Source organism: Oncorhynchus gorbuscha, linkage group LG07 (genome assembly GCF_021184085.1).
Source record: "Oncorhynchus gorbuscha isolate QuinsamMale2020 ecotype Even-year linkage group LG07, OgorEven_v1.0, whole genome shotgun sequence".
NCBI classification, from domain to species: Eukaryota; Metazoa; Chordata; class Actinopteri; order Salmoniformes; family Salmonidae; genus Oncorhynchus; species Oncorhynchus gorbuscha.
The window spans coordinates 76,907,419-77,192,638 of NC_060179.1; the positions used below are offsets into that span (position 1 = coordinate 76,907,419).

The 285,220-nt window shown below is 44.1% G+C and overlaps 7 protein-coding genes, 1 long non-coding RNA gene, 1 other non-coding gene and 1 pseudogene across 22 annotated transcripts; 4 read left to right on the forward strand and 6 right to left on the reverse strand.

The window, feature by feature from the left end:
• Nucleotides 1-8,844: 8,844 nt before the first annotated feature.
• LOC124040384 lies at nt 8,845-14,466 on the reverse strand (annotated as a pseudogene).
• A 14,004-nt stretch (nt 14,467-28,470) lies between these two features.
• LOC124040387 (CDP-diacylglycerol--glycerol-3-phosphate 3-phosphatidyltransferase, mitochondrial-like) lies at nt 28,471-64,851 on the forward strand. The gene is made up of 10 exons (XM_046357532.1): nt 28,471-28,620; nt 38,139-38,349; nt 38,524-38,698; nt 38,796-38,985; nt 39,110-39,288; nt 42,099-42,304; nt 42,516-42,807; nt 43,993-44,141; nt 44,409-44,547; nt 63,760-64,851. Exons 1-9 carry the CDS (start codon nt 28,505-28,507, stop codon nt 44,526-44,528), a joined length of 1,638 nt encoding a protein of 545 aa, XP_046213488.1. The 5' UTR covers nt 28,471-28,504; the 3' UTR covers nt 44,529-44,547; nt 63,760-64,851.
• On the reverse strand, nt 63,661-142,747 carry LOC124040385 (dynein axonemal heavy chain 17-like). Its single transcript, XM_046357531.1, is given in 78 exon segments — nt 63,661-63,992; nt 64,916-65,141; nt 68,326-68,469; nt 71,401-71,583; nt 71,689-71,871; nt 71,954-72,133; nt 72,486-72,677; nt 73,832-74,059; nt 74,765-74,892; nt 74,985-75,133; nt 75,214-75,407; nt 81,700-81,822; nt 82,056-82,226; nt 82,348-82,488; nt 82,577-82,741; nt 87,857-88,061; nt 88,426-88,548; nt 88,776-89,011; nt 90,724-90,916; nt 91,171-91,286; nt 94,079-94,286; nt 94,433-94,650; nt 95,078-95,338; nt 100,416-100,649; nt 100,786-100,947; nt 104,802-105,068; nt 105,169-105,360; nt 105,539-105,703; nt 105,835-105,996; nt 106,206-106,297; nt 106,498-106,645; nt 107,007-107,109; nt 107,248-107,277; nt 107,279-107,619; nt 109,404-109,577; nt 109,948-110,230; nt 112,036-112,184; nt 112,330-112,457; nt 117,506-117,638; nt 117,834-117,971; nt 118,477-118,704; nt 118,858-118,996; nt 119,162-119,319; nt 119,459-119,563; nt 119,676-119,832; nt 120,036-120,196; nt 125,565-125,804; nt 126,732-126,857; nt 126,977-127,129; nt 127,228-127,354; nt 127,466-127,782; nt 128,015-128,137; nt 128,265-128,387; nt 128,636-128,884; nt 129,123-129,275; nt 129,364-129,450; nt 129,570-129,686; nt 129,885-130,107; nt 130,289-130,458; nt 130,845-131,099; nt 131,227-131,412; nt 131,505-131,648; nt 132,365-132,502; nt 132,597-132,700; nt 132,785-132,893; nt 133,055-133,201; nt 133,491-133,686; nt 133,901-134,169; nt 134,252-134,368; nt 134,689-134,856; nt 135,041-135,127; nt 135,239-135,391; nt 135,591-135,716; nt 135,807-135,892; nt 135,991-136,090; nt 140,010-140,202; nt 140,296-140,486; nt 142,113-142,747. Coding segments are annotated over 78 exon segments (13,380 nt in total). The 5' UTR covers nt 142,452-142,747; the 3' UTR covers nt 63,661-63,744.
• LOC124040524 lies at nt 76,568-76,621 on the forward strand. Its single transcript, XR_006839757.1, has one exon. It is a non-coding gene; the product is annotated as a U7 small nuclear RNA (small nuclear RNA).
• A 165-nt stretch (nt 142,748-142,912) lies between the features above and the next one.
• LOC124040388 (cytohesin-1-like) lies at nt 142,913-177,845 on the reverse strand. Of its 7 annotated transcripts, XM_046357535.1 has the most exons (14): nt 169,788-169,968; nt 162,389-162,471; nt 161,928-162,053; nt 154,044-154,108; nt 148,953-149,019; nt 148,730-148,848; nt 147,894-147,974; nt 147,628-147,740; nt 147,390-147,538; nt 146,216-146,328; nt 144,800-144,878; nt 144,646-144,717; nt 144,378-144,532; nt 142,913-144,074 (listed from the first exon to the last, which is right to left on the reverse strand). In XM_046357535.1, the coding sequence occupies exons 5-14, from the start codon at nt 149,010-149,012 to the stop codon at nt 143,996-143,998; spliced, it is 1,020 nt and encodes a 339-aa protein (XP_046213491.1). In that variant the 5' UTR covers nt 149,013-149,019; nt 154,044-154,108; nt 161,928-162,053; nt 162,389-162,471; nt 169,788-169,968; the 3' UTR covers nt 142,913-143,995. The 7 variants fall into 7 exon arrangements, with proteins under 7 accessions (XP_046213491.1, XP_046213489.1, XP_046213495.1 ...); XM_046357533.1 differs by lacking the exons at nt 161,928-162,053; nt 169,788-169,968 and adding an exon at nt 177,659-177,845 and having other exon boundaries at nt 144,800-144,876; nt 146,217-146,328; XM_046357539.1 differs by lacking the exons at nt 161,928-162,053; nt 169,788-169,968 and adding an exon at nt 169,979-170,232.
• A 1,317-nt stretch (nt 177,846-179,162) lies between these two features.
• LOC124039369 lies at nt 179,163-189,382 on the reverse strand. The gene is made up of 3 exons (XM_046355330.1): nt 189,268-189,382; nt 179,631-179,924; nt 179,163-179,317 (listed from the first exon to the last, which is right to left on the reverse strand). The coding sequence occupies exons 1-3, from the start codon at nt 189,377-189,379 to the stop codon at nt 179,301-179,303; spliced, it is 423 nt and encodes a 140-aa protein (XP_046211286.1). The 5' UTR covers nt 189,380-189,382; the 3' UTR covers nt 179,163-179,300.
• Nucleotides 189,383-231,243: 41,861 nt separating this feature from the next.
• LOC124040389 (metalloproteinase inhibitor 2-like) lies at nt 231,244-238,675 on the forward strand. 2 transcript variants are annotated; one of them, XM_046357541.1, is made up of 5 exons: nt 231,244-231,736; nt 234,916-235,016; nt 235,129-235,237; nt 235,816-235,940; nt 236,024-238,675. In XM_046357541.1, the coding sequence occupies exons 1-5, from the start codon at nt 231,607-231,609 to the stop codon at nt 236,219-236,221; spliced, it is 663 nt and encodes a 220-aa protein (XP_046213497.1). In that variant the 5' UTR covers nt 231,244-231,606; the 3' UTR covers nt 236,222-238,675. The 2 variants fall into 2 exon arrangements, with proteins under 2 accessions (XP_046213497.1, XP_046213496.1); XM_046357540.1 differs by lacking the exon at nt 231,244-231,736 and adding an exon at nt 231,865-232,352.
• A 1,163-nt stretch (nt 238,676-239,838) lies between these two features.
• Nucleotides 239,839-247,666, reverse strand: LOC124040391. Of its 7 annotated transcripts, none has more exons than XR_006839710.1 (9): nt 247,549-247,666; nt 245,121-245,422; nt 244,348-244,511; nt 244,057-244,124; nt 243,881-243,956; nt 243,654-243,714; nt 243,262-243,558; nt 243,015-243,064; nt 239,839-242,773 (listed from the first exon to the last, which is right to left on the reverse strand). It is a non-coding gene; the product is annotated as an uncharacterized LOC124040391 (long non-coding RNA). The 7 variants fall into 7 exon arrangements; XR_006839713.1 differs by having other exon boundaries at nt 239,839-242,119; nt 242,726-242,773; nt 243,262-243,714; XR_006839711.1 differs by having other exon boundaries at nt 239,839-242,558; nt 242,726-242,773; nt 243,262-243,714.
• A 299-nt stretch (nt 247,667-247,965) lies between these two features.
• Nucleotides 247,966-254,930, forward strand: LOC124040392 (ADP-ribosylation factor-like protein 3). The gene is made up of 6 exons (XM_046357543.1): nt 247,966-248,081; nt 248,583-248,726; nt 248,822-248,938; nt 252,165-252,215; nt 252,316-252,501; nt 252,588-254,930. The coding sequence occupies exons 1-6, from the start codon at nt 248,079-248,081 to the stop codon at nt 252,633-252,635; spliced, it is 549 nt and encodes a 182-aa protein (XP_046213499.1). The 5' UTR covers nt 247,966-248,078; the 3' UTR covers nt 252,636-254,930.
• A 3,267-nt stretch (nt 254,931-258,197) lies between these two features.
• Nucleotides 258,198-280,071, reverse strand: LOC124040393 (E3 ubiquitin-protein ligase TRIM8-like). The gene is made up of 5 exons (XM_046357544.1): nt 277,240-280,071; nt 264,600-264,695; nt 261,116-261,381; nt 260,522-260,637; nt 258,198-260,396 (listed from the first exon to the last, which is right to left on the reverse strand). Exons 1-5 carry the CDS (start codon nt 277,858-277,860, stop codon nt 259,723-259,725), a joined length of 1,773 nt encoding a protein of 590 aa, XP_046213500.1. The 5' UTR covers nt 277,861-280,071; the 3' UTR covers nt 258,198-259,722.
• Between the last annotated feature and the right edge of the window lie 5,149 nt (nt 280,072-285,220).

The window sequence follows — 285,220 nt, forward strand, 5'->3', positions numbered from 1 at the left end:
TTCAGATGGATTCCGCTAAGGTCCAAGCTGTCAGTGATTGGCCCGTTCCAAGGTCACGTGTCGAGTTGCAGCGCTTTTTAGGTTTCGCTAATTTCTATCGGCGTTTCATTCGTAATTTCGGTCAAGTTGCTGCCCCTCTCACAGCTCTTACTTCTGTCAAGACGTGTTTTAAGTGGTCCGGTTCCGCCCAGGGAGCTTTTGATCTTCTAAAAGAACGTTTTACGTCCGCTCCTATCCTCGTTACTCCTGACGTCACTAGACAATTCATTGTCGAGGTTGACGCTTCAGAGGTAGGCGTGGGAGCCATTCTATCCCAGCGCTTCCAGTCTGACGATAAGGTTCATCCTTGCGCTTATTTTTCTCATCGCCTGTCGCCATCTGAGCGCAACTATGATGTGGGTAACCGTGAACTGCTCGCCATCCGCTTAGCCCTAGGCGAATGGCGACAGTGGTTGGAGGGGGCGACCGTTCCTTTTGTCGTTTGGACAGACCATAAGAACCTTGAGTACATCCGTTCTGCCAAACGACTTAATGCCCGTCAAGCTCGTTGGGCGTTGTTTTTCGCTCGTTTCGAGTTTGTGATTTCTTACCGTCCGGGTAGCAAGAACACCAAGCCTGATGCCTTATCCCGTCTGTTTAGTTCTTCTGTGGCTTCTACTGATCCCGAGGGGATTCTTCCTTATGGGCGTGTTGTCGGGTTGACAGTCTGGGGAATTGAAAGACAGGTTAAGCAAGCACTCACGCACACTGCGTCGCCGCGCGCTTGTCCTAGTAACCTCCTTTTCGTTCCTGTTTCCACTCGTCTGGCTGTTCTTCAGTGGGCTCACTCTGCCAAGTTAGTTGGTCATCCCGGTGTTCGAGGCACTCTTGCGTCTATTCGCCAGCGCTTTTGGTGGCCGACTCAGGAGCGTGACACGCGCCGTTTCGTGGCTGCTTGTTCGGATTGCGCGCAGACTAAGTCGGGTAACTCTCCTCCTGCCGGTCGTCTCAGACCGCTCCCCATTCCTTCTCGACCATGGTCTCACATCGCCCTAGACTTCATTACCGGTCTGCCTGTGTCTGCGGGGAAGACTGTGATTCTTACGGTTGTCGATAGGTTCTCTAAGGCGGCACATTTCATTCCCCTCGCTAAACTTCCTTCCGCTAAGGAGACGGCACAAATCATTATCGAGAATGTGTTCAGAATTCACGGCCTCCCGTTAGACGCCGTTTCAGACAGAGGTCCGCAATTCACGTCACAGTTTTGGAGGGAGTTCTGTCGTTTGATTGGTGCGTCCGTCAGTCTCTCTTCCGGGTTTCATCCCCAGTCTAACGGTCAAGCAGAGAGGGCCAATCAGACGATTGGTCGCATACTACGCAGCCTTTCTTTCAGAAACCCTGCGTCTTGGGCAGAACAGCTCCCCTGGGCAGAATACGCTCACAACTCGCTTCCTTCGTCTGCTACCGGGTTATCTCCGTTTCAGAGTAGTCTGGGTTACCAGCCTCCTCTGTTCTCATCCCAGCTTGCCGAGTCCAGCGTTCCCTCCGCTCAAGCGTTTGTCCAACGTTGTGAGCGCACCTGGAGGAGGGTGAGGTCTGCACTTTGCCGCTACAGGGCACAGACTGTGAGAGCCGCCAATAAACGCAGGATTAAGAGTCCAAGGTATTGTTGCGGCCAGAGAGTGTGGCTTTCCACTCGTAACCTTCCTCTTACGACAGCTTCTCGTAAGTTGACTCCGCGGTTCATTGGTCCGTTCCGTGTCTCCCAGGTCGTCAATCCTGTCGCTGTGCGACTGCTTCTTCCGCGACATCTTCGTCGCGTCCATCCTGTCTTCCATGTCTCCTGTGTCAAGCCTTTTCTTCGCACCCCCGTTCGTCTTCCCCCCTCCCGTCCTTGTCGAGAGCGCACCTATTTACAAGGTACGTAAGATCATGGACATGCGTTCTCGGGGACGGGGTCACCAATACTTAGTGGATTGGGAGGGTTACGGTCCTGAGGAGAGGAGTTGGGTTCCGTCTCGGGACGTGCTGGACCGTTCGCTTATTGATGATTTCCTCCGTTGCCGCCAGGGTTCCTCCTCGAGTGCGCCAGGAGGCGCTCGGTGAGTGGGGGGGTACTGTCATGTTTTGTCATTAATTATCATGTCTTGTCCCCGTGCTTCCCCTTTTATTCGTTTCCCTCTGCTGGTCTTATTAGGTTCTTTCCCTCTTTCTATCCCTCTCTCTCCCCCTCCCTCTCTCACTCTCTCGCTCTCTCTTCTCTCTATCGTTCCGTTCCTGCTCCCAGCTGTTCCTATTCCCCTAATCATCATTTAGTCTTCCCACACCTGTTCCCGATCCTTTTCCCTGATTAGAGTCCCTATTTCTCTCCTTGTTTGCCGTACCTGCCCTGTCGGATCCTCATCTATAATTCACCGTGCTGTGTCTATGTTTTGCCCTGTCGTGTCGTGTTTCCCTCAGATGCTGCGTGGTGAGCAGGTGTCTGAGTCTGCTAGGTTCAAGTGCCTTCCCGAGGCAACCTGCAGTTCTCGATCAAGTCTCCTGTCGGTTCTCGTCTTTACGAGTAGTATTATGCTTTTTGTTTTGTAAAGTTTCTTTCTGGATTAAAAACTCTGTTTTCGCCAAGTCGCTTTTGGGTCCTCATTCACCTGCATAACATATTCTTCCACAATGTTCCAAAATCATGCACTACACCAACCTCATATCTACTGTGGGTGTATATGTGACCGACCTCCTTGATTCTTAAGTAGCAAAATTTGAAATTGTGTTTTTTACATTGGACAAAAGCAGAGACAGAGCTACACAATTGTACAGTGGGGCAAAAAAAGTATTTAGTCAGCCACCAATTGTGCAAGTTCTCCCACTTAAAAAAGATGAGAGTGGCCTGTAATTTTCACCATAGCTACACTTCAACTATGACAGACATTTATTTTCCACCATAATTTGCAAATAAATTCATTAAAAATCCTACAATGTGATTTTCTGGATTTTTTTTCTTCTCATTTTGTCTGTCATAGTTGAAGTGTACCTATGATGAAAATTACAGGCCATTACAGTTTTCACACCTCACTTCAGTGCTAATTTCAGTCAGATTCTTTCCTAGCAGTTTGATAGCCTTATTTAAGAAGCTTTATTTAAGAAGCTTTATATAACAAAATGATCTAAAGATTGTCTTTTACTTTTTGGCTTCAGAAAGTAGGTTCAGACTGAACATTACTCACTCAATGTTGTGTTGGATGGTATTTCCATGTTCCGCTGTGTTTCTGCAGGTTTTGGCTTGTTTTAGTTTTTCTTGATGGTCCTTGGTGATAGTAGTCCAATCAGGTCATTTTGTCCAAAATCAAGGTTTTAGGTATGGAATTGTGACTTGGAATGACTGTTTTTAATGTTGAGGTTAGTATCCTGTACAAGTCCTTGCAGGTTGTGAGCAGACTGTTTTCTATACGGAGTATTGCCAACTCAGAAAGCCTTTCCTGAGACATTAGGCATTATACAGTATGTCCATTGCGCTGTGTACAATATAAACTTAGTTTTGAATGATGCCAAGATATATCAGAGATAAGGGACTGTTGATATTGCAACCACCCAACTCAAACACCTGTTCACCAGTATAAACGAAATCGCAAACAGCCCTCAAGAACTGTTTTTCTACTAAAGTTGATCACCACATCAGTCACTAGCTTCATCAATAAGTGTGTCAATGTCATCCCAACAATGACCGTACGTACATACCCCAACCAGAAGCCATGGATTACAGGCAACATCCGCACTGAGCTAAAGGGTAGAGCTGCCGCTCTCCAGGAGCGGGACTCTAACCCGGACGCTTAGAAGAAATCCCGCTATGCCCTCCGATGAACCATCAAACAGGCAAAGCGTCAATACAGGACTAAGATTGAATCCTACTACACCGTCTCCAACGCCCATCGGATGTGGCAGGGCTTGCAAACTATTACGGACTACAAAGGGAAGCACAGCCGCGAGCTGCCCAGTGACACGAGCCTACCAGACGAGCTAAATGACTATGGGCGCTTCGAGGTAAGCAACACTGAATCATGCAGGAGAGCACCAGCTGTTCCGGACGACTGTGTGATCACTCTCTACGTAGCCGATGTAAGACCTTTAAACAGGTCAACATTCACAAGGCTGCAGGGCCAGGCGGATTACTAAGAATTGTACTCCGAGCATTCACTGACCATCTGGCAAGTGTTTTCATTGACATTTTCAACCTCTCTCTGACCGAGTCTGTAATACCAACATGTTTCAAGCAGACCACGATAGTCCCTGTGCCCAAGAACACCAAGATAACCTGCCAAAATGACTACTGACCCGTAGCACTCACATCTGTAGCCATTATCCCAGGAACCCGAGACCCACTCCAATTTGCACACCGCCCCAACAGATCCACAGATGACACAATCTCTTTTGCAATGTCGTGTTGGATGGTATTTCCATGTTCCACTGTGTTTCTTCTGCAGGTTTTGGTTTGTTCAAGTTTTTTTTTCTTCTTGATTGTCCATTTAGGTACTTTTGTCCAAAATTATGGTTTTAGGTATGGAATTTTGATTTGGATTGAAGGATTTGATGTTGAGGTTAGTATGCTGTATAAGTCATTGTGATAAATATTGTTTATCTACATTTATCCAACTCTAATTCTATATTTTTGCAGAAGAACTCAGGAGCTCAATATCTCTCTCTCTCGCTCTTTCTTTCTTTATCTCTCTGTCTCTGTCTCTCTCTCTCGTTCTCTTTCTTTCTCTCTGTCTCTCTCAAACTCTCTCTCTCACTCAGTCTCACACACACTACAGTTCACTGCACACTACCATCCCCGTAGGCCCTCAGGCCGGATGTGTAAAAGCTCACTGCATTCCTTTCCTGTTAGGTACAGCCCAGAGCAAAACCTACTGCTGTGTGTGTATGTTTTGTGGGAGGGGTTGCCTGAAACAGCTAAATACATCGGGGAACCCCTCTTTGTTTTTTTTGACCTGCCTGTGTTTTGTTGCTTTTGTGGGTGTGGGTCATCTCTCTTTCTCTGTCTCTCTCTTTCTCTGTCTCTCTCTGTCTCTCTCTTTCTCTGTCTCTCTCTTTCTCGGTCTCTCTCTTTCTCTGTCTCTCTCTTTCTCGGTCTCTCTCTTTCTCTGTCTCTCTCTTTCTCGGTCTCTCTCTTTCTGTCTCTCTCTTTCTCAGTCTCTTTCTTTCTCTCTCTCGCTCTCTCTCTGAATATGTCCCTAATGGATATGGAATGTACTTACAATGCGCTTGCACAATAAAATTCAAACAGAGTGTATTTACTGATAGACTGAAGCCCACTGACGAGGGACTGTGTTATACATATGAGTTGTGTTATTCTAAATATCTCCTTGGCAACAAAACATTTAGTTATATCTCATCTTTGACATTCGGGCCCAGAGTATTTTCTAGTCATGTTGTCATGAAAAACATAATGCATTGTCTGCAAGGCTGTTGCTGTCATGTAGTGCACTGGGCATTGTTATCATGCAGGGCTCTGGGAATTGCCTAACACAGTGCAGTCTTTGTATTTGTTTGAACCAGGAAGTAGAGTCTTCCTGATGGGAGCCAGATAGTAAACATTACTGTAATAGTTTATGGCCCTTTTCCCGTCAATGCTGCTGACCATGTCAATCAATTATGTCATCAGAGGTTTATGGAGAAGGGGAGGCACTAGCGGTAAAGCTGTGTGTGTGTGTGTGTGTGTGTGTGTGTGTGTGTGTGTGTGTGTGTGTGTGTGTGTGTGTGTGTGTGTGTGTGTGTGTGTGTGTGTGTGTGTGTGTGTGTGTGTGTGTGTGTGTGTGTGTGTGTGTGTGTGTGTGTGTGTGTGTGTGTGTGCATCTAAACTGGTTGTGTGAATTTGGAAAGTAGCATGAATTCTCTCATGAAAATCTTGAGGTAAAAACCACAAGTTTAGAAATGAAACTGTGTACAAATGCTGTATCTTAATTTTATCATCCTGTTGTTGCAGTAATTTTCTTGCATAGAAGGAAAATGCAAACATGTAGTGTATTCAAGGTTTGAAAAGGCTTCTAAAGTTAGCCATTTCCACTTTACAATTTGACTTGATTTTCCCTACAGAAAAGTGTATCAATCCCTACAAAAAAATCCATTCATTATAATTCACATATTCTGTTGCTGCAGGATTATTTTCCTGCTGTAGCAAACTGGCTCAAATTAAAATCCTACATCTGTAGTTGTGTCTGTAGTTGAGAGATGTTCTGTATAGGTGTGATATTGTTTATTCATTATCAGTTGTGTGAATGTGTACAGGAAACCTCAGAGTATTTCTAAACCATAACACTGTCTAACTGTGTGTGTGAGAAAGAGAGAGATAGTTCATTTCATTTTTGTTTATTCTCTATTTCACTTGCTTTGGCAATATAAACATGTTTCCCATGCCAATGAAGCCATTTGAATTGAATTGGGAGAGAGAGAGGAGAGAGAGAGAGAGAGAGAGAGAGAGAGAGAGAGAGAGAGAGAGAGAGTTACTCACACTATTGAGAAATTCTCCACCCAGACCCTCACGTACATCTTTTACACACTGTTAACCACAGACCATCATAAATCTCTCCCACGTGGAACCTTTCACCTCTCTGACCTCACATACACTAATTCTCTGACCCCCTCGCCTCTTTCTCACTCTCAAAAACACACACACACACACACACACACACACACACACACACACACACACACACACACACACACACACACACACACACACACACACACACACACACACACACACACACACACACACACACACACACACACACACACACACACACTACAGTCCAGTACACTGCACATTACCAGAGACATGTTTCACGCGTACCCCACATAGCAAATTCGCAGGTGTTAAAATCTCAGTGTTGAGGTAAAAAAAGTGTTATATCTGAGAGTTGATTCTAGAGGGGTTAACACCAGAGGGGTTTAAATTGACACCACATTCAGTTAAAGTGTTAATGAAATTGCACACAGACAGACAGACGTGTATCCTACATAAATGAAGGCACACAGACAGACAGACGTGTATCCTACATAAATGAAGGCACACAGAGAATCGGTTCAATTTGGTAAAAGAAAAGTGCGCTTTAATATTAAGTATTGAAATATCTTAGAAATATAAATATGTGCAAAATTCCTTTATTCATTTCTATTTTGTAATGCTTTTAGTTTTCGTTGTTCCAGATAGTTTGCCCCTGTCTGCCAGTCTAGTGGCGAGGTTATGAGCAGTCTTTATGAAAGACGAGTACTTCACATGCAGCTGGGCTGATGCGACACATGTAAACATTATGTTGTTAGTAAATGTTCAAAATGACAAACGTTGATTTTCTACTAATTAGACTTCTATCAGGAAGACATGGATTCAGCTTAACACTACATCATCATCAAAATCATCATCTTCATCACTATCATCATCACTACCATCATCGTCAGACCAAATGAAGGGGTTGTCATCATCTCTGTGGTCTGAAAACCATCTCTAACCTCTCCCCCAGCCTCACCCCTACTTGTCTTCCTCACCCTTTCCTAACCTCTCCCCCAGCCTCACCCCTACTTGTCTTCCTCACCCTTTCCTAACCTCTCCCCCAGCCTCACCCCTAGATGTCTTCCTCACCCTTTCCTAACCTCTCCCCCAGCCCCACTCCTACTTGTCTTCCTCACTCTTTCCTAACCTCTCCCCCAGCCTCACCCCTACCCGTCTTCCTCACCCTTTCCTAACCTTTCCCCCAGCCTCACCCCTACCAGTCTTCCTCACCCTTTCCTAACCTCTCCCCCAGCCTCACCCCTACTTGTCTTCCTCACCCTTTCCTAACCTCTCCCCCAGCCTCACCCCTACTTGTCTTCCTCACTCTTTCCTAATCTCTCCCCCAGCCTCACCCCTACTTGTCTTCCTCACCCTTTCCTAACCTCTCCCCCAGCCTCACCCCTACTTGTCTTCCTCACCCTTTCCTAACCTCTCCCCCAGCCTCACCCCTACTTGTCTTCCTCACCCTTTCCTCACCCTTTCCTAACCTCTCCCACTTGACTTCTGACTATGTTCTGTTGTAGTTGTTTCTGCCAGTATCTCAACCTATTTCCTTTAGTGAACTACTTTTGACCAGAGTCCACAGGGTCCCAAAGTAATTCTCTATAAAAGGAATACGGTGCTATTTGGGGCACACACGTTGTTGTTTCTGCCTGCCTGCCTGCCGGGTCTGCCTGTCTGTCTGCCTGCCCGCCAGGTCCGTCTGTCTGTCGGCCTGCCTGCCCGCCAGGTCCGGTCCGTCTGTCTGTCTGTCTGTCTGTCTGCCTGCCCGGTCTGCCTGTCTGTCTGCCTGTCTGTCTGCCTGCCCGCCCCCTGGGACTATAATAAGATCCACTGTTAGCTTTGGTTGTCTGCCAGGGCTTTTGTCTGACTAACAGTGGTCTGCTCAGACTCACTGTCACAACTCCTGTTGATGTGGTGGGGGGGGGGGGGGGACAAGAGGGAGAGACAGGGGCACCTCCATCACATTCTAACAGAAGAGCTTCCAAAGCTGCAGTATAGCTGTATGTATGCCTGTGTGTGTATGTCTATCTGTGTGTGTCTATGTGTGTGAGGCTGGAGGCTGTTGTCAGCCATGATCCCTCACACCTTCCTATGAGGCCATGCTAGTTGGCATGCAGCAGTGGAAATGTGTACGACACCATGCACACAAACACATTCACTCTGCTATGGGCCCCTCATTTGACATGCTCTGCCATACTCCCCACCCTCTCTCTCCTTTTCTCTCTTCCATCTCTCTCTCTCTCTCTCTCTCTCTCTCTCTCTCTCTCTCTCTCTCTCTCTCTCTCTCTCTCTCTCTCTCTCTCTCTCTCTCTCTCTCTCTCTCTCTCTCTCTCTCTCTCTCTCTCTCTCTCTCTCTCTCTCTCTCTCTCTCTCTCTCTCTCTCTCTCTCTCTCTCTCTCTCTCTCTCTCTCTCTCCATGTCAGACAGGAGAAAGAGGAGAGGTAAGCTTCTGCTAATCAATAGAAAGAGCTGTTCCTCAGCAGCACAACAAACCCACAGGAAACCTTCTGACAACACCCCGATAGCCACTGCTAAAGTGTGTGTTTGCTTGCCTGTGAGCACGTTCACTGTCTGCGTCACTGTAATCTCTTTGACTATCCAATCACAGCTTCCGCTGGGAGAACGACTAACTGGCTGACAGGGCAATCACTTCTGACCCCCAGCGTTTTCCTGACTCCCATTGACAGTCTCTCCAGGAGAGGTGTATCCATGGCTACCTATATGAAGCAGTGGCATCGATCTAGGATCAGCTTACCCTCTCCAAATCCTATCCTCAACTGTTAGACGGGGAAACCCCCAAACTGAACTGTGTGTTAGATGGGAGCATCGTACTCCGCCAAGAAGTCTCTTAGAGTGTGAGGGAGCTGATGTGTGTCGGGGGGATCCGGGCCCCCCAGGTGTCCGTTCAGGGTCCTTCTACACAGGTGCTGGAGGGAGGACAGGGAGGAGGGGAGGGGTCGACGCAGTTCTAACGGAACCTTCTCTCCCCCTGAGTGGATCAGATACAAACTCCCTGTCCCCACAGTCTCCCCTGCAGCCGCAGCCATGCCTCCCCCTGTCCTTACCCCGGCCCCGGCCTCCCCATCTCCTCCTCCACCTCCCTCCTTCCCCATGTAGTGTCCAATCAGTTTGAGCACACAGTCGAAACGCGGGGGCGTGTGCGTGCAGTGGGGGTCAGGCTGCAGGTAAAAGCTTCCCCCCTGGCTGTGGATCCGGAGGTTCTTGGTCCCGCGAGCCGTCTGGACCGACAGTGTGAAGAAGTAGTGGTGGTCGGAGGAGTCTCGGACCAGGAAGGTCCCGGGGGGCTGGGAGCGGAGCAGAGCGCTGGCCTCACGACCCCCCACTGCACCCCAGTAGAACCCACTCTCCTGTAACTTACGCACCGCACACAGCACCTGGAACAGGGGGAAATAATAGATTTTAATATAACAAATGGTTTCATTTATGCTAAGTAGGTACATCAAATATACTATACATACAGCACCTGGCAGAGGAACTATAATATATGATGCTGTAATTATAACAATTAGACAAACCATCTGAGACTGAGAGGAATAATGATGATGATGGGTTAGCATTTAGTAAGAGGCTAGCTAGTTTGCATATAGTACATGTGGAGCTGCCACATGATGACAGAGTTGAACTGGCCTGTTGGTAGTGTGCGTGCGAGCTGAAGGGTTTGTAGCGCAGGGGGTCCACGTCTGACCCCTGACCTCTGGCCTCTGGGCGGGTAACGCTGCTCATGGCTGGGGGGGTCGTGCCTACTATGGGTTACCATGGCGCCCTGACCCCCCCTGCTCGGCTTGCTGACCGAGGGGTGGGGGGTCCAGAGCAGGGAGGGAGGAGGAGGTACGAGGGGAGGAGGTGAGTTGTGATGGAGGTAGGGAGGAGGAAGGGTGAGGACGTGTGGGAGGAGAAAGGGAGAGGACGTGAGGGAGGAGGAAGGGTGAGGACGTGTGGGGGGAGGATGGGAGAGGACGTGAGGGAGGAGGGGGGAGGACGTGAGGGAGGAGGGGAGGAGTAGGGTAGCGGACGTGATTCCCAGAGTGAAGACACTGAGTGGCAGTCCAGAGAGGACCTCAGAGAGACCACCCACTGCAGACAGCTGCAGAGAGAGAGTGAGAGTGAGAGTTATCTCTATTGAAAAACTTCATTCATAACAAACTGTGTTTTTATTTATATATAACACACATATACACACACACAGTGCCTTGGGAATGTAGTCAGACACCTTGACTTTTTCCACATTTTGTTAAGTTACAGCCTTATTCTAAAATGGATTAAATTGTTTTTTCCCCTCTCATCAATCTACACACAATACCCCATAATGACAAAGCGAAAACAGGTTTTTAGAAACTGAAATATCACCTTTACATAAGTATTCAGATCCTTGACTCAGGACTTTGTTGAAGCAACTTTGGCAGCGATTACAGCCGCGAGTCTTCTTGGTTATGACGCCACAAGCTTGGCACACCTGTATTTGGGGAGTATCACATTCTTCTCTGCAGATTCTCTCAAGCTCTGTCAGGCTGGATGGGGAGTATTGCTGCACAGCTATTTTCAGGTCTCTCCAGAGATGTTCAATCGGGTTCAAGTCTGGGCTCTGGCTGGGCCACTCAAGGACATTCAGAGACTTGTCCTGAAGCCACTCCTGCGTTGTCCTGGCTGTGTGCTTAGGGTCGTTGTCCTGTTGTAAGTTGAACCTTCGCCCCAGTCCGAGGTCCTGAGCGCTCTGGAGCAAGTTTTCATCAAGGATCTCTCTGTACTTTGCTCTGTTCATCTTTCACTCAATCCTGACTAGTCTCCCAGTCCCTGCCGCTGAAAAACATCCTCACAGCATGATGTTGCCACCACCATGCTTCACCGTAGGGATGGTGCCAGGTTTCCTCCAGACGCGACGCTTGGCATTCATGCCAAAGGGTTCAATTTTGGTTTCATCTTGTTTCTCATGTTCTTAGAGTCCTTTTGGCAAACTTCAAGCCGGCTGTCATGTGCCTTTTACATAGGAGTTACTTCCATCTGGCCTGATTGGTGGAGTGTTGCAGAGATGGGATAACCTTCCAGAAGGACAACCATCTCCATAGAGAAACTATTGAGCTCTGTCAGAGTGACCATCGTGTTCTTGGTCATCTCCCTGACCAAGGCTCTTCTCCCCCGATTGCTCAGTTTGGCCGGGCGGCCAGCTCTAGAAAATGTCTTGGTGGTTCCAAACTTCTTCCATTTAAGAAAGATGGAGGCCACTGTGTTCTTGGAGACCTTCGATGCTGCAGATATTTTTTTGGTACCCTTCCATAGATCTGTGCCTCGACACAATCCTGTCTCAGAGCTCCACGGACAATTCCTTCGACCTCATGGCTTGGTTTTTGCTTTGACATGCACCGAAAAATGCACTGTCCAATGTGGGACATTATATAGACAGGTGTGTGCCTGTCCAATCAATTTAATTTACCACAGGTGTACTCCAATCACGTTATAGAAAAATCTTGAGGATGATCAATGGAAACAGGATGAACCTGAATACAATTTTGAGTCTCATAGCAAAGGGTCTGAATATTTATATCTGTAATAAAACCCTTTTTTCTTATTGGTTGTGCCTGGCTCCCGAGTTAGTGGGCCTGGCTCCCGAGTGGGTGGGCCTGGCTGCCAAGTGGGTGGGCCTGGCTGCCAAGTGGGTGGGCCTGGCTGCCAAGTGGGTGGGCCTGGCTGCCAAGTGGGTGGGCCTGGCTGCCAAGTGGGTGGGCCTGGCTGCCGAGTGGGTGGGCCTATAACATCCCAGGCCCACACATGGTTGCACTCCTGCCCAGTCATGTGAAATCCATAGATTAGGGCCTAATTCATGTATTAAATTGACTGGTTATCTTATATGAACTGTAACTCAGTAAAACCTTTGAAATTGTTGAATATTGCGTTTCTATTTTGTTCAGTGTATATATATACACACACAGCGCATTAGGAGAGTATTCAGACCCCTTCACTTTTTCTACATTTTGTTACATTACAGCCTTATTCTAAAATGTATTCAATTATTGTTTTCCCTCGTCTACACACAATACCCCACAATGCAAAAGCAGGTTTTAGAAAAATGTATTACAAAATTTTAAAAACTGAAAAACCTTATTTAAAAAAAAATGTGGTCTGCAGTTGTGAGGCCAGTTGGATGTACTGCTTAAATTCTCTAAAACGAAGACGTTGGAGGCAACTTATGGTAGAGAAATTAACATGACATTATTTGGCAACAGCTCTGGTGGACATTTCTGCAGTCAGCATGCCGATTGCACACACCCTCAAAACTTGAGACATTTGCGGTGTTGTGTGACAAAACTGCACATTTTAAAGCGGCCTTTTATTGTCCCCAGCACAAAATGCACCTGTGTAATGATCATGCTGTTTAATCAGCTTCTTGATATGCCACACTTGTCAGGTGGATGGATTATCTTGACAAAGGAGAAATGCTCACTAACAGGGAGGTAAACACATTTGTGCATAAACACGTAGAGAAATGCGTTTTTTGTGTGTTTTTAAAATTTATTGTATTTTTAAAATTTCAACTCAAGAAATATTTGGGGCGGAAAGATTGCTAGATCGAATCCCCGAGCTGACAAGGTAAAAAAATATGTCGTTCTACCCCTGAACATGGCATACTGTTCCTAGGCCGTTATTGTAAATAAGAATTTGTTCTTAACTGACTTGCCTAGTTAAATAAACATGGCACCAACATGTTGCGTTTATATTTTGTTCAGTGTACATCATAGGCTGTATTAAACATGTATTATCTATATCTCCAGTATACCGTCAGACGATTGAATTGCCATCGATTGCGCCCCCCCGGGGGGATTCTCAGTAAACCGAGTTTTATGAATGAGTCCCGGTTCATTCTAAATAAACAACCTCATTCCCATGCAGCCTGCTTGCGCCAGCAGAGCGGCTATGGTTCTCCGGTTTCACAGTAAATAGGTTACCCCGGATGGGTCTGGTCTGGCGGTCTCACTGTGCTGCTGGTCGTTGCATTTGGAGCGAGACTGAACGTGCCCGGCACAATAATGGATGGATCTTCATTCTCCAAGACCGCCTCTTGTTGTTACTCTGCCCGCTATGCATCTGCGAAACACGGCCTCCGTCTGAGCCAAGCTGGAGACTCTTCCAGCCACAGAATAGAAACATGACTTACAACGAAAACGCAGAAATGGACAATGCCATCTGAAATAAGGAGAATGAGTAGGCTATATAGCCTGGCGTGTGTCCCACATAGGAGTACAGATCTGCATTGCGCCATAAACAGCCTACTGTTCGTAGTAGTGCTGGCTCCCTAGGATGTTTTAGAGAGGCAATTGCTCGAGCCCAAAAAGCTCACCATATCGCCATTATGATAACGTTTTGCCCAATTGCACAATGCTATTTTACGCACCATAGAGTAACGGTCAAAGCGCCGGGTATGGAGCCTTCTTATTTACCTTGGAGATGGTTCCTGTCTCGGGCTCCAGCGTTCCTCTCCGGGGGGAGAAAATATCCAAAGTCCCCGAGTTAAATAATTTATAAACTTGGTCATTAACTCCTGTCTCTTCCAACCGACAGAGGAACGGGTCCGTAGGCTATTGTCGGTAAAGACTTCGGGGTCCTCCCCCCTCTATTCTTATTCGCTCTCAATTCAATTCAAAGGGCTCTATTGGCATGGGAAACATGTTTATATTACCAAAGCAAGTGAAATAGACAATAAACAATACTCAGTCCTTCTTTCTCTATCCAGCAAACGGAGGTAGTTGTGTTACAGCGACCAGCGAGTAGTCTCTAGAGCTGATATTCGTAAGGCTCCACCTCCTCAGCTCCGAAGTTCTTCCAGTAAGTACACACACACATACACACAAAAGAATAATCAGTGTGTGACCTTCTTTTACGGTGCGATTCCCGTATTAGCTGGTGAGTCCTCCCTTTCCCTCCACACCGCCCTGACAAGATGAAACAGTTGAAGACGCGTATTTACCCTTGAGGAAACCCATAATTCCTGACTGACAACTAGCCTACACTGTACTTTACATTCACGTCATTTAGCAGACACACTTATCCAGAGCCAATAGGGTTAAGTGCCTGCTCAAAGGTACATAGACCGATTTTCACCTAGTGGTCTCGAGAATACGAACCAGCAACCTTTCAATTACTGGCCCAATACTTCTAACTACTAGCCTACTGCTGACCGCACTGATAAACAGTGATAACGTAAACTCAATCACTTTTGTACATCGCCTTGGTCCGTACAATTGACCTTATTTTAATGCACCAAAAACGTAATACTTCCAGATCAACTGTAATGTCAATACAATTGTAAAGCACAAGTTCTCCCCTTTCCAACAGAATCAATTACATGACCTAAACGCTGACTGTTTCTGCATAATTCAAGCAGGCAATGAGCTCCGTCAGGTCTTTTTAAAAATGGCGGGTGGGGAAGCGAAACTAATGCGTGATAGTGAGAAGGAGAGATGTTGTGTGGGAAATGCGTGATAGTGAGAAGGAGAGATGTTGTGTGGGAAAATTGCCTTTTTTTCACTCGATCTGTCCAACTTATGACCTTATCGCCTCTAAAATGTAGATAAAACACTATAAAGAGTTTATATAATGTGTCATTACATACCTATTTGAAGGTTTGTGTCGAATTTGAATCTGGTTTTTAGGGCGGTGCTAAAGTGATCTTATAAGTAAACAGCGGCTTTGAGAATGATGATCGCATGCAATGATGACGCAAAAAATGACTAGGTATCCCCCTTACCCCGTCACTATCCATTTCTTGTTTTTAAACGATGAGAGAAGTGCTACACCTGGCGGAGAGCGATTGTAAGACAGAAATAGTTGCTTTAGGCGTGCTGCACGTTACGACATGACACGTCACGGAGGGGTCCGTTTTTTCAACTTTTCTCCAAAACTATAGAGCCATTACCATGTCGATCAACGCTTGAATAGAAACCTAGTTCACACCCCCGATTTTAAAAGTCAACACAGTCGCTACAGCCCCATTCGTTTTCTTTGTAGCCTCATTTGAATGTTGCGGTTCCGCACATTTGTACGGAATGGGTTGAGTTTACGTTACACAATTTAGACTCATGCTTTCTTGCCTACAGTAGGCCCAGGCTAGAATTTAGAAAAGGGACCCAATTTAGGGTAGCCTCCCAGCTAGCACATAACGTTCTGAGAACCTTAGAGCTTGGCGAGAGTGTGATTGTCTTATGGTTATTTTGCATACAACCTTCCCACAACATTCTGGGAATGGTACAAGATTGTTGCTTGGCTTTGAACATTCTCAGGAGATTTAAGGAACTTAACAAAAAAACGTACATTTCTTGTCATTTCATTAGTTTAACAGAACGTTTCCTAAAAGTTACATTTCATTTCAATTTTGGTAATGTTCTAGGAACATTCTCCAACTGCCTTGACATGGAATGTTCTCAGAGAACATGAAGAAGCAACATTCTGCTGTGAGAATTTCAGTACTTCAGCATAACTTTTCCTACAGGTTTCCTCATGGTTCTATTTAAATGTTCTCAAATTGTTTCCGAGAATGTTAAGAAAACTTTCCATAAAAAAACACAAGAAAACCTTAGTAATGTTCAGAGAACATTTTAAGAATGTTATTTAAATGCAGAGGATACTCACAGTGCAACAATATGATGAAGTGTGAATATTTCTGCCACCCACATACAGGAAAACGGTTCCAAATAAATGACATCATTACGTGTTCCACCACCCATGTTATCTACATTATTAAATGTCCATGTGGGCTGTGTTATGTAGGTAAACACCACCCATGTTATCTACATTATTAAATGTCCATGTGGGCTGTGTTATGTAGGTAAACACCACCCATGTTATCTACATTATTAAATGTCCATGTGGGCTCTGCTATGTCGGTAAAACCTCCCGTTCTCTCAGACAGAGGATCAGTGAAATCAGAAACTTTCTGTCCAAAAAGGATGCAGAAAAATTAATCCATGCTTTTGTCACTTCTAGGTTAGACTACTGCAATGCTCTATTTTCCGGCTACCCAGATAAAGCACTAAATAAACTTCAGTTAGTACTAAATACGGCTGCTAGAATCCTGACTAGAACCAAAAAATTTGATCATATTACTCCAGTGCTAGCCTCTCTACACTGGCTTCCTGTCAAAGCAAGGGCTGATTTCAAGGTTTTACTGCTAACCTACAAAGTATTACATGGGCTTGCTCCTACCTACCTCTCTGATTTGGTCCTGCCGTACATACCTACACGTACGCTACGGTCACAAGACGCAGGCCTCCTAATTGTCCCTAGAATTTCTAAGCAAACAGCTGGAGGCAGGGCTTTCTCCTATAGAGCTCCATTTTTATGGAACGGTCTGCCTACCCATGTCAGAGACGCAAACTCGGTCTCAACCTTTAAGTCTTTACTGAAGACTCATCTCTTCAGTGGGTCATATGATTGAGTGTAGTCTGGCCCAGGAGTGGGAAGGTGAACGGAAAGGCTCTGGAGCAACGAACCGCCCTTGCTGTCTCTGCCTGGCCGGTTCCCCTCTTTCCACTGGGATTCTCTGCCTCTAACCCTGTTACGGGGGCTGAGTCACTGGCTTGCTGGGGCTCTCTCATGCCGTCCCTGGGGGGGTGCGTCACCTGGGTGGGTTGATTCACTGTTGTGGTCAGCCTGTCTGGGTTGGCGCCCCCCTTGGGTTGTACCGTGGCGGAGATCTTTGTGGGCTATACTCGGCCTTGTCTCAGGATGGTAAGTTGGTGGTTGAAGATATCCCTCTAGTGGTGTGGGGGCTGTGCTTTGGCAAAGTGGGTGGGGTTATATCCTTCCTGTTTGGCCCTGTCCGGGGGTGTCCTCGGATGGGGCCACAGTGTCTCCTGACCCCTCCTGTCTCAGCCTCCAGTATTTATGCTGCAGTAGTTTATGTGTCGAGGGGCTAGGGTCAGTTTGTTATATCTGGAGTACTTCTCCTGTCCTATTCGGTGTCCTGTGTGAATCTCTGTGTGTGCGTTCTCTAATTCTCTCCTTCTCTCTTTCTTTCTCTCTCTCGGAGGACCTGAGCCCTAGGACCATGCCCCAGGACTACCTGACATGATGACTCCTTGCTGTCCCCAGTCCACCTGGCCATGCTGCTGCTCCAGTTTCAACTGGCCTGGGCCCTAGGACCATGTCCCAGGACTACCTGACATGATGACTCCTTGCTGTCCCCAGTCCACCTGGCCATGCTGCTGCTCCAGTTTCAACTGGCCTGGGCCCTAGGACCATGTCCCAGGACTACCTGACATGATGACTCCTTGCTGTCCCCAGTCCACCTGGCCATGCCGCTGCTCCAGTTTCAACTGTTCTGCCTTACTATTATTCAACCATGCTGGTCATTTATGAACATTTGAACATCTTGGCCACGTTCTGTTATAATCTCCACCCGGCACAGCCAGAAGAGGACTGGCCACCCCACATATGCTCTCTCTAATTCTCTCTTTCTTTCTCTCTCTCGGAGGACCTGAGCCCTAGGACCGTGCCCCAGGACTACCTGACATGATGGCTCCTTGCTGTCCCCAGTCCACCTGACTGTGCTGCTGCTCCAGTTTCAACTGTTCTGCCTTATTATTATTCGACCATGCTGGTCATTTATGAACATTTGAACATCTTGGTCATGTTCTGTTATAATCTCTACCCGGCACAGCCAGAAGAGGACTGGCCACCCCACATAGCCCGGTTCCTCTCTAGGTTTCTTCCTAGGTTTTGGCCTTTCTAGGGAGTTTTTCCTAGCCACCGTGCTTTTACACCTGCATTGTTTGCTGTTTGGGGTTTTAGGCTGGGTTTCTGTACAGCACTTTGAGATATCAGCTGATGTACGAAGGGCTATATAAATAAATTTGATTTGATTTGATTTGAACATAAAAGTTCAATCAGGAGAAACAACAGGGATTATCCAATCGCAGTACATTTTAATGATCTAAAGCAGGACGTAAAACCTTTTAGATGTTGTGGCATAGAGAAAGTGAAGATATCAGACAGGGGAGGTGATATCAATAATACTCTGAGTAAAATAGAATGTTTTGTATTTTCACCCTCCAGACATTATTTCCTAAAGGACTTAATGATGAAATGTCTATGAATGTTATGTTGTGAATTTGAACATGAATTATACTCCTATTTAAGATTACTCTGTTTTTCGTACAATGTACCCAATGATTAATGAAAACTTGCTCGGTAGGTCTATGTCCTCATTTTGGTTTTCCAGACGTGTTTAATACGTCTTATTTACACACTTTATTTGAATATTTATAAAATACATATTGTTATATTTGGTAGCACTTCTTTGTTTTTCCTTCGCCTCCAACCTCTTTCCATGTGTGGAACGGATGTGGGCAGGGCTAGGTCTACATAAGGGTGCTAATTTTAAAAAACACACAAAAGCTCTGAAGAAGGCCGATACATAAGCTTATTAAATATCAGTGATACTATCAAGATCAGTGATACTATCAAGATCAGTGATACTACCAAGATCAGTGATACTACCAAGAGCAGTGATACTACCAAGATCAGTGATACTACCAAGATCAGTGATACTATCAAGATCAGTGATACTACCAAGATCAGTGATACTATCAAGATCAGTGATACTATCAAGATCAGTGATACTACCAAGATCAGTGATACTACCAAGATCAGTGATACTATCAAGATCAGTGATACTATCAAGATCAGTGATACTATCAAGATCAGTGATACTATCAAGATCAGTGATACTACCAAGATCAGTGATACTACCAAGATCAGTGATACTACCAAGATCAGTGTGCGGTTTCCTTTTTCCTTCATCTTGTTCAAATGTTACCATGCACCTGAAAAAAAGATTGCTCAGATGTACGAGTGTCTTTTGAATGAAGAATGTTATTTAAAAACATACATTCTGTTATCAGAAAGTGAAGAAAATGTTTCCTAAAAAACACAAGAAAACTTTAGTAATATTCAGAGAATGTTCTAAGAATGCTATTTAGAAACATATACATTCCGTTCTCAGCATCGACAAAACTCTCTCCTATATTTTGTTAAGAGTGTGTTCAGTGTTCAGGTGTGTTGGTTCAGAGAACATTATTAAGAAGCAACATTCTACTGTGGGAATTTTAGTACTTCAACATAACGTTTCCTACAGGTTTCATCATGGTTCTATAAACAGATGTGTGGGATAATAATGTGATGTGAGCCATTACCAGCCTTTCAAAGCACTTCATGGCTACGGGTCTGTAGTCATTTAGGCAGGTTGCCTTTGTGTTCTTGGGCACAGGAACTATGGTGGTCTGCTTGAAACATATTGGTATTACAAATTCAATCAGGGACATGTTGAAAATGTCAGTGATGACACCTGCCAGTTGGTCAGCACATGCCCGGAGCGCGCACGTCCTAGTAATCCATCTGGCACCGCAGCCTTGTGTATGTTGACCTGTTTAAAGGTCTTACTCACGTCAGCTATGGAGAGCGTGATCACACAGTCGTCCGGAACAGCTGATGATCTCATGCATGCCTCAGTGTTGCTTGCCTCAATGCGAGCATAAAAGTGATTTAGCTCGTCTGGTAGGCTTGTGTCACTGGGTAGCTTGCAGCTGTGCTTCCCTTTGTAGCCTGTAATAGTTTGCAAGCCCTGCCACATAAGATGAGTGTCGGAGCCGGTGTAGTATGATTCAATCTTAGCCCTGTATTGATGCTTTGCCTGTTTGATGGTTCGTTGCAGGGCATAGCAGGATTTCTTGTAAGCTTCCAGGTTAGAGTCCCGCACCTTGAAAGCGGCAGCTCTCTCTTTAGCTCAGTGCGAATGTTGCCAGTAATCCATGACTTCTGGTTGGGGTATCTACGTACAGTCACTGCGGGAACAACATCCTCGATGCACTTATTGATAAAGCCAGTGACTGATGTGGTGTATTCCTCAATGCCATTGGAAGAATCCCGGAACATGTTCCAGTCTGTGATAGCAAAACAGTCCTGTAGCTTATCATCTGCTTCATCTGACCACTTTTTTATTGACCGAGTCACTGGTGCTTCCTGCTTTAATTTTTGCTTGTAAGCAGAAATCAGGAGGATAGAGTTGTGATCGGATTTACCAAATGGAGGGTTAGGGAGAGCTTTGTGTGTGGAGTACAGGTGATCTATAATTGTTTTCCCTCTGGTTGCACATTTAACATGTTGATAGACATTTGGTAGAACTGATTTAAGTTTCCCTGCATTAAAGTCTCTGGCCACTAGGAGCGCCACCTCTGGGTGAGTGGTTTCCTTTTTTCCTTATACAGCTGACTGAGTGCGGTCTTAGTGCCAGCATCTGTCTGTGATGGTAAATAAACAGCCACGAAAAGTATAGTTACACTCTCTAGGCAAGTAGTGTGGCCTGCAATTTATCATAATATACTCTACTTCAGGTGAGCAAAATCTAGAGACTTCCTTTCGTGCACCAGCTGTTGTTTACAAATATTCACAGACCTCCCCCTCTTTTCTTACCGGAGTGTGCTGTTCTATCTTGCCGGTGCAGCTTGTATCTCGCTAACTGAATATCCATGTTGTCATTCAGCCATGATTCTGTGAAACATAGGATATTACAGTTTTTGATGTCCCATTGGTAGGATATTCGTGATCGTACCTCATCTAATTTATTGTCCAATGATTGCACATTGGCGAGTAATATTAACAGTAACGGCAGCTTTCCCACTCGCCTTCTGCGTGTCCTCACGAGGCATCCCGCTCTGTGTCCTCTGTACCTGCGTTTCTTCCTCTTGCAAATAACGGGGATGTTGGCCCTGTCGGGTGTTTGGAGAACGTCCTGTGCGTCTTGCTTACTGAAGCAAAAATCTTCATCTAATCCGAGGTGAATGATCGGTGTCCTGATATCCAGAAGCTCTTTGTCTAATCCGAGGTGAGTGATCACTGTCCTGATACCCAGAAGCTCTTTGTCTAATCCGAGGTGAGTGATCCGTGTCCTGATGTCCAGAAGATCTTTTTTTGCCGTAAGATACGGTTGCAGAAACATTATGTACAAAATAAGTTACAAATAATGCAAAAAAACCCACATAATAGCACAATTGGTAAAACTGCTGCCATTTCTTCCTGCGCCATTTTATACATCCAACCGGCCTCAAATGCAGACCACGTGTAACCATGCCAACCCAGGACCTCCATATCCAGTTTCTTTACCAGCCCAGGACCTCCATATCCGGTTTCTTTACCAGCCCAGGACCTCCATATCCTGTTTCTTTACCAGCCCAGGACCTCCATATCCTGTTTCTTTACCAGCCCAGGACCTCCATATCCTGTTTCTTTACCAGCCCAGGACCTCCATATCCTGTTTCTTTACCAGCCCAGGACCTCCATATCCTGTTTCTTTACCAGCCCAGGACCTCCATATCCTGTTTCTTTACCAGCCCAGGACCTCCATATCCTGTTTCTTTACCAGCCCAGGACCTCCATATCCTGTTTCTTTACCAGCCCAGGACCTCCATATCCTGTTTCTTTACCAGCCCAGGACCTCCATATCCTGTTTCTTTACCAGCCCAGGACCTCCATATCCTGTTTCTTTACCAGCCCAGGACCTCCATATCCTGTTTCTTTACCAGCCCAGGACCTCCATATCCTGTTTCTTTACCAGCCCAGGACCTCCATATCCTGTTTCTTTACCAGCCCAGGACCTCCATATCCGGTTTCTTTACCAGCCCAGGACCTCCATATCCGGTTTCTTTACCAGCCCAGGACCTCCATATCCTGTTTCTTTACCAGCCCAGGACCTCCATATCCTGTTTCTTTACCAGCCCTGGACCTCCATATCCTGTTTCTTTACCAGCCCTGGACCTCCATATCCTGTTTCTTTACCAGCCCAGGACCTCCATATCCTGTTTCTTTACCAGCCCAGGACCTCCATATCCTGTTTCTTTACCAGCCCAGGACCTCCATATCCTGTTTCTTTACCAGCCCAGGACCTCCATATCCGGTTTCTTTACCAGCCCAGGACCTCCATATCCTGTTTCTTTACCAGCCCAGGACCTCCATATCCTGTTTCTTTACCAGCCCAGGACCTCCATATCCTGTTTCTTTACCAGCCCTGGACCTCCATATCCTGTTTCTTTACCAGCCCAGGACCTCCATATCCTGTTTCTTTACCAGCCCAGGACCTCCATATCCTGTTTCTTTACCAGCCCTGGACCTCCATATCCTGTTTCTTTACCAGCCCAGGACCTCCATATCCTGTTTCTTTACCAGCCCAGGACCTCCATATCCTGTTTCTTTACCAGCCCAGGACCTCCATATCCTGTTTCTTTACCAGCCCAGGACCTCCATATCCTGTTTCTTTACCAGCCCAGGACCTCCATATCCTGTTTCTTTACCAGCCCAGGACCTCCATATCCTGTTTCTTTACCAGCCCAGGACCTCCATATCCTGTTTCTTTACCAGCCCAGGACCTCCATATCCTGTTTCTTTACCAGCCCAGGACCTCCATATCCTGTTTCTTTACCAGCCCAGGACCTCCATATCCTGTTTCTTTACCTGCGGGATCGTCTGAGTCCAGCCACCCGGACAGCTAATGAAACTGTGGGTTTGCAACCGTAGACTGGTGGCGTTGGGGTTATGGTATGGGCCGGAATAAGCTACAGACAACGAACTCAATTGCATTTTATTGATGGCAATTTGAATGCACAGAGATACCACAAGGAGATCCTGTGGCCCATTGTCATGTCATTCATCGGCCGCAATCAACCCATGTCTCAGCATGATACTGCACGGCCCCATGTCACAAGGATCTGTACACATTTCCTGGAAGCTGAAAATATCCCAGTTCTCCATGACCTGCATACTCAGCAGAAATATCACCCATTGAGCATGTTTGGGATGCTTTGGATCAATGTGTACGACAACGTGTTCCAGTTCCCGCCAGTATCCAGCAACTTCGCACAGCCATTGAAGAAGAGTGGGACAACATTCCACAGGCCACAATCAACAGCCTGATCAACTCTATGCGAAGAAGATGTGTCACACCAGATACTGACTGGTTTTCTGATCCAAGGTATTTGTGACCAAGAGATGCTTATCTGTATTTGCAGTCATGTGAAATCCATAGATTAGGGCCCAATTAATTTATTTCAATTGACTTATATGAACTGTAACTCAATAAAATCATATAAATTGTTGCATGTTGCATTTATATTTTTGTTCCGTCTATATACACATAGAAATGTCAGTGGCCGTCGGTGCCGTTTATGATTAACGAGGATGCTTTTTTAAACTATTATGAGCATGGCCTTATTTTCTATGTCAGCATATTGGATGACTGTCATTCATATTCCATTCACCCAGCTCAATGTAACACGGATAGGTTTAGACTACTGAATGACACTCAGATGTTCCCTATACCCATTGTGATGTCACTACAACCTGGCCTATGAAGGAAAGTTTGCAACGTACACTACTGTTCAAAAGTTTGGTGTCACTTAGAAATGTCCTTGTTTTTGAAAGAAAAGCACATTTTTTTTGTCAATTAAAATAACATCAAATTGATCAGAAATACAGCGTAGACATTGCTATTGTTGTAAATGACTATTGTAGCTGGAAACCGCTGATTTTTCAAATGGAATATCTACATAGGCGTGCAGAGGCCCAGTATCAGCAACCATTACTCATGTGTTCCAATGGCACGCTGTGTTAGCTAATCCAAGTTTATCATTTTAAAAGGCTAATTGATCATTAGAAAACCTTTTTGAAATTATGTTAACACAGCTGAAAACTGTTGTACTGATTAAAGAAGCAATAAAACTGGCCTTTAGACTAGTTGAGTATCTGGAGCATCAGCATTTGTGGGTTCGATTACAGGCTCAAAATGGACAGAAACAAAGACCATTCTTCTTAAACTCATCAGTCTATTCTTGTTCTGAGAAATGAAGGCTATTCCAAGCGAGAAATTGCCAAGAAACTGAAGATCTCGTACAATGCTGTGTACTACTCCCTTCACAGAACAGTGCAAACTGGCTCAAACCAGAATAGAAAGAGGAGTGGGAGGCCCCGGTGCACAACTGAGCAAGAGGACAAGTACATTAGAGTGTCTAGTTTGAGAAACAGATGCCTCACAAGTCCTCAACTGCCAGCTTCATTAAATAGTACCCACAAAACACCAGTCTCAACATCAACAGTGAAGAAGCAATTCCGGGGTGCTGGCCTTCTATGTGCACAGGTTGAGAGAATTTTGAGTAATCAAGGTGACAGCCAGTGACACATTTAATACCGCCTTGTATACTCTTGCCTGCATCTAGCTGATCTAGGGCGTAATCATTAGTCTAACAGTTACAAATGTGAGTTTCCATTTGATAAATTCAGGTATGTTTATCCCGTTCCGTTTGCTTCCATTTAAGAAATGTTTTTCAACAGAATCGGCGGAATTAATACATCCACGATCACACGCAAACACAGTTCACATTCACAATACCCATGTAAAAACAACATGATCACTTTGCTCCTTGTAGACAGTATGGTGGAATGGAATGCTCGAAGCATGTTGGCTAATGGGCAGGAGTTCAAGCAGTTCATTGTGGCGATTCCAGCTAAGCATGATGTGATTTGTGTGCAAGAAACATGGCTTATTATACAGGGATGTGTATTGATTCGTAGGGACAGAGATGGCATCCGCCAGGCTCATGTTCAGTTTCAGGGAGGAGGAGGAGGAGGCAGCAGTCTGAATGAGGACCCAAAACACGAAAACAGAGTTTTTTCCAGTAAGATACTTAACAAACAAAAGGCATAATACTACTCGGACGAGTGGGGGGGGGGGGGGGGGGCACTTCCCTACAGGATGCTAGGCAAAGGTATTGAACAGGAATATATGGTGGTGGAGGTGTGACTGAGAGGAGGGGTGATAGTGGAACTACTATAATCCGTGTCAGATATTGGACCTGGAAATGCTGGAGAGGGTGGAGGGCCGGATAGAAGTAAAGTAATGTGGTGTGGTGATTTTAATGCCCACAACACGCTCTGGGGGAAGGTGGAACGGATGGATGGAAATGGCCAAGTGATGGAAAGTATGTATGATAGAAATGAAAGATCTTGGGCGCCTGAATGATGGCCGAGGGACCAGGATTGATGTAGCCACAGGGAAAGGCTCTACCTTGGCCCTCACTCTGGTATCTAGTGTGATGGCAGGAAACTGTGAGTGGGAGTTATGGGAGGAGTCAACAGTAGGGAGTGATCATTACCCCATAGTATGAACAGTAGGCGGGAGGGAGGTGGAGGTGTCAGTGGATGGAGTAGGCAGGTGGATGTTTGGAAGCACCAATCAAACGACAGAACTCCTCCAAAACTGTGACGTGAATTGCGGACCTCTGTCTGAAACGGCCTTCTAACGGGAGGCCATGAATTCTGAACACTCGATGATGATTTGTGCCGTCTCCTTAGCGGAAGGAAGTTTAGCGAGGGGAATGAAATGTGCCGCCTTAGAGAACCTATCGACAAGAATCACAGTCTTCCCCGCAGACAAAGGCAGACCGGTAATGAAGTCTAGGGCGATGTGAGACCATGGTCGAGAAGGAATGGGAGCGGTCTGGGAGACCGGCAGGAGGAGAGTTACCCGACTTAGTCTGCGCGCAGTCCGAACAAGCAGCCACGAACGCGCGTGTCACGCTCCTGAGTCGGCCACCAAAAACGCTGGCGAATAGACGCAAGAGACCTGGATGACCAGCTAACTTGGCAGAGTGAGCCCACTGAAGAACAGCCAGGCAGTGGAAACAGGAACTAGGACAAGCGCGCGCGACGCAGTGTGCGTGAGCTGCTTAACCTGTCTTTCAGATTAACCCGACAACACCCCAACTCGCAAAGTGGGATCGTTTTCAGGAGCTGAGTGAGCAGGTGATGGCTCGGGTGAATATGAGAGGGGATGTGGATTGTATGAATAACTGGGTGAGAACAGCTTTAGTGGGGGCAGCTACTGAGGCTATACCTAAGAGTTCAGGGAGGAGGAGGAGGAGGAGGAAAGCAGTCCCACGGTGGACGGAGGAGTGTGGGGAAATGGTGCGGAGTAAGAACAAGGCATTTAAAGTACTAAAAAGGACGCATAACGTCCAACATCTCATTCAGTTTAAGCAGGCCCTGGTGAGGATAACTATCCGTCAGGCAAAGAGGGCATGTTGGCGTTGGTTCTGTGACACTATTTGGAAGGGCGACACCTGTGGGAGAATTGTGGGGAATAATTAAGAGGATGAGTGGGGTCAGAAGGGAGTGTGATTATCCAGTGTTGACGAGTGGGGAGGATGTGGCACTAACAGATGAGGAGAAGGCAGAGATGATTGCCAAAGTGCATAGCTTGGCAAATTTGTCAGAGGAGGGGTAAAGGGAGAGAGAGGGAATGAGAGAGGAGCATCCTGGAGTGCTGGATAGGAGAGAGGATGTAAATGATGAGTTGAATTTACCATATACTATGGCAGAGATGAAAAGGGCAATAGGTAAGGCTGAGTTAACTTCACCTGGGACAGATGAGGTGTGCTATGTTATGTTGGCCCATCTTAGTGATGAGGAACTGGATAAGGTATTGGTGTTGTACAACAGAGTGTATGAGGAGTGAAAACTACCAGGCATCTGGAAGGAGGCAGTAGTTGTACCAATTCGGAAGCCAGGGAAGGATCCAACGAGGCCAACAAGTAGGGTCAATAGCTTTAACATCACATGTATGTAAGATTATGGAACGGGAGGGGAACTATGGACCCAGTGCTCTGCTTAGAAGCAGAGGTCAGGAAGGCTCAGGTGAACATGGAGATTGTTGTAGCTGTCTTTCTTGATGTGGAGAAGGCGTATGATATGATGTGGAAGGAGGGGTTGTTAATTAAGCTTGATATTATGGGGGTAGGAGGAAGAATGTACAACTGGATAAAGGATTTCCTGTTTGGAGTTCTATCCAGGTGAGTGTGGGGAAGTCTCTCAGGCAGCTACCTGGTGGATAACGGTACACCGCAGGGGTACGTTTACGCTCAGGTACAGACGGATTTTGGGAGGTCGTTAATTGCAGATGATGGGGCCTTATGGAAGTGGGGAAGAAATGTGCCATACATAGTCAGGAAGTTACAGGAAGCAATTGATGAGGTAGAGCAGTGGGGATTTAGGTTCTCTGTTCTCAGAAAACTCAGACAGTGTTCTTTACCAGGAGGAAGGTGTGAGATGAGGTACGCTTGAGGTTATATGGGAGAAACTTGGGGGCATTCAGATTCCTTGGGGTATACTTTGACACTAGGCTGACCTGAGCAGAACACATTGAGAGAGTGGTGGGAACGTGTAAGAAGGTGCTATATGTGATGTGCTGTCTGGCAGGGAAGGAGTGGAGGGATGGGCGTTCCTCATTGAGGACCATGTATGTTGCATTGATCCAATCTGTAATAGACTATGGCAGTATAGCGTATGGTTCGGCAGCTCAGACCTCATTGGAAAGGCTAGATCTCAGTTGATGTACTGGCTAAACAAGCACTTAGAAGTGGGGATGTTGAGGTTGTAGTTTAAATGAACAAGGCAGATGCAAAAAGCCTAATATGGACAGCGATGGTGCAGAGATGGCGGGAGCAGGGGAATAGAGAAACTAAGGGAAGGCATTTATTTCTAGTACAGAGGAAAGTTGGGGAGAGGACGGCAGGCAGTTGAATAAGTCCTTAAATGTGATAGGAAAGCATCCAACGTGGAAAGTGTGATTATTGCCAGGAAACAGAGACCGTGGAGCATATATCGCTACAGTATCAGAGGGAAAGAGAGAGGCTGAGATCTAATATGAGGGAGAAGGGGATACAATAGATTAGTTTAAAGATTATATTGAGTAGAACGTCCTTAGATATAGTCTCAAATATTTATATTTTTTTAAGAGCAACTTGGCTGGCAGATAGTGTTTAGTTTCTCCGTGTCTCTGGCCCACACTCCAGTACAGTAGGTGGCGGTAATGCACCATAACGTTGGATGCCAACCGCTGATAAACCCCACCGAAGAAGAACGGCTGTAAAGATGGCGGCTCCCATAACGTGGAGGAGGCTGCGATACTGTGTGTACATGCCGGCCCTGGCTGGGGTTTTCACCCGAATATCAGACCGATTCTTCCGTACACGCGATCGGAGAAGAGGGTAAGATACGACTGTTGTGGAACTTAAGTGGAGAAGAAAAAGAGAGACAACACTGTTTTTCTTTGTCAGACGTAATGACAGCGCTCACATGACAACCTCTAGCTGGGTATGTCAACTCCACGATGAGAACAACTCGGCTAGCCAACCACTTGTCGTGGCAGAGATGTATGCGTGCAGCCAGTCTTTACTTGCACAATGTTTCCGTGTTCTTTCATAATGTAGGGGAAAAAAGCTATGTTGTCATTGTTCTAGCATGCGTCAAATAATATTGCCACATGTTTTCTGTTGTAATCTGATTGTTGCATGCGAAAAGTTTCATAATGTAATTTGATAATAGTATGGTCATAGCGAAGGTTACATAATAAACATAAGCGTGCAGCCAGCACATGTAAGCGTTGCAAAACATTATCTCCCCTTGAATTTTCTTCCGGTTGCTTAGGCGTACTTTTATTTGTGAATTTAAATTTCCACCTCATGTGTTGTCAAGTCTCTGTGTAGGGTAACGTTAACAGTAACTCAGAAATTCTCAGAATGAGGAAATCTCGGGTCTTTTTGTGGTTTCCTGAAAACCTGAAGTTGCAACAACCGCCAGATATCTGTCTGCCAGTCAGTCTGTCCACACCTGCATATCGTCACGTGCCTCAGTTTCACATCTTTATTATCTACCATAGAGCGACACGCACACTGAGCTCTGAGTTATTGCGACACACACACACACACACACACGCTCTGAGTCTGTCTCTGGTCTAGGCTTAACTGGGAGTGCCAAGGTCGGTTCTGGAGGTAGCTTTGGGACACAACGTAGTCTGTGTTTTGGTTGAACTCTCTGAGTTCTGCACCATTCTGGTGGTCCAACCAATACACAGACTACTAGTGTGGTGGATGTCATCCACAAGGGGGAGATCAACCCTGGGCAGTCTACTCCTCATTCAGACTAGAGCTGTCTCCCAAATGGCCCCATATTCCCTATATACTGTATGACATTTGACCAGGGCAAGTATTTCACTGAGGGGGGAATATGGGGCCTTTTGGGACACAACTTTGAGATTTATCCTCAACCCCATAACCTAAGTAGACTAGCTAGGCGATGGGACTAATGGCCGTAGAGACGGAACAGTTTTATCTCAAACATGATCTGTAGATGTAGCTAACTAGCCAGAGGCACTACATGACCAAAGATATGTGGACACCTGCTCATCCAACATCTCATTCCAAAATTATGGGCATTAATATGGAGTTGCCCCCCCTTTTGCTGCTGTAACAGCCTCTACTCTTCTGGGAAGGCTTTCCACTAGAGGTTGGAACATCGCTGCGGGGACTTGCTTCCATTCAGCCTCTAGCGCATTAGTGAGGTTGTGCACTTAGGTTGACCCTGGCTCACAGTCGGCGTTCCAATTCATCCCAAAGGTGTTCAATGGGGTTGAGGTCAGGGCTCTGTGTAGGCTAGTGTGCGGCTGCTTGGCCATGGAAACATTTCATGATGCTCCCGACGAACAGTTCTTAAGCTGACGTTGCTTCCAGAGGCAGTTTGAAACTCTGTAATGAGTGTTGCAACTGAGGACAGACAACTTTTTTTTTTTTTTTTACACTTCACAAAAACAACACTTACAGTTGACCGGGGCAGCTCTATCAGGGCAAAAATTTAACAAACTGACTTGTTGGAAAGGCGGCATCCTATGACTGTGCCATGTTTAAAGTCACTGAGCTCTTCAGTAAGGCCATTCTACTGCCAATGTTTGTCTATGGCGATTGCATGGCGGTGTGCTTGATTTCATACACCTGTCAGCAACGGGTGTGGCTGAAATGGTCGCATCCACTAATTTGAAGGGGTGTCCACATACTTTTGTGTATATAGTGTATGTCTTCCCTTCCATAAGCTTCTGGTTGATTTAGGCTTATCTGTGAATTCCTATTTGTGTTTCCATGTGTTGTCATGTCTCTGTGTGTAGAGTAAGACTAGCTCAGAAATTCTCAGCATGAGAATCTCTTTTTTTTTTTGTGGTTTCCTGAAAACCTGAAGTTGCAACAACTGCCGTCTGTCTGTCTGTCTGTCGTACAGTCTGTCCACACCTGCGTATAGTCGCATGCCTCAGTTTCACATCATCTTTAGTAGCTACCATAGAGCGACTGTGAGCTTACAACTTTGAGCTTTATCGTTATTCGAAAGCCCTGAGGAGGCCATCATCACCTACACTAGCTAGGCTATATAATGGTTGTAGACAGAATGGTCATGGCACATAGAAGCTTGGCTACACAGTGTCAGTGCTCCATTGACTTAGCCAAGAGATAGAGGAATGGGAAAGGCTACAGAGGGGAGGGAGACACTTGCATGTATTCAGGGTAATATTCATTAGGGCACACCGTAGCAAAACATTTTGAAGTTGAAATTGAGTTCAAGTAGTCCCTCCATGTTTCAATCTGGTTTCTTCCGTTTAATGCCTAATAGGAAATGAAAGACACGTCTGTCAATGGCCTCCTGAATGTGAGGTAGAAGAGGGGAGGATGGTGTTGCCGTAGACTTGGTTGTAATAAGAAACTGTGTAAATGATCTGAATTCACCCTCGAGGACTCATACAAATACACAGGGCAAACCATGTTCTCACAACTGAAATGGCTTGTCTTTACTACGCTGTCACCGGTACATATTGGATATGTGTCCGAATACCTAGACTTGCTTTCTAAATAGTAGGCATTTTCAGTATGTGAAAATATAACATTTTATAGAATTTGAAATGTCAAAAATCGAGTACTTTAAATGCAAATGTTATACAAATTTCGGCTTTTCATCTAGTATTTGTTTCTCACTTTTGAGGAAGATGATCATCTCTCCAGACTTGTGTGTTTGACAGCATAATGGTCGCATTCCCTTGCTCAGATGTTGCATGAATCAACCAATGGTTGAGTACCACATCGACTGACAAATTGCTATAACATATGCTGTGGATAGGATGCTAAAAATGCCTATCCAGGCGTTCTAAGATCGGGCATACGTCCGCAACGTCTGGGCAGAGGAATGTATCCAATGAGATAGGGGACACGCAGTTTCTTTATTAAACTAGGTAAGTCGGTTAAGAACAAACTGTTATTTACAATGACGGCCACACCCTGACCCAGACGACGCTGGGCCAATTGTGCACCACCCTATGGGACTCCCAATCATGTCCGGGTGTGATACTGGTAGCAGTAGTTCTGGCATGTGCGCTATGATGTGGCAAATGAGAGCAGATAGTCATTCCAGTTCAAGTGTTCAGCACTTTGATGGCTTGTAGATAGTTATCAGACTTCATGCTGTGACACGATCTGCCTGATGGTAAGTAAGTGAACAGGTGTGGCTGGGTGTGTGGGTTCCTTGATGCTACGGGCCTTCCTCACGCACCGTTTTGAGTAGATGTCCTAGATGGGTGGGAGCATGGTCCCAGTGACTTACTGGGCCGTCTTCACCTCTTACTGGAGGGCCTTGCTGTCCGGGACAGCGCAGTTCTGGTACCAGGTCCTGATGCAACCAGTCAGGATGCTCTTGATGCAGCGGTAGTATTTGGAGAGGACCCTGGATGGCATGCCATTCTTCAGCTGCATTAGGATGTAAAGACTAGGGTTCCACATTTTGGGGAATATTCAGAGGTGAAAACTTTGTGGGAATTAGCAGGAATATATGGGAATTAATGGAAATATTTTCAAATTAATATTAATACTATTTAAATGTAGATGTTTTTTGCATTGGATATATTTACCATATCATATGGAGACAGAAACATAAACCTTATCATAAACGGACAGGATTGCAAATGATTAAATCCTTCCAATAGAAATAAAAACAACTTTAGTTATGACTTGAACTTTAATTAAATTAGGTGACTCTTCACATGGGATGATTTCACTGGACAACAAAATAAATGGAATATTGAAAAATCCCCAATGATCCATCGCAAATCCCCAAAATGTTTAAAACATCTGTAAAATGATAACAAAAGCTTTCGTTTCTAGACTGTCTTCCTCTCAGGCTTCCATGTCTTCTCCCTGGACCTCCTCAATATCCACCTCTTGAAGCCTCATCTTCACTCACTTTCCAACCTGGTTGAGGATGGCTCGTTGTCAGGCTCAAAAAGTCTCATTTGCCCAGATGGCTACCAATTTTTCAACCCTTGTATTGATCAGCCTGTTGTGTGCTTTGGTGTATGTGTGTGTGTTCCCAAACAAGGACCAGTTGCGCTCTGAGGTGGCTGATGTTGGTTGGATTTGGAGGTTGATGGAGGCAAGAGGGGGGAAAGAGCCTCAGATCCACAAAGTCCCTTCCACCAGGTGGCTGATGAGATGTTGGCACGACTGCCATATTGCATCTCCATCCCAAAGCCCTTGCTTGGAAGTGTACTTCGCCAGACTGCCAAGAACCTTGTCCTGTCGAGACACAGTAGTGATGACACCATATGCCTTGTTGATCTCTGCACCAGACAGGATGCACTTGCCAGCATACTTTGGGTCCAACATGTACTATGCGGCGTGTATGGGCTTCAGGTAGAAATCTTCACGCTTATTGATGACTGTAGTTTCCTCTGCTTGGAGCAACAGTGAAGGGGGCAGGGCAGTACGGATTTCTTCTTACATCTGCAAGCTGAGTCTGAACATCAGACAGGATGGTATTGTCTCCCTCAATCTGTGCAATGGCTACTGCTATAGGCTTCAGGCTGCTTACCACGCTCTCCCAAAATACATCATCCAGAAGGATCCTCTTGATGGGGCTGTCTATATCGACTGACTGATGGCCATTTCTTGGCAAGACTCCCCTCCAGGAAACTGTCAAACATGAAAACACCACCCCAACGGGTGTGTGTGATGTGAGGGTAGGGCTCCTCCACTTTAGACCAAGCAGCCTTCATGTTCACAGCATTGTCTGATCAGTTCAAATACCTTTTGTGGTCCAACGTCATTGACTGCCTTCAGCTCATCTGTAATGTAGTGACTGACGTGTCTTGGGTGGGTGTATGCTGGGCAAAAAACATTCAGAATTCTCTTCCAATACACATTGCCTTTGAGCATCAGAGGTGAACCAGTTGCATACACTGCTCGAGCAAGACATTCGTCTGCATTTCTCTGACTACATTCCTCCATTGAGTCAAACTTCTGATTCCAGGAGGACCATGAGCTGTTGCTATCGATAAGGTGTCTGATTCATATTTTTCACCTCTAATAGAAGTAGAGGGACTTGTCAGGGGTTGCTTGTGAGCGCTGAGGGAACTTTATGCACTTGGCCAGTTTCTGCATCTTTGTTGCATTCTTCCCATATGATTTGGCACAGTATTTGCAAATGTACACAGTTTTTCCTTCTACATTAGCTGTAGTGAAATGTCTCCACACTTTAGATAAATGCCACAGGCACTTCCTGTAAAGACTAGGAAAAAAATTCCAATTCCATGTACAGATAAATAGTTAAGCAGTTATATTTAACTCCTTTGTAAGCTAAATGTTTTAAAATGAAACTTGTATGGAAACAGTTGACTTAACACTCCTCTGTTAGCAGGCTCAAGCAAGCTAAAAACCTAACTAGCAGAAATTGTGAACAAGTTAGAAATTATTTAAACACACTTTGCTGTCGGTTACTATTTACTAGTAAACAAAAAATCATGTATGCCATATAAAATATATTCACCCCACCCAGTTGTCATGATGTTAGGTTTATGACCCCCCCCCCCCCCCATAAATACCTTTCTCCCTTTTCTCTCCACTCTGCTGAATGGACTCTTGGAAAGCTTTCTCCCTTTTCTCTCCACTCTGCTGAATGGACTCTTGGAAAGCTTTCTCCCTTTTCTCTCCACTCTGCTGAATGGACTCTTGGAAAGCTTTCTCCCTTTTCTCTCCACTCTGCTGAATGGACTCGTGGAAAGCTTTCTCCCTTTTCTCTCCACTCTGCTGAATGGACTCTTGGAAAGCTTTCTCCCTTTTCTCTCCACTCTGCTGAATGGACTCTTGGAAAGCTTTCTCCCTTTTCTCTCCACTCTGCTGAATGGACTCTTGGAAAGCCCTTCGTACCACAGAAAAAGTATGGTATAATTAAAAGGTTGAGGAATGGAACAATAACCAGTTGAAAGTATCTGGTACTTAAAGAATATGATGTCAGATCAGATGTTGTCTGGGACATTATATCTGATGATAGGACGACATAATGTATCTTGGAAAGTCGACACATTCTAGTTATCAGATTCACACAGAATTGTTGTGCAATTTAAATGTTTAAATAGAAAACTGTGTGCTAAAATTACATTTAATCTTTTCATTCTAAATGAGAATTGTTTTCATAAGTAAACTATGTTCACTCAGCGGCCAAGTGAACAGACATTGGTTGGAGAGGGATGAAACACGTCCGTCTCTTCTCCAGTATAAAAGCCCCCATGACCCAATCAACGCCTGACTAAGCAAATCCCAGCGTGAGCAAGCCGTCATGTCGGCTTTGCCTACCAGGGACTTTTTTCTTTGTATCATTGTTCGTAACCAATTGTGTGTGCATGTCTTTCTGTGATTTCATTAGTTAGTAAATTCTTATACAAATTTGCTTATCGCGGATTCATAATTTAAGCTAGAGTTTGTGCAGATAACCAAGAATTTTACGACGTTCAGATGAGACTGATAGAAGGTAAAGAATAATTAATGACTGACTGCTATTGATATAAAATATCTTTAAGAGTGGATTTTGGAGACAGCTGCTCTATATAAAATAATGCTTCCGTGGGGCCCCAGGTTAATAAATTAATTGTTGTATGATTTAATTCAATCACGTAATCAATTTGATAAAATGGCCTGTCATCTCATTTAATCATACTAGAGATGACACAGTGTTATAATCAAAACTTACCATAAAGCATGTAGTCCTTGGCTCAGACAGTGTAGTGGTGTGGGCTCAATAGCATCTCATAAGTGTGCAAGATCTTGAGAATCAGCTGTACATGTGATGGAAGAGTGCAGAGGGTTGCAATTCCATTGAATTGGAGATAGTTTAACCAAAATATGCCACAAGGCCTTTTGTGTATCCCACTAAAAAAATGTTCCCTGTTTATAAGAACTTTTTTGGATTAATTTAAGCAAAATTCCCGGGCTTAACTTCCGATGGAAAACTTCCGGGAAATTTACCTGACAGTGTCTGACCATTTGCAACCCTAGTAGAGACACTGCTGTGACCTCTTGACAAGGGGTGGTGTTGGTCCATGTCAAGTCCTCAATGATGTGAACGCTGAGGAACTTAACTGATGACTCTACTGCAGTCCCGTTGATGTGGATCGGGGCATGTTCCCTTCTCTGCTTCCTGAATTCAACAATCAATTCCTTTTTGTTTTGCTGACGTTGAGTAAGAGGTTGTTGTTCTGGCACTGCAATGTCAGTTCACTTCCATCCCTACAGGCTGACTTGTTGTTGGTTATCAGTCTTACAAACGTAGTGTCATCAGCAAAGTTGACAATGGAGTTGGTGTCGTGCAAAGCCACTCGGTCGAACAGGGAGGACACACCCTTGTGGGTCCCAGTGTTAAGACTCAATGTGGAGGAGGTGGTGTTGCCAATCCTCACAGCCTGTGCTCTGCCCGTCAGGAAGATCAGGATCCAGTTGCAGAGGGTGGTGTCCAGACCCAGGGCTCTAAGCTTGGAGGGAACAATGGTGTTCAATGCTGATCTGAACTGTAGTCAACTAACAGAATTCCCACATAGGTGTTCAGATGTCTTACAGCCGTGTTAATAGCGATGAAATGGCGTCTTCCGTGGATCTGTTAGCGTGGGTCCAGGGTGCCTGGCATGCTGGCCTTGATGTGGGCCTTCACCAGCCTCGAAGCACTTCATGATGACCGGGGTGAGCGCGACAGGGTGATAGTCATTTGGGCATGTCACCTTGTTTTTCTTGTCCATTGGTACGATGGTCGTCTCCTTGAAGCAGGTGGCGACTACAGGTTGACAATGTCAGAGACGACGCCTGCCAGCTGGTCAGCACACACTGAGGACGCGGCCAGGGATGCCATCTGGGCCGGCGACTTTGAGTATTCACTCTTTGAGAGTTTTCCTCGCGTCAGCTTTGGTGAGCGAAAGCACCTGGTTGTCTGGAGCAGCGATTCTCTTCATGTATGGCTCTGTCTGTCTCAAAGCCCACGAAGCCTACCTCGTCTGGGAGGTAGGCTTCGTGGGCACCACACAGCTGGATTGGGCTTTGTAGTCTGAACGGTTGTAGTCCTTGCCACATGTGTCGTGAGTCTGAGTTGTCAGACATCAATTTGTCAATCTTTTTGCGTCCCTAATGGATTCAGAGCTGGTACCTGCTTGCCTTATACTCGTCGTGCGCCACAGAGTCATCGGGTTTTGTTGTGCTGACAATAAATGCTGCAGTATAGTCTCTCAGCATGGCTCGGATATCTACGTTCATCCAGGGGTTTTGGTACTTTTATTTGATTTAACTAGGAAAGTTAAGAACAAATTCTTATTTACAATGACTGCCTAGCAAAAGGCCTCCTGTGGGGAGGGGGTCTGGGATCAAAAATATAGGATAAAACACACATCGCAACGCACTACATAAAGAGACCTAAGACAACACGGCATGACAGCAACATGACGATAAATTGTTATTGTGGGTACATCAACACATTTCCTAATGAAGCCTGTAACTGATGTATATTCCTCAATGTTGATGGATGAGTCCTGGTGGGATGAATCTTTGAACATATTCCAATGAATATTCTCAAAATATTACTGCAGCATCTGCCTCTGTCCATCACTTTATTATTCTCTGTTTTGATGGCTCCTTGAGTTGCTGCTTGTAGGCTGTAGGAACAGAGATGTGATCTGATTGACTGAAGTGGGGGCGGGGGTTGGCTTTGTACGCGTCACAAATGTTTGTATACTGAACAAAAAATGTTGTCATTTCTCTAGTGTAAGCCGCCTCCAACATAGTGTTAGGGAATTTGGCAGTACGTCCAACTGCAGAGCACTTGGTTACCATGCCAGCCCAGGACATCCACATCTGGCTTCTTCCCCAGGGGATCGTCTGAGACAGCTGACGAAACTGGGTTTGCACAACCAAAGAATTCCTGCACCGACTGTTAGAAACCATCTCAGGGAAGCTCATCGGCTTGCTTGTCGTCCTCACCAGGGTCTTGAGCTGACTGCAGTTCAACGTTGTAACTGACTTCAGTGTGCAAATGTTCACCTATGGCCACTGGCACGCTATGGCCACTGCTCTTCACGGATTAATCCCAATTTCAACTGTACCGGGCAGATGGCAGACAATGTGTCTGGCGTTGTGTGGGCGAGCGGTTTGCTGATGTCAACGTAGTGGACAGAGTGCCCTATGGTGGGGTAATGTTATGGGCAGGCATAAGCTACGGACAATGAACAATTGCATTTTATCAATGCAATTTGAATGCACAGATGCAGTGACATGATCCTGAAGCCCGTTGTCATGCCATTTGTTCTTTATCTATAGGAGGCAATTACCACTCCAGCTGTAGGCTAATTTCCTCTCCCTTTCCCTCTTCCTCTCCATGCCCCCCCAAGGTCATCTTTGTTGCTCCTAGCCCCTCTCCTAGCAGAGGACGACTCCTCTCCCCTGCCTCTCTTCAGATCCCCCGGGTCGACTGGAGCTCAGGGCACCGATGGCCTCCATGCCCGCTTCCTTTGGATGGCAGAGCATGTGCCCGCCTTCAGGGTGGCTGGCACACACATCCACATCCTCACCTCCCCTGACCAGTTTTACCAGGCAATGAAGGTACGGTGTGTGTGTGTGTGTGTGTGAGAGGGTGTGGATCTTTCCCTAAGTCATGTGTTGTACTAAACATTCCCCCCCAAAATTATGACAATCACTTTTTTGGGGTAAAGCCTCCTTGTTTGTGTCCTGTAATACCTGATTTTAAACTGTAATGTCTTGTTTTTTTCTGTTCAGGCTCGAATAAAGACTGCTAAGAAGAGAGTGGTGATGGCCTCTCTGTATCTGGGTACAGGACCCCTGGAACAGGACCTGGTGGACTGTATGCAGGAAGCTCTGCAGCGTTCACAGGAGGTTGACAACTCCGACCTGCAGGTCTCCATTCTATTAGACTTCACACGCGGCTCACGAGGTAGGAGGGGTTCTGTGTATGTGAGAGGGAAAATGTTTTAACTCTTACCAATCTCAATGGGTGTCTGTGACCCCCTCCTCTGTCTCTGTGTGTCTAGGTCAGACTAACTCTAGGACCATGTTGCTGCCGTTGCTGCAGCAGTACAGCAGTCGGATGCGTGTGTCTCTGTACCATACCCCTGATCTGAGAGGGCTGCTCCGGCTCCTGGTCCCACAGCGCTTCAACGAGACCATTGGGGTACAGCACATAAAAGCCTACCTGTTTGACGATGACCTCATCATCAGCGGGTACACGCACACGAACGCGCACACGCACACACACCATTGTTGTAGTTGTTGGTGTTTTTCTCATAGTTGATGCTGCTTGGTATCCCTCTTTCAGCCTTTTTACCTGTCTCTCCTCCCTCCATAGGGCCAACCTGAGTGACTCGTACTTCACTAACAGACAGGACCGCTATGTGCTCCTGGAGAACTGTTGGGAGGTGGCGGACTTCTTCTCTGATCTGGTGGGTGCCGTGGGAGACGTGTCATTACAGCTACAGCCTGACAACTCTGTCAGCATGATGAAAAACATGGTGCACCCCTACAGAGGTATAAAACACGAAACACACCAATACAAACGGTGCATTCGGGAAGTATTCAGACCCCTTCACCTTTTCCATATTTTGTTACGTTACAGCCTTATTCTGAAATTGTTTTTTTGTTTTCTCTCAATTTACACACAATATCCCATAATGACAAATCAAAACAGTTTTTTAAAAGATTTTAGCAAATCTATTTACTACTCTGTTGAAGCAACTTTGGCAGTGATTACAGCCTGAGTCTTCTTGGGTATGACGCTACAAGCTTGGCACTCATGTATTTGGTGAGTTTCTCACATTCTTCTCTGCAGATCCTCTCAAGCTCCGTCAGGTTGTACGGGGAGCATCACTGCACAACTATTTTCAGGTCTCTCTAGAGATGTTCGATCGGCTTCAAATCCGAGCTCAGAGACTTGTTCCGAAGCCACTCCTGCATTGTCTTGGCTGTGTGCTAAGGTTGTTGTCCTGTTGGAAGGTGAACCTTCGCCCCAGTTTGAGGTCCTGAGCGCTCTGGAGCAGGTTTTCATTAAGGACCTCTCTGTGCTTTGCTCCATTCATCTTTCCCTCGATCCTGACTAGTCTTCCCGTCCCTGCCGCTGAAAAACCTCCCCACAGCATGATGCTGCCACCACCATGCTTCACCGTAGGGATGGTATTGGCCAGGTGATGAGTGGTGCCTTGTTTCCTCCAGACTTGGCATTCAGGCCAAGGTGTTCAGTCTTGGTTTAATCAGACCAGATCATCTTTTTTCTCATGGCCTGAGAGTCCATTAGGTGCCTTTTGGGGGGGCTGTCATGTGCCTTTTACTGAGGAGTGGCTTCCATCTGGCCACGCTACCATTAAAGGTCTAATTTGTGGAGTTCTGCAGAGATGGTTGTCCTTCTGGAAGGTTCTCCCATGTCCACAGGAACTCTAGAGCTCTGTCAGAGTGATCATTGGGTTCTTGCTCACCTCCCTGACCAAGGCCCTTCTCCCCCGATTGCTCAGTTTTGCCAGGTGGCCAGCTATAGGAAGAGTCTTGGTGGTTCCAAACTTCTTTGCTTTCAGAATGATGAAGACCACTGTGTTCTTGGACCTTCAATGCTGCAGAATGTTCTTGGTACCCTTCCCCAGATCTGTGCCTCGAAACAATCCTCTCTCTGAGCTCTACGAGCAGTTGCTTCGACCTCATTGCTTGGTTTTTACTTTGACATGCACTGTCAACTGTGGGACCTTATATAGACAGGTGTGTATGCCTTTCCAAATCATGTCCAATCAATTGAATTTTCCACAGGTGGACTCCAATTAAGTTGTAGAAACATCTCAAGGATGATCAATGGAAACAGGATGCACTTGAGCTCAATTTCGAGTTTCATAGCAAAGGGTCTGAATACTTATTTTTAATACACCTCCAAACATTTCTAAAAACCTGTTCACACTTCGTCATTATGGGGCATTGAGTAAATGGTTTTTATTTAATACATTTTAGAATAAGGCAAACGTAACAAAAGGTGAAGGGGTCTGAATACTTTCAGAATGTACTGTTCATAGCACATAAGTAACACACATCTACAGAGGTAACACACACACGGTCCCTAGGTGCTTAACGCTTTGCTCAGCTTGGCTGGCAAGTTGTAAATGTAGTGTAATGCGTTGTTCTTGGAAAGGTCCTTGGAATCGGATTAGTTGAAAGTGTAGCTTGTTCCAGCTCAGACACACAGTGAAATCAGAGAACTGGCGTGTGAATGAAAGAGCGAGAGAGTCAGGAGAGGTAGACGGACAGAAAGAAATAGTGTGTGAGTGTGTAACCAGAGAACATTCAGTCAGGATGTTGGGTCTGGTGCTAAATGACATCATGTCTGCAGAACCGGACCACAGTTGTCACAGAGACCAGAAATAGAACAGTGAAGTCACGGAGTTGCTGGTAAACACAGAGGGAAGATGCGTGCGCACACACACTCTAATCATTAGTGAATGAAGTTCTCCTGCTGGAAGAGGGCAAACTTTACAGGAAATGCACATCTTTAGGATGAACTCATGCTGAGGCTTGCAGGTATCTCTCTCTCTGTCTCTCTCTCTCTCGGCCGTGTTTGGCGCCAGCCGGCAGGCGTAGTCCAGATATTGACCCATAGCCGTAATGCCCAGAACTAACTTTACACACTCACCTGCTCTACTGCACCACAGACCGTGTGTGAGAGGGGAGATAGAGTTTGTGTGGTTAAAGCTAGAATTGTTCATTGCAAAAATAACAAAGCGGGCACCTCGCCTCTTTCGTTGAGCTGAGGGATGGACAGAGCTGAGGGATGGACAGAGCTGAGGGATGGACAGAGCTGAGGGATGGACAGAGCTGAGGGATGGACAGAGCTGAGGGATGGACAGAGCTGAGGGATGGACAGAGCTGAGGGATGGACAGAGCTGAGGGATGGACAGAGCTGAGGGATGGACAGAGCTGAGGGATGGACAGAGCTGAGGGATGGACAGAGCTGAGGGATGGACAGAGCTGAGGGATGGACAGAGCTGAGGGATGGACAGAGCTATGGAGGCAAGGACTGACCATCCATGCTAACATTTATAGTATTAACTGCGTTTTGAGGCTATACATTGTTTACATTTATATTGTTTACGAACATGGGACAAAAACAAGCTTATATTTTGGGTTCTGATTGGGATGTGACAGTTGCACTAAGCTCATGAGGCATTTACAAGTTATATTCTTCAAGAATTCATTGGTATATATCATTAATTTACAAGTCCAAAAATGGATGTAGCAACTAAGGATTCTAGTTTTAACCAGGTCTGTCTGTTTTCCTCTCTTACATCCCTACATTATTTTGTCACCAGGTAACCGGGATGATTTCTCGGCGTCGGCCCGGCAACACATCATGGAGGTGGTGAACACTGCTCGTATGCGCCAAGACATCGCCAACTCAGAACGTTTGAAGCGGGAGATCAAGGGTGAAGAAGAGGGAGGGAAGGAGGACACTTGGGTTTTTCCTCTGGTTCAGATGAAACCTCTGGGAATACAGGTGGATGAGCAGATCACACAGGTAGTTACACACACACACACATGGACACACACACACACACATGGACACCACTACCCTCACCAACTAATATTGAACAAAATAACTCCCATCGCATGTATTTTAAATTATTTCATATAAGTATTTTGTTTTAATGGTGTCTTAATAAATGTGAAAGTGGATCTGGTGTTTTAGTGAGAGGGACACTACATCTGAGCATCTTATTTCCTTGTAGCGTTTGCTGACAGATGCGGGTCCCGGTGCAACTGTGTTTCTGACGTCGGGGTATTTCAACCTGACAAGAGCCTACATGTCGCTGATTCTGGGGGTGGGCGCCGACTATCGGATCCTCACCGCCTCCCCGGAGGTCAACGGGTTTTTCGGCGCCAAGGGCATTGCCGGGGAGATTCCAGCGGCCTACATCCACATTGCCAGACAGTTCTACAGCAAAGTGTGTCAGCTGGGACAGCAGGAGAGAGTTCACCTTCACGAGTACCACAGAGCACACTGGACCTTCCACGCCAAGGGTGCGACACACACACACCATATATAATCCTTGGCCTTAGAGCCTAGATTGATTCTGGATGGTTCTACTCTATTGTGGTTAGTTCTGTTTGGTTGTGAGTTGTGACTGGTAGAGACGTTCCATCAGACAGGGAGCATCCTAAACGGCACCCTATTACCTATATTGTGCATTATTTTAACAGAGTCCTATGGGTCCTGGTCAAAAGTAGTACACTATGTAGGTATTGGGGAATTGGGTGCCATTTGGGACTCACTCATGGGGCCAATTCCAACCTGACAGAGTTGTACTGTTCTCTGGCTCTGCTGTTCTGTCCATCTGTTAACCCAGACATGTTGCTTGAGAGATGATGCCTTGTCAAGTTGGGGGAGGCAGGTAGCATAGTGGTTAGAATGTTGAACCAGTAACCAAAAGGTTGCTAGATCGAATCCCTGAGCTGACAAGGTAAAAATCTGTCGTTCTGCCCCTGAACAAGGCAGTTAACCCACTGTTACTAGGCTGCCATTGTAACTAAGAATTTGTTCTTAACTGACTTGCCTAGTTACATACATTTAAAAAAATTCACCTTTATCCCCGATCCAAGGAAACAGTCACTACTGGGTTTGGATAGACGTTGGGGGTTTCTGTGTGCTTTAGTGTTTCCTTTATAGTTGTGGACATGGTCAACGAGAACCAAATTTAAACATGAAAAAATGCTCCAAGGAATTACATCTGAATTACTTACCAACCTTTCGTGGATACTTCATTTATAGAATAAAATGGTAATGTGTCCCAAAAACTATTCTAAACAACTGAAATGTTAGTGGTGCATTAGTAGCTAGGTAAATCCTTGTTGTTTTCTTCAAAAGCCAGATTGAGCCCCTGCGAGGGGGGGTGGTGAACACACAGTGAAGCAGCGTCAGTGGAATGTAATTTCACACGATCGTAGAAGTCCCATTTATTAGATAAAGCAGGGCGGGCTGGCCATTTCCCGTAATCACAGCACACACTGCACGGGAGAAATCACACAGCACCCAGCCTGGAGAGAATCAATGACCATTAGAGTTGACCCTGACCCCCAGCTGCAGAACAAATCACTGATGTTGGGAAACTGCTCTCTTTCTCTCTCTCCTCCCTCTTTCCTTCCTCCACCAATCCCCTTCTCCTCCCCCCTTTTCCCTCATCCTTCGCTCTCTCTCGCTCTCTGCAGGGCTGTGGTACTACCTGCGGGGGCATGTGCGGCCGTGCCTGACTCTGATTGGCTCTCCTAACTTTGGCTACCGCTCGGTGCACCGGGACCTGGAGGCCCAGATCGCCATAGTAACAGAGAACCAGGAACTACAGGCCCACTTGCAGGAAGTAGGCCATTCAAACCATCACAACTTTATTTAAACAGACTTGATGGCTTGATACTATGGTTCTGTTTTATACAGCTCTCAACCAAAAGGCCTGTCTACAAAATGCAACTAATTTGATAGCTCATAATCCCAGGAACTATGTGAAGCTGGTAATAATATGCAAAGTAGCTCGAGCGAGCAAGCAGGGAAACCTGCTGTGTGTCTCGTGTTCACAAACTCATTCACACTCTCACACAATTACACTCTCTCTCTCTCTCGTCTGTAACAGGAGCAGGAGATGTTGTACCAGAGGTCTACAGAGGTGTCCAGCTCTACGTTCCAGCAGCCAGATCGCCATGTCAAGCTGTGGGTCAAATTAGTCACTCCCCTCATCAAGAAGTTCTTCTGAGAGAAACAGCCAAACAAAGGTAACGCTCCCTCTCACACACCACAGGTACCACACTCACACCTCTGAACGATCGTCTCCTAGTCACACAGAAGTACAGATGCTTTTTATAGAATGGCAGAACTTGGTTTCTCCAAAAGGTCCCTAGCCACTGCTATGTGTACCAGCCCTCAACCTAGCCCACGGCCGCATCAACCTCAGAAGCTGAACTCAGCTACCCCTGATTTGTATCCTACTCCCCCTCACACACCTTTATCCACTTTACTCCCCCCTCCTCCTCAACATCCCGTCTCTCTGAGAGAAACTGTCTGACCCATCTGGCCTTTGACCCCTCAGCATCAGCATTCTGTAGTCCGCATCTGGCCCCATTCGGGTGAGTGTGAGAGAAAAGTCATTCTGCTGATGGCTAGAGTAGGTAGCGTACTAGGCAGTGGGGTCAAAGGTGGCTTAGACGGGAAGGTAGCTTATTGTGTGTGTGTTCTAACAGGGATGTAGACTTGCCTTACAGGAAGTATTTTCTTTTTATGGTGACGGTAAATGCTGAAGGGGAGGTGTCTCGTCACCACAGTGTTACTCAGTGAGACAAATAGCCACTAAATGTCAGTTTGTGATCAGCTGCCGTGAGGGAACAATGATGAATGGGGCCACACATTCCTCGTCATACTCCACAAGCATCCAAATACATGAACAAAGATGTTATCTATCTATAGTTTGTTTTTGTTACTGTGTTGTTCTTGTAAATTAACAAATTTAGAAATGGAAATTGAAACACACACTTACAGTGGACATACACACTCTCACTGAGCATGTGAGGTGGGATGAGGGTCTGTTGACTGACCTGGTCCGGGACACGGGGTTATCTATAGATTAACATCCATCCTCCCTCCTGCCACCCAGAAACAGCCCTAGTATCCACTGGCGTTACGCAGTTTCTCTGGAACCCCCCTCTAATGTCAGAGCCCCTCCCCCAAATAAAAAGATCAAAGTATAGAATACAGTCCACAGTGATTAAATTGCGACAAGTCTATATGGATGGATGCTTATTGAGTCGATTTTATAGGGTTTCTGTGGTGCCATGGCGTAACTTTGCTTTAGCTAATAAATGTTTATTGGGAGGCCTATATGGTTGTCATTAAGCACGCTGTCACAATGCTGCCATTTGTAGCTTGCTGGCTTATAGCAATGTAATTACTTATTTGGTAAAATTATAAATGTTTGATGAAACCGCATACTAATCAGCTACGAAATATATATTTTTGTCCTGTATAGGCTACCTGAATCTGCATGACATGAACCCTCCTCGTACTCTCTCCCAGCTTGGATAGAAAGTTGTGCGTAAAACCAGTCTTAATGCCAAAATGATAGTTGGTCCACTTTCAAAACACTAGCTTACTAGGGATTGTTTCATTATGCAGTGTACGATCTATAGCTTTTACAGTGCCTTCGGAAAGTATTCAGACCCTTTGACTTCTTCCACATTTTGTTAGGTTACAGACTTATTCTAAAATTGATTTAAAATTGTTCGTTTTTTCCCTCTCAATCTACACACTCTACCCCATAATGACAAAGCAAGAACAGTTTTTTTTAGACATTTGCTAATATATTACAAATAAAGGAAATGTAACATTTACATAAGTATTCAGACCCTTTACTCAGTACTTTGTTGAATCATCTTTGGCAGTGATAACAGCCTCTATTCTTCTTGGGTATGACGCTACAAATTTGGCACGTCTGTATTTGGAGTTTCTCCCATTCTCTGCAGATGGGCTCATGAGTGGCACAGCGGTCTCAGGAACTGCATCTCGGTGGTAGAGGTGTCACTACAGACACCCTTTGTTTGAATCCAGGCTGTATTACAACCAGCCGATTGGGAGTTCCAAATGGGCCAGATTTGGCCTGTGTAGGCCGTCATTGTAAATAAGAATTTGTTCTTAGCTGACTTGTCTAGTTAAAGGTTAAATAAAAATCTTCATGCTCTGTCAGGTTGGATGGGGAGTGTTGCTGCATAGCTATTTTCAGGTCTCTCCAGAGATGTTTGACTGGGTTCAATTCCGGGCTCTGGCTGGGCCACTCAAGAACATTCAGAGACTTGTCCTGAAGCCACTCCTGCGTTGTCTTGGCTGTGTGCTTAGGGTTGTTGTCCTATTGGAAGGTGAACCTTTGCCCCAGTCTGAGGTCCTGAGCACTCTGGAGCCGGTTTTCATTAAGGATGTCTCTGTACTTTACTCCGTTAATCTTTCCCTCGATCCTGACTAGTCTCCCAGTCCCTGCCACTGAAAAACATCCCCACAGCATGATGCTGCCACCACCATGCTTCACCGTAGGGATGGTGCCAGGTTTCCTCCAGACGTGAGGCTTGGCATTCAGGCCAAATAGTTCAATCTTGGCTTAATCAGACCAGAGAATCTTGTTTCTCATGGTCTGAGAGTCCTCTGGGTGACTTTTGACAAACTCCAAGCGGGCTGTCATGTGCCTTTTTTAAGGAAGAGTGGCTTGTATCTGGCCACTCTACCGTAAAGACCTGATTGGTAGAGTGCTGCAGGGATTGTTGGAGAATCTTCCAGAAGGACAATCTCCAGAGAGGAGCTCTGTCAGTGACCATCAGGTTCTTGGTCACCTCCCTGACAAAGGCCCTTCTCCCCCGATTGCTCAGTTTGGCCTGACCGCCAGCTCTAGGAAGAGTCTGGTTCCAAACTTCTTCCATTTTAAGAATGATTGAGGCCACTGTGTTCTTGGACTTTCAATGCTGTGGACATTTTTTGGTACCCTTCCCCAGATCTGTGCCTCGGCACAATCCATTCTTGAAGCTCTACGGACAGTTCCTTCGACCTCGTGGCTTGGTTTTTGCTTTGACATGCACTGTCAACTGAGGGACCGTATATAGACAGGTGTGTGCCTTTCCAAATCATGTCCAATTAATTGAATTTACAACAGATGGACTTCAAGTAATAGAAACATTGAGGATGATCAATGGAAACAGGCTGCACCTGCGCTCAATTTAGTCTCATCGCAAAGGGTCTGAATACTTGTGTAAATAAGGTTGTAACGTATCAACAAAATGTAGAAAAAGTCTTGTCTGAATACTTTCGAGACACTGCATATAATGTATTTATCTGCTATTTATAAAAATGTCACATCAAATAGCCTAACAATGAGGAAAAAAGTTGTAGAGTTGGGGATAAGTTCAGCCACTTGAATATTGCAGCCCATACAAATAGGCTGCAATATTCAAGTTTAAATTCAATTTAAATCCAACTGGAGAGATTCTCCTGAAGTCCTTTTTTGTGTGCAAATGTTTACCAAAGCCTGTAGGTCCAGGTTTTTGTGTAACCTTTATGGGATCGGTGTCCCTCCCGCGGGATGGTTGAACTAACGTGATTAGCATGACGTTGTAAATAACGAGAACTTTCCAGGACCTAGACATGTCTTATATGGGCAGAAAGGTTACATTATTGTTAATCTAACTGCACTGTCCAATTTACAGTAGCTATTACAGTGAGAATACAATGCTATCGTTTGAGGAGAGTGCACAACTTATCACGGAAACTGGTTTGATACATTCACCTAGGAAGGTACATAATGTACTTACATTCAGTAATCTTGCTCTGACTTGTCATCCCGAGGGTCCCAGAAATACAGTGTAGCATAGTTTTGTTAAAATCCATTTGATCAAACAATCCACATCTAATATGTGACGGTTAGTGTCTTTTCTGCAGGGAAGCTAATTATCCTTCATTTAACATTCCTGAGTGTAAACTTGTTTTTAAATGTACATTCAAAAATGACATGTTCTCTATAGTTATGTACTTAAATGTACCAATTGACCAATTTGGCACATTGGGAAGACTTGGTACAACATTTTTGAAGAGTAATATAATGGTTCATTGGATCCGTCTTAAACTTTACACATACACTGCTGTCTTCTGGTGGTTAAACTAAATTGTGCCTAGACTCCAAAGTGATATAATGGCCTTTCTCTTGCATTCCAAAGATGGGGGGGATAGAAAATGCAAAAAACGCATTTAAAAAAAATATTTTACCAGATCTGTGTGTTATATTCTCGTACATTCATTTCACATTTCCACAAACTTCAGTGTTTCATTTCAAATGGTATAAAGAATATGAATGTCCTGAGCTACAGACAGTTAGATTTGTATGTCATTTTAGGCAACATTTTAAAAAGGGTCCGATCCTAACTAGACAGGTCCTAATCCAGGCACTTGTCATCTCCTGTCTGGATTACTGCAACTCGCTGTTGGCTGGGCTCCCTGCCTGTGCCATTAAACCCCTACAACTCATCCAGAACGCCACAGCCCGTCTGGTGTTCAACCTTCCCAAGTTCTCTCACGTCACCCCGCTCCTCCGCTCTCTCCACTGGCTTCCAGTTGAAGCTCGCATCCGCTACAAGACCATGGTGCTTGCCTACGGAGCTGTGAGGGGAACGGCACCTCAGTACCTCCAGGCTCTGATCAGGCCCTACACCCAAACAAGGGCACTGCGTTCATCCACCTCTGGCCTGCTCGCCTCCCTACCACTGAGGAAGTACAGTTCCCGCTCAGCCCAGTCAAAACTGTTCGCTGCTCTGGTCCCCCAATGGTGGAACAAACTCCCTCACGACGCCAGGACAGCGGAGTCAATCACCACCTTCCGGAGACACCTGAAACCCCACCTCTTTAAGGAATACCTAGGATAGGATAAGTAATCCTTATCACCCCCCCCCCCTTTAAGATTTAGATGCACTATTGTAAAGTGACTGTTCCACTGGATGTCATAAGGTGAATGCACCAATTTGTAAGTCGCTCTGGATAAGAGCGTCTGCTAAATGACTTAAATGTAAAATGTAAATGTAAGTCGGTTAACCAGTTGGATTTAGGGGGCGCTATTTTAATTTTTGGATGAAAAACATTCCCGTTTTAAACAAGATATTGTCACGAAAATATGCTAGACTATTCATATAATATACAGCTTTGGAAAGAAGACACTCTGACGTTTCCAAAACCTGTAAAGCTATGGTCTGTGAGTACCACAGAACTGATGTTACAGGTGAAACCCAGATAAAAATCCAACCAGGAAGTGCTGCATTTTTTGAAACCGCCTCATGCCAATGACTCCTTATATGGCTGTGAATGAGCTACGAATGAGCTTACATTTTCCCCAAGGTGTCTACAGCATTGTGACGTCTTTTTGGGCATTTCCCTTGAATGGCTGTAAAAGGGACCATATGGCATGTGGTCACATGGTGTCTCCCGCAGAAAACCTTGCGTAAAATACTGAGGTAGCCATTTTTCCAATCGCTTCTTATGAGAAACCAACTGCCTCGACGGATATATTATTGAATATATTTGTTAAAAACACCTTGAGGATGGATCCTAAACAGCGTTTGCCGTGTTTCTGTCGATATTATGTAGCTAATTTTGAAAAAGAAGTTTGGCCTTTTTCAGTCGATTTTAAAAATGAAATACAAATAGGACAAAACCCACACCGACAAGAGAACACTACATAAAGAGAGACTTAAGACAACATGGTATCAACACATGGCAGCAGCACAAAACATGGCACAGACAACCGCACAAAGGGCAAGAGGGTAGAGACGGTCCAGTTTGAGTTTTTCACTTGCTGCAGTGAACTGAAAAGTGGAGCGTCCCAGGGACGTGTGCTATGGGGATCTTTTAACAGAATGTGACTTGGCAGAATGGGTTTTGTATGTGGAGGATGAGGGCTGCAATAGATATTTTAGTATAAGGGGGAGTGAGGCCAAAGAGGGTTTTAAATAAGCATCAACCAGTGGGTCTTGCGACGGGTATACAGAGATGACCAGTTTACAGCGGAGTATTGAGTGCAGTGATGTGTCCTTTAAGGAGCATTGGTGGCAAATCTGATGGCCTAATGGTAAAGAACATCTAACCGCTCGAGAGCACCCTTACCTGCCGATCTATAAATTATGCCTCCATAATCTATTATGGGTAGGATGGTCATCTGAATCAAGGTTAGTTTGGGAGCTGTGCTGAAAGAGGAGTAATTAAGATAGCCAAGTCTAGATTTAACCTTAGCCTGCAGCTTTGCTATGTGCTGAGAGAAGGACAGTGTACCATCTAACCATACTCTCAAGTACTTGTATGAGCTGAGTACCTCAAGCTCTAAACCCTCAGAGGTAGTAATCACACCGGTGGGGAGAGGGGCATTCTTCTTACCAAACCATATGACCTTTTGTTTTGGAAGTGTTCAGAACAAGGTTAAGGGTAGAGAGCTTGTTGGACACACAGCTTTGATGTAGAGCATTTAACACAAAATTCGGGGAGGGGCAAGCTGAGTGACTATCATCTGCATATAAATGGATGAGCGAGCTTCCTAATGCTTGCTGTTGCTGTGAAGAGCGTGGTGCCTAGGATCAAGCCTTGGGGTACTCCCTTGGTGACAGACAGTGGCTGAGACAGATGATGTTCTGACTTTATACACTGCACTCTTGGAGGTAGTTTGCAAACCAGGCCAAAGACCCCTCCGAGACACCAATACTCCTTAGCCGGTCCACAAGAATGGAATGGTCTACCGTATCAAAAGCTTTGGCCAAGTCAATAAAAATAGCAGCACAACATTGCTTAAAATCTAGGGCAATGGTGACCTCATTTAGAACCTTTTTTAAGGTTGTAGTGACACATCCATAACCTGAGCGGAAACCAGGTTACATACCCAAGAGAATACTAAACCCAGTCAGTTAATTATTGACAAGTTTTTCCAACACTTTTGATAAACAGGGCAAAATAAAAATTGGCCTGTAACAGTTAGGATGAGCTTGATCTCCCCTTTTTAATAAAGGCCGCATCGTGGCTGCCTTCCAAGCAATGGGAACCTCCCCAGATTCGGGGGGAGCGGTTTGGCGATGATGGAAGCAGCGACCTTAAAGAAGAAAGGATCTAAACCAGATGTTTTTTGGGGGGTCAAGTTTAAGGAGCTCCTTTAGCACCTCGGACTCAGTGACCGCCTGCAGGGAGAAAGTTTGTAGTGGGCAGGGAGAAAAGAGGGAGGAGCATCGGGTAGTCACATTAGAAGGGGTGGGAGATGAGGAAATGTTGGACGGGCAAGGAGGCATGGCTGAGTCACATAGGACTCGACTTAATGAAGTGGTGATTTTTAAAGAGCTCAGCCATGTGCTCCTTGTCAGTAACAACCACATTAACATTAAGTGACATGGGCAGCTGTGAGGAGGGTTTATTTTCCAGGTCTTTAACTGTTTTCCAGAACTTCTTGGGGTTAAACCCACAAAGCGAACTGCTCCTTAGTTACTTTAACTTTGGCCTTCCGGATAGCCTGAATACACTTGTTTATAATTTGCATGAACGATAGCCAGTCAGCCTGTCAGTATGCGTGTGCTGAGTGATTTGCCAAATGGAATTCTTGAGGCGGAGTAACTCTTCCAGATCAGGGACTGAACCCGTTTTTGTTTTTTCCCAGTTATTTTTAATGGGCTTGTATTTGTTAACGATACCACTGAAAATATATAAAACGTCTTCCCAAGTGTTTGACAGAGGGGATCAAGCTGATTCTATACCAATTTACAGAGGCCAGATTGTGAAGGAAGTCTTGCTCATCAAAGTTTTTTCGCAAGCGTCTATGACAAGTCAGGACAGGTCGTTTCACTGAGCAGCCATTACAAACACAGGCTGTAAAACAGTGATCACTAAGGTATCAGTCTGGTGTTTTCTGTAATGACCTGTAAGGATAGCATTAATGGGAGTAGCCTTTTCTGGGTGTTTTGAGTCATACCTTGAATGAGAGCGTGTCATTGCTTTAGGTCTGGTCAGGTAGTTTAAGCATGTCCCTAATTTAGGTCACATTTTTTAATTTTTTTTATTTCACCTTTATTTAACCAGGTAGGCAAGTTGAGAACAAGTTCTCATTTACAATTGCGACCTGGCCAAGATAAAGAAAAGCAGTTCGACAGATACAACGACACAGAGTTACACATGGAGTAAAACAAACATACAGTCAATAATACAGTATAAACAAGTCTATATACAATGTGAGCAAATGAGGTGAGAAGGGAGGTAAAGGCAAAAAAGGCCATGGTGGCAAAGTAAATACAATATAGCAAGTAAAACACTGGAATGGTAGTTTTGCAATGGAAGAATGTGCAAATTAGACATAAAAATAATGGGGTGCAAAGGAGCAAAATAAATAAATAAATTAAATACAGTTGGGAAAGAGGTAGTTGTTTGGGCTAAATTATAGGTGGGCTATGTACAGGTGCAGTAATCTAAAAGATGCTCTGACAGTTGGTGCTTAAAGCTAGTGAGGGAGATAAGTGATTCCAGTTTCAGAGATTTTGCAGTTCGTTCCAGTCACTGGCAGCAGAGAACTGGAAGGAGAGGCGGCCAAAGAAAGAATTGGTTTTGGGGGTGACCAGAGAGATATACCTGCTGGAGCGTGTGCTACAGGTGGGAGATGCTATGGTGACCAGCGAGCTGAGATAAGGGGGGACTTTACCTAGCAGGGTCTTGTAGAAGACATGGAGCCAGTGGGTTTGGTGACGAGTATGAAGCGAGGGCCAGCCAACGAGAGCGTACAGGTTGCAATGGTGGGTAGTATATGGGGCTTTGGTGACAAAACGGATTGCACTGTCATAGACTGCATCCAATTTGTTGAGTAGGGTATTGGAGGCTATTTTGTAAATGACATCGCCAAAGTCGAGGATTGGTAGGATGGTCAGTTTTACAAGGGTATGTTTGGCAGCATGAGTGAAGGATGCTTTGTTGCGAAATAGGAAGCCAATTCTAGATTTAACTTTGGATTGGAGATGTTTGATATGGGTCTGGAAGGAGAGTTTACAGTCTAACCAGACACCTAAGTATTTGTAGTTGTCCACGTATTCTAAGTCAGAGCCGTCCAGAGTAGTGATGTTGGACAGGCGGGTAGGTGCAGGTAGCGATCGGTTGAAGAGAATGGATTTAGTTTGACTTGTATTTAAGAGCAATTGGAGGCCACGGAAGGAGAGTTGTATGGCATTGAAGCTTGCCTGGAGGGTTGTTAACACAGTGTCCAAAGAAGGGCCGGAAGTATACAGAATGGTGTCGTCTGCGTAAGAGATTGATCAGGGACTCACCAGCAGCAAGAGCGACCTCATTGATGTATACAGAGAAGAGAGTCGGTCCAAGAATTGAACCCTGTGGCACCCCCATAGAGACTGCCAGAGGTCCGGACAGCAGACCCTCCGATTTGACACACTGAACTCTATCAGAGAAGTAGTTGGTGAACCAGGCGAGGCAATCATTTGAGAAACCAAGGCTGTCGAGTCTGCCGATGAGGATGTGGTGGTTGACAGAATCGAAAGCCTTGGCCAGATCAATGAATACGGCTGCACAGTAATGTTTCTTATCGATGGCGGTTAAGATATCGTTTAGGACCTTGAGCGTAGCTGAGGTGCACCCATGACCAGCTCTGAAACCAGATTGCATAGCAGAGAAGGTATGGTTAGATTCGAAATGGTCGGTAATCTGTTTGTTGACTTGCCTATTCGAAGACCTTAGAAAGGCATGGTAGGATAGATATAGGTCTGTAGCAGTTTGGGTCAAGAGTGTCCCCCCCTTTGAAGAGGGGGATGACCGCAGCTGCTTTCCAATCTTTGGGAATCTCAGTCGACACGAAAGTGAGGTTTAACAGTCTAGTAATAGGGGTGGCAACAATTTCGGCAGATAATTTTAGAAAGAAAGGGTCCAGATTGTCTAGCCCGGCTGATTTGTAGGGGTCCAGATTTTTCAGCTCTTTCAGAACATCAGCTGAATGGATTTGGGAGAAGGAGAAATGGGGAAGGCTTGGGCGAGTTGCTGTTGGGGGTGCAGTGCTGTTGACCGGGGTAGGAGTAGCCAGGTGGAAAGCATGGCCAGCCGTAGAAAAATGCTTATTGAAATTCTCAATTATGGTGGATTTATCAGTGGTGACAGTGTTTCCTATCTTCAGTGCAGTGGGCAGCTGGGAGGAGGTGTTCTTATTCTCCATGGACTTTACAGTGTCCCAGAACTTTTTTGAGTTAGTGTTGCAGGAAGCAAATTTCTGCTTGAAAAAGCTAGCCTTGGCTTTTCTAACTGCCTGTGTATAATGGTTTCTAGCTTCCCTGAATAGCTGCATATTACGGGGGCTGTTCGATGCTAATGCAGAACGCCATAGGATGTTTTTGTGTTGGTTAAGGGCAGTCTCAGGTCTGGGGAGAACCAAGGGCTATATCTGTTCCTGGTTCTAAATTTCTTGAATGGGGCATGTTTATTTAAGATGGTTAGGAAGGCATTTAAAAAAAATATCCAGGCATCCTCTACTGACGGGATGAGATCAATATCCTTCCAGGATACCCCGGCCAGGTTGATTAGAAAGGCCTGCTCGCTGAAGTGTTTCAGGGAGCGTTTTACAGTGATGAGTGGAGGTCGTTTGACCGCTGACCCATTACGAATGCAGGCAATGAGGCAGTGATCGCTGAGATCTTGGTTGAAGACAGCAGAGGTGTATTTAGAGGGGAAGTTGGTTAGGATGATATCTATGAGGGTGCCCGTGTTTAAGGCTTTGGGGGGGTACCTGGTAGGTTCATTGATAATTTGAGTGAGATTGAGGGCATCACGTTTAGATTGTAGGATGGCTGGGGTGTTAAGCATGTTCCAGTTTAGGTCGCCTAGCAGCACGAGCTCTGAAGATAGATGGGGGGCAATCAGTTCACATATGGTGTCCAGAGCACAGCTGGGGGCAGAGGGTGGTCTATAGCAGGCGGCAACGGTGAGAGACTTGTTTTTAGAGAGGTGGATTTTTAGAAGTAAAAGTTCAAATTGTTTGGGTACAGACCTGGATAGTAGGACAGAACTCTGCAGGCTATCTTTGCAGTAGATTGCAACACCGCCCCCTTTGGCAGTTCTATCTTGTCTGAAAATGTTGTCATTTGGAATTAAAATTTCAGAATTTTTGGTGGTCTTCCTAAGCCAGGATTCAGACACAGCTAGAACATCCGGGTTGGCAGAGTGTGCTAAAGCAGTGAATAGAACAAACTTAGGGAGGAGGCTTCTAATGTTAACATGCATGAAACCAAGGCTATTACGGTTACAGAAGTCATCAAAAGAGAGCGCCTGGGGAATAGGAGTGGAGCTAGGCATTGCAGGGCCTGGATTCACCTCTACATCGCCAGAGGAACATAGGAGAAGAATAAGGGTACGGCTAAAAGCAATAAGAATTGGTCGTCTATAACGTCTGGAACAGAGAGTAAAAGGAGGTTTCTGGGGGCGATAAAATAGCATCAAGGTATAATGTACAGACAAATGTATGGTAGGATGTGAATACAGTGGAGGTAGACCTAGGTATTGAGTGATGAAGAGAGAGATATTGTCTCTAGAAACATCATTGAAACTAGGAGATGTCATTGCATGTGTGGGTGGTGGAACTAATAAATTGGATAATGTATAGTGAGCAGGACTAGAGGCTCTACAGTGAAATAAGCCAATAAACACTAACCAGAACAGCAATGGACCAGACATATTGACATTAAGGAGAGGCATCCTTAGTCGAGTGATCAAAAGAGTCCAGAGAGTGGAGTGGTTGGTTTCGGGGTCAAGGCGATTTAGACAGCTAGCCAGGACATCGGTAGCAAGCTAGCATAGGAAGGGGGTCTGTTGTTAGCCACCTCTTGCGTTCCGTCAGTAGATTAGTGGGGTTCCGTGTGGTAGAAGGAATTAGTCCAAATCACACAACAACAAAAATAAAATAAAAACAATAGATATAGTTATAGAGGCCCAAGAATAAACATAATAATAATAATAAAAATAAATAAATTGTCAGATTGTCTATTCTGAGAGCTGCCGGTAAGACAGCTAACGGTTAGCAGGCCGCAGATGGGCGTTCAGGTAACGTCGAGACGGAGGAGCCAGCCGGATCTCCTTCGGGTAGACAACGTCGGCAGTCCAGTTGTGAAGGCCCGGTGGGGCTCCGCGTAGGCAGTAAAACGGGTCCGGATAGGTGACTGCAGCCCAGGAGTGATTGACGGAGCTCAGGAGTGATTTACGGAGCTGACTAGCTCCGGAGTAATTGATGTTTGCTCCGGAATCGACGAGAGCAGATAGACACACGGATAGCAGCTGGCTAGCTGTGAGATCCGGGAATGAATGTCCAGAGAGCAGTTGAAATCCAAGGACATGGAGAGAAAAATTGGTCCGGTATGTTCCGTTCCGAGCCGCGCCGTACAAAACTGGCGATAGATTTTCAAGCTAAAGGATAGCTGATGACCATAAACCGTGGTTAGCTGAATACTAAACGATTTGCCAGTAAAGAAGCTAACTAGCTTCTGAACTAGCTTCTGAACTAGCTTCTGAACTAGCTTCTGAACTAGCTTCTGAACTAGCTTCTGAACTAGCTTCTGAACTAGCTTCTGAACTAGCTTCTGATTAGCTTCTGGCTAGCTTCTGGCTAGCTTCTTGGAGTTTCTGGCTAGCTTCTGGCTAGCTTCTTGGAGGATTGCAGATTTGAGGTAAATAATACTTATTTATAAATATAAATTGGTGAGGCGGGTTGCAGGAGAGTGTTTTGAAGATGAGTTGATGGAAAAAAAAAAAATGAATGTGAAAAAAAGTTGTAAATATATATATATACAGGACACGACAAGACTAGGACAAAAGACGTCTGAACTGCTATGCCAACCCGGATCGGATTGCAGGACAAATTCAGACTTAGTGTAAGGGGCCAGGAAAGAGCTTAGGGCACAGGCAGGTGCTGATGGTGGTAGATAATAACCAGCAATTAATTGAAAGTTTAATGTGTAAAACTGGCTATTCAAATTGTTTGGGGACAGACTTTGTGGAGACAACTGAGCACTGAAGGTGTTCCTTGGTAAAGATTGCCACTCCACCACCGGTGGAAGATCTGTCTTGCAGAAAAAGGTTATAACCAGAAAGGTTAACATCAGTGTTCAAAACACTCTTTCTTAACCACGTCTCAGTAATGACCAACACATATGGATTGGAGCTGTGAACCCACACTTTCAATTGGTACATTTTAGGTAATACGCTTCTACTGTTGACGTGCAGAAATCAGTGAGGCAGAGCACAATTCAGAATTGGGGTTAGCAACAGTAGATGGGCCACTGTGTACATGCACATTTTCCAGATATAATCCGCAGTAATACAATCTGGGCACGGCAGAGGACAGGGAGCGCTCTGCAGTGTTGATTTATAACATTTGAATCATATTGCACAGCGATTTTTTAAATATTTTTATATTTTTTATTTTTCTCCATCGGGTAACATGAATACAAAGCCGGTGAGAGGTGGTTAGAATAAGATGGGTGGCCAAGAGTCTGTAACCAATGGCGTCAGAGTCCCAAGTGTGGGAACAAACAAAAGTTCAAAGTCAATATACCATGCATGAGGCAAATGGCATAAAGAACAATAGAGAAATACACTGCTCAAAAAAATAAAGGGAACACTTAAACAACACAATGTAACTCCAAGTCAATCACACTTCTGTGAAATCAAACTGTCCACTTAGGAAGCAACACTGATTGCACAACAGCATGTGCAATTTATTGTCAAATGGAATAGACAACAGGTGGAAATTATAGGCAATTAGCAAGACACCCCCAATAAAGGAGTGGTTCTGCAGGTGGGGACCACAGACCACTTCTCAGTTCCTATGCTTCCTGGCTGATGTTTTGGTCACTTTTGAATGCTGGCGGTGGTTTCACTCTAGTGGTAGCATGAGACTGAGTCTACAACCCACACAAGTGGCTCAGGTAGTGCAGCTCATCCAGGATGGCACATCAATGCGAGCTGTGGCAAGACGGTTTGCTGTGTCTGTCAGCGCAGTGTCTAGAGCATGGAGGTGCTGCCAGGAGACGTGGAGGAGGGCAACAACCCAGCAGCAGGACCGCTACCTCCGCCTTTGTGCAAGGAGGAGCAGGAGGAGCACTGCCAGAGCCCTGCAAAATGACCTCCAGCAGGCCACAAATGTGCATGTGTCTGCTCAAACGGTCAGAAACAGACTCCATGAGGGTGGTAATGAGGGCCCGATGTCCACAGGTGGCATTTTCCAGAAAACACCAAGATTGGCAAATTCGCCACTGGCGCCCTGTGCTCTTCACAGATGAAGGCAGGTTCACACTGAGCACGTGACAGAGTCTGGAGACGCCGTTAGGTACAGAGATGAGATCCTCAGACTCCTTGAGACCATATGCTGGTGCGGTTGGCCCTGGGTTCCTCCTAATGCAAGACCATGCTAGACCTCATGTGGCTGGAGTGTGTCAGCAGTTCCTGCAAGAGGAAGGCATTGATGCCATGGACTGGCCTGCCCGTTCCCCAGACCTGAATCCAATTTAGCACATCTGGGACATCATGTCTCGCTCCATCCACCAACGCCACGTTGCACCACAGACTGTCCAGGAGTTGGCGGATGCTTTAGTCCAGGTCTGGGAGGAGATCCCTCAGGAGACCATCCGCCACCTCATCAGGAACATGCCCATGCGTTGTAGGGAGGTCATACAGGCACGTGGAAGCCACACACTACTGAGCCTAATTTTGACTTGTTTTAAGGACATTACATCAAAGTTGGATCAGCCTGTAGTGTGGTTTTCCACTTTGAATTTTGAGTGTGACTCCAAATCCAGACTTCCATGGGTTGATAAATTCGATTTCCATTGAGAATTTTTGCATGGTTTTTGTTGTCAGCACATTCAACTATGTAAAGAAAAAGGTATTTAATAAGAATATTTCATTCATTCAGATCAGGATGTGTTATTTTAGTGTTCCCTTTTTGAGCAGTGTATAATAACTTGGGGCTAGTCATTATAAGTTCAGAGTCACTCGCCTTAACAGTGCATGTGTGCTGGAGGCGACTGAAAGCTCGGGAGAGAGGGGGGTACCTACACCAGACGGGGAGAGAGGCCAGGGCAGACGGTTTACAGATTGCCTGGATTCCGCCTGACAATGGGAGTAGGTGTCACAACCACTTGGGAGAAACTTTTCTCGGGAGGCAGATTCCTTGTAGAAAATCCCAGCTAGCAACTCTGTGGGAAAAGGTCATTAGCTAGCTATATTTTTTAAAGTGTTGGCAACATGGTCCTTTTACGACGTCCAAACCAAAGTTGTTCTGTGGCTGTTATATTTTGGGGATTCTGTGGAGGATATATTCTCTGCACAGATGGAGGGGGCTTCGAAGGCCTCTGCATTTGGGGGAGGGTGGGGGGGCTGTGAAAGTCTCCTGCCATTGTTAGGCTCGAGTTTTCACACCTCACTTCAGTGCTAATTTCAGTCAGATTCTTTCCTAGCAGTTTGATTAGCTTTACTATGACAGACATTTATTTTCCACCATAATTTGCATATAAATTCATTAAAAATCCTACAATGTGATTTTCTGGATTTTTTTCTTCTCATTTTGTCTGTCATAGTTGAAGTGTACCTATGATGAAAATTACAGGCCATTACAGTTTTCACACCTCACTTCAGTGCTAATTTCAGTCAGATTCTTTCCTAGCAGTTTGATAGCCTTATTTAAGAAGCTTTATTTAAGAAGCTTTATATAACAAAATGATCTAAAGATTGTCTTTTACTTTTTGGCTTCAGAAAGTAGGTTCAGACTGAACATTGAGTGAGTAATGTTGTGTTGGATGGTATTTCCATGTTCCGCTGTGTTTCTGCAGGTTTTGGCTTGTTTTAGTTTTTCTTGATGGTCCTTGGTGATAGTAGTCCAATCAGGTCATTTTGCCCAAAATCAAGGTTTTAGGTATGGAATTGTGACTTGGAATGACTGTTTTTAATGTTGAGGTTAGTATCCTGTACAAGTCCTTGCAGGTTGTGGGCCGACTGTTTTCTATACACGGAGTATTGCCAACTCAGACAGCCTTTCCTGAGACATTAGGCATTATACAGTATGTCCATTGCGCTGTGTCCAATATAAACTTAGTTTTGAATGATGCCAAGATATACCAGAGATAAAGGACTGTTGATATTGCAACCACCGGTTCACCAGTATGAACGAAATCGTAAATAGCCCTCAAGAACTGTTTTTCTACTAAAGTTGATCACCACATCAGTCATTGGCTTCATCAATAACTGAGTCAATGTTGTCCCCACAATGACCGTACGTACATACCCCAACCAGAGGCCATGGATTACAAGCAACATCCGCACTGAGCTAAAGGGAGCTGAAAGCTGCCGCTTTCAAGGAGCGGGACTCTAACCCAGACGTTTAGAAGAAATCCCACTATGCCCTATGATGAACCATCAAACAGGCAAAGCGTCAATACAGGACTAAGATTGAATCCTACAACACCGTCTCCAACGCCCATCGGATGTGGCAGGGCTTGCAAACAATTACAGACTACATAGGGAAGCACAGCCGCGAGCTGCCCAGTGACACGAGCCTACCAGACGAGCTAAATGACTATGGGCACTTCAAGGCAAGCTACACTGAAGCATGCATGAGAGCACCAGCTGTTCCGGACGACTGTGTGATCACCCTCTCCGTAGCCGACGTGAGTAAGACCTTTAAACAGGTCAACATTCACAAGGCTGCATGGCCAGACAGATTACCAAGAATTGTACTCCGAGCATTCGCTGACCAACTGGCAAGTGTTTTCACTGACATTTTCAACCTCTCCCTGACTGAGTCTGTAATACCAACATGTTTCAAGCAGACCACGATAGTTCCTGTGCCCAAGAACACCAAGGTAACCTGCCTAAATGACTACCAACCCGTAGCACTTACATCTGTAGCCATTTATCCCAGAAACCCTAGACCCACTCCAATTTGCACACCGGCTCACAGATGAGACAATCTCTATTGCACCTGGACAAAAGGAAACGCTTACGTAAAAAATGCTATTCATTGACAACAGCTCAGCGTTCATTGCCATAGTGCCCTCATAGCTCATCACTAATCTAAGGACCCTGGGACTAAACACCTCCCTCTGCAACTAGATCGTGGACTTCCTGACGGGCCAACCTCAGGTGGTAAGTGTAGATAACACATCTGCCACGCTGATCCTCAACTCAGGGGTGCATGCTTAGTCCCCTCCTGTTCACCCATGGCTGCATGGCCAAGTACGATCCCAACACCACCATCAAGTTTTCAGATGACTCAACAATGGTAGGCCTGATCACCGAAAACGATCAGACAGCCTATAGGCTGGTCGCCTAGTGGTTAGAGCATTGGACTAGTAACCAAAACGTTGCAAGATCAAATCCCCGAGCTGACAAGGTGTAAATCTGTCATTCTGCCCCTGAACAAGGCAGTTAACCCACTGTTCCTAGGCAGTCATTGAAAATAAGAATTTGTTATTAACTGACTTGCCTAGTTTAAATAAAGGTTAAATGAAGGTAAAGTAAATGGGGAGGAGGCAGTGTGCTTTCAGGATAACCTCCCTCAACGTGATCAAGACAAAGGAGATGATCGTAGACTATGGGAAAATGAGGGCCGAACACGCCCCCATTCTCATCAACGGGGCTGTAGTGGAGCAGGTTGAGAGCTTTGAGTTACTTGGTGTCCACATCACCAACAAACGATCACGGTCCAAACACACCAAGACAGTCGTGAAGAGGGCACGCCGATGCCCATTTCCCCTTAGGAGACTGAAAAGATTTGGCATGGGTCCTCAGATCCTCTTAAAGTTCTACAGCCTCACCATCGAGAGCATCTGGTTGTATCACCGCCTGGAATGGCAACTGCTCGACCTCTGACCGCAAGGCACAACAGAGTGTGTTACGGCCCAGTACATCACCGGGTCCAAGTTTCCTGCCATCCAGGACCTCTATACCAGGCGGTGTCAGAGAAAGGCCCTTAAAATTGCCAAAGACTCCAGCCACCCTAGTCATACTGTTCTCTCTGCTACCGCACTGCAAGCGGTACCCGAGCTCCAAGTCTAGGTCCAAAAGGCTTCTTAATAACAGCTTCTACCCCCAAACCACAAGATTCCTGAAAAGCTAAACAAATGGCTGCCCGGACTATTTGTATTGACACCCCCACACACACTTTTGTTTTACGGTGCTGCTACTGTTTTATCGATGCATAGTCACTTTACATCTACCTACATGTATATATTACCTCGACTAACCTGTACCCCCGCACATAGACTCTGTACTGGTGGTACTCCTTGTGTATATAGCCTCAATACTGTTATTTTATTGTTGCTCTTTAATTATGAGTAAATACTTAACATGCATTTTTCTTTAACTGCATTGTTGGTTAAAGGCTTATAAGTAAGCATTTCGCCCTCCACCTGTTGTATTCAGCGCATGTGACAAAATTGGATTTGATCTGTTTGCATCTGCCAATATACTGGCAGCCCAGTATCCAGACGACCTGTCCCCAGAGCTTCCTATACGGTTCATCTTTTCTGTAACGTGTTGAGCCCGGCTTTAAGGAGAATGAGGGGCTAAATTAAAAATGTTACAGAACTACAACTCCCTTCTGTCTAGCGTCCCCTGATGTTGCTATGGCAATCAAGCTTTTCTTTTTTTACCACCCCTGTAACTGTCATTTCTGCGACAAGAGACTCATAAAGAACTGCCTAAGAACCCATTTAGGAACCCATGTGATTTTAAACACCTGAGTAAGCTCCACTGGCTGTGAGGGTGTCCGGTACGCCAGCGCTAGTATCAACACCATACCATCTCCATGTGGTTTCACAGGTACACCCTCCAGGTGCAGTTTCCCAGAGTAAAAGTTAAACGTTTTTATATAAGTCGGTGGTTGAAGTAAGTACTTACTGTAGCTGTTATCTGCCAAAGAGGGGAGAAAAAAAGAAAAAAAGCTTAGCTCTAACAATAGCTGAGTGGTTAAAAATTGATCTTTATCTACAGTATGTTTTGTTACTGTACTGACAACAGGCTGGAAGCCTTCCAATAATCACACCTCACTTTCCCATTCAAAAGGTTATCGCCTGAGGTTTGTGTGTGCATGCTTCTATTGTACCGTTCTTTGCATCTGTGTCCTTACCATGCTTGTACAGGCTGCCCCCTAGTGGACCTTCCGAGGAACACTGGGACAGTGAGGAAAGCTGTACTATGATACAGTGGAGTTGTTTCATGCCATTTCCAAGCTCAACACGCATCTTTCTCTTACCTCACCGACATCTGTGTTCATCACATTCCTCCAATAGACATAGATGACATATCTGTAATTATTTTTGTGCAACATTGATGCTTTTTATTAATGAAAAGGTATTTCAGATGAAAGTGGTCTGAGTGTTTTGTTTTCTCTTGCCTCTCTCTTACACACTGAGCAGGAGGCAGACAGCAGCCAGTACCCACTTGGCAGGCTTCTCCTTGGTCTTGAGGTTGAAGGTCCAGATGAAGGTGGGACCCCTCATTCGGGTCTTGTAGACGGGACACTCATACACGTTCTTGGTCTCCTGTCGGTCCACCGGTACCGCCTTGATGAAGATCACCGGCATGTTGGGGGTCAGCTCCTTCAGACGAGCATCTGCTATCACCCCTGTCTGTGTGTCCCAGCGTGCCCCTGTACATACACAACCAGACACACATACCTACTGTAAAAAGTTTAACTCTAAACATATAAAAACAATCTCTCCACAATGAGACTGTATGGTTGTGTATATCTACAGTACTGTACAAATGGACCACTTAGTTATTAATGCCTGAGAAATAGCAGTGTTTTTGTGGTGGAAACTAGTTGTGTTTTCCATTAACTACAAACATTAATATGCTGAGTACATGTCAGCAGGAGGAATCCATTAGTTTTGTATTGACAGTGGAATCTGGTACATGATGAGAGTAGTGTGTGGGTCTGAAGGTGAATACACAAACTGTGTGTGGACAGCCCGCTATCTGTGGAGTTTTGAGGAACCTTAAGAACAGTTGAGAGGAGAACTGATCAGAAGTGTTTACTATGGTACTCTAACCAGCTCATCCAGAGTCATCCCAGGAACTGAACTTGAAAGTAAGTTGGAATAGTAGAATGCACAAGGTGCAATTTAGAAATTGAGGTAGTGCATCAGTTCCTCTTGTCATATCAGTCCTTCCATATATTAGACAGCTATTTATTCAGAAATGTCCAGATCAACTAGCACATAGATTTTATTGTAATGTTTGGGAACTCCTGCGCTAAACTGCTCATACAGTGAGGCACCCCAGAAACTGAACTGGGCACTGTGTGTGTGGATGGATGACTCTGTAACCTAAAAGATCAATATGGTTTAAAAAAAATAATGGTTTAAAGGTTTGACTGCACCTGTGTGTTATTGACTGACTTCATCTCCAGGAGATGGATGCTAATGGATAAAATTGCAGCAAATGTGTTATACAGTGTATCACTTTGGAGATAAAAAAAAACAAATCCGGCATTGCATTTTTGTGTGTGTGTTTTACTACATAGGGAACAGGATGCCATTTTTAGAATGCAACCAAGATGATAACCCGTACCCTCCATGTAGAGTCCGTAGACGTAGGCCCCCTCCCTGGGTGGACTGGTCATGTCCTCGCGGTTCTTCTTGGTCACCTCTACAGACAGACACATCCTGTCCAGAGGCCACTCGTTCTTCCTGGCCATGGACTGCATGATAGCTGTCAGGAACGACTGGGGGTTGAAGAACCCTGCCAGCCACACCGTGGTGGGGAGAGCGAAGTCTGCTGTCCACGACTCCAATTCCTACACAGACAAAAGCGATCAGCACAGTATGTATGGACAGAATATTCAATTCAATCGCATGTTATCGATAATGCGTCTTTCGAATACAATGTTCGCGGAGATCTCATCCTCGGTAAACGCTATGTCGGCTCAATTGAAAATTACCTGGCTTTTAAAGGGGAGCTGAACTTCCTGATTTAGCATCGGTTCAATTCTCATTAGGAAATGCGACAGAACATCTGGGTTTTGGAGCTGTGCTTTGATGTGTTTGTTCGAATGTGTGTTTGTACGGTTTTGACAAAAGTACAGTCACTCACCCTTCTAGTTAACTTGAAACAGTCTAACCAGGTTTTGTATCAAAGTCGCCTAGACTAGCAAGCAAGCTAGCAGACTTCTTTCGCCCAATTCAGCTTCAGCCTGTGTGCGACCGTGGCAAAGTTGGTTTGACTTAGGCTATCCAAACTTTGGGGCTAGTTAGGGAACGTCCAATAAATAGAACAATATAAATGGAACAATATTTTCATGTTGCACACCTAGTTGTCTCATTAAATTCTTTCAATATTAGTATATGATTTTATACAATTTTAAAGTTGGTTTGCGGTTAAGTCATTGAAATTTTGAGCTATTGACATTTAAAAAAATATTGTCCCATGTACATTGTGTAATCCCCATAGGGATACATGTCAAACCATATTGACCATAGGCATTACAATTGGGTTGCGTGCAGATGCGCTCTGATTTTGATTAATTGGGTGCTGTGGGCAGGATTGAAATAAACCCAACCAGGATTCTCCCCAAAGAATGTAAGAGGGGGGCCGTGCACTAGATTTTTTTTTAGTGATATATGGCCAGTTTTTCCTCTAGATTTGCCATTTTCTGCTGAGTCCAAAGGGCGGAAGCACTGCCCTCTCCGGGACTCTCCCCGCCAACGTACTCAGCAGCACCACCTTTTTAAAAATCCTGGGGAGAACCCTGCCAACCCAAGGAAAACTGTTACGGTACCCTTCATTCTGTGACATACAAGTTTTTCCAAATTCTCTCGCAAATCTCAGTTTTGGACGAGACTGACTTTATGACCAATTATCACATTTCCACTGTGTAGTAAATTTTGACAAATGTTTGCCTCATCACGCAGTTGGGGGGGAATTCTGACCTGAGTTAAGCACATGTAAATGGAACGCAATTCCCTTTTTATGCACTTTTCTCTATGCATATACACCGAGTGTACAAAACATGATTTTTCCATGAGACTGACCAGGTGAAAGCGATGATCCCATATTGATGTCACCTGTTTAAAATCCACATCTATCAGTTTAGATGAAGAGACTGGTTAAAGAATGTGTAAGCCTGGAGGCAATTGAGATATGGATTGTGTATGGGCATGACAAAAGATTTTAAGTGCCTTTTGAACGGGGTATGGTAGTACAGTTGAAGTCGGAAGTTTACATACACTTAGGTTGGAGTCATTAAAACTCCACAAATTTCTTGTTAACAAGTCTGGCAAGTCTGTTAGGACATCTACTTTGCATGACACAAGTCATTTTTCCAACAATTGTTTTAGACAGATTATTTCACTTCTAATTCACTGTATCACAATTCCAGTGGGTCAGAAGTTTACATACACTAAGTTGATTGTGCCTTTAAACAGCTTGGAAAATTCCAGAAAATGTCATGGCTTTAGAAGCTTCTGATAGGCTAATTGACATAATTTGAGTCAATTGGAGGTGAACCTGTGGATGTATTTCAAGGACTACCTTCAAACGCGGTGTCTCTTTGCTTGAGATCATGGGAAAAGTCCAAAGAAATCAGCCAAGACATCAGAAAAAATTGTAGACCTCCACAAGTCTGGTTCATCCCTGCGAGCAATTTCCAAATGCCTGAAGGTACCACATTCATCTGTACAAACAATTAGTACGCAAGTATAAACACCATGGGACCACGCAGCCGTCATACCACTCAGAAAGGAGATTCGTTCTGTCTCCTAGAGATGAACGTACTTTGGAACAAAAAGTGCAAATCAATCCCAGAACAACAGCTAAGGACCTTGTGAAGATGCTGGAGGAAACGGGTACAAAAGTATCTATATCCACAGTAAAACCAGTCCTATATCGACAACCTGAAAGGCTGCTCAGCAAGTAGGAGCCACTGCTCCAAAACCACCATTAAAAAAAAGCCAGACTACGGTTTGCAACTGCACATGGGGACAAGGATCGTACTTTTTGGATTAATGTCCTCTGGTCTGATGAAACAACTAAAATAGAACTGTTTGGCCATAATGACCATCGTTATATTTGGAGGAAAAAGGGAGATGATTGCAAGCCGAAGAACACCATCCCGACCGTGAAGCATGGCAGCATCATGTTGTGGGGGTGCTTTGCTGCAGGAGGGACTGGTGTACTTCCCAAAATAGATGGCATCATGAGGCAGCGAAATTGTTAATATATTGAAGAAACATCTCAAGACATCATTCTGGAAGTTAAAGCTTTGGTTGCAAATGGGTCTTCCAAATGGACAATGACCCCAAGCATACTTCCAAAGTTGTGGCAAAATGGCTTAAGGACAACAAAGTCAAGGTGTTGGAGTGGCCATCAATTTGTGGGCCAAACTGAAAAAGCGTGTGCGAGCAAGGAGGCCTACAAACCTGACTCGGTTACATCAGCTCTGTCAGGAGGAATGGGCCAAAATTCACCCAACTTATTGTGGGAAGCTTGTGGAAGGCTACCCAAAATGTTTTACTCCAGTTAAACAATTTAAAGGCAATGCTACCAAATACTAATTGAGTGCATGTACACTTGAGACACACTGGGAATTCATTCTTAAAATATAGTGGTGATCCTAACTAACCTAAAACAGGGATTTTTCTTTTTACTAGGATTAAATGTCAGGAATTGTGAAACAGTTTAAATGTATTTGGCTAAATGTATTTGGCTAAAGTGTATGTCAACTTCTGACTTCAACTGTAGGTGCCAGGTGCAGCAGTTTGTGTCAAGAACTGCAACACTGCTTGGTTTTTCCATCAACAGTTTCGTGTGTATCAAGCATGGTCCACCACCAAAAGGACATCCTGACAACTTGACACAACTGTCAACATGGGCCAGCATCCCTGTGGAATGCTTTCGACACCTTGTAGAGTCCATGGCCCGATGAATTGAGGCTGTTCTGAGGGCAAAAATGTCTCCTGATCAGAGAGTATATTATGTTGTACCTTGATCCTGAGCAGCAGGTCTGCATACCAACCCCCCAGGCCCTGCAAGGAGGGGTAGGCGAGCTTTGTCCAGGACTCTGGCACCGTGTCCAGGAACAGTGCGTTACCCAGCTCCTCCATGTCGGTTGTGATTGTCAACTCACCCTACAGAGACAGACAGACAAGACAATGTCCCACCCAATGTTCCATCTGAGCTGCACACAGTATCCCCCGGGACTGCCTTGCAGAAATATCAGCCCACAGAGAGAAGCAGGAGATTGGTTGATGACCACTACTCTATAAAGTTCAATCAATTGATCTCCAAAGCATTTCTTTTCCATTTTAAAAATGTATTTAAAAATCCTTGTTCCTATTATTATTTTTATTAGTCTCTGGCTGTTGGCAGTAGGTGCACCTGCTATAGCTGCCCTGAGCACCAGGTAGGTGAACTGTTGCCATTTAATTTGTCTGAAGGTACACACTCTGCCCACGGGCCCAGTGAGCAAATCAAGTGCACTATAGGCCTAGTGCTGGCCAATCGGATTGCTCAGACTACCGTGTCTGTAGAAGGCATAAAATAACTTTCACTCTCCGTTCATTGGAGTAAAAACATTAATTTGTGCATGAGGCAGAAATAGTGCAGTGTGTTGGGTTCTGACTTCTAAACTTGTAATATTGTTAATCATCAGGTATCCTATGGAAAGAAAAGCCACAGTCTGCTTGTTACACCAAAAGTTAAATGGTTTTCTGTAGGAGGAATGTATATGAGGGAGTCAATTAAGGTCGGATATGAGCCAGGGGCTTGGAATGTTACTAAGGGAAAGGCACTGATAAAGGTGGAGAGCTGTAGATTAGTGAGGAATAGGGGCAGAGGTCAGGTCACAGTAATGGAGAAGGAACAGATTATTACCCACATCACACAACTTCCTGCCTAGCAATAAATATGTCATGTTTAGAGGGAAGGAGGAGACTTCACCTAAATTGGGGTATATATACACTTGTGCTGGTGGGAACATGTCTGACACATTGGGTGAATAAACTTGGTTTTAGCTTTTCATAGTTGTCCTTCAGTTTTTAGAACCTAACAGATGCTATACGTATTTTGCCATCAGCTGGAAGATGGTGTTCCTTTATGGTCAGTGTCAGTTGAGGAAAGAGCGCGGAGGGATGGTAAGAGGCAGACACTCAGTCTGCTGCTCTCTCCCTCCACTGAGACTGACCATCAGATGCAGGCACCATCAGCCCAATAAAATAAAACAATTATTTAAATGTATGCTCACTCAGCTATGCCTCACAATACAACAACGGATCTATTACCGGTATGATCATATAGCCTACCTCAATTTGAAACAACAATGCATTGGCAGGGTAATTCAAACAAAATAATATGCGGTGATAATTTATTGGGCCTATAGCTTACTGCACAAACCTCATTGATACAGTACTGGTTTTAATTGGTTAATGTTGCATAGGCTTAAAAATCTAAGTGGTAGATCTCTGCTTGCATTTTGACTCAGTGATCTTGACTCGGAAAAGGTTGACTACTGTTCTAGAGTTTTCCCTGTTAACACTATCAATGTTTCCCTTTACTGTGGCAATTGTGATCGAATCAACGCAATATTAGCCACTTTCAATGCGAGATTTTGTTGTAGGCTGAACGCATCGGAGTAGGATTCTATTGCATTGGCACGCATTACTCAGCCTGTACTCAACACAGACTGGTGTGGCTTAAACAATCAGAGCTGCAGTAGGGCTACTGTATATACAAATAGACCATTGACATATTACAGTATGGATCTGTCATTTACTTTGAACTGGACTTTGTTAACAATGCGAGTGATCGTGAGTAGATGCGCTTGTTTTGAGATGAAAGCGAGAGATGCACATTTTGTTCATATTCTTTGCTAGTTAGTGAGTTATTAGCCCAGTTATAGATCCTTTGTAGTCAGCAAGGGGGCAGTGATTGCTTCCCACAAGAACACAAAACATGTACATTTCTAGACATCTTTGAAAAGCGAGTCCGGTAAAGAGCTTTTTATTTGCTTCAAATCATGCCCAATGAATTGAATTTACCACAGGTGGACTCCAATCAAGTTGTAGAAACATCTCAAGGATGATCAATGGAAACAGGATGCACCTGAGCTCAATTTCAAGTCTCATAGCAAAGGGTCTGAATTCCTACAGTACCAGTCAAGGTTTGGACACACTACTCATTCAAGGGTTTTCTCTTCATTACATTTTTTAAACATTGTAGAATAATAGTGAAACATCAACTATGAAACACATATCAAATCATGTAATAAAAAACGTGTTTGACAAATGGAAAAGGAGCAGTGTTGTTTTGAGACAGCTTATTCAAGCCTAAATAGCCAATAGGCAGAGGGTAGCATAATTTGTCTGATTATCTGTAATAATGTTATGAGAATAATAAAGCATTGTATTTTGTAAAGTGGTTTCTTGCATCAAACACAACAGCATTTTCAGTCACCACCTTGTCTGAAGGACCGGTAGATAAACAGGTTGATATAAAGCCCTGCATGTTTTTTTTCCAAAAGACTCTTGGAATGTAGGCCTACATTGTACACCACATATTGGCTACTACTGTAGGCTGAATGATAGAACAGAAATGTTCCATGTTAAAATGTTATGGGATGTATTTTCTCCATTGTTTTTGATGGTAAGCCACTGGTAGGCCTACATTATGATCAAGTAGCCTACTTGACCACTGTTAACTGTAACTTAAAGTGGGTACAGCCTCGGTGTTCACTGTAAACGTGCGCTGGAAGTATTTTCACAACGTTCCAGTTTGCGATGTATTTTCTCCATTGTTTTTCGGCAGTAAATGTAAATAATTTGCGCTGGAAGTCTGTAATAATGTTATGAGAATAATAAAGCATTGTATTTTGTAAAAGTGGTTTCTTGCATCAAACACAACAGCATTTTCACACCAGTTTGCGCTCGGCAGACCTGAAATCTACTCAGTGCTGGAATGAATTTGCGGGAACATTGGTCACACCATTCGCTGTACACTCCTTTCAGTTTGACTACAGACAACGACTGATGTCATGTCACACACACACTCTGTCTCTCCCGTACCTTGAGTCCGAGGTTGAGCTCTTTGAGAGAGCGCGTGATCTCCTTGGTGAGGAAGTTCATCCTCTCACACTCCTGGAAGGCCACGATTATGTAGGGAGTTCTCTCCTCCACCTTGGCCATTATCTCTATCATGTTGAAACCATCTGGCAGCTTCTCCAGGATCTCATCCAGGATGCCCTTCACCTTTAGGGGAAAACGCAGGCAAACACAGTGGCATACACACACAGGTCAGGACTCTAGTGGGGGTTAATTAAAGGCTCTGAGGTGGGGTGATAGTGTTTTTTATACCTTCTCCTCTCTGGACACCCCTCCTCCCCCAGCTGCGTCTGACTCTTTGGGCTGCATCTCCAGCACGGTGCGGAACAGCTTCTCTGAGGTGATGGTGAGGAAGCCAATCTCAGCGTTGGGGTGGAGGCCGTACAAGTAGGGGCTCTCTGGAGGCAGCACCTCATCTATGTACATATGGTAGCCCTGGACACACACACTGAGGGTTACTGATAGGTAACAATATTTTTAGTTTTCAAAGGTGTTGTCATGTGTGTGTGTTCCAAACCTTGTAGTCAGAGTTGGGTGGTACAGGGAAGCTGGGTGCGAGGTACAGCTCTCCCTCCAGCATCTCAGGTCTGACATACTCCTCCAGATAGGTACGACACAGCTTCCTGTCCCAGTCGTCTGTGATGTGGCCACCGTACATGATCTCCCCAAACAGATAGCGCAGGTCGTCCCACGGCACCTGGAGAGAGGGAGGTGGGGTGAGAGAATGGAGGGAGAGAAATGGAGAAAGAAGGGGGAGAAAGAGTGGGGTCAGACACACACTACAAGCATCACCACCAATGTACCCTGCTGCACAGGAACCAACCAAAATCAACTTATTTGATTAGAATGAATGTGCACGTCAGCCATCGAGCATTGAACCTCAGTGATTCTTGAGCTTGGACGCTGACATTGTACACGATGCAATGCAAACAGTATAGCAGCTTTCATTGATTTCAAAGGAAGCAGTCCCTCAATGGCTGATGGCTGTTGTGCAGCAGGGCCATAAAGCTCTAGGCTGATTGAGAGATGTCAGTCACATGTTCATTCACCTTGGAGTTGGCCTCCAGGTAGTTGTAGAGGACGTTGACGGAGATGGTGAGGTCTCCGTTGTTGAAGGGGTAAGATCTGTTCCAGCCCTGAGCTCCAAACTTCCTCCTCTCAGCCACCACAGCGTGGAAGTAGCACAATGCAAACAGAATCACCTTGAACTCTGACTCTTTAGAGCACATTTCCAGAGTGTCCTAACACACACGTAGAGATAGGGAAGAGATTACATTCAACTCAAATTCAATTTAAGTGTGTGCATGTACTGTACACTGAGTACACCAAACATTAGGAACACCTTCCTAATATTGAGTTGCACCCCCCTAGGGATGCTGGCCCATGTTGACTCCAATGCTTCCCACAGTTGTGTCAAGTTGGCTCGATGTCCTTTGGGTGGTGGACCCCCTTTTTTCTCCCAAATTTCGTGGTATCCAATTGTTAGTAGCTACTATCTTGTCTCACCGCTACAACTCCTGTACGGGCTCAGGAGAGACGAAGGTTGAAAGTCATGCGTCCTCCAATACACAACCCAACCAAGCCGCACTGCTTCTTAACACAGCGTGCATCCAACCCGGAAGCCAGCCGCACCAATGTGTCGGAGGAAACACTGTGCACCTGGCAACCTTGGTTAGCGTGCACTGCGCTCGGCCCGCCACAGGAGTCGCTGGTGCGCGATGAGACAAGGATGTCCCTACCGGCCAATCCCTTCCTAACCTGGACGACGCTATGCCAATTGTGCGTCGCCCCACGGACCTCCCGGTCGCGGCCGATTACGACAGAGCCTGGGCGCGAACCCAGAGTCTCTGGTGGCCCTTAACCACTGCGCCACCCGAGAGTCCCTGGGTGGTGGACCATTCTTGATACACACGGGAAACTGTTGAGCATGAAAAACCCAGCAGTGTTGTAGTTCTTGACACAAACCGGTGCGCCTGGCACCTACTACCATACCCCGTTCAAAGGCACATAAATATTTTGTCTTGCCCATTCACCCTCTGAATGGCACACATGTCTCAAGGCTTAAAAATCCTTCATTAACCTGTCTCCTCCCCTTCATCTACACTGATTTGAAGTGGATTTAACAAGTGGAATCAATAAGGGATCCTAGCTTTCACTTGGATTCACCTGGTCAGTCGGTCATGGAAAGAGCATGTTTTGTAAACTCAGTGTATAAGCATAGTTGTCTCTGTTTCAGCACCAACTGGTAAAAATACTCTGATCTTGTAGATTGTTTAGGCACATTTTAGAGTTAGGAAAGTATGCATTAATTATTTAAAATGGGTTTGAAGAGCCTTTACGCATTCTTAATGTTTTGTAAAGTCAGTGTTTGTGTGTGGGCGTACATATGTGTTACCTGGTTGAAGAGATACAGGGCCTTGTGCAGGTTAGCTTGCATGCCGGTGGGCGGTTCGTTGGTGATCTTAATGCCATTCTCCAGCAGGCCCTGGGGGATGTAGTGTGACTCTGGCGTAGGCGAAGGCTCAGCTGACATGTACACGCGATAGTCATCATGGCTACCTATGCTGTAGCGCTCCACTAGTTTATCCAGGCTGCCCAGCCACTTGGCCACCAGGTGGATGTTCTACAAAGGGGAGGGTTTATTATTGAATACCTGGTGAGTAGTCTATATACACTGAACAAAAATATAAACTGAACATTCAGCAATTTCAAAGATTTTACCGAGTTTCCGTTCATGTACGGAAATCAGTCAATTCATATAAATTAATTAGGCCCTTGTCTATGGATTTCACATGACTGGGAAAACAGATATGCATCTTCTGGTCACAGATACAGTGCCTTGCGAAAGTATTCAACAAGTGGGACACAATCATGAAGTGGAACGACATTTATTGGATAAATGGCATATAAATTTCAAACTTTTTTAACAAATCAAAAACTGAAAAATTGGGCGTGCAAAATTCATTAACTCTGTAATCACATGTGCACTACAGAAACACCACTAACCAAACAAGTAACTTGCTGGTGCACACTTGAATTAAAGGGCATCAACATCCAAAAATGAACATTAAATTCATTAAAAATCCTACAATGTGATTTTCTGCATTTTTTTTTCTCATTTTGTCTGTCATAATTTAAGTGTACCTATGATGAAAATTACAGGCCTCTCATCTTTTTAGTGGGAGAACTTGCACAATTGGTGGCTGACTAAATACTTTTTTGTCCCACTGTAGTTGAATAGGGTTCGATTTGAGATGAAGACAATAACTTGCACGCTGTTTAAACTCCAGCCTGTGAGTAAGGAGTAAGTGGTGCCCATTCAGTGTACCTGCAGTATAACCCAGTGTCCTTCTCTAGCTGCCATGTTCAGAGCAGCCTCGGCCACCACCTCCTGGCCCTGACCCAGAGACACGTTGTGGAACTTCCCGTTGTCAAAGGTGAAACCCATCTTCTTACCTGGACCAAATGACAGGATGGCAGGTTGGACATGAAACAGATAGGGTTCAAGGTCCTACAGCAAGTATGTGTGTGTGTGTGCGTGCACATACCTAGAGCTTCCACATCTTTGAGGGGGTCGACTCCTGGGGAGAGGATGAAGAACATGGGAGTAGACGAGCTGCTCTCCTCAAATGATACAGCGAACTCCACGCTCCTCCCCTCCACGTACTTTGTACCCATCTTCTCCTCCACAAAAGTACTACAACACACAGAACAAACACTCAACATTACCAGAACAAACATCTGTTTCCTTTACACTGGTGTGTGTGTGTCTTGTACCTGACTGCGTAGGACATCCGGTCTGGTCTCATACACCTCATCATGCAGAGTTTCTGGAGGCCTGTCTTGTTCTTCCACTCCTGAGGAAACTTTTCCTTCTCCGGAGCCTCCGACTCAACAAACTTCTTCCAGCGCTTTGCAGATCCCTCCATGTCCCGGTCCAGGTTCTTAAACTCATCAAACTCCGACAGGGCCTGACACACACACATACATTCACAAACCTCTATTACTCAGCTCTGCAGGTGGATAGTGTGTGTCAGTAGAGTGTGTGTGTGTGATTGTCTGTACACTCTCAGAAATAAAGGTGTACAAACGCTTGTCACTGTAGTGGTATGTAATTTGTATATTTAGTTATAGGTACATCAATGTACCCTTGCCTTTTTAGGGTACCACCACATTGACAAGGTAATTTGTTCCTTTTAAGTGGCAAAAAGGTTTTTGGGTGTTGTTTTAACACTGTAGGGTGTAAAGCCTTTTTGCATATTTCCCAGGATGTCTTTCAAGTAAATCTGAGTTACCAGTACCACCCATGACTGTTTTTGCTAGTGACTGAGACATGGTTGTGGCTTTCAGTTCTGTAGCCTTCACTAAGTTAATATTTGATCATTGAAATTAAACTCTTTATGACAACACATTACATACAGGTAACTGCCAAAATACCAGGTGCTTCCACACAGGTGTGGTTCCTGAGTTAATTAAGCAATTAACACCCCATCATCCCACATGAAATACTACAGTAATTACTATAGAATTCTATAGCAATGTCAGCCATGACCTTAGATATCTCTGTTTTCTATATATTTTGGTTAGGTCAGGGTGTGACTAAGGTGAGTACTCTAGTTTTTGTATGTCTAGGGTTTTTGTAGGTCTAGGGGTTTTTGTATGTCTATGTTGGCCTGATATGGTTCCCAATCAGAGACAGCTGTTGTCTCTGATTGGGGATCATATTTAGGCACCCCTTTTTCCCACTTTCTAGTGTGGGATCTTGACTATGTGTAGTTGCCTGTCAGCATTATTTTGTATAGCGTTTTGTTTGTTCTTTATTTGTTTTGTTTAGTGAGTTTCCGTTTATTAAAATACTTGATCTCAGTCATACGACGAACGTGACAAGCAATCTGTAGTATACTACAGTCAGCAAAAACACTACACTTTTTTAAATATAGTAAATACTACAGTATTTAATTTGCATATACCATGCCCATTCCCCTCCCCCATTTCACAATTTGTGCCACCCATAAGTGAGAAAGCTAAATGCCAAGTATTGACCATATATTGTGTTCCCTACAGGTTATAGAAAAGAGCAGAAGCTCTTAACTGTCTGTTCAGACCCCAGTACAACCTACCTACAGTCTGGAAATTTTACTCTTTTAGTATTTCTCCAGTAGGTTTCCTGAAGGAGAAAGCCCACTTATATGTCAAAGATAATAAAACAAAAACACTATAGTAAATACTACAGTAATGTCTGCAAAAATACTACAGTACACTACAATCTGCAAAAACACTACATTAATTACTATAGTATATACTTCAGCTCTTACTACAGTAGTTCTACTATAATTAACTGTAAATACTACACTATTAAAAACTATACAGTGAATCCTACAGTAAATTCCACAAAAACACTACAGTAAATACTATATAATTAATACCATTGTATACTATAGTATATTTTCATTTGGGATGCTTTGGGTCATGTACAAAAATGCTGGGCAGGCCATTATTTTGGCTATTTTATTATTATTATTATTATTTTGGCTATTTTAGCTATGTCCCCATTGGATAACAATGCCCCAACCCACAGGGCACGAGTGGTCACTGAATAGTTGATTGCTCCATGCTTGATTGTTCATCTTGATCATAATAGATTCATCATGTATATGGTTTGGCTACGTGAATTAATCTACACGCAGCCAGAGCCAGTAGCAGCAGCATCGCTCTTGCAAAAAACGCTACAGATTGGCAAGTGAAACGCACACTGGGCACTCTGATTGGACCAGCAAACTGTCAATCAACACAGGGGTGAGCTAGCAACAGATTGTTGATTTGCTGTACAGGTATAGGTTCCCGGTGCAGCACAAATGTCAAAATGTCGTGAGAGAGGATTGCCATAATAAATAAATATGCAGCTCCAAAAAAAATGTGGTGATTAAGAATATTAACACTTACTTTTCAAGCTCACCAGCAATGGTGGCAAACATTACTAGCATAGGTCTACTGGTCTTTTGGTATGTAACAATTGCTTCATATTGATAATTTACTTATGAAGCTTGTGTTTGGAATGTGTTGTTAAAATCAAATATTACCGTGGCGAAGAGGCGCTGCTCTTCACGTGCAGTCTACAGACTCCTGCCAGTAGCTTTTTTCTTCCTCTTGTTGAAATAAAATATTTTCTGTTGCTTTCACACATTTAAATGCCCTATGTGGTAAATCTATATTTCATCTAATACTACAATAATTGCTAGCGTTTCTCCATTCCATTGCCTTACTGTATATTGCAACACCTAGACATTTCTGTTTCATGTTTGATAGGCCTACGATACATTTTCATTTTATAGCCAACCATTTCTTACCCTGCTCTGAGTGGGTGTGAGTGGTCCTTCTGTAGCTCAGTTGGTAGAGCATGGCGCTTGTAACGCCAGGGTAGTGGGTTCGATTCCCGGGACCATACATAGAATGTATGCACACATGACTGTAAGTCGCTTTGGATAAAAGCGTCTGCTAAATGGCATATATTATTATTATGTTTATAGTGCACATGAACATTCGCAAGACTCATGAGGTAGAAGTTATGTTTATTTAATTCAATATATAGTTTAATTTGTTCATGTTTCCCCGGGTTATAATATATTTGCCATTTAGCAGACGCTTTTATCCAAAGCGACTTACAGTCATGTGTGCATACATTCTACGTATGGGTGGTCCCGGGAATCGAACCCACTACCCTGGCGTTACAAGCGCCATGCTCTACCAACTGAGCTACAGAAGGACCACGCAGCCAGAGGCAGTAGCTCTGGCTGCGTGGTGTCTGTCTGTCATTTTTGTTGCGCCTTAGTGCGCATAGAAATAGGCGACGTGGCCTGCGTTCCACGCTTTGGAGTTTGAACATTGAATAAGATAAAAGAATTGTTCCATGTTTGCATGGTGTTGGTATATCATTAATAATCATTACGTCTAATTAAGACCAATGTCGCAATGGATGTGGAAATTTCCTTTAACGTTGTAGAACCATTTTATTGGTTATAATTGCCAATTAGGTAATTGTATGGTCCTGGGCGCCAAGTACTTATTATGTAGGCCTACCTGTTTGAGCTCCTGTTAGACAAATTCTATTTGGTTTCTCAGATAGGGCAGGTTAAGCCTGACACAGAGGCTATTGCCCGTGTATATTTTGTATAATATGGCGCTTTCACCATTGGATCACCAAGACCTGTAAATGTACACTCTGAGCTCGTCAACCTGCCTTGCCTTCTGCTGCTATAAGGTCTATTACATAGGCTGCTAATAAAAATATGTTGTAGACAAAATAATGTAAAGGGCTGTCCGGTAGCCTCGATAGACAATGATTTGTAGTTGAACAAGTCGTTGCATGTATACAGTTGAAGTCGGAAGTTTACATACACCTTAGCCAAATACATTTAAACTCAGTTTTTCACAATTCCTGACATTTAATCACATTCCCAGGGAGTCAGAAGTTTACATACACTCAATTAGTATTTGGTAACATTGCCTTTAAAATGGTTTAACTTGGGCCAAACATTTCGGGTAGCCTTCCACAAGCTTCCCACAATAAGTTGGGGGAATTTTGGCCCATTCCTCCTGACAGAGCTGATGTAACTGAGTCAGGTTTGGAGGCCTCCTTGCTCGCACATGCTTTTTCAGTTCTGCCCACAAATTTTCTATAGGATTGAGGTCAGGGCTTTGTGATGGCCACCTCAACACCTTGACTTTGTTGTCTTTAAGCCATTTTGCCACAACTTTGGAAGTATGCTTGAGGTCATTGTCCATGGAAGACCCATTTGTGACCAAGCTTTAACTTCCTGACTGATGTCTTAAAATGTTGCTTCAATATATCCACATAATCTTCCTTTCCTCATGATGCCATCTATTTTGTGAAGACCACCAGTCTCTCCTGCAGCAAAGCACCCCCCACAACATGATGCTGCCACCCCCGTGCTCCCCCTTTTTCCTCCAAACATAACGATGGTCATTATGGCCAAACCGTTCTATTTTTGTTTCATCAGACCAGAGGACATTTCTCCAAAAAGTACGATCTTTGTCCCCGTGTGCAGTTGCAAACCGTAGTCTGTTTTTTTGTGCCGGTTTTGGAGCAGTGGCTTCTTCCTTGCTGAGTGGCCTTTCAGGTTATGTCGATATAGGACTCATTTTACTGTGAATATATATACTTTTGTACCTGTTTCCTCCAGCATCCTCACAAGGTCCTTTGTTGTTGTTCTGGGATTGATTTGCACTTTTCGCAACAAAGTACGTTCATCTCCAGGAGACAGAATGCGTCTCCTTCCTGAGCGGTATGACGGCTGTGTGGTCCCATGGTGTCAAATTATGTCAATTAGTCTATCAGAAAATTCTAAAGCCATGACATAATTTTATGGAATTTTCCAAGCTGTTTAAAAGGGACAGTCAACTTAGTGTCTATAAACTTCTGACCCACTGGAATTGTGACACAGTGAATAATAAGTTAAATAATCCGTCTGTAAACAATTGTTGGAAAAATTACTTTAAAATGACTTATGTCATGCACAAAGAAAGTAGATGTCCTAACCGACTTGCCAAAACTCTAGTTTGTTAACAAGTAATTTGTGGAGTTGTTGAAAAACGAGTTTTAATGACTCCAACCTATGTGTATGTAAACATCCGACTTCAACTGTATATATATATTTTTTGTTTACTTGACTTGCGACTTGAAAACTTGTGACTCGACTTGCTCTTAGAATGCACGACTTTGACTCGAGTCTTGACCCGTTCTACCTTGGACCCGACTTGAGACTTACTTGTGACTCAAATAATAGTGACTTGGTCCCACCTCTGGCAATAAGTCCAACTTCTAATAGCTTGGATTAGTTTAGAAAAATCTATGTTATTTGTCTTTGTCTAAAAAAAAAAAAATTCAAAAGGCACTCGCACGTCTGAGCTATCTTTTTTGCAGGTGCATGGTAACAGTTGAATAAGATGAGAAAAAAGCAGGAACCCGCACACTGCCCTTGATTGTATCACTGCTCTTTAAGAAGCTTTATGTATCGGCCTCACGGCCTTCGTCAGGGCTTTTGAGGCTGTTACGTAAAGCTTGTTAAAGAGCAGTGATACTATCAAGAGCAGTGTGCGGGTTCCTTCTCTTTTCTCATTTATCTTTGTGTAGCATAAGATTTTTTACCTTTAGATCAATCAATGTGCATGCAAAAACACACATTGAAACAAACAATTTTTAAAAATGTACTTGCAATAGAGCATGCTGGGAAATATTATAATAATGGGTGAGGCTTTTGAGTGTGTGTGATGACTGTACCTTTATATTCAAAATATTGGGTACAAAAATAATGCACTATTATAATAGATTATCAGCACATGTACCCTAAAAGGTACAGCACATCAGCTCTATATCACCCCATCTAGACTGCACAGGTTCAACCCAGATATCTCCTCCCTATGTTTTAGATGTGGCTCAGATGAAGGAACATTCCTCCATTCCACTTGGCAGTGTTCAAAACTACACGGTTTCTGGCAGGGGGTATGCGATACCATATCCTCAATTCACGGGGTTGCATTCCCTTTAGACCCGGAGGTCTGTCTACTGGGTAACTTTACTAACACCAATCTTAGGCAAAGCCATACTATAAAGCTAACAGAAATATTGCTAGCGATTGCCAAGAAATGTATTGCCTTGAAATGGAAATTGGATTCCTCCTTGCCAGTTGCAATGTGGCTTTCGGAAGTTAATAGTTGTATCCCTTTGGAGAAAATCACTTATTGCTTGAGGAATAAGTTAAAGACATTTTACAGAATTTGGCAACCTTTTATTGACTATATGGAGAATCTCCCCCCACATCTCATTGATTGAATCTATATATAATCCTCACAATGTTTCACAAGTAATGTATATTTTGTAGCCTACGGCAGGTGATCCAATGTCTCGTTATTTATTTATTTATTTTTAATTATTGTATGTTTGTTTATATAACTATAATTATAATTTATTTTTGTTACGTTCGTCTGTTACTGTCACTTTGTTCTATCGTTGTCTAATATCTTTTCACTTTTGTTTTGAATGTTCTTAATTGGAAAATGCAAAAAAAAAATATATATATAAAAAAAGTACAGCACAGTACCATGTGAGATTATATGTGTACCTCTGAAAGGACATTATGCAAATGTTGATATTTTTGTACCCCTGTTTACAATACTGTACTCTAACCGTACTCTTTCTTCTGAGAGTGTAGAGTGTGTGTGCGTGTGTGTTTGGGCTGTGCCCACCTTGATGCCACCCCAGCCCTGGTTGGCCAGGAAGTCAACCGGAGAGCCCAGGCCAGCTTTGTACGGAAACCTCAGGAGGAAGTCCAGCTCAGTAGGGTTGATCTCCTTCTTCATCAGCAAGATCTACTCACACACACAAATAAATAGTATTCTCATCCACCAAGCAGAAATGTTCTATGTAAGTATATGGGCCTATGTGTGTCACCAAATGTCACTTTGATTCTGTAAGTTCCTATTTTGTCAAAAGTCATTCTGTCTGCGTCCCAAACGGTACCCTATTCCCTATTTAGTGCTCTAATTTTGACCAGGGCTCATAGGGCACCCTATTCACTAGTCTGTCTGGTGTGTTTTCTGACCTGGAATGCAACCTGAGCGATGAAGGTAAGCTTGTCCCTCTCAAATAGGCTGCGGTTGGTGTACATGAACACAGAGTAGGTGATCTGATCTATCAGGTTGTTCACTCTGTGTTTCACCTCGTCCGCCGGCTCTGTAAGCATGATGGCCACCTCAAACACAACACTGAAAGCCTACACACACAGACAGACACACACACACACACACACACAAAACCAAGTTTTCATCAAATATTAGTTGATAATAAAGTATTGAGTATTGAGAGTGTGATTCTAAAGTCCTGTGGAGTGTTACCTTGAGGGAGAACTGGTAGATGGGGTTGATTTTGTTCAGGTCGTTGAGAATAAAGTAGAGCAGGGCAGCTCGTATTGATGCAGGTCTGTAGTTCTCTCTGGCCTCGTTGATCTTAACCTCTGTTATCTTCGCTTCGCGCACCTGAAGGCCACAAACCCAAACATTCTCCACTCACCTTCACACCATAATAGACCATCATTAGAGAAAGTGTGTTTGTGTGTGTGTGTACCTTCTCCTCGATCTCGGTGGCGGTTGCCTTGGTGATTTCCAGGTTCTCTACGAGGGCGGTGTCTCCCAAAAAGTTTCCGGAGGCAGCCGAGAGGCGAGCCAACAGAGAGTCCTCCAGCTGCTTCAGCACAATCTTAAAGTTGTTTTGCTGCTTGGTCAGCTCAGCCTATATACACATCGCAGAGCAACGGGGACAGGTTAGTCACAGCACCCGGAGTAGAGTAAAGGTGCCCTTAGATGCTGATCTTGGGTCAGTTTTGCATTTCCCCCACTAATGGTTAAAACGGTTGGGGAATGTAGAAGCTGATCCTAGATCAGGTTGTGTGGTTCCCAACACTTCACCCCCGGAGCCACACCACCTTCCACTTATCCTGAAGAGATCCACTTGAAGACAGGGGAACTGACTTTTTTTGTGTCACAAACCATATCAATTATATTGGATATCATTTTTCATTGCTTGATTTGGCTTGCCCTCTCTACACACACAAAAATAATTCTACAGTGCCAAATAAGGGTTATTTGGCTTGTAACCATAGCGGATCCCTTTTCGAGTGCTATATAGAACCCTTATTTGAAGGTACTATAAAGAACCATGCTCATAAGGTTCTAAAATAAACCTTTATGGTGCAATAAAGAACCATTTCCTAAACGACAAAGAATCATTAAAAAAGGTTCTAGCAAAGGGTTCTTTACCTTTATGGAAAATGCTTCTATAAATAACCTTTCTCGATCTCAAAGGTTCTACAAAGAACCTTTTGAAGAACCATACAGTTTTTATTTTGGTTAGCCATATTAAATTGTAAAAATCATTTAGTTCTATTTGTAAGTAAAGGAGGCTTTGTTGTGAAATTGGAAGCTGATTCTAGATTTAATTTGGAGATGCTTAATATGAGCCTGGAAGGAGAGTTTACGGTCTAGCCAGACACCTAGGTATTTGTAGTTGTCCACATATTCTAAGTCAGAACCATCCAGAGTAGTGATGCTAGTTGGGCAGGCGGGTGCGGGCAGCGATCGGTTGAAAAGCATGCATTTGGTTTTACTGGCGTTTAAGAGCAGTTGGAGGCCACGGAAAGAGTGTTGTATGGCATTGAAGCTCATTTGGAGGTTTGTTAACACAGTGTCCCAAGAAGGGCCAGATGTATACAGAATGATGTTGTCTGCGTAGAGGTGGATCAAGGAATCACCCGCAGCAAGAGTGACATCATTGATATAAACAGAAAAAATAGTCTCCCCGAGAATTGAACCCTGTGGTACCCCCATTGAGACTGCCAGAGGTCCGGACAACAGGCCATCTGATTTGACACACTGAACTCTATCTGAGAAGTAGTTGGTGAACCAGGCGAGGCAGTCATTTGAGAAACCAAGGCTGTTGAGTCTGCCGATAAGAATACGGTGATTGACAGAGTCAAAGCCTTGGCTAGGTCGATGAAGACGGCTGCACAGTACTGTCTTTTATCGATGGCGGTTATGATATCGTTTAGTACCTTGAGCTTGGCTAAGGTGCACCCATGACCAGCTCGGAAACCGGATTACACAGCGAAGAAGGTACGGTGGGATTTGAAATAGTCAGTGATCTGTTTGTTAACTTGGCTTTGGAAAGGCAGGGCAGGATGGATATAGGTCTGTAACAGTTTGGGTCTAGAGTGTCACCCTCTTTGAAGATGGGGATGACTGCGGCAGCTTTCCAATCTTTCGGAATCTCGGACGATGCGAAAGAGGTTGAACAGGCTAGTAATAGGGGTCGCAACAATGGCTGCGGATAATTTTAGAAAGAGAGGGGCCAGATTGTCTAGCCCAGCTGATTTGTATGGGTCCAGATTTTGCAGCTCTTTCAGAACATCTGCTATCTGGATTTGGGTGAAGGAGAAGCTAAGGCCATACAAATTTGACTTGATGTATAACAGATGCCCCACTTAACAATAGACCAAACAAATATACAAATAAATGTTTTACATGGATTCATTTTAAACTATTCCTTTTGACGAATCGATTGATTTGCTTCGTCACTGTTGTGTTTGGGATTCGGTTCAATCATGGTGAATAGAATCGTGGGAATCAAATTTGTGAATTGTAAACAGTAAAATAAAAAAATGTAGTAGCCTTCCTTATGGATCATATTGTTGCGGAATTTGATTTGCAGATACATTACATGACCAAAAGTACGTGGACATGTGCTCATTGAACATATCATTCCAAAATCATGGGTTTTATGGAGTTGGTCCTCCCTTTGCTGCTATAACAGCCTCCACCCTTCTGTGAAGACTTTTCACTAGATGTTGGAACATTGCTGCAAGGGACTTGATTCCATTCAGCCACAAGAGCTTTAGTGAAGTTGTGCAATGATGTTAGGCGATTAGGCCTGGCTCGCAGTCGGCATTCCAATTCATCACAAAGGTGTTCATTGGGGTTGAAGTCAGGGCTCTGTGCAGGCCAGTCAAGTTCTTCCACACCGATCTCAAAAAAAACATTTCTGTATGGACTTCGCTTTGTGCACAGGGGCATTGTCATGCTGAAATAGGAAAGGGCCTTCCACAAACTGTTGCCACAATGTTAGAAGCTGTAGTTTATGCTTTCAGTACTAGATTAATTCTCTGACCCTTTGATGGGGTGGACAATATGTCAGTTCATGCTGCAAAAGTTCTAATTGGTTGGAGAATGTCCTCCAGAAGTTATGATAATTACTGTATAAGTCTATGGAAGGGGGTGAGAACCATGTAGGCAGTATACCATACACGTTTAGTCTGCATGGTCAATGCAGCACATGCAAAAATGTTGATAACAATGCTGTTTTTTTATAAATCCACTAGTGTTCTACAATGACACTATTAGCTTGTGTTTCTTACATCAGCAAACAGCTAGTTCGTCTTTTCTTAGCAAGTTGCCCTAAATCTTGTGAGATGATAATGGTTAGTCGCTAATGCTAATAGCTAGCTAGGTAATAAAAGTAATGAGTAAGAGCAAACGTAGCTAGCTAATACAGCCTGATAATACTAGTGATGGTGTAGACCTAAATCGGCATGTGGTTTATGCAACAGTATCTTCTAAATCAAAGAGGAATATCCAAAGCAAGAATATGTTAGCTACATGAAGTAACTAAGATAAAACATGCAATGTAGCCAAAGCTTATAGGGTCCCCTAGGAAACACTTTATTTCCTACCCTGTCACAATAACCTCCCTGGCATTTTAATTACTTGTCATCTCAAACAACACTACTAAAAGTGCTCACTATTATATCCTAACTATAGAATTAGAATAGTCATTCTATTTCCATGATTCCAACAGTTTTTCTTGAAATCGCAAGTCAAATCGCAATTGCAACATTTGGTTAAAAATATGTACCAGATTATTTGTCCATGTAGTGCAGCCCTATGTGGCAGTGTGGAAATGATCTCAATTGAGCAGTGGTGTAAAGTATTTAAGTAAAAATACATTCAAGTACTACTTAAGTAGTACTTGCAAGTATTTTTTACTTAAGTACTTTTTTTGTTTGTTTTTTGACTACATGTTTTTTGACTACATTCCTAAAGAAAATACTGTACTTTTTACTCCATACATTTTCCCTGACACCTAAAAGTACTCATTACATTTTGAATGCTTATCAGGACAGTAAAAATGGTTCAATTCACGCACTTGTCAAGAGAATATCCCTGGTCATCTACTGCCTCTGATCTGGAGGACTCACTAAACACAAATGCTTTGTTTGTAAATTATGTCTGAGTGTTGGAGTGTGCCCCTGGCTATCTGTAAATGAAAAAAAAGAAAATGGTGCCATCTGGTTTGCTTAATATAAGGAATTGGAAATGATTTATACTTTTACTTTTGATACTTAAGTATATTTAAAATCAAATACTTTTCGACTTATACTCAAGTAGAATTTTACTGGGTGACTTTCACTTTTACAATTTTCTATTAACGTATCTTTACTTTTACTCAAGTATGTCAATTGGGTACTTTTTCCACCACTGCAACTGAGTGCAGGAAATGCAGAAGTGCTGAAACTTGTTTTGGTTGAAGTTGAATTGAACAGTATAAAACAATAAGATTGGAGAAAGGCTCATTGAAATCACTTAGAATGTATGTGTTGCCACCCTAGTGTTAACGGTGTGAAATGGCTAGCTAGTTAGCGGGGTGCCGGCTAATAGCGTTTCAATCGGTGACGCCACTCGCTCTGAGACCTTGAAGTAGCCTACCTTACTCTCTGCTCTCTCATCTGGCAACAGCAGACTTACAGTGGCACATGCACACACAGAGTTGTAGGCTACATGTGGGAGCTCTTTAGCATCTTGAAAATGCGCCTCGGTAGGAGTAAGCTATGATTTGATGTTCATTTTTCCCCCAGATTTTGTCTTGGTGGCAACAATTAAGCAGCTGTACAACATAGAGGAAACACTGTATTCATCTCCGGTCACATTTTTTAAGAGCATTGAAAACTGAATTTAAGACAAGACCAAGTCCATAACAAACCGTTTTGAGGACAGCCGTTTTACCAAACCCCTCATAGAGTTTTCTGTCTGTTGCTGTTCTTGTTAAGTTGGATTTGGCCAGCTCAAAGTGAGCTTCGAAGTTAGACCGAAAGAGCTTGCCACCCAGCATGGCCTCCGCCATAGCCTACAGTTCTTCATTCTTCTCCCCACCGCCAGAGAGAAGACAGGGAGCAAAACCATCATTTACCTAACTCTAGGCTGCTATAAATATTTATTTGGTTTGTCATTCTATAATTTTTAATGGAATTTGGGTGGTTATTTAATATATTTGATTTGGAATTTATCAGAATACTTTTCCAGAAATAGTTTTGCCATCTCTAAGTATTCTCAAATTGGAAAAAGTAAGGGAGTGCCACTCCCCCACGCTCTACACCCCTGTCTACAGGTGTAGACAACTAAAAGACATTGTGATTAGATGTTCCCGACCACGTCCGAAAGTAGTCAGACAGGCATTGTGAGATATCTTAGGCTGCGTTTATACAGGCAGCCAAATTGACATTTTTTTGACCAATCAGATTTGAAAAGGATCTGATGTTAAAAGATCTGATGTGATTGGTCCAAAGATCAATTAGCGTAAAAAAATAAATCAGGCTGCTCGTATAAAAGTAAGCTTACAAGAGTAGAAGAATATCTGTCAAATCATTTGCATACAGGGAGGATATCTGGTCACAATGTGGACACCGTGGACGGATAAGAGACATTTTACTACCATGTGTAGATGCAACAGCTACAATCAGAATGGAGATCAGAACAAAGGACGCATGCTAGCTCTAGGTATAAAAACAGCTTCTGTCACCTTGAGCTCTTCCAGGTCTGGCCGTTCCTTAGCGACCACGGCGGCTAGCAGCTGGTCCTCCAGCCCGTCTCTGGTAACCAGGAAGTTGATGAGCGTACACTGAGCCTGCATCTCAGGCTTGTAGTGAGGGTTGAAGTACTTAGTGTGCAGGATGAGACGGAAGCTAGGGCTGTACTCTACCTCCTTGTCTCCTATCCGGATGTACCTGCCAGACAGAATACATGAGAGAGACTGAAGGACAATTTTGTTTTTATTGGATGGCAAAGAAATATAATACATTTTAGGTGTGGCCCTCCGGACCTCAGTGAAGACTGAATGTGGTCCTCAAGGAAAATTAGTTTGACATCCCTGCCCTATGTGGAGTCATTGTGTGTGTCTGAAATGGCACTGTACTCCCTAAGCAGTGGACTACTTTTGACTGGTCAAAATAATATATATCGCATTAGCACCAGGTCAAAAGTAGTGCACTAAATAGGGAATATGGGATGCAGACATTGTGAGGAGTCATAGTGGCCCAGGGATGGGTGTCAGAGGGCTGTAAGTGGTATATAGAGGTGATGATGACTTACTTGCCCTTCTTGATGGTGTTCCTGCCCAGTAAAGGGTCCAGAACGGGTTCTACATTCTCACTGATGTTCTCTAACAGCAGAGTGTCTCCGTTAGACACAGCGCTCTCGATGCTGTCCAGGTACCTACACACACACACACACACACACACACACACACACACACACACACACACACACACACACACACACACACACACACACACACACACACACACACACACACACACACACACACACACACACACACACACACACACACACACACACACAGGATAGGTAGTATATCAATGCCTGGTAAACAAGACCACACACTGGCTACTCTATCAGGACTGTGTGTGAGAAGGACTGACCCTTTCTGTCCCAGCCGGATGACTTTAAGGTTGTCTCCGTATTTCCTTTTGATCCACTTGATTCCCTGGAGCTGGGCATCCACGATGAGCGGCCAGCGTTCCGTGTTGCACAGGATGGTGGCGTTCTCAATGGACATGCGGTCACTAGGCAAGCCCTGGTTGCTCCAGGCAGCGATGTCTGCGTCATCTGTCAGCAACATCAGGGGGTCCAGCCCCTCTGTGATCGGGATGGGGACCTGGGAGAGGGAGGGTTGGAACAGGAGATTACTACAGTATACTACATCTGCATCACTTTGCTGGTTAGCAAATGTTTAATTGATAACACACTCATTCATGCAAGTCAATCTCCTTTCAGGTGATTAAGTCATGTTGAACTAATTTATCATTCTATTCATTCAGTGACCCGGGTCTGACTGTGATGTTTCCGTTACTGACGTATGGTTTGTGTACTGAGCCAGGAGTGTGTGGTGTACCTTGAGCTCTCTGAGGTAGTGTTAGGAGTGTGTGGTGTGTGGTGTACCTTGAGCTCTCTGAGGTAGTGTTAGGAGTGTGTGGTGTGTGGTGTACCTTGAGCTCTCTGAGGTAGTGTTAGGAGTGTGTGGTGTACCTTGAACTCTCTGAGGTAGTGTTAGGAGTGTGTGTGTGTGGTGAACTCTGAGGTAGTGTTGAGTGTGTGGTGTACTCTCTGAGGTAGTGTTAGGAGTGTGTGGTGTACCTTGAACTCTCTGAGGTAGTGTTAGGAGTGTGTGGTGTACCTTGAACTCTCTGAGGTAGTGTTAGGAGTGTGTGGTGTACCTTGAGCTCTTTGAGGTAGTGTTAGCTGTGTGTGGTGTACCTTGAACTCTCTGAGGTAGTGTTAGGTGTGTGTGGTGTACCTTGAGCTCTTTGAGGTAGTGTTAGGTGTGTGCGGTGTGTGGTTTACCTTGAGCTCTCTGAGGTAGTGTTAGGTGTGTGTGGTATACCTTGAACTCTCTGAGGTAGTGTTAGGTGTGTATGGTGTGTGGTTTACCTTGAGCTCTCTGAGGTAGTGTTAGGTAGTGTTAGGTGTGTGTGGTGTGTGGTTTACCTTGAACTCTCTGAGGTAGTGTTAGGTGTGTGTGGTGTACCTTGAACTCTCTGAGGTAGTGTTAGGTGTGTGTGGTGTGTGGTTTACCTTGAGCTCTCTGAGGTAGTGTTAGGTGTGTGTGGTGTGTGGTTTACCTTGAGCTCTTTGAGGTAGTGTTAGGTGTGTGTGGTGTGTGGTTTACCTTGAGCTCTCTGAGGTAGTGTTAGGTGTGTGTGGTGTGTGGTTTACCTTGAACTCTCTGAGGTAGTGTTAGGTGTGTGTGGTGTGTGGTTTACCTTGAACTCTCTGAGGTAGTGTTAGGAGTGTGTGGTGTGTGGTGAACTCTCTGAGGTAGTGTTAGGAGTGTGTGGTGTACCTTGAACTCTCTGAGGTAGTGTTAGGAGTGTGTGGTGTGTGGTGTACCTTGAACTCTCTGAGGTAGTGTTAGGAGTGTGTGGTGTACCTTGAACTCTCTGAGGTAGTGTTAGGAGTGTGTGGTGTACCTTGACTCTTTGAGGTAGTGTTAGGAGTGTGTGGTGTACCTTGAGCTCTTTGAGGTAGTGTTAGGAGTGTGTGGTGTACCTTGAGCTCTCTGAGGTAGTGTTAGGTGTGTATGGTGTGTGGTGTACCTTGAGCTCTCTGAGTGTAGTGTTGGTGGTGTGTGTGTGTGTGTGTGGTTACCTTGAACTCTCTGAGTGTAGTGTTAGCTCTCTGAGGTGTGTAGGTGTGTGTGGTGTACCTTGAACTCTCTGAGGTAGTGTTAGGTGTGTGTGTGTGGTTTACCTTGAACTCTCTGAGGTAGTGTTAGGTGTGTGTGGTGTACCTTGAACTCTCTGAGGTAGTGTTAGGTGTGTGTGGTGTACCTTGAGCTCTTTGAGGTAGTGTTAGGAGTGTGTGGTGTACCTTGAGATCTTTGAGGTAGGGCAGCCAGTACTTGTCCATGAGTTCAATGCGGTACTTCTTGGTGAAGTAGCCCACGTAGGAGACGAAGGCAGAGATGAGCATGACGTCACCACTCAGAGTCTTCTCCTGGATCTTAAACTGGGCCACCGACTCTGACCAACGCACCTTCTCTGAGGCCAGACCTCCCACCAGCCTGCCAGAGAGAGAAACACAGTCACACCACGTGTCAATATGACAGTTATCAAAGATGGTAGACTAAATCTTATTAAATCAAAGATATAATTTCAAATTCTACAAATATTAAAATATCTCTATACTTATACTGAATCAAATATTCAAAGACACCGTTTGAATTTAAACCAGGAAGGCACAGGCAGTGAGTGTCATCCCATGTCTGTGGTTGTGTTTTGTGGTGCAGTGCTGTACTGTACTGTAGCTGCACGTCACCTGTTGGCCAGAGAGATGGTCTGATTGGTGGCGTCTGCTTCCTGTTGACACCTCAGCTTGTCCGATGTGGCCTTCTCAAACTCCGATGTCAGTTTGGCCAGGTTAGCATTCAGTTGCTAAATACAAGACCACAACATCCCTCTTTCATGGATAATAAGACCGGGAGGGTGAGAATAGAAAGACAGCAACAAGGCACATTTCTGTTTCACAATGGAATTATTATATTCTACACTGTAATTTTATGTCAACTTGAGTCAAATCAAGGAAACCAGCTGCAATATGATTTCTAGTTCACTCAACTTAATAAGAAAGGTTCTGCTAACATACATTCCTGAGTTGTCTCAACACATTTGTCAAAGTTGAGTAAACTAGAAATCGTATTGTAGCTGGTTGCCTTGATTTTTTAAAGTTGACTCAACTTTTGATTTCTAGTCCTGTCAATTTAACAATGCAAGGATATCATCAGCTAAATGATTTAAGCTCCATGGACCAATGTAGCGAATTCGATGGGTAGCCCCGACCTGGTCCAACGACGGTCAACCCAATACCTTAGCAATTACGCCAAGAGAATCGAAGTTGGATGAACTATAATAAATATTTTTAGTTGCGGGTCTGAGCAAACTAAACTCTATTGTGGGATCAACTCAGCTATTTGTGTTGCAGGATTTCAAATTCAATTGTATTTGTCATGTGCCGAATACAACCTTACAGTGAAATGATTACTTACAAGCCCTTAACCAACAATGCAGTTAAGAAAAATAAGTTTTAAGAAAGTATTTAATAATCTGAAGTAAACAAATTAAAAATTAAAAATGGAAAAATAACAAATAATTAAAAAGAACAATAAAATAATAGTAATGAGGCTATATACAGGGGGTACCGGGAAAGAGTCAATGTGCAGGGGCACAGGTTAGTCGAGGTAGTATGTACATGTAGGTAGAGGTAAATTAACAGAGAGTAGCAGAAGCGTAGAAATGGGGGGTTAGCCATTTAGTTAGCTGTTCAGGAGTCTTATGGCTTGGGGGTAGAAGTTATTAAGCTGCCTTTTGAACCTAGACTTGGCGCTCCGGTACCGCTTGCCATGCGGTAGCAGAGAGAACAGTCTATGACTAGGGTGGCTGGAGTCTTTGCCAATTTTTAGGGCCTTCCTCTGACACAGCCTGGTATAGAGGTCCTGGCTGGCAGGAAGCTTGGCCCCGGTGATGTACTGTGCCGTATGCAGTACCCTCTGTAGTGCCTTGCTGTCGAGGCTGAGCAGTTGCCATACCAAGCTGTGATTTGGACACCAAGGAACCTCTCAACCTGCTCCACTACAGCCCTGTTGATGAGAATGGGGCCGTGCTAGGCCCTTACTTTTCCTGTAGTCCACGATCATCTCCTTTGTCTTGATCACATTGAGGGAGAGGCTGTTATCCTGGCACCACACTGTCAGGTCTCTGACCTCCTCCCTATAAGCTGTCTCATTGTTGTTGGTGATCAGGCCTACATCTGTTGTGTCGTCGGCAAACTTAATGATCTGTGTAGTAATATTATTTGTATCTCAGAGCCATTTGCATTGCTAGTTAGAGCCTAATGTTAGCTAGCTAACATTGAACCTGGTTGGTTAGCTACCTGCAGATTCATGCAGGGTAGTAATGTTATGAGTTGGGATTATGGTTAATTGTTTAGCTAGCTAGCTACATGTCTAAACAAAAGACTCCACTATGCAAGTAACTATTTCACTAGAATGTTTATGATGTCACTGCGTAAACAGTTGATAGCCAGAGCGAATTTACCATCTACGGCTATCTACTCCGATTTCAGAGCACTCTCATCTGAGTGTGCCAGAGCGCAGAATAACTGAAGAATTTACAAACATTAAATATGGCTGTGTGTAAACATAGGCAAAAAAAGCATAATTCAATTGTTGCCAGCAGCACAGATACATTCACCAACGCTCTGGATAACATAAAAACAGCCTAACCAGGTCTAGGGCGAAGAAAATGGTCAGTGAGCTGTTCTCTCATTTCTGTCAAAAAAAGCATAATTAAATTGCAGGCTAGCCAACGTTAGCCAGTTAGCTTGGGTGCTTGACTGCTGTTGTTGGGTCAGAAAGTTCAGACCAACCCTACTTTTCGGCCAGAGCTTCCAGTGTGCGCTCTGAACACTCCAAGAGGCGAAACGCTCTGAATTTACGAACACCCAGAGCACACTCTAGCACTCCAGATTAAATTTACGAACAAACCCATAGTATAAGCCAGCCTTTAGTCTTGAAATCTTTGGTTGTTTACTACATAGCCTCACATGTGAATCCTTAAAGAGAAGGGTGGGGCTAAAGCTTTTAAGAGGGTGTGAACGATGCTGAATGGGTGTAGACAAAGAAGAGCTCTCCAGTAGGTACCAAAACATAGATAGGGCCATTTTTTCAAAAGTGAGGTTACACGTTTATCAACTTTCAAAGCAGAATTACTTTCCCATTGTTCCCACTGTAATGTATGATATACCATTTCCTAGCTCTGAGTCTCTCCTTTTATCCAATGTAAAAAACACAATTTCAAATCGAGCCGATCGGTCATATATAAGTGAATTCCCCAAATACTTTTGGTCCCCTAAAATGGGGAGATTATGTCCAAAAAGTGCTGTAATTTCTACAAAGTTCACCTGATATCGATGAAAATACCCTCAAATTAAAACTGACAGTCTGCACTCTAACCTTTTAGTCATTGTATCATTTCAAATCCAAAGTGCTGGAGTAAAGAGTCCCCCAAAAATGTCACTGTCCCAATACTTTTGAAGCTCACTTTAGATGCACATCTTAAATCAGGTTACAGACCAGTTAACTAGGCCTAAGACCCCTAGATTTAGCGAGTGCAACTATATTAGAAGGCTAGTTAATTGGTTTTGTAAAAATTCTATTGTATTCTCTCACATTGATCTTGGTCTTGATGATGGAGAGTTTGTCCAAGGCAGCGGCTAGCTCAGCATTGGCCTGGGCCAGAGTCTGGCGTTTGGGCTCCACATCACAGTACACCTCGTAGAACATCACAATGTTGATGCACCACGAACACAGACCTGCAGCAGCAAGTGACTTAGAGCGGATGTATTCTGGCTCGAATGTGGGGTCATTCTTAAACGGTCTGCACAGGGAATAAAAAGAAGATACACACAAAATCTATCATCAACAAGATATAAGGGGAAAAGGGACTCAAAACTTCAGAGAAATAAGGATTTCCTGATGAATCAGCTAAAGTGTTTGGATGTCAGCTAGGTTTGTGTTTCTCACTGGAAGGCCTTAATGCAGGTGTCAGGGATGTTCTCCTTGTTGTAGTTGATCAGGGCGTCCAGGAAGGCGTCCACCTTAGCCATGACATTCTTGGCAGCCTTCCAGCTCTTGTCTTTAGGCACCTTCCCTCCGGGGGCCATCAGGATCATCACAGCACCCATCACGTTCACCACCGCCTCCGGAGGTGAGCCAAACGACTTCAACTCTGTCAGGTTGTTCTGCAGTACAGGGGGAACAGAGAGGTTATACGACACACAGAGTCACTTAACTCACTGAACAACACATACATACACTCTTCAGCATATTCGGCTCACTGCAGTAGTTTCAATGCTCGATTCCTACTAATCTTGTTAACTATCCTAGAATGTGTTGAAAGCTCTATACATACTACACACACACACACACGTTATGTTCTATCACCGTGGGGCCCTAAAATGAATTTCCATTCAAATTCCCTAAACTTAACTATAACCACTAACTTTTTACCCCAACTCTAATTCTAACCCAAACCCCTAAACTTAAAATAGCCTTTATCCTCATGGGGACGTGGGAAATGGCCCCTCCGGGATAATTTTACTTGTTTTATCCTTGTGGGGACATTTGGGGATTTTAGAAACCAACCCCCACACACACACACATCCAGACCTTGTTGAGAGTGTTGAGAGCCTCCTGGGCAGCCAACAGTGCAGGTTCTGCTTTGGCCAAGTCCTCTTCACAAGACCTCTGTTTTTCTCCCACATTCTTGGCGATTACTTGCACTTTGAGCTCCTCATCGTTGGCTATGACCTTCTCCTTGGACACTTTCTCTGTTTCTACACCGACCACCTCGATGAGCTTGTCAGCATCCTCATTCTTCTGCTTGAGCTCCACCTCCTGCACGGCCAGCTTGGCCTTCAGATCATCCACCTGGTGGAGGGAACACACACATCAGAAACAGAACACAACTACACACACATCAGAGACAGAAGACAACGCTGTGCAACACTTCTGCAGGTTGTTCATCATTGGTGTAAAAGGAGAATATGTTCTTAGTCAACTTCATTGGTAAATTCAAGTTTGGTGGGTTATAAATGTATCAATGGCTAATAAATTAATGACTAGTGGTGGGCACCAATATCGATAATACAATGATATCGATTTCGTTTGATATCGATATGACGTAGGCATGATATCGTTTAAAACTTATTTTACCCGCTTTCTACACTCTTTTGTAAAAATAAATAAACGCACCAGCATTTACTGCCGCACTCGGCGTATGGCTAGCAGAGCAAAGACATAGCATGGGTTCACCCATGGTGTCACGTCCTGACCTTAGTTCCTTTTTTATGTCTCTGTTTTAGTTTGGTCAGGGCACGAGTTGGGGTGGGCATTCTATGTTTTGTATTCTAGGTTTTGTATTTCTATGTGTTTGGCCTGGTATGGTTCCCAATCTGCTCCAGGTTACCACGCTGCTTTAGTGGGTAGTGTTTTCTGTCTCTGTTCCAGACAGGACTGTTTTGTTTGTTCTGTTTTGTTCTAGTGTTCAGTGTAATTAAAATATCATGAACACGTACCACGTTGCACCTTGGTCCTCTCCTTCTTCCACCAACGACAACCGTTACAGAACTACTCACCAAAAAAGGAACAAGCAGCTTGGTAACCTGGAGCAGAGGGTTCTGGACTCCTGGACTTGGGAGGAGATTTTGGACAGTAAGGGACCCTGGGCACAGGCTGGGGAATATCGCCGCCCCAGGGAAGAGCTGGAGGCAGCTGAAGCAGAGTGGCAGCGATATGAGGAGTTAGCACGGCAGCACAACAGGAACGAGAGGCAGCCCCAAAAATGTATTGGGGGGAGCACACGGGGAGTGTGGCTAAGTCAGGTAGGAGACCTGAGCCAACTCCCCGTGCTTACCGTGGCGAGAGGTTGACCGGGCAGGCACCGTGTTATGCCGTGAGGTGCAAGGTGTCCCCAGTGCGCAGGCATAGCCCGGTGCGCTACATTGCAGCTCCTCGTATCGGCCCGGGCTAGAGTGGGCATTGAGCCAGGAATAATGAAGCCGGCTCCGCGCATCTGGTCTCCAGTGTGTCTCCTCGGCCCGGGTTATATGGCACCAGCCCTACGCACGGTGTCCCGGTTCACCAGCACAGCCCAGGGCGGTCTGTTCCACCCCGCCGCACTTGCCGGGCTACAGGGAGTATCCAGCCAGGACAGGTTGTGCAGGCTCGGTGCTCGAGACCTCCAGTGAGCCTCCATGGTCCGGTCAATCCGGTGCCTCCTCCACGCACCAGGCTGGGCAGCCCCACGCACCAGGCTGGGTGCGCCCTTCACACCGGCGCTGCCAGAGTCGCCCTTCACTCCGGCGCTGCCAGTCTCCCGTCTACTCGGGGCCGGCTGAAAGGCTCCCCAGTCCAGGGTCGGTGGCGAGGGTCGCCGCTCCAAAGGCGCCACCTAAGTGGGCCCAGACTAAAGTGGAGTGGGGTCCACGTCCCGCGCCAGAGTCGCCACCGCGGACAGATGCCCACCCAGACCCTCCCAGATGGGTTTAGGTTTTGTGTCCGGAGCTTAGTTCCTTTTTATGTCTCTGTTTTAGTTTGGTCAGGGCGTGAGTTGGGGTGGGCATTCGATGTTTTGTAGTCTAGGTTTTGTAGTTATGTGTTTCGCCTGGTATGGTTCCCAATCAGAAGCAGCTGGCAATCGTTGTCTCTGATTGAGAACCATACTTAGGTAGCCTGCTCCCACCTGTGTTTGTGGGTAGTTGTTTTCTGACTCTGTGTCTCTACCAGACATGACTGTTTCAGTTGTGTTTCAGTGTTCAGTTATTGAATACATTTAACATGGACACTTACCACGCTGCGTATTGGTCCGATCCTTCTTATTCCTCATCAGAAGAGGAAGACAATCGTTACACATGGGACTAGCTTGCTAACTCTAATCAAACAAAAATATTGTCAAAACATGCAAGATAATCCTTATGGCCACAATGTATTTCATGTTTCATCCATACATGTATTTGTTTCTTCACGAGTCAACCACCCTCACCTTATAGCAAACAATGGTGATGGAACAAAGTAGAAGGCAACAGACAACTGCTGGTGGAAAACCTTCTCACATTGTAAGAAAGCTAATAGTTGTTGTGCCATACATGTGTTCTTTACATTATTTAGTTAATACTTGTGCACACTTCATCTGGTTTAACAAACATGTTTGCAGTTAGGCAACTGGCTATTTTTGCTTTAGTTAACGTTGCCTAACCCCACAACCCCAGCTAGTCAGCAAGCCAAGTACAGTGCCTTGCAAAAATATTCACCCCCTTGGAATTTTTCCTATTTTGTTGCAGTATAACCTATAATTTAAATTTATTTTTATTTGGATTTCATGTAATGGACATACACAAAATAGTCCAAATTGGTGAAGTGAAATGAAAAAAAGAACTTAGTATTCGGCCCCCTTGAACTTTGCGACCTTTGGCACATTTCAGGCTTCAAACATAAAGATATAAAACTGTATTTTTTCGTGAAGAATCAACAACAAGTGGGACACAATCATGAAGTGGAACGACATTTATTGGATATTTCAAACTTTTTTAACAAATCAAAAACTGAACAATTGGGCGTGCAAAATTATTCAGCCCCCTTAAGTTAATACTTTGTAGCGCCAACTTTTTCTGCGATTACAGCTGTAAGTCGCTTGGGGTATGTCTCTATCAGTTTTGCACATCGAGAGACTGAAATTTTTTCCCATTCCTCCTTGCAAAACAGCTCGAGCTCAGTGAGGTTGGATGGAGAGCATTTGTGAACAGCAGTTTTCAGTTCTTTCCACAGATTCTCGATTGGATTCAGGTCTGGACTTTGACTTGGCCATTCTAACACCTGGATATGTTTATTTTTGAACCATTCCATTGTAGATTTTGCTTTATGTTTTGGATCATTGTCTTGTTGGAAGACAAATCTCCGTCCCAGTCTCAGGTCTTTTGCAGACTCCATCAGGTTTTCTTCCAGAATGGTCCTGTATTTGGCTCCATCCATCTTCCCATCAATTTTAACCATCTTCCCTGTCCCTGCTGAAGAAAAGCAGGCCCAAACCATGATGCTGCCACCACCATGTTTGACAGTGGGGATGGTGTGTTCAGGGTGTTGCTTTTACACCAAACATAACGTTTTGCATTGTTGCCAAAAAGTTCAATTTTGGTTTCATCTGACCAGAGCACCTTCTTCCACATGTTTGGTGTGTCTCCCAGGTGGCTTGTGGCAAACTTTAAACAACACTTTTTATGGATATCTTTTAGAAATGGCTTTCTTCTTGCCACTATTCCATAAAGGCCAGATTTGTGCAATATACGACTGATTGTTGTCCTATGGACAGAGTGTCCCACCTCAGCTGTAGATCTCTGCAGTTCATCCAGAGTGATCATGGGCCTCTTGGCTGCATCTCCGATCAGTCTTCTCCTTGTATGAGCTGAAAGTTTAGAAGGACGGCCAGTTCTTGGTAGATTTGTAGTGGTCTGATACTCCTTCCATTTCAATATTATCGCTTGCTCAGTGCTCCTTGGGATGTTTAAAGTTTGGGAAATCTTTTTGTATCCAAATCCGGCTTTAAACTTCTTCACAACAGTATCTCGGACCTGCCTGGTGTGTTCCTTGTTCTTCATGATGCTCTCTGCGCTTTTAATGGACCTCTGAGACTATCACAGTGCAGGTGCATTTATACGGAGACTTGATTACACACAGGTGGATTGTATTTATCATCATTAGTCATTTAGGTCAACATTGGATCATTCAGAGATCCTCACTGAACTTCCGGAGAGAGTTTGCTGCATTGAAAGTAAAGGGGCTGAATAATTTTGCACGCCCAATTTTTCAGTTTTTGATTTGTTAAAAAAGTTTGAAATATCCAATAAATGTCGTTCCACTTCATGATTGTGTCCCACTTGTTGATTCTTCACAAAAAAATACAGTTTTATATCTTTATGTTTGAAGCCTGAAATGTGGCAAAAGGTCGCAAAGTTCAAGGGGGCCGAATACTTTCGCAAGGCACTGTATATACACCTGTTCTGAAAGGCCCCAGAGTCTGCAACACCACTAAGCAAGGGGCACTACCACACAAGTGGCACTATGAAGACCAAGGAGCTCTCTAACCGGTTGTGGAAAAGTACAGATCAGAAGTACAGATCAGGGTTGGGTTATAAAAAATATCCGAAACTTTGAACATCCCACGGAGCACCATTAAATTCATTATTCAATGGAATTAATCAGAGAGGCAACAAAAAGACAAAAGATAACCCCGAAGGAGCTGCAAAGCTCCACAGTGGAAATTGGAGTATCTATCCATAGGACCACTTTAAGCCGTACACTCCACAGAGCTGGGCTTTACAGAAGAGTGTCCAGAAATAAATAAGCAATCATGTTTGGTGTTCATCAAAAGGCATGTGGGAGACTCCCCAAACATATGGAAGAAAGTACTCTGGTCAGATGAGACTAAAATGGAGCTTTTTGGAGGATAACGCTATGTGTGGCGGAAACCCAACACTTCTCATCACCCCGAGAACATCATCCTCACAGTGAAGCATGTTGGTAGCAGCATCGTGCTGTGGGGATGATTTTCATCGGCAGGGGCTGGGAAACTGGTCAATAACAGCACTTACAGTTGACAGGGGCAGCTGTAGCAGGACACAAATTTGACGAACTGACTTGTTGGAAAGGTGGCATCCGATGACACGTTGAAAGTCACTGAGCACTTCATTAAGGCCATTCTACTGCCAATGTTTGTCTATGGAGATTGCATGGCCATGTGCTCGATTTTATACAGTACACCTGTCAGCAACGAGTGTAGCTGAAATAGCTGAATCCACTAATTTGAATGAGTAGCACAAATTATATAGAAATCTTAAAATGAAGATATGATATTGATACAGTATAAAATGTAATAGCCTGTTTGTGTTACATTTAGTGCAGGTGGATAACTAACTCCCAGACCGTGTGTGTGGTGGTATACTGTATATCTGACCTGAGCGGAGGTGTTCTCCAGTTTGGTTAATCCGTTCTCCAGGCGCTCCATCTTGGACAGCAGCTCGCTCCTCTTGACGGCCAGGAGGTTCTGGTAAAGTTTGATCTGCTCCAGGAAGGTCTTCGGCGTGGTGTAGTTGTAGCGACGGTCTGACAGCAGGTAGGACTTGGACATCTCATTCACTGTCTTATGGACAAAGGCCATGAACTGGCTCAGAGAGTCCTTCACCTCGGGCTGGGGGGGAGAGAGAAAATTGTACACACAGGAATACAGTAAAAGCTAGATGAGGGGTCTACATGAGGCAACTCAGGGAATGGGCTAGGGATTGTTTTGGAAGGGGGTTGAGGGGTGTATAACGTGTCTTCCTCACCATGATGCCCTCAGTCTCGGAGAGGAAGCGAGCACTGACAGACACCAGCGCCTCCTCTGGCCACTCGTGGAACCAGTCAATGGAGGTGCAGTTGACCACCGCAGGGAACTTCCTGGCTCGCACCCTCAGAGTGGATCCCACCGGAGAGAAACACAGGATCACCTACAGGACAACACACAAGCGCACACACACTTTACCCACCTAGCATATTTGGTTCCTTGGAAGTTGTGGGAATATATGTTTTTGGTTTTACATTGGTTGTGGCAACGAAGCCATACGTTTCCTGACCGGTAAAACTAAATGCTTTTATATGCTCTGAAAACAGAAGTGAAAATCTAGCCTGATCTGGGAATGTTAATTTTTAGGTTGCAGGGAGGTTCTGAGAATGTTTTACTCTGGTTCCCTGAAAGTTTGCCTGGGAGGTTTTATTAACGCTCTGAGAACGGAAATTATTTGAAGGTAATTAAATAACATTATGCGAACATTCTCAAAATGTTTTATGGTTATTATTGAAAGTTTTCTTTAACACTCTAAGAATGGAATCTAAAGGTTATTTGGAGATTTTTAACTAACTTCCTTAAACCTTTCACTTAACGTTTCAATAATACTTTTAATACCTCATCACTACCCTATTTTGGGGAAACTTTTTTGAACTCCAAACACAGATAGGACACATGGAAATGTATTTTCTCATGCATTAATCATGCATTTCATTTATTGTGACACAGCATCAGTGATAATCCAAAATCCTGTGGTCTTCTGTTATCTATCAATGGATCTAGTGAAATCTAATTTTATTAGTCACATACACATATTTAGCAGATGTTATTGTGAGTGTAGCTAAATACTTGTGCTTCTAGCTCCAACAGTGCAGTAGTATCTAACAATTCACAACAATACACACAAATCTAAAAGTAAAATCATGGAATTAAGAAATATATAAATAATAGGATGAGCAATGTCTGAGTGGCATTGACTAAAATACAGTAGAATACAGTATATACATATAAAATTAGCAAAACAGTATGTAAACATTATTAAAGTAACTAGTGTTCCATTTAAAGTGACCGGTGATTCCATGTCTATTGTAACGACCCTGGGTTTATAAACGCGGAAATCGACTCTGCCGCTTGAGCATGCTTTTGCAGCACAGTCGATTAGTGCGCCGGACCTCGGGCTCGAAGGTCGAGGGTTCGAGACCTGCTCCCTGCTGTTTCATTACACTATGTACATAGAGCAGCAGCCTCTAACGTGCAAAAGCCGTTACAACAGGTCTAAAGAAGCATGAAATTAAGAAAATGTAGTCTATTTCAGAAGAACAGAATAGCATATGAGTTGTCCTTATATTAGGTCCTCATCTGGCTATGCCAAATGGCTGTGGGCTACACTAGTTCATTTAGCAGACAAGTGTAACGGTCATCGGTGGAAGTAGGTGAGGACCAAAGCGCAGCGTGGTACTTGTTCATGTTATTTATTTAAACTGAACACTATCAAACAAAGAAACAAAGAAGCACAACCGAAACAGCTCCGTCAGGTGCAAAACACACCAAACAGAAAATAATCCACTAATTTGAAGGGTTGTCCACATACTTTTGTATATAGTGTATTTCTTATTTCTCATGTTTTTTACATTTTTTTATAGTATTACACTGATATTGATTATTGATTCTTGGAAACCGATTTCTTAAATTAAAATCAATTGGAGCTGATTTCCTGGTGTTTTTTTACAGTCATGTATGTCCAACAATGACAATTCCACACACAGGAAAAGTTTGGGTTTTAGCTCAGATAAAAATTTGGCCCGCAGGTCGCCAGTTGGGGAACACTGTTGTAAATGTTATAGGGATATTGTTATCCACGTCAGCAGCAACAATGTTAGGATTAAACATTCATAGGTCACCAAGCGCAACAAAACTTGAGCGTGTAACTTAGCTAGAAAGATGTGTTGATATCTAGTAATTGTCTCTGGCCCCCTCCCAGTTAGGGGGAGTGATGAGTTTTACAGCCTGACTCACACAAATCGCTGGTTGAAAACAGTTTTTCGAATTTGTGGATAACTGGAACACATTCTGAGACTCACCAAAAAACAGGACCAAGCCTGGCCTGCTAAAGAGTGACAGAATCCATCCTAGCTGGAGGGGTGCTCTCATCTTATCTATCAACATAGACAAGGCTCTAACTCCTCTAGCTCCACAATGAGATAGGGTGCAGGCAGCAGGCTGTTAGCCATTACTGAAAGAGATTGTGATAATACCTCATATCTTAAAATAGGAATACTTCATGTTAGATCCTTCACTGACCATAAACCTGATGTGATTGGCCTGACTGAAACATGGCTCAAGCCTGATGAATTTACTGCGTTAAATGAGGCCTCTCCTGCTGGTTACACTAATGACCATATCCCTCTCTCATCCCGCAAAGGTGGAGGTGTTGCTAACATTTATGACAGAAAATTTAAATTTACAAGAGCTTCTAGTCATGAAATCTACGCAGCCGACTCAATCACTTTTTATAGCTACTGTTTAAAGGCCTCCTGGACCGTATACAGTGTTCCCCGCCGAGTTCCCTGAATTCTTATCGCACCTTGTAGTCATGGCATGTAATATAAAAAAGTTTGGTGACTTCAATATTCACATGGAGAAGTCCACAGACCCATTCCAAAAGGCTATCGGAGCCATCATCGACTCAGTGGGTTTTGTCCAAATGTCTCCAGACCTACGCATTGCCACAATCATACCCTGGATCTAGTTTTGTCCCGTGGAACCGATATTGTGGATCTTTAAAAAAATCCTCATTATCCTGGACCATCGGACCACCAACTTATTATGTCTGCAAGTCTTTACTGAAGACTAATTTCTTCAGTAGGTCCTATGATTGCGTGTAGTCTGGCCCAGGGGTGCGAAGGTGAATGACAAGGCACTGGAGTGACAAACCACCCTTGCTGTCTCTCCCTGGCCGGCTCCCCTCTCTCCACTGGGATTCTCTGGCCCTGACCCTATTACAGGAGCTGAGTCACTGGCTTGCTGGTGCTCTCCTATTCCGTCCCTAGGAGGGGTGCATCACATCATGCAAGCCTTTTTTTCTCTCGATATACTTAACTTCAGTGGATTGAGTCAATGATCTTCCAGTCTGGTTTTGCGCCCCCTCGGGCTCGTGTGGTGGGGGAGATTTTCGTGGGCTATACTCAGGGTAGTAAGTCGCCACTATTTATGCTGCAATAGTCTATGTGCTGGGGGGCTAGGGTCAGTCTGTCCTATCTGGTGTAATTATCCTGTCTTATCTGGTGTCCTGTGTGATCTTAAGTATGCTCCCTCTAACTCTCCCCTCCCAGAGGACCTGAGCCCTAGGACTATGCCTCAGGACTACCTGGCCTGATGACTCCTGGCTGTCCCCGTACCCAGTATATTGTGCTGCTGCTCCAGTTTCTGCTGTTCGGCCTGCGGCTATGGAATCCTGACCTGTTCACCAAACACACTACACACTACTACTCTTCTGAATGCTTGGCATTGAAAAGCCAACTGACATTTACTTCCGAGGTGCTGACCTGTTGCACCCTCTATAACCACTGTGATTATTATTTGACACTGCTGGTCATCTATTAACGTTTGAACATCTTAAAGAATGATCTGGCCTTAATGGCCATGTACTCTTATAATCTCCACCGGGCACAGCCAGAAGAGGACTGGCCACCCCTCAGAGCCTGGTTCTTCTCTAGGTTTCTTCCTAGATTCCTGCCTTTCTATGGAGTTTTTCCTAGCCACTATGCCTCTACATCTGCATTCCTTCTCTTTGGGGTTTGAGGCTGGGTTTCTGTATAAACACTTTGTGACATCTGCTGATGTAAAAATGGCTTTATAAATACATTTCATTGATTGACAATCACGCTTTAACCAAACTCGAAGAAACATATGGTTCTCAGAACGTTATGTGCTAGCTGGGTGACCCCTCTGTAATGCTGCTGAACATACAGACCAAAACCCTCAACAGCCTCCAATGACAAGCCAGACTGGCCACACCTTGAGCTGTTTGCGGACTCTGTCGATGAAGAACTTCCAGCAGTTTTCGCGTGAGTCTGGCAGGCCCACAGCCTTGACCTCGTTCCTCATGGCAACAATGATGTTCTCCACCTCATCGTCTTGGAACAGACCAGGGATCTCCCCCGACGCCAGCAGATCATTGATCAGCACCAGGAACTCCTCCTCGGCCACCTGGCTGTCGGTCATCAGGAACACCGTCCCTATGTTCTTCACCCCAGCCTTCATGTACTGGGCAGCCACGTCCAACTACCAGGAGACAGAGGGAGAGGAGGAGAGAGGAGGGCAAGGGAGATGTGTATCAGCATCTTAACAGAGGTTAACAGGTGGCCAGAGCATAGCATCACACCTTGAGGTCGGGGATGCCATAGCCTTTCCTCAGGGTGATCTGGAACACCTCCAGGTTGGCGATGCTGGCAGCGAGGCGAGACAGAGACTGCTTGCCGCTGCCGCCCACCCCGACCAGCAGGGCGTTACCGCGAGGAGACTCCAGGATACGGTTGATACGGCAGATATGGGACATTGCATCCTCAAACAGCACCTGAAGAACAAACACATATGCACGTACGCACACAAACAAACAGGGTCACAACAGGAAGGTCTAGGACTAGACTCTCTCTTCATCTCAATCAGGTTTTTAACTACTCTGGGTACTATCCAGTGATGACGCAATGCCAACACAAGGTATTTGCTTTTGTAGTGTGTCATAGTAGACTCACCAGGTTCATGACAGCGTTGATTTCGTTGTAGCTGTCCAGGCCCTCCAGTAGCAGCTTGTTCAGAACCACCCAGTCTGGAATAGGGAAGTATTTGGGCTCGCCGATGCCTTGGGCAAAGTGGCAAAAGATGTTGGGCTTCTCAAAGAGGAAACCTGCATCCATTTCCTGCAGACAGAGGAAAATACACACCAATATGGACAAGAGAAATCTACTGTTAATATTGAATAACTTTGTTCAACATTAGTTTAGATTTTTTCTCAATATCAGACAATATGTGTGTGTGTGTTAAGTCTTACCTCGAAGCACTTCTTGCAGATCTCTCCCTCAATCTTGGCAAACAGCACCATGTCCTTCTCCTCCACCAGCTTGTCTCCGTACACACGGTCACACTCATGAAGCCACAGTCTCACCAGCTCAGCAGGGGCCCTCACACACTCTGGCATGGAGAACAGAAGACCCTGGCAGCAGACAGGAAAGACACAGAGGGACCAATTGAACATCTCACACACAGGCACTAACATGATGGTGAACTCTCACCACATTTACACACACAGACAGCAAGATATCTCCTTCCTCTCCTCAGTAATCCATAACAAAGTGTCTCAAACCAACTTTATGATGTATGATCAAGATGCCCATCATATAGATGTAAGGGAGAAGGGTTTACCTGGAAGATGTTGGAGAGGTCTCTGAGGTTAAAGACGTAGTGGAACTTGACTGCCGTGGGAAGGAAGGAGGTGGAGATCCTCTGGTGGAACACTGGAGAAGAAAATATACACACAGACAGGTAAGAACATGGAAACAGGGGAAATACTGTAGGCCTATATAATGCATTGGTTTCCCCCATCTCTGACTCTAGTTCAATGTCATCAAATTAGATGGATGAGATGTTGAATTAAGTCATTACATTTTCAGTTTGACATGATGATTATCTCAGTGTTTCTAGGTAGTGTTCTTACTGATTGCGGAGGTGACCAGCGTAGAGCAGAACTTCTTGACGGCGGGGAGAAAGCCATTCATGTCCAGATGTTGGGAGAAGATGGAGTTGTAGATGCTTTGGAGTGCGTCCTGGCCTGGGAAACTCACCGCAAAGACACAGAAGTGCCTCTGAGAGAGAGAGAGAGAGAGAGAGAGAGAGAGAGAGAGAGAGAGAGAGAGAGAGAGAGAGAGAGAGAGAGAGAGAGAGAGAGAGAGAGAGAGAGAGAGAGAGAGAGAGAGAGAGAGAGAGAGAGAGAGAGAGAGAGAGAGAGAGAGAGAGAGAGAGAGAGAGAGAGAGAGAGAGAGAGAGAGAGAGAGAGAGAGAGAGAGAGAGAGAGAGAGAGAGGGAGCAGGTTTACAGTATATTACCATACATAAGGCAACTATGGGATGCAGAGGGTCAAGAGCAGTCTAAAACAGAACGACCAGAGAGGTTTCTTCTACTATGCTTATTCTCCAGCCTTGTGTGTAGCGTTAGTCTGGTGAGTACCTGCAGTCGGGGGTCGATGGTGAAGCTGCCAGCTGTAGGGTTCATACAGGCCACGTACTGGCAGTTATGGATGTCCTTCAGAGTCAGCTTGGCTCTGTCATACCTGGGACGGGAGGCAGGGAGAGGGGGATGAAAGGGAGGGAGAGAGGAGGAGAGAGGAGAGAGATAGAGGGATCAAAACAGTGATTGTAGTTATGTTGTGGTTGTGTAGTGGTTGACTAGTCAATGGCTGTGATCGTACCAGTGTCCGTGGTCCATGTGCTGGCGGATGAGTGTGTGGAGCCACAGTGAAGTACTTGTCGACCTCAGGCATGTTCATGTCGTCTATGAAGTAGATGAGACTCTTGCTGCCGGGGGGGCCGTAGTTCCGGCCTGCCTTCTTCTCCAGGGGTTTCTCCAGTATGGCCTGCAGCATGGCCGAGGTTGTGTAGAAGTTGAAGGGGACAGACTGGACCACATAATAATCAGTGCTGAGGCTGCGGAGCTTGTCTCCCATCAGGACTGACTTGCCACTGCCCGCGTTGCCCACCAACATCACAGGACACTTCCTCTCCATCAGTTTGTCCATGAAGTAGCGGATACGGATGGTCTCAGCCGTGTGAACCAGAGACGCCTGAGAGGAACAGGAGACAGAGAGTAAAGGTCAGCAGAATAACTCTCCAGAATCTGGTGCTTAACAATCCTCTTAAGCTGACTGTCACTGAAATCGGGCACTAGAGTTCCTTTAAAAAACATGTAGATGTTTACATGACTTATTTGATCGATTTCTCAATGTTTAATAAGTCAGAAGACAGCAATCCAGACTTTCCTAGGAGCATGTAAATGTTCTCTGTCAAATAAACTTGTATTTGCCTCCCTCTGGTGTTTGACTGCATCATTACATCCGATTTATTCCACTTCACTGCAACATTACATCAAAAGGGCAGCCCTTAGAAAAACATTTATCCAGCCCGGCTGCTTCATGCAACAGACATGGCAAAGGAATCGTTGAATTTGTCTCAGGCAGGCGGATCTAAATACATAACTTTCATAGCATTATGATAAAGAATGCGATCTACACACTTTCTTAAACCTAAAATAAGTAAAGATGTAATTGTGTGTGGAAGTCAAACATTTGTTTTTCATCGGAGGCAGACACATTGCATTTGCTCAGAACAACAGAATCAAGCCCTTTACATAGCCCTTCTCCCTTTGTCTGTAGGCGGTACACATGCTGTTTAAATGGCCCAAATATTAGACGTTCACAAATGTAACAAATTTTGAAGAAAGAATGAAAAGATGTTTTCATTTCAGTCACATTTTTTATATTTATTATAACCCCTCTCCTGTGAAGTCGTGACTTGCGACATACACCTAATTTCCTGAAACGAGTCACATATCATCACATTTGTATATGTTTTATTGTACTTTTATTGTGTATTAGATCATATGGGTTGAAAAGTGTTTTTTTGTTAGACATAAATAAACTATTACAGGTGAAAGCCAAAGGTCATAGCTTTCTAGAGAGGGGAAACACTACTACAGCAAATAACATATTGCCCTAATGCTAGATTGATGACTGATGCCAAAGGTCATAGCTTTCTAGGAGTGGGGGACACTACTACATCAATAACATATTGCCCTAATGCTAGATTGATGACTGAAGCCAAAGGTCATAGCTTTCTAGGGGTGGGGGACACTACTACATCAATAACATATTGATGACTGAAGCCAAAGGGCATAGTTTTCTAGAGGTGGGGGAAACACTACTACATCAATAACATATTGCCCTCTTGCTAGATTGATGACTGAAGCCAAAGGTCATAGCTTTCTAGAGGTGGGGGAAACACTACTACATCAATAACATATTGCCCTCCTGCTAGATTGATGACTGAAGCCAAAGGTCATAGCTTTCTAGAGGTGGGGGAAACACTACTACATCAATAACATATTGCCCTCTTGCTAGATTGATGACTGAAGCCAAAGGTCATAGCTTTCTAGGGAGGGGAAACACTACTACATCAATAACATATTGCCCTCTTGCTAGATTGATGACTGAAGCCAAAGGTCATAGCTTTCTAGAGGTGGGGGAAACACTACTACATCAATAACATATTGCCCTCTTGCTAGATTGATGACTGAAGCCAAAGGTTATAGCTTTCTAGAGGTGGGGGAAACACTACTACATCAATAACATATTGCCCTCTTGCTAGATTGATGACTGAAGCCAAAGCGAAACAACGCAAAATGGCTGTCAATTTATTTGAGAGAAACGTCTTACTACAACACTGTTGCGACACAGAGCACCTCCTAACAAAGACAAACTACAATGTCCTAAGAGTCTTGGAAGCTAAGAGTTAGTCCACCGTGTCCTTCATTAATTGGGTGAGTTGCTAGGCAGACAGACAGGACTCTGACCTGCAGTGGGAGGTCTGGATCCAGCTGGAACTTGGGGACTAACTCCGTCCAGGGCTGGAACTTCTTGGAGTCTCTGTCGATGTAGTAGTCAAACACAGTCCCTGCAGATGGGAACTTGATGGTCTTGAACTCATTCACCCACCACTTACTGAACTCCACACGGTAGTCTGTCAGCTACCGACCAAACACACACATACAGATAGAGAGAGAGAGAAGTTAAGTTAGTCTGAACTTAGCAGAATCTGACTGTCACTTTCCTTCACTTGTTCATGGAAAGTCTGCATTTCACAGTGAAAATATTACCCTGGCTGCCTCTGAAATTGCATGTTATTCCCTATATAGTGCACTACTTTTGACCAGGGCCCTAGAGGGATGCAGTGACCCCCTTTGGACTCGAGATTTTAGCGTTTTTAAACACCTGTAACTGCCACTATCTGCAATCTTTTTACTTTATTTTTATTTTACATAGTCCACAAGGTGGCACAGCACCCCTCTTACAGTATTTGGGGAGAACCCTGCACCCCTTGAGGATGAACGTAGCTACCTGGTCCTGGAACATGGCCCCTCCAAAGGCCCAGATGCAGGCGAACACAAAGTAGAGCTCGTAGAGTTCTTTGTTGGAGTCGGGCGGGGTGTTCTCAGGCACCAGTAGAAACTCCATGAAGTGGAGCAGGGTTTGGACCAGTGTGACCTCTGGGATAGGAGTGATTTTCTTGAAGCCGAACTTGAGCTTCTCCAGACAGGTAGGCAGGTACTTGTCAAACAGGATGAACAGGTTGGCTTTCTCCGACTGGACCTCTCGCTTCTCGATCCAGCTGGTCACCACCCTGAAGGAACACAATAACAGACAGGACAGACACATGGTCACTCAGGTCAATAAATATGTGTTGCAGGTTAGGGGTTAATTCCACAAATTAACGGATTCTAATTAAATTCTCTTTCCCTGTAAATTCCATTTAATTCAACTCAAATTCCAGGTCAGACTTTGAATTCAGAGATAATTGAATTCCTCTGAATTCCAATGTTAGGTAAATTCCAATAATTCAATTCCCAATTAAATATCATCCCTAACAATTTCCCAAATTCCAATTAGAATTCAATTCCTTCAGGCTTTTAGGCTGATCATGTCACTGTTCAGTCAGCATAGCTATACTGGAACTATAGAAATACAAATTGCAGTCCATTTCTTATACTAAATGCATTAATTCCATCAACTGGAAAATGTACAAATATTGAATTCTAATTCAAATCAATTCCAAATATTATTAATTTTACAATTCCAATTCAAACTTGAATTCCAATTCCATAACTTGAAGATTGTTGAAATTCTAATTGAATTCAACATAAATTCTCCACTTCATGAGTGAATTCAATAATTTCATTGGAATTTCAAATTAAATTGTAATTGACACCAACCCTAACGTGTCCAATTGTCCCTGTTCAAAGGTAGTGCACTATATAGGGAATAGGGTGTCATACGGGACACCACCGAGGTGTTCGATTTAATGTACACTATATGACCAAAAGTATGTGGACACCTGTTCGTCGAACATCTCATTCCAAAATCACGGACATTCATATGGAGTTGGTCCCCCCTTTGCTGCTATAACAGCCTCCACTCTTCTGGGAAGGCTTTCCACTAGATGTTGGAACATTGAAGCAGAGACTTAGCAGAGACCAGTCAAGTTCTTCCACACCAATCTCGATAAACCATTTCTTTATGGACCCGTCTTTGTGCAGGGGAGTATTGTCATGCTGAAACAGGAAAGGACCTTCCTCAAACTGTAGCCAAGGTTGGAAGCACAGAATTGTCTAGAATGTCATTGTATGCTGTAGCATTACGATTCCCCTTCACTGGAACTAAGGGGCGTGGCCCAAACCATGCAAATCAGCCCCAGATCATTATTCCTCCTCCACCAAACTTTACAGTGGGCACTATGCATTCTGGTAGGTAGTGTTCTCCTGGCATCCGCCAAACCGAAATTCATCCGTCGGACTGCCAGATGGTGAAGCATGATTCATCACCCCAGAGAATGCGTTTCCACTGCACCTGAGTCTAATGACGGTGAGCTTTACACCACTCCAGCCGACACTTGGCATTGCGCATCTTAGGCTTGTGTGTGGCTGCTCAGCCATGAAAACCCATTTCATGAAGCTCCGGACAAACAGTTCGTGCTGACGTTGCTTCCAGAGTCAGTTTGTAACTCGGCAATGAGTGTTGCAACCAAGGACAGACGATTTTAACGTGCTACGCACTTCAGCATTCCGCGGTCCCGTTCTGTGAGCTTGTGTGGCCTACCACTTCACGGCTGAGCCACTGTTGCTCCTAGACGTTTCCACTTCACAATAACAGCACTTACAGTTGACCGGGGCAGCTCTAGAAGGGCAGAAATTTGATGAACTGACTTGTTGGAAAGGTGGCATCCTATGACGGTGCCACGATGAAAGTCACTGAGCTCGTCAGTACGAGCAATTTCACTGCCAATGTTTGTCTATGGGGATGAATTGACTGTATGCTCGATTTTATATACACCTGTCAGCAACGGGTATGGCTGAAATAGCCGAATCCACCAATTTGAAAGGGTGTCCACATACTTTTGTATATATAGTGTATGTGTAGGGAGGTACTGACGGGCTCCATCCCAGGTCAGCAGAGTTGATGAAGAGGATTCCAGCCCGGGACACGGTGGCTGGAGTGGCCGTCCGCAGGTCCTTAATCTCAAACACCAGACGCATGGTGGAGTTAAGAGGGATGCGTTCGTTACTGGCCAGTGTCAACACCTACACAGACACACACACGGGGTTAGGACCATACAAACATACACACACAAGCAGTCTCTGTCTCACCTCGTTGCCAAAATCCCCAACCTGGATGTGTTCCAGATCACCCTGAGATCAAGATACACACACACAAACACACACAGACCTTGTTGTCATCCATGACAGTATTGAGGGATTCGATCCACATAGGGTCGATGTCTCCGTCCAGTACGATCCACTTGGGCCCGTCATGGCTGATGAGGGCCAAATCTCTCATCACACAGGAGAAAAGACCTGCAACCAGCGTGGCACACAACATTACACAACAACCAGACAGACTCAAAAATAGTCTTGTCACGATATCAACATTTTACAAATGATATGATACCAGGCCAAGTATCACGATACCAAGTAGTATCACGATACCACGGTGGAAAGAAATCAGTGGCCTAGCATCCTGCTCGCCCCTTCCCCCGACACTTGTTCACGTTTTATAAACGTTCTCACTGAAATGTACACTTCGACTCAATACAACACATTGAATTTAACGTCACACTGATCAGCGTATAATAGAATACTGCATAGAATGGCTGATTGCTCATATTTGCAAAGGCCAAGCTGTGATTTGGCTGGAGGAATGGGAGGAAGGAATAAACAGTACATCAGTGGAGGCTGCTGAAGGGAGGACGGCTCATAATAATGGCTGGAACGGCACAAATGGAATGGCATCAAACACCTAGAAACCGTGTTTGATACCATTCCACTGATTCTGCTTCAGACATTACCACGAGCCCGTCCTCCCCAATTAAGGTCTGTGTTTGTGTGTTTGTGTGTGTCTGCCACCAACCTCCTGTGAGATATATGCATAATGATCTGCATGTCATTGTGTCAGTAAGGGGAGAACACTGCATGAAACCTTGTTTACTCTTCAGTTAACACAGACACACACACTGTCTCTGTCTCCCACACTCTCGTAAAAACACACAACACACACTGCTCGCAACTTTTAATATGTTAGGCACCAAACAGAATTTAAGGTGCACCAGAAAGAAATAGATTTTTGATATAGTTTAGGCTTCCATTAGGCCTATATGAATCCTACCTTTTGAAGCACATCTCATGAGTAGCAGACCCTTTTCCTTTCTTCCTGTGCCCATCAAATTGACCTAAACCTACTGTCAAGTTACAAGGTTGTTAGCTAGCTAGCTAACATGACTGAACAATGTTGTTTGTTATCAAACCAATAATTAGGGACCCAGGATTAGTCTAAAACGCCCCGCGACATGGTTTGTGAACTGATATAAAATGCATACAAATCCCGATAGAAAAAAAGGCATATCTGGTAATATGGGTCACTTTGAACCGTTTAGGCTAGAGACAAGACCTCTGGTAATATGGGTCATATTGAACCGTTTAGGCTAGAGACAAGACCTCTGGTAATATGGGTCACATTGAACCGTTTAGGCTAGAGATAAGACCTCTGGTAATATGGGTCACATTGAACCGTTTAGGCTAGAGACAAGACCTCTGGTAATATGGGTCACATTGAACCGTTTAGGCTAGAGATAAGACCTCTGGTAATATGGGTCACATTGAACCGTTTAGGCTAGAGATAAGACCTCTGGTAATATGGGTCACATTGAACCGTTTAGGCTAGAGATAAGACCTCTGGTAATATGGGTCACATTGAACCGTTTAGGCTAGAGATAAGACCTCTGGTAATATGGGTCACATTGAACCGTTTAGGCTAGAGATAAGACCTCTGGTAATATGGGTCACATTGAACCGTTTAGGCTAGAGACAAGACCTCTGGTAATATGGGTCACATTGAACCGTTTAGGCTAGAGACAAGACCTCTGGTAATATGGGTCACATTGAACCGTTTAGGCTAGAGACAAGACCTCTGGTAATATGGGTCACATTGAACCGTTTAGGCTAGAGACAAGACCTCTGGTAATATGGGTCACATTGAACCGTTTAGGCTAGAGACAAGACCTCTGGTAATATGGGTCACATTGAACCGTTTAGGCTAGAGATAAGACCTCTGGTAATATGGGTCACATTGAACCGTTTAGGCTAGAGATAAGACCTCTGGTAATATTGGTCACATTGAACCGTTTAGGCTAGAGATAAGACCTCTGGTAATATGGGTCACATTGAACTGTTTGGCAAAGTGGGTGGGGTTATATCCTTCCTGTTTGGCCCTGTCCTCGCATTGAACTGTTTGGCAAAGTGGGTGGGGTTATATCCTTCCTGTTTGGCCCTGTCCTCGGATGGGGCCACAGTGTCTCCTGACCCCTCCTGTCTCAGCCTCCAGTATTTATGCTGCAGTAGTTTATGTGTCGGGGGGCTAGGGTCAGTTTGTTATATCTGGAGTACTTCTCCTGTCCTATTCGGTGTCCTGTGTGAATCTAAGTGTGCATTCTCTAATTCTCTCCTTCTCTCTTTCTTTCTATCTCTCGGAGGACCTGGGCCCTAGGACCATGCCCCAGGACTACCTGACATGATGACTCCTTGCTGTCCCCAGTCCACCTGGCCTTGCTGCTGCTCCAGTTTCAACTGACCTGAGCCCTAGGACCATGCCCCAGGACTACCTGACATGATGACTCATTGCTGTCCCCAGTCCACCTGGCCATGCTGCTGCTCCAGTTTCAACTGTTCTGCCTTACTATTATTCGACCATGCTGGTCATTTATGAACATTTGAACATCTTGGCCATGTTCTGTTATAATCTCCACCCGGCACAGCCAGAAGAGGACTGGCCACCCCACATAGCCTGGTTCCTCTCTAGGTTTCTTCCTAGGTTTTGGCCTTTCTAGGGAGTTTTTCCTAGCCACCGTGCTTCTACACCTGCATTGCTTGCTGTTTGGGGTTTTAGGCTGGGTTTCTGTACAGCACTTTGAGATATCAGCTGGTGTACAAAGGGGTGTATAAATACATTTGATTTGATTTGACAATTTGAACCGTTTAGGCTAGAGACAAGACCTCTGGTAATATGGGTCACATTGAACCATTTAGGCGAAAGACAAGACCTCTGGTAATATGGGTCACTTTGAACCATTTAGGCTAGAGACAAGACCTCTGGTAATATGGGTCACATTGAACCGTTTAGGCTAGAGACAAGACCTCTGGTAATATGGGTCACATTGAACCGATTAGGCTAGAGACGAGAGGTTTTCTTTGCTGTAAAGCTGCAAGCATGCCTGTTGCGAAGCAGTGCTACATTCTCCCACTCTGACACTCAGAGGCTGCATGACACTGAACTTGCAAAGTCTACTCAGACTGGTCTGTGCTATTGGTTATAACAGGCGATAAAATGATACAATGTATCAACATTGCTCACTTTGCATGCTGCTCCAATGTAAGATCCCACCACAAACGGACCAAGCAGCGTGGTCAGGAGGAGAGGACAAAACAGAACCCCCCCAAAAAAATGTTTTTAGGAGGGGCAGATGACGTGGGCGTCAGTGCTGAGGGGTGAGTCCGAGACCGAGGAGGAATTCTTGGACTGTTTGAGTGAGGAGTGGATGGCAGTGGAGGGACGAAAGAGTTTGGAGGGGTTGGAGTCTGGAGCAAGACAGTCGCTTTGAGGAGCGTGTGACCCTTCAGGCACCATGCTTTGCGGTTACACGGACCGTGTCTCCGGTACGCATCCACAGCCCGGTGCGCTCTGTGCCAGCTCCCCGCATTTGCCGTGCTAAAGTGGGCATTCAGCCAGGACGGATTGTGCCGGCTCAGTGCTCCTGGTCCAGAGCCTTCAGCGACGGTGGGCGGTCCAGAGCCCCCCGCGAGGGTTCCCAGTCTGGAGCCTCTGGCGACGATCTACGGTCCGGAGCCTCCGGCGACGATCTACGGTCCGGAGTCCCCGGAGACAATCCACGGTCCGGTTCCACAGAAGTGGAGGGATCAGCAAGCAGAGCGGGGTCTACATCCCGAACCGGAGCCGCCACCGAGGCTAGATGCCCACCCGGACCCTCCCCCATGGAGTCAGGTTTTGCCGGATTCCGCACCTTTGGGGGTGTACTGTCACGCCCTGACCTTAGAGAGCCTTTTTATTTCTCTATTTGGTTAAGTCGGGTGTGATTTGGGTGGGCATTCTAGTTTTTCTATGTATTTGTTGGCACCACAAACCCCGACCTATGGGTATGGTTCCCAATCAGAGGCAGCTGTCATTCGTTGTCTCTGATTGGGGATCATGTGGAACCTTGTTTTAGCATAGTTGCTGTCTAGCCCTGCAGAACTTTACATTCGGTTTTGTATTTTGTTGTTTTGTCGGAGTTCAGTATTAAAAATCATGAACACTTTCCACGCTGCACTTTGGTCTCATTCATCTAACGACGGACGTAACACACGCGTACAAATCTAACAACAGAAGACTCATCAGGGTCTGGGTCTGTATCCCGGCTCGCCATCATGGCTAAATTATATTTTAAAAAACTGACAGAAGAATAGACGGGCGTGAAGAGAGGATGGAGAGAAGCAGGTGAGTGAGGGCTGGTAGGGGATGTGAAGAGAGGATGGAGAGAAGCAGGTGAGTGAGGGCTGGTAGAGGATGTGAAGAGAGGATGGAGAGAAGCAGGTGAGTGAGGGCTGGTAGGGGATGTGAAGAGAGGATGGAGAGAAGCAGGTGAGTGAGGGCTGGTAGGGGATGTGAAGAGAGGATGGAGAGAAGCAGGTGAGTGAGGGCTGGTAGGGGATGTGAAGAGAGGATGGAGAGAAGAAGGTGAGTGAGGGCTGGTAGGGGATGTGAAGAGAGGATGGAGAGAAGAAGGTGAGTGAGGGCTGGTAGGGGATGTGAAGAGAGGATGGAGAGAAGAAGGTGAGTGAGGGCTGGTAGGGGATGTGAAGAGCGAATGGAGTGAAGGCTGGTAGAGGATGAGGCTGATTGATTATAGCTGCCACACGTGATTATGCACATGAAAGTGAAGTGGATATTATTGGACATGCACATACAAGACACTAGTGGCTGTTGCTTAAATTCAACTGAATGCATAAACAAAACTTCATAAACATTTTATAACAGACGCCAGCCAGTATGTTCTTTAGATCGGTAAGGATGAAAAAGTTGGTAGTATCATATGAAACTGTACTACGGTATTCTAAAATATTGGTATCATAAGTATCATGACGTTTTAGTACCGTGATATTAATGTGGTACCGGTATACCATGCAACATTACTCAAAAACACTTCAACACTATTAACTCAGGTTGTACAGATGGGGCATTGTGGCTAGAACTAGAGAGAAAAGTCCAGATGCAAAGCTGCTTGACTTATTGTGATGTTAGTGCTTCATTGACTACACGTTTCAACTATATTTTATGCTAACTAATTCCATCGTACCGTCCTTCCATTCTCGGGTGGCAGGGTTGATAATGCCAAACAGCTCGTCACAGGTGACAGCCTTGGGGTCCAGATCCACGATCACCGGCTTCCTCTTCATGGTCTGATAGGTCTTATTCAACGAGCGCATCACCTGGAGACACAACACAATAGTTTGGCTTCTAACCAAACAGAACATTTGTCTCTATCCAAAATGGCACCCTATTCCCTTTTTAGTGCATTACTTTTGACCAGGGCCCATAGGGTGGCATTTGAAATGCAGACTCTTCCCAGACAACTGGAGTCAGAAAAGCATAAGAGATGTTAGAGGGATGAGGATTTATGGTACCTTGGACTTGCCGGTGCCGGCATTGCCGATGATGAAGACGGAGTGTCGGACGGCCAGCAGCTCTTCCAGCTGAACCACCTTCAGAATAAAACTGTCCTCCGCCTGCAGATTCAGGTCCAGCACCGACTTCTTCACTACCTGAGATGCACAGCCACACAACAAATACCTCAGTTACAAATGTAAAATGTTAATTTGAGGCAGTTCGCTACAGCAAGGAAAATAATCCTGAAGCACCAGGAAATTGGAATTATTATGTGGATTATAATGAATGGACATTTTGTTGTAGAGGCTGATACATTTTTCGTAAGGGAAAATCAAGTCTGAAATTTCTATGTAGAAATTACAAATTTCAGAAGCCTTTTTAAACCACAAATACACTACACGTTTTACATTTCCTGCATTGCATAAAAGTTATCCTGCAACAGGGTGATCAATTACGATCCTACATCTGTAGCAACAGAAACTACTTTTTTAATAAAGACAACCGTTTTTTACTTCAGATGATAGATAGATACTGTATAAACACAGGTGTACATTTATTTGATTGCTCATGTTACTTCTGCCCTTCCCACCTCTGTCCTGTGTTCTGTCTAGTTAAGGAGAGGCAAGTGTGTGTATGTATGTGTGTTTGTGCGTGTCCGACCTTCTCAAAGTCCAGGTTTCTCTTCCTGGGGACATCCAAAGCAGGGAACAGGTCTCCAATCAGTCCCAGGAACACAGGTGAGTCGTCCATCACGATCTTGGGGACGTTGAAGTCTCTTAGAGCTCTCATCAGGACCTGGTCCTCCGGGCGACCCGGGTCTCCTCTCTTCAAAGAGCCGGCCACCACCAACACAGACTTAATGGCACGAAGACCCCAGTCATAGTGGTCCTGTACACACAAACACAACACAAAGGAAACTATATGAAGATGTTTTAAAGAGATGGTGAGAATGTAAAATCTCTGTGGTTGTGAGCAGACAGCAAGTCTGGGTGAATAGGGTGAGAGTGACAGTGTATTAAAGCAGTGAGGTAGCTACTGTACCTGTTTGGAAAGCAGCTCTTTGCAGAGGGTGTAGAGGGTGATGAACTTCCTGGCCAGCACTCTGGCATCAATGAAGCCTTCAGCCACCAACATGATCTCACAGATTAACTCAAAGTCCGGCACCACCATGGCGCATGGCCTACAGGAGAGAGACACTCAGGTATGAAGACAAGTAAGGGCAAGAGAGAAAGAGACGGTGACAGAGAGAAACAGTCTGCAAAAAAGAGGGAGAAAGAAGATAAAGAGATGGTGAGAGTTTGCGAGATAGACAGGCAGAGAGAAAGATCCACTATGTGTATGGTACCTGAACAGAGCCTTGAGGTTCTCCGGTAGCTCTGCACGGCCGGCGTATCCCGGGTTCATGGTGATGAAGGCTCCCACGGTGGGGATCAGCTTGATGGTCTCACCCAGGAAGTTAAAGATGATCTTCTTATCTCTGATAGCGTCCTGAACAGACTTCACCTGGGGGGGGAGTAGGGTCAGTGTCACCATGAGAAAGAGAGAGAGAGATAGAGGAGGGAGTGAGATGGGGGAAAGAAAGAGAGGGGGGGAGAGAGATCACGATCAAGGTTTGTGGTGTAGAAATAGAGGCATAACTTACCTGTACTGCGATGACAGACAACACCTCCACAGAGATTCGGTTGAACTCGTCAAAGCAGCCCCAGGCCCCAGTCTGAGCCAGACCCTTATAGATGTCTCCACAAGACTGGAAAGACGGGACAACATGAGGCCCGGTCGGAAACCGAGGCTGAATCTGTTGTATGCTTGAATAAGATTACATTTTTTGGCAATATAAGAAGTCTGAGCAACAGATTCACCTTGTAATCCATCTGCTCAGAGCAGTTGAATACATAGACCATGATGCCGAGGGCTCGGCCCAAATCCTTGGTGGTCTCGGTCTTCCCGGTACCGGCAGGACCGGCCGGAGCCCCACCCATGATGAGATGGAGAGACTGGGTCAGAGTGATGTAACACCTGGGGGAGAGACAGAAACTCTTTACATGATCGCTCACACAACAGAATTTAACAGAACGGAGTGAGACATTATGTCAGTTTGTCATTTTTGGGACAAAATTAGTATTGGAGTGGTAACATCCTGTCAAGATCAAATGTGAAAATATATATTTTGATGGATTAGATAGAATTCATATGAGCTGAGCTGTGATTGGTCTGTGCACCTGTCAGTCAGAGGGGTGATGACCAATCGTGGGGTGTTTCCCAGATACTCGTAGGAGTATCTGAACAGGGCATCACAGATGTTGGCGAAGCAGTGCTTGTTATTGTCGTCCCAGCGATGCCTCAGCTGAGACTGCCACATGAACGCCCCGACGTTATCAATCTGGAACAAAAAGACAGAGACAGAGCATATAGTCAAAACACTAGAGACCCTCGTAAAAACACCAGAGACCCTAGTCAAAACCACAGAGACCCTAGTCAAAACCACAGAGACCCCTCGTCAAAACACCAGAGACCCTAGTCAAAACACCAGAGACCCTGGTCAAAACAATGAGTGGTGAACAAGTTGAGCCCCTCCCCTCATCATAAGAAGCAACTCGCCCGCCCTCTGGTCATTCTCGAGCATGCCGAACTTCCTCACACTCTTGCAAGTAGGGGAATGTGGTGAGATATCTCACTCATAATATCAGAGAACCAGGGTTACGCAAATAATCTTAAATTATCTTTCAATTATTTGTTTCGATATCTCACGTGGGATATGGCCAACTTCCATATCGCAAACGTGCTCTCTTTCCGAAGCCAGATAGTCTCATCGTATCAACCCTCAGAGGCCCCGACACTGAGAACACTACGCACCAAAGAACGCACAGTGAAGTCTAGCCAGTAGAACCTCATAAAAGTATGAGGGGATACCCAAAAAGCCACATTGCAAATATCCTGCAAGGAGATGCCCTTGAACAATGCTCTAGATGTAGCTATACCTCTGGTTCAGTGAGCACTCAGGCCTTTCGGAAGCTGTAACCCCTTGCTATTATAGGCCAATCTAATAGCTTCCACAATCCAATATGATAACCGTTGACGAGTGAGGGGCCTTCCCTTGCAGGGAGGCACCCAGGACACAAAGAGTTGGATGTAAGTCACCACAGTCATAGTGTCCGTTCTGATCAAGAACCCCTAGCGGAGTGCCAGAAACGAAGATTGAGGGGCTCTTCCAGTGACTGAGAGCCAAGAGACAATCTGACGATTGAGGTTACGCCGCGTACACAGATGTTGGGAAAACATGTTGTGCAGACACATTGGGCAAACACCCAGCGTTTCTCATCCGTTCTCATCCTCAGTAGGCTAAGAGGTACTACTGAGATGGACGATGCCTTCCCCTAGTGCTTGAACTAGTGCCGGGGGGAGAGCCGTGGCACAAAGGGCACACTCAGGGGTTAGAGTCAATTCCTTCCGTCTTCTTTGAGAGCGAACGCATGAGAATGGGAAGGGTTCAAGGAGCAAGGCCAGTCCAGACCAAATCTGAACCAAACATAGATGTCTTTTTTTGGGTCGAATTAAGGCCACTACGGACTGGACCAAATCTGAACCAATCATAGACGTCTATGTTTCCCAAGTTTGAACAGCACAGTATAGTACAGCACAGTACAGTAGCAGGACTCAACATTAAGGCTGGTCCACTTGTCCAGGGCAAGTTTTAAAAAATAGTCGGACAACCAGAATATAGATTTAATTTGTCCGAATGGACAAGTAAAAAAATCACAATATCAAACAGTTACTTAGATCAGAATAGGATCAGGCAGCGGTGTTGCTACAGCGCACAGCAGGGCATGGTTGACATTCTGAGTGAATTGCCTGTATTCCTATTTGCTATAGCCTATTTCAATAAATATGTTATATTTACACAAAACAAGAGAACAATGTAGACAGAGCTAAGAGTCTCACCAAAGCAGCACAAAATATCTGGTCAGAAAATACCTTGTGTTTTTTTTCTCTCTCCCAAATGATCTGGGCCAATAGCCAAAGTCTATTTTTATATCACGGAAACTCTTATTGTTGCATAAGTCCAAATGTTACATTTTCTCTACACTTGATATGAAAATGACTTGGCCTGTTAAGCCACTGTTTCAGTTTAATGCATGCTACATTTCTTCTGCCGTGCTATTTCATGATCAAACAATTAATGAATCTAACAGAGTTCTCGGCTAGCTCAGAAAGTTTTAAGTTGTTTTTGAACCCCAAAACAGAGGAGGCCTAAGGTAATAATGAGAGATAGAAGAAACATTAGCAAGATATAAAAATCTGAATTTGAACAAACCTTACAGTTGAGCAAAGCATCCTTCCTTGCCATTGAGAACCAAACTACCAAAAGCCTAATCCTACTAACTGAAATAGCATAAAAGCATTAAGACAAATTAAAGTATTTTCCAAACTATTCTAATAAGGTGTTTAATGTCCTAAAGTTGCAGCTTTTAGATGGGAATCATTATGAAAGCCGTGGTGTCAATGCTATTCTCATTCACAGATTTATGTTGAATGATAAATATTTTAGGCCATAGTGATATTGATTAAACAATGGATGGAAAAATCTAATGAAGAGTCAAAAGAAAACTTAGGCTACAGCTGAGGAAAGCTTATGAAATAACTGTGTAGTTGGCCTTGGCCTATTGCCATATTATTCTAGCAATGTGCAACCTACCTACAACAAATATAGTAGCCTAGGCCTAATAAGAGTGTTAATTGCTAAATTGGAATTATTTTGACACCTATTTTCATTTTGACGGCCTATTTATTGCGTTACCTCCTTACTTCATTTGCACACACTGTATACTGATTTTCTATTGTGTTATTGACTGTAGGTTTGTTTATCCCTGTGTAACTGTGTTTTTGTCGCGCTGCTTTGCTTTATCTTGGCCAGGTCGCAGTTGTAAATGAAAACGTGTTCTCAACTGGCCTACCTGGTTAAATAAAGGTGAAATTTAAAAAAATGTAAAAGAGAGGAGGAAAAAAATGCAAATTAATTTATAATTATGCAGTTCTGAGGACAGCAGAGTTGCTCTGCAGCCCATGATGATGGGATCTTTGACTGTGTCTATCACGACACAAGGCGAGACCCAGATGCAGACACAGGAGGCAGATGGTTGGAGTCTTACAATGTTTATTAATCCATAAGGAGGAGGCAAGAGAATGGTTGTGGACAGGCAAAAGGTCAAAACCAGATCAGAGTCTGGGAGGTACAGAGTGGCAGACAGACTCGTGGTCAAGGCAGGCAGAATGGTCAGGCAGGAGGGTACAGAGTCTGGGAGGTACAGAGTGGCAGACAGGCTCGTGGTCAAGGCAGGCAGAATGGTCAGGCAGGAGGGTACAGAGTCTAGGAGGTACAGAGTGGCAGACAGACTCGTGGTTAAGGCAGGCAGAATGGTCAAGCAGGAGGGTACAGAGTCTGGGAGGTACAGAGTGGCAGACAGGCTCGTGGTCAAGGCAGGCAGAATGGTCAGGCAGGAGGGTACAGAGTGGCAGACAGGCTCGTGGTCAAGGCAGGCAGAATGGTCAGGCAGGAGGGTACAGAGTCTAGGAGGTACAGAGTGGCAGACAGGCTCGTGGTCAAGGCAGGCAGAATGGTCAGGCAGGAGGGTACAGAGTCTAGGAGGTACAGAGTGGCAGACAGGCTCGTGGTCAAGGCAGGCAGAATGGTCAGGCAGGAGGGTACAGAGTCTAGGAGGTACAGAGTGGCAGACAGGCTCGTGGTCAAGGCAGGCAGAATGGTCAGGCAGGAGGGTACAGAGTCTAGGAGGTACAGAGTGGCAGACAGGCTCGTGTTCAAGGTAGGCAGAATGGTCAGGCAGGCGGATACAGAGTCCAGAAACAGGCAAGTGTCAAAACCGGGAAGACTAGAAAAAGGAGAATAGCAAAAACCAGGAGAACGGGAAAACTGCTGGTTGACTTGGAAAAACATACAAGACGAACTGGCACAGAGAGACAGGAAACACAGGGATAAATACACGGGGGGAAATCAGCAACACCTGGAGGGGGTGGAGACAATCACAAGTACAGGTGAAACAGATCAGGGCGTGACAGTGTCACTTTTTCCATAGGCTAAATGATTTAAGTTTCCTCCTATGCACTTCATTCATTTTCAGTCATGCTTTTGGATGATGGTGTTAGACTTTTTTTGGGGGGGGGGCCAAGTGACTTCAGTAAAAAATCTGTCATACTTGTCCGAATGACAAGTGGCTAAAAAAGTTAATGTCAAGCCCTGAGTAGAGTGCAGTACTGTACCATACAGTACAGTACATACGGGTTCCATCCAATTTGCGACAGATTTTCATGAGAATATTCTAAAATCCACATTAAAAAAAATACGCACATTTTCCCACCAGAGATGTGTTTCCATCAAATTGACTTGTTGCAGATGAAAGGCTATGCGTGATGACGTAGTGCACATAAAAATACCTTTACATTTTCTTGTAACGAAAAACAAAATACAAGTTAAATGGGTTTCCATCACATTTTCAACTCTACTGATGGTTTTCTCACAATAAATGTTACATAGTGAATGTGCCCACTCTGGTATTGGCACGTGCAGATACAGTCTGCTCACTGTTGGCTAGAGCGCATGTATAGCCTACATGACGAGATTATTATGGACAAAAGAGAGAGATTATTTGTATTTGTCAAACGGCAGCCAAGCATCGATAATCATGCACTTTCACCACCCTGTGAAGTTCATCTAGTTTGGGGTTTGTCCCAATTACATTTGGCTTCCGCCACGCAAGCTGGGATAGCTGGAAGGAGTTGCTTGCCTGGGACTGTGCGAGAGGGGAGTGGACGCATGACTGGGGGTAATCGAACATTGCTTGCGAGTGTTCGAGACCCAGGCAGACAAAATCCAAGGTGCGCGTGTCTTTGCCTGATATGGTTGACCGTGCTCAGGCAGGGGCCTTGCTCGGTACTCCTTGGGTCGAGTTAGCAGGCTCCATGGCTCCAGAAAACACCTAATCCGAGAACAAAGTGAAACATAGCTAGCGTTCACCTCGTGGGTAAGTAGCCTAGCTAGTTAGCACAATGTTAGCCAAAGGAAGCTAACGCTTTGTTGGTCTTGCGACGAACAAAAGCATGGCTCTCTACCAATAAGCAGTGAAGCTAGGACGTCGATCTAGTCACTGCGGTACAGTAGTGGGTTGAGCTTAATGAGAGAGAAAGCTATTAATTTTACCCTTCCAGGTAGAAAACTAGTCGGTAGCATAGCTAGCCAGGTTAGCTAAGCCTTGCAGCTAAGCTAGCCAAGCCATGTGACGCTAGCTACCAAAGGAGACAATGGTAAGAAAAAGCATAAAAGCAAATTCTTGCCTGAAGTAAAAACGTTCCTTTCGGCAAAGTCAGCCAACACAGAAGACGAAAGCTGAAAACATGTGCTTGGCATTGTAACCTCATGTCACATCTGTGAACAGTTTAACATGAAAATAGATCAAGTCGTGCTAAGGAGCACTTAGAGTAGTACTCTTCGTGAGGAAGAGAGGTGAGAAGACCAGAGGGCGGGCGAGTGACTCCTTACGATGAGGGGAGGGGCTCACCTTGTTCGCTACTTGACCTGTCTGTCTCTGACATACGTGTGTGATTGGTTCTTCGAGCTTCTGGAGAATCCCACATTTGAGATATCGAAATGAATCATTTAAAAAATAACTCTAACCCTAGACCAGTTTTGTTTTGCTTGTTAGTTCAGTGGTTCCCGACAGAGAGAGGGTTAGGCTTACCTTGGTGCTGATGAGTTTGGAGACTACGTCTCGAGCGTGGACGTCGATAGTACAGATGGTCATGATCTTCTGACGGTCTCCTCTGGACAGCTCTCCAATCAGCAGCGTGATCAGAGTGTTCAGCTGGGTCACCTGTTTCTTGAAGTAGTCCTTGAGGGCGTTCTCATAGCCCTCCTCCAGCCTGGCGAATGCTATGCCCACCTCTGTGGTCCACCAGATTTGAGTGGTGGCCAGGGCAATCTGGAACACAACACAACACATGTTGAGATACGTACTCACAACAAAAACAATTGTGATGATTTGAGTTATCTGCACACAAATCAAGATGGTGCTGCAGTGGATAGCAGCCATTTCATGGGCTCCTAATTTGTGTGTTTTTTTTACACGGATCTTAAATGTTGTTGTACATGTCTTCTCCATCATTTCCTATGACCGAAAACAGCTTCTGGACATCAGAACAGCGATCACAAAACTTGATTTGGATGACAAATTCTACTTCAACGTGTCGGCAGCTCTGGACGTTCTGCTTACTCTGGACCAGGCCCTAATCCCCGGGACTCGAAAGAGGAAGCAACACCGCAAGAGAGGCCACTCCATATTTTCAAGCATAGTGGTGGCTTCTTAATGTTATGGGTATGCTTCTACTCATTAAGGACCGGGTCGTTTTTCAGGATAAAAAAATACATGTAAAGGAGGTAAGCACAGGCAAAATCCTAGACGAAAACCTGGTTCAGTCTGCTTTCAACTGGACACTGGGAGATGAATTCACCTTTCAGCGGGACAATAACATAAATCACAAGGGCAAATCTATACTGGAGTTGCTATACTGGAGTTGCAAGAAGACAGTGAATGTTCCTGAGTGGCGGAGTTACAGTTTTAACTTAAATCTACTTGAAAATCTATGGCAAGACTTGAAAATGGTTGTCTAGCAATGATCAACAAGAATTTAGAAAAGAAAAATGGACAAATATTGCACAATCCAGGTGTGGAAAGCTCTTAGAGACTGACCCAGAAAACTCACAACTGTAATCACTGCCAAAGGTATTTCTAAAAAGTATTGACTCAGGGGCATGAATAATTATGTACATGAGAGACTTCTGTATTTTCAATACATTTGCGAACATTTCTAAAATTATGTTTAACCAAGAGATAGGTGAGAGTACATACCTGGGCTGGGTAGTCAAACAGCCACTGTTCTCTGGGTTTCTCCTCGTAGGCCTGGACCGCCTCTCCAAACTCCACTCTCAGAGTGGCACACATCCTCTCCAGCACACGGTTCAGCCACATCTCCACCTGCACACAAACACAGAAGGAACATCTAAAAATACTGCATAGCATTGACTGTAGTATACAGAGCAGTAATGTAAGATTTACACACGTAGTTATACAGTAGTATATGACTGTTTCCACACCTGTCCTGAGCAGTCACAGTCCTTGTCAAAGGTGACATACTCAATCTCTTCACTCCACATTCCCAGGGCCACCTTGATGGGCTTGCCACTCTCGTCCAGCTGGAACTTGAGGTTGGACAGGCTGTCAAACAGCTTGGACAAATGCTTGCTGACCTGCAGATGGGAATACAGGCAGTCACACACTGGAGATATAGGATAATATGTGGTCTGTTGCTGTGTTCTGTAGATGTACTGGCTGCCTGGAAGCATACCTCCACAGGGTCATTTCCATTGGACAGGATGTCCAGCAGGTCAGCAGAGGAGACGAAGTAGAACCTGGGGAAGGCCAGACGCTTGGTCTCCAGGTACTCAGCCAGAGCCTTCTCACACATAGCCAGTCTGAGGGGCAACACACATGGAGATAACCATTATAGTCATTGATTGGCATGGTCAAACCAGGGCAACATTGAAATCTTATATAATAATATTTGTTCTAAGCCATTGTTTTACCCTGTCTCCAAACCCTCCAGTTTCTCCAGAAGCCCTTTCTTATTGGTGGACTCCACCACGTTGGTAACCTTCGTTGCCTCAGCCATGATTTCCTTGAAGTCCATGTCGATGCCATCAAATCGTTTGGAGTCTTCGGGCAGTTGGCAGCGAATGTCCTCAGAGCCAATGAAGATGCTCTCCAGATGGGTCCAGGTGCGCTGCACAGTGAACCAGATGGAGATGACGGAGTCTGCAGTGGACAGCCTATGCTGCCAGCCAGACACCTCCTCCAGGAAGTGAGCGATGTACTTGGAGGTCATCAGAGTCTGCAGCTGTACCTGAGGTCACCAAAGAAGAAGAACAGGGGTTAGTCACTGATGTCATATATCTCCATAGACATCAGGAAGTACATCTGCACAGGGAGCCAAATGATGGAGGTTCCGGTGAATGGAACTCAATGGACAGATCGCAAATGACACTCTATAGTGCACTACTGGCACTGCATGAAATGGGTGTGATGACTGCCTATCTAATCCTGTTTGATGTGGTTGTGTGTTGTGTGTCGTGTACCTGGTTGTCCTCCAGAGTCTCCACCAGCTCCTCGTTGGGTTTGAGCAGCATGGTGCCTGTCCGGCCATGAGGCTCGTGTTCAAACACCATGGAGCTCCACGTGCTGTCCAGCTCGGCCAGAGTCTGAGGGGAAGGAAGGAGACCACATGGCAGGGGTTAGTAAGTTGAGAGAGACTAAAAGGCCTATTCACTATAATCACTAACCTATAATCACTAGCCTAACTACTATAGTTTCTATATGTGTCCTCACCTTCTCCATGCCAGACTCCTTGACGGCCTTGTCCACGATGCTGCGCACCTCGTCCTCAAACTGGTGCAGGTTGAGCTTCAGCAGGTCCTCAAAGGTGGTCTTCTCAGACATATCAAACTTCACCTGGGGGTGGACATGGATTACAGGTTCAGTAAAAGCTTTATAACCTAGCTCTTAGCTATATGATAGCTATATCAGCTCTTTATGACACATCATCAGTCCTGAATGTAATAAGGAAATGGAGAGAAGCATTTTCCAATGTCATTGGATGCATCCCTAATGGCATCCTACTTCCTATATAGTCCTATAAAGGGGAAAGGGTGCCATTTGGGACACGGCCATTGGTGCCTTTGACTGAAGCTGACTTGTACCTTGGTGGCCATCATGAGCTGCAGCCAGTGGCGGTCCCTGATGGCCGGGTTCTGCAGTTCTCCCACGGCGCGCAGTGACGTCATCATGTTCTTCACCATGCTGTCCAATCCGGTAAAGGCATCCCAGGCTCTCATCTCCTTGTCCAGCCCCTTGATGTCCTTGGCGTACTTCTTGGTGTCCATATCCATCTCATCCACGTTGATGTCCTTCCACAGGGTGGTCTTCCAGTCATCCATGTTCCCGCTCACCTGCAGTCACAACAAGCACACAGTCACTCACTGTCCGTCAATCTATTGAATCAGTTAGTGATTATCTAACCATTGACTCAGGTCAGCATAAGATCAGAGTAGAGAATACAAACAAGATGAATAAAAAAACATCTATTAACCAGAGTGACACTATTGCATGCATACAGATTTTTTCCCCCATTAGGTTTATGCCTTTTTTTTAAACACCAGTATGTATGCCTGTGAGCTGTGGTCTTACCAGCAGGATCATGTCCCAGAGTTCTTTGAGCAGGACGATCTCCTTGCGGCAGGTTTTGAGCTGTTTGTAGTCGGGAACATTCACCTCAAACAGACCGGCCGAGTCTGACAGGCCCTCCATCTCTTCCTCCAAGCCCATGATATCCATCTGAATCTGTGGTTACACACCGGATTGGAAGGTTTAGGGTTTATGCTCAAAACAGATCTTAAATTAGATCCACAAAACATTTTGAACTACTCACATCATCGAGAGCCCCGTGTGGGTTTTCAAAAGAGAATTGGAAGAAGGGCTGCTGTCTGAACTTCTCTCTAAACTCATACTGTTTGATCTGTGGACACACAGGACATACAGCTTCACACCATGCCGATACAGTAACTCTCTCTTCGTCCGTCGTCTCTATGTGATTTATATAGATGTAGCTACATATACGGATGTGTTAAAAATTACCTCAAATTGCTGGCATTTCCTTCGGACGATGTTGACTTCATGTGCTTGCAATGGAGCCAAGTTCTGTTTGACTTGGAGGGACGTCTTTTTCACATTATTCCAGTGCTCTGGAAGATCCTAAACAAAGACACATCGTTTCATGTTTAAAGGCTAAATAAAGCTCAGCTTCTTGTTCTGTTATTGAGCAAGGGAAACCCATGCAGTAAAGAGGTTCTGCCCTTGCTTAAAGAGCTGCTATAAAACAATATCTCTAGTGATCCTAGATCTATAGTAAGGTGCCACTTTTACCTGGAGTCAGATCTGTGTGTCGCCTACCTGTAGCTGAGCATGGACCTCGTCAGGCAGCTCCTCTCCAAAGTCTTTGAGGAACTGGATGGTTTCCTTGAGAGGGGAGAACATGGTGTCTGTGGCTGCCTGTCTGTCTTTCATCCTCATCAGGTGACCCATGACCCCCACCAGGCCCTGGTAATCCCCTTCCTCCACGGTCTTGGTCAGCCCATCCTTCACCTCCTTGATGAAGCCGTCCAGGTCCCTCAGGCTAGGGGAACACACACACACAAACACACGCAGACAAAGATGTGCTCACACACACACACCCACACAGCAGCAGCAGACAATTAACAGTTGAAGAAAGTCTTCATCCTACCAATGAATCCCATTCTGAAGGTCTTTAACGCAACACCCAGCAGTACTATTGTCCTGTCACTGTTGGTCTGTACCTGTTGGTGACTCGGTCTATGAGGAACTGTTTGAACATGAGGCTCCAACGTTTGATGGTGTTGAGCAGGGCATGTTTGAAGGGACGGATGTCAATCTGGAGCCAGTGCTGCAGCACCTGCGAGTTCTCCAAGTTGCTCACCTCCTTGTACAGTTTCTCATACGTATCGATCTGTAGGGGAACACACACAGCACTCATTGGGACCAACCCTGGAGAACCTAACACTCCTACATCAGTGGAGGCTGCTGAGGAGAGGACGGCTCATAATAATGTCCAGAACAGAGTAAATAGAATGGCATCATACACATGGAAACCATGTGTTTGATGTATTGATATCATTCCAATCATTCCACTCCAGCCATTACTACAAGCCCGTTCTCCCCAATTAAGGTGCCACCAAACTCCTATGTCCTACATAAATTGCTAAGAGTCCCTACTGTGTTTTAGGGTGTGCATCCTAAACGGCACACTATTCCCTAAAGAGTGCATTACTTTTGACCGGAGTCCTACGGGAATAGGGTGTCATTTGGGATGCAGCCAGGGACTTCTTTCTGTACCTCTTCCTTGAAATCTTTCAGTGTGGGGGGGTTTTTGGGCACGCTGTCCTCTCCGTGCGCCTCAATCTCCTCGGGGGAAAGAACTTTGCCGTAGAGGAGGAACTGCTCCATGAAGTCATCCCTGTCATCCTGCCACAGGTAGGCGTATTTATAGAGCACGTCCCGATACTCCTGGGCCTCTTTCATGGCCCCAACCACCTGGTTCAACACATTCTCACGCATGTCTGACAGCTCTGACATCTCATCCAACTCCACCTTGAGGGACACATGGGAGAAACATACAAAGACACACACCATAGTTTACACAGGGTATGATGGTTCAAAATGGGACACACACATAGGTAACATTCAATCTCACACACACACACAGGGTTGTACTCACATCGTAGCATGTTTTGTTGGTCATTGATATCCGAGGAACTAGTTCAGCAACTTGGTACACATCATGGATGAGACTCTCGACCAGGTCGTAAAAGCCATCAGATATGCCATAGACCAAAGACGGGTGGAACGATGTGTCTCCATCCTCCAATTCAAAACGCACCTCAAACAGTGGGTTTATACTCGACTGCAAGTCAACACAACACGCCAGTTAGTAGCACATGAAGGGATTTAACACGACTGACACCTGTGAGGGTTTGTCTCCAAGATGAATTATACCTTGGCGAGCATGTTACTAGCAAGGAACTTGAGAGACACATTGACGACTTTGTAGAACCCATCCAGGACTTTGTCATCAATGTAGTCGACGTAGGCCATCCACGAGTAAGTGCTCTCATCTGCTCCAAACAGCTTCTTATTCTCCTACAGACACCAGATACACAGACTCTTCAGCATGGCACACTTATCACACTTCTGTACAGCACTTTGAGATATCAGCTGATGTACGAAGGGCTATATAAATAAATTTGATTTGATTTGATTTGATTATCAAACATTGACTTTACAAAACATTAAGAACACCTGCTCTTTCCATGACATAGACTGACCAGGTGAAAACTATGATTCCTTTTTGATGTCACCTGTTAAATCCACTTCAATCAGTGTAGATGAAGGGAAGGAAACAATTTAAAGAACATTTTTAAGCATTGAGAAACTTGAGACATGGATTGTGCATATGTGCCATTCAGAGGGTGAATGTGCAAGACAAAATATTTAAGTGCCTTTGAACGAGATGTGGTAGTAGGTGCCAGGCACACCGGTTTGTGTCAAGAACTGCAACTCTGCTGATACACTCTCTTGTGTGTATCAAGAATGGTCCACCACCCAAAGGACATCCAGTCAACTTGACACAACTGTGGGAAGCATTGGAGTCAACATGGGTCAGCATCCCTGTGGAACGCTTTGGACACCTTGTAGAGCCCATGCCCTGATGAACTGAGGCTGTTCTGAGGGCAAAAGGGCTGGTGCAACTCAATAGAAGGTGTTCTTAATGTTTTGTACACTAAGTGTACTGAACTCTCCCATAGTGTACTTATTCACTGTTTGTTACATACTGTATGTAGTAGTTGTTTCTTTACCTGTGTCAGTTGGTGGAGTTTCTCGCCAGACTCTTTGATGGCAGCGTACTTCTTGTTAAGGGCTGCTTGTCTTCCATCCAGGTCCAGCAGAGAGTCCTTATTGTCCTTCCTCTCAAACATGGGGCTCACAGACCACTCCTGTCATTCACATCACAATACAACCATCACATCTTCCCTCCAGTGGTACAGTACAGAGGGGAAAGCAGGGGTGTATCAGATAGACGGTCCTAACCTCCATGATTATGTGCATGGCCTCCACGTTGGTCTTAGCCTGGTTGATTCTGCTCTCAAAGTCATGCAAGTTGTCTCTCATCTGCTGGATGTACTCCCACACACCTGGCACACACATAAGTGACCATTATGACCATATGTTATGAATATGACTAGTAATGTTGTGTTCATCAGCCTTCAGTCCAGTACCTTCCCCATGCCAGCTCAGAGTGCTCTCAGCCAGGGCCAGTTTCTCATCGATGCCCTTCAGCTCCTCCTCAAGCAGTGGAAACTCCACTGGCAGGACGGTGGCTAGGATCTGTGGATGACAGATACCACCTCAGAAGGTTTTTACATTGAGTTTGTGTCTTTCAGTTGCAGTTTTAGAATTAAAACTCCACTCCTTGTATGTTAACCAAACATACATATATTCATCCATCCATCTGTCTATGCCCTCCCTTCCAGTGTCCTGTCCTGTACCTGGTTGTACCAGGAGACGATGAGGTCCAGGTTGCCCACGTATTTCCTGAAGGTCTCACTCTGGGAAAAGACTTCAGCAGCGCTGGGAGGCACATCCTGCTGGCCCTGGATGGTCAGATACTTCACCTCCCTCAGAACGGCCACCAGCTGCAGCGAGATAAACATGTTACTCCTTTCACACCTCACAGACCAGACACACAGAGATATGGCTAACTCTAGCATAGTCTGTTTAGTCTACAGAAAGTGTCAAGACAGTCTGTGTGTGTGTGTGTGTGTGTGTGTGTGTGTGTGTGTGTGTGTGTGTGTGTGTGTGTGTGTGTGTGTGTGTGTGTGTGTGTGTGTGTGTGTGTGTGTGTGTGTGTGTGTGTGTGTGTGTGTGTGTGTGTGTGTGTGTGTGTGTGTGTGTGTGTGTTTAGAGGGCGTTTTCCAGGCAGACCTGCTTGTTGAAGTTGACACTGAGGACGTTGTTCTTGGTGTTGCGTAGAAGCAGAGGCTGCTCCAGGTTGAACTGGCAGTCAGTGCCGACCCGGGATGTCCACTCTGTGTACACGCTCACACAGTACTGGTGCAGCAGCCCCATCATCTCTTCATACTTCTGGAACACCAGCCTGGCCTCATCCGTGTCCATACACCTGGATACAACACAACACACAGGACTGTTAGCCTCCAATTCACACTGACAGCAACTGTCTGCAAGGCCATTTTAATGCATTTCATTACAACATGCATATTCATAGAAAAAAAGTTAAAAGGTGAGGAGTCTCAGATGCTTTGTGCATAGTTAACCAGGACACGGACAGTAGTGTATACTAGAGTATGAGTGGCGGACCATACTACAGCACGTACGGGTGGTGGATAGCCTTGAAGTTCTTCATGGGGATCTGGATGCGGTCTTGTACCTCCCTGGCCCAATTGAGTTGCCCGGCAACGTGGGGCATGTTTTTGGCAATGGGCGGAACACCTTTACATGTCTCCACGGCTGCCATCTGGGCGTCGTACACCAGCTTGGTGTGGTCCAGCTCTGAGCTGAACATTTCCACCAGCTCCTTGTACTTAGAACAGATCTGGTTCTGGATGTGAGGGCGCTCGAGGATGAAGCCAAACATGTCCAACATCTACATGCAGAAGGAAATGGAAGGGAGTGACTTTCACTACTGTACATACTTTAGGTTTTAGAACACCTTACATTAGACTGACCTTGACAGCAGACTCTGTGGAGGCACAGTCATCGAAAGCCTGGCACAGGATGGTGCCTAACCGTCTCTCAAAGTCCAAGATCTGGTCCTGGAACTTCCTGAAGTTCTCATCAAAGCTCTGAGGGAGAGGGAAAGAGGAGCAACTCTGATTCCCTAGTAGTGCACTACTCTGAACATCACAGCTGGCTCTGCGTCTGACATTACACCTTACTCCCTAGTAGTGCACTACTCTGAACAACACAGCTGGCTCTGCGTCTGACATTACACCTTACTCCCTAGTAGTGCACTACTCTGAACAACACAGCTGGCTCTGCGTCTGACATTACACCTTACTCCCTAGTAGTGCACTACTCAGAACAACACAGCTGGCTCTGCGTCTGACATTACACCTCATTCCCTAGTAGCGCACTAGTTTTGTCCAGAGCCAAGGTTGGTTACCTTGTTGCCTGTGTCGATGGCGTCGTATTTGCACTCTGCAAATATTTTGATGAGATCAAGGAACTCCTCGTAGATGCTGAAGACCATGTTTCCCAGGGCGCTGCCTCGGACCCCCTGGATGTCCACCTTCTCCAGCTTTAGCAGCTCCACTGACACCGCATACACCTCCTACCAGACGCAGGTTAGCCCAGTGTGTGTGTGTGTGTGTGTGTGTGTGTGTGTGTGTGTGTGTGTGTGTGTGTGTGTGTGTGTGTGTGTGTGTGTGTGTGTGTGTGTGTGTGTGTGTGTGTGTGTGTGTGTGTGTGTGTGTGTGTGTGTGTGTGTGTGTGTGTGTGTGTGTGTGTGTGTGTACCTCTATGGTCTGTAGACGCTGCAGGAAGGCATCCAGCCTGGTAAACACCAGGTGTGAAGGGAAATCCCAGTTCTTTGAGTTTCCATTCTAGACATAAATGTACAGAGATAATTGACTAGAGTTGTAACACTTGAAGGTTTGATGAAATGTTGCCTTGAGTGTTGTAAAGTAGGTGAGAGTGTAAAAATGTATACTGACTTTGAAGTATTTGTCCATGTCGACTTTGCACTGATTGTAAGTCTCTCTGAGGGTCACCAAGGTGACAATGCTCATCTTGATGTTTCCCAGAATCTCGTCGATCTCCCCCATAAGGCCCTTCATCACCTCCTCTGGACCCAGGAAGTTCCTTGTCTGCAGCACACAGGAGGACAGTCTCCAAAATATGAATGTATGTAGCAGTTTCTTTACTAGGTGAAATGTGTTTTCGTAGTAGGGGCTAGGTCTGAGAAGTGTCTAGGGAAGGGGGCTAGGGGGTAAGTATATTCTGATTGGAGTTATTAAAAAGACATTGAAAAGACATGCACTTTGAAAAATCATCACTGACAATTACCATATCAATGAAGAGGTTGCAGATTTCTTGGAGGATGACAATGATCCTAGCAGGGTGGCTGTAGTGCTCAGAGTTAGCCCAGGTTAGACACACTGTGTGCATCACAGCTCCCACGTAGGTTGGCAGCTGCAAATAGAACAGAGGGAAAAGGTGTAAAGTGAAGGTTTAAAGATAATTATCTGAATTAATAGGATGGACACATGAAGCTGTTTTCACCTGTGAGTACTCCAACTGTTCAATCTCATCAAGTATCTTCTGCAGTGGCTTCAGATAAAGAACAATATCCCGTGCTTCCGTCCGACCTACAATGGAGGAGGGTGGCATAACATAAAATGCATGCAGGTCCACAACCATTTGTGTTCAAACAGGGAAATCTGAGTTAGTGAAAACGTTGTTTAACCTTCATTGACATCCCTGTAGATACTCTTCAGTGCTGGCCAGTAGGTACTTGATGCTTTTTCAACAATTTCGGCCATCTTGCGCACTTTTGGCTCCATCAACTTCAGAAAAAAGAAAGGACCATGACCAATTGACTTATCAGTATGCATACTCCTGATACCCGCAGCGCAGCTCGAGTTAGGGCTAGATTCAATCAGATTAACATCCACATAGTGTTATTTTGGCAGTGTCGGAACTGCATTAGAGCTGTCAAATCCACAAGCGACCTGTTGCGTTACTTTATCACGGACACTGCCATTGGATGCAACTAAACCACACAGACTATAATCCGATAAAGCCCACGCAGCCGCATTAGAAGTTCATGCAGCTGCGTTACAAATTCAAACACTCAAATTAGACTGATTGCCATAAATCCTCCATCCAAATTAACATGAAAACATGCATTAGCCTAACATCAATGGTTTGACATTGGAGAGTCATTATTGCTAACATCGATAGAGCCTACGACTTATACTAGCACCGTTTAGAAGTTGTAACGCAGTATGTATAATAAGGAAGGGAGTCGTTTGTGACACACAGGAGCAGCAACTCATCAATATGTCAGCTCATACCTAGCCCAGAATGTACTCTTTTATTTTACCAGGTAAGTTGACTGAGAATACATTCTCATTTACAGCAACAACCTGGGGAATAGTTACGGGGGAGATGAACGAGCCAATTGTAAGCTTGGGATGGTTAGATGACTGTGATGGTATGACAGCCAGATTGTGAATTTAGCCAGGACACCAGGGTTAACACCCCTACTCTTACAATAAGTGCCATGGGATCTTTAATAAGCACAGACAGTCAGGACACCTGTTCAACAACCCCTCCAAAATACAGCACACTACACAGGGAAACGGCTTCTTTTTTTTACAGAGAAAAGAGTGCTTCCTACTGGCCCTCCAACACCACTTCTAGCAACATCTGGTCTCCCATCCACGGACCAACCCTGCTTAGCTTCAGAAGCAAGTCAGCAGTGGGATACAGAGTGGTATGCTGCTGGCTAGAGTTACCATTTCTCCTTAAGGTCCAAGGACAAGAGAACGACTGATAATCAGCCGGGCCGATATTGGCCTTTTCTAGTCTATCGGCCTTTCTCTATCGGCTAAGCCGATAGTCCCTCTACATAGCGAAATTGTTGCTATGCCAGCTGCCACTCACCACCTGCACAATGCAGAGGAATGTCTAGCTGGAAAAATCTGCAGCAGCAAGCTAGATCATTATCCAACAGAAAGGTGCAGTATTGAGAACTGGATGAATTGACACAGTGACCAAAATCGACCAGCCGCAATCGTATCTGTAAATTGACAATTGATAGTCGGATTAGATGATTGTCATAATAGGGGAATAATAAAGTGTTTTAAAATGCCTAAATAAAGGTTGTCAATAGGGTTAGCTACCTAAGAATATTCCTACATGTTTATGGACCAAGAACAGTGTGTGTGTGTGTGTTCTCACTCCTCAAACTATGGGCAGATTTCAGTCATTCAGACAGAACGTGCATCATTGTTTTAACTTTTTTCCTACTCTCGCTCTCCTTGTTAAATATTATTCACATTTGTGGCTTTACGCCATTGAGCTAGTTCTCATAGTAGCAGTAACCAGCAGCAAGTGATATGAGAAGCAAGTATATGAGCGATGGGGAGATGTGAAAGGGAGCGGAGATACAGCCTTGCTCTATCCAATCGTAGCAGTAGGATCCAAGTTACAACCCGCCCATTTCTTGACAGCTGAACTAGCCAATTTAATTGTTTCTAATTTCGAGAGTCCCGTCCTGTTCAGCCGCCCACTATCGCTGTCCTTCCATTGAAAGTGAATGACACCACCAAAACATCTGCTATGTAGTGATGGGGAGACTCCAAAATAATCTATTCTTCGACTCCTTGCCCGCCGACTCCCGGTGTCGACTTCCATTTGTTGGTGTCAAGCTTCGATTCCGCCTCAGAATTTCTACAACGGAGGAAACTATTTGCCATTGTCTACATCTGAGAACAAACTATTGCATCTATACCGGCAAAGGGAGGGAGAGAGAGGGGAAGGGTACAGCCATAGGTAGGCATGACAGCCATCAGGCAGACAGTCAGAACTGTACATCGGTAATCAAAAGATGTATTGGCTATCGCAATGCAGTAGCCTATCGCAATGTCGAACTATCGCAATGTCTCACACATGTTAACTAAAGTAGGGGCTATCAATGAGTAGGCTGAGCTATTCTACACGCAACAGACCGAACACCAAACACACACTAGCGTTTTTCATAGCAAAAAGAAAGAGCAGGGGAGCCAGTGAAGGAGAGAGGGGATCGGTGCAGGTAGACAGTCGGAACCGTGCGCATAGGCTATATCTTGGTAATCTGTATATCTCGCAATGTCTTGTCTTGCAATGCCTCGTAAATTGACTAAAAGTATATACCAGGCTATGAATGAGTATGGCTAAGCTATTATTCATTGTGCCAGCGAATTGAAGTTGAATGTCGCCAAATGCATCAGTTTAATTATGCCTAAATGTGCAAAAAAAGTATTTTTCCTAACGCTTATTTAATGAAACCCTGGCTGCTTGTTGATGTCCTAGGTCAGGGTTCTCCAACCCGGTTCCTGGAGAGCTACCTTCCTGTAGGTTTTCAGAAGCTCATGTCAGCAGGATGTGGACATTGTTATTAGGAAGGACATCTACCATGGATCGCTAAAATAATGATTATGATCACACCATCAATTTACAGTGGCAAGAAAAAGTATGTGAACCCTTTGGAATTACCTGGATTTCTGCATAAATTGGTCATAAAATGTTATCTGGTCTTCATCTAAGTCACAACAATAAGACAAACACAGTGTGCTTAAACTAATAACACACAAACAATTATACGTTTTCATGTCTTTATTAAACACACTGTGTAAACATTCAACCAGCGTCTCTAGTAATACCTGTCTGAATAGGGCTATAACATGGCAAAGAATAGGCTTATCAGCGTAGAGTGCAATGTCTGCACTGGGATCCTGCGCACAGCAGAAATATCTCTGAACTATTCTAGTTCCTAGACATCACCTTCTAAATTCAAACCTAGGCATTTTATAGGCTAAGTTGATGAGCAAGTGGGCGGCATCATGCTCATGTCAGTCCTCTAGAACGCAGATGCAGTCTTCCTAGTACGACTCTGCAATAATGAGGTGATGTGTACATGTATGCGCATCTGCTTGAGAATGTTTTGGGAGTCGAGCAAGAGTCGACTCCTTCAACTACGACCACAGGAGTCGGAGTCGAGCAAGAGTCGACTCTTTTTACTCCAACGACAGGAGTCGGAGTCATCTCCACGAATCCTGGAGTCGTGCACCATTACTGCTATGCAGCTGTCAGCCAGCACGGGTTATTACTGGCTATCCAGACTCCTTTCTCCGACGAAACGCTACGCCACACCCACAGACATTAGTTTCTTCTCCGCAATGAGTCTAGATCTGAGTACCTACCCAACCCTTCACCGAATGCGAACACATTCGGGGTCGTCTGATCGGTACAGAAAACGATGGGTTGGGAGAGAGCCAGAACACACGTGGGTAAAGCGGCGGTTTGAAAATGTGTCATTGGCTTTGATACTCTGATCGGTTAGAGACAATACAATCGCTTATGACAATACAAACGCCCCTTGTCACCACAAACAACTTCAATGATGGCAGTCTTAGACTAAAGTATGTATAGAATGTCAAATCAGGGGAATAATTTAGTGTGAGTCATCAGGCTAGATTAGTGCTTGATCTGATTGAATCCTGACCTGCTAATGCAGGTCCCCTTTCGCTGTCGATTCAACACCACCTATTGTTGGCCTAACCCAATCAGAACCATGGACAGCTCCTAGCACTGACAGCGCAAAGACACACCTATTGTTGGCCTAACCCAATCAGAACCATGGACAGCTCCTAGCACTGACAGCGCAAAGACACACGTTTCAAACAACAATATCATCTTTCATATTGTAAAATAGGGTACCTGTGCATAAATACACTCCAGGTTCACGAGTCTGTTGTTCCAGAAATCAAACTCCACTCTGGGCAGTGGGTTCAGTCCATCCAGGATCGGCTGGGCAGAGTCTTTACTAAGAACCTCTGTCACCTGGTGAGTCCAGTCGATTATCACCGTCTCAAAGGCATGCATCAACTTACTGTCAATGGAGCAAGAGAGCCTGCATTGGGGGAAAGGAGACAATGCACTGTATTACGGTGAAGGTGAATGTATTATACGATTTGAGACATTAGGGGAGGTGACAGTTTAATACCGGTAGGTGTATTCTGAATCTTCAAGAGCATCTGCGTTTGCTGGTAATGGCAGGAATGTTCTGCCTTTGATTTGACCTCCAACGACGAACACTTCATTTTTCAGTTTGTGTGCATGGCGAGACACATCATCTGAAACCACCCTGGGCCAGCATCTGGTGTTGTCTTTGTTGGTGTGTAGAGGGTAAGCAATCTGGAGAAACATTTGTTAAATTTGTGAGCGACCGTTTAATTTATCAATAGCTACAACCAGTCCCTTGAGTACGAGCACCTCAAATGTTCTAGCTACTGCTTGAGCTCCTATTCCTCTTGTAGCTAGAATATTAGCTCAAAAATATTGTGCAGCTCCTGCACCTACAGTGGAAGTCGGAAGTTTACATACACCTTAGCCAAATACACTTATACTCAGTTTTTCACCATTTCTGACATTTAATCCTAGTAAAAATTCCCTGTCTTAGGTCAGTTAGGATCAGCACTTTATTTTAAGAATGTGAAATGTCAGAATAATAGTAGAGAGAATGATTTATTTAAGCTTTTATATCTTTCATGACATTCCCAGTGGGTCAGAAGTTTATATAAACTCAATTAGTATATGGTAGCATTGCCTTTAAATTATTTAATATTTCAGGAAGCCTTACACAATAAATTGGGTGAATTTTGTCCCATTCCTCCTGACAGAGCTGGTGTAACCGAGTCAGGTTTTTTAGGCCTCCTTGCTCACACACTTCTTCAGTTCTGCCCACAAATTTTCTATAGGATTGAGGTCAAGGCTTTGTCCTTAAGCCATGGTGTTTATACTTGCGTACTATTGTTTGTACAGATGAACATTGTACCTTCAGATATTTGGAAATTGCTCCCATGAATGAATCAGACTTGTGGAGGTCTACAATGTTTTAAATGAGGTCTTGTCTGATTTCTTTTGATTTTCCTATGATGTCAAGCAGACAGGCAGTGAGCAGGCAGTGAGTTTCAATTTTTTAACCTTTATTTAACTAGGCAAGTTAGTTAAGAACCATTTATTATTTGCAATAACAACCTAGGAACAGTTTGTTCAGGCAAACTGGTAAGGCAAACTGCCTTGTTCAGGGGCAGAACGACAGATTTTTACCTTGTCAGCTCAGGGATTTGATCTTGCAACTATTTTGGTTACTCGTCCAACGCTCTAACTACCTGCCACACAGCTAGCCTAGCTTGAAGGTAGGCCTTGAAATACATCCACAGGTACACCTCCAATTGACTCAAATGATGTCAATTAGCCTATCAGAAGCTTCTAAAGTCATGACATAATTTCTGTAATTTTTCAAGCTGTTTAAAAGCGCAGTCAATTTAGTGTATGTAAACTTCTGACCCACTGGAATTGTGATACAGTTAATTATAAATTAAATAACCTGAAAACAATTGTTGGAAAAATGACTTGTGTGATGATGTCCTAACCGACTTGCCAAAACTATAGTTTGTTAACAAGAAATTTGTGGAGTGGTTAAAAAACGAGTTTTAATGACTCCAACCTAAATGTATGTAAACTTCCGACTTCAACTGTACCGTTAAATATAAACCTCCACATTACACTTGAAACAAATAGCCAAACCAAAAACTGCAGACAAAAATGATTGCTGCTACTAAAATCAGTGAAATGTAGCCTAAACTGAGAACAGAGTGAAGGGCAGGAATCTCAACTAGCAAGCAAGTCGCAGAAATTAAAAATGCGAAGGGGGGGTTTCGGCACCAACACCAGCACCTATTTCAGTCCAAGTCAAGCATTAGTTTGTGGACTAGTTGACATTGGGCTAGCTAGGCGGCCTGGCCTAACATTACTCACCCCCTCAATTGCGCCGATTGTAGCGTCCACTGGGGAATTCGCGACGTCTCCAATAAATACATTCTTTATATTGTCTTTTGTAATAACTTCTTTATCTTTCTTGATAAAATATACAGCTTTGTTTTTAATTGTTTGCGGAAACTCAAGGCTGCAAACAAGTTGGGATGCAGCATTTAGAGAAATAACAAGGCTATTGATGTCGGATTTTTCAATGAAGTTGCCGATCAAAGCTCGGGTTTCCTCCCCGGCAATAAACTTCTGCCATTTGTCAGGTTTCAACTTTAGCGCCTTTAAAGTCACGTTCTGTAAAAACACGATCCTCTGATCTTCTCCGTCCATGTTATCATACAGTTTGACAGCCACAGTCAACTATTTGCTAGCTATTCCTTAATGTTCAGTGTACGTTAATCTTACCAGCTAACGTTAGCTACCAAGCTAAACTACAACTGACAAAACGTTGGTAATCAAATGTGAAATACGTTCCTCGTGCTCAGAGTGTTCACCCATTCCTAACGGTTTTTGTTTGGACTGTCAATCAGCGCTAAAGCCTCGAGCTATTGAATGTGGACCCTATCATTGCTGTGCCTATAGGTGGATCTCTATGGCTGTCTCCAATTTTTGTCTTGTGTGGTTAAATCCAATGGCAAAACATCTCTAAAGTTGTATCAAGTCAAATATTAAACAAAGAAAGCAAATATGAGATTAACATGAGATTTGTTAAATCTGAGATCTGGTTAACTGAAATCAAATAAACAAACATATGATGGCATAAAGAGGCACAAATCTTTATGATACAAAACTACAATAAATTATATGTATTATTGATAAACAAACAAACAAATAATTCAAGCTTGATTTACATTTCATAAACAGTGCATTGTGAACAAAAATGACTGATTAACTTATCTGTCAATGAAAAACAAGAACACAGCCCTCCAAAGGGTTCATTGATGACAGAAATGCATCTTATAAGAAAGACAACACATTTGTAACAGACAGCATACAACTGTATAATAACACTGTGAAGTCTTTATAAAAATGATCCTTCTCTGCAAACTTACTGCTTCTGCAAAAGTACTCATCACAATATCAGAATAAGAGACAGAATATTTCAACCTGAGTAGTGATATATTACGATCCTTTGTTTCCCTCTCCCCTTCTTGATTTCTTTCTCCCCTCCCTCCATACCACCTCCTTCCACATGACTGTGCAGTTGTAGTAACAGAGGTATCAAAACAAGAAACTAAATTAAAAGCAGAACTAACACAGTGATGGCATAACAAGGCTTTCGGCCGACTGTATTTTTAAAAAACTATTGTGCAGACTCAGCTCCCATATCTCACCCCCCGGATCACTGACACAGGCCAATGTCCCGGAAACATTTAACAAAACAACAAAGTATCATCTCGACCCGGAAGGGGAGAAGGAGAGAGCGAGAGAGGAAACAGTGGTGGTTTGTTATGGGAACCATTCAGAAAGAGATGATGCTCTGTAGTAATGACAGCACTATGAGAAGAGGTTTATGTAAAAAGAGGTTAATGGCACCTTTCTCTGTTCATTTTATATCAAAGCAAAATATTGCATGATGTAACTTCCTGTAGAGGGCGCTGAAGGTGGTCCAATCCTCTCTGCATCCTGATCTCCATCCTAAACCCGTGCCCCTTCAAAATCCTTCCCCTCCAGTGTTTGTGTATCTGAAGAATGCAACATGTAATCAATATGATGACAGCTTCCACCTTTCAGATTGTGGGGACATTCTGCTTTCTTATGTACATAATTCTATAGTTCCTTTAGTAATTCCTTTAGTTCAGGTCCATAGACACTGGGCTATAGAGTAGAGTGAGGTCTGCTGCTCCTGCTGAAGTGCTGGAGCCTGGGCCTTTCTATGGGCTAGTCAGAGCCGACACCTTCTTCTTCCGGGCTGCCACCATCTCATAGAAGGGGTCCCTGCTGATGGCTTTTCTACAGAGAAGAGGGGGGAGAGCAATATTGATTTTACATTTGGCTTGGGACTAGAACAGGATCGTACATATTAAGAACAGGACAGGATGGAAATAAGAGAAGGGTTGTGTCCCAAATATCTCTCCTTTCTCCCAAAGTGTGCACTTGTTCACTTTCCTTCATGGATATGAAAGGATATTACTGGTATAAGTGCCCCTAGCCCATGTCTACACCAATCCAATGCTTTTAAAAACTTGTGCGGAGTAGTGAATGTGTGTACACTTCAGAAAGAAGAAGAGGTTATTTGGACAGCCAAGATCTCACTTGATGCTGGTGATCCATTCTTCCTTCTCCTCAGCTGTGGGGGCAGAGATTCGATAGAAGGTGTGGTTGCCCTCGACAACGCGTCCGTCCGCCTCGGTCTTACACGCCTTGATCACCTGATCCCTGCGGTCCGGGATGAACAGCTCAAAACAGTTCTGAGAGAGAGCGAGAGAGAAGGGGGGGAGGTGTGACAGAGGCTTCTAAAAGGAAACAGGGAGAATGGCAGGAGAACGAGCACAGGAAAAGAGAGGGAGAGAGAGTAACTTACTGGTTTCTTAGAGTCGTCCACCTCTCTAATACTAAGATTCTCCAGAGGAATGATACCCCTAGGCTCCTTATCCTGGAGGGAGAGGAGGCTATAGCTCATAATTGATACAAAGAAAGCAATGGAGAAAAAGCATGACAGAAAAAGAAAAACTCACAGTAGTGTACTCAAAGTAGTACAGGCAGTTGTCTGTGAGGATGAACCATCGTCTCTTCCACGTCTTCACACGTCCTCCTGGGGTTAAAGGTCAGTTCAATCAGGATTCATAGAAGCTAAATGCAAAGATTAAAGTTGCCCCTAGGCACTCCAGACAGACTGCAGCACAGACATCAGCCAGTACCAGGCAGGAGCCTATGGGCGTGTTCCAGGTCATCTTTAATGCAGTCATGCTTCTCAGAAGGCACATCATGACGACAACAAAGTCGACCATAAAACAATGCATTAGATGGCACGTTGATTGGATGGTAGGGTTACGTTTAAAGGTTGTTTGCGTTTAGAGGTTGATAACTTTAGACCTCACAGCATGAGTAACACAGAGCAGATAAATCACATCTGGCCAACAATTAAACACCATTTCATTCTTTATAATGAAGCGGTGGGTAATAGGGAAGCAGCATCCTGAAGCAAAGCACATACAGGCTGGGGAGGGTAACGTTTACAATCCAGACATATACATTTACATACCTCCTGGAGACCAAAATCACCCAAACAAAACAAATGAAGAAAAAAGACAAAAGAAACGCCATTAATATTTCTACTAATTTTATACCATAATTAGGCTCTATTCTACACTGAACAAAAATATCAAGACGCAACATGCAACAATTTCAACGATTTTACAGTTCATATATGGGCGCAGCCCTGGGTGGGCCAGGACCAGCCAATCAGTAGGAGTTTCTCTCCACAAAAGGGCTTTATTACAGACATAAATACTCCTCAGTTCATCAGCTGTCCGGGTGGCTGGTCTCAGACAATCACAAGGTGAAGAAGCCGGATGTGGAGGTCCTTGCTGGCGTTTAATTGCTGTTACACACTGTTTAATTGCTGTTACACACTGTTTAATTGCTGTTACACACTGTTTAATCAGCTTCTTTACATGCCACACCTGTCTGGTGGATGGATTATCTTGGCAAAGGAGAAATGCTCACTAACAGGGATAGTAACACATTTGTACACAACATTTGAGCGAAATAAGCTTTTTGTGTATATGGAACATTTATGGGATTTGTTTTCTCAACACTTTATACATCCCTCAAACTCAACTCTGGACCTCAAAGACAGTTCCCCTTTATTTTTTAATTATTCCCCTCTAATTAGGGACTGATTTAGACCTGGGACACCAGGTGTGTGCAATTAATTATCAGGTAGGACCAGCAGGCTCCGGACCTCGTAGGGTAAGAGTTGAGTACCCCTGCTTTACATGTTGCATTATATCTTTGTTCAATATATGTATGACTGAGAAGACCAAACTGGAGAGTGTAGGTCTGCATCTGTCCACCAGAGAGCAGTGGCAACATCAATAAAACTGGCTGTCCTGTTCTCCACTTAATGTAAACCGCAAAGTTGACACTTACCTAGTTTGAGTAGCCAGCCCTCCCGATCGGGGTTGAAGAAAGTGTGTGTGAGGTCGTTCCCATCATCCTCTGGGATCTTAAAGGGTTCGTTCTTTATACTCTCATACAGGTTCTACAAAGAGAGAAGGGAATGGAAAGAAAGAGAGCGAGAGGGCGAGAAAGAGATCATAAGACGTTTGATGCAAACACAGAATGGGGGTAAACTACAATTGAAGCGAGATCTACTCAGGGTTTTCTAAAGTTAACCAGCTTCAGTTAGCGTCACATTTCAGCTCAGGCTTTATCCGTACTACGACGCCGTTAACTCTAGCAGGCTTGTAACTGTGCGTGCATGTCACAAGTGGCTAGTCGAAAGCCAAACTCTTCATTGAGACAATGCTGAAACATCAATCCATGGGCGAGTCAATGTCACATTTTCATTTGTGTCGAAATCAAAATGAAAGAAAAGTCATCTAGCAAATTCAGTGTGATATAGGCTTGTTGAAGAGCAGTCTCTTTTATTACGTATCGTTAATGCTGTCTTTGGTGTGCTTATCATGAGCGCCATTTTTTATTAAATAAAAGTATTAAAAATAGATGCCCCAGTACTTTTGTATACTTTTTAGCCCGTAGTTCTGTAAGTAGCACCAAAAGCTGTCTCTGGAAATACAAGGGGCTGAAGCTCATTGGCTAGAACTCTAATTGCTAGGGGGCCACCCACGTGTGGGGAAATGCAGGGAAAATGGCACGGCACAGCTTCAAGAAAACAGTCGCTTTCAAACTAGGGATTTCGTGGTTAATTGAGGTAAGACAGTAATTCTGCTAATAGATGATGCACAGGTGAACCACACAGATGCATCTAGCCAAAAGCAGATAACTAACGCTCTTAGTCCCTAACCCGCCCGGGAGCAGGTTAGTTCTGAAGGATTCGTTGCCATAGAAATTGACCTGGCTAAAAGGTGAGCGACTTTCATGGTACCATTTATCCAGAGTTGAACTCAGAACTGACCAAAGTTACCTTGCTAACTCCTCAAACCACATACATAGTATAGGGCTCAGGTCCTCAGCCAATCCTAGTATACTATGGATAGAGGGAGGGACAGGTAAAGAAAAAGGAAAAGGAATAGAGAGAGCTTGGTAGAACAACAGAGGGATGGAGAGAGTGATGGGGGAGGGACACAGATTGATAGATACCTTGAGTAGATCCTCAGGTAAGTCTCCGCCATCGTTGATTCCTCTGTTCATGGTGGTGAATCTCTGGTGGGAGGGTTTGTCCTTCACATTGGGGTTATGGAGACTGGTGTTCAGCATGATCACAGCAAACGACAACACATAACACGTATCTGGAACACAGAGATGGACGGGGAAGTTAGTGTGTATGTGTGTGAGCGTGCGTGCATGCAAGTGTGTGTGTGCGGTGGCCTTTCTATACCGCTGTGCTGGAAGACGCCAGGGTTACAGTGACAGTATCTCTGGGCAAACGCCTCCATCATGCGATCAATCTTCTGGGCTTCACCTGGCAACCGGAAACTCCACAGGAACTGCCTGGGGGAGAGGACATGCAAACATAAGAGTGTGTGTGTGTGTGTGTGTGTGTGTGTGTGTGTGTGTGTGTGTGTGTGTGTGTGTGTGTGTGTGTGTGTGTGTGTGTGTGTGTGTGTGTGTGTGTGTGTGTGTGTGCATATGTGTATGTGTTACCTGAGGGCCTGGACCAGGTTAAGGTCAGTAAACTCATGCAGCTCCACAAAGGCTTGTAGAACCTCAAGATTGAAATCCTCTCTACAGAAACACATACAAACAGTATTCAGGTGTATGGTCATAAAAGTGACTAGATCAGCGTTGCGTTCAGTAGGGAATACTGTAGCTAAACGTTTTGAAACCGAAAAGTAGTTTTTCTTATTGGACAAGTTCAATGCGGTTTCTTCATGTTTCATTCCATATCCGAATGTTTCTTGCCAACTGAACAGGACCTAGGTAAGTTAAGGAGATTTATCAGAAAAAAGCTATGAAACCAGAAACGTACCCAAATATAATCTAATAGATTAAATATATAATCTCCTAATCCTTGCCTCCTCTCTGTGGCCAGCACATGTGTGTGTGTCCAGAAAGAAATGGGCAAAATCAATATCACTGAGTTGAGAATGCATTAACCCAGAGTTTCCCAAACTTGGTCCTGGAGCCTCCCCTTGGTGCCAGTTTTGTTTTTTACCCTAGCACTACACAGCTGTTTCTTGCTAAATATTTTCTTAACTCTTCAGGAACTGCACTGTTGGTTAAGGGCTTGTAAGTAAGAATTTCACGGTAAGGTCCAGACTGGTTGTATTCGAAGCATGTGACAAATAAAAGTTAGATTTGATACAAATAACCAACTCATCATCAAGCTTTGATTATTTGAGTCAGCTGAGTAGTGCTAGGGCAAAAAAACAGGAACGAGTTTGGGAATCCCTGCATTAACCCACTTAATAGCTCATCCAGCAATCTCTTTCAATGTCTCTCCCACACTCTCGCTCTTTTTTTACTCTCCCGTTTCTCACCTCTCCCCCAGATAGTCTCCGATGGCGGTCTTGTTTAGCCCCTCCCCTTTATAGAGGAACTGGGCGATGTCATCACTGGTGTTCTTCAGCAGACCGCTGTCAATCAAAAACCGGATCCCCTGATTGATGGTACACACAGCCAAATCAGAACACAGAACCACAGCCAGAGCACCAATCACAGAACAGAGTGGGTGATAGAGGCTGGTTTACGATTGGGCTTCACCTTCTTTGGGTCCATGTTGAACTTCTTGCACCCCATGGACACCTGCTTGTTTCTCTGCATGCTTTTCCTACAGACACAACAGTCATTAAGGTGGAACTGAGTGTTTTAGTAACATGACATTTTATTCAAATCTGTTCACATATACCCCCTGCAAGAATGACACTTTTTTTTACATTTTCTGACAAGCAAGTGCTTAAATATGGTGAGTTTCACGTTTCCATAATAGTTTTGAATGTTTGGGAATGACGTATAGTAAGGCATTTGTGAAAATTCTATAGCAATATAGAGTGGGAAAGTAGCCGTGGGTTGGACAATTAGACACTGCAGGTAATAAAACCATCTGTCTCATCCAGGACCGGAGTCCAATCAGTTCTACACTAGGCCTTTATGCAAACAAGCCATTTGTCATACGGGCCTGCAATCATTCACTTTGAACTGGACTGTGTGTTAACAGGCAGTAGCAAAAGGTTGACTTCAGCGCATTACAATGCATTCGCCAAAAGCCACAAAATAACCAAAACGGATTACTGCAAATATGTACACTGAACGAAAATATAAAAACTCAACATGTAAAGTTTGTCCCACTTTAGCTGAAATAAAAGATCCCAGAAAATGTTTCACACCCTCAAAAAGCTTATTTCTCAGAAATGTTGTGCACACATTTGTTTGCATCCCTGTTAGTTAGTATTTCTCCATTGCCAAGATAATCCATCCACCTGACAGGTATGGCATATAAAGAAGTATGATTAAACAGCATGATCATTACACAGGTGCACCTTGTGCGGGGACAATAAATGGCCTCTCTCAAATGTGCAGTTGTCACAGATGTCAATTGTTTATGGCGCGTGCAATTGGCATGAAGACTGCAGGAATGTCCACCAGAGCTGTTGCCAGGGAATTTAATGTTCATTTCTCTACCATAAACAGCCTCCAACATCTTTTTAGAGAATTTGGCAGTATGTCCAACCAGCCTCACAACATGTAACCATGCCAGCATGGTTAAACACCCACCCCATGACACTGTTCCTTGCACAACCAAATAATTTCTGTACAAACTGTCAGAAACGTCTCAGGGAATCTCATCTGCGTGCTCACCGACGATGGCCACTGGCACGCTGGAGAAGACAAATCAAATGTATTTCTATAGCCCTTCCCACGTCAACTGATGTCACAAAGTGCTTACAGAAACCCAGCCTAAAACGCCAAACAGAAAGCGATGCAGATTTAGAAGCACAGTGACTAGGAAAAAACTCTCTAGAAAGGCAGGAACCTAGGAAGAAACGTAGAGAGGAACCAGGCTCTGAGGGGTGGCCAGTCCTCTTCTGGCTGTGCCGGGTGAAGATTATAACAGTACATGGCCAAGATGTTCAAATGTTCATAAATGATAATAATCACAGTGGTTGTAGAGGGTGCAACAGGTCAGTGTTAGTTGGCTTTTCATAGCCGATCATTCAGAGTTCGAGACAGCAGGTGCGGTAGAGAGAGCTCTTCACAGATGAATCCCGGTTTCAACTGTACGGGGCAGATAGCGTGTATGGTAGCGTGTATGGCGCCGTGTGGGCAAGTGGTTTGCTGATGTCAGAGATGGTGACGGTGGGGTTATGGTATGGGCAGGCATAAGCTACAGACAATGAATGCACAGAGATACCATGGCGAGATCCTGAGGCTCATTAACGTGCCGCCATTCATCTGCTGCCATCACCTCACGTCTCAGCATGATAAAAACACGTTGGTCACACAGAAAAACAAAATGGCACAAGGATCTGTATACAATTCCTTGAAGCTGAAAATGTCCCAGTTCTTCCATGGCCTGCATGGCACCAGACGTCACCCATTGAGGTTGTTTAGGATGCTCTGTATCGACATGTACGACAGCTTGTTCCAGTTCCCACCCATATCCAGTAACTTCGCACATCCGTTGAATCAATTCTATGCAAAGGAGATGTGTCGAGCTGCATGAGGCAAGTGGTGGTCACACCAGATACTAACTGGTTTTCTGATCCACACCCCTATAGTACCTTGTTTTTAAGGTATCTGTGACTAGCAGATGCATATCTGTATTCCCAGTCATGTGAAATCCATAGATGATTAGGGCCCAATTTATTTATTTCAATTGACAGATTTTTCTTATATGAACTGTAACGAAGTAAAATCTTTGAAATTGTTGCATGTTGCATTTATATTTTTATTTTTGTTCAGTGTAATATCACAAGAGTCCTCTTACTTTTTACATGGTTGTTTGATCAATAGGACTGTAAAGTTCCCAAATGTAAGTTCTCTCCCTCACTTATGCCCATTAACAACTAATGCTAGGGGACATTAGAAAAACCCTCTCAAACATGTTCAGCTAGTTGCACTGATAAACGATGGGGAATAGTAGCCTGCTCGTCCTTCGGCAGCTTGCCTACCTATGTATGATTGTCCAAACCCACGTTTGAATGGGAAATTGCCTGCCTGACTATTGATCAATGCCAAATACATTTGACTGACAACTGTGAGGATTCTGTGTTATGCACTATAGCCCGTTACCATATATGTGATTGAATATGATCTGCTGTTGGCTTGTGTGGATGTATGTAGGTGTTATGCAACATAGCTGACTTGAACCATTGTTAACAGTTTCAGGGCCATGGGCCTTTCTCATGATGGAAAAATACAGAATAACATGAAAACGGACACATACAGAACGTAGTGTAGCAAACCACAGACTGTTTTTTGTTAGAACTCAAACTTAACAATAACAGAAACCAGATATGTGATAACGGTATCTAGGGAATGAGCGCATATATACTCGACACAGCAAGTTACATCTATCTATCAACTGGAGCGCCGGGCACTGGTACCAGCTCGTACGACAACAATCAACGATAGACTGGGCGTGGTTTAGACTCACCCAGCCTATACTCTGACAGGCCGGCTCGGAAGCAGGAACTTTTTCTGTCAGAGTATATTTATAATATCTTTGTCAAGAACAAGTTAGTTCTCTGTTTGCCCTGCGAGGTGGGACAGAGAGCCCATATCTACGAAAATTGCATTTACCACTTATTGCTACAATTTACCTTTTTTTTGCCCAAATTTACTGACATCGGTCATATTCAGCTGGTGTCGCGCGTTCTTAAATTCCTCAGTTAGTCTGCACTCTGGCAGACTCAGACGAGGGTGCTCTGAAATTATTCAGAGTAGATAGGCAGAGTGAATTTACAAACTATGCCAACTAGTTGTTCAAATTCAGTATTTTTTGGGGGACTACCAAGAAATGTATTGTAAAATTATATTCATCATGCATTGAACTGCATCCATCTATTCTCCAAAAATGCCTTAGTGTAAATCATGGGATTTTGAGTCAAATAGAACCTATTTTTTTAAAACTCTTATAAAGTTTTTTTTTAACAAACTGGGAATGTTATATTTTTGACTGATATGATTGTATAATATCTGCAAAGTAGTTAAAACGCTGTCAGTTCCACTTGAAGTCAGTATAACGCCTGCATAGAGCCTTCGAAAACAACTCAAATGGCCTTTGTATTGCTGAGCGATCAACAGAAATGTAGGTTATTTCTAGTTGTTTTTAAACAACTAATTGACCGAAGTCAGTTCAATTATTAGAATTGCATTTTTTATTTTTTTATTGTGAACTCAATGCGCCGTAGTTTCTCTAGAGTAATTCTCATGTCCGAACTGTGAGATGTAGTTTCCAAAAGGCCAATGTTCTACATAATTATCACCCGTTGTGCACTAAACGAACGACAATGATCATACTCCATTGTGCTGTTACTTGTCTGGTCTGGGTTTCTTTTACGCCTGCTAGGTAAAACATTCATGAGCAGGCACTACCATCATGGGCTTTTATGAAATTGTTTTTATTATGGGTTGTTGAAGCATTCAACCCACATAACGCATCAAAATGTTGTTGTTTTGAAATGATCGGAACCAAAAATAGAAATTTGTGATTTATTAATAATCGAACCAAACAGACTTCAAAAAGAACTGAATCGCTCAGCACTAGGCCTTTAGAACATTGTAACGCCTTTGTAAACTGTTTTAAAAACCTTTATGAATTGTTTACAAAGCTTTTATACACACTTTAGTGTAAATGCCCTATAAAATGTACAAAAGGACTGAGTGTGTACAAAACATTAAAGACACCTTCCTAATATTGAGTCACGCGTACACCCCCCCCCCCCTTGTCCTCAATTCTTCAGGGCATGGACTCTACAAGGTGACAAAAGCATTCCACAAGGATGCACAGGGATGCTGCCCATGTTGATTCCAATGCTTCCCATGTCAAGTTGACTGGATGTCCTTTGGGTGGTGGACAATTCACGATCCACACGGGAAACTGTTGAGCGTGAAAAACCCAGCAGTGTTGCAGTTCTAAGACGCACACAAACCGGTGCAAATTGCACCTACTACCATACTCCGTTCAAAAAGGCACTTCAATATTTTGTCTTGCCCATTCACCCTCAATGGCACACGCACACCCACACAATCCATGTCTCAAGGCTTTTTTTATAAATATTTTTTTTTACCGGTCTCCTCCCCTTAATCGACACTGATTGAAGTGGATTTAACAAGTGACATCAAGAAGGAATCATAGACTGACCAAGTGAAAGTGTTCCTAATGTTTTGTACACTCAGTGTCTATGCCCTATAAAATGTAGAAAGGGTATATCTATAAGGTGTATAAAAGCGTTATGAATGGTTTACGAAGGCTTTTTAGAGTCTTTAGAGCTCATAATATATAGAGATATTATGCTCTCTGAAGACATCATACACGCAATGAACAGCCCCATTAACCCATTTAAGTGTCTGTAGCCTTGGGGCGACCAGTGTCCCAGACCCATCAGCGTCTTCAATGAGAGAAGCACACACAATCACATCATTACCAATACTATGGGTCAGTGGGTGGAGAGGTTGGGGACACTTCACTAAGGATGATTCTACTCCCTCCCCCAACACCCACCGCCATCACCATGGTGTCTACACCCTCCCCCAACACCATCACCACACAAAGTACATACAGTACATTACTCAGTAGAGTTGCACACAATCAAATACTAAGGCAATAACAGGACATGGAAACACACACACCTTTCGTCGGTTATGCCTAGGTTGTCAATTTCATTTGTCACCTCTGCTATCTCACCCTTCAGCCTCTAGATGGAGTGAGTAAGAGAGAGAGAGAGAACGAGAATGAGTGCATGGTACAGTTAGATCTATTTGATCAGTCACTTAATCACACACAAGAGAAATCTGACCCTCCCTCAATCTCAAGGAGCGGCTTTGATCCAGCTTCAGATAATACTAATACCCAAGGCACTAAAAGGGAGGGAGGAAAAAAGGCAAGAGGGAGTGTAATTGGTGTATTTCACCAACTGGGAAATATCTGCTTCTGAACAAGGACGTTTCCAGCGTTCTGACAGGAGACACACAGGTATGTTGATATGTTGTGTAAGAGATGTTACGTCTAGGCAGTCCTATGGGTTGTGTGCAAAGTGGGTGAATCTTCTACAGATGGTCCCCCACAAGTAACTGGTGCACCTTCTGCTAGCTGGGGGTCAAACCAGACCAACCCTCCCTCCCGCCACCCTCTCTTCACCTGACCCAGATCTACAATCCCCTGCCTTCTTTGCCCTTGACACCAGTTTAACATATTTTTTCTCTCTCTTTCATATGTACTCTCGCTCTCCCTTTCAGGGTCAGGTTAGGAGGGGGCAGGTCAAAATCTAAGCCCCTGATTGGCTAATCAGAGCCGCTAAGATCAAAGACACAGAAACAGAGAGATGAAACAAAGGGGGAGGCAGTCAAACCCACTAATGAACTCAATCAATCTCTTTACACAACAGCACTGGGCAGAGGGGGATGTGTGTATTGGGGGTTGGTAGTGTGGCTTGTTTCTCATACTCTCCTAATCCTCAAAGCCGTGTACGTGCAGAGAGCAGCACATACTCTCGCATTCAGATCCAGACATGTGCGTATGTACAGTGCCTTGCAAAAGTATTCGGCCCCCTTGAACTTGGCGACCTATTGCCACATTTCAGGCTTCAAACAAAGATATAAAACTGTATTTTTTGTGAAGAATCAACAACAAGTGGGACACAATCATGAAGTGGAACGACATTTATTGGATATTTCAAACTTTAACAAATCAAAGCCTAAAAAAAATTGGGCGTGCAAAATTATTCAGCCCCTTTACTTTCAGTGCAGCAAACTCTCTCCAGAAGTTCATTGAGGATCTCTGAATGATCCAATGTTGACCTAAATGACTAATGATGATAAATACAATCCACCTGTGTGTAATCAAGTCTCCGTATAAATGCACCTGCACTGTGAGTCTCAGAGGTCCGTTAAAAGCGCAGAGAGCATCATGAAGAACAAGGAACACACCAGGCAGGTCCGAGATACTGTTGTGGAGAAGTTTAAAGCCGGATTTGGATACAAAAAGATTTCCCAAGCTTTAAACATCCCAAGGAGCACTGTGCAAGCGATAATATTGAAATGGAAGGAGTATCAGACCACTGCAAATCTACCAAGACCTGGCCGTCCCTCTAGACTTTCAGCTCATACAAGGAGAAGACTGATCAGAGATGCAGCCAAGAGGCCCATGATCACTCTGGATGAACTGCAGAGATCTACAGCTGAGGTGGGAGACTCTGTCCATAGGACAACAATCAGTCGTATATTGCACAAATCTGGCCTTTATGGAAGAGTGGCAAGAAGAAAGCCATTTCTAAAAGATATCCATAAAAAGTGTCATTTAAAGTTTGCCACAAGCCACCTGGGAGACACACCAAACATGTGGAAGAAGGTGCTCTGGTCAGATGAAACCAAAATTGAACTTTTTGGCAACAATGCAAAACGTTATGTTTGGCGTAAAAGCAACACAGCTCATCACCCTGAACATACCATCCCCACTGTCAAAAATGGTGGTGGCAGCATCATGGTTTGGGCCTGCTTTTCTTCAGCAGAGACAGGGAAGATGGTTAAAATTGATGGGAAGATGGATGAGCCAAATACAGGACCATTCTGGAAGAAAACCTGATGGAGTCTGCAAAAGACCTGAGACTGGGACGGAGATTTGTCTTCCAACAAGACAATGATCCAAAACATAAAGCAAAATCTACAATGGAATGGTTCAAAAATAAACATATCCAGGTGTTAGAATGGCCAAGTCAAAGTCCAGACCTGAATCCAATCGAGAATCTGTGGAAAGAACTGAAAACTGCTGTTCACAAATGCTCTCCATCCAACCTCACTGAGCTCGAGCTGTTTTGCAAGGAGGAATGGGAAAAAATTTCAGTCTCTCGATGTGCAAAACTGATAGAGACATACCCCAAGCGACTTACAGCTGTAATTGCTACAAAGTATTAACTTAAGGGGGCTGAATAATTTTGCACGCCCAATTTTTCAGTTTTTGATTTGTTAAAAAAGTTTGAAATATCCAATAAATGTCGTTCCACTTCATGATTGTGTCCCACTTGTTGTTGATTCTTCACAAAAAAAATACAGTTTTATATCTTTATGTTTGAAGCCTGAAATGTGGCAAAAGGTCGCAAAGTTCAAGGGGGCCGAATACTTTCGCAAGGCACTGTATGTACTGTAGGAGTATGTCTGTAATAAAGCCCTTTTGTGGGGAAAAACTCCTGATTGGCTGGGCCTGGCTCCCAAGTGGGTCGGCCTATGCCCATGGCTGCGCCCCTGCCCAGTCATGTGAAATCCAAATATTTGGAAATTATTCATTTATTTAAAATTGATTGGTTTCCTTATATGAACTGTAACTCAACAAAATCTTTGAAATTGTTGCATGTTGCGTTTATATTTTTGTTCAGTGTGTGTGCGCGTGTTAAAAACAAATCTCACACACACACACACGTTCAAAGGTTTGGGGTCACTTAGAAATGGCGTTTTTTTTTTAAATATCAAACTCATCAGAAATACAGTGTAGACATTGTTAATGTTGTAAATGACGATTGTAGCTGGAAACGGCTGATTTTCTATGGAATATCTACATGGGCGTACAGAGGCCCATTACTCCTGTGTTCCAATGGCAAAAATAAAAAACTGAAATACCTTGCATAAGTATTCAGACCCTTTGCTATGAGACTCGAATTTGAGCTCAGGTGCATCCTGTTTCTATTGATCATCCTTGAGATGTTTCTACAACTTGATTGGAGTCCACCTGTGGTATATTCAATTGATTGGACATGATTTGGAAAGGCACACACCTGTTTATATAAGGTCCCACAGTTGACAGTGCATGTCAGAGCAAAAACCAAGCCATGAGGTTGAAGGAATTGTCTGTAGAGCTCCGAGACAGGATTGTGTCGAGGCACAGATCTGGGGAAGGGTACCAAAAAAATGTCTGCAGCATTGAAGGTCCCTAAGAACATAGTGGCCTCCATCACTCTTAAATGGAAGAAGTTTGGAACCACCAAGACTCTTCCTAGAGCTGGCGGTCCAGCCAAACTGAGCAATCGGGGGAGAAGGGCCTTGGTCAGGTCAGGGAGGTGACCAAGAACCCGATGGTCACTCTGACAGGGCTCTAGAGTTCTTCTGTGGGGATGGGAGAATATTCCAGATGGACAACAATCTCTGCAGGACTCCACCAATCAGGCCTTTATGGTAGAGTAACCAGACAGAAGACAATCCTCAGCAAAAAAAGCACATGACATCCCGCTTGAAGTTTGCCAAAAGACGCCTCTCAGACCATGAGAAACAAGATTCTTTGGTCTGATTAACCCAAATAAAAACTATTTGGCCTGAATGCCAAGTGTCATGTCTGGAAGAAACCTGGCACCATCCCTATGGTGGAGCAAGGTGGTGGCAGCATCATGCTGTGGGGATGTTTTTCAGCGGCAAGGACTGGGAAACTAGTCAGGATCGAGGGAAAGCTGAACGGAGCCAAGTACAGAGAGATCCTTGATGAAAACCCGCTCTAGAGCACTCAGGACCTTGGACTGGGGGGAGGGGTTCACCTTCCAACAGGACAACAACCATAGCACACAGCCAAGACAACGCAGCAGTGGCTTTGGGACACGTCTCTGAATGTCCTTGAGTGACCCAGCCAGAGCCTGGAATTGAACATCTCTGGAGAGACCTGAAAATAGCTGTGCAGTAACACTCCCCATCCAACCTGACAGATGTTGAGAGGATCTGCAGAGAAGAATGGGAGGAACTCTCCAAATACAGGTGTGCCAAGCTTGTAGCGTCATACCAAAGACGACTCAAGGCTGTAATCGCTGCCAAAGGTGCTTCAACAAAGTACTGAGTAAAGGGTCAGAATACTTATGTAAATGAAAAAACAATTTAATAGATTTTAGAATAAGGCTAATGTTAAAAAATGTGGAAGAAGTCAATGGGTCTGAAAACTTTCCAAATGCGCTGTATATAGAGTACCAGTCAAATGTTGACACCTACTCATTCAAGGGTTTTTCATTATTTTTACTATTTTCGACATTGTAGAATAGTTTAGACATCAAAACTATAAAATAACATATGGAAACATGTAGTAACCAAAAAAGTGATTTATTTAACAAAATATATTTTTTAAAGTAACCACCCTTGCCTTGACAGCTTTGCACACTGTTGGAATTCTCTCAACCAGCTTCATGAGGTAGTCACCTGGAATGCATTTCAATTAACAGATGTGCCTTGCTAAAAGTTAAATTGGTGGAATTTCTTTCCTTCGTAATGCATTTGAGTCAATCAGTTGTGTTGGGACAAGGTATACAGAATATATCCCAATTTGGTAAAAGACCAAGTCCATATTATTTCAAAAACGGCTCAAATAAGCAAAGGAACGACAATTCATCATTACTTTAAGGCATGAAGGTCAGTCAATACAGAACATTTCAAGAACTTTGAAAGTTTCTTTATGTGCAGTCGCAAAAACCATCAAGCACTATGATGAAACTGGCCCTCGTGAAGACCGCCACAGGAAAGGAAGACCCAGAGTTACCTCTGCTGCAGAGGATAAGTTCATTAAAAAGTTACCAGCCTCAGAAATTGCAGCCCAAATAAATGCTTCAGAGTTCAAGTAACAGACACATCTCAACATGAACTGTACAGAGGAGACTGCGTGAATCAGGCCTTCATGGTCGAATTGCTGCAAAGAAACCACTAACAGCCACCAATAAGAAGGAGACTTTCTTGGGCCAAGAAACACGAGCAATGAACATTAGACTGGTGGAAATCTATCCTTTGGTCTGATGAGTGAAAATTAGATTTTTGGTTCCAACTGCCGTGTCTTTGAGACGCAGAGTAGGTGAACGGATGGTCTCCTCATGTGTGGTTCCCACCGTGAAGCACGGAGGAGGCGTGATGTGTGGGGGTGCTTTGCTGGTGACTGTCTGATTTATTTAAGGCACACTTAACCAGCATGGCATTTTGCAGCCATCTGGTTTGCGCTTAGTGGGACTATCATTTTGTTTTCAACAACCTCCAGGCTGTATAATGGCTATTTGACCAAGAAGGAGAGAAACTGAGTGCTGCATCAGATGCAGTGGTGTAAAGTACATAGGTAAAAATACTTTAACCTCTCTAGGATATGTGGGACGCTAGCATCCCACCTCGCCAACATCCAGTGAAATTGCAGGGCGCCAAATTCAAACAGAAATCTCATAATTAAAATTCCTCAAACATACAAGTACTATACACCATTTTAAGGATAACCTTCTTGTTAATCCAGCCACAGTGTCTGATTTAAAAACTACTTTACTTTACGGCGAAAGCACACTTTGTGATTATGTTAGGTCAGCACCTAGCCACAGAAAACAATACAGCCATTTTCCAAAGAAGGAGAGGTGTCACAAAAGACAGAAATAGTGTTAAAATTAATCACTAACCTTTGATGATCTTCACCTCATGGCACTCTCAGGACTCCATGTTAGACAATAAATGTGTGTTTTGTTCGATAATGTTCATCTTTATATCCAATAACCTCATTTGAAATTGGTGCGTTATGTTCAGAAATGCATCGTCTCAAACAAACATCCGGTGAAAGTGCAGAAAGCCACATCAAATTACAGAAATACTCATCATAAACATTGATCTAAGATACAAGTGTTATACAAACGATTATAGATAAACTTCTCCTTAATGCAACCGCTGTCGGATTTTTAAAAAACTTTACAGTAAAAGCACACCATGCAATTATGTTAGGTCAGCACCTAGCCACAGAAAAACATACAGCCATTTTCAAACCAAGGAGAGGTGTCACAAAATTCAGATATAGCATTATAAATATTCACTTACCTTTGATGATCTTCATCGGAATGCACTCCCAGGAATCCCAGGTCCCCAATAAAATGTTTGTTTTGTTTCGATAAAGTTCATAATTTATGTCCAAATACCTCCTTTTTGTTCACGCGTTTAGTTCAAATATCCAAATTCACAAGGGCAGGCACTTAGTCCAGACAAAAAATCAAAACAGTTCCATTACAGTTCATAGAAACATGTCAAACAATGTATATAATCAATCTTGAGGATGTTTTTATCATAAATCTTCAATAATATTCCAACCGGACAATTCCTTTGCCTTTAGAAGTGAAAAGGAACGCAGCTCGCACTCACGGCCGTGCGCGTGACTTAGCTCATGGCATTCTGCCAGACACCTGACTCAAACAGCTCTCATTCACTCCCCCTTCACAGTAGAAGCCTGAAACAAGGTTCTAAAGACTGCTGACTAGTGGAAGCCTTAGGAAGTGAAATCTGACCCCATTTACACTTTATACAAACCTCAGATTCCCACTTCCTGGTTGGATTTTCTCTCAGGCTTTTGCCTGCCATATGAGTTCTGTTACACTCACAGACATCATTCCAACAGCATACTAATTATTATATCATATGCATATTCTAGCTCCTGGGCCTGAGTAACAGGCAGTTTACTCTGGGCACCTTATTCAGCCAAGCTATTCAATACTGCCCCCCAGTCCCAAAGAAGATAAACTACTACTTAAGTAGCTTTACTACTAGTAGCTTTACTATTTATATTGGACTACTTTTACTTCACTACATTCCTAAAGAAAATGTTGTACTTTTTACTCCATACATTTTCCCTGACAACCAAAAGTACTCATTGCATTTTGAATGCTTAACGGGACAGGAAAATAGGCAAATTCACACACTTATCAAGAGAACACGTGGCCATCCCTACTGCCTCGGGTCTGGCGGACTCACTAAACACAAATGCATCTTTTGTAAATAATGTTGGTGTTGGAGTGTGACCCTGGCTATCCAGTCACACTTAATATAAGGAATTATAAATTATTTTTACATTAACTTTTGATACATGAGTATATTTAAAACCAAATACTTTTACTCAAGTGGTATTTTACTGGCTGACATGAGTAACTTTCTATTAAGGTATCTATACTTTTACTCAAGTATGACAATTGGGTACTTTTTCCACCACAAATCAGATGACCTGGCCTCCACAATCACCCACTCTCAACCCAATTGAGATGGTATCGGATGAGTTGGAACACAGAGTGAAGGAAAAGCAGTCAACAAGTGCTCAGCATATGTTGGAACTCATTGAAGACTGTTGGAAAAGCATTCCCCATGAAGCTGGTTGAGAGGATGCCAAGAGTGTACAAAGCTGTCATCGAGGCAAAGATCGGCTACTTCGAAAAATAGAAAATATATTTTAATTTGTTAAACTTTTTTTTGGTAACTACATGATTCCATGTGTTATTTCATAGTCTATTTTCTGCATTGTAGAATAATAAAGAAAAACCCTGGAATGTGTAACTGTGCCCAAACTTTTGACTGGTACTGTATGCACATACACACACAATCCCATTTGTAGGATCGAATTCTTACATTTACATTTACATTTAAGTCATTTAGCAGACGCTCTTATCCAGAGCGACTTACAAATTGGTGCATTCACCTTATGACATCCAGTGGGACAGTCACTTAACAATAGTGCATCTAAAACGTAGGGGGGGGGTGGGGTGAGAGGGATTACTTAACCTATCCTAGGTATTCCTTAAAGAGGTGGGGTTTCAGGTGTCTCCAGAAGGTGGTGATTGACTCCGCTGTCCTGGTTCTTCCAGATCAGAGGGTAAATGCTGGGTATGGGGGAAGTGCAGTACTAGGCTAGACAGAAACACACAAACACAGCCCTAGACAGAGCCTCATCTATCATGAAAGAGTGTAACGCTCTAGTGGACATAATGCATTCTCTTCCTTCTCTTTGTCTCCTATCATGACTGGTTAGTGAAGAGGCATACTGTGCACTGCAGAAATTAGGGTCAAGTGTAGGGGAGAAGGAGGTCCTAATTCTTTGGACATGCAGTTCTTGGATTTCACATTTCATTAAGCAATTGAAACCGCAGAGAGAGAAAGTTGACATTCCATAACAGAATCAGCTGCTTTGCATTTGGCAGTAATGGTTTGAAAGTGCCAGCGGTTTGCTACTCTGTGTGTATTACCTGTATGTCCTGCAGTAGTTCTAGTTTCCTACGGCGGATGCTCTCCAACTCCTGTCTCTCCTCGGGACTCAGATCATCAGGTACTAAAGAGGGGTGAGAGAGAGAGCGAGGGGGGAGGTGAGAATAACAGTGCTATGGGTCACCATGGCAACATAGCCTAGATCAATCAAAATAATACCTCCCCAACACCCTCCTAGCCACTGACTGGGGTGACACACACACACTACAAACCAGCCACATCCCTCTCTCTCTCCATCCCACCCTCTCCCCATCCCGCAAGCACTCACAAGACCAACCAAAACCTTCCAGACGCCCACACAGGCCTGAACAATATATGCAGTACAAAGATAAGAGAAAGAGAGAACCACATGTCCATCAGGGAGGAAGAAAGGACACACCCATTACACCATAGGGCAGCTGAAGTAGGCTGGATCAGGGGACCAAACTATCAGCTCCCATTTTAACATTGAAGCTGAGAATAACATCACATCCGCGAGCACACACACTCCCAAAATCCATGTGATATTTCAGGAGAGGAGGGGGGGTATTTATTTTTCTCCCTCGCTTCCCCCCTCCGCAGTGTTAGAGGCATCACTACAGACCCGGGTTCGATCCCAGGCTGTATCACCAATGGCCGTGACAGGGAGTTCCGGGTTATAGGTGAGGTTTTGGGGGGGGGGCTTTACTTGGCTCATCACATTGCACACCACTCCTTGTGGCTGGCCAGGTGGCTGCAGGCTTGACTGCGGTCGTCAGTTGAACAGTGTTTCCTCAGAAACATTGGTGCAGCTGGCTTCCGGGTTAAGCGGGCAGGTGATAAGGAGTGCGATATGGCGGGTCATGTTTCAGAGGACGCATGACTTGACCTTTGCCTCTCCTGAGCCCATTGGGGAGTTGCAGCAATGACACAAGATCGTAACTGAAATTGGGAAAAGGGGGGTAAAATACAACAAAAAAAGTGGTCCAAAATAAATTATCTGGCTTATGTGAGCATTAAAAAATGTCCATAATTTCAGCCCAAGCAGCGAACTGTCAACCATGGGGGCCAGAGTGACAGCCAGTGAGACGGAGAATGCAGGTAATGATTAACATTGACTTAAAAAGGAAATAGTTAGTCTGTCTAGTTAACCTTTCTATTTCACATTTTTTAAACCTATGGTAGATTGAATGTTCACTGATGATTCTTTTCGTGGTTTTTCAGCCCTGGGGGCCAAAATAACAGCCAGCGAGGGAGAGGTGGAAGAGCTGAAGAGAGACATCTCCAGAACATCAAATCAAAGTTTGTCATGTGCGCCGAATCCAACAGTGAAATGCTTACTTACAGGCTATTGGCTCTAACCAATAGTGCAAAAAAAGGTATTAGGTGAACAATAGGTAAGTAAAGAAATAAATAAAAAACAGTAGCGAGGCTATAAAAGTAGCAAGGCTATACAGACACCGGTTAGTCAGGCTGATTAAGGTAGTATGTACATGTAGATATGGTTAAAGTGACTATGCATATATGATGAACAGAGGGCAGCAGTAGCGTAAAGAGGGGTTGGCAGGTGGTGGGACAATCCAGGCTAGTATTGGTTGTTTACCTCAGTTGAAAAGTAGAAAATGGCCCATTTCTAATCTTCTGGCAGTAGATTAGGGTTTCCAAAACTCGTAAAATAATAATTTATATTTCCAAAGAATGAGAGTCTCATGTTCATATTTCACAACCTCCATGGGCTTTTGGAGATGCCCATACACAATCAAGCAAAAATAATCTACACAATCTCTTGTCTCACGTCAAGAGATTTCTCAAACGTCAAATTTAGAAGTTGTTTTAAACGTCAAAGTTAAACACCAAGGTTAAATTTAGGCATTAAATTCCAATTTTTAAAGGTTAGTGTTAAGTCTAGGCATTAACTCTTAAGGTTAGGCAATCACTCCAAATGGTTAAAGTAAGGATTAAGATTTGGGGTAGGCATAAAGCAAAAATATGAAAAAACTACTTTCTATTGCTAGACTCATAAATACAACCTTAGCATCTGCCTCTGATTCCAAACACACATCCGCCATCCCCGTCCACAACGCAAAACCAAAAACTACTTGTAGCTGACGGCGTTCACTGTTGCCCCTAGTGGCCGGTTACCACATCCATCTCCCGACGTCCTCAGACTAGGGCTGGGCGATATGGCCAAAATATCATATGGCATTTTTAAGTATTTTATGTTTTTGATTAATAAAAGTTCTACATTTGCTTTATGAGTAGTGTGTGACCCTAGGGTGGCAACACATACATTCTAAATTATTTAAATGGGTCTTTCTCCATTCTGATTGTATTGAACAGTATAAAACAATAAGCCTGAAAACAATGACCAGTAGAAACTACAGTAATTTTCATAATTGTTAGCAATGATTTAGGAATCCTTGTTAGTAAGTATTAGCTAGGTTGCCACTTGTTGTTCGCCTATTGAAATTGAACTTCAGTTCAAGAAAATAAATAGCTAGCTGGCTACTTAACCCTGTTGTCCAAAGCTAATGTTATAAGCAGCCAGCTTGCTTCATCTGGCTAGTGAGGCTCGACCCAGACCGAGTTATGTGTTGTGAAGCTAGCCACAAGTGGAATTTGTGGTTTGCCTTCAAAATAAAAAAAAGTGTCATTGACAGTAATGCAAATGTATACAAATAGAATCATGCCATACTTTTATTTTGAAGACGAACCGCAAAGTCCACTATTGTGGCTAGCTTCACATAGATGGTAACACCACCATTAATCAATTAAGAACAGTCTTATAAATTAGGGTTATTTTAGATGACACCTAGGTATATAGTTCTGTCTGCTACACCTCCTCTTTCTTTATAATGCACACCATATGTGCATTGAAGAACTGATTGAACTTTATAATATTACAATTATATTTATAATGTATGTATTAATAACACCTGGATAACTAACTTTCAATAAAGCGTTTCACATTCTCCACTGGTTGAAATTAAGTATCTCACTGAAATACTACACCTATCCTGTGTCCTCAGATTAATGCAGATGAAGGGAGTTAGATATGCAGTTTTTTTCCCTGTATATATGAATTACAAATCAGCCTAGACTTATATCATGTTTCTAGTCTATTGCATAGTTACAATGTGTAATCATTGATGTCCCAGGAGCAGGAGTGGTAAACACTGTTGAAGTATATATCTGTAATACATACATGCAGTCATGGCATCATTCAAAGAATGGAGTTTGATACACCTGGTAATGGATATGACTGAAAAAGAATGTCTCAGAGATTCATACCTGAACAACACCTTTATTTGCCAAGGAAGAGTACATGATCAGTGAATATATTCAATGCACAGGCTACACTGTGGGCATCTCATGCGTGGTAATAACTACAGTACATGTATATAGGACTTGCATCCTTGGCACAATAAAGTGATTATATTCCACTCAATCCATAGGCTTCATTAATGCCATTCAGACTTGAACTTGATACAACTATGATAGCTGAGGTTCATTGGTATAAATATTCGTTCAGAACCTAACGTTTTAGGTTCCATACACAGATCAGCTACATTTTTTTTTACCTTTATTTAACTAGGCAAGTCAGTTTAGAACAAATTCTTATTTTCAATGACGGCCTAGGAACAGTGGGTTAACTGCCTGTTCAGGGGCAGAACGACAGATTTTGTACCTTGTCAGCTCGGGGATTCGAACTTGCAACCTTTCGGTTACTAGTCCAACGCTCTAACCACTAGGCTACCCTACCCTAGCTAGCTACACATCCATTGGTATGAATATTAGTTCAGAACCTAACGTTTTAGGTTCCATACACATATCAGCTACATAATGTAGCTAGCTACACATCCATAGGCATAGAGTTACTTTTATCCTCCACTACACAAAAATAAAAATTAAAAATAGTTGTACATTCAACGTGCAGTAAAAGCTTTAGCTAGCTAGATTCTTTACATCCACTGTGTCACAAGACGACCTGGTTTGCTGGTTCTCAGGAGTCCCTAAAACATTAAATCAACCTGAATTACAATGTCATACTCATGTCATAAAATTAGCTAGCTAGCTGGCTAATGTTAGCTAGTCAGCTAACTTGCTAAATAGTGATTTTTGTACATTTACTTTATGACAAAAAAAATATGCACAATCGTTTGTCTCTACATGAACTAACATATTCCTCTAAATTGAATTTTTTTTGCTTGACTCGTTATAACATTATAATTCCTGACATTTGCTTCCACCGTAATGTTTTGTCAGCCATCTTTGCTGAAGAAAGTCACCAGGGATGAGTGGCTCGTGTCAAATTCGTCTCGATATGTATGATTGGTCATATAAAAAGCTTGGGACCCAAATGCATAATGAACACTAACTCTCCCTTGCGGAGGTCTGTAGCAATGAAGCCGTGATGCTGGGTACCTCTAAGTCCCGCAGTGTAAGCTCGCAACTTTTAAAGGAGGAACTGCTGTACCACACCTCCTCGTGCCTTATTGCTATTATAAACTGGTTATCAACGTAATTAGAGCAGTAAAAATGTATATGTTGTGTCATACCCGTGGTATACGGTTTGATATACCGCGGCTGTCAGCCAATCAGCATTCAGGGATCGAACCACCCAGATAAAATAAATCAGTGATAGATCAGCAAACAAAGAGATGACCTATACCACGTATTTGCCCAGCCAGAGAATTAACCAAATATACATAGAGGTTCAGTGAAACAAAATCACATTGGATTGATTAAGACAAGTCACAGGCGTTTGGTTGGGAGTAGGCCTAGGCTACTGAGCAACTGCAAGTGAAGAGCAAAATAATCCGCTTGTTAAGCTACACAACAGCCTGGCTAAATGTTCTGATCAGTGTAAATAAATGAGCCAACTAGACAAGATGATCATGAGCAGCACTCACCTCATCTAACATTTCCAAAGCCTAATTCTGGCCCAACCAATATCCAAACGGAGATTCAGTGGAAAGAAAAATCTAACATTGATTGAGCATGTCCCCATGCTTGTCTCAAAGCAGCGTGAAATGGTGCAGAAATAGTCAGTAGTGGAAAAAGTACCCAATTGTCATACTTGAGTAAAAGTAAAGATACCTTAAAAGAAAATTACTCGAGTAAAACTAGAGTGAAATTATTTGGTTAAGTATATTTAAGTATCAAAAGTAAAAGTATAAATCATTTCAAATTCCTTATGTAACCGATGTGAAATGGCTAGCTAGTTAGCGGTGATGCGTGGTAATAGCGTTTCAATCGGTGACATCACTCGCTCTGAGACCTTGAAGTAGTGGTTCCCCTTGCTCGGCAAGGGCCGCAGCTTTTTTGGAGTGATGGGTAACGATGCTTCGTGGTTGTCAGTTGTCTGTGTGCAGAGGGTCCCTGGTTAGAACCCGGGTAGGGGCGTGGGGACGAACTAAAGTTAAACTGTTATATTGATGCTGTTGACTGGTTGCTGCGGAAAAGGAGGAGGTCAAAAGGGGAGTGAGTGAAACCGATGTGAAACGGCTAGCTAGTTAGCGTTGGTGCGCGTTAATAGCGCTTCAATCGTGACGTCACTCGCTCTGAGACCTTGAAGTAGTGGTTCCCCTTGCTCTGCAAGGGCCGCGGCTTTTATGGAGCGATGGGTAACGATGCTTCGTGGGTGTCAGTTGTCTATGTGTGCAGAGGGTCCCTGGTTCGAGCCCGGGGTGGGGGCGAGGGGATGGAGGAACGCTAAACTGTTACACTTATATTAAGCAACCTAGACAGCACGATTTTCTTGTTTATTTCTGGACAGTCAGACATAATTTACAAACGAAGCATTTGTGTTTAGTGAGTCTGCCAGATCAGAGGCAGTAGAGATAACCAGGGATGTTCTCCTGATAAGTACATGAATTGGAAAATGTGTGTCCTGCTAAGCATTCAACATGTAAGGAGTACTTTTGGGTGTCAGGGAAATGTAAGGAGTAAAAAGTATACTATTTTCTTTAGGAATGTAATGGAATAAAAGTTGTCAAAAATATGAATGGTAAAGTAATGTACAGATACCCAAAAAAAAGTACTTAGGTAGTACTTTATAGTATTTTTACCTAATTACTCTACACCACTGGAAATATTGCTGTAAATATATTCCAAATTGGATGACTTTCAGTAAGCAATAATTTGATGCCTTCAATTGCATTAGCCTACTTTATTCCAATATGTTCGTCATTCAGTAATATCTATTCCCACAGTAATCCTCTATGGATCCATGACATGCCTCCTAAAGTGTAGAACTGCCAGGAGGATAGTAGTAACGGGTGCTGCCTAGCAACCATCAAGAGCTTAAGAGTGTAGTGCGTGCCAATGCTGCCTCAGCATTACGGCTACATTTCATACTAAGCCGTAGGCAGGAATTTACGTCAATCATGACTAGGTCGTGCATGGCTTTGTTGCCAGCAATACCTTTCATATATAAAAGAAAGCGGACACAAAGAAGGTGGGATGCTAAAGTTGGAGGACAAATGTGGTGAAAGGTGTTTCTGTGACAACACCATGAATGCTGTAATGGGTTAACTAGTGCTGTATTCAATGGGTTAACTAGTGCTGTAATCCATGGGTTAACTAGTGCTGTAATCCATGGGTTAACTAGTGCTGTAATCCATGGGTTAACTAGTGCTGTAATCCATGGGTTAACTAGTGCTGTAATCAATGGGTTAACTAGTGCTGTAATCAATGGGTTAACTAGTGCTGTAATCAATGGGTTAACTAGTGCTGTAATCAATGGGTTAACTAGTGCTGTAATCAATGGGTTAACTAGTGCTGTAATCAATGGGTTAACTAGTGCTGTAATCAATGGGTTAACTAGTGCTGTAATCAATGGGTTAACTAGTGCTGTAATCAATGGGTTAACTAGTGCTGTAATCAATGGGTTAACTAGTGCTGTAATCAATGGGTTAACTAGTGCTGTAATCAATGGGTTAACTAGTGCTGTAATGGTAAAGAGTCTATGTTCAGGCCACTTGGAGTCTAAATGGCTCCTCTTCTATCAATAAACACATTTAAAACAACGAAGAATCATCTTTTGTATTGTGGATATTTTACCAATCAGCATTGACCTGATACATTTGTTAAAACTAGCTACCAGTATATGACAGCAGTTCAATGTTTCTGGTGGGTATTGAGAAGGCTTGGGAGGGATAGTTTGGTTACATTGTGTAGTCTTGTCCACCCAAACAGACACACGCATGCACTGTTCTGCCCACGCACTGATAAGAGCGTGCAGTTACTGTTGCATCTCTCAATCAGACCTTAACACACACACACATTGCATTATCAGCTGATACAGCATGTACATTTTTTTTGCTGTGTGTTTCCTGATGTCAAGAGGTGGCTGTTTCCTAGCAGTGTGACGATAATATGAGCGGGAAAAGGGAGACACACAGCGTGTAGTGTTCCTACCTGAGAGAGTTTGTCTCTCCCAGTCCTTCCACGGTTACCAGTATAACACAGGTCCAGACGCAGGTCTCTCCCAGTCCTCCCACTGTTACCAGTATAACACAGGTCCAGAACACTTGCTTCACCCTTTAGTCCTTCTACCAGTCTCCACAGAGCCCACTCACACACACAGTCTCCAGTCTTGTCTACTGTACCTGTAGAATGAATTTCCCAGGTCCAGTACCAGACACTTCTCACCCAGTCCAGAAAAACTCCAGTCTGGCAGTAGTAGTCTCTCAATAATATAGTCCAGACTTCTCTCCGAGTACAGCAGACCAGCCTGGTTCTTCTGTCCCAGTGCAACCCACCAATACAGCCAAGCAGTATAACCCAGACAGTCCCAGTCCCTCTGAGCCCTCCAATCCCGTGGTGAAATACTAAAATAACCAACACTGCCCCCCTCTCCCCTGCAACCAGGGACTGTTCTTAACCCTTAATTACCTGCCAAGCTTACCATCTGTCTTTCACATCACTACACTACTACAAACTTGTAATGAGAGAGCGAGCAAGGTAACAGTCGAGCTGCTCCACCACACCACAGAGGGCGTGAGGAAGAGCACGAGAGAGCAAGTGTGTGTGAACCAGAGGAGTGTTCAGCTCAATCACTCTACCATTTGTTGAGAAATCACTAACATGACAGGGGGGGGGGACCCCTCCCCCGCAACTCCTCCCTCTTTCCCTCCAAGCATTATACACAGTCTCCACCCTGTGGACTCTCACACATAGCCCAAGGTATGTGTACTCATGACTGTGACTGTACACCAATGACCTCCAGCACTGAATATGATCTCTGACTTAATGATAAACAAGCCATTATGCAACAAGGGGCACTCTGTCCAATTATTTCACTTTTCTTTTTCTTTTCTTTTTAAAAATCAGGCAACATAAACAACTTGTCCTCTAAGAGATGCTATAGTACATAAACCTCAGTGAGTATTACTTAATGTGTGCTTCCGGGTTGGACTGCTGCGAGTCCATTAGCTACAGTTTCAGTTACTGATACTAAGTTGATGCAAAGAACCTCTGGACAGACCTGATCCCAGTCTCCCAAAAGCATCAACTTCTTAAGGCTAGTGGGCAGTATTTTGACATCTGGATTAAAAGCGTGCCCAAAGTAAACTGCCTGTTACTCAGGTCCAGAAGCCAGGATATGCATAGAGAACACTCTAAAGTTTCTAAAACTGTTACGATAATATCTGTGAGTATAACAGAACTGATTTGGCAGGCAAAACACCGAGGACAATCCATCCAGGGGGATAAAAATAATAATAATAAAAATTGTGGGCATTGGATTTTCCAACGCTTTTCTATGGGAAACCCAATTTATTAGGATCCAAATTGCAGTTCCTATGGCTTCCACTAGAAGTCTTTAGAAATTGTTCGATGATTTTCTTTTGAGAAATTAAGAAGTAGTCCTATTCTTTCCATGTGTCACTCAGAAGGACTTTGGTCTTTTGGTGCGTGTGAACAGGAGTGCGCTCCTCATTGTTTTTCTTTGGTATTGAAAACAGATTATTATTATTATTATTAAATTTTATCGATTATTTACATTTTAGGATACCTGAGGTTGGATTAGGAACGTTGTTTGAAATGTTTGGACCAAGTTTACAGGTAACTTATTAGATACTTTGTAGGCATGTTGTGTGAGTTGGAACCTGTGTATTTCTGAATCAAACGCGCCAAATAAATTGACATTTTGGGACATAAAGAAGGACTTTATCATTGTGTAACAGACATTTGGGATTGCAAAAAGATGAAGATCTTCAAAGGTAAGCGATTTAATTTTATTGCCATTTGACTTGCAACTCCAAACTAGAAGTATCAGAACACTGAAATGTAGTTCTAATCTTAAATATGACTGGGAGAAATGTCAAGAATAAGAAAGCTAAATATACCATAGTACACAGCAAAACATAGCTGAGGGCAATAGAGCAAAATGTCCACTAGATGACAGCAAATGGACCCATCACGACCCTACAGGAAGGGTGAGAAATCCATATCTCCATTTAAACCAGGGTATTTAGTGGCCTGTAGTTTGTAAATCCATATCTCCATTTAAACAAGTGTATTTAGTGGCCTGTAGTTTGTAAATCCATATCTTCATTTAAACCAGGGTATTTAGTGGCCTGTAGTTTGTAAATCCATATCTTCATTTAAACCAGGGTATTTAGTGGCCTGTAGTTTGTAAATCCATATCTTCATTTAAAGCAGGGTATTTAGTGGCCTGTAGTTTGTAAATCCATATCTTCATTTAAACCAGGGTACTTAGTGGCCTGTAGTTTGTAAATCCATATCTTCATTTAAACCAGGTATTTAGTGGCCTGTAGTTTGTAAATCCATATCTTCATTTAAACCAGGGTACTGAGTGGCCTGTAGTTTGTAAATCCATATCTTCATTTAAACCAGGGTATTTAGTGGCCTGTAGTTTGTAAATCCATATCTTCATTTAAACCAGGGTATTTAGTGGCCTGTAGTTTGTAAATCCCAAAACGTTCCCTTTGGTTTAACTGTTTAAGACGGTCCCCTTTTCTAGAGGCCGGAATAGGATCAATACTCAACAAACGATTTGTTCTACAGCTTGTTGAGCAGAGGCTGTGTATGTTTTTGTTTCTACAAAGCTGTGTCCATCATAACGTTCAAATAATTGCATTCATTCTTGCACCATGCGATCAATTATCAGCTTTAAACATGTACTTTTCTTAAAAAATAAATCCAAATACATTTTAGATTCTTCAAAGTAGCCACCCTTTGCATTGATGACAGCTTTGCACACTCTTGGCATTCTCTCATCCAGCTTCATGAGGAATGCTTTTCCAACCGTCTAAGATCCATTGCACATGTTTCTTGGCCCAAGCAAGTCTCTTTTTCTTATCGGTGTCCTTCAGTAGTGGTTTCTTTGCAGCAATTTGACCATGAAGGCCTGATTCACACAGTGTCCTCTGAACAGTTGATGTTGAGATGTGTCTGTTGCTTGAACTCTGAAGCATTTACTTGGGCTGCACTTTCTGAGGCTGGTAACTCTTAATGAACGTATCCGCTGCGGCAGAGGTAACCCGGTCATCCTTTCCTGTGGCGGTCCTCATGAGAGCTAGTTTCATCATAGTTTTTGCAACGGCACTTGAAGAAACTTTCAAAGTTCCTTAAAATGTCTTAAAGTAATGGACTGTTGTTTCTCTTTGCTTATTTGAGCTGTTCTTGCCATATAGGGCTATCTTCTGTATACCACCCGTACCTCGTCACAACACAACCGATTGGCTCAAACGCATTAAGAAGGAAAGAAATTCCCCAAAATAACAGGTGTGCCTTTAAAAAAAAGTTAACTGAAATGCATTCCAGGTGACTACCTCATGAAGCTTGTTGAGAGAATGCCAAGAGCGTGCAAAGCTGTCATCAACACAAAGGGTGGCTATTTGAAGAATCCCAAATATTTATTTATTTTTTATTTCACCTTTATTTAACCAGGTAGGCAAGTTGAGAACAAGTTCTCATTTACAATTGCGACCTGGCCAAGATGAAGCAAAGCAGTTCGACAGATACAACGACACAGAGTTACACATGTAGTAAAACAAACATACAGTCAATAATACAGTATAAACAAGTCTATATACAATGTGAGCAAATTAGGTGAGAAGGGAGGTAAAGGCAAAAAAGGCCATGGTGGCAAAGTAAATACAATATAGCAAGTAAAACACTGGAATGGTAGTTTTGCAATGGAAGAAGGTGCAAAGTAGAAATAAAAATAATGGGGTGCAAAGGAGCCAAATTAATTAATTAATTAAATACAGTTGGGAAAGAGGTAGTTGTTTGGGCTAAATTATAGGTGGGCTATGTACAGGTGCAGTAATCTGTAAGATGCTCTGACAGTTGGTGCTTAAAGCTAGTGAGGGAGATAAGTGTTTCCAGTTTCAGAGATTTTTGTAGTTCGTTCCAGTCATTGGCAGCAGAGAACTGGAAGGAGAGGTGGCCAAAGAAAGAATTGGTTTTGGGGGTGACTAGAGAGATATACCTGCTGGAGCATGTGCTACAGGTGGGAGATGCTATGGTGACCAGCGAGCTGAGATAAGGGGGGACTTTACCTAGCAGGGTCTTGTAGATGACATGGAGCCAGTGGGTTTGGCGACGAGTATGAAGCGAGTGCCAGCCAACGAGAGCGTACAGGTCGCAATGGTGGGTAGTATATGGGGCTTTGGTGACAAAACAGATTGCACTGTGATAGACTGCATCCAATTTGTTGAGTAGGGTATTGGAGGCTATTTTGTAAATGACGTCGCCAAAGTCGAGGATTGGTAGGATGGTCAGTTTTACAAGGGTATGTTTGGCAGCATGAGTGAAGGATGCTTTGTTGCGAAATAGGAAGCCAATTCTAGATTTAACTTTGGATTGGAGATGTTTGATATGGGTCTGGAAGGAGAGTTTACAGTCTAACCAGACACCTAAGTATTTGTAGTTGTCCACGTATTCTATGTCAGAGCCGTCCAGAGTAGTGATGTTGGGTGCAGGTAGCGATCGGTTGCAGAGCATGCATTTAGTTTTACTTGTATTTAAGAGCAATTGGAGGCCACGGAAGGAGAGTTGTATGGCATTGAAGCTTGCCTGGAGGGTTGTTAACACAGTGTCCAAAGAAGGGCCGGAAGTATACAGAATGGTGTCGTCTGCGTAGAGATGGATCAGGGACTCACCAGCAGCAAGAGCGACCTCATTGATGTATACAGAGAAGAGAGTCGGTCCAAGAATTGAACCCTGTGGCACCCCCATAGAGACTGCCAGAGGTCCGGACAGCAGACCCTCCGATTTGACACACTGAACTCTATCAGAGAAGTAGTTGGTGAACCAGGCGAGGCAATCATTTGAGATATATTTTGATTTGTTTAACACTTTATTGGTTACTACATGATTCCATGTGTTATTTCATAGTTTTGATGACTTCACTATTATTCTACAACGCAGAAAATAGTAAAAATTAAGAAAACCCCCCTGAATGAGTATGTGATCAAAAAATTTGACAGGTAGCGTATATACAGGGGATACCGATACAGAGTCAAGGATGATGATGGGGGGGGGGGGGGGGGGGCATTTGATTAATTGTTCAGCAGTCTTATAGCTTGGGATTAGAAGCTGTTAAGGAGCCTATGGGACCTAAACTTGGAGCGCCGGTAGCGCTTGCCGTGCGGTAGCAGAGAGATCAGTCTATGATTTGGGTGACTGGAGTCTGACAGTTTTTTGGGCCTTCCTCTGACAATGCCTAGTATATAGCTTGGCCCCAGTGATGTATTGGGCCATATACCCCAGGTCGTTGCTGTAAATGATAGTGTTCTCAGTCAACTTACCCGGTAAAATATGGGTTAAATGAAAAAAAAGTATACACTACCTTCTATAGCAACCTGTCAGGATGCTCTCGATGGTGCAGCTGTAGAACTTTGAGGATCTCAGGACCCATGTCAAATCTTTTCAGTCTCCTGAGGGGGGAAATGTGTTGTTGTGCCCTCTTCACAACTGTCTTGGTGTGTTTGAACCATGATCGTTTGTTGGTGATGTGGACACCAAGGAACTTGAAGCTCTCGACACGCTCCAGCCCCGTCAATGTTAATGTGGGCCTGTTCGACCCTCCTTTTCCTGTAGTCCACGATCATCTCCTTTGTCTTGCTCACATTGAGGGAGAGGTTTTTGTCCTGGCACCACACTGCCAGGTATCTGACCTCCTCCCTATAGGCTGTCTGAACGTTGTCGGTGATCAGGCCTACCACCGTTGTGTCATCAGCAAACTTGATGGCGTTGGAGTCGTGCTTGGCCACGCAGTCGTGGGTGAACAGGGAGTACAGGAGGGGACTAAGCACGCACCCCTTGAGGGGCACCGGTGTTGAGGATCAGCGTGACAGATGTGTTGTTACCTACCCTTACCACCTGTGGACAGCCCGTCAGGAAGTCCAGGATCCAGTTGCAGAGGGAGATGTTTAGTCCCAGGGTCCTTAGCTTAAGGATGAGCTTTGTGGACACTATAGTGTTGAACGCTGAGCTGTAGTCAATGAACAGCATTCTCACATAGGTGTTCCTTTTGTCCAGGTGGGAAAGGGCAGTGCTGCTTGCGATTGAAATTGCATTATCTGTGGATCTGTTTGGACGGTATGCAAATTGGAGTGGATCATTCGTTTCAAACAAGAAGAAACAGAAATGTCTACGTTTTGCAATAAACAGTAAGGTAATGGAATTATGAAATGCTAGCAATTATTGTAGTATTAGAAACGTGTGAAAGCAAAAGCAAATATTTCAAATACTTCACTCTGGTGACTCCTTGTGGCGGGACGGGCACCTGCAGGCTGACCTTGGTCATGAGTTTAACGCGTTTCCTCTGACACATTTGTGCGGCTCGCTCCCGGGTTTAGCGGGCTGGTGTTAAGATGCGCGGTTTTGCGGGTCATGTTTCGGAGGAACCCATTGGGGAGTTGCAGCGATGAGACAAGCTCAAAAAGGGAGCTGCATATTTATTTATTATGGCAATCCTCTCTTTCTACAATTTGACGTTTGCACTGCACCCGATCCTATATCTGTACAGCAAATCAACAATCTGTTCGCTAGCTCAACCGACCTGTGTTGATTGACAGTTTGAAGGTCCAATCAGAGTGCAGAGTGGGCGTTTCACTAGCCAATCTGTTGCAGTGTTTTTTTTCTTTTCCAAGGGCGATGCTGTGGCTACTGTCTCTGGCTGTGTGTAGATTAAGCCACGTACACCAGGATTCCGCCAACTGGCAGCCCGTGATTTTATTTCCCCCCCAACACTTGCTCCTTCCATGACATAGACTGGCTAGGTGAATCCAGGCATAAATTAGCATTTCTCTCTCAGCCCCACTGCAAAATGTGTATAATTGCAGGAAATGAGCTCTAAAACTGGGTACTTTTGTCACTGCCGCCAACAGGATGGCTTTTAAAATGTTCAGTTGGCGACAGCACTGTTGGCCATGCCGACTGCCACGCCCCCACCACCTAAGACACATTTTGATCCAGAAGAAACACTGCAAATGTATGCAAGGTTTGAAATTATTATGTATCTGTTTGGAAGTCTTGCGGTCAATTTGCAGACTACAAATTATTTGTAATTTCAAGTCAATCTCAAATCAAGTCATTTTATTTTCAAGTCTAAATTATTCACATTTGTCATGTGACTTGAGTCCACAACTGCTGTTTTCTACCAGAGAAGTTGTTTAAGTTTATTATTCGTATGTTCTGGATAGGCATGGAATACATCGTCCAACTAAATGCTTACTTGCAGGTTCCTTTTCGACAATGCAACAATAATAAATAAAGATAGGAATACGAACATAAAGTAAGTACTTTTATTGCCTTCAGTTGCTCTTTGTGGTAAGATTTGAATGGAGAAAGCTGATCGGAGCAGCACTGCTTTTCTTTTGATCCAATTAGTATCGACACATGCCTCAACAATGCACTTAGCAAACACTCTCGCTGCATGGTGTTTTGGAAAACGCATCTTACGTCTTCGGCTGATGTAGGAACGATGTATCGTAGACACACACGCATTATGATTTCAGGTGATACACAGTGCACACACCGCTGCATGGCCTCAACTCAGTCCGCTAAATGAACCTTTTGTTCTAAGGTCGTCTGGAAATTAGCATATGAAGACCTGTTGCGCTATTGCAGGCTGGGTAAGTTATTTTAGCCAGTCAACCGTAAAAGGCACAGCGAAAACATGTTACTAATAGCCAACAGAAACAAGGTAGCAATAACTTAGAGGAAAAATAAATAGCATACAAGTATTAACAGTTTATAAAGCTAAGTCCTACATCAAATAGCATTGGCTAATTAAGTCTGGTGCTACTTACCCACTCCGTCTGCCGACTTCAGAACCATCATGTAGCCTTTCTGTAAACTACGAATCCTTTCAAAAACTTTACAAATTGCTGCTCACGTAGCAACTATTAATTGGAGCGCTCAGATATATATCTATTTAGAGGTTGACTTTTTGTCGACTTTCTATCTTAAAATGACGTGTAACGGCTGTGAATTGACTCAGAACTGGGGCGTCCCATGCGGTGAAACAAGGCGTGGTTTAGTAATACTTGCTACTGGGCAGCCAATCAGAAGCTTTGCTATTCCGATATTCGCTAAGCTCCACCCCCAGAAGTCACACAAGCACCCTTGCTGCCCATGTTGACTCCAATGCTTCCCACAGCTGTGGCAACGGTCAGGTTGCCTGGATGTCCTTTTGGTGGTGGACCATTCTTGATACACATGGGAAACTGGGAAGCATGGGAAACCAGCAGTGTTGCATTTCTACCATACCCTGTTCAAAGGAACTTAAATATTGTGTCTTGCCCATAAATGGCACACACACAATTTGTGTCTTAAGGCTTAAAAATAATGATTTAACCTGTCTCTTCCCCTTTATCTACAATGTCTGAAGTGGATTTGATTTAACAAGTGACATCAATCAGGGATCATAGCTTTCACATGGATTCACCTGGTCAGTCTGTCTTGGATAATATTTTGTGTACTCAGTTTATAGTGTCCACTAGTTACCACAGTCACAAAGTCAACATTGGAAACATTAGCTTTTTTATCTTAAATTAAGGTTAGTGTTAGGCATAAAGTTAGCAGTGTGGTTAAGGTTAGGGTTACGTTTAAAATCAAATTTTAAGAAGAAAAATTATAGAAATGGAAGGGGTTTATGACTTTGTGGCTGTGGTAACTAGTGATGACAGATTTATGGAGCTTGACCTCTGAATGGTGAATGACGTGATGACAGGCTAAAGGACCTTTTTAACTCTCCATCATAGCAATGAAAGCGAGAGAGAGAGATGGAGCGAGAGTGCAAAGATGTGAGAGTATACAAGGGCAGAGAGAGAGAGACAGAAAATTATGTGGGTAGACAAGAGAGGAAGATAAAGAAGAGAGATAATAATAATAATATAATAATATATGCCATTTAGCAGACGCTTTTATCCAAAGCGACTTACAGTCATGAAGAGTAGGGGCAAAATGGGGCACACGAGGGAGAGAGGGTTTTAAAGCACAGCTGTGTGCTTGAATCAGAGCTTCATTCACTAACTTTGGCCACAGAGAGGAAAACAGGATATGCTGTGAGAGAGAGAGCATTACAGGATATGCCACTGATATCTGCAGAACCAAGGAGAAAGAGTTTCTGAAAATAAGGTATACGTCTATATATATAAGCCTCTGAAAAGAAGGTATATAAATAGTAAATCTGACTTTCTGTTTAAGGAGTTTATCAGTAAAATTATTGAAGCCATGGTGAATGGGGTATTAACCACAGTGGCAGGAGAGGACAAAAACAGAGGAAGGGACAAAAACAACAAAAACAACACCTTCAATGTAGATTATTTATTGAGAATGATTTTTAACCTTGAAAGGATGATATGATAAGGTATAAACAACAGAAAAATCTACAGGCTCCGGATTGTGGTATTAAAAGGTGGCTATTTTCTCCTCTTCAGTCATCTCACATCATCTCATGTTGAAAACTACAGAGAGAAAAATAGAGCATGTCACAACTGCAGTATTACAGTAGTTTGAAATTACACATTAGGTAGGGTAGCACAATTCTGACAACTTTCCCAAAATGTTCATGTTTTCCAGAACATCTGGTGGGAAGATTCCTGGAATCAGGAGGGGATAAGCAGGGAATCCGGAATCCTTCAACCAGGATTTCTCAAAAACCTGGGAAGTTTGGGAACGTTATCAGAATTTTGTAAACCCAAACCCAGTGGGCTGGAATAACTATGTGTTGGCTGGAATAACTATGTGTTGGCTGGAATAACTTTTATCCTTCCTTACCTGGAGATCCATCCATGTAATCCATGGAATCCGTTTTTAAAAAGATGTCATTGTACAGCATGAGGTCAACAACCTTTAGTTGGGTGATCATGAGCTCAGACGCACGTTCACCTTTGGCATAGGTAATGTCCACAAGGACGCGTGCTTTATCTGCCCGCCCATGTGTCTCCATTATGGTTTCCTTCTCAAATTGATTGATCACGTTTTGGCTAAAGAGTATATCTACTAGACGTTTGATGTTGGCCTCGTTCAATCTCTTCACAAGGTTCCCCCTTTCCCTGTCCAATATTTTGGCTGTCCAAATTGAAAGAAAGAGAACATGAGAATGATTATTAGAGAATGGTTATTGACAATCATACGTTTGATACCGTCAGTCTCTGTAACAAACAAATTCCTGAAGCCGCCAGAATCAGCATTAAGCACTAGAGCATGTAGAAACAGACTACCTCTTACAAAAAAAGATTGCAGTTTTGAAACTGCAGTAAAAGTGCAGTAACTGCAGTCGACTGTAGTATTTTGGACATAGTAATTGCAGAATTAATGCAGTTATTCTGCACTCTAACTGCAGTTACACCACAAAATTACTGCAGTAAAAAAAACGGTTATTTTTGATGCAGTATTTTCAGCATACTGCAGTTATACTGCACTCTAACGGCAATCTTCTCCTTTTTTCATAAGGGACGTAGCCAGGAGACTTGCATGCAACTTCTGCTATCAGAATACGAAGATTGCATTGAAAAGAGAGTCTAGACTCTCAAAAGTCGCTTTGTGGTCTGACTATGTTCAGATCTGGCTGACCATTTCAGGAGGTGGTTAGGGATGCATTGTGTGTGGATTTCTTCTGTCTGGATGCTATCAGGCTACTGAAAGCACATACAGTGGGCGAAGTAATCAGCACTCCTCCCACAAGTCTCCAGAAAATGTGTGCTTTGGGACCGATAGGCACCTTTTCATTATAACATTGGAGGAAATAAGTTCCTACCGTGTGAGGAACGTTTTTGTTAGCCTCATAAATGCTAGCCAGCTAGCTAATATTTAGAATCATATATATATATATATATATATATATAAATACATTTACTGGAGTTATGCTAAACTGTTTGCAATGCTTGCTAGCTAGCTACAGAGGTTAGCTGGCTAGTTAGCTACTGCCATCAGTTGTGTTATTATCATATTTGGCCTATTCCCTGACAAAAAAAAGATTGCAGTTTGGAAACTGCAGTAAAAGGGGAGTAACTGCAGTCGAATGTGGTATTTTTGACGCAGTAATTGGAGAATAACTGCAGTGTACTGCACTCCAACTGCAGTTATACTGCAGTGTGCTCTGACTGCAATCTTTTTTTCGTAAGGGTTCCACCATTTGTAGAACGCATACTGGCATCTGAATATAGCACGGGAAAAGGGATTCCGGAAACACTGTGGACACGGTAGAAGTGTAGACGCATGACACGTTCAGAATTCCATGATCAGAATACTAAAGCTGCATGAACTGTCAAGTCTAGACAGAAAGTTGAACCTCATTTTACTGAATTTGTAAACGATTTAAAAAAAACTCTAGAATGTTATTTAGAGACCAGCAAAAACAAGCAAAAATTACCCCTGTCATTATCACATTGGTCGCTGTAGCTTCATTTATCTCAGTCACTCTACACACACAGCCTATTAGCAATACAATTAGCCGCTACGCAAAAAAAATCACATTAACTCAGCACCGGGATTAAAAACTATAATTTAATGAATGGGTGGGGGCCCCAGAAGTTAGTGTCCATGGCCACATACCCTGTGAGCCCGGTCGGTAATTGGGCCATGATTACTACAAATTTAGATCAATGGACCGTGCAGTGCATTCTGCACGATTGTGGGACAAGGAATGCACTGCACGGTCCATTGATGATGCAAGGGAAACATACACAATGGGTGTTAATACGATTCCAATGGAGTTTTATGGAGCCGGATACCTGCCAAAAGGTTTAACGTACATATCTTTAGGATCGTACGAAAATCCATACGGAAATTGTTAGGATCGTAAGAAAAAACGTAAACATTAACTTTAATCTGTGAACATACAAACACCATGTTACAACTACGGAATAACATTTTAGGCAGAACAAATCTTGTGTTGTAATTCTGACGTACAATAATACCTTTCAGAGTTTTGGCATTTTCATCTCACCAACAAAATAACGTACACCAAACAACCTGTGAGGAGTGCTACCAGAACAAGCATAACACAGTATTAAAAAATCATTATCCTGCACGTTTTCAAGTTAAAAGTCTCCATTCTCTATTACTCCTCAGTTGAGTTACTTCACATTTAGGTAGCTAATGTTGAAGGCATTCAGTTGTACAACTGACTACGTATCCCCCCTTTCCCCTTTAACATAATGGATTTGTTTTCCAGCCCAAGTGTAGATGGCACTAGCTGTATTATGCATACAACAGTGAAGTTTCAGTCCTCTAGGTGTATCTCTACAGCACGGGCATATCTCTGGGTGACTTGGGCATTCCCATGCATGTACCTTATCAAAATATGACTCATTCAATATTGTACCATCCTCACAAGTAGTATCTACCAGGAATAATGAATCATAACCAGTAGTATCTACCAGGAATAATGAATCATAACCAGTAGTATCTACCAGGAATAATGAATCATAACCAGTAGTATCTACCAGGAATAATTAATCATAACCAGTAGTATCTATCAGTTCAGTCAGTCAGTCATTTGTCTGAGTTGTAATAGGAACTAAATCAAAAAGAATAGAACAGTCTTTATTTATTTATTGAAATCCATGTGTGTATTCAAAATGATCAAAATTGTCCAAAGATATTTAGCCTATCACTTTAATAATTCAATGTTTCATTTAGGCCGATCTAAATAAAAAAAATAGGCCTTCAACTTGTAGGCATTGCAATCATTTTGGGTACAGGTGTCTTGCGGAATAATTTTAGAACTCTATTTGTGTTTTATAACTGTTTTTATTGAAGGGCTCGCCTGAAAAAGAGACTCTAGCTCACAGGCTAAATATAGCCTCTAATTACATTTTAGACAAAATAGTTGAAAAGCACATGCAGTGGCTGATAGGGAAAACAGATCTGCCAATAAGAATAGCCTATAGATAGTCTTGATCATTTGGGACCCTTTGGCTATTTCTCTCAGGACAGGTTATAGCCAAGACTCAATCAATATTTTGTTTCGTCTCATTTATTGATATGGAAATAGACTCTGCGTGATGGGGTTGCGCACGCAAATGGCTATATCAAGTCTACATACTGAGTGAAATTCACTAGTACAACAGTCAAAATGGCTATTAAAAGGCTCCCAAATACTTGAAAATGTGTGATTCATTAGGTTACATGATCACCACAATAGATCCACATGGCTATAAAAAATGTATTATGCAATTATATGGCCATTAAATAAAACACAATAGCATGGCATATTTAGATAGCAGAATAGGCCTAGCCTAAATCATATTTACTGTCTATTTTGAAGCTCAGGCAGTTATTCTAGACAAGGCTCTTCTGTATCTTTATAGTATCATTCTCACACAAGCCATTTGCTGAAGGCCCAAGCCTATGCTATGTCTTCTGCCGGTATAATGTCATTATTGAATGCAGTTCTAAACAACCTCTGGACTTTTATTTTGTAAATGAAACCAGAAGCTGCAAAGCAACTAACATCTGGGCTAGAGTTGCTTGATTGACTAGCTAACTTCGACTAGCTATGTTCGGTTCATGTCCTTTGCAGATGCCACATTACTGACAAAAGTTTGTTCTCATAAAAGAGATATGTAGCCGAGTAAAGGGACACAAAAAGTAAGAATTGAACTTGTAAATGTTAAATCATATAGATAGACAAATCTTTAAGTTGTACCTAAGAAGGTAAGATGAACAAGTGTTTCATATTTACAGTTAAAGTCAGACACCTTAGCCAAATACATTTAAGCTCAGTTTTTCACAATTCCTGACATTTAATCCGAGTAAAAATTCCCTGTTTTAGGTTGGTTAGGATCACCACTTTATTTTAAGAATGTGAAATGTCAGAATAATAGTTAAAAGAATGATTTATTTCTGCTTTTATTTCTTTCATCACATTCCCAGTAGCTAAGAAGTTTACATACACTCAATTAGTATTTGATAGCATTGCCTTTAAATTGTTTAACTTGGGTCAAATGTTTCAGGTAGCCTTCCACAAGCTTCCCACAATAAGTTGGGTGAATTTTGGCCCATTCCTCCTGACAGAGCTGGTGTAACTCGGTTTGTAGGCATCCTTGCTCACACACACTTTTTCAGATCTGCCCACAAATTTTTTATAGGTTTGAGGTCAGGGCTTTGTGATGGCCACTCCAATACCTTGACTTTGTTGTCCTTAAGCCATTTTGCCACAACTTTGAAAGTATGTGTAACAGTATAACTTTAGACCGTCACCTCGCCCATACCCGGGCGCTAACCAGGGACCCTCTGCACACAGAAACAACAGTCACCCACGAAGCATCGTTACTCATCGCTCCACAAAAGCTGCAGCCCTTGCAGAGCAAGGGGAACCACTACTTCAAGGTCTCAGAGCAAGTGACGTCACCGATTGAAACTCTATTTAGCGCACACCACCGCTAACTAGCTAGCCGTTTCATATCCGTGACACTCACCCCCCTTTTGACCTCCTCCTTTTCCGCAGCAACCAGTGATCCGGGTCAACAGCATCAATGTGACAGTATAGACTTTATGCCCGTCCCCTCGCCCCGACCTGGGCGCGAACCAGGGAAGCTCTGCACACATCAACAGTCACCCTCAAAGCATCGTTACCCATTGCTCCACAAAAGCCACGGCTCTTTCAGAGCAAGGGGAACCACTACTTCAAGGTCTCAGAGCAAGTGACGTCTTCGATTGAAACGCTATTTAGCGCGCACCACCGCTAACTAGCTAGCCATTTCACATCCGTTACATATGCTTGGGGTCATTGTCCATTTGGAAGACCCATTTGCGACCAAGCTTTAACTTCCTGACTGATGTCTTGAGATGTTGCTTCAATATTTGCTAAGTCAAACGACACCGCTGGTTCTGCTCACAGTGCCCTACCCTGTGCTCTGACCTCTTTCTCCCCTCTCTCTCCAGATGAAATCTCGCGTCTTGTGACGGCCGGCCGCCCAACAACCTGCCCGCTTGACCCTATCCCCTCCTCTCTTCTCCAGACCATTTCCGGAGACCTTCTCCCTTACCTCACCTCGCTCATCAACTTATCCCTGACCGCTGGCTACGTCCCTTCCGTCTTCAAGAGAGCGAGAGTTGCACCCCTTCTGAAAAAACCTACACTCGATCCCTCCGATGTCAACAACTACAGACCAGTATCCCTTCTTTCTTTTCTCTCCAAAACTCTTGAACGTGCCGTCCTTGGTCAGCTCTCCCGCTATCTCTCTCAGAATGACCTTTTTGATCCAAATCAGTCAGGTTTCAAGACTAGTCATTCAACTGAGACTGCTCTTCTCTGTATCACGGAGGCGCTCCGCACCGCTAAAGCTAACTCTCTCTCCTCTGCTCTCATCCTTCTAGACCTATCGGCTGCCTTCGATACTGTGAACCATCAGATACTCCTCTCCACCCTCTCCGAGTTGGGCATCTCCGGCGTGGCCCACGCTTGGATTGCGTCCTACCTGACAGGTCACTCCTACCAGGTGGCCCGTTCCTGTAGGTTCATGCTCTACAACATCCGCAGAGTACGACCCTGCCTCACACAGGAAGCGGCACAGGTCCTAATCCAGGCACTTGTCATCTCCCGTCTGGATTACTGCAACTCGCTGTTGGCTGGGCTCCCTGCCTGTGCCATTAAACCCCTACAACTCATCCAGAACGCCGCAGCCCGTCTGGTGTTCAACCTTTCCCAAGTTCTCTCACGTCACCCCGCTCCTCCGCTCTCTCCACTGGCTTCCAGTTGAAGCTCGCATCCGCTACAAGACCATGGTGCTTGCCTACGGAGCTGTGAGGGGAACGGCACCTCAGTACCTCCAGGCTCTGATCAGGCCCTACACCCAAATAAGGGCACTGCGTTCATCCACCTCTGGCCTGCTCGCCTCCCTACCATTGAGGAAGTACAGTTACCGCTCAGCCCAGTCAAAACTGTTCGCTGCTCTGGCTCCCCAATGGTGGAACAAACTCCCTCACGACGCCAGGACAGCGGAGTCAATCACCACCTTCCGGAGACACCTGAAACCCCACCTCTTTAAGGAATACCTAGGATAGGATAAAGTAATCCTTCTCACCCCCCTTAAAATATGTAGATGCACTATTGTAAAGTGGCTGTTCCACTGGATGTCATAAGGTGAATGCACCAATTTGTAAGTCGCTCTGGATAAGAGCGTCTGCTAAATGACTTAAATGTAAAATGTAAATGTAATATATCCACATAATTTTCCTTTCCTCATGTTGGCATCTATTTTGTGAAGTGCATCAGTCCCTCCTGCAGCAAAGCACCCCCACAGCATGAGGCTGCCACCCCTGTGCTTCACGGTTGGGATGGTGTTCTTCGGCTTGCAAGCATCCCCCTTTTTCCTCCAAATATAACGATGGTCATTATGGCCAAACAGTTCTATTATGTCAATTCGCCCATCAGAAGTCAATTCGCCTATCAGAAGCTTCTAAAGGCATGACATCATTTTCTGGAATTTTCCACGCTGTTTAAAGGCACAGTCAACTTAGTGTATGTAAACTTCTGACCCACTGGAATTGTGATACAGTGAATTATATGTGAAATAATCTGTAAAGACTTGTTGGAAAAATTACTTGTGTCAAGCACAAAGTAGATGTCCTAACCAACTTGCCAAAACTAAAGTTAGTTAACAATACATTTGTGGAGTGGTTGAAAAACTAGTTTTAATGCCTCCAACCTAAGTGTATTGTAAACTTCTGACTTCAACAGTACTTTCATATTTATAGAGGATATAATTGCTTTCCGGTGGTTATCATGTCCTTAAATAGTGTAATTGTAACATTTAGTCACTACAATGTTCTTAAATAATAATATAATATACATTTGAATCATTATTGAAGAAATCATAATTTAGAGTATCTGTTAGTCCTTTGGAGCACAATTTGTGAGATATTTTGTTTGTTTGTCATTCCACTTCTAAAAACCCATATATTGGCAGATATATCGTAATCTGTGACTTTTGCCTTCCTAAAATCTCCTATTGATCGGGCTCTAATGGTAATGACGTTTGTTTTTGATGATAATTGTTAGGTGGGGGTTGCTAGCTAGCTTGACTTGCAATAAAGTTGGAGAAACAAGTTGAGAAAAACGTAACTAAACAAAACTGCAGTTACAAAGCAAAATTACTGCAGTAAAAAACAACGCAGTATTTGTAGCATACTGCAGTTATACTGAACTCCAACTGCAATCTTTTTTCGTAAATGAAATGCTACACTTGTCCGTTCAGTAACAAGGCAAGACTGATCGAGCAAGGCGCAGTGTTGCCAACTAATTTTCAGGGTAAGTTGCTAGAGGCAGGTTGATTTGTTGCTAAATGAAGTTGTGATGTCATTGCGTGATAACGTAAAACTGCATCATTACGTAGAATCCACAATAACGTTACTCAAATTGACTGGCCATCTCGGCAAAAAATATGGTTTGACATTTGTTCAGGTACAGACTCCCACTCTTCTCTGTACTTTTGTCTGTACAATTTTGATTGAGACATGTTGATTCATGTTGTAAGTTATGTTCAAGATCAAACATTCGTGACCAACTATATTAATTGGGTTTGGCTCATCGAATCAGTTCTACTGCTGCTGCAGTCAGCCAACAATGATTTGCAATTTTCTGAAATTTGCTGCTGGCCTTCTGCTGACATCACTCACAATTCACTTTTGCAGCCAGGCACGTGTGTTGTGACCGAGTGTGTGACAGAGAAAATCGTTTTTTTGTGTCATTTAGAGGGAAAATACGTGCATTTTAGCGTTTGATTCACGTTTCAAATGTTGCTAAAAGTTCAAAATAAATTTTTTAAAGTAGCTAAATTTGTTGCTAGGTGCTGATTTGAAAAAACAAGTTGCCTGGGTAGTCTGAAAAGTTGCTAAATTGGCATCACTGGCGAGGCGTCTGTGAAGATGTCATATGGCCTAATGAAATACGACACGATGGGAATCGGCATATGCCGCGTTCCAAACAACCGGAAATTCGGAAAAATATGAGGTCAAATCATGACGTCAGTGATCTTCAGGTCGGAAAGTTGGAGCTCTAGAAAGAGGGCAGAGTTCCTGAGTTGGAATTCCGAGTTGGATGACCCTTCAAAACGATTTTCCCCAGTCGGAGCTCGTTTTTCCGAGTTCCCAGTTGTTTTGAACGCATTGAAGTCAGAAGTCAGAGATTTCCGAGTTCCCAGTGGTTTTGAACGCAGCATAAATTCGAAGCAGCGTGTGGATGGATGCCTGTATCTCTTTATCAGAAGAACGTGTTTGATCACGTGCGTTTTCAAAACGTGTGTTGCAAAATGCGAGATCCCAATTATTTCGCCGTGGTTCCGGTGCTTTTTTCGATTCCAAGCTACTTTCTAACACCGACCTCTACTTACAAAAATATTAAGCATTTTGTACGGTTAATTTTATCTGACAGGTAGTTTAGCAGGTAGAGAAGGGAACTCTGGAACATTCAGGGACGTGAGGGTATGAGGTCGAATTCCGTGGAAGGCACACTGTTTTGAAAATGGATTAATGTGAAACCACACTTTCTGCACTTTTCAAATAATTTGTTTTATTTGGTATTGTATAAGCATCTGTGTTAAGCACCCAAAATAATGGCATAGATTCCGTTGTTGAACATTAGTAAACATGAAGGCAAAAAAGGGAAGCATGAGATGCGAACCTGATACTACAACTGGTTATTGACTGACAATTAAAGCCAACGATTTACCACCGCGCCACAGAGATTTGAAGACTGGACAAAAAAAATAAAGTATATCTGACAATCACACACTGCTATTTATTGTTGACCAGCAGATGTCACCAATTTACATTATGGACAGATAATGTAGCTCTGCGTAATCAACCGAAGGCTTCAGAAAGCCTCGGTTTCCCATCACTACTCATACCGTAGCTACAGCCCTGTACACGGCATAATACTATTAAGTATTTAAATGTGTCGTCCGTACTATTGTCATATTCGTCTCCCTTTTAACTTCAGAGAACGAAAACCAATCATGAAGCAAGAATATGTTGCTGTGTGATGGCTGGCTGACCGAAGTAACTTCATTACTTTACTAAAAACAAGTTGTACACTTTTTAACTCTTTCATTTTAGCGATGATAGGAGTGGTGCACACATAGTTACCACAAAAACAAGTAGAACAGGTTGCTATGATACAACAACATACAAAAAAGGTCAGCACTCACTAATATATAAATTACAATTTAAATTTTGTTTTACTTTCTCTCATGGCAACATAATCCAAGTGAGTGTTGGCCTTTTTCACTTTTGATGTGATCATTTGTTGGCCTCAGTTTCCAAGCACCCAATCATTTGTTTAGGCAAGAGGAGTGAGTGCATTCTCTCTCTTTACAATACTATGATACAGTACACACCAATTAGAGAAATTGTTGTTCCCAGCAACATATCACATTCATTCTGTATTAAAATGACTAATAGTTACCTGCCATACTCTGTTGAAAATCTGAAAATGCCTTGTGTGCACGCAAGAAAACGAAAGAGAAAGTTAGACAGTTTTTGTCAAGACTGGTTGTCACTACCTGGGCCAGTGGCATAGTCATAACCCCGCCTATTTCTGTAACTTCTCTTGTTGTAATCTGATTGTAAATATTACCCTAACCTTAAAGGAAAATTCCACCCAAAAACTGTCTATATCATAAAAATTCATTAAAACCAAAATGTGCTTTTTCATTTGAATTTAAGGTTAGGGTTAAGCATAAGGTTAGAAGTGTGATTAAAGGAAAACTATATTTTGGTATTTGCTTCATTAGTCCACTGTTGATATAGTCCGAAAATGTTTTGAATGTCAGCAATCAAGTTTTCAAGAAAGTTTAACTTTCAATATACAGAAATACAGCCGGTATGATCTTAAACTTGATTTCTGACATGTAAAACATTTTTGGACTTTATCAACAGTGGACTAATGAAACAAATACCATAATATAGGTTTAGGGTGGATTTTTGCTTTAATCACACTGCTAACCTTATGCCTAACCTTAAATTAAGACAACAACAAAAAAAAATTGACACATTTTTACAATATAGACAATTTTGACTTTGCCGCTGGCCCATCTAGTGAAAACCCAAGACAAGGCAGGTTTAAACAATATAAAACAATAACTTGGCCAGTAAACCAGTTGTCATTATAGTGAGTTAACAATTCTCGTTACATAATTTAAAGTGTATGACACCATGTCGCAGCCCAGTCATGGACAAACAAGTTTGATAAAAAATATAGAAAATTAAGGAAGATGATACTATCGTGCGAACCAGAACTGTACCGTGCAGATTATAATATTATATTTACAGATTGTCCTTTCCAGCACAGTTCCAGCAACTATGGTGGATTCAGTACAGCTTGGTCTGACTTGGTTTAGCTTGGCATAGAAATGTGAAAATAGTATAGTTGAGCTGTTCTTTTTAAAGAGGCAACACACGCAGAGAAGCGAGACAGCTCAACAGGATGGAAGTAGAGAGGGACTTAGCAGCTGTGTGCTTGAATTAGAACTTTATTAGCTGAGTTTGGCTTCGGAGAAAGAAAATATGGCATAAAGAACAGGAGAGGGGGGGAGTTGGGGAGGCGTGGAAATTAAAATGAGTATGAGAACAGCGAGAGGTAGAGCTTCTGAAATGAAGGAGTAAAACTGAAAATATAATAAAATATATATGATTAAGCCTCTGAAAGTAAGGTATATAAATAGTAAATCTGACTTTCTGCTTAAGGAGTTTATCAGTACATTTGAGTTAAGCCATAGTGAATGGGGAATTAACCACAGTGGCAGGAGGAGTCAAAACAGAGGAAGGGAGAGAACGAGAGAAAGATTGAGAAAAGTAGAGAGGAGGAAAGGGAGAGGGACAGATTGGATAGAGTGGTAGAATAATGGAAAATGCAAGCAAATGAGAAGAGTGAGATAGAGGAAGAAAGATCGTGGTCCACAAGAGGCTCAAAACGTGTCAGTCCACTCATCTCACACCCACACACACTTTCTCTCTCTCATGAAATGTCACCCCCCCCCCCACATTAGCACAGAGCACATCAACCTGAGGAGTTTCATTGAAATCTAGAAATCACCACGGCAACAGAACGTTGATATGGAACTGTCTGTGACACAACATCAATCATTGTATATTTGTTATGGGTCACAGTAGAGGGATTTTGATGTTTGTGATGATTTATTTTCCAATTCAACCACACATCTGAAGACAATGCATTTCAAATCATTGAGGACAACACAAAAGAGTTTATCAACTTGTTAGATGGGACTTGTAAAGCAAAAGTCCTGACTTTAAATCTTTGTCATACTTCTTCTGCACGTTACTCCTCTTATAACTGTTTGAGCTAGAAACACCATTAAAATGTACAGACTGGTCTGGAATAGTAGGCTTGTATACAACGTTTTGATATACTATTGTATTTTTTGTCCTTCTTTTCTTTCTACATTCACTTTAAAGTGGAACTGACCGTGTTTGATCCACTTTGCAGATATGAAACAAACAAACAATCATAATATCAGCAAAAAATATACAATTCCTAGATTATACCACAAAAGCAACTTTATAGGTTTTAAAAATAGGTTCTATTTGACTCAACATTCCATGACGTACACTAAAGCATTGTTGGAGAATAGATGGATGCAGTTCAATGCATTAATATAATTCACCAATACATTTCTTGGTAGTCCAAAAAATACTGCTATGAGGTTGTAAATCACAGCTAGCTGGGTACATTGTCTGCTGCCTCCATTCAGGGTGTACTGTTTATGTTTCAATGACTCAATATTTGGGGGAAAACGGACAAATGTAACTAAGTTTGGGAATGTCAGTACAGTTAAACTAGTATGGACAATGATCGCAAGTCAGTCCTAATGTGGCTAATAGGCTAGCATATCTACAAACACTACCGTTCAAAAGTTTGGGGTCACTTAGAAATGTCCTTGTTTTTTAAAGAAAAGCTAATTCTTCGTCCATTAAAATAACATCAAATTGATCAGAAATATAGTGTAGACATTGTTAATGTTGTAAATTACTATTGTAGCTGCAAATGGCTGATTTTTAATTGAATATCTACATAGGCCTACAGAGGCCCATTATCAGCAACCATTACTCCTGTGTTCCAATGGCACGTTGTGTTAGCTAATCCAAGTTTATAATTTTAAAAGGCAAATTGATCATTAGAAAAACATTTTGCAATTATGTTAGCACACCTGAAAACTGTTGTTTTGATTAAAGAAGCAACACAACTGGCCTTCTTTAGACTAGTTGAGTATCTGGAGCATCAGCATTTGTGGGTTCTATTCTTGTTCTGAGAAATGAAGGCTATTCCATGTGAGAAATTGACCAAATTCACCAAAATTCCCAAACATTTAAAAAATGTATGAAAATGTGAAAGTTACTATATCTAAGTGCTCACTAAAATGCTGTCAGATCCACTTTAATGTGCCTTTTTTCAACATTCTAAAGCTCCCATTGTGACATCATTACTTCCAACATCCATTCACTGTAAATGCAACAATGCAACTTTTGACACAAATCAGCCACTTTGACGACTTTGCCAAAGACTTACACAAAACATTAGAGGGTATAACCTCTTCCTCTACTTCTCTGCTATTCAAATCTGAAATAATAACAGAATTATCTGGTACCAATCAAACATTACAGCTGTTTAAGTGACTGCATCAAAAACATTTTCTGTTGCTTTTTTATAAATAACTGACATTTTGGCCACTTTCCGAACAAGTTAGACAAAATGTTAGAGTATGGCATCTTCGTCTACTTCTCTGCTATTCAAATCTGTCCACGGAACAAAAATATCTGATACAGATCTAATGATAGAACTGTTTTAGGAACTGCATAAACACATTTTTACCAACTTTTTCCTTACAACTGCAGTTTTGACCACTTTTTAATAAAATAAAATACATGTAAACGTTATTTAACTAGGAAAGTCAGTTAAGAACAAATGATTATTTACAATGACGGCCTACCCCGGGCCAAACCCGGACGACGCTGTGCCAATTTCAATTTCACTTAACCAAAAAGTTTGACAAAAAATTTGGAGTGTATGACATCTTGATCTACTTCGCTGCTATTCATATCTGGAATTGGAACAATAAATATATTGTACAGATACAACTGTTTTAGTAACGGCATGAACAACTTTCAGCTTCATTTTTTGAAACAGCTGCCATTTTGACCACTTTCCCTCAAGAGCATAGGGAGGGTCCGGGTGGGCGTCTGTCCATGGTGGCGGTTCTGGCTCGGGACGTGGACCCCACTCCATAAATGTCCTAGTTCCTCCCCTTCGCGTCCTAGGATAATCCACCTTCTCCGCCGACCATGGCCTAATAGTCCTCACCCTAATCCCCACATAACTGAGGGGCAGCTCGGGACCGAGGGGCAGCTCGGGACCGAGGGGCAGCTCGGGACAGAGGGGCAGCTCGGGACAGAGGGGCAGCTCGGGACAGAGGAGCAGCTCGGGACAGAGGAGCAGCTCGGGACAGAGGAGCAGCTCGGGACAGAGGAGCAGCTCGGGACAGAGGGGCAGCTCGGGACAGAGGAACAGCTCGGGATAGAGGGGCAGCTCGGGATAGAGGGGCAGCTCGGGATAGAGGGGCAGCTCGGGACAGAGGAGCAGCTCGGGACAGAGGAGCAGCTCGGGACAGAGGAGCAGCTCGGGACAGAGGGGCAGCTCGGGACAGAGGGGCAGCTCGGGACAGAGGAACAGCTCGGGACAGAGGAACAGCTCGGGACAGAGGAACAGCTCGGGATAGAGGGGCAGCTCAGGATAGAGGGGCAGCTCAGGATAGAGGGGCAGCTCAGGATAGAGGGGCATCTCAGGACAGCAGGGCAGCTCGGGACAGAGGGGCAGCCCGGGACAGAGGGGCAGCCCGGGACCGAAGCAGCCCAGTACTGAGGGGAAGCCCGGTACTGAGAGGGAGCCCAGTACAGAGAGGAAGCCTAGTACTGAAAGGAAGCTCAGTACTGAGAGGAAGCTCAGGCAGGTAGTAGGCTCCGGTAAATCCTGGCTGGCTGGTGGACCTGGATGATTCAGGTTGTCTGGCCGATCTAGAAGATCTTGGCAGACTGGCACTTCTGGCGGATCCTGGCAGACTGGCACTTCTGGCGGATCCTGGCAGACTGGTGACGCTGGGCCGACTGGCGGCGCTGGGCAGACAGGAGACTCCGGCAGAGCAGGAGAGGAGAAAGGCTCTGGCTGCGCTGAACAGGCTGGAGACTCCGATAGCACAGGAGGGGAGAAAAGCACTGGCTGTGCTGAACAGGCGATGCGCACTGGACGCGCTGGGCCGACTGGGAGCACTGGTGGTGCTGGACAGACAGGAGACTCCGGCAGCGCAAGAGAGGAGAAAGGCTCTGGCTGCGCTAAACAGGCGGGAGACTCCGATAGCGCAGGAGAAGAGAACAGCTCTGGTTGCGCTAAACAAGCGGGAGACTCCGGCAGCGCAGGAGGGGAGAAAAGCACTGGCTGCGCTGAACAGGCGAGGCGCACTGGAGGCCTGGTGCGTGGTGCTGGAACTGGTGGTACTGGCGCGAGGACACGCACAGGAAGCCTGGTGCGGGGAGCTGCTACCGGAGGACTGGTGTGTGGAGGTGGCACAGGATGGGCTAGACCGTGAAGACGTACTGGAGATCTTGAGAGCAGTGTAGGCACAGGACGTGCAAGGCTAGGGATGTGCACAGGAGGCCTGGTGCGTGAGGCTGGCACCAACTTCACCAGCTGACTAACACGCACCTCAGGTTGAGTATAGAGCGCTAACTCAGGTGCTATTAAATCCCCGACACGATCCGTCGGACGAATATTATATCTATAGCACCAAGCTAGCAACTCCCTCATTACTCTCCACTCCACTTTCCCCATTAACTCCTTCACAGTCTCTGCTTCGCTCACCTCTAACACTGGCTCTGGTTCAGGTCTCCTCCTTGGCTCCTCACGATGAACAAGGAGAGTTGGCTCAGGTCTATCTCCTGACTCAGCCATACTCTCCCTAAGCCCCCCCCAATACATTTTTTGGGGTGACTTTCCGGTTTCCAACCGCGTCGCCGTGCTGCCTCCTCATACTTGCGCTTTCCCCGTTACCTTCGGTTCTCGCTCTGTATAACCGTGCTTTCCTTTTCGATTCCATATGTGTATAGCCCTCTTCGCATTGCTGTAGGGAATCCCAGGCGGGCTCCTGCACTCGCTCTGGGTCGGCCGCCCATCTGTCGATTTCTTCCCACATCGTATAATCCCTGCTTCTGCCGTCCATAACGTCCTCCTTTAGATCCTGCCAGTTCACACGCTGCTCGGTCTGTGAATGGTGGTGGGCGATTCTGTAATGTAGTTCGTCTGTTGTTTGTAGAGAGTCAGACCGAAATGCAGCGTGTAGGTTACTCATGACTTTAAATAAAGAAAAATGCGGTACATGAAAATAACTGAAAAATACAAAAACAACAAACGAGTGAAACTAATACAGCCTATCTGGTGACTAACACTAAGACAGGTACAATCACCCACGAAATACAACGCGCACTCAAGCTCCCTAAATACGGTTCCCAATCCGAGACAACTAGAATCAGCTGACTCCAATTAGGAATCGCCTCAGGCAGCCAAGCCTAACTAGACACACCCCTACTAATACACACTCCCAATTAATACAAACCCCAATACGAAATACAACATATAAACCCATGTCACACCCTGGCCTACCCAAACATATAACAAAAACACAAGATACAATGACCAAGGCGTGACATGTTTTAGTAACCACATCAACTCATTTAGCTAACTTCCCACTGTTGAATTACCTGCCATGAAACTTCTAGAAACATTCAAATTATAACAATGGGGGGCGTACATCTATATCTTCAGCCATACATGAATTCCTTTATCATACCAAATCAGTCCAACTTATCCTCATTTTATCCCTTCATCCCTCCATCCATTAGGTCTTCTCTGTCCCTGTATCCTTACTTTATTTATCTATCTATCCATGTATGTATATATTCTATTTATTTATCTATCCTATTTATTTATCTATCCAGTCATAACTTCCTTTTAACATCTTTATCATTTGATTAAGAAATTAATGTATGGTTGAAGTAAGGGATAAATGCTTGGGATAAAAGAAAGTTTTACAATTGCCTCCTACTCTGTTATTACAGTTTGCATATCCTGTGGTATTCTAGTAGGATGGTGTATAAGAGTGTAGTAGGCTAGTCTGAGTCTAGTTGTTTATGATGAAATAAGTGATCTAACTGCCCCACATTCCAAAGTAATAAGGTTGATAGGTCTTTTGAAGTAATCAGACCATTTATTTTACTAAATTCACTTTGACTATATTTAACTTCTTGGCTTAAGTAAAACGTTTTATACTTCTTCCTCTACCACAAACATACTTGTAAAGAGTTAAAGCAAGTCCCATCAATTTTTCTTCATGGAAAATTACTATCTAGTTTCCATTGTGGTCCTCTTGTTTTGCCAGGAAATAAACTTGTTTCTGTTATCTTGGATGATTAGAGGTGACCTACCTTTAGTTGCTGCAGGTCTGACTGTTGGACAAAGAAATGCCTGGAAACTGGAAGCACACAGCTCACTAACAGTCCCCATCATTACACTGTGTCTGTGTGTGTGAGTGTTGAGCTAGGTGTTGAAGCTGTGTTCCGATGTTCTTATAGCGCCTTTCCTCTTTTCTCTGTCCTCTTCTTTCTTCCCTCTCTTCACTGTCTCTCTCTTCTTGTCTTGTGACTCTGTCTGTCCCTACAGGCAGCACCGCTCCACACACAGGTTTATCAATCTCACCGTCGAGGCGCAGTTCCTGGGTTCAGCTCACTAGGCGCTCCCCTGAATGATCCAACCTCCAGTACTCTCTCCTGTCCTCTGCCAAACACTAATTCAGTCTCCTATGAGTGCTCTCTTTTCTCTCTCCCCCCCACTCTCTCTCCTCTTCACTGTCAGTCATTTACTTGACCTCCCTCCTCTATTTTTCAGTTTGTTGCTTACTCACTCTCTTTCCAACACCCCCTCTCCCTCTTACAGTTGCTAAAGTATTCTTAGAACTGATTACATATTACACAAGCGAACACACACACACACACATACACACACACACACACACACACACACACACACACACACACACACACACACACACACACACACACACACACACACACACACACACACACACACACACACACACACACACACACACACACACACACAAACACACACACACACACACACACACAAACACACACACACACACACCTTCTGCTCCCCTCTCCACAGTGGTGTGTATTCATGGATGCCAAGGGGGAGCCAAGCTTCCCCCGCAAAAATGTACCATTTTTTTTTTTTTACTATTCAAATAATGTATCTTTCGTATCTCTGTGTTACATAATTGTCCTTGAATTTGCAAGAGGCTGAATGTATTGCACAGGAGAAAGCATCCGAGTGAGTGAAACAACACCCCTCTGTCTCTCTACGTGTAGGTCTCTCTACGTGTAGGCCATCTACAGTATCTGATGCTGTCTGGTCCGAATGAGTATGACATTGTTGCTGGCCATAGCATTGAATGGAATGCAAGGGAAGCCAGCGAGCATTTGGCCTCCCTTGATGAAAAAAGTATAACAAATGTGCCAATCAGTGTTGAGCTAAACTGAGCGAGGACAACTGTGAATGGTCCTGGTGCACCAAAAGAAAAGTGTCAAGGGAAGCTTGCTTGGATTTTGATGTCACTCCTATCAAATGTCATTGACAGAAACAACTTGAATTGTTGCATCTCGTTGTGTTGTCCTCCAGTGGCTAGCTAACTAGCTAAGATTGTCCCTTTCCTAAATTAGCCATGGATGGAGATAGGGATTTGGACGTGGTTTTACTTAATTCTCTATACTGGCCAATGATTCTAACGGCGATTCTAATCCAACCATTAATTCATACACTTTATAATGCTATATCCTAGTAGCATTACCATCAACACCACCCTTTATAATGCTATCTCCTGGAAGCATTCCCACCAACACCACCCTTTATAATGCTATCTCCTGGAAGCATTCCCACCAACAACACCCTTTATAATGCCATCTCCTAGTACCATTGCTGTCAACAACACTCTTTAAAATGCTATCTCTAAGTAGCATTCCCACCAACAACACCCTTTATAAGGCTATCTCCTAGTAGCAATACCAACAATACCTTTTATAATGCCATTTCCTAGTGCCATTCCCGCCGACAACACTCTTTAAAATGCCATCTCTTAGTAGCATTCCCACCAACAACACCCTTTATAATGTTTCCTACATGTTTCAAGCAGGCCACCATAGTCACTGTGCCGAAAAAAGGCAAAGGTAACCTGTCTAAATGACTATTGCTTCGTAGCACTCACATCTTTAGCCATGAACGGCTTTGAAAGTCTGGTCATGGCTCACATCTAGGGCTGTTACGGTGACGGCATTACCACCACACAGGCAGCCACTATTCATGATGGCAGTCAAATTCCATGTGACCATATAGTCACGGTAATTAGGCTTCTCCAAGCTCTGAATCTGCTGATGGTCATTTGTAGCCTAGCAAACCTGCTAACTGCCTGGTACTCAGCACTCTATTGTCCCTCTAATTACTCTGACATCAATGAAAATGTAATCGAAAAACGGAACAAACACTTAATGAGAGTCCATGATCTCATTTTGCGCAACATTACTTCAGGCTATGCAAGAAAACAGAGTGATGGCCTCTATTAAAAAGAAGAGGATGCCATCAGCATTCTATAGGCTAGGCCTACTATATTTATTTCTAAACCTTCCTAATATTAAACACATTGCTTATCTTTTAAACAGGAGTTTAGCCTACCTAGCTGGCATGAGAATAAACCACAGGAAAAGCGTCCTCCATTTGCTATTTAAATGCATATTTATCCCCTCTGCCTGTTTTTCGACAGGTGCATGCATGATACGATCTTTTCTGCTGCGTGGGAAATATACTTAATGTGACGGCTGGTCTTGGGCTTCTCTCCTCCTTTCTCTCTCCTCCATTCTCTCTCCTCCTTTCTCTCTCCTCCTTTCTCTCCTCCTTTCTCTCTCCTCTTTCTCTCCTCCTTTCTCTCTCCTCCTTTCTCTCTTCTCCTTTCTCTCCTCCTTTCTCTCTCCTCCTTTCTCTTCTCCTTTCTCTCTTCTCCTTTCTCTCTCCTCCTTTCTCTCTCCTCCTTTCTCTCCTCTCCTTTCTCTCCTCCTTTCTCTCTCTTCCTTTCTCTCTCCTCTTTCTCTCCTCCCTTCTCTCCTCCTTTCTCTCTTCTCCTTTCTCTCCTCCTTTCTCTCTCCTCCTTTCTCTCTTCTCCTTTCTCTTCTCCTTTCTCTCTCCTCCTTTCTCTCCCCTCCTTTCTCTCTCCTCCTTTCTCTCCTCTCCTTTCTCTCCTCCTTTCTCCTCCTTTCTCGTCCCTCCTTTCTCTCCCCTCCTTTCTCTCTTATCCTTTCTCTCCTCCTTTCTCTTCCCTCCTTTCTCTCTCCTCCTTTCTCTCCTCTCCTTTCTCTTATCCTTTCTCTCCTCCTCTCTCCCCTCATTTCTCTCCCCTACTTACTCTCACCTTCTTTCTATCTTCTTCTTTTAATTCTTCTCATCCTTGTTCCGTAAACAGAAGAGAAGCAGAAATACAGCATTGTGTGTGTGTCATGCCCTGGTCGAAGTATTTTGTGTTTATCTTCATGTATTGGGTCAGGCCAGGGTGTGGCATGGGGTTTTTGTATTGTGGTGTGTTTTGTCTTGGGGTTTTGGTGTTGGTATTGGGATTGTAGCTTAGTGGGGTATCTAGCAAAGTCTATGGCTGTCTGGAGTGGTTCGCAATCAGAGGCAGGTGTTTATCATTGTCTCTGATTGGGAACCATATTTAGGCAGCCATATTCTTTGAGTTTGTCGTGGGTGATTGTCCTTAGTGTCTTTGTTGCTGTGTTAGTTGACACAAGTATAGGCTGTTTCGGTTTTCGTTTTGTTATTTACGTTCTTTGTTTTGTAGTGTTTGTGTTAATTCGTGTTTACGTTGTTCATTAAACATGGATCGCAATCTACACGGTGCATTTTGGTCCGACTCTCCTTCACACCTAGAAAACCGTTATAGAGTGAGAGGGTTGTATTACAATATTACCAAACTGACTCCAGACCAGTCAGCCAGGCTTGATTTAAAGAGCCCTGGTGGGAAACTGAATCTATAAAACACTGAAACTAAAAAACAGAATTCTGTATATGAAATAACTAGTTAATCAGATCTAAATTTAAAGTAGTCTGGCTGAAACCAAACTGACTCCAGACCAGTCAGGCAGGCTTGATGTAAAGAGCCCTGGTGGGAAACTGAAGACAACATTTCTGTGTCAAACAAACAACAGTTACCACTGGCCTGGTCGCCTGTTTCAATGAGGCACTGTGAGCGTGTTTTAAGTTTCAAGTTTTATTAGACTTGTGTACATGGGTCCTCTTATAATACAGGAAGGCAAAATGTATATTCCAATATTTACACATATATCAGGAAAGGGGGGAGTTTGGGGGTGAGTGTTTAAACTGTTAGCAATAGTACATAAAATTCTGGTTGTGTGTGTGTGTGTGTGTTTATGCATGCGTGTGTGTGTGCATGTGTGCTAAGGTGTGGAGAGTCAGTGCAGGTGGTCAGTCCAGTTCAAGTGTTCAGCAGTTTAATGGCTGATAGATAGAAACTGTCTCTGAGATTGTTGGTATTAGACCTCCTGCTCCGATACTGTCTGGGCCATGGTACGGGAATTAACAGGAAGTGACCTCATGCTGGGGTGTATGTGGTCGTTGTTGATGCTGAAGGACTTCCTTGCGCACCGTTTCATGTAGATGTCCTCAGTGGTGTACAGTACTTAAGTAAAAATACTTTAAAGTACTACTTCAGTTGTTTTTTGTGGTATCTGTACTTTACTTTACTATTTATATTTTTTACAACTTTTACTTTTACTCTACTACATTCCAAAAGAAAATAATGCACTTTTTACTCCTTATATTTTCCCTGACTCCCAAAACTCGTTACATTTTGAGTGCTTAGCAGGACACAAATATTGTCTAATTCACGCACTTATCAAGAGAACATCCCTGGTTATCCCTACTGCCTCTGATCTGGCAGATTCACTAAACACAAATACTTTGTATGTAAATGATGTCTGACTGTTGATGCTTGCCCCTGGCTATCCGTAAGTTCAGAAAACAAGAAAATCGTGCCATCTGGGTTGCTTAATATAAGGAATTTGAAATGATTTATTCTTTTACTTTTGATACTTAAGTATATTTAAGTAGTATTTTACTAGTATTTTACTGGGTGACTTTCCATTTTACTTGAGTCATTTTATTTTACGGTTTGTTTACTTTTACTGAAGTATGACAATTGGGTACATTTTCCTCCACTGGATGTCCTGGATGGGTGGGAACACGGCTCCAGTGATGTCCTGGATGGGTGGGAACACGGCTCCAGTGATGTCCTGGATGGGTGGGAACACGGCTCCAGTGATGTACTGGGCCGTCTTCACCACCTGCTGGAGGGACTTGTGGTTGTGGATGGAGCAATTCCCGTACTAGGCCGTAATGCAACTGGTCAGGGGGTTAAACATTTTAAAAAGTACTCAGTGATGTAAAACTCCCTGCTCTCTCTAATGCAGTCCCATTGATTTAGATCATTGTAAAAAAAGATTATGGAAGCTATAGAAATGTATTTATAAATGTCTACATGTATAGTTTTTACATTACATTACATTTAAGTCATTTAGCAGACGCTCTATTACAGACACCTTAATGTATACTTTTAAATTGTATAGTGTGAGCTAAACATACAAATATATATTTTTTAAACATATTAAAACATTTTCCTTAAAGCATATATTTTTTAAAGGACTGTAACGCTCGGTGAAATGAGTAGACCAAGGCGCAGCGTGATTTGGGTTCATCATAATTTATTTAAAATGTGAACCAGCAACAAAACAATAAAGAGAAACAAACTTACAGCCTTGTAGGGCTCAAAAGCAACAATACAAAAACAAGATCCCACAAACAACAGGTGGGAAAATGCTGCCTAAATATACCAGGCCAACATAGAAATACAAAAACTAGACTACACATAGAAATAATAAATTAGAACACCCCCCAGTCACGCCCTGACCTACTCCACCATAGAAAATAAAGGTTTTCTATGGTCAGGACGTGACAAGGACTAATGTTACTGTCCCCAACAGTGGTGGAAAAAATATCCAATTGTGATACTTCAGTAAAAGTAAAGATGCCTTAATAGAAAATGACTCAAGTAAAAGTGAGTTACCCAAAAAAATATGCCTTGAGTAAAAGTCTAAAAGTATTTAGTTTTAAATATACTTAAGTTTAAAAAGTTAATGTGATTGCTAAAATATACTTAAGTATCAAAAGTGCAAGTCTAAATCACTACAAATTCCTTTAAATTAAGCAATGCAGACAGCCAAATATTCTATTTTTATTTACAGATAGCCAGGGGAACACTCCAACACTCAGAGATCATTTACAGATAGCCAGGGGAACACTCCAACACTCAGAGATCATTTACAGATAGCCAGGGGAACACTCCAACACTCAGAGATCATTTACAGATAGCCAGGGGAACACTCCAACACTCAGAGATCATTTGCAGATAGCCAGGGGAACACTCCAACACTCAGAGATCATTTGCAGATAGCCAGGGGAACACTCCAACACTCAGAGATCATTTACAGATAGCCAGGGGAACACTCCAACACTCAGAGATAATTTACAGATAGCCAGGGGAACACTCCAACACTCAGAGATCATTTGCAGATAGCCAGGGGAACACTCCAACACTCAGAGATCATTTGCAGATAGCCAGGGGAACACTCCAACACTCAGAGATCATTTACAGATAGCCAGGGGAACACTCCAACACTCAGAGATCATTTACAGATAGCCAGGGGAACACTCCAACACACATAGATCATTTACAGATAGCCAGGGGAACACTCCAACACTCAGAGATCATTTGCAGATAGCCAGGGGAACACTCCAACACACAGAGATCATTTACAGATAGCCAGGGGAACACTCCAACACTCAGAGATCATTTACAGATAGCCAGGGGAATACTCCAACACTCAGAGATCATTTACAGATAGCCAGGGGAACACACCAACACACAGAGATCATTTACTGGCAGGGATATCCTTGTCTCATCGCGCACTAGCAACTCCTGCAGCGGGCCGGGCGCAGTGCACATTGACACGGTCGCCAGGTGTACTGTGTTTCCTCCGAGACATTGGTGCGGCTGGCTTCCGGGTTGGATGGGCACTGTGTTAAGAAGCAGTGCGGCTTGGTTGGGTTGTGTTTTGGAGGACGCATGGCTCTTGACCTTCACCTCTCCCGAGTCCGTACGGGAGTTGCAGCGATGAGACAAGACTGTAACTACGACCAATTGGATACCACAAAATTGGGGAGAAAAAAGGGGTGAAAAAAAAGCAAAGTCCAGCAAGAACCGTCAAGACGTGCACCATCCTCAGTGCTGCTATCTTATAAAAGTTATTGTGTGTCTGTTTCCAGATTACAGAGACGTTTTTACTCTAATATACAGTAAGTGGCCCTGAAAGTGAGCACAAGCTCTCTATCTCCCTCTCTCTCTACCTCTCTCTTTCTCCCCCTCTCTCTTTCACCCATCCATCCACCCCAGACACTTCTCACAAATGCATCAAGCCTAGTTGTCATGCCAACCAACACAGTTGAAAGGGAGAGGTTACTTTTGTAGAGGGAGATAATTCAAATTTACTCCTGCACTCAGATGATTGGTATTTCAAATAAAATTATAATAAAATGTATTTGTCACATGCGTCGAACACAACAAACACAACAAGTGTAATCTTTTGACTTGGGTGTAGAAACTGTTGCCTTTTTGTTCCAGACTTGGCGCTCCGGTACCGCTTGTTGTGCGGTAGCAGAGAGAACAGTCTGTGACTTAGGAGGCTGGAATCTTTGACCATTTTTAGGCCCTTGCTCTGACATATAGAATTCATGGTATAGAATTCATGGATGGCAGGGAGCTCTACCCTCTGTAGTACCTTGCGGTCCAGATGCCAAACAGTTGCCATACCAAGTGGTGATGCCAATCAAAATGCTCTCAATTGTGCAGCTGTAGAACGTTTTGAGGATCTGAAGACCCATGCTAAATCTCCACAAACGATTATGTTAGGTCACCACCAACTCACCACCAAAAACCCAGCCATTTTTCCAGCCAAAGAGAGGTGTCACAAAAAGAACAAATAGAGATAAAATTCATCACTAACCTTTGATGATCTTCATCAGATGACACTCATAGGACTTCATGTTACACAATACATGTATGTTTTGTTTGGTAAAGTTCATATTCATATCCAAAAATCTTATTTTACATTGGTGTATTACGTTCAATAGTTCCAAAACATGCAGTGATATTGCAGAGAGTCACATGAGTTCACAGAAATACTCATAAATGTTGATGAAAATTCAAGTGTTATACATGGAACTTTAGATATACTTCTCCTTAATGCTACTGCTGTGTCAGATTTCCAAAAAATGGAAAAAGCATCATCTGAGAACGGCGCTCAGAGTCCAAACCAGGCAATAGAAATATCCGCCATGTTGCGCAGTCAGCATTAGTCATAAATAGCATTATAAATATTCACTTACCTTTGATGATCTTCATCAGAATGCACTCCCAGGAATCGCAGTTCCACAATACATGTTTGTTTTGTTTGATAATGTCCATCATTTATGTCCATTTATGTCAAAATGGCTTCTTTTGTTAGGGCATTTGGTAAACAAATCCAAAAGCGTGTTCAGGTCCAGTCGGACAAAAAGTTTAAAAAGTTATATTACAGGTCGAAGAAACTTGTCAAACTAAGTATAGAATCAATCTTTAGGATGTTTTTATCATAAATGTTCAATAATGTTCCAACCGGAGAATTCCATTGTCTGTAGAAAAGCAATGGAACAAGAGATACCTCTCATGCGAAATGCGCATGACTGAGAACGAGGCTGCTGGCAAACCCCTTAGTCAAACAGCTCCCATCCGGCCCCCCTTCACATGAGAAGCCTGAAAAAACGTTCTAAAGACGGTTGACATCTAGTGGAAGCCTGAGGAAGTGCAACATAACCCATATCCCACTGTGAATTCGATAGGGGCTGAGTTCAAAACAACAAACCTCAGATTTCCCACTTCCTGTTTGGATTTTTTCTCAGGTTTTTTTACCTGCCATATGAGTTCTGTTATACTCACAGACATCATTCAAGCCGTTTTCGAAACTTCAGAGTGTTTTCTATCCATTATTAATAATAATATGCATATATTAGCATCTGGGACAGAGTAGGAGGCAGTTCACTCTAGGGCACGCTATTCATCCAAAAGTGAAAATGCTGCCCCCTATCCCAAAGAAGTTTTAAAGCTCTCGACCTGCTCCACTAAAGCCCTATCGATGTGAATGGGTGTGTGCTTGGCCCTCCATTTCCTGTAGTCCACGATCAGCTCATATATTTTGCTGATGTTGAGGGAGAGGTTGTTGTCCTGGCACCACACTGCCAGGTCTCTGACCTCTTCCTGTAGGTTGTTTCATCATCGTCGGTGATCAGGCCAATCACCGTTGTGTCGTCAGCAAACTTAATGATGGTGTTTGAGTCATGTGCAGCCATACAGTTGTGGGTAAACAGGGAGTACAGGAGGGGACTAAGCACGCAACCCTGAGGGGCCCCAGTGTTGAGGGTCAGCGTGGCGGATGTGTTGTTACCTGGGGCCTGGGGCGCCCATCAGGATGTCCAGGATCCAGTTGTAGAGCGAGGTGCTTAATTCCAGGGTCCTTAGCTTAGTGTTGAGCTTCGAGAGCACTATGGTGTTGAACTCTGAGCTGTAGTCAATAAACCGCATTCTCACAAAGTGTTCCTTTTCTCCTGGTGGGAAAGTGCAGTGTAGAGTGCAATAGAGATGGATTCATCTGTGGATCTGTTGGGGTGGTATGTGAATTGGAGTGTGTCCAGGGTGTCTGGGATGGTAGTGTTGATGTGAGCCATGACCAGCCTTTCAAAACATTTCCTGGCTACAGATGTGAGTGCTATGAGGCGATAGTCATTAGACAAGTTACCTTTCAGTTCTTGGGCACAGGGACTATGGTGGTTGAAACATGTACTGTAGATATTACAGACTGGGTCATAGAGAGCCGGTGTAGTAGGATGTGTGTGTATTTGTATTTATGGATCCACATTAGCTCTGTGTGTGTGTGTGCGTGTGTGTGTGGAATTATGAGTGTGTGTGTGTGATTACCTGTGTGCTTGCAGATCAAATCATACTATTTTTTTTGTTAAATCTTTCTAGAAATCTCCATCTTTGTCTGGATAACACATGACTCTAAAACCAGAGGATTTTGTACACTGGCCTGGTTGCCATTTCTGTTTTAGCCAACTCTCTTGTAACCAGACTAGTGCAAAAAAGTATCAGCACTCTGTCCTGTATGCCACACGGTGCTGCTATTGCTCCAAGTGACAAGCTTTTCACCTCAACAATATATTCATTTTAAAACATATTTTCATAGATGTTTCATGGGTCATATTTGGGCTTTGACATTTCTTAATATATTTTTTTACAAAAATAAGGAATTTTTCTGAACACCCCACGACATAAAGGACATTTTTTCCCATCTCAGGCATCCAAACCCTATTATTATCTGACAGTTGTCTGAATATGATTATAAAAGATACTTGTAATAAAATCTACATCTCCCTTTTAATCATATGTCCCTAAAAACTAATTCAATAATTGCAAATATAAAATGTACATAATATCTCATACTTTTGCTCTACTCAAGCCTGAAGTGGACACGGTGTGAAGCGACCTCAATTGTAAAAAAAAATATATAGTTTCACTTCAGAATTTGTACTAAAAATCTATATTCTCATGATTGCTCTAAACATTTCAGACTGAGCTCAACAAACATTAACTCCATATTTCATTACCTTTCCAAATTGGTGTCACAAAATGGTAATGTAACAGGGTTGAGACTAGGGGAACAGGGTTGAGACTAGGGTAACAGGCCTGAAGAGACAAATACGGATTCCATATAAATTGGTTTTGTTTTCTCTAAAATTCACTCCAAGATGTAAACATATAAACCATTGTATTTCATAGATATAACCATGTAATGATATCAATAAATATACATTTGAATTCAACTGAGTTTTATTAATCCACCTGAAGTAAAATACTAAACAAACAAAAACATAGCAGGAAAAAACACTGAACAGGTCTTCAGAACAGGTCACACTGAACAGGTCACACTGAACAGGTCAGAACAGGTCAGAACAGGTCAGAACAGGTCAGAACAGGTCATCAGAAAAGGGCAACAGGTCAGAACAGGTCATCAGAACAAGTTACACTGAACAGGTCAAAAGGTCAGAACAGGTCGCACTAAACAGGTCATCCGAACAGGTCACAACAGGTCAGAACATGTCACACTGAACAGGTCAAAACAGGTCATCAGAACAGGTCAACAGGTCATCAGAAATGGTCATCAGGACAGGTCAACAGGTCAGAACAGGTCAACAGGTCATCAGAACAGGTCACACTGAACAGGTGACACTGAACAGGTCATCAGAACAGGTCAACAGGTCAAAACAGGTCATCAAAACAGGTCAACAGGTCAGAACAGGTCAACAGGTCAGAACAGGTCACACTGAACAGGTCATCAGGTCAGAACAGGTCATTAGAACAGGTCAACAGGTCAGAACAGGTCACACTAAACAGGTCAGCAGAATAGGTCACACTGAACAGGTCATCAGGTCAGAACAGGTCATTAGAACAGGTCAACAGGTCACACTAAACAGGTCAGCAGAATAGGTCATCAGGTCAGAACAGGTCATTAGAACAGGTCAACAGGTCACACTAAACAGGTCAAGAGGTCATCAGAACAGGTCACACTGAACAGGTCAGCAGAATAGGTCACACTGAACAGGTCACCAGGTCAGAACAGGTGAAACAGGTCAGAACATGTCACACTTAACAGGTCAAAACAGGTCATCAGAACAGATCATCAAAACAGGTCAGAACAGGTCAACAGGTCAGAACAGGTCAACAGGTCAGAACAGGTCATCAGAACAGGTCATCAGAACAAGTCGTACTGAAAAGGTCAATCGGTCAGAAAAGGTCATTTGAACAGGTCAGAACAACTCAACAGGTCAGAACAGGTCACACTGAACAGGTCATCAGAACGGGTCAGAACTTGTCATCAGAACAGGTCATCAGAACAGATCACACTGAACAGGTCAACAGGTCAGAACAGGTCATCTGAACAGGTCAACAGGTCAGAACAGGTCACACTAAACAGGTCATCAGAACAGGTCATCAGAACAGGTCAACAGGTCAGAACAGGTCATCTGAACAGGTCATCAGAACAGGTCAACAGGTCAGAACAGGTCACACTAAACAGGTCACACTGAACAGGTCAGAACAAGTCACACTGAACAGGTCATCAGAAGAGGTCACACTGAACTGGACAACGGAACAGGTCAAAAGGTCAGAACATGTCACACTGAGCAGGTCAACAGCTCAAAACAGGTCATCAGAACAGGTCACACTGAAGAGGTCAACAGGTCAGAACAGGTCACACTGAACAGGTCATCAGAACAGGTTAACAGGTCATCAGAACAGGTCACACTGAACAGGTCATCAGGTCAGAAAAGGTCATCAGAACAGGTCAGAACAGGTCATCAGGTCAGAACAGATCATCAGAACAGATCATCAGAACAGGTCAACAGGTCAGAACAGGTCATCAGAACAGATCATCAGAACAGGTCATCAGGTCAGAACAGATCATCAGAACAGGTCATCAGAACAGGTCAACAGCTCAAAACAGGTCATCAGAACAGGAAACACTGAAGAGGTCAACAGGTCAGAACAGGTCATCAGAACAAGTCATACTGAACAGGTCAACAGAACAGGTCAGAAAGGGTCAACAGGACAGATCATAAAAACAGGTCAACAGGTCACACTGAACACGACATCAGAAAAGGTCAGAACAGGTCACACTGAACAGGTCATCAGGTCAGAACAGGTCATCAGTACAGGTCAACAGGTCAGAATAGGTCATCAGAACAGATCACACTGAAAAGGTCACCAGGTCAGAACAGGTCACACCCTAACAGGTCATCAAAACAGGTCAACAGGTCAGAACATGTCACACTGAACAGGTCAAAACAGGTCATCAGAACAGGTCAACAGGTCATCAGAAATGGTCATCAGGACAGGTCAACAGGTCAGAACAGGTCAACAGGTCATCAGAACAGGTAACACTGAACAGGTGACACTGAACAGGTCATCAGAACAGGTCAACAGGTCATCAGAACAGGTCAACAGGTCAAAACAGGTCAAACTGAACAGGTCAGCAGAATAGGTCACACTGAACAGGTCACCAGGTCAGAACAGGTGAAACAGGTCAGAACATGTCACACTTAACAGGTCAAAACAGGTCATCAGAACAGATCATCAAAACAGGTCAGAACAGGTCAACAGGTCAGAACAGGTCAACAGGTCAGAACAGGTCATCAGAACAGGTCATCAGAACAAGTCGTACTGAAAAGGTCAATCGGTCAGAAAAGGTCATTTGAACAGGTCAGAACAACTCAACAGGTCAGAACAGGTCACACTGAACAGTTCAACAGGTCATCAGAACAGGTCAAAAGGTCAGAACAGGTCACGCTGAACAGGTCATCAGAACGGGTCATCAGAACAGGTCATCAGAACAGATCACACTGAACAGGTCAACAGGTCAGAACAGGTCATCTGAACAGGTCAACAGGTCAGAACAGGTCACACTAAACAGGTCATCAGAACAGGTCATCAGAACAGGTCAACAGGTCAGAACAGGTCATCTGAACAGGTCATCAGAACAGGTCAACAGGTCAGAACAGGTCACACTAAACAGGTCACACTGAACAGGTCAGAACAAGTCACACTGAACAGGTCATCAGAAGAGGTCACACTGAACTGGACAACGGAACAGGTCAAAAGGTCAGAACATGTCACACTGAGCAGGTCAACAGCTCAAAACAGGTCATCAGAACAGGTCACACTGAAGAGGTCAACAGGTCAGAACAGGTCACACTGAACAGGTCATCAGAACAGGTTAACAGGTCATCAGAACAGGTCACACTGAACAGGTCATCAGGTCAGAAAAGGTCATCAGAACAGGTCAGAACAGGTCATCAGGTCAGAACAGATCATCAGAACAGATCATCAGAACAGGTCAACAGGTCAGAACAGGTCATCAGAACAGATCATCAGAACAGGTCATCAGGTCAGAACAGATCATCAGAACAGGTCATCAGAACAGGTCAACAGCTCAAAACAGGTCATCAGAACAGGAAACACTGAAGAGGTCAACAGGTCAGAACAGGTCATCAGAACAAGTCATACTGAACAGGTCAACAGAACAGGTCAGAAAGGGTCAACAGGACAGATCATAAAAACAGGTCAACAGGTCACACTGAACACGACATCAGAAAAGGTCAGAACAGCTCACACTGAACAGGTCATCAGGTCAGAACAGGTCATCAGTACAGGTCAACAGGTCAGAATAGGTCATCAGAACAGATCACACTGAAAAGGTCACCAGGTCAGAACAGGTCACACCCTAACAGGTCATCAAAACAGGTCAACAGGTCAGAACATGTCACACTGAACAGGTCAAAACAGGTCATCAGAACAGGTCAACAGGTCATCAGAAATGGTCATCAGGACAGGTCAACAGGTCAGAACAGGTCAACAGGTCATCAGAACAGGTAACACTGAACAGGTGACACTGAACAGGTCATCAGAACAGGTCAACAGGTCATCAGAACAGGTCAACAGGTCAAAACAGGTCAAACTGAACAGGTCAAAAGGTCAGAACATGTCACACTGAACAGGCCATCAAAACAGGTCAACAGGTCAGAACAGGTCATCAGAACAGGTCATCAGAACAGGTCAACAGGTCAGAACAGGTCACACTGAACAGGTCATCAGGTCAGAACAGGTCATTAGAACAGGTCAACAGGTCACACTAAACAGGTCAGCAGAATAGGTCACACTGAACAGGTCATCAGGTCAGAACAGGTCATTAGAACAGGTCAACAGGTCACACTAAACAGGTCAGCAGAATAGGTCACACTGAACAGGTCATCAGGTCAGAACAGGTCATTAGAACAGGTCAACAGGTCACACTAAACAGGTCAAGAGGTCATCAGAACAGGTCACACTGAACAGGTCAGCAGAATAGGTCACACTGAACAGGTCACCAGGTCAGAACAGGTGAAACAGGTCAGAACATGTCACACTTAACAGGTCAAAACAGGTCATCAGAACAGATCATCAAAACAGGTCAGAACAGGTCAACAGGTCAGAACAGGTCAACAGGTCAGAACAGGTCATCAGAACAGGTCATCAGAACAAGTCGTACTGAAAAGGTCAATCGGTCAGAAAAGGTCATTTGAACAGGTCAGAACAACTCAACAGGTCAGAACAGGTCACACTGAACAGTTCAACAGGTCATCAGAACAGGTCAAAAGGTCAGAACAGGTCACGCTGAACAGGTCATCAGAACGGGTCATCAGAACAGGTCATCAGAACAGATCACACTGAACAGGTCAACAGGTCAGAACAGGTCATCTGAACAGGTCAACAGGTCAGAAAAGGTCACACTAAACAGGTCATCAGAACAGGTCATCAGAACAGGTCAACAGGTCAGAACAGGTCATCTGAACAGGTCATCAGAACAGGTCAACAGGTCAGAACAGGTCACACTAAACAGGTCACACTGAACAGGTCAGAACAAGTCACACTGAACAGGTCATCAGAAGAGGTCACACTGAACTGGACAACGGAACAGGTCAAAAGGTCAGAACATGTCACACTGAGCAGGTCAACAGCTCAAAACAGGTCATCAGAACAGGTCACACTGAAGAGGTCAACAGGTCAGAACAGGTCACACTGAACAGGTCATCAGAACAGGTTAACAGGTCATCAGAACAGGTCACACTGAACAGGTCATCAGGTCAGAAAAGGTCATCAGAACAGGTCAGAACAGGTCATCAGGTCAGAACAGATCATCAGAACAGATCATCAGAACAGGTCAACAGGTCAGAACAGGTCATCAGAACAGATCATCAGAACAGGTCATCAGGTCAGAACAGATCATCAGAACAGGTCATCAGAACAGGTCAACAGCTCAAAACAGGTCATCAGAACAGGAAACACTGAAGAGGTCAACAGGTCAGAACAGGTCATCAGAACAAGTCATACTGAACAGGTCAACAGAACAGGTCAGAAAGGGTCAACAGGACAGATCATAAAAACAGGTCAACAGGTCACACTGAACACGACATCAGAAAAGGTCAGAACAGGTCACACTGAACAGGTCATCAGGTCAGAACAGGTCATCAGTACAGGTCAACAGGTCAGAATAGGTCATCAGAACAGATCACACTGAAAAGGTCACCAGGTCAGAACAGGTCACACCCTAACAGGTCATCAAAACAGGTCAACAGGTCAGAACATGTCACACTGAACAGGTCAAAACAGGTCATCAGAACAGGTCAACAGGTCATCAGAAATGGTCATCAGGACAGGTCAACAGGTCAGAACAGGTCAACAGGTCATCAGAACAGGTAACACTGAACAGGTGACACTGAACAGGTCATCAGAACAGGTCAACAGGTCATCAGAACAGGTCAACAGGTCAAAACAGGTCAAACTGAACAGGTCAGCAGAATAGGTCACACTGAACAGGTCACCAGGTCAGAACAGGTGAAACAGGTCAGAACATGTCACACTTAACAGGTCAAAACAGGTCATCAGAACAGATCATCAAAACAGGTCAGAACAGGTCAACAGGTCAGAACAGGTCAACAGGTCAGAACAGGTCATCAGAACAGGTCATCAGAACAAGTCGTACTGAAAAGGTCAATCGGTCAGAAAAGGTCATTTGAACAGGTCAGAACAACTCAACAGGTCAGAACAGGTCACACTGAACAGTTCAACAGGTCATCAGAACAGGTCAAAAGGTCAGAACAGGTCACGCTGAACAGGTCATCAGAACGGGTCATCAGAACAGGTCATCAGAACAGATCACACTGAACAGGTCAACAGGTCAGAACAGGTCATCTGAACAGGTCAACAGGTCAGAACAGGTCACACTAAACAGGTCATCAGAACAGGTCATCAGAACAGGTCAACAGGTCAGAACAGGTCATCTGAACAGGTCATCAGAACAGGTCAACAGGTCAGAACAGGTCACACTAAACAGGTCACACTGAACAGGTCAGAACAAGTCACACTGAACAGGTCATCAGAAGAGGTCACACTGAACTGGACAACGGAACAGGTCAAAGGTCAGAACATGTCACACTGAGCAGGTCAACAGCTCAAAACAGGTCATCAGAACAGGTCACACTGAAGAGGTCAACAGGTCAGAACAGGTCACACTGAACAGGTCATCAGAACAGGTTAACAGGTCATCAGAACAGGTCACACTGAACAGGTCATCAGGTCAGAAAAGGTCATCAGAACAGGTCAGAACAGGTCATCAGGTCAGAACAGATCATCAGAACAGATCATCAGAACAGGTCAACAGGTCAGAACAGGTCATCAGAACAGATCATCAGAACAGGTCATCAGGTCAGAACAGATCATCAGAACAGGTCATCAGAACAGGTCAACAGCTCAAAACAGGTCATCAGAACAGGAAACACTGAAGAGGTCAACAGGTCAGAACAGGTCATCAGAACAAGTCATACTGAACAGGTCAACAGAACAGGTCAGAAAGGGTCAACAGGACAGATCATAAAAACAGGTCAACAGGTCACACTGAACACGACATCAGAAAAGGTCAGAACAGGTCACACTGAACAGGTCATCAGGTCAGAACAGGTCATCAGTACAGGTCAACAGGTCAGAATAGGTCATCAGAACAGATCACACTGAAAAGGTCACCAGGTCAGAACAGGTCACACCCTAACAGGTCATCAAAACAGGTCAACAGGTCAGAACATGTCACACTGAACAGGTCAAAACAGGTCATCAGAACAGGTCAACAGGTCATCAGAAATGGTCATCAGGACAGGTCAACAGGTCAGAACAGGTCAACAGGTCATCAGAACAGGTAACACTGAACAGGTGACACTGAACAGGTCATCAGAACAGGTCAACAGGTCATCAGAACAGGTCAACAGGTCAAAACAGGTCAAACTGAACAGGTCAAAAGGTCAGAACATGTCACACTGAACAGGCCATCAAAACAGGTCAACAGGTCAGAACAGGTCATCAGAACAGGTCATCAGAACAGGTCAACAGGTCAGAACAGGTCACACTGAACAGGTCATCAGGTCAGAACAGGTCATTAGAACAGGTCAACAGGTCACACTAAACAGGTCAGCAGAATAGGTCACACTGAACAGGTCATCAGGTCAGAACAGGTCATTAGAACAGGTCAACAGGTCACACTAAACAGGTCAGCAGAATAGGTCACACTGAACAGGTCATCAGGTCAGAACAGGTCATTAGAACAGGTCAACAGGTCACACTAAACAGGTCAAGAGGTCATCAGAACAGGTCACACTGAACAGGTCAGCAGAATAGGTCACACTGAACAGGTCACCAGGTCAGAACAGGTGAAACAGGTCAGAACATGTCACACTTAACAGGTCAAAACAGGTCATCAGAACAGATCATCAAAACAGGTCAGAACAGGTCAACAGGTCAGAACAGGTCAACAGGTCAGAACAGGTCATCAGAACAGGTCATCAGAACAAGTCGTACTGAAAAGGTCAATCGGTCAGAAAAGGTCATTTGAACAGGTCAGAACAACTCAACAGGTCAGAACAGGTCACACTGAACAGTTCAACAGGTCATCAGAACAGGTCAAAAGGTCAGAACAGGTCACGCTGAACAGGTCATCAGAACGGGTCATCAGAACAGGTCATCAGAACAGATCACACTGAACAGGTCAACAGGTCAGAACAGGTCATCTGAACAGGTCAACAGGTCAGAACAGGTCACACTAAACAGGTCATCAGAACAGGTCATCAGAACAGGTCAACAGGTCAGAACAGGTCATCTGAACAGGTCATCAGAACAGGTCAACAGGTCAGAACAGGTCACACTAAACAGGTCACACTGAACAGGTCAGAACAAGTCACACTGAACAGGTCATCAGAAGAGGTCACACTGAACTGGACAACGGAACAGGTCAAAAGGTCAGAACATGTCACACTGAGCAGGTCAACAGCTCAAAACAGGTCATCAGAACAGGTCACACTGAAGAGGTCAACAGGTCAGAACAGGTCACACTGAACAGGTCATCAGAACAGGTTAACAGGTCATCAGAACAGGTCACACTGAACAGGTCATCAGGTCAGAAAAGGTCATCAGAACAGGTCAGAACAGGTCATCAGGTCAGAACAGATCATCAGAACAGATCATCAGAACAGGTCAACAGGTCAGAACAGGTCATCAGAACAAGTCATACTGAACAGGTCAACAGAACAGGTCAGAAAGGGTCAACAGGACAGATCATAAAAACAGGTCAACAGGTCACACTGAACACGACATCAGAAAAGGTCAGAACAGGTCACACTGAACAGGTCATCAGGTCAGAACAGGTCATCAGTACAGGTCAACAGGTCAGAATAGGTCATCAGAACAGATCACACTGAAAAGGTCACCAGGTCAGAACAGGTCACACCCTAACAGGTCATCAAAACAGGTCAACAGGTCAGAACATGTCACACTGAACAGGTCAAAACAGGTCATCAGAACAGGTCAACAGGTCATCAGAAATGGTCATCAGGACAGGTCAACAGGTCAGAACAGGTCAACAGGTCATCAGAACAGGTAACACTGAACAGGTGACACTGAACAGGTCATCAGAACAGGTCAACAGGTCATCAGAACAGGTCAACAGGTCAAAACAGGTCAAACTGAACAGGTCAAAAGGTCAGAACATGTCACACTGAACAGGCCATCAAAACAGGTCAACAGGTCAGAACAGGTCATCAGAACAGGTCATCAGAACAGGTCAACAGGTCAGAACAGGTCACACTGAACAGGTCATCAGGTCAGAACAGGTCATTAGAACAGGTCAACAGGTCACACTAAACAGGTCAGCAGAATAGGTCACACTGAACAGGTCATCAGGTCAGAACAGGTCATTAGAACAGGTCAACAGGTCACACTAAACAGGTCAGCAGAATAGGTCACACTGAACAGGTCATCAGGTCAGAACAGGTCATTAGAACAGGTCAACAGGTCACACTAAACAGGTCAAGAGGTCATCAGAACAGGTCACACTGAACAGGTCAGCAGAATAGGTCACACTGAACAGGTCACCAGGTCAGAACAGGTGAAACAGGTCAGAACATGTCACACTTAACAGGTCAAAACAGGTCATCAGAACAGATCATCAAAACAGGTCAGAACAGGTCAACAGGTCAGAACAGGTCAACAGGTCAGAACAGGTCATCAGAACAGGTCATCAGAACAAGTCGTACTGAAAAGGTCAATCGGTCAGAAAAGGTCATTTGAACAGGTCAGAACAACTCAACAGGTCAGAACAGGTCACACTGAACAGTTCAACAGGTCATCAGAACAGGTCAAAAGGTCAGAACAGGTCACGCTGAACAGGTCATCAGAACGGGTCATCAGAACAGGTCATCAGAACAGATCACACTGAACAGGTCAACAGGTCAGAACAGGTCATCTGAACAGGTCAACAGGTCAGAACAGGTCACACTAAACAGGTCATCAGAACAGGTCATCAGAACAGGTCAACAGGTCAGAACAGGTCATCTGAACAGGTCATCAGAACAGGTCAACAGGTCAGAACAGGTCACACTAAACAGGTCACACTGAACAGGTCAGAACAAGTCACACTGAACAGGTCATCAGAAGAGGTCACACTGAACTGGACAACGGAACAGGTCAAAAGGTCAGAACATGTCACACTGAGCAGGTCAACAGCTCAAAACAGGTCATCAGAACAGGTCACACTGAAGAGGTCAACAGGTCAGAACAGGTCACACTGAACAGGTCATCAGAACAGGTTAACAGGTCATCAGAACAGGTCACACTGAACAGGTCATCAGGTCAGAAAAGGTCATCAGAACAGGTCAGAACAGGTCATCAGGTCAGAACAGATCATCAGAACAGATCATCAGAACAGGTCAACAGGTCAGAACAGGTCATCAGAACAGATCATCAGAACAGGTCATCAGGTCAGAACAGATCATCAGAACAGGTCATCAGAACAGGTCAACAGCTCAAAACAGGTCATCAGAACAGGAAACACTGAAGAGGTCAACAGGTCAGAACAGGTCATCAGAACAAGTCATACTGAACAGGTCAACAGAACAGGTCAGAAAGGGTCAACAGGACAGATCATAAAAACAGGTCAACAGGTCACACTGAACACGACATCAGAAAAGGTCAGAACAGGTCACACTGAACAGGTCATCAGGTCAGAACAGGTCATCAGTACAGGTCAACAGGTCAGAATAGGTCATCAGAACAGATCACACTGAAAAGGTCACCAGGTCAGAACAGGTCACACCCTAACAGGTCATCAAAACAGGTCAACAGGTCAGAACATGTCACACTGAACAGGTCAAAACAGGTCATCAGAACAGGTCAACAGGTCATCAGAAATGGTCATCAGGACAGGTCAACAGGTCAGAACAGGTCAACAGGTCATCAGAACAGGTAACACTGAACAGGTGACACTGAACAGGTCATCAGAACAGGTCAACAGGTCATCAGAACAGGTCAACAGGTCAAAACAGGTCAAACTGAACAGGTCAGCAGAATAGGTCACACTGAACAGGTCACCAGGTCAGAACAGGTGAAACAGGTCAGAACATGTCACACTTAACAGGTCAAAACAGGTCATCAGAACAGATCATCAAAACAGGTCAGAACAGGTCAACAGGTCAGAACAGGTCATCAGAACAGGTCATCAGAACAAGTCGTACTGAAAAGGTCAATCGGTCAGAAAAGGTCATTTGAACAGGTCAGAACAACTCAACAGGTCAGAACAGGTCACACTGAACAGTTCAACAGGTCATCAGAACAGGTCAAAAGGTCAGAACAGGTCACGCTGAACAGGTCATCAGAACGGGTCATCAGAACAGGTCATCAGAACAGATCACACTGAACAGGTCAACAGGTCAGAACAGGTCATCTGAACAGGTCAACAGGTCAGAACAGGTCACACTAAACAGGTCATCAGAACAGGTCATCAGAACAGGTCAACAGGTCAGAACAGGTCATCTGAACAGGTCATCAGAACAGGTCAACAGGTCAGAACAGGTCACACTAAACAGGTCACACTGAACAGGTCAGAACAAGTCACACTGAACAGGTCATCAGAAGAGGTCACACTGAACTGGACAACGGAACAGGTCAAAAGGTCAGAACATGTCACACTGAGCAGGTCAACAGCTCAAAACAGGTCATCAGAACAGGTCACACTGAAGAGGTCAACAGGTCAGAACAGGTCACACTGAACAGGTCATCAGAACAGGTTAACAGGTCATCAGAACAGGTCACACTGAACAGGTCATCAGGTCAGAAAAGGTCATCAGAACAGGTCAGAACAGGTCATCAGGTCAGAACAGATCATCAGAACAGATCATCAGAACAGGTCAACAGGTCAGAACAGGTCATCAGAACAGATCATCAGAACAGGTCATCAGGTCAGAACAGATCATCAGAACAGGTCATCAGAACAGGTCAACAGCTCAAAACAGGTCATCAGAACAGGAAACACTGAAGAGGTCAACAGGTCAGAACAGGTCATCAGAACAAGTCATACTGAACAGGTCAACAGAACAGGTCAGAAAGGGTCAACAGGACAGATCATAAAAACAGGTCAACAGGTCACACTGAACACGACATCAGAAAAGGTCAGAACAGGTCACACTGAACAGGTCATCAGGTCAGAACAGGTCATCAGTACAGGTCAACAGGTCAGAATAGGTCATCAGAACAGATCACACTGAAAAGGTCACCAGGTCAGAACAGGTCACACCCTAACAGGTCATCAAAACAGGTCAACAGGTCAGAACATGTCACACTGAACAGGTCAAAACAGGTCATCAGAACAGGTCAACAGGTCATCAGAAATGGTCATCAGGACAGGTCAACAGGTCAGAACAGGTCAACAGGTCATCAGAACAGGTAACACTGAACAGGTGACACTGAACAGGTCATCAGAACAGGTCAACAGGTCATCAGAACAGGTCAACAGGTCAAAACAGGTCAAACTGAACAGGTCAAAAGGTCAGAACATGTCACACTGAACAGGCCATCAAAACAGGTCAACAGGTCAGAACAGGTCATCAGAACAGGTCATCAGAACAGGTCAACAGGTCAGAACAGGTCACACTGAACAGGTCATCAGGTCAGAACAGGTCATTAGAACAGGTCAACAGGTCACACTAAACAGGTCAGCAGAATAGGTCACACTGAACAGGTCATCAGGTCAGAACAGGTCATTAGAACAGGTCAACAGGTCACACTAAACAGGTCAGCAGAATAGGTCACACTGAACAGGTCATCAGGTCAGAACAGGTCATTAGAACAGGTCAACAGGTCACACTAAACAGGTCAAGAGGTCATCAGAACAGGTCACACTGAACAGGTCAGCAGAATAGGTCACACTGAACAGGTCACCAGGTCAGAACAGGTGAAACAGGTCAGAACATGTCACACTTAACAGGTCAAAACAGGTCATCAGAACAGATCATCAAAACAGGTCAGAACAGGTCAACAGGTCAGAACAGGTCAACAGGTCAGAACAGGTCATCAGAACAGGTCATCAGAACAAGTCGTACTGAAAAGGTCAATCGGTCAGAAAAGGTCATTTGAACAGGTCAGAACAACTCAACAGGTCAGAACAGGTCACACTGAACAGTTCAACAGGTCATCAGAACAGGTCAAAAGGTCAGAACAGGTCACGCTGAACAGGTCATCAGAACGGGTCATCAGAACAGGTCATCAGAACAGATCACACTGAACAGGTCAACAGGTCAGAACAGGTCATCTGAACAGGTCAACAGGTCAGAACAGGTCACACTAAACAGGTCATCAGAACAGGTCATCAGAACAGGTCAACAGGTCAGAACAGGTCATCTGAACAGGTCATCAGAACAGGTCAACAGGTCAGAACAGGTCACACTAAACAGGTCACACTGAACAGGTCAGAACAAGTCACACTGAACAGGTCATCAGAAGAGGTCACACTGAACTGGACAACGGAACAGGTCAAAAGGTCAGAACATGTCACACTGAGCAGGTCAACAGCTCAAAACAGGTCATCAGAACAGGTCACACTGAAGAGGTCAACAGGTCAGAACAGGTCACACTGAACAGGTCATCAGAACAGGTTAACAGGTCATCAGAACAGGTCACACTGAACAGGTCATCAGGTCAGAAAAGGTCATCAGAACAGGTCATCAGAACAGGTCAACAGCTCAAAACAGGTCATCAGAACAGGAAACACTGAAGAGGTCAACAGGTCAGAACAGGTCATTAGAACAGGTCAACAGGTCACACTAAACAGGTCAGCAGAATAGGTCATCAGGTCAGAACAGGTCATTAGAACAGGTCAACAGGTCACACTAAACAGGTCAAGAGGTCATCAGAACAGGTCACACTGAACAGGTCAGCAGAATAGGTCACACTGAACAGGTCACCAGGTCAGAACAGGTGAAACAGGTCAGAACATGTCACACTTAACAGGTCAAAACAGGTCATCAGAACAGATCATCAAAACAGGTCAGAACAGGTCAACAGGTCAGAACAGGTCAACAGGTCAGAACAGGTCATCAGAACAGGTCATCAGAACAAGTCGTACTGAAAAGGTCAATCGGTCAGAAAAGGTCATTTGAACAGGTCAGAACAACTCAACAGGTCAGAACAGGTCACACTGAACAGGTCATCAGAACGGGTCAGAACTTGTCATCAGAACAGGTCATCAGAACAGATCACACTGAACAGGTCAACAGGTCAGAACAGGTCATCTGAACAGGTCAACAGGTCAGAACAGGTCACACTAAACAGGTCATCAGAACAGGTCATCAGAACAGGTCAACAGGTCAGAACAGGTCATCTGAACAGGTCATCAGAACAGGTCAACAGGTCAGAACAGGTCACACTAAACAGGTCACACTGAACAGGTCAGAACAAGTCACACTGAACAGGTCATCAGAAGAGGTCACACTGAACTGGACAACGGAACAGGTCAAAAGGTCAGAACATGTCACACTGAGCAGGTCAACAGCTCAAAACAGGTCATCAGAACAGGTCACACTGAAGAGGTCAACAGGTCAGAACAGGTCACACTGAACAGGTCATCAGAACAGGTTAACAGGTCATCAGAACAGGTCACACTGAACAGGTCATCAGGTCAGAAAAGGTCATCAGAACAGGTCAGAACAGGTCATCAGGTCAGAACAGATCATCAGAACAGATCATCAGAACAGGTCAACAGGTCAGAACAGGTCATCAGAACAGATCATCAGAACAGGTCATCAGGTCAGAACAGATCATCAGAACAGGTCATCAGAACAGGTCAACAGCTCAAAACAGGTCATCAGAACAGGAAACACTGAAGAGGTCAACAGGTCAGAACAGGTCATCAGAACAAGTCATACTGAACAGGTCAACAGAACAGGTCAGAAAGGGTCAACAGGACAGATCATAAAAACAGGTCAACAGGTCACACTGAACACGACATCAGAAAAGGTCAGAACAGGTCACACTGAACAGGTCATCAGGTCAGAACAGGTCATCAGTACAGGTCAACAGGTCAGAATAGGTCATCAGAACAGATCACACTGAAAAGGTCACCAGGTCAGAACAGGTCACACCCTAACAGGTCATCAAAACAGGTCAACAGGTCAGAACATGTCACACTGAACAGGTCAAAACAGGTCATCAGAACAGGTCAACAGGTCATCAGAAATGGTCATCAGGACAGGTCAACAGGTCAGAACAGGTCAACAGGTCATCAGAACAGGTAACACTGAACAGGTGACACTGAACAGGTCATCAGAACAGGTCAACAGGTCATCAGAACAGGTCAACAGGTCAAAACAGGTCAAACTGAACAGGTCAAAAGGTCAGAACATGTCACACTGAACAGGCCATCAAAACAGGTCAACAGGTCAGAACAGGTCATCAGAACAGGTCATCAGAACAGGTCAACAGGTCAGAACAGGTCACACTGAACAGGTCATCAGGTCAGAACAGGTCATTAGAACAGGTCAACAGGTCACACTAAACAGGTCAGCAGAATAGGTCACACTGAACAGGTCATCAGGTCAGAACAGGTCATTAGAACAGGTCAACAGGTCACACTAAACAGGTCAGCAGAATAGGTCACACTGAACAGGTCATCAGGTCAGAACAGGTCATTAGAACAGGTCAACAGGTCACACTAAACAGGTCAAGAGGTCATCAGAACAGGTCACACTGAACAGGTCAGCAGAATAGGTCATCAGAACAGGTCAACAGGTCAGAACAGGTCATCTGAACAGGTCATCAGAACAGGTCAACAGGTCAGAACAGGTCACACTAAACAGGTCACACTGAACAGGTCAGAACAAGTCACACTGAACAGGTCATCAGAAGAGGTCACACTGAACTGGACAACGGAACAGGTCAAAAGGTCAGAACATGTCACACTGAGCAGGTCAACAGCTCAAAACAGGTCATCAGAACAGGTCACACTGAAGAGGTCAACAGGTCAGAACAGGTCACACTGAACAGGTCATCAGAACAGGTTAACAGGTCATCAGAACAGGTCACACTGAACAGGTCATCAGGTCAGAAAAGGTCATCTGAACAGGTCATCAGGTCAGAACAGATCATCAGAACAGATCATCAGAACAGGTCATCAGAACAGGTCAACAGCTCAAAACAGGTCATCAGAACAGGAAACACTGAAGAGGTCAACAGGTCAGAACAGGTCATCAGAACAAGTCATACTGAACAGGTCAACAGAACAGGTCAGAAAGGGTCAACAGGACAGATCATAAAAACAGGTCAACAGGTCACACTGAACACGACATCAGAAAAGGTCAGAACAGCTCACACTGAACAGGTCATCAGTACAGGTCAACAGGTCAGAATAGGTCATCAGAACAGATCACACTGAAAAGGTCACCAGGTCAGAACAGGTCACACCCTAACAGGTCATCAAAACAGGTCAACAGGTCAGAACAGCTCACACTGAACAGGTCATCAGGTCAGAACAGGTCATCAGTACAGGTCAACAGGTCAGAATAGGTCATCAGAACAGATCACACTGAAAAGGTCACCAGGTCAGAACAGGTCACACCCTAACAGGTCATCAAAACAGGTCAACAGGTCAGAACAGGTCACACTGAACAGGTCAACAGGTCAGAACAGGTCATCAGAACAGGTCAACAAGTCGTAAAAGGTCATCAGAACAGGTCAACAGGTCAGAACAGGTCACACTGAGCAGGTCATCAGAACATGTCAACAGGTCAGAACAGGTCATCGGAACAGGTCAGAACAGGTAACACTGAACAGGTCATCAGAACAGGTCAACAGGTCACAGAACAAGTCACACTGAACAGGTCATCAGGTCAGAACAGGTCATCACAACAGGTCAGAACTGGTCACACTGAACAGTGACCTGCAAATTGCTGCTCAATCAACTTCAACAAGAATAATTAGGAATCAAATTAAACATTTAAAATATATATATATATTTTTTTCATTAAATGTATTCTTATGTATAGTCTTTTAATGTTAAATGCTGCACTTTTTATAAGAATATTTACTATTTTCTGTACGTCCTCAAAGTCGTTGTCCACCCTGTTACATTGTGGTTACTGGCACTTTAAGAAAATATATATTTTCTACAATGACATTACAAATAGGATATTATGTCACTTCCTTGGTGGAAAAAGCTACTGTGGTGGACCTGGTGAGTATCTAGATTCCATACTATTACATTTTCATCATCACATGTTGGTGATGTGATGTGGGAAAGCACAACATTTCCACCCTGTTAAGCAAAAATACAAAAGATGTTAATTTAATTTAATAGTTTCAAAATATATTCCTTTTCAAGTGGTAGCCATTATCCTAGCTTCATCACGATCACTTGGAGCATAGTTGCTAATTTTTGCTCAAAATGTCCACCCTACGCAGTGGTCTAGGGCACAACATCGCAGTGCTAGCTGTGCCACCAGAGACCGGGAGGTCCGTGGGGCGACGCACAATTGGCATTGCGTCGTACGGGTTAGGGAGGGTTTGGCCGGTAGGGATATCCTTGTCTCATCGTGCACTAGCGACTCCTGTGGCGGTCCGGGCGCAGTGCACGCTAACCAGGTCGCCAGGTGCTTCCTCCGACACATTGGTGCGGCTGGCTTCCGGGTTGGATGCGCGCTGTGTTAAGAAGCAGTGCGGCTTGGTTGGGTTGTGTTTCGGAGGACGCATGGCTTTCGACCTTCGTCTCTCCCGAGCCTGTACGGGAGTTGTAGCGATGAGACAAGACTGTAACTACTAACAATTGGATACCACGAAATTGGGGAGAAAAAGGGGTAAAATTCAACAACAAAAAAACAACAATAAATGTCCACCCTGTTATCCATGTACACGTAACAGGGTGGACATGCACTCAACAGGGTGGACATGCACGTAACAGGGTGGACATGCACTCAACAGGGTGGACATGCACGTAACAGGGTGGACATGCACGTAACAGGATGGACATGCACATAACAGGGTGGACATGCACGTAACGGGGTGGACATGCACTCAACAGGGTGGACATGCACTCAACAGGGTGGACATGCACTCAACAGGGTGGACATGCACGTAACAGGGTGGACATGCACTCAACAGGGTGGACAAATGGATATCTTGCAGTCATGTGTTTCAAAATATGTTTTTTTTTTCTCCATAAATTGTATAACATAATTACAGTATATATAAGCATGTATAGTATTTTGAGAATAAATCAATATCAACTGAATCAGGTCTTTCTGAATGAATGACACCTCCTCTTAGTGCAGCTGAAAGACGGCGGCAATACAGAGAACGATGTAATGCTGACCCAGAAAGAAGGAGAAAGTATCTAGAGAAAGGGAGGGAGAAATGGAGGAAAGATAAAGAGACAGGAAAGAAGACAATAGCTGAACTCGGTGACAGAGTGCAGCGTGCAGAAAGGAAGAGATGGAGAGATCCAACAAGGATACTCAGAGCCATGGGCGTTGCTGCAGTCCCAAACACCCCTCTCAACAAGGATACTCAGAGCCATGGGTGTTGCTGCAGTCCCAAACACCCCTCTCAACAAGGATACTCAGAGCCATGGGTGTTGCTGCAGTCCCAAACACCCCTCTCAACAAGGATACTCAGAGCCATGGGTGTTGCTGCAGTCCCAAACACCCCTCTCAACAAGGATACTCAGAGCCATGGGTGTTGCTGCAGTCCCAAACACCCCTCTCACTCAACAAGGATACTCAGAGCCATGGGTGTTGCTGCAGTCCCAAACACCCCTCTCAACAAGGATACTCAGAGCCATGGGCGTTGCTGCAGTCCCAAACACCCCTCTCAACAAGGATACTCAGAGCCATAGGTGTTGCTGCAGTCCCAAACACCCCTCTCAACAAGGATACTCAGAGCCGTGGGCGTTGCTGCAGTCCCAAACACCCCTCTCAACAAGGATACTCAGAGCCATGGGTGTTGCTGCAGTCCCAAACACCCCTCTCAACAAGGATACTCAGAGCCGTGGGTGTTGCTGCAGTCCCAAACACCCCTCTCAACTGCTGAAAATCAGCCTGGGCTGGAGGTAACCCTCCTTCCTCCCCGTACAAACATACATTTCTCTTGTACGGTAGCTGGTTGATTATTTAAATGTATATCTTATCATACGCTAGGTCTTCTCACCTCAGATGCCTGCCTTAGATGCCATTAAAGGAACGATGAAGAGTCATCAGGTTATCAGTTTCTCACCAGGCCAGATAAAATACAGGGATATTACCTGTATGTGCAAGAAGGATAGTGGCATGTTGGACTGTCCTTGTTTACAGCTCAAAGAGGCAACTCTGGGTGACCCTGCAGCATCGAACCAGCTCCCTGCATCTCATGACAAGGCTGACACCACATGGCGACCTGACACCATCGAACTTAATCACATAGGGGAGTGGTGTGTTATGACCATGAAGGATACCCTGGCATCATCATGGATGTAGAGGAACATCACATTAAGGTGAAGTGATTGTACCGGAATGGCATCAACAAATTCTTCTGGCCAAGTCCAAAGGAAGATATTTGTTGGTACTCTGATGGACAGATCATTTGTCTGATGCCAGAGCCACAGGCTATTAAACGCTCTGTGCAGATGGAAAAATCCACCTGGAAGTGTCACACCCTGATCTGTTTCACTTGTCCTTGAGATTGTCTGCCGCCCCTCCAGGCTGCACATTGGCTATATATAGTAGGTAGAAAATAACATGGCTATATGCAGTGGGCAAAAAAGTATTTAGTCGGCCACCAATTGTGCAAGTTCTCCCACTTAAAAAGATGAGAGAGGCCTGTAATTTTCATCATAGGTACACTTCAACTATGACAGACAAAATTAGAAGAAAAAAATCCAGAAAATCACATTGTAGGTTTTTTTATTAATTTATTTGCAAATTATGGTGGAAAATAAGTATTTGGTCACCTACAAACAAGCAAGATTTCTGGCTCTCACAGACCTGTAACTTTTTCTTTAAGAGGCTCCTCTGTCCTCCACTCGTTACCTGTATTAATGGCACCTGTTTGAACTTGTTATCAGTATAAAAAGACACCTGTCCACAACCTCAAACAGTCACACTCCAAACTCCACTATGGCCAAGACCAAAGAGCTATCAAAGGACACCAGAAACAAAATTGTAGACCTGCACCAGGCTGGGAAGACTGAATCTGCAATAGGTAAGCAGCTTGGTTTGAAGAAATCAACTGTGGGAGCAATTATTAGGAAATGGAAGACATACAAGACCACTGATAATCTCCCTCGATCTGGGGCTCCACGCAAGATCTCACCCCGTGGGGTCAAAATGATCACAAGAACGGTGAGCATAAATCCCAGAACCACACGGGGGACCTAGTGAATGACCTGCAGAGAGCTGGGACCAAAGTAACAAAGCCTACCATCAGTAACACACTACACCGCCAGGGACTCAAATCCTGCAGTGCCAGACGTGTCCCCATGCTTAAGCCAGTACTTGTCCAGGCCCGTCTGAAGTTTGCTAGAGAGCATTCGGATGATCCAGAAGAAGATTGGGAGAATGTCATATGGTCACATGAAACCAAAATATAACTTTTTGGTAAAAACTCAACTCGTCGTGTTTTGAGGACAGAGAATGCTGAGTTGCATCCAAAGAACACCATACCTACTGTGAAGCATGGGGGTGGAAACATCAGGCTTTGGGGCTGTTTTTCTGCAAAGGGACCAGGACGACTGATCCGTGTAAAGGAAAGAATGAATGGGGCCATGTATCGTGAGATTTTGAGTGAAAACCTCCTTCCATCAGCAAGGGCATTGAAGATGAAACGTGGCTGGGTCTTTCAGCATGACAATGATCCCAAACACACCGCCCGGGCAATGAAGGAGTGGCTTCGTAAGAAGCATTTCAAGGTCCTGTAGAGGCCTAGCCAGTCTCCAGATCTCAACCCCATAGAAAATATTTGAAGGGAGTTGAAAGTCTGTGTTGCCCAGCAACAGCCCCAAAACAACTTTTGTTATTGACCAAATACTTATTTTCCACCATAATTTTCAAATAAATTCATTAAAAATCCCTTAATGTGATTTTCTGGATTTTTTTTCTCAATTTGTCTGTCATAGGTGAAGTGTACATATGATAAAAATTACAGGCCTCTCATCTTTTTAAGTGGAAGAACTTGCACAATTGGTGGCTGACTAAGTACTTTTTTGCCCCACCGTATGAGTGTGTACCAACTCAGCTGTCACTTTCACAATTCTCAGCCCTGGCCATTGCTACACGTCGTTCTTCTGGGAACAACTTCTGTGTAACATCCTCACCCCGTAACATCCTACCAGAAAGCAGAAGTGACAGAGGAAGTGTGCAAAGCCACAGCCTCATACGATGATGAACCTTGCCTTTTGCCTCCACACCGGTTGGTATACTTTATCACACACATCTACATTATCATCATGATGGTTAACTGCCTGTGGTGATGATGATAGTGCTGATCTTTACAAATAGACTATGATAACTTGACTACAGAGCAGCCGTCTTGTTCTGGGGTCATTTCAAAGCGAGATAGAGGAGAGCACAGAGATGACTAAACCACCAGATCTGGGCACACGCTGCACATTCTCTACATGTTTTCCCAGTTGTGTTGGTCACCACATCCATTAAAGTACAGTTGTCCGTCCGTCCGTTCCTCTCTCTCTCTATCTGTCTCTCCCTGTCTCTCTCTCTCTCACAAACACACACACACTGCTCATATTTTCGGATAGGGACAAATACAAACACATTGACACATTGAACAAACAGTCGTCTGATGCATTGCACTATATTGTTTCTAGCTTGCACTAATTTTCAACAACCGTCCTAATAGGCTTTTATGGAAACAAAAGTAAACAAAGAAATACATAATCAATTGAAAGTCCCATAAAATCCCACATCAGTATTATATGCACAAATCCAATGTCATACATATTTACCCCTGAAATGTACAACATCAACTGCACCAATGGAGACATTCAGTTGGTAGTGCATTGTTATAGAACACTTATAAACACAAGCACGGAAATGTTTGTGTGAGTGTTTGCAAAAGGGATGGACAAATTCCATAAGGTTATAAGGTTATTTGTCCGGATTGGGTTGACTGACCACTTTTGGGGTTTCCATGGTGACAGTGACACACGTTTGAACTTCTGAACTATCTGTCATACTGTCTATATCTCGTGTGTCACTTTCAGATGTTGCCCCCATACATGCAACTGTTGTCATAGATGTACTTCAACATATTCTGTTTTAAAGGTCAACTGTCAGTTGTAAAATCCCAACTCTGGTGACCAACAGTCACAGCATAAAAAGCCTGATATAAATCATCCTGAACTCTTGACCTAGCACAGTGGGGTCAAAACAAAACTATTCTGACCTTTCAGATGGCAAGGTCTCTCTCTCTCCCTCCTCTCTCTATTCTCTCCTTCTCCTTCTCTCGCTCAACATGCGAATAAGGTCAGCAGCTCTACTGGACAGAGAAGAGGATGCGATTCAAAACAGAGGAGGGGAGAATAGTTGCCTGACGACTCAAACTCAACTATTCCCCTGCTTTATTGTTCGCTACATATCTCAGTCTGAGACTGCCATCAAAATGGTCAAAATGAGGTGTGTTGTACAAAACAAAGCATTAAAAGTACAAATCTCGGAGCATCATAGCACCATTAGCTGCAAAAACTCGACGTACCCAGTTGCGGCCTACTTTTTGGAAGCAAACCACTCGATTTCGTCCCTACGTTATACCGGCATGGAACACGTCACCCTCGCCTAAACAGGTGTTCTACTCCGCCGGCCAGCACCTCCCCTAAACAGGTGTTCTACTCCTCTAGCCAGCACCTCCCCTAAACAGGTGTTCTACTCTTCTAGCCAGCACCTCCCCTAAACAGGTGTTCTATTCCTCTAGCCAGCACCTCCCCTAAACAGGTGTTCTATTCCTCTAGCCAGCACCTCCCCTAAACAGGTGTTCTACTCCTCTAGCCAGCACCTCGCCTGAACAGGTGTTCTATTCCTCTAGCCAGCACCTCGCCTGAACAGGTGTTCTACTCCCCTAGCCAGCACCTCCCCTAAACAGGTGTTCTACTCCACTAGCCAGGACCTCTCCTAAACAGGTGTTCTACTCCGCCGGCCAGCACCTCCCCTAAACAGGTGTTCTACTCCTCTAGCCAGCACCTCGCCTAAACAGGTGTTCTATTCCTCTAGCCAGCACCTCGCCTAAACAGGTGTTCTACTCCACTAGCCAGCACCTCCCTAAACAGGTGTTCTATTCCTCTAGCCAGCACCTCGCCTGAACAGGTGTTCTATTCCTCTAGCCAGCACCTCCCCTAAACAGGTGTTCTACTCCTCTAGCCAGCACCTCCCCTAAACAGGTGTTCTACTCCTCTAGCCAGCACCTCGCCTAAACAGGTGTTCTACTCCACTAGCCAGCACCTCCCCTAAACAGGTGTTCTACTCCACTAGCCAGGACCTCTCCTAAACAGGTGTTCTACTCCTCTAGCCAGCACCTCCCCTAAACAGGTGTGTCCACTAGCCAGGACCTCTTAAACAGGTGTTCTACTCCCAGTACAAAACAAAGTCATCAGTCATTGGATCATCTTTAACCAATCAGAGGTGTTAAAGCCAATAGCCAGCACTTTTCAAACAGGTGTTCTACTTTACCACCTGTGAACATTCTGGCTCTGCCAGCACCTCCCCTAAACAGGTGTTCCTGGGACCATCAGTTTCTAGAACCAATCAGTTTTCTAGAACTCCTTGAGAAGGTACTCAGATCCAGACTCAATTAGGGGGTTATTTTACACTGTGGCCCGGGTTGAAAAGGCCCATCATGTCATAGGGCAAAAGTGATGGAGGAGCGCCCTTCTCAAATCAAACAGTTATTTGTGCCATTCTGTCAACAAGGCAGCATATTGCATTGTCCAGAAACATACATCTCTTTTCCACAAAATAAATGTTTGCGTTTTCTAACTAGTTTTCATTGAAAAGGCCCATCAGATAAAGTGATGGATAGCGCCCTTCTCAAATCAAACAGTTATTTGTGCCATTCTGTCAACAAGGCGGCATATTGCATTGTCCAGAAACATACATCTCTTTTCCACAAAATAAATGTTTGCGTTTTCTAACTAGTTTTTTGGGAAGGCAGATAAAGTGTATATATATATTATTTTTAAAGCACTACACAAGTAAATGTGTATTATTATTATACTGTATCTGTAATCTGCCTAGTAGGTTAGGTCTAATGTCTAGCCTAGCCCTACTATGTTATATTTGTAAAACATTTTCATCATATCTATCTATCTATCTATCTATCTATCTATCTATCTATCTATCTATCTATCTATCTATCTATCTATCTATCTATCTATCTATCTATCTATCTATCTATCTATCTATCTGCCTGCCTGACTTCGCAGGTTCGAAATGGAATGCAATCAACTTTCTGTCGTTGCAAAACACGCTTACACGGGCGCCCGGGCGAGATTAATCGAACCCCCTCAATGTGGAGAAAAAACTACGTCCATGGGCGTGGCGTGGCGTTCGGCCGGAGCAAGGAGTTTGGGCGGGTGGGCAGGCAAAGATAATATGAAAACTTTTAACCCAGAGCTCGAGCTTCATCGCTGGACGAATCGTCACCGGGGGGGAGGAGTTCATCCTGCAGCAGCCTTAAAAGCCGCCTTATCACGGAGAAATGAAAACACACCCAAAAGATAGAAACGCGCAACGACTCAAAGTGAAGGTCACACACGTGTTTTTTCCCCTGCGAGGGACAACTAGCGGACTGGGGCTTTTCTTCCGTTATTTGGTCTTGGTTAACGGTCATTGTAGCTGTTGACACATAGCCTACCCACATAGACACAGACCTACAGCCCACTCGACGAATTTCACTTTCTATACGGGCATTTCCCCCCCCCGCATTTCAAAGGACGGTAAACAAACGAGACACAGCTGGAGAAAATGCCGTTATCAATTAACGGTGTACTCTGCACTCTGACGGTGCTGATTCTGTGGCAGGCGGAGGAGCTCGTTGAAGCCTGCAGCTGTGCCCCCGTGCACCCACAACAGGCGTTCTGTAACGCGGACGTAGGTGAGTATAGACCGGCAACGGCTTCGCCCTCACGTGCACCTTGTTGTTTCTCCACTACAGCCTCTGGCAAGAGGTCTGGTCCTTCATGGCAGGTAGTAGTGTGCTTGACAGCTCTGTCGCGACACTGGTGGCAGCGGTGGGATAAGTCAGTTGGTCGCTTATGCATTCTCTCAGGCTTAGGCCTATACGTATGATGGACGTGTCAGTTTGTACGTTCACATTGTAGTTTGTTCGTTCATACTGCAATTTGTTCACGTAGGTGATATGGTGCCATTTGGGACGCAAACAAAGTGTTCTTTACTTATACATTTGCACACTGGCTGTTTCCTGTTGCACGATACAACAGGAAATGTGTAACTGAGGTGGTTGGTTCACATGATGAGTATTAACTTTGCCTGAGATCTGAAGGCTTGTCTCCACCTGACTATGCTGCAGCCATGTACAGTAAAATGGAGGACACACACACAGTCCCCTATGAGTTTCCAGTGCTTTGGGATCTGCTGTGGGGCCAGGAGTACAGTCTGGCTTGTGGACGTGGCACAGCAAATAGAACATGAAGGAGAGGAAGCCATAAAGAGGGGGAGAGAGCAGGGGAAACTAGGATGGAATAAGCAAGGTAGTATATCTGCTCGATTCCCTCTGTGAACAAGTCTGTCACACCAGTTTCTCTCTCCTCTTTCTCTCTCTTCCTCTGAGGGGTGTAGCTGTGAGGAATGACAGGAATGTTTCTGGGGTTTTCCTGCTCTGCACTGACCTAATGTTGCAGGATCGTAACACAGACACACACACATCACTTCAAAGAGACTCAGGTGCAACACACAAGACTGCACAGATGTACAGTTACGCACCACTGTGATGTATAGCCTTCTCTCAGTCACATACGAATGTGTCCATCTGGCAGCGTATGACATCTGGCTGTCAGTTCTGGGTACTCAAAAGGAAAAAGCTATGAAAGTTAAGGACCTCTCACAAATGTACACGGTATCCATGAGAATGGAGACACACAGAGTTGACTTACAGGGTGGGATCCTCTGACTTTGTCAACAGTATTCACTCCTCAGAAGTCATCTACTTCCTGGCCACTCTAACTAGTGACTATGCATACCTACAAGTACCTCTTGGTGTCGCAGTCCCACTAAGTTTAGGGCTCCCGAGTGGTGCAATGGTCTAAGGCACTACAGACCCTGGTTTGATTCCAGGCTGTATCACAACCGGCGGTGATTGGGAGTCCCATAGGGCGGTGCACAATTGGCCCAACGTTGTTAGGGTTTGGCCGGGGTAGGCCGTCATTGTAAATAAGAATTTGTTCTTAAATGACTTGCCTAGTTAAATAAAGGTTTAAATCAAATTAAAATGAGCTCCTCAACATCAGTTACTTTTCAGAGGCCAGGAATATGCTTAAGCTAAGCGCCCAGCTATACTCTGAGGAAATGAGATGACTGTCTACTAAGCCAATAGACAGAACAGTCTGTATCCTCTGTAGCCCACAGACTCTCACAGAGGAGTGACAATAACAGCTATACGATGAACATTTACCCTAGCGCGTCTACTCCAGGGGAGAACGACTGCCCCCCCCCCCCCCCCCCCCCATGGAAGTTAAAGGTCAAACGGTACTGTAGGCATTGTTTGCAGAAGACCGGATCGGATATAGTGAGGAGGGGGGGTGTTGGCCTGCCTTCCAATCTTCATGTAAATGCATATCTCGAAGATGGCGATATACCAATAATTGCTTCTATTACACTAGATGTATGTCCTTGATCCAATTATTTTAAAATACCACACCGGATCTAAGGATACTTTATAGTAGCTAATGGCAGCCTGCAGTACCCAGTCGGTCTTCAACTTGAGATGCTTAATGAGCAACACTGAGCTAAGCTGCAATGTCACTTCCTGGAGTAGTTCAAACTGCTCATGTTATGTCTACATAAATATCCCAAATGAGACATCTTAACTGACTTCCTGGGCTTCAAAGGCACTATTGAGTCTTCACATAGGAAGGAATGGAGTCACATGATCGCTGGCTTTGTCCATTCATTTAGTGTGGTGGATAAGGAAGTGGAGGGTTAGAAGGAACTCAGGATGTGGTATGTGTTCATATGGGGGTTTTCATGGAAAAATGTGTAGTTCTGGTGATATGCATGTATATGTTTTCTGCATAGCTATGGTTGGCTTGAGGTGTGAACCTCCCTGTCCCCCTAAGAGATTCTGCTCTCAATGTGGATGATCATGTGACCTAGTTAAGAAGTAGCAGGGGGGAATGGAGCCTATTTAGGAAAACATGATTCTGGAAAAGCCATTAAACAGGCAGCAGTCCCAAATCACTGTTTCCCTGAGCTGAGCGTGCTGTCTACCCTGTTCTATTCCCAGTGTTCTTAGTGCTCATTAGCTTCTGGGTCTGAATGAGGTCAGGAAGCAAGAGGGAAGAACCCTACAGAATGCAGGAGACGGGGCCAGCCAGGTTCTTATGCTGGTGCTCGGTGTGTTTGCATCACCCACCGTGAGCTCCCTCTATGAACTTGGGAAGTGGTTACATGTGCAGAAAAGCATGTGACCCGGACCAGGGGAGAGATGAGGGAGTCTGACGTTAACTCTGCAGTGAACCCCTCCCATGTCTGCTTCTGTTTCACGCCAGAAAGGGAACCCGAGGGAACAGGGCCCTGTGGAGTGTGTGTACATTGTATTTTTTTTCTTCTGTGATTTTTATGTTATTTTGTATTGCTCATATGTTCCCTTCCCTTCCCATGACTAAAGCATGATGTCGTTTGTGAGGCTTTTAAAACACAGGAACTACAGCTTATACTTTATCCTACTAGGTCTGTCCTCTATCCTTCAGTGTCACTACGTTTTGCCTGCCTGCCTTCCTTGTGGTCTCTCTGACTGAAACATCTCTCCCTATCAATATGTGCTAACAAATCGTGATGTGATCTGGGGCATGAACATCTGGAATGTTACTGGCAGCCTGTTCACATCCTGAAACGGTCAAAACAACAAAGGCTGTTTTGACTCCGTGTATTGTGGGTTGTTGGTTTATTACTGTGCTGTAGGAACGCCAGGCTGTTCAGGCTGACTGGGCACCATCTGCAGGTGGTTAACTAGATGTGGTGGGAGAAGGAATTCAAACAGAAGCTTTGTTTTTGAGACTTGTGTGTGTTATGTTCTCTGATCCTGTCTCCCTGCAGTGATCCGAGCGAAGGTGGTGGGGGAGAAGGAGATAGATACTGGGAATGATATCTATGGTAACCCCATCACCAGGATGCAGTATGACATCAAACAGATCAAGGTGAGACTACATCCACGACCTCTAACCCCCTCTGACCTCTAACACGTCACCTGTGGTTGTGTAAGATATGAGACCTGTGTTCATCTAACCCTGACCTGTTGTTGAGTTGTAGATGTATAAAGGGCCTGACCAAGACATTGAAGAGATCTTCACTGCTCCGGTCTCCGCTGTGTGTGGCGTTACCTTCGATACCAGTGGCAAGAAGGAGTACCTGATCTCAGGTGAGGATAGTCTGTTGGACCATACCACACACGGATGGCGTAGTTAATCTCCCTCCGCTCTGTGCTAAAAGTAGCCTGATCCCAGAGCTGTTTGTGCTGCCTTGCCAACTCCTTATAATACTATTAACTGTAAGAGTAGGCAAGACGGCACAAACTGATCTGGGATCAGGCTGTGTCAGAAGGTGCCGAGTGAGCACAACTGGAGCAGACATGGGCTAGATGTAAAGCGAGACACAGAGGGACATTAGATCATGTGTGCTCTGGTTTCCCTACTTGTTCTTTTACACACACAGCCTAATTACAGGGAACACCAGGCCAGGGACTGCTGAGGCTAGTGTTTCCTCCTTTAGAATTCCCAATGTACCTCGTCATGGTGATAACCATTTTCTGTAAGACTAGCCTTTCAATGACTCATTCTACTCCTCACCCTCACATCCTCTCCCTTTTCCAACTGCTGTCTGTCCCCATCTAAGGAAGGGGGAGGAAGAGAAAAGCATGTCTGGTTTTGTGTTTCAGAACCACATTTCTTTTGAGTTTTAAAAAAGAGGATCTCTTCCCTGCCTTATTTTCTTCTGCAGGCAAGGTGGAGGCAGGTGGGAAGATTCATGTGACCCTGTGTGACTACATCACTCCCTGGGAGTCTATGAGCCCCACTCAGAAGAAGAGTCTGACTCAGCGCTATCAGATGGGCTGTGACTGCAAGGTATGGCGGTGGTGGGGAGCAGGATGGGGATTTGGAGGAGGTAGAGATTTGTCTTAACCTGGTGTGTGTGTGTCTCTGTGTAGATTGTGCGCTGCCCCTCCCTGCCCTGTGCCATCTCTGCTCCAGAGGAGTGTCTGTGGACAGACCTGATGATGGAGAAGCAGGTGTACGGTCGCCAAGCCAACCACTATGCCTGCGTTAAGAGGACCGACGGCTCCTGTTCCTGGTACCGCGGTAATGCTCCACCCAAGAAGGAGTTCCTGGACATCGAGGACCCCTAGTCACTTCCTTCCAGCTGCCCACTGCAAAGCCTGATTTTGTTTTTAATTTTTTTTAAAGATAAATACATCTAAACAATTTGGTGAAATATTAGGAGAAAATAAGTTTTGTGTGAAAGGGCAAGATTAATATGATACACATAAAATATAACGAGGCAAAGCTGATTGATTTGAGTGAGATCAGTGAAATTGTTTACTGGTTCAAAAACAACTCCTAGCTACTATCCCCTTCTGTCTGCAGATCTAAAGGGACCTGATGTATTCATAATATGGTGATGGCTTTCACAGGAGGTTGGTGACACCATAATTGGGGAGGACTGGCTCGTTGTAATGGCTGGAATGGAATAAATGATACCATTCCATTGACTCCATTCCAGACATGAGCTGACCTCCCCTCTGCATCCTCCTGGGTAATCGATCCACATAGCTCTCTGAATGTTAATTTTGTCAAATTGCTTACACATACTTGGTTCCTTCAGGTCATCAAACAGAAGGTTTAGAGGCTAGGGGAAGGATCCAGACTGGCTCAGGGTGTTTGTAGCGATTTAGGGTCATGAGACTGACTTGTCGAGTGATTTTCACATCCCCCTGAGGCTGGCGTCAGGAGGACTGATTCTTTAAACTATGGGTGTCTCAAATGGCACCCTATTCCCTATAGAGTGCACTACTATTTTGTTTTTGACCAGCGCCCAGGTAGCGCACTCTCTAGGGAATAGGGTGCCATTTTGGACAGAGCCCTGAAAGAGAGGTGCACTTGATTTAATTCCTTTTGTGCACCTTCTGGGCAGAGAACTTACCTCTTGACCTACTGTATGGAATGGCTGCCCCCACCTGTTGGGTTGGTGTCTAAATCAAGTGTAACTCTTTGCCCCTAAACTCCTACCTCTCAAACCACCCAGGTATGAACAACCCCATATCTATTCAATGATGGCTAGACGATGTTTCATTTGGTTTGATTCAAGTCCTATTCCAAGTCGCCTTTTTGTTTTTTGTTTTCTCTCTCTAGTTAAATGCTATTTGATGTTGCTACTCATGCCCATGTTATCACCAATCAGATTGATGGTGAGGCGGGACTACCCAGATTATTGTAATTGACATTTGGAAAGAAAATAGTTTAGTTTTTATAAGTTGCGTTCATCAACTCTTAAGCATCCCAGTCAGAGACAGATCTGTGAATAACATTTTAAAACCTAGAATGCGTGTCTCACCAGCCCAGTCTATGGTGTATGTGAGATGATGGTATCACATTTTACCCCTGCCATTCCCCACTCTCCATAACCCTCACCCCTATGCCCCCCTCCCCTCGACAGTCCTAGACTCAACACCCACATCTGTCTCCACCCACTACCCCTTCTCTCCCTTGATGGCTGTACAGCAGTGGAGGCTGGTGGTAGGCGCTATAGGCTCATTGTAATGGCTGGACTGGAATTAATGGAACGGAGTTAAATGTGGCTTCCACGTGTTTGACTCCATTCCAGTCGTTACAATAAGCCTTTTCTCCTACAGCTGCTCCCACCAGCCTCCACTGCTGTATGGTACCTATGCCTCATTGGAGGCTGTGGGAGGAGTTACGCATATACTTTGTTTTTATAATTATTTCTGTCATTAGAACTCAATTTTATACTTTTTTTGAAGAGGAATTCCAGTAGAGGTAGAACAGTGTGATTCTCTGTAGTGTTTGTCATATAGTACCCCAGACTGGAAGATGTGTATCCCAAATGGCACCCTATTCCATTATAGTGCACTATATGGGTCTTGGTCAAAAGTAGCACACTGCATAGGAAATAGGGTAACTTACAGGACACAACCAGACAGCCGCGTTCCAGGCAGTCTTAACTGCAGTCCGTTGCGGTGTAGAAATGTTCAGATCTTACAGGTAGCCGAGTGGTTAGAGCGTTGGACTAGTAACCGAAGGGTTGCAAGATCAAGTCCCCAATGCCTGGTGAAGTGTTTAACTTCTCAGGAAACCACGTCCAATAGGATATAGTGTCTTAGATGGACACAGACTCCTAACATCTCAAAATAATGCTATATATTCATTTGGATTTAAAGTATCAGAAGCATAATTGTAAGAGTGGGCTGTTCTCCATTTTGTTTACATATCGATTGTTTCTCCCTATCGAGTCTCTTTAAAAAATAATAATGAAGTGGTGAATGTCTTTCGCTGGGAGCACGTGATAGAATTTCACTCCTAGCCACCTACTTGCATAGATCTAAAGAAGCTTGGCTTGATATAAACAGACTTGTCTTTCAGACTTTTCAATGCCTTGGTAATGCCATATTTCTTCTACCTTATCCAATGCTATCTGATGTACACATCATATGGGGGGGGGTTGTGTGAGAGATAAAGGGTTTGAGTACATCCAGACTATGCATGTTTAATCCTTTGTGGACGTTCAGTTGCTGGACAAAAATATACGACAGTATTATCAAATAAAACAAAACCTTTTGAAATAACTTTCTCTGTGTGTCTGTGCTGCTGGTAGTATCAATCCTTGATTTAAAAGTGTTGCACCAGTGGAGGCTGCTGAAGGGAGGATGGCTCATAATGTCTGGAAAGGAGTGAATGGCATCTGATGCCATTACCACAAGCCTGTCCTCCCTAATTAAGTTGCCACCAACCTCCTGTGGTTAAGGGTGAAGGGTGCTGACTAAATAGAGAACAGCCTGCTTCACAAATTGCACAGTGTACTTGGAAGTACTTTGCCTGTTGAATGAACTTTCAAGTACAGGGAGTGAAATTTGGACTGGAGTATGCTTGATGTTGAGCATAAAGGATACCACATTTTAGATCTTAACATTGTTTTTGGGCTGACTATCCCTGCTGTGGTCAACAATGTGGCGTTCTGAAGATTACTGCTTATTGGCAATGCATCACAATGAAAATGCTAACATCGATTACAACCTATTAAAGACCTTTCCTGCGCAGGAAATTGACTGACTCAATAGCTACAGTCTGGAAATGTTGAAAGTGATCAGTGTTTTATCTGACAAAATATGGAAATGTTAGCCAATGCATGGAAAGGCTAGCGCTGCTCATTGGTCTCACTGGCCCAGAGGGGTATACTACAAAGAAGATTCAAAGATTTAACCTGCTAACATGCATAAATATTCTGAAATACACAGGTTGGTGGCACCTTAATTGGGGAGGATGGGCTCATGGTAATGTGGAATAAGGTTTCCATGTGGTTGATGCCCTTCCATTTACTCCTTTTCAGACATTAAGAGGAGTTTGAGACATGGGGTGGCATTGGGCCAGTAACCGACAGGTTGCTAGATCGAATCCCTGGGCTGACAAGATACACATCTGTTCTGCCTCTTAACAAGGGCGTTTAACTCACTGTTCTTAGGCTGTCATTGTACATTTGTTCATCACTTACTTGCCTGGTTAATGTGAGGCAGCCTCCACTGCTGAAATAACTTGGTTTATTTGAAAGATAAGGCAGACCATGCCCATTTAAAGTTTAACTCTACCATAAACACCTACATTTAGCTTTGTTTATGAACCAGAAAATACATTTATTTCCGCTTGTTTAACAAAGTTATCTGGCTAAGTCATTGAACCTACCTTGTAGTATCCCCTCAGGTCCTAGCCTGGTTCAAATACTACCTCAAAGTTATTTTTGTTCAGAACACCTTTATTACAACCACCAAATGCATATACTTCAGTTCTACAACTTGAGCAGGCTATATAGGGCTCTGGTGTCCCAGGTCTAAATCAAAACCTAATTAGAGGGAAACAATTTTTAAAAAGAAGGGTCACAGGGTTCAAGGTCCAGAGTTGAGTTGGGCATTACTACACTCCCTGGTTTGAATCCAGGCTGTGTCACATCTGGCTGTGATTGGGTGTCCAATAGGGCGGTGCACATTAGGCCCGGGGAAGGCTGTCATTGTAAATAAGAATGTGTTAACTGACTTGCCTAGTTAAATTCCTTTTTAATATAGGGAATAGGGCTGCATCTGGGAAGCGGGCGTTTCAGTTTCTGTTGCTCTCTGTCAAGAAGACATTGTCCCCTGGTGGTACGTTTGTATTACCACAACTTCTACATCAGTAAGGATGTAACCTAACATCGCAGGCGTAAAAGAAACGCCTTAAACAAGGGCTGCGTCCAAAAATCACCTGGGAATTAGGACTTCTGAAAATGAGCTCCAACTGTCATCCAACTCGCAATTCAAGATCGTAAACTCCGGCATCTTTCTACAGCTTCGACTTCCCGACCTGAAGATCACTGAAATGATTTGACCAGGTTTCCCCCCCAGTTCCCAGTTGTCTCGAAAGCGCCAGTGATCCCTGACTTGTGGTGCTTTAGAGACAACTGGGAACTCGGAAATAACCGTGGTCAAATCATGACGTCGGTGATCTTCGGCTCGGAGCTGTGGAAAGATGCAAGAGTTTCCAACTTGGAACTCCGAGCAGGACGGACGTTCAAATCATTTTTTCCCAGTCGGAGCTCGTTTGTCTCCGAGTTCCCAGTTGTCTTGAACAAGACAATACTGATCTTGATGAGAGAAGAAAAATGACGGGAGAGGTTCTCTTCTCCACTGCAACCAATACAGTAAATGTTACGGAGTTAAGTTGAGTGTCGGCTTGTTAACATCCAAAAACAGAAGTCGCGTCACAAGCTCTTTCCATTTCCCCTGAAAACTGGAACATCCAGTTGTTGAGGACTTGGCAGGGGCTAATTCCATTAGAGAAGAATCACAGTGTATAATACCCATGTATATCCCAGTCTTTCAGTTCTTGACTGACTGCAGTACAGAGAGGGTGGAACTAGAATCCTGAAACAAAATGCACCAAGACAGTTTAGTCAATGAGAATTATACTTGTCAATAGAAATCTGGTGGAATCAATGACTTCTTCACCACTCAGCCAAACGTACATTGGCTAGGCTCGCTTCACTTCAGTATGTGAACACAAGCATTCTAGAACACTAAACTGTGGAACCATAGACTCAGAACACTGATGCATAGATCTTAGGGCAAAACCACAGAACCATCTATAATTCTATTATAAAACACCTGCATGATGGCTTTAGTAAACATCTATTCCTGATATGCCATCACATTGTTTGGGCAATACACTACACTTCATTTGCACTGAGACATGTACACACACACAGTTGGTTATAGTGACTCTTGACCTCAGATTAAACTAACACAGGCTGCTTCTGAATGGGACCCAAAGGGCTCTGGTCAAAAGAAGTGTACTATGTAGGAAATAGAGTGGCATTTGAGACGCAAATTATATTTGGGACACACACACACACACACACAATGTCCAAAGGGTCATTGTCCTTCCAGACAGTTTTCTAAAGGAGGTTGAAAAGTGTGATTGAAGATTCAGACAGCACAAACTGTACATGGTTAGTAGCGTCACTTCTGTCCACATTATGGACAGAAGCATAAAAAGAGAATATATATATATATATATATACACATTTATTACACACACACACACACCCACCCAATTGCCAGAAGAGACTGACCCTAGCGTTACACTTATTTAAACCGAGCTGCTCTGGTGTCAGAATGGAGTCATGGTTACATTAAGACACGTGGAGCCGTCATGAGATATGGGTCAAAAACGCACCTCAATGCAGGGATGGGATGTGCCACTGTACTCCAGTGTGGATAAAGGCACAGTTTGGAGTACAGTGGCACATCTCTGTCTTCTGGAGAACATCTCCACTTCAATCACAAAGATTTGTTGAAAATAAACAAAGACAAACCAGGAGAAAGCTATTTCTCCTACAAGCGTTCCTATTGGACATCGCTGAGGATGCTGATTGGCTCATTTTTTTCTACAGATGCTCTCCCTGTTTGGCTGATGATTAAGAAGGCAGGTGTGTGTGTGTTCAGAGGCCCTTGTTGAAGTAGACATTTTGTACACTGCCCATGGAGCTGAAAGAAAGTGAGAGGAAGACAGAGTGAGATCCACACCACGTCTAATATGTTACTGTAGGTGTGATCTTGAGCACTATCCTATGTGATGGAAATGTTATACTTGTGCTTTTCTAATAACTCATTTCTGTGTTCACGCAAGTGACTTATTGAACAAATCCTCACTTATCAATATCTGCAATTTGGCAGTACGCCCAGATCTTGTTTTGAGAACGAAAGATATTTCAGTTTCAAGGTCTCACCTTAGAGAGAAGAAGCCTCGTGAGGTATTGGTCAGTCAATGAAGCAAACGTTAATGATTAATTCATGTTGAATAAGCTAAATCGTGTAAATATGACTTGCCCTGCAGTATGTAAGAGAACTAAGAGGACTGCCCCGTTAGAGCTTCTGCCAGACGTTCATTATGGTTCATCAGGTTTGTTGGAACCCCTTCAGCGCGCTGTCAATAAACAATGATTAATTTAAGATCGACTTTGAGTGTCCCTGTGTAAGAATTTCCACAACACCTACAACATGCCGTAGCTGATCGTGAAGATGAGATGCTAAAACAGCTACTACATCGTGGAGGGGCCCTACTGAACACTGCCCAGTCGACAAGCTACTTACCATTGCTGAGAGAACAGGGACCAGGCTACCGGCACCATGAAGACCAGGCTGCAAAACAGACATGCAGTGTTAGGTGACTGTGCCCAGTAAGACAGAGACAAGTACGTTTGCGTCCCAAATGGTAACCTATTCCCTACTACATGGCACACTACTTTTGGCTAGGGCCCCATAGGGCTCTAGTTAAAAGTAGTGCACTATATATGGGATAGGGTGCCATTTGGCAAACCCTGAGAAATGTAGTACCAAACAACAATCTTCATGGTGAAAGCTCCTAAACAGTCCTACTTACAACGCTCCCACCATTATCACTTGTTAAGGTCCGTGGACAAAGGTGATCCTCTGTTAACAGAAAGACAGGGCTGGTTAGCTCACCAAACAGCACCTCAATCTGCACTCTAAGCACACTTAGTCAAGAACAACGTAACTGGATATTTAGTCAACAGAACTGTAACTCTGGATGTTTATTCGATAACATTGTAGCTAGTTAGCCTATGCATGTCTAGTAGCAGAATTTAGTGTTTTGATTAAAGGCCCACCTGCATAAACTTGTTATCATCCAGTCTCTGCATGATGGGGAGAATGACTGGGAGAAGAGAGGGGGAAAGAAGAGAGGGAGCACAGGAGGAGAGAAAGTAGATAAAGGAGTGGCAAGTGGAAAAAGAAGGAGAGGAATGAGTCATTGTAGGGAGTAACAGGATCACGCTCCACTTTCCATTGTCTATGGAGTGAGGACTGATCTCAAATTCTACAGCCCTCCCTCTTCGACCTCTGACACTACTCATGCCCGGTGCTGCCATGGTAACCTGGGAAATGACCACCTTCACAGCTGCTTTCTGTCGCGAGGAAGAGGAAAATGTTAATTTTTCTGCTCTTGTATAACAGTCAGAAATACGATATTTAGTAGAATATTTAATTATTCAGACATTACCTTGGAATGACCCAGTTTGTTTCCATTCTCATCTGTTAGAGCGATGCCATTCAGGAGCTCTCTGAGAGGAGAGAAGGAGATGGTTAACAACTCACTGTTGTCTTCATGGGGATGCTAATACACTAGGAGCACAGATGAACTCACTGTTGCCTCATCATTGGGATATTGACACAGTTAGCTGACGCCACCGCCGCAAATGGTGTGTGTGTCTTTGCATCAAACTGTACCTTTGTGTAGAGGTTGAGTCCCACAGCAATAGCTAGTGCAGTTCTAGTTGCAGTTAAATAGGCCACTCCTATCTGACTGAAGAGGGAGAGCAGAGATAGCTCTTGATATTCTCCTTGTGCATTACATTACATTCAGCGTAGATGTGTGTGTGTGTGTGTGGTCTGCATGGTCTTACTTGGAGGTGATGGGGGAAGCAGTGTTTCTGTTGGTGTAGTTGACTAGAACGTTAAACGAGAGCAGGGACTGTCCGAGAGAGAGAGAAAGAGAGAGACAGAGACAGAGAGACAGAGAGGTTTGAAATACATGACTGGAAGTCATTGCACCAAACACACCTATCTTTGGTTCATCTATCGATCGATAATATTGTCAGAAATATGTGTGTGTGTGTGTGTGTGTGTGTGTGTGTGTGTGTGTGTGTGTGTGTGTGTGTGTGTGTGTGTGTGTGTGTGTGTGTGTGTGTGTGTACCTGTAGAACTGTAGCATACCGCCTGTTCTGGCCATCCCTCCGGGCACTTGGAAGGACATTCGACCAATCAGGTTCATGCAATCGCCGGTGTCTGGGTGAAAGGCGGAGTCATAGAGCTTCTTGGCGTAATGCAGCTGTTCCTCTGTGGGGGAAGGGAAGCTGCTCTAGAACAGGAGAACCACACATAACCCAGGTTCTCATCATAAGGAACAACAACTGTAGATATAACACTGCAGAGAAATTACTACTTCACAGTGGTATAATTAAACAATAAGGCACCTCGGGGGTTTGTGATATATGGCCAATATACCACGGCTAAGTGCTGTTCTTAAGCACGACGCAATGCGGAGTATATGGCCATATACCACAAACCCCCGAGGTGCCTTATTGCTATTATAAACTGGTTACCAACGTGATTAGAGCAGTAAAAATACATGTTTTGTCATACCCGTGGTATACGGTCTGATATTTAGTGCGCGAACCACCCAGTTTATAATAATAATTATATAATTTGGTGGATGCTTAATTATATTTTCCTATAACACACTTGTACAAGTGTGTATTTGAAATGTGTTTTTAGCATATCACAACTCCGAGACACATGCAGAGAGTTGGGGTCAGAGCCAGGGTCCACTATTTAACCAGCGTCCCTGGAGCAAATAGGGCCTTGCTCGAGGAATTTGAACCAGCGACCTTACGGTTATTGGCCCACCACTCTAACCTCGAGGTATCTGTGTGTGTACTTCAGTGGTGTGTGTGTGTGTGTGCATTACCTGCAGCTCTCCACCAGTGCTTTAGACTCGTCCAGTCGTGGCAGTAGTACTGTCCTCCAGTCTGTGATGTTGACAAAGTGCTTCAGTCTGCCAATAAACTTGGACTGATCCCACCGCGGCGCATCTATGTCAAACCTGCTAACAGCCATCGTAACCCTCCGTCTCAACACCTAGGTCTAAAGTCAGAAACAAGGTCTCCAAACCACCTCGGCTGTCCCAAACTGAGTTGAGTCTGCAGTCCCCGTTTAGCTCTCTGGTCCTGTACCAACATCAACGTGGTCCAATCAGGCCCTCCGCTTTTCCTTGGCAGAACAAAAAGACATGTTGATTCTTTTTCTTGTTTTCAGTTGTTAGAATATCCCCCTTTAGTATAGACTTAATTTAAAATAAAAATATATTTCACCTTTATTTAACCAGGTAAACTAGTTGAGAACAAGTTCTCATTTACAACAGCGACCTGGCCAAGATAAAGCAAAGCAGTGCGACTCAAACAACAACAGAGTTACACATGGAGTAAACAAACATACAGTCAATAACACAATAGAAAAAAAAGAAAGTCTATATACAGTGTGTGCAAAAGGCATGAGGAGGTAGGCAATAAATAGGCCATAGGAGCAAGGTAATTACAATTTAGGAGATTAACACTGGAGTGATAAATGAGCAGATGATGGTGTGTAAGTAGTGATACTGGTGTGCAAAAGAGCAGCAAAGTAAATAAAAACAATATGGTGATGAGGGAGGTAGATTGGGTGCGCTATTTACAGATGGACTATGTACAGCTGCAGAGATCGGTTAGCTGCTCAGATAGCTGATGTTTAAAGTTAGTGAGGGAAATGTAAGTCTCCCGCTTCAGCAATTTTTGCAATTCGTTCCAGTCATTAACAGCAGAGAACTGGAAGGAAAGGCAGCCAAAGTAGGTGTTGGCTTTGGAGATGACCAGTGAGATATACCTGCTGGAGCGCATGCTACGTGAGGGTGTTGTTATCGTGACCAGTGAGCTGAGATAAGGCGGAGCTTTACCTAGCATAGACTTATAGATGACCTGGAGCCAGTGGGTCTGGCGACGAATATGTAGCGAGGGCCAGCTGACTAAAGCGTAGGTCTAATCTTGAGACAACTTGTGTTATTACAGCATCATATCATTCCCATTTTCCTTTGTAAAAACAATCTCCCATCCCAGAGTTCAGTGGGTAACCTACTTTCCAACCAATCAAACCTGCTCTGACCAGTTAGCCATAACCTTTGAACCCAACCCTGGGGCAGACCTCCCTGTGGTACCTGCAGTGTGTTTCTATCGCTCACGCAACAAAGTTAACTGACCAATGATTTAATTTATAATCAATTAATTAATCATCCACCCTTCCAAAGTTATTCAAAGGAGCATTTCCTGCATATTTCAAACAGCCAGAGATAGGATATCAGGCGGGGAGGAGGAGAGGAGGCCAGTCAAGACTTTTGAGATGCACACAGGCCCAGGGAAAGCTAGAAGCAGGCTGGAACCAGAGCTGTTTGTTTGAACAGCAGGATCATGGTATGTACTCTCTCTGCTGCAGCTTCACACTGACTGAGCAGAATAGCATCTAGCATCTGGTACATCAACATATGAAAAAACATATAAATATATAAACAAATTAATTAATTAGTAAACGTTTGGTATTGTGTGAAGAGAATTAGAGAGTAAGGGCAGAGGGGGAGAAAGGTGCAGGGAGGAAGATCCGAATGAATAAGAGGGGGTGAGAGAGTTGAAGAGAAGCCTTAAAGCATGTGATGTGATGAGGTTGAGACTTGTCTGAGGGAAGGCTATGATCAACCACAGATATTGATTTTCCACAGGACAGTCTAGTTAGACTGGATGTCAATCATCTACCTCTGCATCTCAAAAACCCTTCTCCTTGTCTCTTCCTTCATCTGCACTGATCTAAAAACACAGGGTGTGAAACCTGTTCTGCAGAACTGTAGCACATGAGGGGAAGCAGACTAGGAAATTAAGGTACTGATTACTAATGGATCCTAACAGTTCAACCATGAGAGGTAGAGAAACTACCATAAAAAAGCAATTAACTTAAAATGCAGCAGGAAACAAGTACCTATCTAATTTACATGCGATGCAATCTTACAAGACCGTAGAGAATAATTGTTGACATCGATCCTTTGCCAAGTGCATCTGCGATTTCATGTCTAGAACAGATGCACTCACATATGAATTGGACCATCACATATTGTGGGGACATTCTTGGAATCACCGTAAAACTGTCATTCAACAGCCCGATACAATTTGCCTGTCAAGTTAGCCGCATTTTGCGAAGCATGGACAATAGCAGCTGTGTCCAACAAGCACGCCCAGAAATATGAAACGGTGCAAAACATAGAGCGAAACAATCGTACTGTATCAATAAATGCAAACAAACCAACTGAACACATACGTTACCTTTCAGAGCTGAACTGCAAAAATGTTACAACCTGCTATTGCTAAATGTTTCAACTAGGGATTGTTGTTGTTTGCGTAGTCGGGACGGGGGGGGGGGCACTGGCACCGCCTCCTCCGCAGACCGGGGCAGTTCACTCTCTCTAGAGAAATAATGTAAGGAATAAATCAATTATTATATGAACTTTATGTCATCTCATCCTTTAAAATATGCACGCAGCAGATCTTGAATTTTCTCTTTCTAAATCAAACACAAAATATATTGCAAATAAGGACCCATTATCATACATGTGCGGTGTTGTTATTTATGCCTCCGTTAGTACACAATGTATTTCAATCGTGGGACCAATTTACGTGGGGAATTGTTAGTTGACAGAGCTAATAGCTAAAGTGGCTAATTATAATGCTAAGTGGCGTGCCCTAGTTTACGCCCACAACTGTTGTGTTCTCGCGTGAACTTGTGTCCCACGTCATCGTCCCCTTCTAGGGGCCCTAGTAACATCGGTGGCGTCTTGGGGAGATAAAGCAACAAGATGGTGAGTTCATTTTTTTTGCGATAAATAGCTATTATAATGTAGATCGAATCAAATAAAGGCACAATTAACAATACGATTGTTCTAAAATGTTGCCACTGTACCTTCTAAGACATTCATAAAGTGGTGAAAAATAAAGATTTTAGGGGGAAAAGCTGACTGCAGCGGTCTTGTTGCTCTGTTGGTTTATCATGAGATTAGCAGCCTAGCATAGCTAAACCCTTTGAAACTGTTGCTAGCGACATAATTAGTTTGCTCAGTCGGCTTTCCCTATTTGTTACCACCGTGAATTTCTAGAGAGAGAATAATTACTTAGAGAATAATTAGTTAGAGAATTATCTTCTATTTTCCGTGTTCCTCTCTGCGCATCCTTGAGGCTCGAGTCGCAGGCAATTGATCAGCCTGTTGTGGAGGGATGCGAGTAGCCAGATCGCTAGTTACTGTAGTTAGCTCATTGCTCATGTCACGAGTTGGGATAACGGATCGGGTTTTGATATTTTACAGGGTTTGCTGTCAATCCTTCGGAAGCTAAAGAGCACACCAGATCAGGAGGTTCGGATCTTGTTGCTGGGTTTGGACAACGGGGGAAAGACCACTCTGCTGAAACAACTGGCTTCCGAGGACATCAGTCACATCACCCCCACACAGGTACAGTACTACTGGGGAACACATACGCACATCACTAGGGGTTTGGGGGGTGTTATTTGTGCTAGACTATCACTTAAAACACTCTCTCTCTCCAGGGCTTCAACATAAAGAGTGTTCAGTCTCAGGGTTTTAAGTTGAACGTGTGGGACATTGGGGGACAGAGGAAGATCAGACCCTACTGGAGAAACTACTTTGAGAACACTGATGTACTGGTGAGTGGCTTAACCATAGCTTCCTTCATGGGGGTACCTATTTATATATATATATATATACACACACACACACACACACACACACACACACACACACACACACACACACACACACACACACACACACACACACACACACACACACACACACACACACACACACACACACACACACACACACACACACACACACACACAGTTGAAGTCAGAAGTTTACATACACTTAGGTTGGAGTCATTAAAACTTGTTTTTCAACCACTCCACAAATTTCTTGTTAACAAACTATTGTTTTGGCGGGTCGGTTAGGACATCTACTTTGTGCATGACACAAGACATTTTTTCCAACAATTGTTTAGACAGATTATTTATTTTATCATTCACTGTATCACAAGTTTACATACTATGTTGACTGTGCCTTTTGAAGAGCTCGGAAAATTCCAGAAAATGATGTCATGGCTTTAGAAGCTTCTAATATGCTAATTGACATCATTTGAGTCAATTGGAGGTGTACCTGTGGATGTATTTCAAAGCCTACCTTCAAATTCAATGCCCTTTTGCTTGAAATCATAGAAAAATCAAAAGAAATCAGCCGAGACCTCGGAAAGTCTGGTTCATCCTTGGGAGAAATTTCCAAACGCCTGAAGGTACCACGTTCATCTGTACAGTCCGCAAGTATAAACACCATGGGACCACGCAGCTGTCATACCGCTCAGGAAGGAGACGCATTCAGTCTCCTAGAGATTAGCGTACTTTGGTGCGAAAAGTGCAAATTAATCCCAGAACAACAGCAAAGGAACCGTGACGAAAGTATCTATATCCACAGTAAAACGAGGCCTATATTTTACCTTTATTTTACTAGGCAAGTCAGTTAAGAACAAATTCTTGTTTTCAATGACGGCCTAGGAACAGTGGGTTAACTGCCTGTTCAGGGGCAGAACGACAGATTGTACCTTGTCAGCTCGGGGATTCGAACTTGCAACCTTTCGGTTACTAGTCCAACACTCTAACCACTAGGCTACCCTGCCGCCTAGTGGATAGGCCACTAGGCGGCTCGGCAAGGAAGAAGCCACTGCTCCAAAAGCGCCATAAAAAACATACTACGGTTTGCAACTGCACACGGGGACAAAGATCGTATCTTTTGGAGAAATGTCCTCTGGTCAAACAAAAATAGAACTCTTTGGCCATAATGACCATCGTTATGTTTGGAGGGAAAAGGGGGATGCTTGCAAGACGAAGAACACCATCTCAACCGTGAAGCATGGGGGTGGCAGCATCATGTTGTGGTGGTGCTTTGCTGCAGGAGGGACTGATGCACTTCACAAAATAGATGGCACCATGAGAACGAAAATTATGTGCATATATTGAAGCAACATCTCAAGACATCAGTCAGGAAGTTAAAACTTGGTCACAAATGGGTCTTCCAAATGGACAAAATGTCAAAATGGCTTAAGGACAACAAAGTCAAGGTATTGGAGTGGCCATCACAAAGCCCTGACTTCAATCCCATAGAGAATTTGTGGGCAGAACTGAAAAAGCATGTGTGAGCAAGGAGGCCTACAAACCTGACTCCGTTACACCAGCTCTGTCAGGAGGAATGGGCCAAAATTCACCCAACTTATTGTGGGAAGCTTGTGGAAGGCTACCCAAAACGTTTGACCCAAGGTAAACAATTTAAAGACAATGCTACTAAATACTAATTGAGTGTATGTAAACTTCTGACCCACTGGGAATGTGATGAAAGAAATAAAAGCCAAAATAAATCATTCTCTCTACTATTATTCTGACATTTCACATTCTTAAACTAAAGTGGTGATCCTAACTGACCCAAGACAGGGAATTTTTACAAGGATTAAATGGCAGGCATGGTTAAAAACGGAGTTTAAATGTATTTGACTAAGGTGTATGTAAACTTCAACTGTATGTGTGTGTATGTATATGTGTGTATATATATATATATATATATATATATATATATATATATATATATATATATATATATATATATATATATATATATTACCAGTCACATCTACTCATTCAAGGGTTTTCCTTTATTTGTACTATTTTCTACATTGTAGAATAATAGTGAAGACATCAAAACTATGAAATAACACATGGCATATCACTACAGAATGCTGTAGTAGTCATGCCGGTTCAGTCTGCCTTGAATTCTAAATAGATCACTGATAGTGTTACCAGCAAAACACCATCAAACATCCCCCTCCATGCTTCACGGTGGGAACCACACATGCAGAGATCATCCATTCACCTACTCTGCGTCTCACAAAGACAGCAGTTGGAACCAACAATCTCAAATTTGGACTCATCAGACCAAAGGACATATTTCCACCCATCTAATGTCCATTGCTCGTGTATCTTGGCCCAAGAAAGTCTCCTTCTTATTGGTGGCTGTTAGTGGTTTCTTTGCAGCAATTCGACCATGAAGGCCTGATTCACGCAGTCTCCTCTGAACAGTTGCTGTTGAGATGTCTGTTATTTGAAATCTGTGAAGCATTTATCTGGGCTGCAATTTCTGAGGCTGGTAACTCTAATGAACGCGTCCTCTGCAGCAGAGGTAACTGTGGATCTTCCTTTTCTGTGGCGGTCTTCATGAGAGCCAGTTTCATCATAGCGCTTGATGATTTTTGCGACTGCGCTTGAAGAAACTTTCAAAGTTCTTGCAATTTTCCGGATTGACTGACATTCATATCTGTTGTTTTCTTTGCTTATTTGAGCTGTTCTTAACCTAATTTGGACGTGGTCTTTTACCAAATAGGGCTATCTTCTGTATACCACCCCTACCTTGTCTCAAAACAACTGATTGGCTCAAATGCATTAAGAAGGAAAGCGATTTCCACAAATTAACTTTTAATAAGGCACACCTTTTATTGAAATGCATTCCATGTGACTACCTCATAAAGCTGGTTGAGAGAATGCCAAGTGTGCAAAGCTGTCATCAAGGCAAAGGGTGGCTACTTTGAATAATCTAAAATATATTTTTATTTGTTTAACACTTTTTTGGTTATTACATGATTCCACATGTGTTATTTCGTAGTTTTGATGTCTTCACTATTATTATATATTATGGAAAATAGTGCAAATAAAGAAAAACCCTTGAATGAGTTGGTGTGTCCAAACTTTTGACTGGTACTGTATACACGCACACACACACACCACCAGAAGTGTGCTACTAATACTTTTGAATGGAAACATTATTGCGTTTCAGATTTACGTCATCGACAGTGCAGACAGAAAAAGATTTGAGGAGACTGGGCAGGTGAGTCTTACCTCAAGTGATGTTTGTGTGCTGTGTAATGTGCATATTCTACATACACACAGGTTTATGTTGGGATCCCATGCTGATGTGTGTGTTCTAGGAGCTGGCTGAGCTGTTGGATGAGGAGAAGCTGAGTGGGGTTCCAGTGCTGATATTTGCCAACAAGCAGGACCTGCTGACGGCAGCCCCAGCCTCTGAGATCGCTGAAGGACTTAACCTGCACACCATCCGGGACCGCGTCTGGCAGATCCAGTCCTGCTCTGCCCTCACCGGGGAGGGGGTACAGGTGAGATGCAACAGAGTTTAGGGGCAATTTGTGTTTTCAATTCAGGAAGTTGTTTGGAATGTAATTTTCCTCCCATCTGTTTTCAGGACGGAATGAACTGGCTCTGCAAGAGTGTCAATGCTAAGAAGAAGTAGCACAGATGTCCGTTTTCACACACCCTGAGCCTTTGGGAGGACAGGGTGTACCTGTGAATGTACACACTACATCAACATGGACTTGAAGAGAGTTTTTAACCGCCTGGCTGGTCTCTACACATTGTTTACTAAACTACAACTCTCGCTAGAACTACAACTTCCATGTTGTTCTTCAAAATGGAGTGGGGGTACAAAGGGAACTCATCTCAGGAGACCAGAGACGCCCCTCCCTGTCCTAACCATCCCACCTCCACCCTGTCAAGACACTCCACCTCAGCCTAACCATCCCACCTCAAACCCTGTCAAGACACTCCACCTCAGCCAAACCATCCCACCTCCACTCCTTCAAGACACTCCACCTCAGCCTAAACATCCCACCTCCACTCCTTCAAGACACTCCACCTCAGCCTAAACATCCCACCTCCACTCCTTCAAGACACTCCACCCTAAGACATTCCACCCCAGCCTAACCATCCCACCTCAAACCCTGTCAAGACACTCCACCTCAGCCTAACCATCCCACCTCCACCCTGTCAAGACATTCCACCTCAGCCTAACCATCCCACCTCCACTTCTTCAAGACACTCCACCTCAGCCTAACCATCCCACCTCCATCCTGTCAAGACATTCCACCTCAGCCTAACCATCCCACCTCCACTCCTTCAAGACACTCCACCTCAGCCTAACCTTCCCACCTCCACTCCTTCAAGACATTCCACCTCAGCCTAACCTTCCCACCTCCACTCCTTCAAGACACTCCACCCCAGCCTAACCATCCCACCTCCACTCCTTCAAGACACTCCACCCTAAGACATTCCACCCCAGCCTAACCATCCCACCTCCACTCCTTCAAGACATTCCACCCAAGCCTAACCATCCCACCTCCACTCCTTCAAGACATTCCACCCCAGCCTAACCATCCCACCTCAAACCCTGTCAAGACACTCCACCCCAGCCTAACCATCCCACATCCACCCCTTCAAGACATTCAACCCCAGCCTAACCATCCCACCTCAAACCCTGTCAAGACATTCCACCCCAGCCTAACCATCCCACCTCCACCCCTTCAAGACACTCCACCCTAAGACATTCCAGATCTTGATACTGTCCTTCACCACAATATTAGCCTATTCACTCACTCTTTACAGGTTGCCCTGGAAACCCAGCTCTCTCTCTCTCCTAGCTTGGGTGCCAGTCTCGTGAGCTTACATTCCACTCCTTGTACTCTGTGTCATATTCCAAAGCATGACAGGGCTGGATTGATAGCCAAAGAGACTGTTATCCAGACTACCTTTCTCCCCCTCTCATCCTTTCTCATCACTCTCTCCCTCATATTCTCCTTCATTCAGTTGTTGTTTTTAATTCCATGACAAGCTCCTTTCTTGCTGCAGTTGTGTTTGAAGTGAGGTATATTTTTGTAATTCTTTATTTATGGTAAAGTAGAGGGTAATAGTGTACTGTGAGATGCTCGCAAACAACAGAAACAGTGTGTGGTTACTAGAACGACAGGGAAACATTGAATACTGTGCTTTACTCCCCCGTGTAAAGGTTACGCGTGTTAATATGTTAAAAACAATACAAATAAATAAGATATATAACAAGACAAATAATCTGGGCTAATCTGAAATGGCACCCTGTTACCTAAACAATGAACTAGTTTCGGCCACAGCACATTTGAGTAGAGCACTACATAGCGAATAGTGTGCCATTTCGGACAGCTTATTCAATCAAATGGAAAAAATACCAATTTTTTGATGATCAATTAAGCAATAAAGCACGAGGGGGTGTGGTATATGGACAATATACCACTGCTTAGGGCTGTCCTTAAACACAACGCATCGCAGAGTGCCTGGACACAGCCCGTAGCCGTGGTATATTGGCCATATATCACAAACCCAGATGTGCATTATTGCTATTATAAACTGGTTACCAACGTAATTAGAACAGTAAAAATACATGTTCTGTTATACCCGTGGTATAAGGTCTGATATACCATGGCTGTCAGCCAATCAGCATTTAGGGCTCAAACCACCCCGTTTATAATTGTATATAACCATATAACCCCTATTCATATGTTATGTGCATATAGTAGAGTGTGTATTAGACCTGTACTATGTAATCTATCATATCTGCATATGTCATAGGTGTTGATCGATTTTAACAGGGTGTATATGACAAAGTTTTTCTCGGTGTGATGCATTGTCTTTGGTTTTAGAGGGCATTTTCACAAAAGGCTTTTTCCTCTTGAATGTGATCTGTCCAAGGATTGAAGGTACGTGAATAAAATGTGAGGGGGAAAAAAGAGAGCATTGTTTTCTGACCTGGCTGTAGAGTGGAAGGATAAAGAGGCCCCAGCCGAAACACACATAGTTCTGTGAGATGTCCTGTGGAGGACTCCACCACTTTACCCCAAACAACACCGCCACCTGCCCAGACCCATGTCATTGCCAGTCCCTGGAGACCCCACACCAGAGCCCTCTCCAAAACACTAGTGCCACACACACACGGCAGGTGGGGTCAGCTGATTTTGACATTTACAGGGCCCAGCTGGTCGGGCCCATGAATGGGCCTGCTCTCTCTGTGTAAGTGTGTGTGTGTCGTGGCTCGCAGGCTTTACAGTTAGCCTAACCACTCTACCACATTTGACTCCTACAGGCCTATGTTTAAGTACTAAAGTCAGACCATAGCTGTTTTTTGGTTGGTTCAGGCCTGCTGCACATAGTTGTGGGTGTGTCACATCTGCTACAGGGGAGAGAGCACTGGCGTCCAGCTGTGTCTGAGCGAGAAATGCATTCTGAGGGCCTGTGGCTGTGGGACTATAAAATGTCTCTCCTCTTACAAAGACTCATTGTGAAACTCTTCTTTCTCTCGCCACTTGTCGATTCCCACATGGGCCACAGGCACTGTGTGATTTCATACGCTGCTAACTGAATGTGACTTTCCATCAAAGTGTCTGATAAATGAGATCTTTATTGTTTGCTTAGAGACGTTAATCAACACGTCTTTAAATCTCTGGGCACAGAAAGGCTACGTCCCAAATAGCACCCGATGTCCAACCCTATGGGTTCTGGTCAAAAGTTGTGCACGACAAAGGGAAAAGAGTGCCATTTGGGCACAGAGGCAGGGAGAAATCTAAAGCCTGTTATCTTCTACACAAGTCTGTTTGAAAGCTCTGAATGAGAGAACACAAAGTTCTGTGGTTGTTTTATCTGTGCATAGAAGTCGTGTGTGTGTGTGTGTGTGTGTGTGTGTGTGTGTGTGTGTGTGTGTGTGTGTGTGTGTGTGTGTGTGTGTGTGTGTGTGTGTGTGTGTGTGTGTGTGTGTGTGTGTGGGCAACGTGAGGAGCCAGACGGGGGAGTGTGATGCCTATCTTTGTGAGGCGACAGGATTGCTGCCTTTTTCTCCTTGTGAATCAGACAGCTGTTTGACAGCTGTGTGTGTTTGAGAGAAACCAATCACCACGCTTCACACTGGCCCCTTTCTCTTCAACTCACCATGGCTGAGTTACTATGATGACAGATGAGACAAGAAACAGATTTCGTATCCCACCAACAGATAGTAAAGAGGTGGGCGTTGCACAGAAGGTGAATACATAAGAATGTGCATCACTTTAAAGTGTGTTAAGATAAATCAAACCATACACTCATTGTTTAGTCTTGGGGGTAATGGAGTCTTGTGAGTGAAGATGTGTCCATTGTCTTTCCCACTGGTCTCCTGGGCTTTTGCTTCCTTTGTGTTTTTGGTATGTTTTAAATGGCATGGTTGTGAATATATTCCCGGGCCAGAGGCCACCCTGAAGAGGAGAACTTGTGAAACCATGCCTTAATTAAATAAATGTTAGAAAATCAGTCCTTTTGTTGACTGCCTCTACGTCAGCACATATCAGACTCGTGTGATACTGCTTGTTGGCCGGGGACAGCCTAAGCTCCGCGCCGGGATGCAGATCATCTGATCTACAAATCACCTCGCCATCCAAACACATCAGCATCAACTAGCTCTGGTCCAGGGCATTAAGTGGGGCTTGGTAAAACTGAGCTCAGTGTTAGCAAGCCGTAACAACACCCTGGACCAGAGCTAGTTATCAAGGTGCTGATGGAGAGATGAGTGAACCTGCACATGGCCTAGCACGGACTATGGGTTTAAAGAAACCTTTTAGTCAAGCCAAACCTTATCGACAACGAGGCGATAGTATTGTAATATTCTCACACACACAAAAACCAACACCAACAACCCCACCCCGATAGACATCTTCCTCTCTGATGTGCTGCCACTACACATTAAGTTTCCACTGCAATAAAAACCTAGGCATATTGTACTGCTGATGTTAGTATGTAGTTCTGTTGGTGGGAGCAGGATCTCAGGTTCTCTTTTGACTCATTTCTCGAGTTAACAGATGACTGTGTGTGTGAGCTGTAGGGTTGAGGGGGCGGACAGCGAAGGTAAGACTGACCCAGATTCAGCCACCCGGCCCCCAACCTCGCCTCAAATCAGCTGACTTCTCAGATGGAGAGCTTGTTTAGTGGAACTCCGCTTGTTTAGTGGAACTCAGCTTGTTTACTGGAACTCAGCTTGTTTAGTGGAACTCAGCTTGTTTACTGGAACTCAGCTTGTTTACTGGAACTCAGCTTGTTTACTGGAACTCAGCTTGTTTAGTGGAACTCAGCTTGTTTACTGGAACTCAGCTTGTTTACTGGAACTCAGCACTGGAACTCAGCTTGTTTAGTGGAACTCAGCTTGTTTAGTGGAACTCAGCTTGTTTAGTGGAACTCAGCTTGTTTACTGGAACTCAGCTTGTTTAGTGGAACTCAGCTTGTTTAGTGGAACTCAGCTTGTTTAGTGGAACTCAGCTTGTTTAGTGGAACTCAGCTTGTTTAGTGGAACTCAGCTTGTTTAGTGGAACTCAGCTTGTTTACTGGAACTCAGCTTGTTTACTGGAACTCAGCTTGTTTACTGGAACTCAGCTTGTTTAGTGGAACTCAGCTTGTTTAGTGGAACTCAGCTTGTTTACTGGAACTCAGCTTGTTTAGTGGAACTCAGCTTGTTTACTGGAACTCAGCTTGTTTACTGGAACTCAGCTTGTTTAGTGGAACTCAGCTTGTTTAGTGGAACTCAGCTTGTTTAGTGGAACTCAGCTTGTTTAGTGGAACTCAGCTTGTTTAGTGGAACTCAGCTCTCTCAAGATCTTAACAACATCCCCAACCCAGCCACCACAGAGACAGAGCAGAAGGACTTTCTCCAGAGTGTGAGATTGAGTGAACGAGTGGGGGGGCTCCCACCCTTGACTCTTCACCAGAGAAAGAGGACAACTTTGTGTTTTTCTCCCACCTCTCACCACAGGGTTTTGCTCTCAGACTAACACCCAGTAAATAACAGGCTTAGTTGGATGTCTTCCCATATGGGTGTTGGTTGTATTCTTATGGGGATTCTCCCTTCAACCCACTACATGACATTTAGTTCAGTCGTGTATTATTAACTTAACTGTTTTAACAGATATGAATACAAAGGCTGAATGGGAGAGAAAGGTAAGAAGCCTCTTGGGCCATGATGACAAGAAATGGAAAACTGAATTAAATGATTTCATTTATTTGGAACCCTCCTCCAAATGACATGTCCTTAATTTTTCATTTCACAAAATATTTACAAAAAAAGATAGTTATCCTTTTTTAATATGTTTTATATTGGTCGACTGTTCTTGAAACAATGGTTCCTTTCCAGCGTTTTTAACCAATGGTTACGTCAGGCAGTCCAGTTCCTTTAGAAAAAGTTCATGAAAAAACCCTCAACCAGTACTTTCACTCATCCTTTTTAAAACGGTGACTGATCTTTTTAAAATGTTTATATTCCAGAGTGCTTTATAAAACTCTTCCCCGCATGCTTACAGCCGCAAACTTGAAGCAGAGAGCTTGTGTGCTTGTTGAAAGGACGTGACATCACCCTGCAGGAAGTACATTATTAACGCATCGTCACCGTCACACCCCTGGATGCTTGAGCTGATTTGTTTGGTCTGTCCAGTCCAGCCCAGGCCATATAGTGGCTCGGAGAGCCTCAGTCGTGTCTACCAGGCCAACTAGCTTTAAGACAAACATGAAACCTGCTCATATGGGGTTATTACTCATATGGCAATAACTCACGTGTCATGATTCCTATATTAATAACTAGAAAATAAAAGGAGACAGTCTCTTAGTCTTTCAGACGGAAGAATTTAATCCGAGGGGAAGCCTGACAGCAGGAGGGAAGGGGTTTGGATCCCCTTTCCAGTGACATGGGCATAGAGAACAGGAACAGAGAAGGTCTATAAACGGAGGAGGCTTACAGTCACCCCTACATCCTGATCTAGGGTCAGTCTCTGTCATTTGACCCTATGATGTTTAAGGTTAGGATTGGGGGGGGGGGGGGGGGGTAAACTGATTGTAGACCTGTGTCTACGATCAGGGCAACTTCTACACAGAGCGAAATCCCAACACCCCCAAAGTGCATGGAGGGAGTCCCACACACACACACAGAAGAGAACCTGGAAGCATGAGTGTGTGTGTGTTCAAGCTGTACAGTACATTCCTGAACTCAGCAAGGAGAGGAGACAAAAGTGCTGCAACAAAACCAGAGCTTTAACAGTAATAAACCTTCTCTTCACACATCCATCAGATACCCCGTGTCCAACAGACAGAAAATAATCAGAACAGTAATAACAATATTAGAAGGCTAATCGATCTCACTACGACAGGGAGGGAGATGTCGCTAAAACATTTTAGTTGAGCCGAAATGCTTCAGCGTCAACAGTTGCTGCACAAACACACGTATAATCATCATACAGTAACACTGTCTGTCTGTCTGACGAAGAAAACATAGAAAACTAATATATCAACCCTGCCCCCGAGTGTGGTGTGTGCGTAAATGCGTCTGAGTTGTAACATGGTGCTAAGCAGAGGATTGTCCGTATAACCAGTAGAAGTGTACTTCTGTGTGTGTAGCGGTATACATGTTCCGAATGTGTGTATCTCTGTAAGTGCATCTAATTGTGTGTGTGTGTGTGTTTTAACTAGTAGCGCAGTGCTAACCGGAGACCTAATTGCTTGTAGAAATGTGTGTGTTAACTGGTGACATAGTGCTTGGTGGAGGGCTGCCCATACAGCCCATAGAAGTCTGTGTGTCGGTGCGTCTGCTGTGCGTCTATCCAGTCTCTGACAGCAAGCCCTTGCATGGCTGGAGCTCCAGAGGCTAGGCCAGGGGGATGGGGATAGTCCTGGGCGCTTACCCAGGGAAAGGAGCCTGAACGTGGGTAGGGCGGGTGGCCGCGGTGCCCTGACACGGAGGGTACCCCGGAGCAGTAGCAGTTATCCATGGTACACACCAGGATCTTACGCCCGCCATACTGGGGGAGCACAGCCTGCTGGGAAGAATGGGAGGAGCTACTGCCGGCAGGGGGGAAGTGGGAGGGACCAAACACAGACCCTGAATGGTGATTGGTCAGAGAGCCACTTCCACTTCCTGTTCCGCCACCTTCGTTCATGTGGGAGGGGCCACAGGGACCCAGAGGCTGCTGATTTGAGGATTGGCCCTCTCCGGGAGCGGAGTTTGGGCCCTGGTAGGGCTGCTTAGAGGAGGAAGACGAGGAGTCCTTGAACCCGGAAGCAGTGTTTTTCCCGGCGCTCCCGTTGCCTTCTGGGAACGCCGAGGAGTGTTTGCGTTTCTCCACCCCCGAGCCAAGGCCGCTAGGAGACGCAGGGACGGACTGGAGGAATGAGGAGGGAGGGGTTAGGGGGGCTGGAGGGGAGGTGAGAGAGGTAGAGGAAGAGGAAAGAGAAGAGGGGATCAGAATTACCTTGATCCACTAAGACAAACCAGATAAGGCTGTGATGGTTCTGTAAAGATAATTCTCTCAATCCTACCTTCCATTGTTTTCCGTAGGCTCCTCTCTCTCTTGGAGAGTTCTGACAGGAACAGCTTAGAGTTGAGACTTCCCACCTTGTAGGGAGGGAGTGCACTGCCCACACACCCTTGAGACCTGCAATACACACACACACACACACACACACACACACACACACACACACACACACACACACACACACACACACACACACACACACACACACACACACACACACACACACACACACACACACACACACACACACACACACACACACAAATAAATATGAATGTAACAAGCCTGGTATCTTAGCGCTCCATTAAAAGTATAGTTGCAGGACCGGAGTCTAGATGAGTGGTTAACACTCTTGACTCCGGGACCATATGATTCCCCCTGTGGCGAGGATCCCAGTTCAATCCTTGAATGAGCCCTGTGCATTGCTACTGCTCATATCCTGTAATAAAAACATATAAGGAGTCTGGAACTTCACCCACCCTATAGTTGCAATGTGTGTAACAAGCATGACCATTCTAATATGATTACAGTGGTAAAGTGTGTAATCTCCTTTTTGTATCTGTAATAACATGTTTGTAATGGTCCTGTCTCTCACCGCTCCATGAGGATCTTGACAGGCTTGGTGTTCTTCATGAAGCCCAGCTCCTCAGATTTGCCAAAGGCCGTGTGGACTGAGCTAAGCAGCTTCTGGGCCTCGTGTCTCTGTTCTCCCAAAGCTAGAACCTGGCCCGCGTTTTCCTGGCAGAACCTAGAACGGGCCCGCTCTAGAACCTCCAGCGTACGGGACAAGTCTTCTTCCAAGAAGTGCTGCATCCGCAGATACTGCACACGCACCTCCTCTTTCAGCTCACACACTCTGTCCTGTAGGAGAGAACACATACTGTTAGACACACATAATTATCTCTATGGTTATATACTGAACTAAAATATAAAATGCAACATGTCAAGTGTTGGTCCCATGTTTCAAGAGCTTAAATAAAAGATGGCAGAAATGTTCCATATGCACTAAAGCTTATTTTTGTTTACATCCCTGTTATTGAACATTTCTCCCTTGCCAAGATAATCCATCCACCTGACAGGTGTGGCATATCAAGAAGCTGATTAAACAGCATGATCATTACACAAGTGCACCTTGTGCTGGGGACAATAAAAGGCCACATATTTCTCAAGTTGAGGGAGTGTGCAATTGGCATGCTGACTGTAGGAATGTCCACCAGAGCTGTTGCCAGAGAATTGAATGTTCATTTATCTACCATAAGCCGCATCCATAATTTTACAGAGTTTGGCAGTACGTCCAAACGGCCTAACAACCGCAGACCATGTGAAACTACGCCAGCCCAAGACCTCCGCAGGTGAAGAGCTGCCAGTCGAGGACTTGTGAGGCGTATTGTTTCTCAAACTAGACACTCATGTACTTGTCCTCTTGCTCAGTTGTGCACCGGGGCCTCCCACTCTTTTTATACTGGTTAGAGCCAGTTTGCACTGTTTTCTGTGAAGGGAGTAGTACACAGCGTTGTACGAGATCTTCAGTTTCTTGGCAATTTCTCGCATGGAATAGCCACTATTTCTCAGAATAAAAATAGACTGACGAGTTCCAGAAGAAAGTTCTTTGATTCTAGCCATTTTGAGCCTGTAATCGAACCCACAAACGCTGATGCTCCAGATACTTAACTAGTCTAAAGAAGGCCAGTTTTATTGCTTCTTTAAATCAGAACAATTTTCAGCTGTGCTAACATAATTGCAAAAGTGTTGTCTAATTAACCTTTTAAAATGATAAACGTGGATTAGCTAACAACATGCCATTGGAACACAGGAGTAATGGTTGCTGATAATGGGCCTCTGTATGCCTATGTAGATATAACATAAAAATAAAACAAATTCAGCCGTTTCCAGCTACAATAGTCAATTACAACATTAACAATGGTTACACTGTATTTCGGATCAATTTGATGTTATTTTAATTGGAGGATTTTTTTTTTTTTTTTTTACATTTTCATTCAAAAACAAGGACATTTCTAAGTGACCCCAAATGTTTGAACGGTACCAGTGAAAAGTTTTAGAACACCTACACACCTACTCATTCAAGAGTTTTAGAACACCTACTCATTCAAGAGTTTTAGAACACCTACTCATTCAAGAGTTTTAGAACACCTACTCATTCAAGAGTTTTAGAACACCTACTCATTCAAGAGTTTTAGAACACCTACTCATTCAAGAGTTTTAGAACACCTACACACCTACTCATTCAAGAGTTTTAGAACACCTACTCATTCAAGAGTTTTAGAACACCTACTCATTCAAGAGTTTTAGAACACCTACACACCTACTCATTCAAGAGTTTTAGAACACCTACACACCTACTCATTCAAGAGTTTTAGAACACCTACTCATTCAAGAGTTTTAGAACACCTACACACCTACTCATTCAAGAGTTTTAGAACACCTACTCATTCAAGAGTTTTAGAACACCTACACACCTACTCATTCAAGAGTTTTAGAACACCTACTCATTCAAGAGTTTATATTTTCACTATTTTCTACATTGTACAATAATAGTGAATACATCAAAACTAGGAAATAACACATATGGAATCACGTAGTAACCAAAACAATTTAGATTGTTCAAAGTAACAACCCTTTGCCTCGATGTCAGCTTTGCACACTCCTGGCATTCTCTCAACCAGCTTCATGAGGAATGCTTTTCCAACAGTATTTTTGAAGGACTGCCCACATATATGCTGAGCACTTGTTGGCTACTTTTCCTTCACTCTGCGGTCCAACTCATCCCAAACCATCTCAATTGGGTTGAGGTCGGTTGATTGAAGAGGCCAGGTTATCGGATGCAGCGCTCCATCAATCTTTTTCTTGGTCAAATAGCTCATACACAGCCTGGAGGTGAGATGTCAGTCATTGTCCTGTTGAAAAACAAATAGCACCACTAAGCGCAATCCAGATGGGATGGCGTATCGCTGCAGAATGCTGTGGTAGCCATGCTTGTTAAGTGAGCCCATGAATTAGAAATAAACCACAGTGTCACCAGCAAAGCACCCCACATCATCCAACCTCCTCCATGCTTCACGGTGGGAACCACACATGCAGAGATCATCCGTTCACCTACTCTGCATCTCACAAAGACAATAGTTGGAACCAAAAATCTCAAATTTGGAGTCAGACCAAAGGACAGATTTCCACCAGTCTAATGTCCATTGCTTGTGTTTCTTAGCCCAAGCAAGTCTCTTCTTATTGGTGGCCGTTAGTAGTGGTTTCCTTGCTGCAATTCAACCATGAAGGTCTGATACACGCAGTCTCCTCTGAACAGTTGATGTTGAGATGCGTCTGTTACTTGATCTCTGCAAAGCATTTATTTGGACTGCAACTTCTGAGACTGGTAACTCTAATGAACGTATCCTCTGCAGCAGCCATAACTCTGGGTCTTCTTTTCCTCTGGCGGTCCTCATGAGAGCCAGTTTCATCATAGAGCTTTATGGTTCTTGCGACTGCACTTGAAGAAACTTTCAAAGTTCTTGCAATTTTCCAGATTGACTGACATTCGTATCTCATAGTAATGATGGACTGTCCTTTCTCTTTGCTTATTTGATATGTTCTTGCTATAATATGTACTTGGTCTTTTACCAAATAGGGCCATCTTCTGTATACCACCCCTACCTTGTCACAACACAACTGATTGGCTCGAATAAGGAAAGAAATTCCACAAATTAACTTTTAACAAAGGCACATCTGTTAATTGAAATGCATTCCAGGTGACTATCTCATGGAGCTGGTTGAGATCATGCCAAGCTGTTATCAAGGAAAAGGGTGACTACTTTAAAGAATCTCAAATATATATTGATTTGTTGAATAATTTTTGGGTTACTACAAGATTCCATGTGTTATTTCATAGTTTTGATGTCTTCGCTATTATTCCAATGTAGAAAATAGGAAAAATAAAGAAAACCCTGGAATGAGTAGGTGTGTCCAAAACTTTTGACTGGTACTCTGTGTATGGATAGATGAGAGATAGATCATAGATATACACACATACATACACACAGAGAGAGAGTTTGAGAAATCAGACGTACCTCCACCACACACTTGTCAGAGTCCAGTTTACAGAGCTGCTCATCGATGTCCTGAACTCTCTCCTCCACCCTCTCCTGTTGCCGCAATAGATTTTGCTGTGGGAAGGGGAGAAGGGGGAGGGAGAGAGCGAAAGTGGGAGAGAACGTGAAATGGTAAGTTCATAGTTTGGTTCGATAACTCTGAACAAATCAATATGATGAGTGAAGACAAACTCCACCAGCCCACTACCAAGCCTCCAGCAGACTGAGCCAGCTAATTTAGGCTCCATCTAACAAGCACGCCATTTAAGGGGAGGAAGGGGGCTGTCATGGCAACCAAGATATATTTTCTGGTTGCATGTGTGTGAGGTATGAAGGGATGAACTGGGGGGTTAGCCAGATAAGACTATTTAAAAATAATAATTTAAGAACCAATTCTTATTTACAATGACGGCCTACCCCGGATGACGCGAGGCTAATTGTGCACCGCCCTATGGGAGTCCCAAACACGGCCGGAAGTGACACAGCCTGGATTTGAACCAGGTACTGCAGTGACGCCTCTTGCACTGAGATGCAGTGCCTTAGACCACTGCGCCACTCGGGAGCCCTTTGTTTAAGCTTGGACACCTGTTCACTGCGCAGCCTGCACGACTCAGGAGAGAGGATGCGCACTGCAGCAGGGCGGGGGATGTGCATGAGCTGGTGGTATGTTGACATGGGAGGGAGAGAAAAAGTAGCCACTGACTCGCGCTAGTTAGACAAACTTATAAATGCCATAGGTTAATCTATCATCCCATTTGTCAGCAGTATACCACCCTGTATCCCACTGCTGGCTTGCCTTGGAAGATAAGCAGGGTTGGCCCCTGGATGGGAGACCAGATGCTGCTCAAAGTGGTGTTGGAGGGCCAGTAGGAGGCACTCTTACCTCTGGGCTAAAAAAATAATAACCTCAATGCCCCAAGGTAGTGATTGGGGACATTGCCCTGTGTAAGGTGCTGTCTTTCAGATGGAATGTAAAAATGAGGTGTTCTGACTCTGTGGATCCCATGGCACTTATTGTAGGGGTGGTGTCCTGGTTAAATTCCTAATCTGGCCCTCATACCATCATGGCCATGTAATCATTTCCAATTGGCTCATTCACCACCCTCTTCCCTGTAAGTATTCTCCAGGTTGTTGTTGTAAAAGAGAATGTGTTCAGTCAACTTACCTGGTAAAACAAATATGGCAGTGGCTGTCTTTACTAATCCATGCTTTTGTCACTTCTAGGATAGACTACTGCAATGCTCTACTTTCCGGCTACCTGGATAAAGCACTAAATAAACTTCAGTTAGTGCTAAATACGGCTGCTAGAACCAAAAAATGTGATCATATTACTTCAGTGCTAGCCTCCCTACACTTGCTTCCTGTCAAGGCAAGGGTTGATTTCAAGGTTTTACTGCTAACCTACAAAGCATTACATGGGCTTGTTCCTTCCTATCTCTCTGATTTGGTCCTGCCGTACATACCTACACGTACACTACGGTCACAAGAAGCAGGCCTCCTAATTGTCCCTAGAATTTCTAAGCAAACAGCTGGAAGCAGGGCTTTCTCCTATAGAGCTCCATTTTTATGGAATGGTCTGCCTACCCATGTAAGAGACGCAAACTCAGTCTCAACCTTTAAGTCTTTACTGTAGACTCATCTCTTCAGTGGGTCATATGATTGAGTGTAGTCTGGCCCAGGAGTGGGAAGGTGAACGGAAAGGCTCGGGAGCAACGAACCGCCCATGCTGTCTCTGCCTGGCCGGTTCCCCTCTTTCCACTGGGATTCTCTGCCTCTAACCCTATTACAAGGGCTGAGACACTGGCTTACTGGGGCTCTTTCATACCGTCCCTAGGAGGAGTGCGTCACTTGAGTGGGTTGAATCACTGATGTGATCATCCTGTCTGGGTTGGCACCCCCCCCCCCCCCCTTGGGTTGTGCAGTGGCGGAGATCTTTGTGGGCTATACTCGGCCTTGTCTCAGGATGGTAAGTTGGTGGTTGAAGATATCACTCTAGTTGTGGCCCTGTCCGGGGATGTCCTCGGATGGGGCCAGTGTCTCCTGACCCCTCTGGTCTCAGCCTCCAGTATTTATGCTGCAGTAGTTTATGTGTCGGGGGGCTAGGGTCAGTTTGTTATAGTACTTCTCCTGTCCTATTTTGTGACCTGTGTGAATTTAAGTGTGCTCTCTCTAATAATTCTCTCTCTCTGAGGACCTGAGCCCTAGGACCATGCCTCAGGACGACCTGACGTGATGGCTCCTTGCTGTCCCCAGTCCACCTGGCCGTGCTGCTGCTCCAGTTAACTGTTCTGCCTTATTATTATTGGACCATGCTGGTCATTTATGAATATTTGAACATATTGGCCATGTTCTGTTATAATCTCCACCCAGCACAGCCAGAAGAGGACTGGCAACCCCACATAGCCTGGTTCCTCTCTAGGTTTCTTCCTAGGTTTTGGCCTTTCTAGGGAGTTTTTCCTAGCCACTAACACTTTAGGTATTAGTAAACGTTAATAAGCGATCAAATTAATCACGAAACGAAGTGTATACTATAGGGGTACGTCTGGAAATAATGTCCGGGTAAATCTCAACCAAAATATCCGGTCGGAAACCTGAAAAAAAAGCCTGTCTCTTGTTCGTTTGACCAAGAAACAAAGACTAGGTAAATGACAAGACTGTTGACATCGTGTGGAAGCTGTAGGTACTGCAACCTCGGACGCATTTATTGTGGTTCACCTTTATCAATCGGTTGAAGTTGCGCATGGATATATTTTTCCATTTTCAGTGATCAGATTTTCCTGCACTTTTCAATTAAACGCACATTCTGTTATAGTCACAGCCGTGATTTAACCAGTTTTATAAACGTCTGAGTGTTTTCTATCCACACATACTAATCATATGCATATACTATATTCCTGGCCTGAGTAGCAGGGCGCTAAAATGTTGCTAGATTTTTAACAGAATGTTCGAAAAAGTAGGGGGTAGGAGTAACGGGTTAAAGATTTTTGGAAATCTGACACAGCGGTTGCATTAAGGAGAGGTATATCTTTAATTCCATGTATAACACTTGTATTTTCATCAACATTTATGAGGATTATTTCTGTAAATTGATGTGGCTCTCTGCAAAATCAACAGATGTTTTGGAAGCAAAACATTACTGAACATAACGCGCCAATGTAAACTGAGATTTTTGGATATAAATATGAACTTTATCGAACAAAACATACATATATTGTGTAACATGAAGTCCTATGAGTGTCATCTGATGAAGATCAAAGGTTAGTGATTAATTTTCTCTATTTCTGAATTTTGTGACTCCTCACTTTGGCTGGAAAAATGGCTGTTTTTCTGTGACGCTGACCAAACAATCATATGGTGTGCTTTCGCTGTAAAGCCTTTTTGAAGTCGAACACTGTGGTGGGATTAACAACAAGTTTATCTTTAAAATGGTGTAAAATACTTGTATGTTTGAGGAATTTTAATGAGATTTCTGTTTGAATTTGGCGTCGTGCAATTTCATTTTTTTGTTGTCAAATCGATAATGTTAATGGGATTTCAGCCGTAAGAAGTTAACAACATCAACGTTTCCCTTTACTGTGGCAATTGTGATCGAATCAAAGCAATATTAGCCACTTTCAATGCAACATAACAATCTGTAAAATTATAACAAAAGCTTTAGTTTCTAGACTGTCTTCCTCTCAGGCTTCCATGTCTTCTCCCTGGACCTCCTCAATTTTCACCTCTTGAACATCAGACTGAAGCCTCATCTTTATGGTCCCTTTCCAACCTTGTTGAAGATGGCTCTTTGTCAGGCTCAAAAAGCCTCAAATTTGCCCAGATGGCCACCAATTCTTCAACCCTTGTACTGGTCAGCCTGTTGCGTGCTTTGGTGTTTGTGTTCCCAAACAAGGACCAGTTGCGCTCTGAGCTGGCCGATGTTGGTGTGATTTGGAGGATGATGGAAGCAACAGGGGAGAGAGCCTCAGATCCAAAGTTCCTTCCATCACGTGGCTGATGAGATAATGTTGGCATGACCGCCATATTGCATCTCCATCGCAAAGCCCTTGCTTGGAAGTGTACTCGCCAGACTGCCAAGAACCTTGCCCTCATACCGACAGGATGCTCTTGCCAGCATACTTGAGGTCCAACATGTATGCTGCGGCATGTATGGGCTTCAGGCAGAAGTCTTCACGCTTTTGGATGGATTTCAGCACTGCTTGGAGCAACAGTGAAGTGGGCAGGGCAGTACGGATTTATTATTTTACTTAACATCAGACAGGATGGCATTGTTTCCCTCAATCCATGCAATGGCTACTGCTATAGGTTTCTGGTGTTTCAGGCTGCTTACCACTCTCTCCCAAAATACATCATCCAGGAGGATCCTCTTGATGGGGCTGTTCATATCGGCAGACTGTTATGGCCATTTCTTGGAGACTCCTTCCCCTCCAGGAGACTGTCAAACATGATGACAACACCACCCCAACAGGTGTTGCTGGGCAGCTTCAATGTGGTCATCTTATTCTTCTCACTTTGCTAGGTGAGGTAGATGGCTGTTATAACTTGATGACCCTTCACATACCATTGTTTTCAGTGCCATGACGTCGTGGAGGAGCAGGTTCAATGCATGAGCAGCACAGCCAATGGGTGTGATGCGAAGGTAGGACTCCTCCACTTTAGACCAATCAGCCATCACGTTCTCAGCAGTCTGTCACCAGTGCAAATACCTTCTGTGGTCCAAGGTCATTGATGACTGCCTTCAGCACATCTGCAATGTAGAGACCGGTGTGTCTGTTGTCCCTGGTGTCTCTGCTCTTGTAGAATACTGGTTGAGAGGTGAATATTTAGTTAATTATTCCTTGCTCAAGAACATTCGACCACCCATCAGAGATGATTGCAATACAGTCTGCTTTCTCTATGATTTGCTTGACTGTCACTTGAACTCTGTTGAACTCTGCATCTGGCAAATTAGTAGATAAAGCATGTCTGGTATGAGGGGTGTATGCTGGGCGAATAACATTCAGAAATCTCTTCCAATACACATTGCCTGTGCGCATCAGAGGTGAACCAGTTCCATACACAGCTCGAGCAAGACATTAATCAGCATTTCTGACTAATTGTCACCTTAAATAGAAGTAGAGGCACTTTTGTCAGAGGTTGCTTGTCGTGAGCGCTGAGGGAACTTTATGCACTTGGCCAGATGATTCTGTATCTTTGTTGCATTCTTCACATATGATTTGGCACAGTATTTGCAAATCTACACAGATTTTCCTTCTACATTAGCTGCAGTGAAATGTTTCCACACATCAGATAGTGCCTGTGGCATTTTCCTGTAAAGATTAGGGGGAAAAACTAGAAAAAAATATACATATATTTTTTTAAACTGACGGTATTTTATGTTTAATAATAAAAGTTCCACATTTGCTTTATAAGTAGTGTGTGACCCTAGGGTGGCGACACATACATTCTAAATTATTTCAATGGGTCTTTCTCCATTCTGATTGTTTTATACTGTTCAGGTCATTTCTACACTACCACATAGGGCTGCACGATATGGGCAAGCAATCTGGGCCTTATTTTTCACCATATGTTGCCATTTTAATTGCGATTTAGAGCAAAACACTTGTGTTAACTGTTGGAATCATGGGAATAGAATGTCTACTCTAATTATATAGTTAGAATATAATAGTGGGCACTTTGAATACAGTGCTGTTTGACATGACAACAAATGAAAATGCCAGCGAGGAGCTATTGTGACAGGGTAAGAACTAAAGTGTTGATAGGATCCCCTAGGAAACACCTATAAGCTTTGGCTACATTGAATGTTCTCTTAGCTACTTCATGTTGCTAACATTCTTGCTTTGCATTTACCTCTAATTTAGAAGATACTGTTACGCAAACAAGATGATTTAAGTCAACACCATCACTGGTATTATCAGGCTTTGTAGCTAATTACGCTTGCTCTTACTCAGCGCATTTATTAGCTAGCTAGCGATTAGCGGCTAACAATCAGTGGCTAACAAGATTTTGGAACAACTTGCTAAGAAAAGACAAACGAGCTGTTTGCAGATGTAAGAAACACAAGCTAATAGTGTAATTATAGAATGCTAGTAGATTTATATTAAGAAGCAAAGTGGCAACTGCATCGTTGTCATCAACATTGTTCTCCCACAGCTGTATGGCCAGGCACGACTCCAACACCATCATTAAGTTTGCAGACGACACAACAGTGGTAGTAGGCCTGATCACCGACAACGACGAGACAGCCAAGAGGGGGGTCAGAGACCTGGCCGGATGGTGCCAGAATAACAACCTTTCCCTCAACGTAACCAAGACTAAGGAGATGATTGTGGACTACAGGAAAAGGAGCACCAGGCACACCCCCATTCTCATTGACGGGGCTGTAGTGGAGCAGGTTGAGAGCCAAGGTCCTTGGTATCCACATCAACAACAAACTAGAATGGTCCAAACACACCAAGACCATCATAAAGATGACATGACAAAGCCTATTCCCCCTCAGGAAAGATTTGGCATGGGTCCTGAGATCTTCAAAAGGTTCTACAGCTGCAACATCGAGAGCATCCTGACCGGTTGCATCACTGCCTGGTACGGCAATTACTCTGCCTCTGACTGCAAGGCACTACAGAGGGTAGTACGTATGGCCCAGTACATCACTGGGGCTAAGCTGCCTGCCATCCAGGACCTTTACACCAGGCAGTGTCAGAGGAAGGTCCTAAGAATTGTCAAAGACCCCAGCCACCCCAGTCATATACTGTTCTCTCTACTTCCACATGGCAAGCGGTACCAGAGTGCCAAGTCTAGGACAAAAAGGCTTCTCAACAGTTTTTACCCCCAAGCCGTAAGACTCCTGAACAGGTAACCAAATGGTTATCCAGACTATTTGCATTAACTATTTGCAAAAACTAACTAGCAGAAATTGTTAACAAGTTAGAAATTATTTAACCACACATTGATGTAGGCTACTATTTACTTGTAAAACAAAAAATCATGTATGTCATATAATATATTTTCCCCACCCAGTATTGTAATCAAAACCAGAAAGCATGGAAATGGCTCAGACAGTGTAGTAGTGTGGGCTCAATAGCATCTCAGTGTGCAAGATGTTGAGAATCAGGTGTACATGTGATGGAAGAATGCACTGTGCATGCAGAGGTTTGCAATTCTATTGACTTGGGGATAGTTTAACCAAAATATGCCATAAGACCTAGAATTGCGTTGTGTATCCCACAAAAAAAGGTTCCCTGTTATAAGCCAACTTTAATTAATTTAAGCAAAATTCCCCAAATCCCCAGGCTTAACTTCCCACTGAAAATGTCCGTAAATGTACCGTTAAGTTTCAGACCCTTTGCAACCCTAGGCAGAATGCATTGGAGTAGGATTCTATTGCATTGACATGCACTACTCAGCCCGTACTCTACAAAGACTTGTGTGGCATAAACAAGCAGAGCTACAGGAGGCCTATAAGTAAATAGACCATTGCCATATATGGCTCTGTGCCATGTACTTTGAACTGGACTGTGTTTACAGCATGAGTTTGTTTTGAGATCAAAGCGAAAGCTGCATGTAGCCACGTGTGCACATTTTGTTCATATCCTTTGCTAGTTGATGAGGTATTAGCCCAGTTATAAATCATTTGTAGTCAGCAATAGGGAAAGGGAAATACCTAGTCTGTTGTACATCTGAATGCATTCAACTTAAATGTGTCTTCCGCATCTTACCCATTGGGAGTGATTGCTTCCTACAAGAGCTTTTTGAAAAAGCGAGTCAGGCAAAGAGCTTTTTTTTTGCCTTTAAATAGGAGCCATTTCATATTTTGAGACAGGCTTTAATAAGCTAAGTAGCCAATAGACAGAGGGTAACATAATTTGTTTGATTCTCTGTAATAAAAATGGTACAGGAATAATAATGCATTTATTCTGAAGTATTCTTGCATGAAACAATTTCAGTCACCTCCTTGTCTGAAGGACAAGTGGTTAAACAGGTTAATGTCAAGCCCTGCACGTTTTTTCTAAAAGTCTCATGGAATGTAGGCCTACATTGAACACCACACATTGGCTGCTACTGTAGGCTGAATGACAGAACAGCTATTTCCATGTTAAAATATTATGGGATGTATTTTCTCCATTGTTTTTGATGGTAGGCCACTCTGGTAGACCTACATTATGATCACATAGTTTTAACAGTGGCCATGTAGGGCTACTGTGTCTAACTTAGTGGGTACAGCCTCAGTGTTCTCAGTAAACGCACACTGGAAGTTGCACATCACTTTAACTTTCAAATTTGTGCTCAGCAGACCTGACATATGCTCAGTGCTTGTACACTGCTTATAACCAACATCGAGGGAGTGTTTGCAGAGGGGTGTGGTTTATATAGCTACTCTACTGGTGCCAAAATTAGACGGTAGGGTGTCAAATATTATAAAAGGTTTACCCTATTTTAATGGAAAATACATACGTTTCCTCTTTAATCTGTGTCTGGTGTTAAGTAGTTACTGGCTAGCTAGGTCTTCAGCGAGTATGGAAGAAAAGGATCGTTCCAAACGGACGCAGTTGTCAAGTCAAAACATCCGTCAGTGCTGCTGTGAACCGCATCACAACAGACAGGACAAACGGGAGATAAATATATATATATAATCAATGCAATTTCAATGTTCTTCTTCGTTGCTTTGTTGATCACCAAATTTGCTTGAGATGACTTGACTGCAACACTGCTCACTGCGTCCAAGCTGTTTGACGTAGGCGTTTCAAAGAGCTGTCAGTCAAGGTCAGCTCATGGATATAAGCTCCCTGACCACTCAAGACGGTCTTTTCAAACTTCCTGGTAGTTAGCCGTGTGAGAAAAAGTCATTTTCAGAATGACTGTGCATAACAATACGCAACATGTGTTTTGTTTAATTCTGTTAAGTCATTTTCTTAGGCCAGATTATGTTCCAACTAATGTTGTGTTTGCCGCAATATAATATAATTACCGGTAGACCAATGGCTACTCCCAATGGCTACTCCCAATGGCTACTCGCAATGGCTACTCCCAATGGCTACTCGCAATGGCTACTCCCAATGGCTACTCCCAATGGCTACTCCCAATGGCTACTCCCAATGGCTACTCCCAATGGCTACTCGCAATGGCTACTCCCAATGGCTACTCCCAATGGCTACTCCCAATGGCTACTCGCACTCAAACCATGAAAAGGAAAAACCAACGAGAGCGAGATGAAACTAAATGCCACCTGTTCGTACTTTCCCTATAAACAATGGCTTTTGATATTACCCTAATAAAAATGTTTGGTTTGGCTATTATTAGGTTAAGCTACTGCAGCGCTTTAAATGCATTGCGTACAAGCGACAGTAGAACTTGAGGTCATGGAGAATGTTTTAGGCCTACCAGAGTTAATCTAAATAATCTAAAAATATAATGAATTTTATGATCGAAAATCTTTCTCTCTGCTTCTTTTAGGGCTAGCCTAAGCCTCTCTTTCTTTATATAATTTTGGTCATATTAATATCATACAGTGGACCCCTAACCTGCAATGTCCTGATGCATTTAGTGCCCAAACCTCTTCGACAGCGGAACCGTAAAAGTGGACAATTATTGTTTAGGAAAGTAAAAACCAATAAATCAGGCTATAAAAAGTTTTTAATATACTACTAAAATAAAATATATCTGTTCTAGGCAGTTTAATGCCTTGAGATGGATGAAATCATACTTTGAAGGCAGAACTCAGTGTGTCAGAGTGAGCAATGAGCTGTCGCCCACTCATAGCTATGATGTGGGCGTGCCCCAAGGGTCAATACTGGGGCCCCTCCTGTTCAGCCTGTACATTAATGATCTGCCTTCTGTCTGTACTGGGTCTGAAGTTCAAATGTATGCAGATGATACAGTGATATATGTGCATGCAAAGAGCAACACAACAAGCTGCACAAGAACTCACTACTGTAATGGTCCAGGTTACAAAGTGGCTCAGTGACTCGTGTTTGCATCTCAATGTGAAAAAAACTGTTTGTATGTTCTTCACAAAGAGGGCAACAGATGCTACTGAGCCAGATGTCTATGTGTCAAGGGAGAAGCTCCAGGTGTTATCCGATTTTAAGTACCTTGGCATCATACTTGATTCCAACCTCTCTTTCAAAAAGCATGTGAAAAAGGTAATTCAAATAACCAAATTCAACTTAGCTAATTTCTGATTTATACGAAATTGTTTGACTACAGAGGTAGCAAAACTGTACTTCAATTCTATGATACTCCCCCACTTAACATACTGCTTGACTAGTTGGGCCCAAGCTTGCTGTACAACATTAAAACCTATTCAGTCTGTCTACAAACAGGCTCTCAAAGTGCTTGATAGGAAGCCCAATAGCCATCATCATTGTCACATCTTAGAAAGCATGAGCTCTTGAGTTGGGAAAATCTTGTGCAATACACCGACGCATGTCTTGTATTCAAGATCCTTAATGGCCTGGCTCCCCCTCCACTCAATATTTTTGTTAAACAGAAAACCCAGACATATGGCAGCAGATCCACAAGGTCTGACATGAGAGGTGACTGTATAGTTCCCCTAAGGAAAAGCACCTTTAGTAAATCTGCATTCTCTGTGAGAGCTTCCCATGTCTGGAATACACTGCCATCAGACACACATAACTGCACCACATATCACACTTTCACAAAATGCTTGAAGACCTGGCTAAAGGTCAATCAGATTTGTGAACATGGTCCCTAGCTGTGTGTTGCCGCTTTCCATGTTGTCTGTTGTCTGTAGCTTTTATGAATTTTGTTTTGCTGCTTTTTGTTCTATGTTGCTCTGTCTGTATGCTATGTCTTGCTTGTCCTATGTTGCTATGTCTTGCTTGTTCTATGGTGCTATTGTCTATATTGTAATTGTTTTAATAACCTGCCCAGGGACTGCGGTTGAAAATTAACCGGCTGGCTAAAACCGGCACTTTTACTGAAACGTTGATTAATGTGCACTGTCCCTGTAAAAATAAAATAAACTAAACTAAGGACACTTAAACTAAACTAAGGACACTTAATTGTGGATCATTTTGCCCCCCAAAAAATCTTGTTTATTTATGGTGCTGGCAATGCCCAGTTGGTTTCTTTCGCTCAATCTTTCTACTCCCAGATCTGAACGGGCCTCTCGGTTCGGGACCAGCACGGGTCTGTTTTTCCACAGGCCTTTTTGCGGAATGGGTCTGACTATACACACTTCCAACTGGAACAGGTCTCACTCTCATTCAACATCTTTTCCACGAGGACTCCCAGTAGGGAGGGATGATTTGGGGGAAGGCTGCAGGGCATCTCTACCCCCGTCACGACCACCTCCACCAGGACGCACTTAAGCATCAGTGCATTAGCCCCGGGTTCCCGAAGTCACTCATCACATATGGAGATGGTAGTCACAGCAACAATCAGAGGATAGGAATTCACACTGTAGGTTGTTATACAAAACATAATGTCCTCCTAACCATTTCAATGTGGCTGTTCCCCCAAAACACACCCATCCACCTACACACAAGAGTACTAACATACTATTGAGTCAGAGACCAGAAGTAGTCACCAATATGAGTGAGGAGAAAAGCTTGTATGACTGACTAGCCCCTATCTGATATCCCAAATCTGGGGATAGATTGTCGTTTTTAAAATCAACCACAGCTTTCCTTACTAGAAACCAGGAAATAAAGAGATTCACAAGAAAACAAAAAGGAAACCATAAACAATCATTTGTCATCCTTTTCTACCACAGAATGGAGTGAAGAATCTCACTTCAACCCCCCCATACCACCCCCTTCTCCCGGCCTGTGTACCCAGGCGAGGATGCACCTGTGCTGAGGAGATAAGGCTGGCTGAAACCCCTCATTGTTCCACCCCTCCAACACATTGTTTGTCACTCTCAACAGATGAGTGGGGGTTGGAATGGATCAAAATAGAGAAATGCATTCAGTATAGACCCACGTCACACACCACGTTTTCCCGTTAGCCGGTAATAGCCAGCTTTTGTCCGATTAAAAAAAAGGAAAAAGACGATAAATTACCGCCGGCCAATTGTCCCGGGACAAGAGAAAAATCCCATTGCGAAATAATGCATTTTAGCCGGTTCACTGATTGAAATACCAGTCGATGTAGCGCGAGAGCTGCTGCAACAGCACATTCATTGCCGTTGGAGTAAAACTAGCTTTTTTATAAGCCCAATCATTGCACAACAATTCTAAATGCAATCACGTGTTAAACTGTTGAAGACCACAATTCAAAAAGAGCTATTTTAATTTCTCAACTGGTAATTGAAAGTCTCTTCCCATTCGCCATTCAAGTGTACAGGCAACTAGGCTGGCTTCAACGTGTCACACAACACTTTGAAATGAGCTGCAGGGCAGTATGCATTCTGAAACCTGAACATTTCACTACATATTATGAGGCATGTCTTAGCTTGCTTCAAAAGTAGCCTAGCCAATGCATAAGGGTCCGGTAAATTTCTTAAGATGTCCTGAAAATTAAAATGCTGCCGGTCCAATGTGAGGTGCCACATTTTCCTAACGGAAGCCCTGACACACACAATATTTTTCCCAATTTGAGCAGCTTTGTCCTTAACTAAAGGAAAGGGTGTAAGAGACATAATAGATCTTAATTGTACCCGTATATCGTTGCGTCGTAGCTCAACGTCGGTGACCCCGTGTCCGTGACTGGGATGACATCGCGTGAAGCAGCAGTACTGACACACGGCAGTCTGTTCTGCCTCACAGTGGTAGAGTCTGTACTCGTCGTGCTGAGGACACGTCCAGGCCTTGACCGCCTCAGCCTCCACCAGCAGGTGTCCCAGGGCGGAGCAGGGCTGCTGCAGGTGTGTCTGGACGTGGCTCTGACAACAGGGGGCGCTACATCGTAGGCACACCTTCACGGCCGGGAGCGGTGGTCCACGGCGGCACAGAATGCACTGCAGCACCGGCGAGGCCGCCTTCTCTACAGACAACGCGTTAAACTTGTCCACGATGTTGGACAGCTTGTGGTTCTTCTCCAGAGCGGGCTTCTGACTGTAGGCGTGGTTGCACTCGGGGCAGCGGACCAGGGAAGAGTCTTTAGCCCAGGCCTCTGAGATGCAGCCCCGGCAGAAGTTGTGCTTGCAGGGCAGCTGGATGGGCTCAGAGAAGACGTGCAGGCAGATGGGGCAGATCAGCTCCTCTTCAAAACAGTTCCTCCACGTCTCGGACAGGTCGGAGGTCGCCATGTTGGAGGCCATGTTGGGAGTGGCGGACATAGACACACAACAACGACAAACTTCTCACATGAAAAAAATAACAACCCTATGGCTCTATAGCCATATACTAAGCCCCTTGACTATAGCTCAAATGTCTTGAGGACTGTATAATGAAATGCTCTAGTCCAATATGTTAGTCCTTGAGGGATAATGGTCTATTGTGCAAGCGCCAAAAACGTAGCAATGAAGGTTTATTTTTAATCACCAGCACCGTCAACCAGTTTAGTCCAACCGACTGATGACACTGTCAGTGAGTCTTGTGAATGTCCGTCAGCTCCCTGCTATTGCTTTAAATCCAGGCAGCAGTGCACATCCTGTAGGGCAGAGCAGGTAGGCAGATTCCACAGCGACAGGCGCAGTCAGAAAAGGCCTCGGGACAACACACACCTCGGTGATTACAACACACAGTCTGGGCTGACCTTATGCATATTACCTTACCGTAAAGGTCCTTCCCGTTTATCTTAAATCACACGAGTTAGGCAAGAAACGTCTGACTTTGTGCGTAATATGCCTATTTCTGACACCTCAATTGTTCGTATTTCCAGATCGCTACATGTATATGCTACGGTATGATAGCAATGAAGGCACAGAGATCTACCGAGCAATACGGTTCAGACATTACACCGAATCGGTCTAAATTAGGGCCGTTTAGATGGTTACATCACCGTCAAGCTTGAATTGATTTCTATACAGCTGATGAAAGACTTCAACGCTCACCCATTCCTCTCCCCTTCTGCGTAGGTCTTACTTTAGCTTGACGACTTAGCCTCGACTTCCTCGTCGGTTTATGTTTGTTTGTTCCTCAATCGATTGAAGTCCAGCAATGAACACAAGGAAAATATTACGTTGCCGAATTTATTCCTATACCCACACCCTGAATAAAGCGATTTGTAAATCGATCAAGCTTGCCCAAGGTTAATAAAACGCCGATTTTCCAATGAAGAGAATATTATGTTCTTTTGTCCTCCTCCAAAAATGCAGACTATTTTAGGTGCATTCACAATTAATATGATTATGCTCGTGACAGCTTCTTCTAAATACGCTCTAACTAAAGAATATTATTCGGATTTGCAAATCCGTTACATATGACAAGTATCCTTAGCCCTTCAATAAACATTGTATCACGTTGCGACGGACTTTGATCCTCACGATAGCGACAAAATAACAGCCTGTTTGTTTGATGTGTAATGTCGTCAGCTATGAAGCCTCCACAGGCAACGATCGCATATCTGCACACAAGGCCTCGACGTTTCTCACCAAATACTCTTTCCTCTCGGCTGTTGGCCTATAAAGACTTGATCAAAAAATATCATACAAATACTTCGTCAGATGGCTATGTACTGCATAGTTTAATAGCCGACGCCAGTTCATACGCACAAAACAAAGGGTTTTTTAGAATACACCGGAATGTTGGCTGCTGTGGCGAGCATTCAGATCAGAAACACAGACCATCAAAACGTCTCCAGACCCAAAAATGTCCTGGCTTCATTCCTTTGGTTTAATCAGAGACGGATCATGACTATTATCAACTCACATTTCGAAAAAAACAAAACATCTCTCCACTTACTTCGTAAGCTTAATTAAATCGCTTCAATTATCTGAGACGTCACATCACTATGTTCTGCCACTGCACAACGCATAAATAAAGGCTAAGCAAGAATATTTACGACTACCACAGATTTAACATTTACATCCAATATTATATCTAAATGTGTATAAAAATATATATATATTTATATATATATATATATAAAACACCCTTCTAATCTTAATTTAAAGAGGACGTCGCTATTCTGGCCTTATTAAAATGTAGCTGTCATCAGCCATCTTGCACTCCTCATTAATAAAAAAAAAAGCAAGAAAGAATCCATACAGGGCCTTGGTTATTCACACAACTCGTTTGGTTTGCTGATCACACCGAAACAAAAAGAATCCGTCGCGTTCAAACACGCCTCGCCAGTTCTTTCAGATCCAGCGGTGTATATGTGGCCATTTTCGAGGCCTTCTGTCGCGTTGTTGTTTATAGCCGAGTCCACGGCAAATTGTCTTGATCATACAAATCCAACCCTGTATCTGAATTATAATTTGTGACCCTCGTTTTTAAAATCGCACTCTCCTTCTTTCTAGGGGAGCGTCGGGGAGAAGAGGAATGCTGGCTTGCTAGACTAGTCGTTCAATCGGACTAAACATCGGCTCCCCCTCCTTCCGGTTGGTCCCGTTCCTCCTCCACCGCCACGTGACCTGTCACACAACCGATGTGTGTCACGTTAACGGAAGGAGTTGGGGAGAAGAGAAAAGCGGCGCGGGAAAGACTGGCTTTTAAAAGGCTAAATATTTGATGCATTGTTCACGTCCATCAAACCTGATACATTGTGTGTGTGACACGCAATCATGCAGTACAGTCAGAAAGCTGTTTAGCAGTTAGAGTAAATTCATAAAAACCAAATGCTTAACGTTACCTTGACTTGGAAAAGTTCCAGTGTTGGATAGCCATAGCAAGCGCCCCTCTACTTTTTTGAACCGGGTGTTTGAGTAGGCTAAACTAGGTTTGGCGCAACGAGGCCCATCCTGCTCTCCTGAATCGGCATTGGGACCTGTCCTGGATGGTCGCCCACGAGATCCTCCCGGTCAGGGCCGTTATGCACTCACGGGGCATGGCGAGGACATCCGCGTGCCCCCGACCAGGCTGCGGCCAAGAAGAGTCGGTGAGGCACATGCTCTGGGAGTGCAGAGCCGCCAGGGACCTGTGGAAGGAAGCAGGCCCCCTGATCTCCTCGTGTCTGCCAGCAGGGGAGGACCTAACACCTCAGCTCGTGCTGTATGGGGTGGGCCGAAGGCCCATTCCATCGAAGACCTTCACCAAGCTCTGGCCCACCATCACGTGCCTGAAGGAAGCACTGTGGTCCTCCCGTAACCTGCTGGTAGCGAAAAACGTAGAGACCACCCCCAGCCAGTGGCCATGGTAGCCACGGAAGCCCTGGGGTGGTACAGAAGGAAGGGGGCCTCGACCCCAGGCGAAGGGTCCCCCACAACACCCTAGGTCCCGACGGCCACGGCCTGACAGCGCTGCGGCACCTAGGGCGATGAGCATAGGGGAGGGATCTCCTCTAGGCCCCGAAGGACGGAACGATGATCTATTCAGAAGAGCAGGATGAGGTGAGCTTGATAAAGACTCACCCCGCTCCTGTACAAGGGACTGAAGACAGCTTTTTAACAAAGTGACTTTTTAACATGTTTTTCATGTCTTAAAAATGTTTTACCTTTGTTAGATCATTAGTACACATTTTAAATTGCTTTTACAGATTTGATGTTTTTACAAAGAAAGTACTCTTATTCATGGTTGTTTTCATTGGTTTTAACAACATGTACCTTTTAATAAATTTAAATGTAACGTTCAAATGCTGTGTTTTATGCTTTGTTGCCGTTTTTATGTGTATAAATTATGTAAAAAATGTATGAGCTATTTTTAAAGGAAATGTGCCAATAAAACTTTTCCAAAAGAAAAAAACCTGTATTTGCTAGCGAAGAGAGAAAAAAAAGATATAGCAAGCTCTCTCTCACTTGCTTCTTAATTTTGGAAGAAATTCCTTTTTTCAAATATTGTATTTCTTGCTCTTTCAGTCAACTACTCACCACATTTTATTCACTGCAGTGCTAGCTGTAGTTAATGCTTTCAGAACTAGATCCATTCTTTGATCCTTTGATTGGGTGGACAACATGTCTGTTCATGCTGCAGAAGCTCTGAAAGGTTGAAGAATGACCTCTGGAAGTTGTCATAATTACTGTTTAAGTCTATGGAAGGGGGTGACAACCATGAGCCTCCTAGGTTTTGTATTGAATTAAATATACCTAGAAGAGGACAGAAGCGACCCTAGTGCTCCTGAGACTACTGTAGACCTTCATTGCAAAACAGTGTGTTTTAATAAATTATTTGAATATACACTATATTTACAAAAGTATATGGACAACCCTTCAATTTAGTGGATTCGGCTATTTCAGCCACACCCGTTGCTGAAAGGTGTATGAAATCGAGCACACAGCCATGCAATCTCCATAGACAAACCTTAGCAGTAGAGTGGCCTTACAGGCGGGATCAGTGACATTCAATGTGGCACCACTGTCATAGGATGCCACCTTTCCAACAAGTCTGTTCCTCACATTTCTTCTCTGCTAGAGCTGCCCCTGTCAACTGTAAGTGCTGTTATTATGAAGTGGAAACATCTAGGAGCCACCAAGCGCTGGAGCACGTAGCGCGTATAATCGTCTGTCCTCGGTTGCAACACTCACTTCTGCCTCTGTGAGCAACTTCAACATAAAAACTGTTAGTCGGGAGCTTTGTGTAATGGGTTTCCAAGGCCGAGCAGCCACACACAAGCCTAAGATTACCATGCGCAATGCCAAGCATCGGCTGGACTTGTGTAAACCTCGTCGCCATTGGAAATGCCTTCTCTGGAGTGACAAATCACACTTCACCATATGGAAGTCCGACGGACGAATCTGGGTTTGGCGTATGCCAGGAGAACACTACCTGGCCGAATGCATAGTGCCACCTGTAAAGGTCGGTGGGGCTTGGGTCTGTTTTTCGTGGTTCGGGCTAGGCCCCATAGATCCAGTGAAGGGAAATCTTAACACTATAGCATATAGCATACATGTTAGACGATTTTGTGCTTCAACTTTGTGGCAACAGTTTGGGGAAGGCCCTTTCCTGTTTCAGCATGACAATGCCCCCGTTCACAAAGCAAGGTCCATACAGAAATTCTTTGTTGAAATTGGTGCGAAAGAACTTGACTGGTCTGCACAAAGCCCTGACCTCAAACCCATCGAACACCTTTGGGATGATTTGTAACCCCGACTGCGAGCCAGGCCTGATTGCCCAACATCAGTGCCCGACCTCACTAATGCTCTTGTGACTGAATGGAAGCAAGTCCCTGCAGCAGTGTTCCAACATCTAGTGGAAAGCCTTCCCAGAAGAGTGGATGCTGTTATAGCAGCAAAGGGGGACCAACTCCATATTAATGCCCATGATTTTGGGATGAGAGGTTCGACGAGAAGTTGTCCACATACTTTTGGTCATGTAGTGTATTTAGTATAGTCTTATCTAAAAAGGATAACTTTTTAAATGTTTTTTTATTTTATGAAATTCACTGAGGAGGACAGTCCTCGCCTTCCTCCTCTGAGGAGCTTCCACTGATATTGAAATAAATAATAAGATAAAGAGGCATATAGGAAGACATTGTTTTTGCTGATACTCATCATGTTCCTCTCAGAGGAGGCTGGTGGGATGAGCTATAGGAGGATGGGCTCATTGGAATGGCTGGAATGGAATAGGTGGAACGGGGTAAAACGTGGTTTCCATCTGTTTGATACCGTTTCATGGATTCCATTCCAGCCATTACATTGAGGCAATCAATCAATCAATCACATTTATTTTTATCAGCCGATGTCACAAAGTGTTGTACAGAAACCCAACCTAAAACCCCAAACAGCAAGCAATGCAGATGAAGAAGCACGGTGGCTAGGAAAAAAAAACTAGGAAGAAACCTAGAGAGGGGTGGCCAGTCTTCTTCTGGCTGTGCCGGGTGGAGATTATAACAGAACATGGCCAAGATGTTCAAACGTTCATAAATGACCTGCAGGGTCAGATAACGATAATCACAGTGGTTGTAGAGGGTGCAACAGAGACAGCAGGTGCGGTAGAGAGAGGTTCCAAAACAGCAGGTCTGGCACAAGGTAGCACATCCAGTGAGCAGGTCAGGGTTCCATAGCTGCAGGCAGAACAGTTGAAACTGGAGCAGCAGCATGACCAGGTGGACTGGGGACAGCAAGGAGTCATCAGGCCAGGTAGCCCTGAGGCATGGTCCTAGGGCTCAGGTCCTCTGAAGGAAAGAGAGAGAGAGAGAGAGAAGGAGAAAGGGAAAGAGTGAGTGAGAGAAAGTGAGAAAAAGTTGAAAAAGAGAGAGAGATTTAGAGGGAGCATACTTAAATTCACACAGGACACCAGATGAGACATGAGAAATACTCCAGATATAACAGACTGACCCTAGCCTCCCGACACAAACTATTGCAGCATAAATACTGGAGGCTGAGACAGGAGGGGTCGGGACACACTGTGGCCCTGTCCTACGATACCCCAGACAGGGCCAAACAGGCAGGATATAACCCCACCCACTTTGCCAAAGCACAGCCCCTCACCACTAGAGGGATATCTTCAACCACCAACTTAGACAAGGCCAAGTATAGCCCACATAGATCTCCCCCACTGCACGAACCCGAGGGGGGCACCGACCCGGACAGGAAGATCACGTCAGTGACTCAACCCACTCAAGTGATGCTTCCCTCCTAGGGACAGCATGGAAGAGCACCAGTAAGCCAGTCACTCAGCCCCTCTAATAGGGTTAGAGGCAGAGAATATCCCAGTGGAGAGAGGGGAACCGGCCAGGCAGAGACAGCAAGGGTGGTTCGTCGCTCCAGTGCCTTTCCGTTCCCCTTCACACCCCTGGGCCAGACTACACAGTCAATCATAGGACCTACTGAAGAGATGAGTCTTCAATAAAGACTTAAAGGTTGAGACCAACTCTGAGCTCTATAGGAGAAAGCCCTACCTCCAGCTGTTTGCTTAGAAATTCTCGGAACAGTAAGGAGGCCTGCATCTTGTGACCATAGCGTAGGTGTAGGTATGTACTGAAGGACCAAATCGGAAAGATAGGTAGGAGCAAGCCCATGTAATGCTTTGTAGGTTAGCAGTAAAATCTTGAAATTCCGTCCTCCTATAGTGCCTCCCACCAGCCTCCAGTGGTTCCTGTTCATGGAAATCTCAAGTAAAAGGCGAAATATTTATTCCATATGAAGAGAAACCAGATTGTTTGCACTGGCAGCACCAGGATTTCCAGTAGAGGGTAATATGTTGTGCTGATGTGTGCCCTCTGCTGCCTAATCAGAGAAGGGCTACACCTCACTACAACCACCCACTGGGCCCGGTGTCGTGGTAATTTCCTGTATTACTAAACATTGAGAGAGCAAACCACACACAAGTCAGAGTATATTATAAAGTCCATCTTTAATTACATGAGATTCACCATAGCCCTGTTTGACTCTCAGATCAATTCAGTGTCTATAAATGAATTCTCTGAGAGTGTTTACAAAATGACAACTGAGATCTTTTATAGCAAAGATCCACCCCCTAGTCGAAACAACAAACCACAAATAAAGGCACTTTGTGAAGTTCCTATTTACTTGAAAGAGGAGTATCCCATAGCCAAAAAGCATTAGCTATAAATTATCGTTCAGGTAGGTCTCCTAAACAAAGTTCTTTACTCGTTCTTGGTACAACATAGTACCAAACCATTACCTCACCCAATGG

Coding starts and splice junctions, on each gene's coding strand:
- LOC124040387 (XM_046357532.1), top strand. CDS start 28,505: ATGGCGGCTCCCATAACGTGGAGGAGGCTGCGATACTGTGTGTACATG. Junction 38,699..38,795: donor CTTCACACGCGGCTCACGAG/GTAGGAGGGGTT, acceptor CTGTGTGTCTAG/GTCAGACTAACTCTAGGACC. Junction 39,289..42,098: donor CATGGTGCACCCCTACAGAG/GTATAAAACACG, acceptor TTTTGTCACCAG/GTAACCGGGATGATTTCTCG.
- LOC124040388 (XM_046357533.1), bottom strand. CDS start 177,689: ATGATGGTTCTGAAGTCGGCAGACGGAGTGG. Junction 149,020..154,043: donor CTAGGCATAACCGACGAAAG/GTGTGTGTGTTT, acceptor TTGTGTCTGTAG/GAAAAGCATGCAGAGAAACA. Junction 144,533..144,645: donor TGGACGACTCTAAGAAACCA/GTAAGTTACTCT, acceptor GCTCTCTCTCAG/AACTGTTTTGAGCTGTTCAT.
- LOC124039369 (XM_046355330.1), bottom strand. CDS start 189,379: ATGCCACTGGCCCAGGTAGTGACAACCAGTCTTGACAAAAACTGTCTA. Junction 179,925..189,267: donor TTTTCAACAGAGTATGGCAG/GTAACTATTAGT, acceptor CAATTTGGACAG/CCAAAATATTGGACAGGGAA.
- LOC124040389 (XM_046357540.1), top strand. CDS start 232,163: ATGCTGCAGCCATGTACAGTAAAATGGAGGACACACACACAGTCCCCT. Junction 235,017..235,128: donor ATGACATCAAACAGATCAAG/GTGAGACTACAT, acceptor GTTGAGTTGTAG/ATGTATAAAGGGCCTGACCA. Junction 235,238..235,815: donor GAAGGAGTACCTGATCTCAG/GTGAGGATAGTC, acceptor TTTCTTCTGCAG/GCAAGGTGGAGGCAGGTGGG.
- LOC124040392 (XM_046357543.1), top strand. Junction 248,939..252,164: donor TTGAGAACACTGATGTACTG/GTGAGTGGCTTA, acceptor ATTGCGTTTCAG/ATTTACGTCATCGACAGTGC. Junction 252,502..252,587: donor TCACCGGGGAGGGGGTACAG/GTGAGATGCAAC, acceptor ATCTGTTTTCAG/GACGGAATGAACTGGCTCTG.
- LOC124040393 (XM_046357544.1), bottom strand. CDS start 277,860: ATGTCCGCCACTCCCAACATGGCCTCCAACATGGCGACCTCCGACCTG. Junction 264,696..277,239: donor TACGACGCAACGATATACGG/GTACAATTAAGA, acceptor CCCTTCCCACAG/CAAAATCTATTGCGGCAACA. Junction 261,382..264,599: donor CTGACAAGTGTGTGGTGGAG/GTACGTCTGATT, acceptor TCTCTCCTACAG/GACAGAGTGTGTGAGCTGAA.